Raw genomic sequence first — 213,890 nt, 5'->3', positions numbered from 1 at the left:
TATAGTCTTGGTAACCATGGCCCTCGGTATGCCTAAGCTTTTATACAACACGTCAGTCATAAGTGATGATGAATAGGTCATGGTGTTTATATACTCATCAAGGGTTAAAAAGGGGGGCTAATCCTTTAAACATCTTGATTTTTGACAATAACCATTTCCAGTAAAAAAACTAGCACCATGAAAGTGAGAAAAAATGAATTGTGTTTAGGCCTGAGAGGTAATTGGACATCTAGTGTGGGGCAAGGCTTTATTCCGTGACATTTTTTCTCAGCGGGAGTCCTCTGTGCAAGACTAAAGAGGTTAGGAAGGGGGATGCCAAATAAAAGTGTGTCTTCTAAAGGGACAAAGTTACAGCACAGGGAACAACATCTTTTCTTTTTCTATGTCAGCTTTAAAGACTATTGCTGAATCTGAATCAAGTTAGTATTATGATATCATATACAGTGGCCGTATCTGGACAATTATGTCATTATGATCACTAGAAATCAAAACATCAAATTAATTTTTAAGGAAGATAGCATAAACCAGCAAAATATTTACCAAAAAGAAGTTTGGATTGAAATTATGAAGGAATAGATTGACTGTTGTTAACTTTGTGGGAGTCAGACATTAATGGAACATGTTATAGTTAATGTGATAAGCTACCTGAGGTTCCTCTTCTGGGACACCCACTAAGAACGGTACGGTAACTCGGTGGGTAGCCCTGTTGGTCATTTTTTTCTGTCCCAGGAACAACTATAATTTACTACAATTGTATACATTGTGTGTTCAGATCTTTTATAAGTGTAAGTTCCAATCCGAAACATGCATCTAGTACCAGTTATCTAAACAACATGACTGAAGCCTGGTTTATTTGGTGTAAGTGGTTGTCATCTCATCGTAAGTAGGATACCATTCACCTATAAGTGTGATAACATTTGCGCAAGCCGCTCCTATTACTGTCAGCAATGGTTGCAGGGAGGATGAGTTGAGGCAGGATTCTAGTCGCAGCAGTTTTATTTATTAACCAAAAAACACTGAAATACAAACGCACTGGAAAATTAAGAAAACAGTGAACTTAAAGCAAACCATTACAACTAACAGGACCGGACAAATAACAACAGAAACCGATGACTATATATACACAGGATAACTAAGGAGGAAAAAAAGGCACAGGTGGGGACTAATAAATCAACTAATGAATCACTATGACAACAAATGCAAACATACTACGTACATTCACACTTTTTGGTCAGTTGGGATTGACAACTACATTTACCTTCAGCTGTGATTCTTGAAATGTCCCGTTTCAACAACTTACAGCTTAAAGTAACGTCTTGAATACTGTCTGTATGAACGTTCAACAGGATTCAAGCCCGTATTCTCTTCTACATCGACCATGACCAAAGTAATGTCAAAGATGGCGACATCCATTAAAAGGTCCTATTAGTTTTGATACGACAAGAGTCCAATCATGCTGCGAGGTCATTCATCAAAAATGTATGAACCGTCAGCAGCTTTTATATCCAGGTGGAGAGTGGAGAATTAGAGTCGGGCATGGAGCCATAGACGGCCTTTGCAATTCGGAGGCCCGTTTCAAAGGAACAGTTGGAAGCCCCCGTCCCCCAAGACGAAAAAATCGGACAAAAACATTGTATGCAATGCGACTGCAATTACTTTAATATCTCTGTTATATTTAACAATTTTATCTCATATTTCACTCAATAGTGTATTTATAATCATATATATGAATTATTCAATAACTGCCACAAGTGCTTCAGGGGAATCTTCCATTCAAAGCTGCAAATAAAGTCACATTTGTTATTTATACACATAACAAATATATAGCAAGCTAACGTTAGCTAGAAAGCCAAGAAAAAACTTAAGCAGAGACAATGTTAACTTCTTAGGATATTTTACACAAAACTTGGCAACCGAGAGCTAAATAAATGGCACCGGGAAATACCCTCACGCAGTGGTAGACCCAGACATTTTTCATAATGGTGACCGGGCAGGGGCCAGCAGTTACTCTGGGGTGGCACAGAAAACATCCCTATGCAAGCAAAGAAGGCTCTCGTCCAACCTTAAAATAATTTTCTTAAAGGAAAGTAGGTGCCCAAATCACATTGATATATAATGCACAATAGCTATAGCATAGAATGACATTTTAAGCAAAGTTCACCAAATAACTGAGAAGTGTCATGATTTTACTCACCCTCATGTTCAAAACTATTTGGTTAGGAATAGTTCTCAGGAACACTTAGGAAATTCCATTTAAAACCAAAATACATATTTCCCAATTCTGAAAAAACAAAACTCATTTAAAAGGACCAGAAAATCACGTGAATTATGTGCTGATTTGCATTTTATTTCAAGTGGAAACAATTAAACTTCAGCAAACTTACAAGCTGTATAATGTTGAATTAAAGATTTATCCATCCATAATCATTTACTCTACCCCTTCCTTCTTTGTCAGTATAAAACTCAGCCTTTTACAGTTTACAGTAAAAGTGCTTGGGATAGCCTTCATTTCTCGTGAATTTTTTAGAGAAATTATGTATTTATGTTTGGCAGTTTTTAACTGCAAAATTTTACTTGCAAGGGTACAGTGATTTACTCAGTAAATAGTTACAAGCAGCTGCAAGGGAAACTGATTCTATTTCTATTCTATATACTTTACTTTCCACACACACTCTGACTCACCATGCTTCTCTTAATATTCTCTTTGCTGGACTGCCAAGGAGTAGAAAAGTGTTTGTATTTGTACTCATCCAGCAGATCAAATTATTGTATAAATTAAATTCATGCTTCATTGCAAAAAACTTTCCTTTTGCAGCCCTTGCAAATTACAGGCAGGTGTGTTTGAGCAGGGTTGGAAACTGAAGTCTGCAGGAAGTTCTTAACAGTATAATCTTCTGGATCTTAGTAGTCATACACTACCAATGTACACAAGGAACACAATGTTATGGGGCCCCTAAAGGGATAAATGGAGGAACATGAGTTCTATATAATTAGAATATGAGGAATATAATTGCGTTCTCTCGCAAATGTATTGCGTTTCCCAGAGAAACTTTGGTCTACCTCAATGATCTCAGTAAGGTCCATCACAGTCCATGCACTCTCCAAGCAGAAAGAGCTGCTTTAAATTGAAATACAGTTGTAATCGAAAATATTCAAAATTGACAGACTTTCAACTGTTTGCAATGAACAAGTCAAACAAAAGTCATTGAAATAGCTCAAAACAAAAAATGTTTCAAGTGGTTTCCCCAAATTGAACTGAAAATGCAACGTTTAATGACTTCTGCAGTCTCAAAATTATTTACCCCCCTGAATAGAATCCCTCACAACAGAAAAAATCTGATGCAACTAATCAAGGGCTTCATTAGCTGCACCAGGTGTGCTTGAGCTAGAACACATGAAATATCTGAATTGGCTAGGTTTGTTAAATGTCACGTTTGACTACATGATAGAAATATGGCTAAGGCTTTGTCTACATTAATCCGGATACATTTGAAAACGCCGTTTTCATTTAAAAACGCTCTCTGTCCACACTAGCGTTTTCCGACGTTTCAGTGTAGATGAGGAACTTTTGGAAAACGCTAAATTCACCTTACATAAAACCTCACAAAAGCTCACTGAGATGAGACGGGAAAATAAATAATAAAGTTGTCGTGCAATTCTTCTGACAAGATAATTTATTTAGCTAAATATCTCACCATTCACTGATGCGTCCAGATCGCACTCAGTCACCGTATGTTTGGTCTAAAACGCAACTGCTCTCATGTATTGCCGCAGGACAGCAAATGTGAGTAAACTTTCTAACATCTTTTCAGAACTGTGATATGAACTGTGCAAAGTAACTAACTGTGTGAAAGTGAATAACAGGCACAATACCGCCGGTATAAACATGAATATCTATTGGTACAATATGAGTCACGTGACTAAACTTACGTCAACGTTTTCAAATGCCTCTGACTTCACAGTCCACACTACAACGCGAAGCCGGCGTTTTCAAATGTATCCACTTTGGAGTGCGTTTTCATTAATAAAAACGCAGTCTCAGTGTGGACGGAAGGCCAAAATGGAGAGAAAAAGATGCGTTTTCGAGCGAAAAGAATGGTCCAAAAAGTTAATGGGCTAAGATTCCTCAGAAACGCTGCCAGAAGCTGGTGTCTGGCTGTACATCTCATTTGCATCAGGTCATAACAGCAAAAGGCTGTTCTATTAAGTACTAAAGATGCTTGCCATGAAGGGGTTGAATAATTGTGAGACTGCAGAAGTCATTAAAAGTTGCATTTTCAGTTGAATTTGGGCAAACCACTTGAAACATTTGTTGTGTTGAGCTATTTCAATTACTTCTGTTTGATTTGTTCATTGCAAACCACTGAAAGTCTGTAAATGTTGCCAATAAACCTGATTTGCAATGGGGGTTGAATAATTTCAATTACAACTGTACCGTAATTTTACAATAACATTGACTTGTGCTGCAACTTTGAATTATCAATCACACTGTTCATACCGTCACTGTCAATTGGTTTAAAGACAATTCATATTCAGTGAAACGTATTGATTAATCTGTACTTGACACTATCGAATTAGGTCACCGAATAACAGAATTGAATTAAGATGAATAATGTTACAATATTATCTTCTGTAGAGCCACTTTATAGTTCTAATCATAACTGAAATGACTGATTCATGAGAATATTGCTTTGAGGCAATCTGTATTGTATAAAGTATTTATCCTATATAAATATCCCTGAAACTTGAATTTGACGGAATGCTCTTAATACATGATTACATTTGAACCTGATACATTTGTAACTAGACACTAATTGCAGTCCTGAAATTAAAGCTGTTTAACAAATAGAATGATTTTAAGAAACATGCTGTATGAAAAGTGATATATCTTCACTGTTTGGAAAGAGAAACTTTAGTGTTTGTTAACTTCAGATACCAGAATGCAGTAATCAAAAGAAAGAAAGAAAGAAAGAAAGAAAGAAAGAAGGATATAACTGGCAAAAATTTATTTCCCTGTAACTGAGTAGCATTCTTTAAAAAAGTAATAAAAGGTATTAGTAGGACAATGACATTGAATAACACTTCACACTTAGACTCTAATAGACTGTACATTTTTAAATCATAAAACCTTTGAATCAAAAATACAGTAGACCAAAGGAAAAGTGACAATTTTTTAAATTTCAAAGGGTAAACTACTGTACATAAAGTGAAGATATGCAATTTTATATGTAGTATTACTGTATGTTGGAGCTACACTTAATTAGTAACTAAATGAACTAAAGAACATACTGTACATTGTAATTTTACTCAATTAAAAACTAAAACAACAGAACATAGCAGTCATTAATGTTACTACATCTATTTAAAAAATAGCTTCAAGGGACAATAAATTATTGTGACAAATACATTCCATGCTTGGTTACAAAATTCGTTCTCATACCATTAACTACAGACAAAATGCATTTGTATTTGGCTGCAGACTAATACACATTTTAAAGGGGTCATGAAATGGAGAATCAAAATGTTATTGATATTTACACATATAAGTGGTTACTGTTCAAAATATGAGTTATTCTTTTCTACCCTTCTGAAACATTCGGATTTGAAATCGGGAGAATTGTGATGTCACAATTCTAGTTGACGCAATACTGCTGTTGGATAAAGATGTCAAGTAAGACGGTCAAACTCAGACGTTGTTCTGTGGATGTAAAGAAACTGCACCTCCAAAAACTTTGCCTTCCTAAATATCAGAGCCTTACAAATCCATGGCTGTAGTTTAGTTTTAAAGGAACACTCCACTTTTTTTTGGAAATAGGCTCATTTTCCAACTCCCCTAGAGTTAAACAGTTGAGTTTTACCGTTTTCGAATCCATTCAGCCGATCTCCAGGTCTGGCGGTAGCACTTTTAGCATAGCTTAGCATAGATCATTGAATCTGATTAGACCATTAGCATCTCTCTCAAAAAAATGACCAAAGAGTTTCAATATTTTTCCTATTTAAAACTTGACTCTTCTGTAGTTACATCGTGTACTAAGACTGACAGAACATGAAAAGTTGCGATTTTTCTCTAGGCCAATATGACTAGGAAATATACTCTCATTCCTGCGTAATAATCAAGGAACTGTGCTGCCGTACCAGCAGCGCAGTGATATTACAAACTTAGTGCCGGTCACGTTGGAAGTTACCGAGCTGGGGACTATTTTCAGGCGCTGCGTAATATCATTGCGCCTGCTGCACCCATGGTACAGCAGCACAGTTCCGTGATTATTACGCAGGAATGAGACTTCCAAGTCATATTGGCCTAGAAAATCGCAACTTTTCATTTTCTGTCGGTCTTAGTAATGTTATCAACTATTCAGCAGTACGCCACTATACATCTTACATCAGACCTGAATATGACAAAGTGTTGCCACTAAGAATGAAATTTGCCATTCAATTAAATGCTTAACAGTTGGCCAATGAGTGAGATACAATGTAAAGTCCCCTTGTAGTCAATAATTGTATCCCTTAAAAATAATCTTTGTTCACCAAAATTACATATTTAAAAGTTTTTCCATTAATTTTTTTTCTTCATGCCTTAAAGGTGGAGTTTTTCTACTAAAATGAATCAATTTTTTATTGCCTGTGTGTGAAGGGGTTGTAATCTCATAATAAAATGATCCACTTGGCGGGTTTTGCTATTACCTCTGAAAGCAAGTATTCCTATTTTTATGTGAAGTCTCCGGGTCGGATTTGCCGGGAAATCCAGTGACGTGACTGAGACCTGCATGCGCGCTCCCGAGCGTCTTGCGTCTCGCCTCGTCTACTGACTTTGCACTCAACAGCGACGACACTGCAACTTATGACATGGAGTTTGCTAATACTAAGAAACGACCAGCACAACACAGACTCCAACACAAACTCCACATAATAATAAAAATACCCCCCCAAAAAAGCACACTCAGACAACACATGAAATGCTGTAAAGGAGGGCGTGGATACGGTGCAATGAAGTTAGCCAATCACAGCAGTGTGCGCTTACTTCTGTTTCTGCAAGAGGTAACGCCCTTTGAAAATTAGTGTTTTTCATAGAGAGTGAAAATGAGGATTTTTAAAAAAAAAAAAAATATTAGACAATTTTTTGTGCAAAAAAGTTGACAAACGTTATAAATTAACTTAGAGAAACATAATATAAACATCTGAAACTGCATTTTACGACCCCTTTAATCCAGAAAATTGTTGTGGTGAATCAGTAGTGCTTAAATTTTTTATCTATTGCTGCACTAAGTTGCATCATAAAAACAAACAAAACAAAACAAAAAATAGTATTACAGTACCACAAATGCCACAGGCATAATCTAAATTTAGAATGTTTCTGTTTTGTAATCATTTCTATATGCAACCTTGTATATTTTTATACACCAGGAAAAAATATCCTCTGGTTTTACACCTTTGGCTTTTTTTCAACAAATGCATGCACATTTACATATAATTGGTACAAACTAGCAAACGGTTGCATCCAATTTAAAGTTTAAAGCTTAGCATCGCATCCCATTTAACGGCTCATTATACAGGGTTTGGAGTAGGTCAACAATGGACATTTAAAAAAAAAGTGTGTGCTTTTTACTTTTTTCGTCAAGCCAAAAATGGAAGGTGTTACAGTAAGTGCACATAAGAAATGTTTGACTGCTCAACATATCCACAGGAGTATCTTAACGATTGATAGGTGGAGGGTGGCCACCTTGTGTCCATTTGCTTCCCACAAACACTCAACACACTCTCATCCTTTTACAGCTTAAGCATAAAGAAGACCTCGTTGTCTGGGCTCAAGAGGTTTTGTTGGGGCGGTCCTGGTGGAAGCTGGCTCAAAAGATCCAAGCTTGAACAAGGACTGTGGGGTACACTACAAGCTCCTTCAGGATTGCCACGCTCCTCAATGGGGCTCCCAGATGTCCTGGTCAGGCTTTGAAGCCGCTGCCTCTCTTGGGCCTGCCTGGCACGGTTAGCAATGTATCTCACCCGACTCTGGCTCCGTGAGGAACTCCTCCGCAAAGAGGGCATCTCCTCTTCTTCCTGTACCACTTCAGAATCGGTCCTGCACTGAGCAAAGTCTTTGCTTGTGAGGGGTTCCACATCAGTGAGCTGCTTGAGCTGCTCTGTTAGGTCATTCTGGGGTTTTCTTAGAGTTTTCCCTTGTTGGCGGATTGGCCTCACAATGAAACTGCGACTAATGCTGCGATACTTGCTCTCAAAATTACAAACAATATCATCTGAAGTGAGATCTCCAAGACTCTTGGATTTTGAGTTGCTGTTTATGTCTTTTGTTGAGGGGGTGGTTGACATCTTGGAGACAGCAGCAGCAGCAAGCGTGGATGACTGCTTTAAGCCCTCCATGTACAACCTGCTCCACGTGTGGCGTCTCTGCATGGGCCGGATAGGGTCTTTCTCGGCCACCAGAGGCCTAGGCTGTAACTCGTCCTCTGGCTCGCACATCTGACCATCCCGCAGGTTGGGGTTGGACTTGCTCTTGGTGACGCGTGAGATGCTGCATGCCACAATGGTTGACCGAGGCTGGTTGGTCCTGTTGGGCAACGATACCTGGTTGTCCGAGTAGTCCCGGGCAGCACTAAGACAGGTAAGGCTTTTCCTGGAAAGGTTGGGCAAGGACAAATCAATCACAGTGTCATTGGATGAAATGCTGGAAGACGATGACACACTATCCCGATGGCTGCTGGGGTCGAGTTTGCTCCAGAGCCTGTCATTTAAAGTGGCGTCAGTAGAGACTTCAGGGACCACTGATGGGCCGTCTGCTTTTTTTACCGCCTTCATTTGTCCTTCACTTTTGGTTCTTCTGACAGGGGTCCTAAGTCCTGTTTGCAGGCTTCGTCCAATGTCTCTGTCAAACACCCCCTTCAACGCCTGAATCTTCTGAGAGCTCTGAATAACAGTTGTTGCCTTTACAGCATCTATCTCTAGAGTCTGTCCTCTTTTTATTTCGGCAATGTTGGGGTTAGTGTCTGCTTTTTGCACAACCTCACCATCTGTCTGGTCTGGTAGAGGGAGCGTATCGCATCCAATGTCAAGGTAATTTGTGGAAAGTGAAGAGTTGATGTGGCTGTTCCAAGAATCCTTGCCTCTGGTGCTGTATGGACCAATACACTCGGTTAGTGCAAATGATTTCAGAATGTCCTCATTATTTTTCATAGTGCTAAGTTTTTCCCCATTGGAAGATGTTGTTATTGCTGAGAATGCTGAAGACAATGTAGTGGAGGGACAACGTGGTGAGGTATCCAGAGGACTTTGTGTTGAGGTCAAAGGAGTGTTCTCCTGAAATTGCTCGGTAATGGATTCCAGACATGAGGCGTTCAGAGATGGAGTTGGACTCTGCACTTCAGAATTTTCTGGAAGCACATAACAAGCAGAAAAATATTAGATATAAATAGGGACACTTCAAATGCTGTTAGAGATAAATAAATAAAAAACACACACAATCAGACTGCATAAAATATCAAACAAGACCAACAACATACAGTTTTGACCATGAATGAAATAATGCACATTTTTGACTGCAAAACAAAAAAGGAAAAAAATAAAGTTGAAGTGTGTAATTTCTTTTACACTTGTCTTTGTCTGCCATTGGTCAGAAAAAAACATAGACCAGCCCTCAAATGAACACAATTGGTTGAGTCAATGTTGCTGTGTTAGAGTAATGTTTTGATAGACCCACAGAGAAATGGTATTTGCACTTTTGGGGGAAATCAACCTACAAATAGCTTAAAGTTTTCTCTGCATATTAAACTCTATTATGATATTATCATTTAAAAAATACACACTTCACCTTTAAGTGCAATTAAACAAAAACAAATATTTAGAGACAAACATTTGTATTTAAATAAAAACAAAATAAAATACAATAATTTAAAGAAACTTACAAAACAATACATGAGTAAATAAAAAATAATAATTATATTTGGACATATATTATGTATATATATGACTGTGGGGGTAATGCAAAATTGAATGCTCATGAAGACATCTTGTTATTATACAAAGCAAAGGCTGGGGATGCAGGAAAGTTACATCAGATTTCCACTGTTCTTGTATTACTTCCACTGTTCAACCAAAATATAAGTGACCAGTGCATTTGTAAATGGAAATGTTTCTGGGCTTTATATTAAAAGTCAATTTTCTTGTCATGCAAATCCCTCTCTCATAGATGATCAATGTTTAAATAATAACAATAAAAAATCGGTAACACTTTACAATAAGGTTTATTAGTTAACATTAGTTAATGTATTAACTAACATGAACTAACAATGAGCAATACATGTGTTACAGTATTTATTAATATTTGTTAATATTAGTTAATACAAATACAGCAGTTCATTGTTTGTTCGTGTTAGTTCACAGTGCATTAACTAGTTAACAAATACAACCTTTTATTTTAATAATGTTCTGTTAAATGTTGAAATTAAGATTTATAAATGCTGAAGAAGTATTGTTCATTCTTAGTTCATGTTGTTACCCAAGATAGTTAACTAATGTTAACTAATAAACCTTATTGTAAAGTGTTACCAAAAAATGTTTAAGCCCAAATGCAAATATATAAATATATAAACCCCAATCTATTTCATAAAATAATAGCAGACCTTTCCTCAACAAGTTGCTTGATTTGATAATCATGTCTATAACGTAAACAATGCGAGTTATGTGCTTAAGTTTGCTGAATGATTTATGGTAATGCTGATAATACTTTATTTGTCCCCCAGAGGGAAATTTGTTTTGGGCATTCCATTGAAGCTGCGTAACAAGATGACACATTAATCACAATCACATACAGTAGCCATGTCATTCACACTCAAATTCAACGTATGATGAATATAACACACATCATGATGAAAAAAAAGTCAAACTTGCTTAAGCAAAAAGCTGTAAAGTCTTTTTACCTGGTAATTGGCCAGCCCCTCAGTTTTGCACTAAGGATTGAAAGCATGCAAGAAGGAAGGAACAAACAGGCATTTTAACAGGAGAAATGCAGAATGAAACAGAAGGACTCAGTGTAGTAAAAAAGGAGATGGTACACCAGGAAAATTCGCTGACACAACATGAATGCTTTGTAAGACACCCATAGATAGATACACAATAAAGAATGAGGGCATGGGAAGGTTAATGTTTAGAGATCTAATTAGTTGTAAGGACTAAGAGGGTTAGCACCAACATCACGAGGAGCCGAGAACCTACGGTGTGTGTGATACCTTTAGGAATAAGAAAACACAGCTGCACCCTCTCATTCATAAATCATATGATAAACAACTCCCCCAACTCACACACAATATGCAAGAACATAACTATAGTCAATATTCCCCATATAGAAAGCCTGTGATTTATAGACCTGCCCCAGTTGCAACACCAAGCATCTGGTTTGTGTTTGCATGGGACAGGAAAACATCCTACTACTTATATAAGAGTCTTGTGACTCTCACAGTCTAGTGACAGCACTACCGTCAGTTACTTGGCAGCATTAGTAGAACAATAAATGTATACGAATCATGTACAGTTTTACCAGACTTTGATATCTTGGCAAATTTGAGACGTTGTTCTTCTATAGTAAATGCTCTCTATTTAATCTCATTGAATTATTTATAAGAAAAACAAATTTTCTTTTTTAAAGGGATAGTTCACCTAAAAATGAAAATTAGCCTATGATTTACTCACCCTCAAGTCATCTTATGTATATATGACATTCTTATTTCAGATTAATACAATCGGAGTTATTTTAAAAAAATGTCCTGGCTCTTCCAAGCTTTATAATGGCAGTGAATTGCTGTTTTAAAGTCCAAATAAGTGCATCTATCCATAATAAAAGTGGCTCCGCTGGTTTAATAAAGGCTTTCTGAAGCGAAGCGATGAGTTTGTGTAAGAAAAATATTCATATTTAACAGGTTACAAAGTAAAATTATAGCTTCCGCCCAAACACCAATACGCAGTCATCATGTGGTGCATCATGGTATAGCGTAAATATCAGCAGTACGTCGCATTACTTGCATAAGTTGCGCTTATAGACTTAAGTGGAATCCGTATGTTCGTTTGGCCGGAAGCTAGTTATTTTACTTTATAAAGTTTTAAATATGGATATTTTTTTTTTACACAAACTCATCGCTTCGCTTCAGAAGGCCTTTATTAACCCCTCTGAGCCATGTGGAGCACTTTTATGATGGATAGATGCACATTTATGGACTTAAAAACAGAAACAGCAATTCACTGCCATTATAAAGCTTTGAAGATCCAGGACATTTTTTTATTTAACTCTGATTGTATTCGTCAGTATATGACTTTCAGTATAAGAAAGTCATATACTGTACACCTCGGATGACTTGAGGGTGAGTAAATCATGGACCAATTTTCATTTGGGTGAACTAACCCTTTAAGGAATGCTATGTTGTTATCAGGTCAAGAATCTAATGAGGTTTTACGAAGGGAATTCCGGATCACTTATCACAGTAATTAATGGCAATGTTGGCAAAACCTTGCTCCACAATCATTTCACAAATCAATTACTTCAAAATCACAAAGAAACAATGATGGATGCCCTAATTGTGTCAGCTAGTGAGTTTTGACCCCACTGTCTTGCCTGAAAATCTGGTTTTAGGATATTCAAGGACACATAAACTAAAAGGAAATGGTGGGCAAATGCACAATAAAACAATATCCAATAGTAATTCTTAATATACTGTGATAGGTTCTCATTGATGACATTGCACAGTGGAGATGAGCCTTCAATGAGATCTACACCACCCGCAACCGCAAGGTCTTTGGAGGGTATTTGTTGGGTTCCATCACAACCTACTGAAATCTATATTACTGAGGCACTGGGACATTCTAAAACTGAAGATCCAACTAACTGAGTACACCTTACCAGCGAAAAACAAGGGGGATTTACTGCGGATCTCCTCCATTTTCTGGGCAAACAGAGCATTCATCTCACGCTGCAGTGTCCCCGCGGCCCGTTTCCGGTTCTCCATTACCCGTGGTGGAAAGATGGTGGGTAGATCAAGGCTGGTCAAACTGTCACAGCTGCTAGAGTCACTGTCAGACAATCTCTTTACGTCATTCACAGATCTAGTCTCGCAGTAGTTGCTGCCATAGTTGGGTGGGGCAGGGCATTGCCGACAAAGGCTAGTTTTGCCGTCTGGAATTGGAGGAGTTGGGGTGCATGGGGACTGAAAGAGTCGGCGTGGAACGCTACATGAGCGAGCATTTCTGACAGTTAGGTCTTCAGTGGGGTGAAGAGGTTGTGCAGCCAATGTTTGCCGGAGCTTTGCCCTTGATCTAGGTAACGGTACAGGCTTTGGTAGATCATGGGGGTCTGATTTGGGCTTTGAGTCAGTTTGGGCCAAGGCTTGTGGTTTGAGTATGGGCTCTGGCTGAACTTGTCTGGAAGCTGTTGGAGACCGAGATGCCCGTTCAGGTCTAATGGGAGCAGGAGTGCATTGGATGAATGTGCTTGTATCCTTCCTCTCCAATTCAGGACTCTCCTTGGAACCAATTACACACTTTATGCAATTGGAAGTCACCCCAACCCGCCCGTAGCTGTTGATAGCAACACGTGCAAACACACCCGGCTTCTCATCCAGTGGATCCTGGAGTCGCAACTTGTTGGCTCGCTTCAGAGGTTCGCTCTCTGCACCCCTGTTTCTGTAAGGTGTAGCACGGGGCTCAGGATAAAAGAAAGCACTCTTACCTTTACTGTCGTCAGGGTGAAGCTGCCCGTTGGTGCCATGACCCCATGATTTGCCAGACGCGCTATCTCCATTGTGGTGGACAAGTGGCCCCTCTTCCGATTCTCGCTCTTCACTGGCACCCTCCGAGCTGCAATCTTTTGTGTCAATGGAGATCTCAGGGAAGCCCCTCTTGACTTTGGGTTGGCCCTTGGTGGGGGCACTGGCTGTGCGGCGCAGGAGGTGAGCACCGAAGGTGGTCTTACGTTTGAGCAGAGCAGCAGCATGGCTGTCGAGAGACGCCTGCTTTGGGTTTCTGTGAAACAGTCCTTTTATACCAGTGACTGCTCGTACCTGCAATGGGACATCAGAAAAATGGGTAGGCAATATCAATCTAAGAGATGACTTATGGAATCATCTAAACACTTTAACTAATAACTAGGCTATCACTGAATTGTTTACAATTTAAAACATATGGGGAGCTACTCTTTCAATCCCCTTCACAAATAATTATAAATCTTCTTCAAACTTATTAACCAAACTAAATATGTGGACCAAACCACTTTTGATTTCTGCCCAGCTGGGGAAAATAGCTTAGACCAGTTTAAGGTTGTTTGCTGGTCCTTAAGTGCTGACCAGCTGGCAAGTTCCCAAGTGTCCTTCTAAAGCCATCAAAACAGACCAGTCTGACAAGTAGAAATGAGGGTTGTGTTCCCAAATGCATCAGAAGGCAATGACTTATTTAATCTACTTTGGTGGCCAACTAATCATATTGGGTTGGTTTAAGCTTTTTACAGCATAGAATAGAGACACAAAAATATAACAAAACACTTTTTTTCTTACCTGCTACATGATCAACATCATTTGATGAGTTTTTTTTAGTTTAAGAAACATGCTAATTTATCAAGATTTATCCACAAAATTGTCAGTTAAATTCTGTTATAATATAATACATCAACTTCCTGAATTAAATATGTTACCTTTAGAAAGCAGTGACATTTTAAATAACAAATGTTATCACAGATGTAGCAGAATTTAGAATCATCAAACAAATGTGGGTGATCAGCACAGACCTTTAAACATGAAGATGCAGACAATGTTGGGAAATTGTAGTGGTAATGTTAATAACTGAGAAATGTGAGTAAATGTCAAGTGAAAGGTGACAGGACATTCATGTCCAATCATCTCTGATGAAAAAAAATGACACTGGATTATCTGTTAAAACAATGTAGGTGATGCCTAGCTTGTTTGGAATAGAAAAGCAAGGTATTGAAATATTTTTTATATTATGTTAATAATTACAGAGAGATATTTAATAATTTTTTTCTCAAAATAAACAGCCATTTCTCTGCATAACACCCAGTGTCATTTCATGAACCGTGTTCAAGTAGATCCATGTGAGAGTTCAGCCATCTGATCTCTTCACTAATGATGCATTAAATAACTTCATGCATTTGCTAGTAAATGTAGTGCATTTATGCTAATCCACACAGTTACGACAGCTAGATTTTGAGAACATAAGATATTTTTTTGACTAAAAAAAGGATGTAAAATAGTACCTGCTAAATTCCAGCTCTCATAGTAGACCCTCATAGTCATGGATAGGAATATAGAGGATGTAACGCACTTCACAAACCAAGATCAACGCATTTCTCTCATGGACTCAACTGCTTGAGTGCTCTATTATTGCGAACAAGGCATCCAAAGCCCTATCATTGCCCTTAAATGCCCTGAGTTAAGTGAAATAGGAGTGAACGCTGTCGCCTGCTATATGGACATTGACACTGGATCTGCTTTAGGGGTCAATGAGAATGCAGCCAAGGAAGGAAGTCACAATTATGTCACAACTCATTTTGCATGAGTTGGCATGGTGAAAGCTAGCAAATGAATCAGGGCTTAACCGCTCACTGGGGGGAACGGGAGGGGTTTGCAGGGAGCATGCAGGGTGCTGATTGGGTCTCACTACACCTGAGTTTTGAACGAGGATCCTAATAATTTCCTGCCTCTATAGACAGCTAAGATGGGTGCACTGAAATCACAAACATAAGAGAAAGAGAAGTAAGAAAGAGAGAAAGAGAGAGAGAGGGGAAAAAACAGACAAACTACACAAAGAACATTTGTTGTTGACGCCGAATGTTAAGAGGACAAATTATGGACAAAAGCATGGCATAAGTAAGCAGTGAGCATGTTTACAACATCATGTGTCACTTTGTATGAATAAGGTACAAACTTTCTCATTACTTTTTATAGCATAAAAGGTGCAAATATAAATATATTTGATAAATCTAACATAAAATTAAGCTATAGCATGAAAAATAAGTAGTTGATACAGGTCTGTATCACTCCCATTTAAATGATTATTAACAATTATTATGGTAATTAACAATTAACATAGCTGTAGTGTTGACTACATTAATTAAGACAACTATTGAACCCAGTTACCAAGCTGACTTGAAGAAAACAATATTTTTATGGGAATTTATTGGAAACACACACGCATATCAGAATGTGTAACAGTATTGCAGATTCAGACTGCTGGTATCACTGCTGATATCAGTCAGTAGGAGCTAGCTGTCATGATTCCTGTCTTGTATTCCCCTGGTCTTGTATGGACTTTTATGTTATTTCCTGTTTTGCGCCATGTTTTGTAGTCCTTTGTAGTTTTTATTATTGATTAGTTCTTTGATTGTTCCTAGGTGTGTATTTTTGCCAATCACCCCTTGTGTATGTATACCATATATACCACTGGGGGTTCCTCATGTTAATTGTCTTGTGTTGTCCTTCTATGGATCTTACGCTTGTGCGTCCTTGTTTTCAGTTTTATTCAGTCTGGATTTATCAGTTTTGCCTGAATTTACTTTTATTATGTTTGTTTAAATAAATGTTTGCTGCATTTGGATTCTACCCCTGTTCCTCTGCCACCGTTACAAATGATCTGAGACAGGAGCAAGGGGGTAATCCATCCGCCGGAAACTGAAGCCTCCGCGGGCGCCGCCATTGTAGCAGAACTTCACCTGCTGTTAGCATTCCATTGACTCCCATTCATTTTTGCGTCACTTTGACAGCGAATAACTTTACATCTGAGGCGTCCAAAGACTCCATTTGTCCATTATTTATTTCTAAAGAAACTCGACAATGTATAAAAGGCTCCATTACCTTGTACCTTACGTTATGGCCCCGTAGAAGCCGTTTTTGTAAAAATAGGCTAACGATTGCGTCATAACTCACACGACTCTGTCGCACTGTAGAGAAATTACCGTATAGACCGGCGTAGAAGCTCGCAGGCAATCAGGGGAACGTGGAGGCATTAAGTCCGATAAAGTGAAGGGAGTAGCCCACAGAGAGTGATAAAGTTGATCCTGCTGCTAGCTCATGGACAGCTAATACTTACGCTCTCCGTCTCTGTGAGATTCGGAAGGGAATGATTCAGATTTCTCTCGGCACAGCTACTAGAAGACTGACAGCTGTCAGACACGTTGCTCACGTGTTCAAGCTCAGTTTGAGCCTGCGCAGTTCGCCTGGCGATCAGGAAGTGAGTGCTTCAAATGGGCTTCACTTTTCTCCGTTGAAGTCTATGGGGTCGCTGTGTCCATCTTATATACTGTCTATGGACAGGAGTCTGAAAAGCAGACTCACTCAAAACATGGTGCAAAACAGGAAATAACATAAAAGTCCACACAAGACCAGGGTAATACAAGACAGGAGTCTGTCTCTCTCTCTCTCTCTCTCTCTCTCTCTCTCTCTCTCTCTCTCTCTCTCTCTCTAAAACTAGCTCCTACTTACTGATATAATATATTTATTTGATTATTTTATTTTATAACGTTTGCCTATTTAATGTTTATGGTGTTTGTTTAATATTCATTGCTAGAAAGTAATATAATCACATAAATCAAGATTTTCATCTGATTTTCATCATCAATTTGGGTTACAAGTTGCAAACCACATATACAATTTATTTTAAAATAAAACAGCTCATATAATATTTATTTTTACTTTTACTGATCATTTGTTAAAAATAAACAAAATTAGTTTTAAAGAGTTTTAGGCCCTGTTTTGTATTATATATATGTTATATGAGTCTATAATATATAAAAAAATACTTTGATAAAATTAGTGTTTTAAATGAGTAGGTTAAAATGAATAGGTATAGTTGTCTACGATACCATTTAGGTATGTTAAGAACCTACTGTGACAACAAATAATTTAAACGGCATATTTACTGTAAATGTGCCTAATGACCAGAATAAATATTAGAAAGTTAGAGACTTTTTCCCCACAGTTTTCAACACATTGCAGATTAATCATGCCGGATATGGCCCTTGGCACACAACAGCACCAAAATATTTGTTCTGTTAACCACATGAGGTGCCCACCTTACTGGTGATGTCATTCACTGCAACATGAACAAAGATGGAAGCTTCCTCCATGCCTTCCAAATACACATGCCGGTAACCTGACAATCAAATATAGACAGATAATCAGGCATAAGCAGTACACTTTCATTAATGATGGACTCAATACGTGACAAAAAATATATGCCAAAGACTAATGAAAAGACTTTTCTTCTGATATGTAAAATTAAATTGGTACCTGGAATCATGCTGTTAAAGGCGATGGTCCTCTGGCCAATAAAATCTTGGCCAATCGGGTCATGATCCCAAACCAGGAAGCGTATAAGAGCAATCTCTGGCATGTGAAGAGTGAAGACGAGTGTCTCCTCCCACATAGGATTAAATCCTGAGAGAGAAAGATAGAGGATGGGGTATTAAAATTAAATAGGCTTATTTTATGCAGAAATAATGGAAAGGATGAGAGGATTGGAGGTGTCAAAATGTTCACATTCACCTACCTTTTTCACTCAAACAAAATTACCTGCTTGACATTCCCAAACCAGACAAAATAGGCCACTTAACTGAAATTGCTTTCCTCAGAGTGGCTGAATAACTTAAACTTGCAAGAGTACCGTTACACTCACATGTTATTGTCATGGACTTTTTAACACAGTTAATCAACAGATATAGGGTTCTTCTTAGACAAAAAGCTCTAACATACAAGTTGACAGATAATTTTCAATATCCTGTACCCTATAGAGTCTGAGGTCCCACATGGCTCTATTCTTGGGCCAATGTTGTTCTATTTTTTAACCTGGTGTCATTATGAAAAACAACCCAGACAAGAGTGAGCAGTTCCTCAACAATCCCTTCCAAAATGATGGCCCTTCATGACACTTTGTGTTCCATAACATAAAGAAAACCAGCCCATTTCCAAACCTCAATTGCACACAGACACCCCGAGAAGGTTATCTCTTTACGAGATTGCATCTACATATCCCTTAATAGTCTGCATTTGACAACACCCAAAATTCTGTCAAGTTCCAATTTCCAAATGATGCTATACACCACCACTAAATCAAACCTCCACTTTTCAAATAACACTTAATGACACTTCAAATCTCAGTCACTTTATTTTTTTTATCTTTAATTATCTCAGTACCGCTTTATATGCACCTGTGAATCACAGTGAATCAGAAAATAAATGCAAATGTAAATCGAATTCATGAATTATTGATTTGTTTGGTTGCCGAGTGATGTAGTTTGAGGTGAGATCTAGTACAAGTATCATGCATAAATATACTGCACCTCTTCCAAACAAACACACATACAAATGAACACTCCAAGTAATGGCCTCGCGGTTTAATGACACTTTACTGAACAATCCCCCAACAATTAAAAGTTAAATGTGCACACTGTGATGTGTGTGTGTGTATAATATAGAATCTGTCATGGGATATTGCTCTCTCACCGTTGTCATCAACCACTCTGGTTTGCTCTTTGCAGCAATCCACGGGTAGACCAATAATCTCCACTTCCACAAATGGGTCAATTATCTAAAGAAGAAGCATTTAAAAAAGATTTAAAACAACCCAAAATCAAACTATGCAACTATTATTGTTTGTTACAGTACCTGTTTAAACATCTCAAGATAATATTCCTCAAAACTTTTAGGGACACTTATTTGCTTCATACCTGTGTCATTTGCACATGCACATAAATACAGAGTTGAAGCAAACTGTAGGCTATTGCCTTGTCTTTATGGTGATTTGCTATGGACTAACGGTAAGTTCACACGGGGCGTCAGCGTCAGCGTCAACGCTTCCCATTGACTTTGAATGGGTGACGTCAAGCGTTGCCGAAAAGAATTGTGGATCCGTCGGCGGCGCTTCACTGGCGTTGCTCGCGGCAGAAGTTGAGAATTTTTCAACTTCTGCCGCGAGCAACGCCAGTAAATCGCCGCAGACGGAAGCGTCAGCCAATCAGGATCGCTCTATGCAAATACAGTAGCCAGGCGGCAGCCAATCACGTTCATCCTGTCATTCCTGTCTAATTTCATTGGCTGACGCTGCTATGACCATGGCGTCGTGCCAAACTTCAGCCACGCCTTCCGTCAAGCGTTGACGCTGACGCCCCGTGTGAACGTACCGTAATGATTGTATAATTTTTAGGGAATGATTCCATGCTGTGAGAAGGCCTGATTACATGCAGGCTAACGGACTGCATTTTCTTCCATAATAAATTAAACTAGTAATCAGAGCACATTATTCATGACTTTTTTTTTGGATATCATAGCTTATGTTTCGCAATCCTGATGGATAGAAGGCCCTGGCATTATTCCTCAGAATATTCCGTTTCACTCTTCACATTATGGAAGTTACATGCAATGTAACAAATCATAAATATCTCTATGGTGTGTATGAATTGCAGGGGTAAATCTAAGACGTAAATCAGTAACGGTCAAATCCGTAATGCTTATAATGAGTGAACTTTAAGCAATCTGATGAATGTTATGAGGCCAATTCACACTGCAACAGACACCACGTCAGTTTTATTTTCCGGATCAGTGTGTTACCTCTGTCGGTGTCTGTCGAAGCTTGTTATTGCAGATTGAACATGCTGAATCGGTCATTTGACGGGTCATGGGACGTCTGAGAAGTCACGTACTGCAATCTGTGGATTGTCCACGTTGGTCTGCGACTGTCGGTGCAGTATGAATTGGCCTTTATATTTAACTTCTTTTGTGTGCTTAAAATGTGTGCTTTAGATCTGCAGCTTATAGGTTGCATAATTCAGAATTATTCTGGATAAGCAACATGTTGTGTTGCTTGCTTGCAGTAGATGGGGTTGAGATTGTGGTTGAATTCACTATTGCGTTTGCGGGCCGATCTGAACACAGGCTCAGTGAAACACGAAACAGCATTAACCTGCAGTGAGTGACAGCTTCAGTAATAATAATAATGGGATTGGAAATGTTCTACTATTGTCATGCTGCATGCTTTCTGTAAACAACTTCAATAAGATTTGTGTTGTTCATGCTAAGAGGACCATTTGAAGTTGACTATTTAAGCACTGTCATGATTTACCTCTCCTCGGTCACCCAGCATGGAGTCTTTGGGTTTGGGTAATTGCTGGCCACTGATGACCTTAAGAACCAATTGTTTTTTCAACCGACCTGGTAAAGGATCCTCGGCCATTGGATTAAAAGATCCTGCAAGAACAGAGGATAACAGAATTCCATATTTAAAATTCCATATCTCAGAACATCAACAACTCGATTGCGAAATAGATTCCTAGTTTGGCTTGCTTTCTTAGCTTTGAATAGCTAACCTTGCACTGTAAAAAATTCTAACCTCCCCAACCTCCCCAATTTCTAGTGACTGGTCACATCAAACATTTTAAATTAGCCCAAATTAAATTCTGTTTATCGATCAAATTAAATTAACAGAATTTTACTTTGGCCAATTGAAAAATGTAGATGTGACCAGTCACCAGAAAATTTTGAGTTGGGGAGGTAAGACATTTTTTACAGTGTAACATTGACTTGATCTATGGAATGATCGACTGATCTATTGAATATTGTTCTGAGTTCATTGTTGTCCATTGTTGCCTGTATTGGACATATGTTTCTTGTTCATTTCTTTAATAAATGGCATTGTTTTGTTTCTATAACAATAAATGTAATGATAAATAAATAAATTATTTTGTGATTAATATAATAGTACAATCTGAATGGAATATTCCAGAATGGAATATACAGTCAAACCAAAATTAATTCAGACAGCTTCAACATTTCTCACATAATCACAGTTTATTCGTTATAGTTTAGAAAATGGTAATAAAATATGACAAGAACTTGATATTTCACTGGTTTTGGCCATCCTACTGTTAGACTGCCTCACAGATGAATTAGGTTGAAGAGCTGTCAGCTGTTAAATTTAAGTACACAATTATATAATACCGATTTAGGTCAACCAACTACCAAGCTATGCTTACTTTTATAATATGTCACAGTTTAGTTTATTTTTTTATCCTCACTTACATAAATTAACTATAGTGTCCTGCACCCACTAGTAAAAATGATCTCTGATGTCTGAATCATTTTTGGTTTGACTGTATAATATATAATAGGATAAATTACAATGCAGCTACACTATAGTGAAATATAACAAAATCAGGAAGATATACACATATAGACATGCACAATACAATTGACTAAAAACTATCAAACTAGGAATGCAGAAACTCACCTTCACACATGCAGGTAGGTTTCTGGATGTAACCACAGTTGCCGTTGCAATAAAACTTGGCTCTGTTGAGTTGTAGCACTCTGCCCTCTGACTGGTAGTTCAAAGCAACTGAAAAAATAAAAATACAAATAATTAAGTGACAATTACGATTATATTTACTAGCATATCTGTGGTGTAGGGCCATTCCAGCAAATAAAATAAAAATAAAAACGGTTAAAAATACCTTTTTTATTAAAAATAATTCTTGTAAATCTAGTTGTGTCTTCAAAGAATTGAACCATTTTCATATTAAATGTAAATGCTGCAATGTAATGAGCAGCAGGTTCCCAGTATGTTTCAGGCATACGGTTTATTCTCGGTCTCTCCAATAAACATAAATATTTGTTTGTGGGTGGACTGGCGTACCCAGATGGCAGCCAGCGTTCCAGAAGGGCTGTGGGTTGAAGTTGCTGGAGTCCACACGATAAGGGGAGGGGTAGATGCGGGAGAGCTGGCGCTGGTTGAATCGGACGAACTGCACTGGCTTCTGCTGCATTAACTGATGGGCCTTGGTCTCGCTCATCGACGACACCTGCCAACTGCAGCTGCTCACTGCAGAGCAAACCACATGCATGCTGACATATAAACACTGCACTACACCCATCTGAACAACTGGAGCAATGCGGAGGATGAGTGCCACTTACAAATAATGAAGTCATCAAATATCAGTAAAATACAAAATCACAAATTCAAAAATAAACAGACATATTTACCAAGGGTTTTTTCTTAATCCATTTGCCAAATGAGTTAAAAATGGCACAGCTGATCACATGAAAACAAATACACTGGAAGAAGTTGTTTTTTATAAAATAAAACAAAGATTGTTGGAGTACTTTTTACTATTTTACAAAGAGAAATAATACAACTAAAATACTTAACTTATACTTTTGCTATTTCTTTGTAATTATTTGTAAAATCTACTAGACATTTCAGAATGAAAATTGTTTCAAAGTAAACCCTACCATTTTTTTATTCAGTGTAATTTCTTTGTAGACTTGGGTAAACCCAGCCTGATCTGCCGGCGATTTGATTCCGATTGGTGATAGCCAGACTAATTTCTTTGTGTAATGAACTTTAAACTGAATTTTAATATAACCTTAAAGGATTAGTTCACTTCAGATTAAAAAAAAATCTGATATGTTCTGATATTTTTCTTCGGCCGAATTTTTTTTACGATTTTTTAGGAAAACATTTCAGTTGAAAGGTCACACGTGTTCCGGTTCAAAAATGGAGGCAAGGGCAAAACATTTTTATTTTCTCCTCCAACTTCAAAATCCTCCTACATTGTTGCTTTAACTTTTATTTATTTATTTTGTAAATGGCGTTTGACTTAGTCTTTGCACGTTCGCTTTGTAAACACAAGGTCGGTACTTCCACCTGCGTCACGCTTGACCTTTCAACGTGATTACGTAATGCATCGCAGAGCTAGTGCAAGACGAGCATTTGTGGTTAAAAAGTATTTACTTTTTTTTTGTTTTATGACCCATCGTTTTGTTAGATAAGACCCTTATTCCTCGGCTGGGATCATGTAGAGCTTTTGAAGCTGCATTGAAGCTGCAATCTGGACTTTCAAACCATTGAACCCCATTGAAGTCCACTATATGGGAAAAAAATCCTGGAATGTTTTCTTCAAATTTTTTTTTTTTTTCGACTGAAGAAAGAAAGACATGAACATCTTGGATGACATGGGGTTGAGTAGATTATCAGGACATTTTAATTCTTAAGTGAACTAATCCTATAATAAAAAAAAAATTTCTAATGGATTCCTCGATTGGTTAAGTGCTCAATGTAGTTTCACTCTAGAGCCAAAATAAAGGATTCATCAACCTTGTAATACTGAATCTCACAGGAAGTGTTCTGTGTGCAAATACTAAGAGATTTTCACATATATTTTCTGTTCATCTCACCTTGTGCCTCAAAGTCTGGTATACCGACAGATTTTGTGTATACCAGATCAGAAAGTGCCCTTGACAACTTCATGGTTTTTTTCTTCCTGTTGAAACAGATTACGGTTACAGTTGCATGAAGCATATCCACACAACATATTTAAATATTTAACCGACTATATACTGTTTAAATTCACACATCATGAAAAATTCTAATAGTACCTGCTGTGATGCACTGGTGCTTTAGACGCCCCACTCGAGCCCTCCTGGTCGGTGTCCGTATCCTCAAAACTGGAGGATTTTTTCAGTTTACTCGTCTTTTTCTACAGTGCACAGATGGAGTTGAGTTGATGCAGTGTTAATTAAGTCAACATGAACTCCATTGGAAAATAAACCTTGAATGTGTGATCAGGACTCACAAAGCATTTATTACACATCTAAATCAAGTATTCCAGAGAGCTGTATACACACTTTTTATCATTTCTATTAATCATTCATTCAGTATGAATAATTGATCTACGCAGCAGAGGATGTATTTTCCAGTGTGTGCAGTGTGTTGTTATGGATAGAAACATTGTTTTGTTGAATGTGGGTGCATTTGCTAAGTAATCTATGAGTACCTTGCGTTTGGAAAAGCTCCCCATGAAAGATTTAGACACACGCTTGTTGCCACCGACGTTGGCCTCATCTCCAGTGTCAGTACTGTCTTCTGCTTTCCCCTGAATTCAAAATATAGATGTATAGCAGTGAAGATATGGACAGGGGGGGGTGTATACACTAAATATACACTAGACATTATCATGAGAGTTAAACACTCATAGTGTGCAGTTACAGTAACAATAGATACACTTTCTGCCGCGGATGGACAACTGACTTATTCTTTGACACAATGATCACTAGGTGGCAGTAGCAACCTATTCAGACAGGACTCTTCTTGCTCTTTCCAAATGGTTAAATGTGCTGTAGACATACTCTAACACTAATAAAATAAGTTTATTTCAGTGTCCATCCTATGCAATACAAATAAGCTGAAAATAAGATATGATCATCCTCATTTACACATCAACCCATTATTCAGTATTTAGCAAATTGGCCCACCTTGATGAATGATTAACTTGGCTACTTAGCTATACTATAGGACATAGGTCATTTAGATTTAGAAGTATTAAAGGTACATTAAACAGACTGAGTGTCAGGGAGAGGGTGGACTTCAGGGTCCAAAATACATCATATTCACCAAAATACATCATATTGCCCCTTTGCCTATATCTCTGTGGGCCGTCAAGGACGGCGGTGTAGCTGTCCTGTAGTTGTCTTATTAAAATAGGCCTCAAGTAAGTCCTTAAATAACCACACTACATCTGTACTAAGGGCAGAACTAACCTAATTAGAGCACTTGCTGAACAGTTTAAATGAGTGAAAGGTAAGAGAATGGTAAAATACAGTATTATTTGTCAGAAATTATGATTATCGTGGTCATTTTTTAAAAGTTTTTAAAAATGACCAGCTGTACATATGTCATTTGGCATTTAGGTTATGGTCTCTTTTTTTGCTCTAAATAATAAGTGTATAAATTGATGATTTTTCAATTGAAAAAAAGAAAAATTAATAAACAAACTATAATGATCCAAGTGCATTAAAATAGAATAAAAAGTAGAACACAATACAACAAAATAGTTCGCACTGCAAAAAAAAAACAAACAAAAAAAACAATCCTGCTCAGTGCTTTTGTCTTGTTTTCCAGTACAAATATATAAAAACTCTTAAATAAAGATGATTTTACTTGAGAAGCAAAATTGTATTATTATGAAAAATTAAATAAAATAAAAAAATCTCTCAGTGGGTCAGAAAAAAAAACTTTTAAAAATTTTTTTTGCTTCTCGAGTAAAATGCATCTTTATTTAATAATGTTTAGATATTTGTACTTGATAACAAGACAAAAACACTGAGTAAGAACATGATTTTTTTGCAGCGTGTAAATTTATGTGTAAAAACAAACAAACATTTCCTCTCCTGGAAAAGGAGTACATGTGCGCAGTTTGGGTCAAGTACAGTGTATTAACCTTCTGCGGTGATTTGTCATGTTTTCCCGTGGGCGGCAGGGCTGCCATGGTAAAGCTGTCTGGATCTTCCCGGTCACGAATCTTCGACTCCTTCATGAGGTTATCTAATTTTTTCTTTGCAACATTTTCCGCCTGCTTCCTGTTCATAGATGTCTGTAAAGGAGTAGACACAGAGAGAACTGAATTTGAATGGATCTCATGTGACTCCTTAAAATTAGCATTGCAATAGGATCTGCAGCTTTCCACAGAGAACATCAAGGTCAAAACCATTCATCAAAATATCCAGGTCAGTTCAAGTTAAGTCCCTGACCCAATTTTACACACACACACACACACACACAGAAAAATTCATGACAAATATTCACTTACAAAAATGTCTCCTTTATTTTTACATTACGGCACTTAAAAGAGAGAGGAGCTTTCATCTAAAATGTATGAGACTTTGAGGTTTCTCTAAGAGCCTTTTGCAAGCAGTACGATTGAAATGTGCCGCTAAAATAACATGCTAGACATAGAAGGACTTGAAGAATTGAGGATTAGGGAAATTCTCATTAAACTTTCAAGAATATGTCTGGGGGATATTTTAACCCTAAATGAAACAATAATAATAAAACACATTATATTTTGCATTTAGAAAATGAAGACTAATGATATTCTTTTCATTAAATCCCTCCACCAACTGTTAGTAATAGTTCTGTAATGTGAAAAAACTCTCACTCCTATTACTGTAATATGAAAAAAATAAGTACATTTGTGAAGTCAATTATAAGAAACCGTAACTATAGTGTTTGTTTTTGTAGTATTAGTATTAAAAAAAAAAAACCCCACAGAGTTCTAGAATAAAGAAATGTTTCAACAGAGCTATGTTCATAATACTAAAATCATATATTTATTAATTATATAGTATATTCTGTATGTATGGATGATCTACAATATATGTCAAAATTTGCAGTGTATAATATAACAGCGGACTGCATGAAATTGTGTATCCCACAATGCAGTGCACTCGATTTGCCCTTCTATTTCCAGTGTGTTGAATAAACATTAGCTACTCTCTCATTGTTTGATCGGATTACTTAAAGTTAACACATTTTTTTCCACTACGTATAATTTAAAATACACCTAACATTACTTACATCTCCATTCATCAGCTTACAGTCGTCCTCCATCTCATCTGCACTGTCTTCATCAGACACGTCCCCCTCCTCTGCGTTCTCGTCTATATTTGCAGCCAGTTTTTTACCCTATTAAACATATAGAAAACATGTGAAATGTGTCCTAATTCATATTTAACACTAGTGCAGTATAAACACTTGCAGTCAGGGGAGGAGTTGAACAAAGGAGCAGATAAGTCAGACAATTTCTGCTTGCTTCCCGTAGTGACGCTTGCACTGTGTTTGCTTTCTTTATCGCAGATTTTCACTGGCGTGGCATAATTCCAGCTAACATGCACAGCTTTAAGTTAGACACTGATTAGCTGCACAAAGTCGAACACACCGATTATTTTTGCAATTCCTTTGTTGACACTAATGTTGCAGAACTATGTGGCCTTTAAGACATCATCAAGGCAAAGTAAACATACTTTATGTCTTTCTGGTGCTGATTAGGTGGTTTTAATGAGCAATCACTACCTTTCATAAACTATAATATTTTTTGGTAGCGCAGAGAGAACTGAATTTGAATGGATCTCATGTGACGGATCTGATGTGAAGGGATCTCTTAAGTGTTTGCTGCCAAAAAAGCTTTTTCTTCTTCTTCCATCTGACCATAGAACCCGTCCCGTTTGAAGTTCCAGTTTTCAAACGTTCTATGGTCAGATGAAACAAACAAAAAAAGAGAGCTTTTTGGCAGCAAATACTTAATATGGGTTATGTTAATACAGAGATAAAAAAGTATCCCATGTGTAAAATGAAATACTCTGCTGTATCTTTAATGCTGTGGGTCTAATTTTCTACCAGAGGTCCTGGACATCTTCAGATACATGGCATCAAAACCTGACAGCCTGCGCTAGAAATCTTATAACGGGCCATGTTTGGATCTTCCAACAGGACAGTGATCCAAAAACAAACATCAAAATCAAAACTGAGCTGAGCAAGCATGAGCAGCAAGCATCTGCAATGGCCATCCCAGTCCCTGACCTGAACCCTATAGAAAATGAGCGGGCTGAACTGAAGAGAAGAAGCGGCAACATGAATCTGGGAATCTGGAGAGATTCTGTATGGAGGAATGGTCTCTGATCTCTTGTCAGGTGTTCTCCAGACTCATCAGGCATTATAGGAGAAAACTCAGAGCTGTTATCTTGGGACAAGGAGGTTGCAAAAAGTATCTAATAAAAGGGGCCAAATAATTGTTCCCAACGTGTTTTGGAGAAAAACATTTATTTCATAATGTGATTTCAACCCCACTTTCAATTATTTTACTTCAATGAATGAAAGGTTAGAATTTTGCTAATTTTCGTAATAAAACATTAAAAGGATTAACAATGCAGATTTATTTTTTACAGCCATCTTTGACCATATTTACCAAGGGGGCAAATAATTCTGACCAGCACTGCAAAACATACTTTTTTAGGGGTCTCTGAGTAATTACTTATTCAAAAGAACTTAGAGAGTATGCTAATTTGGAAGCAGCCAGACACTTTACCGCCCCTTTGAGTACTGAGCTTTGTTACTGCATGAACGCATGATGCAAGTACATATAACGGGACTGCCTGCTTGCAATACTAAATGCATTTTTATCTGCATTTCTGTAGAAAATGTTTCTGGCCCAAGAGTGTTATAGAAGTAACTCCAACTTACAAGACAGTTAAAACCCAGAGGACATACCGGTTCTTACAGTGCTTTGTCAGTAAAAAGTATGATTGAAGCGCACAGAACAGCGATGTACTGACTACAGAGATGCAGCACTGACATTGACAGGGACATTAACAGAAAGAGGCCAGTGATAGATAGACAGAAATGGGTAAATCAATAGAGGGTCAAACGATGTCTGTAATTAGTTTTAGTGAGTGCTGTTGGTTGCTGCTTTTATTGGCTTTGACGTTGCATTGACACACTGTAAAATCCATTTAACTCTCTACCCAATTTGATGAGTTTTTGATTTTCATCATCAGGGATTAAATTCAAAGTATTGTAACTTTTGCACTACTTTGTTTTTACGTAAAATGAAACAAAATAACAATTAAACTTAAAGGGATAAATGGAAATTATGTCATCATTTATTCACCCTTATGTTGTTCCAAACCTACGTATATGAATTTCTTCCTTCTGCAGAACACAAAAAATATTTTAAAGAATGTTAATAACCAAAGAGTTTTGGTTCCCATTGACTTCCATTGATTTTTTTTGTCTAAAAAAATACAAAAATACAAAAGGAAGACAATAGGAACATTTTTCAAAACATCTTTTTTTGTGTTCCTCAGAAAAAAGAAAGTCATACAAGTTTGAAACGAAATGAGGGGGGTGACAGAATTTTCATTTTTGGGTTGAAAACATGTATTTATTATAGCCTTGTTCAAAATAACAAAATTCCAGTCAAATTCAACGATTGAGCTGCGATGAGAGTGCATTATAACACACAGTCTGTTTTCTGGGCTCCCAGTAGCCACGTGCTCCATGATTCACAGCCTGTGCCGAGCAATTTGTCAATACGACCGGCTGGCCCAGTTTACAGTTCAGGATTCACTTTCTAGTGGGAACGTCAGTCTGCCTTCCAATTATAGCGCCAACTCGCTTGCCGAGCTGCTCTATCTACAGCCCAATTTTCAAACCTCAGACTTTATTAAAAGCACAGGAGAGGGCTGGACTTCAGCAAATAGATTTGATATCTTTAAGACTCTACGGTTTTGCTGCTCTAAAAGTTATTCTGATAGAAAACGACCAACAACAGCAGACATTTCTCTTATTCTTTGGTAAAAGATTACACGTAATACAATTTTCAGAGAAAAATAAGTAACATGTTAAGCACCAAAACTATAAAATAAAATAGTAAAACAAATTTACCATGCACTTTTTTAATTTGCATAAAAATAAATGGAAAGCATATTTTTACATATTCTATTCTAGTAGCTTAATTCATGTTGTTAAGTATAATTTGTTTTACATCATGCTTGTTTTACATCATGAGTGCAAAAATGACCATAAATTGACCAATACAAATGAACATTTGTAAAAAACACCAGTTACCTTGATGAGTATTTTGCCTTTTAGGTCTTCAGGTGAAGGCAGGAGTCCAGATGGGTCTGTGGGGATGGAGGATACGTCCAGTTTATCACCAAACACTTCAGTCAGATACAGAGCCATCTTCTTCTGCTGAGGGACACTGCAGTGATTCTCAATGGACAGAATCACTGGATACCTGAGGAAATATAGTCCAAAACATGCATTTACAGATCTATGATAATAGTGATGCTAATAAAAAGACTTAAAATGTCATTCAGCTCTGAGACCGAAGGCTTAAAGGTGCAGTGAGAGTTTTCTGAGAAACGCTGTTGAAAGTGGATTGGCCCGAGCACCAAAACACACTTAGCCAATCAGCAGAAAGGGGCGTGTCCACTCATGAGGGAGGAGGAGAGAGAGAGTGAGCAAGAGGGAGATTTGAACAAAAAGACAGAAGAGCTTTAGGAGACGCGTTCAAATTAGAAAACCTTCCCAGCGCTTGAGAGACCTAAGTGGGAAGCCCTGAAAATGGACGCTGAGGTTGCGTTGATTCTGCTACTGTACATACACGAGTAACACTCGGTTTTGCTGTTTCACAGAACCAAGATATGCTGTTGCTGTAATGTTAGCTATAGTAACAGGACAGTATTGTTTGTCGTGTTTGTCTTGAACTCTTGTGTCAATCTACTGTTAATTTTTTCTTCTTCCTTGTCGTTCTTTGGTCATCTTCACTTTATTTAAGCATTATTTTGCCTCGCTTCAGCTATGATAATGAGACATCCACTCTTGCATTGTGTGTTCGTGCAGTTTAGGAGCGGAGCAATGAAGGGAGGGGTGTGTGTGTTTGGGTTGATTTAAAATATCAACAGTGTTTCTCAGAAATCGCGTAATGTACCTTTAAAACACCAGCTTACAATTATCTTTATGGCTTAATACAAAAAATAAAACAGCTCATTTAATATTTAGTTGTATCCTTATCTGAGGTGGAAAAACACACTTCTGATGGTTAAGCAATCATTATTTTCAGTGATTTCAAGTCTTATTTTTTACTTTCTTTGTAGAAAACACTATTTTTGGTACAAGAAACCTAGATTTGATACAAAATAGATACCTAGATACTGCTAACTGACAGATCTTTACTGCTGTAAATGTGTACTTTTAATGCCATTGCAATTTATAAACAAACATGCTAATATGGCAAGCCAAATAGACACATAACGGATGCATATCACATCTGACATATGAGTGACACATCGTCAAAAAATAGCTTTTTGTTTACTGCGACCGGCAAGAACCCTTAACAGTGTGCGGCTTCATTGCATTATGACCTTTAGCAACAACAACACCTGAAACTCATAGCGATGGAGGAAGTCATGTAGAAACAAGCTGTCAGTGTGAAATGTTCATGTGGACACACACGTTCACACATTCCCTAGACCCTCTGCTCAACAGTGCTGTTGTCAGGCTCAGAGAATGGGATATTACAAAAACAACGTGACTGTGGGCTAGCATTGATTGTCCTTCACTGCCAGCTGTCAGGCACATAAACCTTCAGGACTGAAACTTCAGAGTAATAGTTGACGTCTCTCATATATACCCTGGAAAAGCAAAATATATTTATGTGTGTGTGTGTGTGTGTGTGTGTGTGTGTGTGTGTAGACACATAATTTAAGCATACATCTATATACATCTATATATTAAGCATACGTTTATTATATATGGCAAGATAATAAATTGATTAAAGTGTTTTAGCGGCTCTCATTATTGTAATTTGTTCACAGATACAGAAATTGTAAAAAAAAAAAAATTGTATATGTATTTAATTGTACAACTAAAAGGATAAGAAAAAGCCATCAACGTGACCGGTTTGAGGAAATCAACTTGAAATCCATAACTTTTTGTCGGCGTGGTCTGAAGTTGATCTGATTCGATTTTCATGAAATTCTCTGGTAGTTTGAAAAAGTAGCTTTTTCATAAAATTCAAAATGACGGAATAATTTTCATGATGGAAAATTATATCATAGGTCTTGACCCAAAGAATCAGAGGAAACATTTTTGTTTCTATTTTAGCCCTTACATTTCAAAAGTTATTAGCACAAACATTAGTGAAAATTTGGACAGTTGGTGGCGCTTGAGGGTTTGAGTTAGAGACTCCCAATTTGCTATGGTAACTGATCAGACTGTCCTCTATCTGTGTGCCAAATTTCATAACTTTTCCACAAGCGGTTCTGTGGGCTGCCGTAGCTTAGATTTTCATGGCGGAAGACGCAGCGTCGCTGCTTGGCCCGTAACCATAATAATTTTGCATTTTCTCACAAAAAGACAGACTCAAAATAATTATACATACATTTGTTTTGCTCTTCTCAGCTTAAAAAAAGTCAAAGTCTGGCTTGTTGTTAGTTGTTTATATCTGTCGACCACTACCTAAATATTATTTAGTAAATAGTTATTAAATAGTTAATATCCAATATATCCGATGTCTCTTACTGGGTTTTGATGAATGCATATTTGTTGATGGTCTCAATAACATCTTTAAAAAGGATTTTGGAAGTCAGGGTGTAGCCATGATGTACGATTGGTTCTCCATCCTGCCCATCCCAGCAATCCACTAAAGGATGATAATAAAACAAAGTTTAAATGGATTAAATGGATTAATTTAAAATGACAATTAAATAAATGTACCAGTAAATGTAATTGATACTTTTTCCTTTGTATTTCTCAAGAAAACTAAAGCATATTTTACAAATCACACATAGAGCTTTGATTCTCATGAATAGTTATGATCACAAACTGTGGAAATTCATTCACTTTAGGAAGATGCGCTTAAAAGCACTATAGAAAATCAGGCCAGTCTTACCTTCCACACATCTGCAGCCGGCCTGAAGCACCCAGGCGTACATATCCACCCGAGACTGGGACATGAGCTGGTCGCCCATCAGGTAGGTGTTGTGGGAGGAAGCAATGAAGTAGTTACTGAGTGGCTGCGTCATGTCCTGGTTTACCTCGTAATGCTCAGGGTTGAAGATGTCCCCAGCAGGACTGCGCATGTAATTTGTAAAACCTGTGGTGTACAGTTAGAAGAGATTGTGAATTCCTGTCTACATTAGTTGATGCAGTACAAAGAAAATTAAAACTAAAGAATCTACCAATGTAAAAACATCATTTTGTTATAACCTGTTCATTTATGTCAAGCTTCAACTTGATTTTCATCACCAGCAATTCAATTCAAAGTAGTTAATACAAATAAATTAACTTATCAATGAACAATGGGACTGCAAATAAAGTTTTCAGTGACTCAAAAAGTTTTCAGTGTCGATTGATAAAAAATTGATAAAAAATTGGTAAAAAAAACTACTACAACAAATCAATTAATACCTGATTTTAATCAATTTACACAAGGTTTGGGTTAAAGGGATAGTTCACCCAAAAATGAAAATTCTGTCATCAATTACTCACCCTCATGTCATTCCAAACCCGTAAGACTTTCATTCATCTTCGGAACACAAATTCAAATATTTTTATGGAAATCTGAGCAATTTATTTCCCTCCATTGACAGTCCACGCAACTAATTTGTTGCTTCAAAAAGTAATTGATAAGCGAGTAATTGATGACAGAATTTTTTTATTTTCCAGTGAACTAACCCTTTAAAGGTCCAAGGAAACCATTATAGGAATCTAATTAGCTCTACTGGAAGGGTTAGATAAGTTGACATGTACTTGCAATGTTACTTATAGTCAGTAGAATGTCTGTTGGGGGAGCATTACAATAAAGTGTTAACAGATATTAAGCAGACAGTCTAATAATACTCTAATGAGGGTTAGTTGACAGGTACAACGTTACTTATAGTCAACAGAATGTTCAAAGGGAACCTTCAAAATAAAGTGTTACCCAATTTATTATTTGTATCTGTTTATCTCTCCTAAAGTATTTTAGCAACATCCAGTTTATACCTGACACATAACTGAAAACTAATTTAAAGGTGCAAACACATTAGCTACAATTCGCGGTGGAAAAGGTCCATTGTCCACTGTCAATAGTGTAGTGATGCATCAAGCACCGCTCACAGAAGTCACTTTCAAACCAAGCGGTTTTCTGTTGGTAAACATGCCGAGTTCACATGACCAACTGAAATCTGATGTGAAATGGGAAACTTTTTACATTTCCAGGTTTCTCAGAAGCAGAAGTCATCATAGTTGGATACACTTCTATAGTAGTAAACGGAAACTACAATAAACATATTTTTTGAGTTCTTAGACTTTCCAAAAGAGAACAAAAAAATTATGAATGTCCAATTTGCCATCACTCCCTCAGCCGTTGTATTAGAAATTCTCTAGAGCAGCGTAAACCAGTTTATCTGTAGTTTAATGCCCAAGTAATAAAACACAAGATATATGTGCCATAAATGTACATTCATATTTAAAAAAATATAATATAAACAACTAAAAGTAAAGGTGTCATTACAGGTTGTAAAAATGGTCCATTATGTGGATTCCCATTGAAAAGAATGTGTCTCGTAATAAAAAAATAAAAAAAGTAACATTTGAGCAACTAAATTTTAGAAAAAAAACATCCGTACCGTCAATCCCCAGGACACCCAGTGTCTGGTTTTCAGAACAAGGCTCAAACTTGGACACAATTTCGAGGCAGTGCTCTTTTGATACACTGGTCATCTGAAACACAAACAGTAAAGAAAGATTAACAAGTGAATGATTAAACACTTACAATTGTGAAAAGCATGCATTTAATACAGGTACAGCCAATTTTTATTCATATGACGAATGAAATGTGTGATAAATAACACCACAGGGAGCCATCCTCACACAACTAGCCCATGTCCGCTCTGGAGTCGATTGTGACGCCTGACAGCTGGCGTTTAAATGGACAGATTAGTCAATGAGATTCCCATCCACGCCAATCAGTGTTAGATATTTCCTCCAGCTAATGCAGTGGAGGATGGTGGGATACTGCCAGCTGTGGACACGGAACCGTGGTCGTTGTTGATGATCAGCTGCTAGTGGAACTTAAAGGGATTGGTCTACTTTATTCACAGCTCTATTTTGCTCAGTCCATTAACGACGCTGTTTAATAAGAGACACTTTTTTTTCTTCTCTCTGCTGGTAACTACTTGAGACAAATGAGAGTGGAGTGTTATCATGAAGAAAAGGTCACTCTGAGTGATACCATTTGCTTGAAATGCTAATTTCCTCATTCTGTATAGTTCATGGTGTATGTTTAATTTCAATTTGACTGCATGCTAGTACTTTATACTGCTGTACATGAATGCTTTTAAACTTTTAATGAGATTTTAATGACCGCCTTAAACATCAGCGTTCTGTCAACCACTTACTTGAAACACCACTCGAATCAAACATCACGTGGATTTTTGATTTGCTAGTTGTAGTAATATGAAAATGTACCACTAGAGTTGATTTTACAAATGAGGTTCCATAGGTTAATGCACATTTGAATATAATTAAATATCATTCATAGTTGTTAACATATCCATTCACTTGAGATGAATGTAATATTCTAATTAAATCACAAATCGGTTATGACATCAATTTTATGTTATGACGTGAACATTCAATCATTTCCTGAATGTTTCTATAAACAATTTATGAAATGGGAAAATGTTAATAGTTGAGTCATTACACTTCCATCATCTCTTTATCTGTCACCATTCTGAGGTGCGTTTCCCAAAAGCATCGTTAGCCAGCTATGTTCGCAAGTTCCGTCGTTATCAGCATAGTTCAACCAGTCGGTGTTTCCCGAAACCATCGTTCTAACAAACATTCGCAAACAGCAACGCAAAGTTGTATGGTTGGAACGACAGCTCTCGACCTGTGGTTAGAAGCAGAGTTTCTTGTTTGCATGAAATGTGGACTCAATAAATCCTTATCTTGAGCAAAATAAGCAAGCTGACAATCTGTAAAATCAGTATCTTTTATTTAGAATACATATAAATGTAATTTATGTCTATATTTTGTCAAGAAATTTAAAGCACCGTTTTTGAAGAGTGCGTGTGGGAACGTGCTCTAGTACGTAAGAACGAGCCTATGATTGAATCTGGAAATAAAGCAAAATAACTGAGAAAAATGAGAAATAGTCCTCAGATGTCAGATTTATAGCAAAACATCTAGCATTAATTCGATCTCAAACATATTCATTAAAAGTAGTTAGTATCCACCACCTGTTTGACATCATTAACCAACGTGGTTGAACTACCAATTTGCGACAATAAGGTTTGTTATGTTAATACGAGTTATGTTGTTGTACGGGAAACGCACCCCAGTTCAGTTTAGTATTTACCTAACATCATATTATTACCTTTACAACTTCAATTTAAAAGGAGAAATGGTGATCATTTTTTTAAAAGTTCAAATATACCAAGTAGACTCTCAATGTCACGCATAATGCACGGTTGGTAACACGGCGCTTTCTTCATTAACCTTAATCAGTGTTTTATATTATTAGAATTTTAATTTTATAATCAATTGATTTATCATTTGACAGCATGTAGATCCCCTTCATTTGCAGACGGTCCATACTTACTCAAATTTAAATATTTATGTTTAAACAAGGTCACTCATTTATGAAATTCACAGAATTTCATAACCACTGGAAATTTGCATTTTTTCATTTTCGGTGTGAATAACCTGTTAATGTACTGTTAATGTGTTAAGTAGTGTTTCAGGCCACTAATAAAAATTCAAATAAATCTTAAGCCGCCCCCCTTAGCAAAGCTTAATTGACTTCTGTGGTGTTCTTTAAGACCATAAAAGAGACGGATTTGAGGGTGTGTGAGGACAGTCTTTCCAAAATGTTGAGAAAAAGCCTATTAACGGTCACATTAGCATGGAAAGGTCGCATTGTATTTTCATTGAGCTTATCAAATTATGTGCCTGAGTTAAAAAGACATGAAAACAACATGCATGACAGATGCTTCACAGTACCGGCTGCATTTTTATCTTACTAGTGGATTTTACCTGCCAACCACGCCTCACCTTTTGTTCAGTCTCAAGGAAGCGTTTGAGGTCATCTGTATCCAGGTGGTCTTTATGGTTGCTGTAGGTGAGCATCAGCAGGTAGAGATCGCGCCGCGTTGACATCATCTTATAGAAAGAGCAGAACTCCTCAAATCCCAAAGTGCCTTGGTTGTCATCAGTGTCTGCCTCCTAAAACCAGAGATGGAGAAATTTGGATGTGAAAGAACATCAAGGTGAATCAAACCGTTTGAATCAAAAGAAGAAGTTTAAAAGATTTAAAAAACTTTTAAATGAAGTTTAAAAGAATGTTCACGCTGCTCTTTTCCATACAAAAAGCATATAGTGTCCAGGGGTTGTCAAGTTCAGAAAACAAGGAAAACTACCATGAAGGAACCATAAAAGTAGCCTATATGACTCATGCGTGGTATTCCAAATCTTTTGAAGTCATACGCTATGATGCTTTTTGTGGGCGAAACAGATTATAACTTACCTTGCATTACATCAATTGAAATATTAAGATTCCACTTCTCATGTTAAAGGGGTGGTTGAGTATGATTTCACTTTTCTAACTTTAGTTAGTGTGTAATGTTGCTGTTTGAGCATAAACAACATCTGTAAAGTTACGACGCTCAAAGTTCAAAGCAAAGGAAGATATTTGCTTTTAAAGAAAAGCACTACAACAAACGGCTGGTAGGGACTACACGACATTCCTCCGGGATTAGTGACATCGCCAACCCTAAAATTTACATAAACCCCGCCCCCAGGAACACGCAGTCCATGTTGAGAAGAGGAAAAGTTGTTGTATAAGAGTACATTTGTGAGTCAGCTCAACCTTTAGCATCCATCTTTTCACATACAATAGAAAGTCACTCTGTGTGCATCTCACAACAGTTCCTATACGTGCGATTTATAGATTATCATGACAGAATATTCTAATTGAAGATAGTTAACTCCACATCAGCAACATAAATTCATCAACTAACCATTCGGAGACGTCCTGTTGCATTCTACATGCTGTCACTTCTTCTTGAGTCTCTCCATCTTTGTCTGACTCCGTTTTAACATTAAAGGAAGAACAGTTTCTGTCATTTTAGTGTGTCAGCGTGAGGTAATCGCAGCTGCTAACACACAGGAGCTCTTGAAACCCCGCCCTCTGCAGCAGCTCATTTGCTTTTAAAGGGCCAGGCACACAACAGTGTGTTTTTGCAAACCCTCAAAAAGTGACAACTTTAACATGCTATATAAAAATATCTGTGGGGTATTTTCTGCTAAAACTTCACACACACACACTCTGGGGACATCAGATATTTATTTTACATCTTGTGAAAATGGAATTTTACCACTCCTTTAATGATGCCAAACAGCAAGGTTCTTGCGTGCCTCGTAACTGTGGGGAAGGGGAATATTTTCAGTAAATAACGACTAAAATTATTTTTGTTTCTCACATAAAGCTATTGCACCGCTTCAGAAGACTTGGAATGTAGTGTACAGGTTGTAATTTTTGTAGTTTGACCGTGAGCATATCGATTTACTTTCATTAAATGGAAAAGAGCGATGTGAACATTTAGCCAATCAACTTTTGTGTTCCACAAATAAAGAGTCACATTAGGTAAATAATGGGGAAAAAATATTTTTTGGGATTAACTACTCATTTAAACCCTGGTTGCTCCAGGGGATTGTACGGGTAATAACTGTTCTGTTTTTTATAATAAGTGTACAATTCTTTTTGGATTACTTTTTAGATACTGTTAATTTTGTTATACCAATTCATATGGCATATTCTCCTGAATTTTTTATGAAACATTTTAGAGTTAGCCTCCTCATATCCGAAACAGATTATGGTCAGGCTCTCATATTTTTGTAAAGAAATTTCATGCAAATAAACTGTTCATCACTTTCTACATCCAGAGATCCTCTTACAGAAAATATGCCTCTAATCCAAAGGTTTATGAACTGTAACCATTTTAGTTTGTGTGCCATTTCTTGAGTGAAAATTCAGTTGTGGGTATTTGCTTCTTAAAGCATGACTTCAGTCACTGATCATTGGCTATGATGGAGGATAAACCAGCAGCTCTTCAATCAACTGGAGAAATGGATCATTCAATAACAGCAACCCACTATCACAATTAAACCCCTGCCTTGCTGAGAAGTCAAACCCATAAAAAACAACAGCGACTCCACATCTCTCCTACAGCTCTCAGCCCATAAGAGCCCAGAACTGTTTTCTCAGCTCACTGAATCCCAGGCTCAGACGCCAGCGCTGATCCGGAGAGCTGCTGAGTCAAACACACACACAAAGGCTTGCGGTGAGCCGAGGCGTGGAGGATGTAATAAACCCTGAGCTAAGCGCCCGAGAATTGGTGCTTTACGGTGAGAAGCGTGAAAACAGGTCACAAACACTGAAGATGCCGAGAAGAGCCGCATTCACACTGCTCCCTCCGAGGAGATGGCATCACTTCCTCGGAGACCAGGACAGGAGGAGGTATCTAAATTATGGACCTTACAAATAAATGCATTACATAATTAACAATTTTATTTATTATTATTATTTTTTATCCAATAAATATACTTAATATACTTTTTTTTTTTTTTCAGGTTATTGTCATACGGTTGTTAATGTATTCGGAGTGATTGCTAGGTTATTTACTGTCAAAAAGCCCACCCATGTCTATGATAATCTGTTCTCTAGATGTAAAAACATTTTTTTATTGGCCAGTCCAATTGTTTGAAAAAAAAGATTATTAAGTTATAATTTACATCAATAGAACAAACGGTGCAGGTTAAATGTCGAAGTCAAATTGTGAAATATTATTACAATTTAAAATAACTTTCTTCTATTTTAATATATTTTAAAATGTAATTTGTTCCTGTAGTGGTAAAGCTGAATCTTCAGTGTCACTTGATTAATATGCTAATGTAGTGCTCAAGCAATTATTTTATTTTATTTAAATTATTATTAGTAGAAATTATCACATTTAAAAACGGTCATACTGCTTAATATATAAAAAACGTGATACACTGTCCTTTCAGGATTCTTTGATGAATAGAAAGTTAAAAAGCACAGCATTTATTTGAAATTGATTTTTTTAATAATATTGTACTTTTTTTTGTATTGCCACATTTGATCAATTTAATGTATCCTTGCTGAATATAAGTATTATATTCTTTAAAAAAAAAAATCTTAATAACTTTTTACTTTTGAACGTTATATAGTGCATTTAAAAAAACAACAACATTATTCTCTATTATAAATTCTTTCAAACATATTTGATTTCAGTTTTATAAACAATTACTAAACAAACACAAGATTCCAGCACACAGTGTGCCGAGAATCACACAGGTTGTTTATGAGGTTAAGCCAGAGAAATCAGGGCCAAAGACTTAAGGTGACATCACTCTCTGTTGTTGGATAGCAGGGCCAGATTGCCCCCCTGTGGTTTACTGTGTCTTACACTAAAGGCCATCTGTGTCCATTTACAGCAGATGGGGTGGATGCTGATGAAGTGTGAAGCTTAGTGACCAGCAAACAGCTGAGGTGAGGTCTCGATCACATACTCGCACACAATAATCCAGACGGCCTGGAAAAATGATTTGGAGCATAGTGGGAACCATACACACCATAAAGAAGGCCATGGTGTGGTCCAGAAAAAAAAAGGAATGTCGATATGTCAAACACTGTTTATTATGCATTTTGCAAAAAAATTCAGTGCTGACCAATTATCTGTATTTTTAGAATAATAGTTAGAATAATTCAAGATATATGGGACCAATGATAATACAGGACTGTTTAATGTGTATAGATTCAAAATATGGTAAGTGATTTTTCAAAATACCAAGCTCTAACTACTGCAATTTCTTCCTAGGAGGATTTTGAGTTTCCTAGGTTGAGGAAAATACCAACTTGTACACTTAATACCAACTAGTACTAAGTAATACAGTGCCAACACACCACACTGCTTTCAGGGTTATATTAATCTAATATTTATGGTGTCTTCTGACGGATCTAGTAAAGATTTTGGATCCAATATTCCTAACATTTTGGAACAATCCAAAATGGCGTAGCTGGCAACTCCTAACATTTTTGGCATCTTCTGATGGGATATGGTGAAAAGATTGAATCCAATATTTCTGACATTTCTGAGTCAGCTTTATTAAGAGTGATACTCTTAGATTTAAGTGCTCCTTTTGATACGGTGGACCACTAAATTATTATCTTATGACTTGAACAATGTGTGGGTATCGAAAGGTTGCACTCTAAATTGGTTTAAGTCCTATCTGAATGCTAGAACATTTTCTGTTTGTCTTGACGGGTTCTCTCTTTCTGTTTTGGATTATGGAGTCCCTCAGGGCTCCATTCTGGCCCCTGCTCTGTTCTCTTTGTATATGCTTCCTTTGGGGACTATTCTTTCTAAACAAGGGGTGTCATTTCACTTTTATGCTGATGAGATGACACCCACAATGATTTGCCCCTAAAGAAAAACTCTGCTAGATCATTAAAGGTCATCTCGACAAAGATTGCTGATGGTTCCAAGATCTAGACTTAAGACGAGGGGTGACCGTGCTTTTTCTATTGTTGGTCAAAAAATTTGGAATGGTCTTCCTCTATCACTAAGACTAGTATCCACAGAGTCTGATTTAAATCTAAGTTAAAAACCTTGAATTTTCAGATTGGTGTTTTTGATGTAAACTCCCTTTATAATTATTTTATGGTCTTTCTTGTTTAAAAAAAAAAGATATTTATCCTGTTGTACAGCACAATGGCCAGCTACTGTTGCTTTTATTGTGCTATATAAATAAAAGTTGATTTGATTTGATTCCTGGCATTTCAGAACATCCCAGCATGGCATAGCTGGAAGGATCTAACATTTTTGGCACCTTCAGACGGGATCTGGTGAAGAGATTGGATCCAATATTTATTGCGTTTTGGAAAAATCCAATGTGGCGTAGCTGGCAGCATCTAACATTTTTGCCATCTTCTGATGGGATCTGGAGAAGAGATTGGATCCAATATCCCTGGTGGTTTGGCATAGTTTTGCCAACATTTTTGGCATAGTTGGTAGCATAACCAGCAGGATCTAATAGTTTTGGTGAACGGTGCCTGTTAGGATCCTAACAATCTAAAAAATAGTCTGTGGTTGGTCACTTTACATGTCAGTCAGACTAAGAATGCGACTTCATGTCTAAGTGGGTGTTTTTGACCAGAATAAGCTACAATGTGACTAATCTTTATGTAAAAAGTATAACAAAAACCATAAAATACATTGACGGTTCAACCATGTAAAAGGTAAAGACACTTTGATGAAAGTAGTCAGTTAGTTTTCAAACAGCCGTGGTAACTTTGCAGATGTTGTACCTTTAAAAGTTGCAATATTTGGCAAGTGGTTATAGTCTTTATCAATCACTGCCAATTTTCCTGATTGTAATGGCCTGGTGGTCAGCTTACCTTAAACATCTGTTTGACTTTCTGTCTCGGCAGGTTGACATTGAGCTTGTGCAGGAGCTGTAGGACTTCACTGATGCTGAGGCAGCCGTCTCCATTCTTATCTGCCTCTGCGAAGGTCTGCTTTAGCCATGTAATGGGAAGAGTTAAGGGTCTGAGAACAGGATGGCAAGCACCTCCACCAACAAAATATTATGATCAGCACTGTTTCATAACAAGAATTTAAACCGCTGATGTTGCGAGTTTGCAAAACAATGTCTAAACCAGTAGTATGGCAATAGCTCAGATTTTTTCAAAACTAGGAATCTTTTCACGTAACGATCTACCTTTCTTTTCTTTTTTAAAGAGTAGCAAGATAAAAAGGCAATGGGCCCTATCTTGCACCCATCGCAATTGACTTTATACACCGACCCATTTATCAATCCTATTTTGCACCCGGCGCACAGCGGACTTTTCCCTCCACAGACGCACATCGGTAAATTAGTGAATGAACTTGCGCTTGGGGGCGGTTCAGCGAAAAGAGGAGGCGTGTTCCGGCGCAAATGTTCCCAGGTGCTATTTTGCAGTTCCAGAAAACAATTCCACCACTGATCAGGAAAAACCTAGTCTTAAGTCAGTGGCGAGTTGCGCGTGTTATTCACATGGTATTTTAAGGGCATGCTTGGCCATAATGTAGCGTGTGCACAATGTGCATACACTTTGATTCTCTCATCTAAACAGACGCAGCAGTTTTCATTTTTGCAAATCATACATTATTACAAGGAAAATATTAACACATGAGGGAAATCATTGTTGTGTCCATGAAAATGTGAAAAATAAATCTAGCTTACACATTTACCCAAATTATTATACGCCTGTTTAACCGAAGCGCTAATTTGGGTGGGTTTCTCCCATCCCCAATGTCACTTCTCTGTCTTTTACGGCCCTGACGAAAACGTCGGTCTCCTCGGCTGTGAACCGCTCCTGGCGTGCGCCTGGCAAATCCGCCGTTATAATAGCAATCCGCCATGGAACAAGAGCGTCTGCTCTTAAAGGGAATGTGAGATGACACTCTGATTGGTTTATTTCACGTTACGCCCAAACCACACCTATGAATAATGAAGCTACTTCAGACCAACCCATTTTAGATTTGCGTCTGGAGCAAGATCCGAGATCCGCCCCCACAAAGTTACTTGCGTTTCGCGTTTGATCATTGCGTTTCAGATCATTAAAATAGGGCCCTCTGTCACTATTCACTGATTAATTTGATTCCCAGGGTAGAAGATCCTGAACTACAGTACTTTATACGTCTCCTAGATAAGGAAGACAAGTTTGGGAAGATTCAAGTAGCTTGACTGCAACTATGTCTTCCTAATGATAGGTTGACGGTAGTGAACTCCTTTTATAAAAGCATAGCTTGAAACACTAAATTATGAGAAACTTGTGTTTTGGAGTTTCCTCAACAGGGAATCTAACTCTGCTCTGCTGACAGTTCCAACATGTTCATGTTTCTCAATCTACCAAAAATCTGATTGATAGTAAGGTAGATAGCATCATCTTTATTGAGTTTCTGTCATTGAAACTCGTTTAGAAAGGATATTGGTCACGAGTGCGTTGTCGTTTGGCCAGACTGTCTTCATCGCTGATGCCGGCCATGAGGTACTTAAGGCCAGTGATCCAGGTGCGAGCTTCTTCTCCTGTACCTGACACCAGGTCGAGGGACGCCATGTGCTCGCCATAGTAGATGCTAAAGCAGCAGTTGGGATCAAAACTACCGTCAGCATAGCGCTGGAAGATCTCAGACTGCTTCCCCTCACACACCTCCCGAATGGAGTCGATTGGGACTGGGGGGAGAAAAAGACGACAGGGACTGAATAGTTAAAGAAAGAGATGACATTTATGCTATAATCCTGAGGTGTTCGTTAACATTCTACTTTCCTTCAAGCTGCAAAAATATCAAAGAATCATCATTGTGCACCAACATCCTAATGCTACGAATGTGTGTAATGAAGTCCCTCAAGAACAGATCATGTAAATGAGAAGAGCAGATGGCTACCTCGAATTAAACACTCTCCAATGCCAATATACAACATCTAGAAACACTTAATTCATTAATTTGAGCTCATTTAAACCAGATCATGTCTGCCAAGAGTAGCCACATCTGAACAGCATGCTATAATAGCACATTTCTCCAACCGAAAACAAAGCAATTCTAGCAACTACTGGAGCGACATCTGATTCAACACATGCTTGTTTTCAAACACGCATGTTTGAAATGTAACATATTAAGATTTATTGATATGTCAACACAACATATCTGTTTATTACTTGATTCTGATTGGTCAGTCATGGCTTTCTGTATATTTTATTCAAATATTATTGTATAATGATACTAATGTGTGTTAGACTGTAAACTGTACTACACAGTACAAATTGTTAATGCAGTTAATAAATAAATAAATATAAACAACAAGAAAGTGCAGTAAAAAAAGATAAGCTACACGAAAGACCCGTTGGAATGAATGAACAAACTTAATTTTCTTTCGTGTGTTGACATATTTTATCTTGAAACAGCAAGTTGGAGCAACATGTCAAACAGCTTTTTGAAAAGTAGCCAAAAGCTTTCGTTATATTTGGCTACAAGACAAAACCATACCTGTCAACTTGTATAATCCACGGTTGACTACGTTTCAGTAGTAAAAAAAAATTAAAAAAAAATTAAAATGCTGCTGTTCATCATTGAACTTGCAGTGTACTTTAAATCTTAAAAGTATATTGGCAACACTTTATTTTACATTGTCATTGTGACATATGTTACATGTAATTACTATAGTTATATAAACTAACCCTAAACCAAACTAAACCAAACCAAACCCTAATCCTATGTAACAAGTACATGTAGTTGCTTAATATTGCTCAGTACATAAATATATAATTACAGTGTAACAATGACACCTTAAAATAGTGTAACCAGTATTCAAAATACTGGGAAATAATATACCCTAAATAGCTTAAAGATAGTAACTATGTTTTCAAAAGGATTGGTTTATTGTGGATTAAATACTTAAAATTAAAGTGAAACTTTACATATACAGATAAGAGGTTTTTATCTATACGATAGCAGATACAACACGAGTATAAAAAGCATGAAAAGTACCATCTGTGTGCGATTTCCACTAGGAGACCTCTAGGCTACTAAATAATGCAGATTGAGGTGGTAGCAAAAACTCAGATGATCTTATTGTTGAAGTATATTCAAAGGCTCAAAGACTCAAAGTTATCTAATGAATCTCACATGAATTTTTTTTTTTTTAATGAACCAACTGGTGCATACTGAAATCTTTCCGGTTAAGATGATGAATAATTGAGTCAACTTAAGAAGCTGATTAATTCCCCAGCCTGCGGTGGAATGTCGGGACTCTGAACTTTATCCCCCCTCGTGAGAAACAATGAGCGCTGTCATTTAGACATGAATCATCGGCTGTGCTACTGAAGTAACCATCCCTTGTGAGGCGTAATGTCAATAACTCAGGATAGTTGAGGAAATCCCCAGGAAATAGTAAGGCAAGAGAGGCAGGTCAAGACACAGGCACGCTAATCTATTCTAGTCATATGCATGGCAGTTAGAGCAATCAAATTACATCGGTAATAGATAGAAGTATTCATTGTTGAATGATCCTTCTAAGAAAAAAAAAAGAATAAAATCAATGTAGTGTCTGATTAGTGTCTCTTCTTTCTTAACTATCCCACTTCTCTTAAGAAAAGAGTAAACTATCATGTGTCTCTTCTAGAGTTTCAGAGGACATCTCAAACAATGTCTCAAACTATGCTAAGATTTACGTGATAGCAAATTCTGCAATCAACAGTGCTCAATAGTTCTGAGATCTCAATATGAACGAACTCAGTGTTCTCATCAAATTTAAAGCTGATACTTAAGTGAGATATGACTGAGATCTCCATTATCTTAGTGTTGCAACATTAGTTTGGTAGCCCTATTCTTCAGAGACACCATCTGAGACAAGATTGATACCTGCATAAAACATATCAACAAGTCTTCTGAGCTATTGAAGAGCCACATCTGAGATTTTCATTGTGGTCAGTAATAGAGAGGGCTAATACAATCAGTACATTGAGAGTTGAGGCATAACCTCAGCAATAAGAATGAGACTTACTTTTGGCTTTCTCGTTCTTCCTAGACGGTCGCCAGCGGATGCAGGACTTGTGTTCGTCCAAGTAGAAAAAGCGCACCAGGCCTTTGGATCCTCCACGCAGTTTCACCATCTGAGTGCCCGTCTGCATGGAGCTCATGCATTTCTCCACTAACAGAGACACAAGAGACAGGGATGATTTCAGGCATGTCTACTGTACAGGGCTGTCTACTGTTTTCATGAAGAAATACAGTGAAAAAATAGTAATAGAAAATCTATTCATAAACAGATGAACGAAACAATAATAATAACAAAACATTAGATGGCTGGATATTGCACTCCCTTTCCACCCAAAACTGTAAATAAAACATGATAATGTTCTAACATTTGTGGTGTATGAGAGCGAACATACACCAATGATATTTTTATCATTTTAAATGGCAGAGGTTAAGTTGTCTGCTACTCATGATATTATTGGTAAACCCCACCCAAGCATTTTTTCAGCATTTTTCCTGTGTATGTGTGTACGTTACCCAGAGGACTAACAATCCATCAAAATATCTGACATGCTCCTGAAACGGCCAGCAATCAATACTGTGACCTTTATGTACCTGATCAAAATCCAAATTAATTTTCAAACTTCCCTCTTCCTTCACAATACAGCAATTGTTCGGCAAGATTGAAAATGTCTCTGTTCATACAGTATACTGCACTTATGAAAGCAACTGCTAGTTGGAAACAATCATGCATTCGAAAAAACTGACACATTCTCTCACTCTTACATTTTCTCCAAATGGCTCATTCCGCAATTGACACACAGTTGTGAAATGTTTAAACCTGTCTGGACTAATGTTTTAACACTGTGAGTAAAGCTACCATGAAGCGATGTTAACCAAGCAATGTTACAACATAAACAACATTTCCAATTTACTGTTCTCCTTGTAAAAAAAACTGTCGCAGTACCATGGGACAGTGATGCTTTGACATTTACATTGCACCACTGCGCTACATATCCAGAAACATAGTATAACCATGGCACTTAAAGTGTCATAACACTGCAAGGAAAAAACTAACAAGAACAAAATCCCAGCAGACTTTACTCCACCAAATTGCCTTCAGGAACAGAGATGACTGCAAGCTTTTTGTTTTTCATTATTCATGCACTTATGAACAGAACGAGTGTGAAGTAACACTTAAGAAAACACATATCTGGCTTTGATAAAGAAGTTTCTTCAGAGAACAGACCGCTGTTACATAAACAGCAGATGAGCTGAGAGACTATTATATAATAATCAGTGAAGTGTTCACAATAGTGTGCCATTGCTCTACGTTTCCATCTCTTAGTATTAATGCGGTATTAATATTGGCAGAGCTCATTTGAGGTGGCTCTTTATTTGATAATTATGAAGGGAGCATCGACAGACAGGATGTAATATAAGAAGATTTGAGCAGATCGCTAAATCCAGGTTTGAGTGATTGGTGTATACGCTTATGTGTAATTCAGAATGACTGTACACTGATTGCATGGCTAGAGTACCTTGTCTAAGGCCAAGCGGTGATCCCAGTTACTCATTGAGTTCCGGTATCATTAGTATTTTAACAACTAAAAATCCACAATTTTTAGTTCCAATTAAAACTGTAGAAAACCATCTAAAGGTGCTTTAAAAGGATAGTTCACCTTCAAAAATATCTTTCAAAGGAGAAGGAAATGCATACGCCTTTGGAACAACATGAGGGTGATGTACATGATGAGAGAAAATTAATTTTCAAGTGGCTATGTCTTTATGGTTAACATGAAATTGCATTCCTGCGATGGACTGGCCATCAATCCAGGATCTAGCATCCTTGCATCCTTTACATAAAACAAGCGGTTTGGAACATGGATGGATGGATTTTACATTTGTAATGTGACAAGTCTCTGAGTGAAAAAAGACATTAATGATATTAATATGTTGGGAAATACTGGATTATAAAAAGTTGCCCATTCCATACCAGAATGGACCAGAATGTTTTCAGAATGTTTTCTACTGTTTTCATGAAGAAATACAGTGAAAAAATAGTAATAGAAAAATCAATTTATAAACCGATGAACGAAACAACAATAATAATAACAAAACATTAGATGGCTGGATATTGGACCAGAATGCAAGTCATCTGCTTTAATGTTAAACTGCACTGAATTATTACTATAGGCACATTTTTGAAAGGCAACATCACAAAATGGAAGCCTCAAATGATAAGGTTTAATATAAGGCTAAATATAATTTTGGCACTGTTTTTCAGCCTCTTTTTTTCAGGAGTTTAACAAATTAAAGACAAACATTTGCTTTCTTTGTAATAATGAGCACTGATGAATCATTTACAATAAGAACAGAAATGTGCATTAAATACAGTCAAAATAGAGTTTAAACCACCCAAAAAAAAAATTAAAAAAAAATGCTGATTTGAAGAAATGTAAAGTAACATTTAGAGCTTTTTATTTTCACCAAAGAGCTAAACTCAAGGACAACGGAAAATGATTCTTGATAGAAAGCGGTTATACACAAAATAGTTGAAGAACATTTATTTTAATAAAATGTGGAATGGATCCGGCAACCTTTGTGGCAGATTTGCCAGATAAACCTTTAAATAGAATGCAGCCTGGTTTAACAAAAGTTCTATGAGATAATGCCAGCTCTCAATGCACCATAAATTCAGCCAGCCGCTTTTTCCTTAAAATGCTCGCAAGAGCTGTGGTCTTTTAAATTGATCCGATCTCTATTGCTGAACACACAGCAGGAAGTTCAGAATCAATAGGGGTTAAGCCAAACTGCTTTTTGATTGTTGGAACAGTAGACACCAAAAAAAAGAAGAGTGCTCTAGTGAATGTATCCCATGTTGTGCAAAAGCAGTCTAACGCAAGCGTTTCCCATGTGGTGCCTCATCAAAAACACTCCTCTAGTGGGTCTGAAATGGTTGCTATGGAAACCAGGTTCACGGTTGAAACGTTTGAGGAACCTGAATGGAAATTTAAGAAAACAGACTAGCCATGTTGCTCATTGACCAGCTTGAATACTCACATACTCTAGTTGGCTCAAGAAAATTGTTGGCAACAAAATGTCACAAGACGATGCACCGATTGGTGCCATTGTAAGCCCATTTATCAGAGTTGAGCCTCTTATGCTGCCACATAGCAGGTCAAAGTGGCTCGTCTGCAGGATGTGTGCCAGAGAAAAGTAAGGTAAACCTCTCAAGCACCATCCATCAGGGAATTAAAGCTTAAAGGGATTGCCCATATGTCACTCCATGTGCAAACAGGTGCCTTTCCATCATGCCACACAAAAGACATCAGCCTTGTTGATGTCTCAATGCGTTGATGAAGCCAAAAGTCACACTAGTATGTTGTAAACAACCGGGAAATAATTTGGGAGAGCAAGTAAATAACTAATATTTTAAGACAGCAATGAAATCCAATTGCTATTTTTTGTAAGTATCTAATTTTTTACAAGCCTCACAATTGATTTATACTAGGTTTGGAATGTTCAGTATAGTGATGTTTTATTTATTTAAAAGTAACACAAATTATAAAATATTTTTGTAAAACAATGCTCAGTTTTTTATTTTATGTATTTATTTATATTTATTTTAGGGGGCTCCAATGCTGGTGGAAATGCTGGTTTACTGGATGCCCTAGGCAGGGTAACCTGTATACTGTCACATATTGTAAAGCAAATTTACTGAACATTTTCCATTTTATACAAAATATATATTTTACAAAATAAGTTAGACTAGAAAACTGCTCGAAAATCAAAGCTATATTTCTAAAGTTGATATCACAAAAATTAAGCCAGCTAAAAGGTTATAAAGTACCATGTCCATTGTAATGCAATGTCCAATTAAAAACCTTTGTTCTCTCTCGATTGTTTAAGCTTTCGAATGATGCTAAAATTTGTGATAAAAAAGTGTGCCACGTGTCCCACAACAAGTATACTGACAGTTAACAGGATAACATATGACCATGACCATTAAACATATTAAAACTATACATTTTGTGATAGATCTTTGGATTTTACAAGGGAATACAGGTTCAAATTCCAGCCTAACATATAGTATATATTCTTATTTCTTAATAAAGAAAAGTCAACTGAAATTTTAATTGAATGAAAAAGGCAGTTTTTAAGGTGGAATGTTCAACTAATCAAATTTAGACTTGAATGGAGGATTTCAGACAGCATTTTAGATGAATTTTTTTTTTTAAAGAAATTAAAATATTTGAATGAATGGAGATGATGCTTCTGTTTTGATGCTAGATCAGTTTACCAAGCTTTTCTGTGTATTGTACACCCACAGCTGCATTAGTAAGGGGCTGTCCTAATACCAACACTTGTGGTTTAGGCCACTTGAGAGTGTGTGTGTGTGCATGGAAAGGTTCAAAGTTCAAAGCTCTTAATGGATACAAAATCCTTTTAAATCAATATTTGAGGCTAAGTGTATCCCATTATTCAGGTTAATTTGCTCCAAAATTGTAAGATTCTGAGGAAAATTTCCAGTTAAATAACGTAATTAGATATTACATATAATTTGGTAGTAAAACATGTTGCACATTTTATTAGTGCACACTCTAAAAAATGCTGGGTTGTTTCAACCCAATTTTGGGTCAAATATGGACAAACCCAAACGTTGGGTTAAAAATGAAATTTAAAAATGTAACCCAACGGCTGGGTTTGTTCATATTTGACCCAAATTGGGTTGAAACAACCCAGCATTTTTTAGAGTGCAGATATGAGTATGTATTTGTATTTATAAGTATGAACACACTTCCACTAAACCACCATGCTGAACAATGTATTTTGTAACATAATTGCAACTGCTTTTTATCACTTAATTAATACATTTATTAAGCTTTTTATCACTTAATTATCACAAATCTGTTGTCTGGGACTACTGAACAGACATTTAGATGTTTATTTCAAAGTGCTTTGAAAATCAAAATGTGTAAATAAAGCTCTGTAAAAACGTTACTTACAGTTTTACAACACTATGTTGTAAGTGTGTAATGAAAAGTTCTAAACACACTTGCAGTCTTCACGCCCACTTGAACACTTGGGCCAAATACAGGAAATAGGTCATGAATAGACAAGTGGTCAAGATTCATTAAACTGAAACGATTCAATAAATCATTTGAAGAAATACAAAGCTGGCAGAAATAATCAATTTATTTAAGTGATCTCTTACCGAATAAGCCTAGCTTCCAATTGGATCCATACACAGTTTTATCCCCAGTCCAAAAGAATCCCGCCATGAGTCGTGACAGGGTCAGCTTGTGGAGAGCCATTGCTGCCACTTGGGTTGATACTCGGGCTAGAGGTGTTGCCCGCTTAGCGGCAGGCACTGGCTTCATTTCAAGCGCTAATGTCGGGGGCATCCCGGCAGAAGTGACCGAACTGGCAGGCATGACAGCGGCGCACATCGCTCTAGACTTACTAGCGTGTCCTTGATTTCTTTCTTGCGCTTTGCTTCTTCTGACTTCCTGCCTTTATATCCCTACAATCACTCTTTCAAACAAAGCTCTAGGCAAGCCTCCATCCAATAACGTTTCCCGACAAAATCTGACGGCAAGAACACAAACTAAACGTCCAAACCCACAGGATTTGATGGATAGTCTTGCAGACATCAGAACAGTTTTAGCATCGGCAGTCTAGGGTGGAGCTGTCTTTCTGATGGCATGCTGTGAGATGCCGTACTAGTAAAGATGCTAACTTATTGACTGTGCAACACCTGTCAAGCTGACACTTAAATCCCCTCAGAACTGTAATCCAGGCATGGGGGATTTAGGTAGCTTATTGCGCACAGAACCACGGAGACAGTGCAGAGACAGAGGAAGAGAGAGAGAGAGAGAGAGTTATTCCATTTATCAGCTCTTCCTATAATCATAAAAGCATCTACATGATTGTTTCTAACAGCTGAACATCAAAGTAATGATTTCATGTAATTGTGTTTTCCCATAAACAGGAAGATCATTCAGGTTTTTAGTGGTTCTTGCTAAAGCAAGTATCACAGTTACAATTGCTCATACTATATAAGTCAATCTTTAACCCTAATTATTAGAGTTTAGATTTATGATATTCAACTAAAGTTAACAGAAGATAAAACAGGCAATGAATAAATGGATATTCCAGGTAATATTTAGCATATATATTACCTGGAATATCCACTGAACTGTTAGACAACAAATAAGACTCAAGAAATGATTCCATAACCTTTTATACTGCATAAAGTTAACTGCTAAATGGGATAAAGCTTGTTTCAGGTTAATGAGCTGTAGCATGTTATTGTTTTATGAGCATATTTTGCATATGTGCATATTTTCACTTAATTTTTAAAGGAATCTATAATACCTACTCAATGTCCATTTAAAAGCAAAGTTTTTGTAATATAAATGTGATGCATACATCTGTAATAAAGTAATAAATAATGACGGTACCTACTGTATGTCCCATACTGATGCTAATGGAAAGCGCTCAAGCTGAGTACTGTTGCTATGGCTACCACCTCAGTCTAACACAACTTTACTTCACAAGTGTTTATTTGGAGCCAGGTAGCGTAGGTAGCTCAGGTAACGCATGTCTTAGTGAGACAAGGGTTTTTGTTTTTCCTGGCTCAGTGTTTGGAACAACAGTACCGGGATGAAAGTGTGCTACGTCACCTAATGTCTAATTAAGTAATATTTAAAGGATCTTTTTTTTTTTTTTTTAATAAAGCACTGGACATATTTAAGGCAATGACCTATAGCAGGCTTGTCTGATAGCTGTCCTTCTTTGCCTCACTGTAGGAAGGAAATTATACGGTTGCACAGGTTATCTTTCACTTTAAAAAAGCTTGAAAGCATCCAAAATTATTTAAATGTGTTATGTGTGTCAGGGTACACTGTGACTAACAAACACGGATGGAAAAAATGAAAATCCTACATAAAAAAATGGAGTTTTAGGAATAAACAAGATGGTTGAAAATAATTTGTTGTATAATGTCTAAATGGTTCTGCGTGTACAAAAGACTCTATCAGGTTGTGGGTTAAAGGAAAGTCAGAGGTCACGCTGTGATACAGTAGCAAATGCCTGGTGAAAGGCACAGTGTCAGTGCTCTGGCTGCTTGAATTCCCTGCTATGTATAAAAATTCCACCCCAGCTTGCACCTGAGAAACCTCTGCACCCACAAGCACACTGCAGGCTAGTGCGGTCAATATAAAGGGCAGGATGGGGTCAACAAAAGCACTCAATCTGTTTTCAAAGAGAAGAATGGGTTATACTTAAACACGCTTCTACCAAACCACCTTCACATGCTTTATTGGTTCAAGCAATTTCATTAAACTAATGAAATGTACAAAAAGTTGCATTTTATTATTAGCCCCGCCCCTATTCAGCGCTGCGCTCATTGTGTTCTGTCTTCCAATTTGTATTTCCACAGCATGAAGGTAAGGTCTTACAGATTTATTCTTGGCTAACGATGCTTTCGGGAAACGCACCCCTGAACGGCTCTTTTGGCATTATCCTGAACATTGTATAAGCATTTGTTCATTTTATGTGTCACTGAACAGAAGAAAGGCTCTTGGGAGCGCACGTAACTGTCACATCCTTTTGATTTCCCAGCAAAAACATTCCGAATCCTGCAGATAAAATTAGTCTGCAGGCTTTTATAGACAACCTAGGAAGTCGAGGAAGGTCTTATTTTGTCAAGTTTCGTTAGAAGCTGTTTACACATTGGCAATAAACAAATGATCATTACATGAACATTCATCATTACATATAGCCCCTTTAAAGTGCCTTTTTAGGTTTCACTTTATTTTGATGGTCCCTTTAACATATTCTGTTCACTCTAAGTAACGTTTCACCTACATGTCTACTAGCACTCTAATGAGAGTTAGTAGGTGAAACGTTACTTATAGTGAACAGAATATGTATTAGTATTAGTAGACTATTAGTTAGTATTAGTACTAACTGGTAGGGTTGACATGTTGTTGCAAAGTTACTTATAGTCAGTAGAATGTCTGTTGGGGGAGCATCACAATAAAGTGTTAGCAGATATTAAGCAGAAAATCTACTAATACTTTAATGAGAGTTAGTTAACATGTAGGTGCAAAGTTACTACCGGTAATAGCAAACAAAATGTTTAATGTTATATGTTTTAGATTGAAAATCATGGTTTCCAATGTAAACCTGTTCTGTTCAATTTGCCAAATACCACTATTGTACTAATTAAAGAAAAATATTCTAAGGAAAATACATTGATTAAGTATGACAATAAATAATTATTTTACCCAGCAAGAATGTTTTTGTCTTTATGGAAAAAAAGTTTTTGAATAATATTTAATCAAAATGTAAGGTTTAAACCAATCCGTAAATATAATTATAGAAAAAAACAAATACATTTGGCTGTAACAAATTATTTTGGGTATTTGTTTCACCCAAAAAGTACTTTTTTTCAATGTACCTCTTATGAAAAAGAAAAACCAAATTAATTCCAGGTACATATTTAGATTCCAGGTGCAAATCTGTTTTTGCAATTTTATTATACTGTATTATCCCTGTTTCGATTATTCTGTCTTGTTCAGCACTTTGGTCAACCATGGGTTGTTTTTAAATGTGCTCTACAATTAAATAATGAAATAATGAATGAAATTAAGATCTAGGTTTTTGCAGTTTCTTTGTTAGATTTGCCTAACTAAAGATTTTTTTTCTGTCTCTGAACAATATGAGAAGTTTCTTGCTGACATGTATATAGATATTTGATGTTGAACATCAACATGTAAGGTCCAGGGCTGCAAGCCATGAGGTTCCTTGTTTGATCTCACAAGAACGGTGACATGAGCCATCTCCACTGCGCCCTTGAGCAAGACATTCAACTCTAGGATGCTCTAGGAGATTTTCCCCCAGTCCAGACTCATTGGAAAAACGTCCCTGTGGCAACATTTCTACAAAATGATATTACGTTGTGCCGTGAACAAAGTTTCAAAGTGAAATTTCCAGTGAGTGAAAAAAAAAAAGCATGTTCAGTTTTATCCGAAACAGATGAACGTGAATCTGGCAACGTTTTATTACGTTGGTGTTGGTAGCCTACGTATCACCAGTTCTGAATTGAAATGTCCGGTGAATGGCACTGAAATATATAAATAATGTACACCTACACAAAACCCTAAACTGCTGAAGTTACCATGCCATTTTTGCTCGTTTCTAGAACTCTTTCATCTCTTTTGTCATAACTCCTGTTTCACGGGACTCTGTACCAGCTGAGGTACTGAGCAAGCTTTGAATGTCAGAAAAGCCAAACATATGGAGCCGGTATGTGATGCAAACTCCAAAGTGTATTCGTTTACAAATCATGCACTATGGTAAAAATAAATAAATAATTGAGATCTTATTATATTATAACATAATATAATATTTTGCAAGGAGCCGCGTGAAAAATAAGTCTTTATTAATCATTAATCTGTCCTTAGAATTTCGTATGAAAAGGATTAAAAGTGAATGAAATGAAAACAAAATGAAAAAAGGTGCACATATGCAACTGATGCTTTACCAATGTACATTGTTGTGCTGGCAGAAAATTATCAGAAATTTCTTTTATTTCCTGGCAAGCAATCATACAAAATTGTATTTCTACCACATATTCTGGCATGACTCTTTAATTGGCACGTTTCCAATTTAAACAGTTTTTTTGCTAGCTGTTTTACTGCCTCTAGTGTAGTGTTCATTTTGTCACCTATTTTTAATTTAGTCTTATGGTGCGTTCACACCGGACGCGAATAGCGCGTCAGGCGCGAGTGATTTCAATGTTAAGTCAATGCAAAGACGCGTTACGCGCGTAAAACGCGTGTAACGCGTCTTTGCATTGACTTAACATTGAAATCACTCGCGCTTGACGCGCTATTCGCGTCCGGTGTGAACGCACCATTAGTCTTGTGCCAAATGTCCTTGCTAGTTTTAGTCATATTTAATCATTCAAATATCTTTTTTTGTTAGTCAAGTTTTAGTAGACTAAAAGTCTTGCCATTTTAGTCTAGTTTTAGTCAGAGGACAACTCAAGGTATCTTAGTCAAGTTTTAGTCGACTAAAAGTCTCGTCATTTTAGTCTAGTTTTAGTCAAAAGAAAATTCAATATATCAAGCTTTAGTTAAAACATTTGAGTCTTTTTTTTAAATAAATTATTTTTAGGGCCCAAGCCTTGAAAAGGCGAAGGCCCTATTGTTTTTCTTAGGATTATTATTTATTCTTCTTCTTCTTCTTCTTCTTTATTATTAGGGCCCAAGCCTTGAAAAGGCGAAGGCCCTATTGTTTTCCTTCGGATTATTATTTATTATTAGGGCCCAAGCCTTGAAAAGGCGAAGGCCCTATTGTTTTTCTAAGGATTATTATTCTTCTTCTTCTTCTTTATTATTATTATTATTATTATTTTACTACCTTTTGGGCACTTTTGGGGGCCTTAACGTGCTCAAAAACTCTTGAAACTTTGCACAAATGTCAGAACCCGCGGCCATTAGGGCCGCACTGAAGCTGGGACTCGGGCGTGGCAGGGGGGCTCGGCAGCGCCCCCTGGAATGGGATTCAAAAACATGTCCATATATCAAACACGCTTGCATGTAATAATATGAAACTCGGTACACATATAGATCTCATCGGGCCGAACAACTTTCGTGCTCTAAGTTTTACGCCAGTCCAACAGGAAGTCAGCTATTATGGGCTGTATGGAAACGCATGTTCTGGCATTTGAAACACTTCTCCCAGAGAATTCATCCGATGACCACGAAACTCGGTGTGCATGAAGTCAAGACATGGAGGATGCTAAATTGCGAGGGGATTTTTGATATCTCGAACGGTTTGGCCGTGGCGAGGAAACAAATTTATGGCGAATATTGGAAACAGGAAGTGTGTTATAACATCCTCATACATTAATTGATCTTGATGAAACTTCAGCAGTGTGTTTGTTGTAAGAGGCCGATCACATGGATGTAACTATTGTGAGTCAAAGTTATAGCGCCACCAACTGGCAGCAGGAAGTGTGTCACTTTCAAAATGTCACTTTCGCCACCTTTAGTCAAAAATGGGGTATTAGTTTTACCTACAGTAACAAAAATCGGTATTTATATTTATCTCCCCGAGCCGGACAACTTTCTAATTTACAGTCATTAGCTCCGACCAACAGGAAGTCAGATATTTTGGTTTGAATGTGATTTGATGGGAATTTTGCCAGTCTCTCTCAGTGTCTGTGTGTGTGAGAGAGGAGGGGGGGCTTTATTTTAACCCTTTCTCTGCTGTGTGGGACTTCTCGGGCACTTTTGGGGCCCTTAACGTGCTCGAAAACTCTTGAAACTTTGCACACAGGTCAGAACCTGCGGCCAACAGGGCCGGGCTGAAGCTGGTACCCGGGCGTGGCAGGGGGGCTCAACAGCGCCCCCTTTAACGGGGTCCGAAAACTTGGTCCATATATCAAACTGAATATTGCATGAATTAGTATGAAACTCGGTACACATATAGATCTCATCGGGCCGAACAACTTTCGTGCTCTAAGTTTTACGCCAGCCCAACAGGAAGTCGGCTATTATGGGTTGTATGAAAACGCACGCCCCTGGAATTTGATATACTCCTCCAAGAAATTTAATTTGATCTTCACCAAACTCGGTCAGCATGAAGTCAAGACATTGAGGATGCTAAATTGCGGACGGCTTTTTGATATCTCGAACGGTTTGGCCGTGGCGAGGAAACAAATTTATGGCGAGAAAAGAGAAACACGATGTGTTATAACGTCTTCATACATTAATTGATCTTGATGAAACTTCAGCATTGTGCTCGCTGTAAGAGGCCCATCACATGGATGTAACTAATGTGAGTCAAAGTTATAGCGCCACCAACTGTGACTAAAGTGGTGGGGTTATTTTTACCTACAGTCACAAAACTCGGTCTGTATATTGTGCTTATCGATCCGGACAACTTTCTCATTTACAGTCATTAGCTCCGACCAACAGGAAGTCAGATATTTTGGTTTGAATGTGGTTTTGTCTCTCTCTGACAGTTCCCCCTGCCATTCTCTCTCTGTGTGTGTGTGTGTGTGTGGGGGGGGGGGGGGGGGAGGGAGGGAGGGCACACTCACAGACAGCCCCCCCTTTTCTGTGTGTGTTTGGAGGGGAGCAGAAAGACTCACACTGATACAAGCTCTAAAGCAGACTTCTTCTCGACAGTCAAAGCGGGGTTATGTTATTTCCTGTCGTGCACAGGAACCCGAAAGGCAACGGGGTGGCGGCTTATATATATATATATATATATATATATATATATATATATATATATATATATATATATATATATATATATATATATAAATATAGCTGCAAGCAGCGATGGAGGGCCCAAGCCGGTGGCAGCGCCAGCCCGGTGCCTTTAGTGTAACTAAAGGCACCGGGGTGGCGGTGCCACCGGCTTGGGCCCGTAATCGCTGCTTGCAGCTATATTTATTATTTATTATTCTTTATTAGGGCCCAAGCCTTGAAAAGGCGAAGGCCCTATTGTTTTTCTTAGGATTATTATTTATTATTCTTCTTCTTTATTATTATTATTATTTTACTACCTTTTGGGCACTTTTGGGGGCCTTAACGTGCTCAAAAACTCTTGAAACTTTGCACAAATGTCAGAACCCGCGGCCATTAGAGGCGCACTGAAGCTGGGACCCGGGCGTGGCAGGGGGGCTCGGCAGCGCCCCCTGGAATGGGATTCAAAAACATGTCCATATATCAAACACGCTTGCATGTAATAATATGAAACTCGGTACACATATAGATCTCATCGGGCCGAACAACTTTCGTGCTCTAAGTTTTACGCCAGTCCAACAGGAAGTCGGCTATTATGGGCTGTATGGAAACGCATGTTCTGGCATTTGAAACACTTCTCCCAGAGAATTCATCCGATGACCACGAAACTCGGTGTGCATGAAGTCAAGACATGGAGGATGCTAAATTGCGAGGGGATTTTTGATATCTCGAACGGTTTGGCCGTGGCGAGGAAACGAATTTATGATTAAAAAAGGATGCATAAAGTGTGTTATAACTTAGTTATAGTTTTACCTACAGTTACAAAACTCAGCGTGTATTTTGATCTTATCAAGCCGAACAACTTTCTAATTTACAGTCATTAGCTCCGACCAACAGAAAGTCAGATATTGTGGTTTGAATGTGAATTGTGTCTCTCTCTGTCTCTCTGCCATTCTGTGTGTCTGTCTGTGTGGGGTGGGGAGGGGAGGGGGGGATCTGTGTATGTGTGTGTGTGTGTGAGGAGGGGGGCTAGTTTAGTTTAACCCTTTCTCTGCTGTGTGCAAAATCTCGGGCACTTTTGGGGCCCTTAACGTGCTCGAAAACTGGGTGGGGAGGGGAGGGGGGGATCTGTGTATGTGTGTGTGTGTGTGTGAGGAGGGGGGCTACCGGTAGTTTAGTTTAACCCTTTCTCTGCTGTGTGCAAAATCTCGGGCACTTTTGGGGCCCTTAACGTGCTCGAAAACTGGGTGGGGAGGGGAGGGGGGGATCTGTGTATGTGTGTGTGTATGTGTGTGTGTGAGGAGGGGGGCTAGTTTAGTTTAACCCTTTCTCTGCTGTGTGCAAAATCTCGGGCACTTTTGGGGCCCTTAACGTGCTCGAAAACTCTTGAAATTTTGCACACAGGTCAGAACCCGCTGAAGCTGGTACCCGGGCGTGGCAGGGGGGCTCGACAGCGCCCCCTGGAATGGGATTCAAACACTTGTCCGTATATCAAACACGCTTGCATGTAATAATATGAAACTCGGTACACATTTAGATCTCATCGGGCCGAACAACTTTCGTGCTCTAAGTTTTACGCCAGCCCAACAGGAAGTCGGCTATTGTGGGTGGTATGAAAACGCATGTTCTGGCATTTGAAACACTCTTTCTAGAAAATTCATTCAATCGCAACCAAACTCGGTCAGCATGACGTCAAGACATTGAGGATACTAAATTGCTGACGGATTTTTGATATCTGGAACAGTTTGAAAAGTTCTTTTTTATTTTAGGTTTCAGAAGGGTGTTCACTCATACTTTGTGGTTGATATGTGCCCTCGATGCGCACTTTTGCAGAACCCACACTGATGCAAGCTCTAAAGCAGACTTCTTCTCGACAGTCAAAGCGGAGTTACGTTATTGCCCGTCGTGCACAGGAACCCTAAACGCACCGGGGTGGCGGTTTTATATATATATATATATATATATATATATATATATATATATATATATATATATATATATATATATAAATAAATATAGCTGCAAGCAGCGATGGAGGGCCCAAGCCGGTGGCACCGCCACCTTGGTGCCTCTAGTTATTATTATTTTACTACCTTTTGGGCACTTTTGGGGGCCTTAACGTGCTCAAAAACTCTTGAAATTTTGCACAAATGTCAGAACCTGCGGCCATTAGGGCCGCGCTGAAGCTGGGACCCGGGCGTGGCAGGGGGGCTCGGCAGCGCCCCCTGGAATGGGATTCAAAAACATGTCCATATATCAAACACGCTTGCATGTAATAATATGAAACTCGGTACACATATAGATCTCATCGGGCCGAACAACTTTCGTGCTCTAAGTTTTACGCCAGTCCAACAGGAAGTCGGCTATTATGGGCTGTATGGAAACGCATGTTCTGGCATTTGAAACACTTCTCCCAGAGAATTCATCCGATGACCACGAAACTCTGTGTGCATGAAGTCAAGACATGGAGGATGCTAAATTGCGGACGGATTTTTGATATCTCGAACGGTTTGGCCGTGGCGAGGAAACGAATTTATGATTAAAAAAGGATGCATAAAGTGTGTTATAACTTAGTTATAGTTTTACCTACAGTTACAAAACTCAGCGTGTATATTGATATTATCCAGCCGAACAACTTTCTAATTTACAGTCATTAGCTCCGACCAACAGAAAGTCAGATATTGTGGTTTGAATGTGAATTGTGTCTCTCTCTGTCTCTCTGCTATTCTGTGTGTGTGTGTCTGTCTGTGTGGGGTGGGGAGGGGAGGGGGGATCTGTGTATGTGTGTGAGGAGGGGGGCTAGTTTAGTTTAACCCTTTCTCTGCTGTGTGCAAAATCTCGGGCACTTTTGGGGCCCTTAACGTGCTCGAAAACTCTTAAAATTTTGCACACAGGTTAGAACCCGCAGCCGGGCTGAAGCTGGTACCCGGGCGTGGCAGGGGGGCTCGACAGCGCCTCCTGGAATGGGATTCAAACACTTGTCCGTATATCAAACACGCTTGCATGTAATAATATGAAACTCGGTACACATTTAGATCTCATCGGGCCGAACAACTTTCGTGCTCTAAGTTTTATGCCAGCCCAACAGGAAGTCGGCTATTGTGGGTGGTATGAAAACGCATGCCCCTGGAATTTGAAACACTCTTTCTAGAAAATTCATCCAATCGCAACCAAACTCGGTCAGCATGACGTCAAGACATTGAGGATACTAAATTGCTGACGGATTTTTGATATCTCGAACAGTTTGGCTGTGGCGAGGAAACGAAATTATGGCGAGAAAAGAGAAACACGATGTGTTATAACGTCTTCATACATTAATTGATCTTGATGAAACTTCAGTAGCGTATTTGTTGTAAGAGAGCGATCACATGGATGTAACTAATGTGAGTCAAAGTTATAGCGCCACCAACTGGCAGCAGGAAGTGTGTTACTTTTGACAAAAGTGGGGGGGTTATTTTTACCTACAGTCACAAAACTTGGTATGTATATTGTGCACATCGAGCCGGACAACTTTCTGATTTACAGTCATTAGCTCCGACCAACAGGAAGTCAGATATTTTGGTTTGAATGTGGTTTTGTCTCTCTCTGCCTCTCTCTGACAGAGTTCCCCCAGCCATTCTGTGTGTGTGTGTGTGTGTGTGTGTGTGTGTGTGTGTGTGTGTGTGTGTGTGTGTGTGTGTGTGTGTGTCTGTGTGGGGAGGGGAGGGAGGGCACACACACACACATAGACAGCCCCCCTGTGTGTGTCTGTGTGGGGAGGGGAGGGAGGGCACACACACAGACAGCCCCCCCTGTCTCTGTGTGTGTGGGGAGGGGGGCAGAAAGACTATTAAAACTAGGTATATTGTGCCATCTAGTGTTTTATACTATGTATACATGTGTTTTTTCTTTTAAACAAGTGTTTTAAAGTACAGTAATTTCAATGAATATATATACCACACTTCATAGGAATTTTCGGTGTTGTGTACTTACAATGGCTGCTGATTTCATGTGGCCGTTAAGTCCATGAGACTGTAGGGTGTCTTATTTTTCATTTTATGTTTCAGAAGGGTGCTCACGCATACTTTGTGGTTGATATGTGCCCTCGATGCGCACTTTTGCAGAACCCACACTGATGCAAGCTCTAAAGCAGACTTCTTCTCGACAGTCAAAGCGGAGTTACGTTATTGCCCGTCGTGCACAGGAACCCTAAAGGCACCGGGGTGGCGGTTTTTATATATATATATATATATATATATATATATATATATATATATATATATATATATATATAAATATAGCTGCAAGCAGCGATGGAGGGCCCAAGCCGGTGGCACCGCCACCTCGGTGCCTTTAGTGCAACTAAAGGCACCGGGGTGGCGGTGCCACCGGCTTGGGCCCGTAATCGCTGCTTGCAGCTATATTTATATATATATATATATATATATATATATATATATATATATATATATATATATATATATATAAATATATATATTTGAGATTATTTCTGATAACCATTTCAGTCAAATAGTGTTTCATACATCTCAAATATTGGTTAAATGTCATAATTACCTGACAAAATTGTTGAATGATTTTTGTTGAATGCAACTAGTTTGTTAAACGTGTCTGGTTTTCTGATTTAAGAGAAACATTCACATATGATTAACTTGTTATGAAGAGTATTTTATTTTGAACCAACACAATTCAAAAGCTGGGGCCCAACAGACTCCGATTGACAAGTTACAAAGTTTTTTAAAACTGTTTTTGGTTGCCTTGTGTCTCATTTTTCTGTTCAGAGCAGAAATAAAATAAGTATAGCCAGAAAAACTGAAAAGAATAGCCCTACTGTACTGTAAGGTTTCAGCAGTTCTAAGCTCATCACATACAGACCTACTGCAACAGACAAGACAAGAACTGGTTGTTGCAGCAGTTCTCTGATCACCAGTACAGAACCGAGAACTGTTTCTTTCGGAGTCGGATACATACGATACAGAGAACCGATGAGCTGGAGATACTGCGTATGCGTGATAGCACCGTCTCTGAACCAAACTTTCTTTCGGCCAACTGCATACTGTGCTGATACATGAGCACGGGTGAACCGAGGACTTAAATGAGGGGCCGAATTCGGCAAAATGTAAGTTTATTTAATAACAATAAAATCTAATTGACGAAGACCAGTTTGTTCAAAACGTAAATGTAAACTTATCCAAGATGATTATGATGATGATTAGGCTACTATTATTTAACTTAAGTTATGATTACAAATGCCTTTATTTGAATGCATTTTTATCCACCGGGATGATATAATTTATGTCATTATGCGAGGACGTAAAAGAACTGGTGAACCATTTTTTTGACCCTGCTGAGCAACAGCGCGAACTCATTCGGAATTTGAAGGCGTAACAGCTGAATATTCTACTCATGATGAAAAAGTAGAGACGATTGTAGACGAAAATGAAGAGAGGTTTTATCTTAGTTTTTATTTTATGCAAAACATTTTAGCCTCGTCTTTTTTCGTCAACAATAATGCATGTTTATTTAGTCTTAGTCAGCGTTTTTGGACATTGGTGCAGTCTCGTCATCGTCTCGTCTTAGTCATGGAAAAAAAGGTTGTTGACGAACATATTTAGTCTCGTCTCATCTGACGAAATTAACACTACTCTAGTGTTCATTTCTGTTGGAAGCCGCAGTGATAGGTATTGTATGCATTGGTACGTATTTTGTGTTTTGCAGAAATGTTGTCACAGGTACGTTTTTCCAATGAGACTATGCTGTCTTTCCCCTATAACAGAGGTGTCCAATTCTGGAGGGCCACTTTCCTGCAGAGTTTAGCTTCAACACACCCGCCTGGATGTTTCTAGTGATCCTAAAGACTTGATTAGCTGGCTCAGGTGTGTTTAATTAGGGCTAGAGCTAAACTATAGTGGATAGTGGAGATTGGCCTTCTAGAAACAGGACTGGATGGACACCTCTTTCCTATAATAAGATTCTCAGGTACTGGAGATCTACTTGAGTTCAGTTCCAACCCTACTCCAACACACCTCTCTGTAATTATCAAGTGCTCCTGAAGATCTAAATTAGCTGGTTTGGTTGTGTTTGTTCATAGTTGGAGGTAAACTTAGCAGGAATGTAGATCTCCAGGTACAGGATTGAGCACCCCTGTTTTATGGGGACATATTGTGGAAGCAAATTCTCCTGACAAAAATGAAATGCCCTGTTCTGAATCTGTGAGGCTGACCAAGCTGAGAGGCTAGAGGAGCTTTAGTGCCTCTGAAAATTTGAACTGGCATGTTGCTATCAAGATGAGCAGATGTGAAGGGGTCATAATGCCACTCTCATAGGTTCTACATGCTGGCAATATGAGCTCTGTGGAAGGTCTAGACTCAGGATGGTTTTGTGGGACTTCAGGCTCTTGAAGGATTTAGTATTTTGGAAGCTCACCTTCAACAGATGGGCCATATGGTTATCTGGTTAAACAATCAATGTTGTTTGCCAACACATGCAGCAGCTATACCATGCCAGCTATACCATGCCGCCTTCGCCCATTACTCTATTCTGAGTGCAAGATCTGACCACACATTGTCCAAAACAAACAAGTGTGAAAAGGAAAAGAAAACCCTCATCAGTAACCATCTGGCTTAGGTGAGCCTTGTGTTCCTCACCAGCAATATTAACCTACCTGTCTGCTTCAGTCTTATCCCTTCAAGTCATTCTGGGAAGAAATGTGTTTAAGTCAAGAAAAAAATGTTTGGGCAATTTCATATTTCACTTATGAGGACAGGAAACTTGTTTAGCCTTGTAAACTTGTTTTAGGATGCACATATGCAACTGATGCTTTACCAAGGTACTGTGACCATGTTTGGCTGGATTGCCCTCGAGTGCCTCGAGAGGGCGCTTCTCCCCTGTACTTCGTTCCCTTGGACTGTTCACGCACACACTCTGGACTAATTTCTCACATCTGTTGCCACTGATCACCCTCTCACCTGCATCTAGTTTTCACTCACAGCTCGACACACATTTATACCTCACGCTCACTATTACACTTTGTGAAGTCTTGTTTTGCCACGCTGCATGTTTTCCTCGTGTTTCCTCGTGTTTCCTTGTTTCTTGTCAGTGTTTTGTTATCTGTTAAAATAAATCTCTGCGAATGGATCCGACTGCCTCTACTCTTTCACGACAGAAGACTTCACCAAACCAGGATCCAGCAGACTTCCAGAGTCTTGCTTCCGAGGTTCGTTCCCGGGCATCTGTGTTGGTCACACACCAACAACAGCTCGTCAAGTTGACGATTCTCACGGAGGAACTAGTGAGGTCTGTTCATACCCTCACTCAACAGAGCGCGGCCGCTAATGAAGCGCAAGCCCCAGCTACACCTGCGCCTGTCACATCAAGCGTGAGTTCGGCTTCAAGCAAACCAAAATTACCCTTCCCTGTGAAGTTTGATGGCTCACCTGTGGCATGTGAGGGATTTCTTCGGCAGTGCATCTTGTATATGCATCGTCAGCCCCAGTTTTACACCTCGGATTACGACCGTGTTTCCTTCATCTGCTCACTGCTCACTGGAAGGGCTCTGGAGTGGGCAGGCGCGCTCTGGGAACCAGGTCGAATTTCGTTCCCCTCTTATGCCGTTTTTATCGCCCGATTCAGAGAGGCTTTTGAACTCCCCGCAGGAAAGGAGGATCCCGAGGAACTGCTCTGGTCCCTGCGCCGGGGAGGTTCGTATGCGGCGGATTTCTCTCTCTCATTCCGCACGCCACTAAGGACTCTTCTTGTTAAACTGTTTGATCCTCACTTGATAACCGTCAGAGGGGCTTTCAAGTATACCGTTCCTGCCAAACCCACTCATCGTGTTGGATCCCTCGAGTCCGGATTCCACACTGGTCCTGTTGAGTTGGCTAATCCAGAGACAGCGGAGGTTTCGCCAGTAAAACCGGAGTTTGAGCGCGTGCCAGCCGACTCGAGTGAGCCGATTGAACCGAGTGAGCCGATTGAACCGAGTGAGCCGATTGAACCGAGTGAGCCGATTGAACCGAGTGAGCCGATTGAACCGAGTGAGCCGATTGAACCGAGTGAACCGATTGAACCGAGTGAGCCGATTGAACCGAGTGAGCCGATTGAACCGAGTGAACCGATTGAACCGAGTGAGCCGATTGAACCGAGTGAGTCCAGTGCATCCTGTGAGTCCAGTGCATCCTGTGAGTCCAGTGCATCCTGTGAGTCCAGTGCATCCTGTGAGTCCAGTGCTTCCTGTGAGTCCAGTGCTTCCTGTGAGTCCAGTGCTTCCTGTGAGTCCAGTGCTTCCTGTGAGTCCAGAGCATCCTGTGAGTCCAGAGCATCCTGTGAGTCCAGAGCATCCTGTGAGTCCAGAGCATCCTGTGAGTCCAGAGCATCCTGTGAGTCCAGAGCATCCTGTGAGTCCAGAGCATCCTGTGAGTCCAGAGCATCCTGTGAGTCCAGAGCATCCTGTGAGTCCAGAGCATCCTGTGAGTCCAGAGCATCCTGTGAGTCCAGAGCATCCTGTGAGTCCAGAGCATCCTGTGAGTCCAGAGCATCCTGTGAGTCCAGAGCATCCTGTGAGTCCAGAGCATCCTGTGAGTCAAGTGCACCCTGTAATGAGTCAAGCCCAGTGAAGCGCCGTCGCAGAAGGAGAAGGAGGACTCGTTGGGCTCGCCAGGCTCCGGAGGGCGTTCCCAGACGCCTCGCCCTGCCGGCCCCGCCTCTGCGCCTCGCCCTGCCGGCCCCGCCTCTGCGCCTCGCCCTGCCGGCCCCGCCTCTGCGCCTCGCCCTGCCGGCCCCGCCTCTGCGCCTCGCCCTGCCGGCCCCGCCTCTGCGCCTCGCCCTGCCGGCCCCGCCTCTGCGCCTCGCCCTGCCGGCCCCGCCTCTGCGCCTCGCCCTGGCGGCCCCGCCTCTGCGCCTCGCCCTGCCGGCCCCGCCTCTGCGCCTCGCCCTGCCGGCCCCGCCTCTGCGCCTCGCCCTGCCGGCCCCGCCTCTGCGCCTCGCCCTGCCGGTCCCGCCTCTCAAGCTTCGGGAGCCTTTTGATTTCCCCAAGTATTTTTTGGGGGGGGGCAGGAGGTACCCTGTGAGGGCCATGGAGGCGGCGCCTACATGGACGCCGTCACGTCCTGCTCCGCCCTGGCCGCCGTCACATCCTGCTCCGCCCTGGCCGCCATCACATCCTGCTCCGCCCTGGCCGCCGTCACGTCCTGCTCCACCCTGGTCACCCACGCTCCATGGCCCAGGCCCGCCTTGCCTGTGTCCTGGTCCCGTTCCCCTGCACGGGCCTGGCCCTCCATCCCTCCCCCAGGATAGTCTTCGCTCTGCCCCCCGCCTGGATTTTATTTGGAGCGTCTGGTAGCCGCTCCTTAAAGGGGGGGTTATGTGACCATGTTTGGCTGGATTGCCCTCGAGTGCCTCGAGAGGGCGCTTCTCCCCTGTACTTCGTTCCCTTGGACTGTTCACGCACACACTCTGGACTAATTTCTCACATCTGTTGCCACTGATCACCCTCTCACCTGCATCTAGTTTTCACTCACAGCTCGACACACATTTATACCTCACGCTCACTATTACACTTTGTGAAGTCTTGTTTTGCCACGCTGCATGTTTTCCTCGTGTTTCCTCGTGTTTCCTTGTTTCTTGTCAGTGTTTTGTTATCTGTTAAAATAAATCTCTGCGAATGGATCCGACTGCCTCTACTCTTTCACGACAGGTACATTGTTGTGCTGCCAGAAAATTATCAGAAATTACTTTTATTTCCTGGCAAGCAACTGTACAAAAATGTATTTCTACCACATATACATATTCTGGCATGACTCTTTAATTGGCACGTTTCCAATTGAAACAGTATGCGCATATAAAAAAAATCCTGTTTCACACTGGTAATTGACATTGTGGTCATTCTTGGGTAAATGTATGGCCACTACCCATGCCAAACAAAATCACAAACTACTAGAGAAGCCAAATAAAGATGCACTCTGCTATAGAACCTCTGACGTAAATAGATTAACTATGGAGATTGCAATTGGTGTGACCTATTTACAAATAAACTATACTAATACTAATATAGTTGCCGTTTTATTGCTACTGTGTTAATATCAGCTGGAACAGCAGTAAATCAGAATATGTGGAAGTTTTTGGAACTTTGCAAAAATGTAGGTCGAATCACGTTTCCAATGAGCCTATATTGAGACTCTAGAGTAAACAAACAGCACAGGAAATGGATTTCTTCAGTACCGACCTTTTGGAAAAATCCCATGGCTAATGGCATACCCATTATCAACCATGTAGTGTATTTTAAACAGATTAAATATTCATAATATTGAATTTTAATGTTAAATACCAATTTCCATTGCTCAATCTCTTTCTCTACATTGGGTCAAATTATACAGGGTCAACATCTACAGTGCCTAAAGTATGTTGTAATGTATACAACACATTCATTCACACATAAAAATTACATTTTGACTTTTGACTCAATACTATAGTTTATACAGCGCTGTATTATACGTGCTTTGTTGAAAGATTAACTCTACTTTAATTTGCATGTATTGAGATTGTGGTCTGTCCTTTTCAAAAGCAAGCAGGTCTGTTTTAATTATCTCTAATTGTATGTCAGATGAAAGTGAAATCACATTGCTCTTCCCCTTACACACACACCCCTCGCAGGAAACGCTCCGGTTGGATCACAAGCGTCAAAAGCGGCACAGAGAGGGCAGTCTCCAGCGTGGAGAGAAAGGGAGTCTGAATGAACAGATGGCAACACAGGGGAAAGGATACAGTGCCCTGCTGGTAAACTTTCCCCGGGTGAAGGCTTGGCAAGGGAGGGAGCTCAAATGTTCTGGTTTAGCTAATCCTGTGCCTATGGATGGCACTGACTGAAATGAAAAACTTACCCTGTCATATGTAGTCTGTGTTTACTGCTAACCCTTGTTGCACTTACTCTACTACAACTACTACTGTACTATAAAGAAAGAAAGCTACTTTTTACATAAGACTTAGAGCCTTCCATGTCTGTTGTATGCTAGTGATAGCACTCATACATTTAGGTACAGTATGTGCACACAGAATTTAAATCAACCACTGAACTAATACGTAAATGTTGCTTTGGCACAGTGAAGAGTGACCATGATTTTGCCAAGTGCCTGTTTTCCTGCATCAACGTCACCAAATCTCCAAAGTCCAAAACCAACTTAGCTCTAAAAAACTAATTGGGCTGAAAAGAATGCTATACTATGCTAATAATGCTAATTACTCTGTGCTGAATAAAAATTACATGAAAAACACTGATTAGCTGAAATCAGAATATGCAGCTCCTTCTAAATGGCAGCTATTAAAGAAAGATGCTTTTTGCCACCATAACGAGGTAGTTACTGCATTAGTTAGCAGGGGTTTAGCTGAAGCTAACCAGAGAAAAATTGACCCTATTGATGGTGTGCTCTTTAATTGGAGGTCTAAATGCATAAACTGTCCCCTTGAGATTCAGGTTACGTGACTCAATGACTCAACATGTGCTATGACTCACTTCCACCCATTAAGCAGCTCTTGGATTTGATCCATAATCTATGAATGGTAACCCAGATAAATAAACATAAATATACTTTTTCTGTCAAATAATTCGCTCTTAGCTATTACATTTGACTAACTTGTATTTCACCGAGCAGAACATTTATGTCCTGTCTGGCAACATTTGTATTGTCTTTCTTTAGGGATCTCTTCAGGGAAGAAAAAAAGTTCAAAGAACTATCAAAGAACCCACACATGATGCCTCAACAATTTTAAACATCTCCATAGGTAATGATATATGTTAGTTATATGGCCTATGAACAAAATCAGGGAAATATGAAGTTATTCGATCTCAAAGCACAATACCAAAAGCATAGGCATCACATTTCAGCGCTCACTTTCACACAGACAATTGGACATTGCAAAGAACCCACACATGATGCCTCAACAATTTTAAACATCTCCATAGGTAATGATATATGTTAGTTATATGGCCTATGAACAAAATCAGGGAAATATGAAGTTATTCGATCTCAAAGCACAATACCAAAAGCATAGGCATCACATTTCAGCGCTCACTTTCACACAGACAATTGGACATTGCAAAAAACTCAGCTTCTTTGTGGCTTGTGATCTTATGGAACGTGTGCAGGCCTGACTTTGAATTGTCATAGTAAACCAAAATGTTGCTCTCTACACTTCTACCTGTGACTACAGCTTACAGTACGAACACAAAGTAAAAACCATGCAAACACACCAGCGTGTTTCAGTGTCTTCAGCATAAAAGAACACCTCCCACATACAGCTAGCTTTGTCTCTGCAAGAGCAATCTTTTCTGCCATATTTAAGGAGGAAAAAGCACAAATCACACAATATCTCACCATAGGAGCGAACCACAAAGGGTTTTTAGAATTCTAAATTCCATAATTCTCTTTAAAGCTATCATTTCAAAACCATAGTTTCAAAGACAGGCATCTAGTAGTACTCTCAATATTGCTATATTTCCAGAATTAATATATTAACCAATGTATGGAGCTGAAAAAAAGTTTTAACAGAGGGTTCAATGAGTTATCAAGCCTTTTAAATAAAATAATGGAATCCTGCATTTTAAAATAATGATTGCAATAGCAAGGTAAACAATAATGGCAGCACAATAACTTAAAATACTATACAACTGATTAAAATTAACTTTTGATTGAATAGAATTCAGAGGTTTTACCTCTGAAAAAAAGTTCTCTGTTCTCCACTGTCAATTTTATTGCTCAGGTACAAAACAGCCCTTTCTTCCTCTTCACTATCAGAGAGAGATGTCATGTTGGGCAGGAAAAGCTGAAGAGAGCTTGATCTCCTCAAAGCACAACAGAAGAGGTTGAGCAATGATTTTTGGTTAAGTGATGCTTCTCACCTTTAACATGTCTTCAGCTGGGTATTTTCAGTCTATAAAATGCCTGAAGTGGTTTTCAAATGCCAGTGCCTGACATCCTCTGCACAGATGAATTTCTCTCAGAGTCGTTCTAATGAAATACTTGCATGAAGTCTTCAAAAGCAATATCTCAGGACAGGCAATCACACAAACAAATGGAAGCAGAATACTTTGTGAGAGTTGTTGTCTAGCATGAATGTGTGGTAGCTGCTCTGAGTCTAATTTAAACCCTGGTGTCATCATGGTTTTGACTTTGCATTTGACATTAAAATGTTTTACGGATTTGCTCAGATCCCATTTGTACTATGAATTCAACTTCATTCTCGGTAAGGGATAAACAAAATTAGGGGTGGGGTCAATCTGCATAGCCAGACTAATCTATCTAGCCAGACTATCTAAATTAACTTTGTCTGTAGAAGTACCACATCTGTCATTCACCCAGGCAAGGCCTTGAATTTCTGTGATCTCATCTGGAAATGATCTGGAATCAGCTTGAGCGTCAAAATCTATTCAGGGTGTCCTAACCTTGTAAATGCCAAACCATTAATCCAATCTTTGTTTGTCTTGCCTAGCCAGACACTGAATACAAAGTCTGGTCCACACAGCTTATTCTAGCAGACCTTCCCACTTTAACAGGAACATTTCGGTTGGTACAAAAAGCAGGTATCTAAAGCAGAACTTAGAAGAGTGTTCAAGTACACCTTGTTTACTTGCTATTAAATTAAGTGCCCCCCCCCCCCAACAACAACAACAACAACAACAACAATTTGATATCAACACCATGTACCTGGCAAGCACTGTCAAATCCAGTGACAAGCACTTATTCAGGAGCAGCCAGAAAACTTTGAAAATACAACTTTGTTGCCACCTAGAGAAAGCTTTTGCCATTTTTGAGTGCAATATGCATCAGACAGTCTGTAGATGGCCAGTGGGCGAACCATAGTAATGCAATCTGAAGCTGAGACTAGTTTCCCTGGGAGATGTTCAGAGATGAAAATTAAGCTTCACAGTTTGCTATTGAACCTCCGAGTTAAATACAGTGCCTATAGCCAAATGGTTGTTAATGAAACAGTGCTGCCTTTCTTGGTCTACAAATCAAAACTATCTCCAAATACTGTAGCAAGTATTGCTCCTCGTATATTTTCACTGTGCCCTCAGTAAGCGTGGCAGCAACAATTCCACATTACTATCCACTTATAAAATGACTTTGCATCTAATGAGTGATAAGACTAGCTTAGTCTTTATACCCTGTGGTGTAGAAGGTCTTTAAATATGTTGTAGCTTTGGAGGATTCTGTATATTAGTGTGCTATATCAGTGCAGACAAAAGGTAAAGGTTTTGTTGAGGTGTCAATGTTTTCAGACACTTAAACGCTTGGTTTAAACTCAAGTTTGATTCCACCCTCCTGCCCCCCACAGGTCGTTGTCATAATATTTGGTTCTGAAACAAGTTACATTCTGTCATCAACTTTCTGTAAAACTCTGAGTACTAAAGGCTGCTTAACCTTAACACATACAAACTTGTGCTTCTATCTGCTGTAGATGTATTGCGAGAGATTCAGGATTTAAGCTGCTCTCTCCCATGACTTTTAGTAATAAAATAGCTTTGCTACTGAATTGCTAATTCATTTAAAAAAAAATTATTTTACACACTACTTTATCTCTGTCCGATTCAAAGTGGGCAGAATGCTAGATCTAACGAGCCGTAACTGACGAAAATAACTGCCAATTTTACCCTTCAGGTTTGCGCTGCAAACATCAATAACAGCTTTAAGTTTTCAATGCTAGCAATGCTTCACGAAGGTTCTTTGCCTTCATGTTGTGCATTAAAATGTGGATTATCCCTTACTTATAACAGGCAAAATGTATATTAATGGCAGTTCACTTCTGCATGCTAGGCTACATTACAGTACTTTTGCCCTAATCAGGGAAAGGGAACTGTAATGGTGCCAAAATTAAAGGTACTCCACACCATCTTTTCAAGCAGCCATGTAAATGGTTTGTTGGTGCTCACCCAAGTTCAGAAAGCAGCTTTCACCTCAACTAAATGAACCAAGCTCTGACCTCAGACTGATTTGTGTGTTCAACAAAAACTCTTTTGTGACAACCCTATAAGCCCATGTGATCAATTATCTTAAAAAATGTAACTTAAGAGCAAGGAAGAGAATACTGCATTTACTGCCACAGTGATATGTAAACTCTCTGTACTGTAAAATGACACATTTTATGTTTAATAGACCCTCAAAGGGATAACACAGGCATCACCAGAGTCTTCGAAAAGCTGTAAGTAATGGAAACAATGGGAGAAACCGTCCATAAGCAGCTTCTGTTTTTCCGACTGGAGTCACGCCATGACCACAGTGTGCAGATGCAGCTGACAGGAAGCTGGCAAGGGCCACAGGTACAGGCTAAGGAATCCGGAGAAAGCGTGACAGTTGGATGTGAAGCAGTGCGTATGCGATAACAAGATGAAGGGTGCTCAAAACTTCAGGATGTCATAGCACTTCTATTTTGGATTGGTTTTGTGCAGGGTGATGATGCTTGCAGTATTCTTTAAGCTAGTGTTCATAGTGTGCACCATTAGAGCATCACAGGTAGGTTACAGTGAAGCACTGCAGTCGCAACACTGCAGTAGAGCAAGACAATCTAACAGTATCAACACTCTTATTTTCAACAATGCATGCAAGAGTGATTTTATTCAGTTTGGCTTTTTTCTCTCTAGTTTTGTCGCATTGATCTCAAACTAGTTTGTTCTCAAGGTAATTTAATACAGACGAGGCATAAATACAATTGCGATTATATATAATATGTAACCTATTCACTCATTAATTCTGATTATTTTATAGTTCCCAATTCCAATTACACTTAACCTTTTGATTATTTTTGAGATTATGTTTATGATTACTACTATGATATTAACGATTGCGCTTACGGTAACACTTTTATCTGTTACTATTACAATTGCTGTTATGGTAAAAATTCCAATTGTGGTTATGATTATTTTTTTATTTAGATTATTCTGATGATTATATTTGCAATTGTGCTTATGATTATTATTTTGTTAATAACTACACTTATGTTTATGATTGCTTTTATGTTTAAAACAGTACTTGCAATTGCTATTATGTCATACTGTATTTGCATGTCCAATTAACAATCAAGACCTCACAGAACCTACTGAGATGTCATTAGGTGACCATTGTTGCACACAGATGCCTGTGATGCAATTGCAAATTCAGCTTGTCTAGAAAACTGCATGCTTTGTTAAACTTATCTCTGAAAAGCCCAGAATAAATCAATTCTTTTATTTCTCCAAAACAGATTATCTTTTGGCTTGCTGACACTTTTGTTTTTCATATTCCTATAGTGATGCAATTAAAATTATATTGCAGACTTCTTTGCACTCACCTCTTTTGGCAAAAACAGCACATCTCATTCCTCATCTCATGCTTTAACTAGTACACTCATCAAATGTCTGCACAATATAAAACCACTTTCTTTCAGTAAGAAATGTGCTTTATGTGTTAAAATCTATCTGTTTTTTATTCAAGTCAAAAATATGAGTTAGGCTAATACGACTCAATCAAGTTTCACTAATCAAAGTCTTTTTTAAGGGTCACAAGGCTGCACATGTTCACTTTTTACAATGCATGCACAGAAGATCCAGACACACTGCATTTTCTTTTTAGTCTGTGCATGTGGCAATGGAGTAGTGCATATAAAATCAGACACACAATGTTAGAGCATATTTACACAGGCTTTATGGTGTGGACCACAGGGACATCATAAGATAAAATTGGAAATTACATAGAAGACAGAAATCCTCCCTTGAGAAAGAGAGAGGTGTCCAGAAGAACTCCTACTTAAAAAAAATCCACCATTTTTTTAATTTCTTATTTGCCTCTTCACTTGAAATAACAGAGTGTGAAAGCTTACCTTTCTCCGGACTAAGACTCCTAATATTGCAAAAATCCTCCATAATTCAAACTGAGAAGCCTCCATGTGCTAACAATAGGTGGTGAGATGCGTGCTGCTGTTCAGGAGAACAATCCCATGAGCTGCTTTTCCAGATGAGAATGGAAGAATACTCATATTCTTGTGCCTCATCCTAAAGATGGGAAACCAAAGCACCTGCTCCTGTCTTTCTGCTTTGATTGTATTCTTTGCTTCTCCCTCCCTTGCTTTATCTCTCTCTGCCTCCTCCTCCTTCTCATCCAGTGCTCTTTCCCTCCACACGCTGCTGAGAGTACGAGAAGAGCTCGCTCAGAAAGCTGAGCCACGTGTGTGGTCGGTTCAGTGGTGCCTTATCACATTCTGGGTGAGTACTTTAAGGTAGAAGTCCAATGGATGACCAGTAAACTTAAATGGCGAGAGAGAGAAAGACAAAGAGAGACGGAGTAGCATGAGGTGATGGTGATTTGAAGAAGTGGAGTGTCTCTGTCTCCATCTCATGTTTTATTCAGTGGTGCTCTGCTCAGAGAGAGTGAATGGGTGCGTCTGCAAAGGAAAGAAAGCTTGGGAAACACAAGTGAAGGGAAACCAGTGACACAGAAGAATGTGAAGAGGGAGGGAAGAAGAGAATATTGAAGGATTATGAAGGGAATTTTAGAAATATTCTGAAAGTATTTGCTTATGTTGTTCCAAAGCTGTAGGCTGTTCTTTTTTTTTTGTCAAACACAGGAAAAGGGGAACTTCCTTATAGATTCCTTATTGCTCTGTTGTATACAATGACACTTCATAGCAACCATGACTGTCAAGCTCCAAAAAGATGGAAAAAAGTGCACCACAAACAGTCTATATTCACTATATTCCAAGAGCTCTGAAATCTTGTAATGCTTTGTGTGACGAACAGATGAAACTAAAATAAAATGTATTTTTTACTCACAAAAGAAAAAAGTTATACAGGTTTGAAACGACATCAAGGTGAGTAACTAATGACAGAATTATTTTGCAATATAACTGCATAAAAGCAAGGTAAAATACATAAAATGATAAAAGTGTGTAAAGAATGAGCTTTTCAGAGAAGTTTTCCCTGAATGGCATGACAATGAGACTCATTCAGTCGCTTAAGTACTTTAGGAGATGATAATGTTTTTTTGTCTGCTATACATGGGTTGGGTGCATCATATAAAAGCTTTCCAGACAATGGTGGCAAAAAAAAACCTCACTTCCAATTTTTGAAACATCAGTGCACTTATGATGCAATGATGCATGATACACAAGGTAAAAAGAAAAATATCACTTATACAATTGTGCACAATCCATCACATTTGTTGAAGTACACAACAAAAGCTGCCAGTTGTTTGTCTCTCCTGTACAGAAGATGGAGACAAACTGGATTTTAATGCAATTTTATATCATTGTTAATGTGGTTTGGAACATTACTCTTTTTTGGGGGGGGGGGGGGGGGGGGGGGGGGGGGGGCATTTATTGCATCAGATGTGATAAGCATTTTTATTTAATTGTCAGAAGCTTAAAAATAGATTGGAAATTATATATGTGTTCGGTATTTAAACAGAGCTGTTATTAAAACAATATTTTCTGCATCTTAAAAGTTATGATTATTTTCTTGAAGCCTGTATATGTAATCCACTACAGAATAAAGCTATACTTAATGCATTAATATATATTTTTTAGTTTTGTACATTATTAAGCCGCGTGTTCTAGCAAAGAGTTGTAATCTATTAGGATTCATATTACAACAGATGACACATGATCAACACCCTAAAAAAAATCACAATAAATATATTATGCATTATATATAATATGCATTACAACTGAATGTAATTATTTATGAAAATATTAAATGCATTAAAAATTACAAAGTTCAGTTTAAGGCATACACCTCTAGAATGCACAAATAACTTCAAATACAGTGCTAGAGTTTTTTCTTTTTTAAACAATAAGTCCAATTGTGGTCTTGCAAAACACAAAATAAAAACATGTAGTTATCTGCATGCCACAGAAATCTGGCACGACAGCAAAGAAATAGCACCAACACCTTTTATACCATCATGACATCCATATAGTGAAAAACAGTCCCTAACAAACAGCACTTGTCAAAGACATTCATTCATTTCGCCTCTATCTGAGATGTTATCATCAAAGCTTTATCCAAACAGAAGACAGATCCCATATGTTACATGTATGGCTCTTAACTAGAACAGAGCAGGACATAAAAAGGACTCAAAGACGACGGGTATTGTCAAGAACAAGACACTGACTCAGAAATCCCCAAGATGCAATTAAACACAAGAACCGAACGAGAGTACTTTTGACTGCTTCTGCTTTTAAACGGACCCAGAATGCTCGGATGCGTTTACTCTAAAGATGGAAAGCAAAGCCCAGGAGAAGTGCAGTAAGAGTGTGCGGCTGTGCTCAGGAGCTGTCCGTGGTGCTGACAGCTCCAGCAGTCTGCCTATGGGAATCACCCTTAGCTCAAAGAAAGTAGGTCAGAAGAGACCAACGGGAAGGAACAGGCACACTGAACTGAACTGGACCATCTGTGCATTGAAAACACCTCTTTGCATACCTCTTTGTTAACTCAACTGATGACAAACAGTTCTGACTAAATGCACTGGGTAAAATGAATATTATCGAATTCCTATTTTAATTACAAAATATCTCAAAATTTACTTAAAACTACATTCACTAGAAGGGCACTTGGTAAATGTGAAATTAGTGGTGTTTGCTAAGGCAAGAATCACTATTATTATTGCTCATTCAGGGTTAGCCATAACCATTGGCACTGTTCGCACTGTTTAATGTTAAACTGAAAAAGGGAACTGAGCCATATATAGAGAAAATAATATCATAGAGACTTAGAGATGGGCGCTTTTGACCTTTTCGGAACATGTAAAAATCTAGTTGGTAACACTTTATTTAAATAGTCCACTTACTATAAATAACTTTACAACTACATATCATCTACCAGTCATTAGTATTAATAGACTGTCAGCTTAATATGCTAACACTTTATTTTGATGCTCCCCCAACAGACATTCTACGGACTATGAGTAACTTTGCAAGTATTTGTCAACTTATTCTAGTAACACTAGTCTCACATAGCTAGACCTTCAGACAGATGGCATAGGGTCTGTACTCCATCGCAAATTTCACTGGCCAAGAGAAACTATGACCGACATGTAAAGCAACCAATCACAGTTCGTTTTGTTCTGCGTTATGTTTTGGGGCGTGAAGATGTAAAGTCGATGTCCCTATGATAACAGACTGGCGTGCATCTATTAAATAATTAATTCAAGAGCGTTATGCAAGTTTACTGCAACAACGGTGCTGTGAAATTCACATACAGTACGTTTGAAAACCCAGCGTTTAGTTGATCCAGATAAGCGCTCACTGTCACAGTTATAAACACAACGGCTTTCTTCTATGAGGGGGTTTGGCATCACAAAGGCTTTGTTTCCAGGTGGACCATTGTGACACACAATTCTCCCTGAAATCTTGTAGATGACGACTTTGAAACTCTTGAAGTTTCTCCCATTTTGTGTGCCTTGTGCATCAGACGTTCAGCCAACAGTCCGTAGGAATGGCATCTGAGGCTGAGACTAACCGTAACCCTAAAAGACTACTAATACTCTAATAAGAGTTAGTTGACATGTTGTTGCAATATTACTAGTAGAATGTCTAAATTGGACTATCGAAATAAAAGTGTAACAATCTAGTTTCCTAAAATATCACGTCAAAAAAACGGTTCAAATATTGAAGAGTTCCCATAATCCTCATCTCATTTCAGAGGCTATTTCTAAATCCTTTAAACCTGAATTGGGTATTACTTTCTCCATGCGGTTTTAATCAATGATAGACCTGGGTGTGTGCTAAAGTTGTCGCCGATGGATCCTATAGGTTCACTGCCTCAACAGAAAGATAAGGGACGAAGTAAAGTGAAAAGAAGAGATGAAAAGGGAACAAAAGCGTCTTTCACCAGGTCGATTTTATCTTAAGCTTAGATTCAGTAGATTCTCTTCTAGAAGAGCCAAAATGAGACACATTTGGTGACAACCTGCTCTGCATTTCCCCAAACACAGAAAGGCTGGGCATTGTTTTCCAAAGCTGCATTATGATATAATGAGCGGTTAAAGTGCCTCTGGCTGGCTATGTTGTAAAATTTATATGAGTTCCACGGAAGCTGATACAGCTGATATACTACAGACGAAGACAAAATATGCTCACTGTGCTGGATAAATAAGAATGATCCAATATAACCCAGTGCTTATCCCCAGGCACTGGGGTTAAATTAAACGGGTTCTTTACATTCATATTCATCTCAATTCTTTTATATGCTTGTAATGCATATAGAATGCACAACGAAGGAAACAAGATATGAATAATGGAAATATATGATCCTGTTTAGCTGTTATTGATTTACTTTTCACTTTGTTTGGATGTGGACTTGGAGACTTGGCAGTTGGAAAAAGCAGTGAAAAAATGTGGCATGTGGCATCTGAGTCACTGAAAATAACAAGAAAATCTAAATTTTAACTGAAAAATTTCTAAAAATGAAGAAGAAAAAAAAAACCTTTACAAACCAAAATGCAAGCAGCACCACCTAGTGTGAACACATTAATTCTTGTTCTTCATCTACTTTCAAAGGCAAAAGATGATCAGAGAGACACACACACACTGTAGAGCAAGGGTCATATGTGACAGCATTACATGTAAAAGAATGAGGTTTGGCTGGTCAGCGCTACTCTGGCCAAGCACATCCTTTGATGGACAAGAGTTCAGCGAGAAATGTCCCCTGGGGCTTGAATAATTACAGCCATAGAGCTTAGATCCGCTAGCAGACCTGTGAAGATCTGCACTGACAGAATAACGTAATAGTCCTGGTGAGCAAAGATAAGGAATACATGGAGGATCAAAAGGGGATGATGGAAAGATGGACAGAGAAAGTATGGATAGATGCACTGGATGCATCTCAAGTTTAAGCTAGTTAATAGTTACACCAATAATATTTGGATATTTCAACCAACAATTTTGAATTTGTCAACATTTACTCACCCTTGTGATATTGCAAACCTATATGGCTTTCTTCTGTAGAACACAGAAGAATAACTTTTGAAGAATGTTTGTAGCCAAACAGTTTGGTGACCATTACCTTCCACTGGATGGAGACCTTTCTCAGAATATTTTCTTTTATGTTCCAAATAAAAAATAAAATCATAGAGTTTTGGAACGACATGAGGGTGAGTAAATGATGACAGAATTTTCATTTTTGGGAGAATTATTCCTTTAACTAGTTTCCTTGATACAAATATTTGTATTGATTAGTGGTGATTGCTAAGGCAACCATCACTATTGTTATTGCACATTCTTATGTTTAGAGATTTGAACAAACCACCGGGCAACACTGTATCAATATAGAAATGCCATGGAAACCACCCACAATGTTCTACGCAGAACCTGATTTCACCAAGAACAACTTGTTCTTGGATCAACATCTTTGTTGATGCTGGAGACACATTCCAATAAACCAATCAGATTTGAGGGACACGTTTACAATTTATGTTAAGTTCAGTCTTATATTCAGGGTTTGTTGCTTCATCATTTCACTCCGATTTTAGAGATGAGTTATGGGTATGGTTATGTTTAGAAGTAGGGATATGGTTAGAACTAATCGGACAGGAATGTTGTTCCTGGATTAACAAAATATGTTGACCCAGGAAAGCGTCTAACTCGGCAAAATCAGGATGTGCATAACATACCATTGTGGCAGTGGATTGAAAAAATTTACCTTGTGCAACATTTTTGCAAAATCTTTGTTTCACGACAGTTTCAAAGTGAAATGTCCAGTTAGTGGCGTTAAAAGCGTATTTAGCTTTTTCCGGAACAGATGAACGTGAATATGGCAATGTTTTATTACGTTGGAGTTTGTAGCTTTCACCGCAGTTCTGAATTGAAATGTCCGGTGAGTGGCGGCAAAAGTTCAATGCTCCATTTTAAAATAACGTACACCTACACTAAAGCCTAAACCTACCCGATGGTGTTAACAAAAGCAAATGTGACATACAAACGTAATCGTAACCACGACATTTTAGCTTGTTTTTGAACTCTTGTCTTCGAGCTCTTTTATCATGACTCGTCTTTAATGGGATTTGTACCCGAGCTCTCCGCATCACATACTGTACCAGCTGAAGCGACCGAGCAAGCTTAGTACATCAGTAAAACCGAACATATGGAGCATAAGTAATGCAAACTCCAAAATATATTCGTTTACAAATCATACAGTATGGTAAAAAGTGTTTTCTTTTTTTTCATATTTATTAAGTCTGTATGACCATAAATGAAGAAGTATTTTAAGTCTATTCAGCTGCTATGTGAAAAAAAATTGCGAAAATCACGCCGGCGTGATTGCCGACCCCAGAGGGGTCTAAGGTGTTTTTGGGGTCCTTGAGATGTTTTGACATGACCTGATATTTGTATTTTTTTCAGTTGCTTATAAACATATTAATGGCAAAGGTGTAATTACACTCTATTTAGCACGAACATGGCTATCATAATATGTGAGCAACATGTATGTACATGTTTGCATTTTTGAGAGAATATTATTTATGCGTGGTTATTCAAAAAACTCAAACTTAAATTGTCTGATATAAGACCACAAACGACCAACTTCACATATTCCCACAATACTTTTGACTAATGGATGTTGTCGGCTAAAGTGTTTACTTTAAAATGATCTGAAAATCATCCGGGCTAATCGTTCACATTAAACAATAGATTGATTTAAATTTTGTAAGACACTTTTTGTTTGGAAAGGCAATATGCAGGTGGGCGTGAATGATCCAACAAGGTCATGAATAATGTCCTCATTCACACCTGAGAGAAGACAAAGACCTGCTAATGCTGCATACTAATGAGCTTTCATTCAGGTGTCACTGAGCCACAAGATAGAATGCAAAGACAACACACACACACACACACACACATATATATATATACATACACACACATACACATACATACATATATATACATATATATATATAACTACAGAATTGGTTCAGAGTTGGAAACATCTTGAAAAAAGTGTATTTTTCCACAAACTGTGTATGCTTGCAAATTGTGTAATATCCAAGGTAGGGCTGTTTTCGACTAAGGATTTTCATAGTCGAATCTGATTCGTTAGATTTTGCCATAGTCGACTGATAGTCGAACCTTTTTTTTTTTTCTTTTTTTTTTTAGATAGCAGCTAGATTTTTTCCATTTCAAACAAAAGAGCTAAAAAACACATATCACACATATATCATAACATTTCATAAACATGAGGAGCAATATGAGAGAGAAATTTGGCGATCGTTGTTTAGGTAGGCTACATTAAACCACGTAAAGCTTTTTAACGCACATGAGAACCGCGTGGAGTCAACTCACAGCCGCTCCGCAGCCCTGCTGAAAATGTGAAGCAGAAACGCTTAATATCAGATAACGTCCATAATAATTGGACTCCGGGTTCGATTTTTTTACCATTTTCAGTGGTTATGAGGAGCAATATGAGAGGGAAATTTGGTAATCGTTGTTTAGGTACATTAAACCACGTAAAGCTTTTTAACGCACATGAGAACCGTGTGGAGTCAACCCACAGCCGCTCCGCAGCCCTGCTGAAAATGTGAAGCAGATTTTTGAATACATTTTTATTTATTTACATTAGTAAGCTACAGGACATCGTCTTTCAAAACATGACCTGCGCGAAAGCGAAAAAATAAATAAAATTGTACCCAGCCCTTCTGAAAATGCGAATGCGTCTCTGTCCCCAGCACATTTCAAACCAAACTGACGCCCATGTATTCGACTATGAGGTTCATAGTCGAATCAGACCTCTCCGAATCGAATCGTCGAATCCTCGACTATTAGAAGTCAGCCCTAATCCAAGGTAAACATTTCTAGTAATTGTGCAGTTAATTCTCATTCGTATTTTCAGAAAGTTTTGGATGTAGCCTATCCTCTCCCCAAATTTGTCACTAATGAAACACAAAAATAATTTAAAGAGAAGGCTTATATTGATCTTTTAAGATTTTGTTTGCACCTTGTAAATTAGGTTTTGATGTGGCAGTAAAAACTTTATAATCTATCCAAAACGAAATGTTGTCTTTCATATTTCGTCTGTAACATATTGTCTTTTATAGGCTAATATATATTAGGGCATAAATGTTAATTTGAAGTTTAATATGTTGCTTATACAAAGACATTTTATTTCAACGTATTCAGTCGATTTTTACTCATCTCAGTAGGCAATATAGATAGTTTAATTCACACACAGACACGCGCGAGCTGTAGTAAACAAACACATGCTTATGCGCCGTGCATTCATTCAAACACAGAAACGCGATTCAAATTTAAACCGTCTTTTGCGGTTTACAGACACCATTTCATATCGCGATTAGAACAAAGCACTTACTGATGATCTGCAGCTGGATCCGTTGTTAGGCTACTCCAGCACGTTTGAGGTAAAATTTCCAGGATTATCACGATATTATTATTCCTCACAGCGAGTGTGTTGTCCAGCTGTTGTGGGCGTTGACTGGTTTGCATGTGTGGCTTCAGATCTGCGTTTGAATAGCGGCGCGCTCTCGATGGGCGTCACATTAGCAGAGTAATGAGATGCCAGGACGATAATGAGAACGGATGATCTCTCGCTCTTTATATATAGATTACATAAACAGAGAATATTTCTTTTAGTTTTGAATTAGATAATTTAAAACTACACACTTAAATGATTGTAGAGATATATCTCATGTCTGAGTGAATAGTATTCGCTGAGTTTTGTTTGAGTTTAGAGAAGTGCTTCAGAAAAAAAGTTCACGGAGACGGAGAGGCAGAAAGCACTCCCTGTTTACTTTCTTTATTTTACAAAAGCACAATGTTTTATTTCGATTGTAAGTGGACACATAAAAAAGTAGACATTTAACAGCTTATTTTTTCATATTTCTTAAGGCTGTATGACCAAAACTGACGGAGTATTTTAGGTCTATTTTGCTGCTATGTAAAAAAAAACGAGCAAAACGCGCCCGCGCGTTTGCCGACCTCAGAGGGTTAAGATCATAACATAATTGTGTAAGTCTTTATTAATCCATAATCTGCCCCTGTAATCCTACTTCTGTGTGAAAACGATTAAAAGTGCTTGCTGTTTTACTGCCTCTAGTGTTCATTACTGTTGGAAACTGCAGTGATATGTACGTATTGGTACGTATTTTGCGTTTTGCAAAAATGTTGCCACAGGTAAGTTTTTTCCAATGAGCCTGTGTTTTAAAGGACACGTTAGGTATTTTACACTTAAAGCCCTGTTTACAGATTGTATCTGATGAAATAGAACGGTTAAGATTAAAATTTGGACACATGCTCCTGTCCCGAGAATTTTAGGTTTATTTCGCTTTCCCCCCCACCCTATGTGCACTGGAACATTCCTTCCTAAAACACATTACACTTTCGTTTACAAAGACGTGAAACTCACCGAGTGGTCAGGGGTGTTCACTGGTATGCTCACACAAAAATCGCTGCAAAAGATGCTTTCCAACAGGTTTTATCGTAGTTTTCCAGCTCTCAACGGAAGAATGGGTGTGATGCGTTTGAAAAAAACAGGTCCACAGTTTTACAACGAATGGTAAAACACCTGTTGGAAGAGCATCTTTTGCAGCGATTTTTCAGTGAGCATACCAGTGAACACCCCTGACCACTCGTGAGTTTCACGTCTTTGTAAACGAAAGTGTAATGTGTTTTAGGAAGGAATGTTCCAGTGCACATAGACAACCATTGTGGGGGTGGGGGGGAAAGCAAAATAAACCTAAAATTATCGGGACAGGAGCATGTGTCCAAATTTTAATCTTAACCGTTCTATTTCATCAGATACAATCTGTAAACAGGGCTTTAAGTGTAAAATGCCGAACTTGTCCTTAAAGCATCACTGAATTTCTCCAGAAAATGTAATCTATTCTAGTTAAAATCACTGTTACCTTCACACCACAGATGTGCAACTAATTTCTGTTGAGTGTTGATGAGTATTCACATCATTTACATCCTAGAGAGATGCTGCATAATATGCATCTTCAATAGCGAACACCATACAGTATATCATTATATATAATGTATATATAATGCGTAAACCGTATGTATACCAATTATCTGCACCTTCTTGAACAGACGGACCTCATGGAGAGGATAATGTAATTTCCAACATGATGTTAATAAATAATACCAACAAGCTGTAATAGGTTGTGATGATAATACTGCTAGTATATTCTGCATACAGCATCCAGTTTGTGGTCTCACCACCATCATCGGTTTTTATCAAACCCCTGGGTCATACCTGTTTCACAGATATAAATGCTAATTGGAACTCAGGGGAAGACCTGGGCAATTACAAAACACACACAAACACATACACACACGGTTCACTGACACTGCCACTGCAACAATACTTTTCAGGGGAGAAAGGAGGAGAGAAGACGTATGAGCACCATTGATTTACGCCCACAGTTCCGTGACCTCTGCTTCACAAAGGTGAATGTTGAACTGAGAAATAAAATGAATTAGAGCAGGAGTCAAACTTGGAGCACATAAAGGGGTCATACATTTTATTGCCATTTCACACCCTCTCTCTTACTTTTAGAATTGAATAGGCCGTTTTTGCTACTGGACCTTTAAGGTATCTGTATGCAAATGACCTGTGTTAAAAATGGTTGGGTATCTCTCAATGTTTGTATAGTCATAGTTATATGTCAATGTTATAGCCTATAGACTTAAATCTTTTGTTTTGGAAAAGCAACAAAATTCCTATTATTCCAGATTATTTGTACTTTGTGGTGTTTAAAGGGATAGTTCACCAAAAAATGAAAATTCTGTCATCATTTACTCACCCTTATGTTGATCCAAACCTGTATGAGTTTCTTTATTCAGCTGAACACAAAAAAAGAAAGAAAGTTATACAGGTTTGGATCAACATGAGGGTGAGTAAATGATGACAAAATGTTCATTTTTGGGAGCTTGTAACATGTATGCTGAGTGTCGTTATGTTTTTATTTCAGTCAGTTGGTCTGTGTTCGTGTTCATGAGTTTATCCCCTGGCTTAGTTAATTATCCTGTTCACCTCATTAATCATCTCATTAGTTCCCTTTGTTTGTACCATGCATTTAAACTCTGAGTTCTCCTTTAGTCTCTGTCCGTTCTCATATATGATTTACGTGGTTGTGTTCTCCTGTGTTGGATTGATTATTAACATACTACTGTATTTCCTTGGACTATTCCTGTCGTGCGCCTCATTCAGCCCAGCTACCAGTGACAGAACTAACCCTTTAATGTCTGTTGGCAAAATGGCATTTGGTACATGAGCAGCAGCTCTTTTACACATGACCCAAAAATGGATGTTCAGTTTTTGTCACTGAAGGACAGAAAACTCTCTTCTGTAGCTCTCAAATGGGATTGGTTATGAGTCACCAAGTGAAATTTGGCATCATTGATGTCAAATCTGCCATGACTCGTCTTCAGGTATAAAGTCTGAATAGATAAAAAGCATCTGCTAAATGAATAAATGTAAATGAATATGTGAAAGTGTGAATAAGACTCAAGGGATATGGCACAACGGAGGACTTCCAAGAACATCAAATTATATATTATATATCAATCTGTTCCTCACACAAAACTACCATATAAAATCAGAAAATGTGTTGTATGGACTATTTGTTATGGAAATTTCATTGTGCTTTTATGTCATTTATATCTAAAGCCCATGGTCACTATATGCTTCCATTGTACGGAAAAGACAAAGGCTCAATGGAAAATCATACATGTGGACACAGTTCTGTAAAATTATATTATGTTGCTTTTTGCATGCTTTGTGACACTTTCAAAAGTGGAATATGCAGAGAGAGGAGCTATAAGGAGTTCTGTCTGAACGTGAATCTGGTAATGTTACATTGCATTGGTTGCTTTACATATTGCTACAGTTTGGAAATGACATGTCCGGTGAGTGGCGCTAAAAGGTTAATGCTCTATCGTTTTTGGGGAAAAAAAGCACCACCTACACTAAACCCTATACTCTAAACCTAACCAATTAATTTAGACAAACCACATTTTCTGAAACAACCATGTTATTTTAGCTTGCTTCTACAAGTCTTTGAGCTCTTTTACTTGTGTTTCTCAGGACTTTACTTGTGTTTCTCAGGACTGCGCTTAAATTCGGCAATTCGTGCTAATGAAATTCTGAACTACTGAGCAAGTTCACTACATCAGGAAAGTCATATTTATGCAATGCAAAAGTAAAAATGTTTTAGTTTTCAAATCGAGAAAAATAAGTCTTACAAAAATAAGTCTTTATTACCTGGGCTGCGCTTTCCGAAATCTTCTTAACGCTACGTCGTTCTTAAATTACACCTTAAGCTGTACCTTATCGTTAATACGGGTTTCCCGAAACGTTCTTAGTTAAGTAGACCTTCTGTAAGTCATACGTTTGGAAGGTTGGTCTCGACCACTCTTAGCTTTACCTTATCACTGTTGCAGGTCTATACGAATATAATTCTGAAGTTCTAATACACCCAGACAGTGTTCAATTAGGCTAATTCAAGTGTTTTCATGCAAGGAATATAATTGTAATTACACTGATTGTTGTTAGATAATTAATTATAATATTATAATTTAATTAATGATATTATCCAACGGTACATCAGCTGGCAAACCATTAAAGGCTTAATAGACTATTTAAAGCCCATCTTTCGAATTGAAGATCCCTGTGAATGAACGTGTAGATAAATAGTGTAGGAACTCAATTTGCGTGAATAAATTATTTTTTTCTTAATTTCTGCCCGTGGGTGTTGTAAAACATATGTATTCTTATGTATGTCTTTTTAAATTGACATTTTCATACAAGATTCTGTATAAATTAAGTTATACAATTAAATTGAAAGATGGACTTTAAAGGGAATGATTGTGGTGGGGAGGGCGTTTTCTCAAACTATGGCAGCGATACAGCGAATAGTTGTTATGAAAGACGCCACCGTCAGCGGAGCGCTTTCAAAGGCCAGTGAAAGCTGTCAGTTAAGTCCTATTCGGACACTAATTGTTTCTCATGGGCTCGTACAGTATTTTAAACATTTACAGTGGTAAGTCTGTGATAGTATTGCCGTCCGAATCCATAATGTCAGTTTTTTTTCTCACCGAAACAGCGTAAAAAAAAATGTTTTTTGACAAACAGGTCATGTGGTATTTTAATTGCCGTCTGAATGCACATCTTTGAGTCTACAAGAAGAGATTCAAAACTCACTGTTTAAATCCTTTTTTGATCACTGCCGAGCACCGTACGCAAGATGTACACTTTTATTACTGAGATGCTGGAAAGAGGGAAAGAGAGAAGAAAGCACGTAAAAAATGTAAATGGTTATTATTATATATGATACAATTTTAAAATATGTAGGCTAGGCTATTATAGGCTATTATAGTTTGGATTTTTTTGTATAATCCTAATAAATGCAATTTCAACTATTTCTGAATTGCTTCTTTTATAAAGAACACCGCTTTCTCACATAATGCAGTAAAGCAGCCCCTGCACGAGTGAATAATTGATTCTCGAGCCATCGATATCAACAAATTCAGCACCATCGCCACGGACAGCGCCAGGTAACGTCGCACGTAAGAAGGTATATCTTAAGCAGCTTCCTAAGGTATGGTTCGGGGAACGCGCCTAGAAATGGTATATCTTTAGTTAGGTAATACCTTAACACTAGAAGTGCCACAAGCGGTCATGTTGACCACTAGATTCCAAACTCTATCTCTTTAATGATAAATACCCAATTGAGAGATTAATGCATTTATTGTATTAGGATATCTTTTAAAAACAAAACACCAAACTGTACATTTAAACAAGTTTAATTATACATTTATAAATAATAATATCATTATTAGTAGCCTACTGTAATTATCGCATATTCACAACAGATAGGCTATATTTTCATATCCATTCAACATAACTCAGAACAAGATAATAACAACTAAAAGTATCTTATTTAATTATAAAACAATTTATTTTAATATAATACCAGAGAAAATAGTCTAATAACTCGTATATAATAGACAATATCTAAGATAACGTAGTCAGGTATTATTAGCCTATTTCTGATCAACAAATTTAATCTAATATACTTTTTGTTTGTAGAAATTAGCATATATGCAAACACACAGGACCGCTACTGACCTTTCTGTTGACAGTGAGAGAGACAAATGTCAACCGCGGGAAATGTAACAAATTCAGTGTGGTCAATATGACCGTCTATGGCCGAAATAGGTAAATATGTTCATTTGGTTTTTTGCCTCATGTGTAATTTTAAATTAAAATACAGACACTTTTAGGAAAAGTCAGGAACCCAGCAGGAAGTTATTGCAGATATAAAAATCAAAACGGACAAAACCGCCATGGCCGTTCTAGTGTTAAGAGTCTTCGTAGCGCGCTAAGAGACAAAGTTATCGGGAAACGCAGCCCTGATGATTTGCCCTGTAATCAAAATTTGTGTGAAAAGGGAAAAAAAATATTGGTGCTTTACTCCCACTAGTGTTGTAGGTATGCTTTTGGAGTTTTAAACGTATTTCTAATGAGCCTATACTGGGAAAAGAGTAGTGTGAACATTCTTCCAAACATCTACTTCTGTGTTATATAGAAAAAGAAGGGTATACAGGTTTGAAATGACATGGGAGTTGAAAATGATGACAACCTTTTTTGCCTATATTGGGATGAAAATTTCCTTTAAGAGTCAAATATAGAATTGAGACTTTCTCACCTGAGTTTCTCAGCTACACACATTAAAAAGCAGTGTGACCTAGAAGGCACTTCAATTCTCCATTTCAAGAGATTGTGATCTTAACCCTGAATTTGAACATGAGACAATGGCCCTGGTCTCATTTTTCACAGAAACAACGAGTGCACTCATTCTATTCCACATGGTGCACAAATGCACAAATGCAAGAAATGGAACATGATCTTCCTGCTTTAATTCAATCTTTGGCCTGTTTCTCTGTGGAAACAAGGAAAAAGGCAATAAAATAAGAGGGAGCGTTGGTGTGCCCCAAGAATCTACTTCTTTAACTAAGGTCAACATGAAATTTGAATCCTAATACACATTCCTGATCTTATACGGAATGCCTCATCAGTGCACATTTCTCCAAAGAAAAATGTTTGTCTTCATAAACCCCTTGCTTAACTTGTAACTCGCTCCGCTGCTGAAACTACTGACTACTGTTTTTAGGCTGACATCACAAGTCCTTCATATTTCTCAACCCGTTTTCAGCTCCATTCTGTATGTAACACCAAAGACTTTATACAGAGAGATACAGAGACGGTACACTCATATAACTATGAATGGGATAAAGTGCAATGTGCAATATGGCTAAATAAGTCCCGCCTTCTGAATAAAATCGCCAAATGGTCATTACGCCACTGCAGATGCCCCTTAGAAGCTCTGGTTGATATAGAAACAGTCATGCGCAATGGCGGGTCCAACCTGAAACATGCAGTTTTTCTGTCCTGATTTGAGTGTCTCGAAACAAAAGTTGTTGACAGGTGGCCACTGAGTGAAATGACTTTGGTAAAACCCACTTAATCCAGTCAATTCCTAATGCATAAAATCAAGCTCTGTCCATATAAATCCGGTTTTATTAATGTCAAATAGATTGAGATTTTGTTGACTTGAGTGTGAATAAACTATGATTATGGTCTTTACATTGTTAGCTTTATGAAAATCTATTGATTTTAATATTTTCAGCAGTCGTTTATCAGTAATGCTATTTACAGTGACGACAGGAGCAAATGCACAGGACTGACTAGGTGAAGAGTGCAGGTTTGAATTAGGTCCCCTTGGCCTTCCTGTGGTACAAGTCCTTTGGGCGTTTACTGTAATTGCTCTCTCTCGGAGAGAACAGGCTAATTTCGGATGGTGCCACACACAGTGAGTCTGTCAGCGTAATAGGGTTTGCACACATCCCCAGCGTAAGGATCAGCCAGCGGCTGGAGCGAGTCTCAGAGTGATGTGATGCTGTTATGTTCAGCTGATAAGGCAGAGCTCAGCGCTCAACGCTACGGCTCATCAGATTGATTGTGTTCTGCCGAGTCGCTGTTTCATGCTCATTAGTTCTCTAATTCATATAATCAATAATATGGATTACAAAGACATTTAAGTGTTTGCTTGCCTGGTTGAACTAATCCAATGAGGTATGGCAATAACTTGACAGTGGTTCTTTCACAGTCCCTTCAAGGCAAGTCAGTTACTTTCTGTAGCACAAATTCAAAGAGCCCGGGACAAAATTAAAAGGTTCCCCACCCCCAATCTCAAACCTGCTAAAAAAAAAAAAAAAATTGAATTATGTAATTAAGGGTCTGTAACACACATACACCATTTAATACTATTCTGGTAACACTTTGCAATACGGTTCATTAGTTAACATTAGTTAAAGCATTAACTAACATGAAGTAACAATGAACAATACATTTGTTACTGTATTAGTTAATCTTTGTTAATGTTAGTTAATAAAAATGTAGCTATTCATTGTTTGTTTATGTTAGTTCACAGTGCATTAAAATAATGTTAACAAATACAACCTTTGATAACGCATTATTAAATGATGAAATTAACATTAACTAAAATTAATAAATGCTGTAGAAGTATTGTTCATTAGTACATGTTAACTAAGGTAGTTATTAACTAATGTTAAAGATGAACTATGCAGGTTTTTTACCTTAACTGAACAGCTTCGGAGTCATTGGAATGGTAATATTACTTTTTTCGGGTTGAATGGTGATGTCTCACACCCCCCTATCGCCTGTGAGCGGAAAAAAACACACTTGCAACTTTGGGCTGGCGGGCCGCGTCAGGAAGTATCGCGTGATATCAGGTCTCGCGATGTAACGAATTGCTTTACGGCAAAATAAATCTGCAAAAATTCGGTCATTATTGCGCTGCCTCACGCTGTTTGAACCCGAATGAAGACGACGTTGTTAAAGAATGTCCCGTCTGCTTTGATGTCGCTGATCTACTAGCCTCTGGTATCTGAGAGTCGACAACAAGTGTTGTCAAATATCTATTCCGAAGCTTTAAGGGGAGGTAATTTATTTGATTTTCCAGGAACTCACATGATAAAACTGGTTGCAGTTGCTGTGAAAGTGTCTGCAAAATCAATATATATATATATAGGCTATATAAAAGAAGTATATAGCACCTTCAGAGACGTTACAATACTGCACAATTTTACATCCACTCATTTATTGACTAAAGCCACATTTATCATAGACTTTGCATTAAAAGCAATGTATCGTTAATTGTTTTCCTGGAATAACAAATCCATTGAAACTGAAGCATCCAGACTGTTCATGTCACGTTTAGTCTGTTTTGGCTTCGTTTTCAAATACTTTTAGTTTGCTTTTCTTTGTGTCCTGTGTTCCCGCTCATCATTTGTTTTCATTGTTGTTCATTACGTTATTAATTAATGCACACCTGTTATCATTTGAGTTTGTTATCTGGTGTATTTAAGACCTTCAGTTCTCTGTGTTGGTTGTGTTTTTCTACAGACTGTTTCGTGGATGTCTCTTTTATTCTAAGTAATTAAAGCTTCGCAGTTATTTGAACTGCCATCCTTCCAGTCTTCTTCAAGGACTCAAAGTGCGACAGTTCTTCTATTGAAAGGCCATGCAGTGACTATTGAAAGACATATACATTTCAAGGCCAGATTTTCAGTCCATGTTGAATTCTAAGAGCTTGCAGTCAATGTGTCTAGTGACATGGATGAGAAAATAAGGTAGCTTGATTTTCACATTTCCTTGAATATCTCACATACCAAATCACAATCCCAGTATGACTTCAATTTAACCTTCAATCACAGCTTTCTCTTCTCAATCACACTTCAGAGGAGGATTTACTGGCGTTTTAGTATCTTAGATAGAAGATTAGAGGTGTAAATATTTGCTCTGACAGAGATTTTATTCTGAACTCTTTTGGAATATCTCAATTTAAACTGCACGGTCAAGAATGTAATTTTTTGGGGAAAGACCGAAACGTGATGGGGTGAAGAAAGCTGTCCACGAGGTCAAATAAATCCCGTACACATCTATTTAAAAAAAAAAATGAGTATGTGAAAATATTAACAGTAAGGCTATTTCTGTTAAACACCCTTTGAACTGCAATACTAGTAATGATTTGTGTTGTAATTTTAGGAAGAATATACCAGATATTCAGAAATATGCTCAGGTCAGGCTCAGACACTTGAGCTTTATTAATTATGAGCATTGATCAGTAAGAGATTGACAGTTATCTTATAGGAGGTTGTTGAAGAAAAAAAAAGTTTAAAAAAATATTTTGAAATGGTGAAAATACAGAATTCAGAAATGTTATCTAACAAGCTGAAATGTTTCGTGAGACAAACCACCCAATACCAGAAACCATGACTGAATTCCTAAAATGCATCACTAGCACTACTTATCCACTTAATTTACTTAATAATTTAATAAAATAAAACAAAACTATGATTTGTAATATGCTTTCCATGTTTGAAAAAGTAAAACATAAATACATAGATGTACATGTCCAGCATAATGTAATGTGAATATTCAGAAGATCTGAAAAGAAAGTAGTCCTCAAATATTATTTTTTAGTATAATGCAGTTATAAACACATCACAGAGAAGGTTTAAGGAACCCAGCTGTGTTTTGTTCAGCCATTATGCAGAATCATACTGTGTGTATGGGCATTTATATGCAGTCAGAAAGTATAATAAAACAGCACTGGAAATGTGTCCAGCAATAATAAGTAGTCATTTTAGCCTTAACACTGCAAGCAAGTAATAAAATAATAATATCTTTATGAAGCAATTGTAATTTTTAATTATTTATTTCGCCCTGCCTCTAATTCCCTTATCTTTAACTGTGACATTTCTTTACACCATTTAATCTAAAGAAGTTTAGCCTGCATGTATTTGGTGATTGCATGTCTTAAATCACACTTTATAAAGTGTAATGCATTTAATCTTATGTATTACAGAAATATTTGTTCATCCAGGTAACTTTCTGCACATTTACATTTTATATTATACAGTAGTTTATACTCCATATGTTATTGTAAATATGTGCACAGAAGCCAAGCATTACATTAGAGTTAAAGTGAGTCTCATGGGTGTGCAGGCATAACAAAATGTTGGTTTGCCAAGATGTAAGTTTGCATTTGTTAAGTTGGCAGTCAGAAAATCTGAACTCAATATACTGTAAACATTGCAGAAAAGCCTTTGGACAATCACAAAATATGACAAATCTAAATTAGAATGCCAATGATATGACTTGAGGGACTGAATAATGCTTAAAAAATAAATGTACTGTCATGTTGGAGAATTAAATCGACTGATTTATACATTTCTTTTATATTTTTAGTTTGCTTTGAGGGTTAGGATTTAGGCTACACTCTATTATAATTTACATGAATATTACAACAATATTGTCTGTCCCCATTTAGATGTGTGTGTTGTGAGACTGAGTGAATAATCATTCATCGTTCATTATTGCTTGATTTTGTGCCAGTCATGGATCTTTATCACAATCCTGTTCTGCTGAATGCCCGTCACATCAGCACATCACGCTCCATGCTTCACTGATCACAAATTAGCAACTGGAATGATTTTTTCTCAGCTTAATATGCTTTATAAATTTAATGTTGGAACTGAACTGAAGCAAACTGACGAAGCTGAGTGTGTATATTTGTGTCTGTACGTATAAATATGAAAAATGAGCACTGAAATGCCTTATGGTGATTTTACTGCAGATTGTCAATGCTCCCAGTTCAAAAATGAGCCAATATTCCCAGAGCACTACTGAAAAAGAAATCAAATTCATAAATCACTGCTACTTTTGTCTTGCAGGAATTCTTCCTTATAAACCAGTGTTGGTACTTCGATCCAGTTCAGAATCATACGTATTGAACAGGCAGAGCCCACAACGTAAGGGATGCAATTAAGAAGCGAATATATCAGCCAGCGAGCCTCAATCCTATTACCTACAGTGTTCATTTATCTAGAGACACATCTACAACAGCCTTTGTTTGGTAGATGGTGAGATAACTACACGCTCGAAAGTTCAAATCAATACATTGTGTGGATGTTTCATGTTCTTTGCAATTATTACGTGAACATACAACAATTCGGTTGTATTATTTGACATTATGAGTGGTACTGATGATGCATTAAGAATACAGTAAATTATATGTTTGTTCTCTGTAATCTAAGGGACAAATGCATTGGGGGGGGGGGGGGGGGGGGGTTTGGTTGAATATGATTACAACCAATTGCATATATTTTATTTATGAAGTTTATTTATAGAATATGGTTCTGTGGGAATTATTGGATGAGCAACATTTTGAAGCTGTAAAATGCAGTTAAGCACACATTTTAATTTGCTTCGTTGTAAACAGCGTGAAGTCAGGCTTACGGAAGAATAGCTTGTCAACAATGGAAGTTAATTTAATCATTTTGTGTTGGGACTACACGATTCATTTTTGTTGATAAAACTAACAGGGCAGCGGATCTGCAGTTCAACTGTAGTTGCTTTGCATGGGACTGAATTAGAATATTTTGAAATTAAGTGTTATTTTATTGTTTTTTTAAGTAAAGATAAATACTTGCTAGTTTTTAATATTCAGTTATGTTAAAGATGTTTTTGAGTTTTACGGTAACCATGGTTAACTGCAGTGTGTAGAAGAGTGGTGCTTGTGCTTAGGCTGTGGCCGGTTAAATGACGACCATGATGTGTGTTTCTTCATTCATTGAGCAATAACTATGCTAAAGTCAGTTCTGAGATCAGACTCTTCTTACTTGCTCATCCTTTAAAGGATTAGTTCACTTTTAAAATGAAAATTCTGTCATCATATACTCACCCTTAAGTTGTTTCAAACCTGTATGAATTTCTTTCCTCTGCTGAATACAAAGGAAGATATTTAGAAGAATGTCAGTAACCAGACAGTTTCTGGTTCCCATTGACTTCCATAGTATATTTGTTTCCTACTAAAGAAGTCAATGGGAACCAGAACTAATGAACTAATCCTTTAATATATAATAATAATAAACACATTTGACTTTAGCATACGAACATGTGCTATTGCTAGTTGAAATAGGAACTAGTTTATTAAGTTGATTCAACATAAAATTATTTGTTTAAAGTCTGTGTGAGCCGGAAGTTGCAAACGACTTTTCTTCAGTGTTGTGACGTATTTCCAAGTGAAACGGAATATTGAACAGAGGGCAGGGTTTACTTTAGCGTTCCTCCTCTCCATCTCTGCTCATAGCAGACTAACGGCTTGAGCGGAGTGGTTAAGCGTTTTCAACCCAAGCCGTCAAACCTACGTCATCAGAAAAGGAACGCCAATCAAGATCGGAAGTAACTTTTCAGATTTTGATTAAAGATTACCACAGCAAACTATTTTTTTCTGTGTATTAACTTGCACAGATGAATTGTTCACCACAAGACTAGTAATATGGGCTAGCAAAGAAAATAGGGTCAATTTAGATTTCATGTCGACTCCAAACAAGCTTGTTCTTGCTCTACTGACCTAAACTGATTGCATGGAATAGTTTTCCTTGATTTAATTAAGTTAATAGAACAAATTAACACATTTTCTTTGAAAAAAAAAGTGGTTACTGCCATTTTATAGAAGCAATAGGCCACTTGAGGCAGTGAGTTACAGTGTTTTTACAGTTAAGGGGGTTCAGGCCCTTACCCTGGTAAATTCACGTTGGCACACATCCTCGAGTGGCTTATTGCTTTAATAGGGGCTTTCGCAATGAGTAGTTCTATGAACTTAGTTTTAGGAACTAGCCACCAGGGTGGTTCCCCGAGAATGAATGGTTCCCCTAGGAACGTTTTCTGGTTGCATTCGCACCGCCAGTAGGAACTCTGAAGTGACATAAGCCGCGCTGGTTGTTGTGACCTTTATTTTTAACGGCTCTGCGGACCTTTATTTTGACTGCGCTGAGAACGCCAGCCAGAGCCTGAGCACACAGTGCTCACATTCTCTGTGTTCATTTGTTTACGATCTGTCTAACACTTTATTAGATAGAACTGTTACACATTGAAAGTAGACAGTAATGAAAAGGTATTAGCGTATGCCGTGTGGTTGAAGTCCGGTGTCGCTAGCTGAACAGAAATACATAATCATGTTTGGCTTGGTGCCCTCAAAGTTGCGTTGGATTTTCTCCTTTTGAGTTTGAGAGGTCCATCTATCACTGTTTTCCGTGTTCATAGAGTTAGTCTGTGGAGTAAATATATAGGCTATAACAGTGTTCGAACTATACCGTGTCCTTTGGGGGACACATCCCACTACACAATCTTGATCATATTCTTCATTAAGAAATCATTATAATACAGTCAAAAATAATTTACAGGGAACATAAATAATTACTTTACCTTCCGAGTCTTTCGTTCATTTGTCACGTGACAGACGCAATGAACGGATCGTTCATGAACGACAGATACATAACAGCTACAAGTGTATGCACTACTTTCTTTATGCAGGCACTATACTCACTATACAGGATTTACCCTATTATATTTTAACGACACGAATTGATGGGTCAAACAGCAAACAGCCACTCACAAATAGTCTATAGGCTGTCTTTGAGTTCACATGAACAACGGTTAAATTACTCGTCAGGCTACAGAAGAATACCGTAATTCCTGCATTCATCTTTGAGTTAACATAAAAACATGAGTGGAATTTGCACCGCAACGCCACCACACCTTGATGCTCATGACAAGAATAGCATGTGTAGTTATCTATAATAGCACTTTCGAATAGCACTTCGAAATAACACATTGTCAATATTTTTTGAGACGCCGCAAAATTTCACAAAGCACGTGTTCAGGGGAGCCCATGTCTTATTACATAAGCCCTAGCTCCCCCGTAGTTCGCACCCATCTGTTTTGCGTGTGTTCTGACAATCATCGTACACTAACGTCACTGATAGTTCCTAGGTTTAGACCCTACTCTGAAGTAGGAGCAAAATTAGTTCCTCCAAAAGGAGTTCCTAGAACTAAAATCGTTTCTAGTTCCTGTGTTGCCCCAAAAAAGGGTACTTCTGCCAATAGTTCAGGAAATATGAAAAGATTCCTCCGGTGCAAAATCCCCAATTAAATACTGTTCCTTTGGACTCACTGTCAGTTTTCTGTAATTTGTATGTCACTGCAGTGTCCCAAGAAACAATAAGGTGCGGAGATACATTCCACACGCTATGCAAACTGCATGTTTTCTGATGTAAAATGAAACACACAGCACTTCAGATAATCCGCTGCCATCCTAATGGGCTGCGGGCAAACAAGGATCTTTCTCTCTAGAGGACTGCTGCTTTAAAATAGACTCTAGCGTGAGGAATTGCTCGAGATACAACCTGCTTGTCATTCTGAGGAAAGGGAATGTGTTAAAAAAGAGCTGATAATGAGGTGTGGATGTATTCCACACAGCAGACACCTTTGACACCAATAAAATTAGCCCCTTTAACACCATAATGCAGCTTGCTATTGGGATTTGGTGATTTCATTTTTGTTTTGTTTATTTATTTATTGTATTAATTATTTAAACAAATATTAATTTATTAATTTTCCTTCATGATAATCAGAAACCATTCTGCAAATGGAATCCTATATAGATCTCCAAGTCACAGAAACTGTACTGACTTCAATGTGCCATCTATCTCTGAGTTTGCTCATGGTTAAGATAAAAAGTGAGGTTTCTGTGCCTCAATTCGCTTATTTAAAAAATAAAGCCCCAGACATTGATATTATGCAACAAGACATCTAACTGCAGCTGAGTGCTTTTGAAGTCACATGATCACAACACACTTTTGGATATTCACTAGCTTGAGTAGTAATTTATTCAGTGCTATATATGTGAGTAGTGGGGTGTTGGATTGCTACTTGCGTCCAAATGTCGGGTACTGACTGCTGCTTATTCTGGCCAAGAAACGCCCACTAAACGGAAAAGCCTGTCTGATTGACATGTTGCAACAAATTTATACATATAAAAGGTCTAATTTTATGTAATTTACGCCCAGGCTATTATACCACAATGATAGATCGAAATGGAAAAAATATATAGTGTCTGAATAGAGGCAACACTGTCTCAACTAATGTTTGTCACAGTTGGTTGACACAGAGAGGAAAAATAAAGATGGATCTAATTTCAAAAGTGTTAACTAAAGATTAACAAAATACTCTAAATCAGAATAACAAACAGAACGACCAACATAACGTGATGAACTGGAAGCAAGCACAATACTTTGAAAACCAAACCAATAAAAAAAACTTAAACTTAATCAATCAATGAAAAACCATGACTCAAAACACAAGAAACTCTTATTATTTTCTGTATAGCTTCACATTTTACATTGTTATTTTTGGTCACTATATGGAAAAGAGCAGCTTGAACATTCTTCAAAACATCTCCTTTTGAAGAAACAAAGTCATACAGGTTTGGAATGACATGTGAGCGTCAACAGATGCTGACAGGGGTAAAACACTGACCCGACAAAACCCAACGAAGTGTCCGTGGCCGTTGGTTGCGGCGTCTGTCAGGGTGGTGTGAATTGGCCATTACAGTCTGATTCACAGAGCTGAATGAGGTTGTTTACTATGAAGATTATAATGGTATCACGGCCCATGCGATGTATAAACAGCATCCCTATTACTTTAGTAGCACTGCAATATGAATGCAACCATTTAAAGCTCATTAGTTTGAGCTCAATTGCAATTTAAACACTTTAGGCATACATGGCATCGCAATAAAGCTGACTTACTGTAAATGAGATTTCTGGGAAGGTTTGGGGCCGCACATTCACTTTTATTACCTGCATTCATCTAAAATGAGCATTAATGAGGAATCGAGTTTACAGGCAGCAGGCTAAAACCGAAAAAAACTACATTTTAACTTTGATCCAAAAGAGATGCCTACCTAGACAGCATTTTATACTTCAGAGAAAGATCTATTTGCTCATTTTTGTACAGTACCCTACCGAATCATGTTACATTTGAGGCCATTTTGTTCTTAGATTTTTCATTATCCACTGAAATAGGTTTTGGAACTGACACAGGAGAGAGTTAAAGTTTCGGTTAATTGACCAAGTGGGTATACAGTTGTTGAACCATGCAATAATCTCGAAATGGCCAATTTAAGAAGATATACGGATCTATTAATATTACACTGCAAGACAGCCCACTAGGTTTTGAAACAGATCTTGTGTCAACAGTCAAATCATTACAGAAGATGGTGATTTGAGAAAGAGAAAGGCACGAAGACAAAGAAGGTACTGTCTGTATCTGCTTCCTTTGCTTCTGTTTTTTCCTTTCTGTCTTTTCTCGCCTTGGGCCACCTCTATTCTCTGGAGAGAGGGGCCAATGCAGAAAATTACATGGTCAGGGCAATTCCAAGCCTTATTTAGGGGAATGATTGTTTATCCTGAAGACATATGGAGAAAGTTAAAAATGGAGGTGGGCAGGGAGATAGAGAGAGAAAGAGAAGCAAGAATGCCATTAAAACTGGACCTATGTGGAGGTTTGTGAACACCAGCATCCTTTGAGACAAATCACATATGAAGTGAATGAGAACAGAGATGCAGCTCATTAGCTGACATCTCAGAAATGGCCATCTCAATAGCTGCTTTAATACGAAGTGATGAGCTGTCAGATCGGACATACTCTACGGTCCAGTAACACTAATGGACTGTGAAACATCCCCACAGACCTCTGCCTGGTGAGAGAGAAACATACATCCGATATCTAATAACCCTGCGCAAATCGCCAGAGCATGAGAAGTTTCTTTCAAATAACTGTCAGTTCTCCTTTTTCACGTAGTGTTTATGAAGAGAGGTTTTCAAGGAGGGCAAAAAGCCTTTGGGTGTGATGGAAGCAAGTGCATAAACGTGTTGTAAATGGCTCACGGTCCTTCACTGATTTAGCACACAAAAATGGCCTGAAAATTACAAAACTTTGATCTGATTGGCAAGCTCTACCCAATGGCGGGATGATGCACAGGTTTTAAACCCACCCAACATTTCATGGTGGGGAGTCAGTCGGATAGAAAACAAAGCTGTGTTTATAAGGTACTGGGCTGTAATTTGTGCTTCCTTTCTAAGTAAGAGGTTCTCGGCTAGAGTTAAGGATGTAGCTATACAATGTTCATTGTAATCATTCTTTAGAGAAAATTTTGTTTACACAAATTATTGTCTGCCTGAGTATAGCAACACAGGCTCAATGGAAAAATGTGCCTTTGGCAACTTTTGTGCAAAATTATATGTCATTGCTGCTTCTTGCACATTTTGCGACAATTTCAAAGTGCAATGTCTATTTAGTGGTGCTAAAAGCGCAGTTTTAACTCAATCAGATGAATATGAATCTAGCATATTTTTATTGCGTTGGCTGTAGTAGTGATCGTTCAGAAATGAAATGCCCAGTGAGTGGCGCTAAAGATTATTGCTTTATCACGTTTAAAGCCTCCGAGCAAGCTTACTACATAAGAAAAGCCATTCTATTGTTATGTGATGCAAACATGAAAACTTATTAGTTTACAAATCATGCACTATGGTAAAACTAAAAGTGTTTTGAGTTCATAACATAATGCAAGGAACCGTGGGAAAATAAGTCAAGTCAAGTCACCTTCTATAACAATATAGATTGTTTCAAAGCAGCTTTACAGTGATAACAGGAAATTAACGTAACAGAGATTGTTTTGGCTTTACAGCAGCTCTAGAATAAAGTTATTGTCCAGCTAAAGTTAGTTTTGATTGATTCACTTCCATTGCAAAGATCATTAGTTATTAACTAAGGAGCCGCTTATACGACACCGCTCTAACAGAAAACCCTTAACGCGCTCCGGCCCTCACATCCGCACAACAACAATGCCTGGCGGCTCGAGAACGCAAACCTTGAAATAGGTTCCAAAGTGCAAGCCTTGAAAATTCTTGAAAAACTTTATCATCTCCACGTAAACTTCAAAAAAGCAAATCTGTTTTCACATGCGTATTACGTGTTTAGTCTGTATGCGCGTTTGAATATATATGTGTGTCTTCATTATTCGATAATCTGCTAATTTCACATGCAAAGTAATTAGCCAACCATAACAGCATTTATTCATATATAGAAGCCGGGAAGGTTCAAAGCATTCCAACCCACACGGCATGCTACAAAGCAAGGGTCAGTTATTGGCTAACTCTTCAGGCCTTCGGTATTGGTATTGACTCCTATCGGCTCTCAATTGTGTTTAAGTGCCGGGTAATCGGCACTCTGTTGTCGGTTTCCAAATTAGTAATCAACTCTAACAGGCCTACACAATTACCGCCCTCAGTGTGGCACATTCAAGGGGCCTTCTAAACGATATAAATATCCTCTGTCAGTGGCTCAGGGAGAGTTTGTCTTTTCTTGCTCCCTCTTAAAGCAAACACAATGAAAACGAAATCCAATGGGCCTCGACAGCTAGTCCATAGCTTCTTATTCTTTCTGATATTAAACACACAGTAACATGGTTTGGCTACAGCATCGTCTACTTCGAAATGTGCTATTAATTAGCCTAAACAGTAATGAAATAAGAAAAAAATCCTATAGACTGTCAATGAAAGACAGATTCGAGCATATCATAGAGGCATACCATAGAGGATTTTTTACTGTTTTAACTTAAGCCAGTAAGCAAACAGCAAGAAGTAACAGCAAGAAACACCTTATGCACCTACAGCACATCATAGTTCTGTCATGACAACTCTCGGAGTGATTTGCATGGTAATAGATATGACAATGTTATATGTTTGGTCTTGGCGGAATAGATCTGCTACGCTGCTGTTATAGAGCAAGAACAGGACTTGCTACTGCCAATACATGTACATGACACGCTGCTGTGAGCAAGTAAGACATGCTGCTGCTGTACAATATAGCATACATGAATAACTCGTAGAAGATCTATACAGGTGGAGCTGGGGAAGCTGGAGGGTTTCTGAAAGTGTGCTACACTTCAACAGCAAATGCTGACCAAGTATTTGAAGGTTGAGCATGCATGCTCATTGGCTACTGATACAGCAGGAACCAATCAGCTGTGCCCAATAGAGAATGATGTGATTGAGTTAAGGACCTATCAGCCTGCGCCATCTAGAGATTCATGACATAACTTTGCATTCATGAGTAAATGCCAGTCAGGTTTTTTTCATAATATGCAAAAACACTTCAACACGTTGTCCTAACCAGACACAATGCAACAACAGCACAACACAGTAAAAGGTCTATTTTCCATGGTTTCCATGCGAGTATCCTAGTAAACATAGTCGGATATGGTTTAAGTGAATGTAATATAAAAAGCAGAGAAAGGCAATGCTTTTGTACCAGTATATTGCATTCAGGCTTATTGGATCTGTGATTTGTCTTAAAGTGACAGCAGCCTAATATACCTGCTTCTGTGTTTTGAAGTTAATCAAACTACAAGAGACAAAGAGATCACTCACTGATCTCTTCACTGAATAACTTTTTGTAACTTTAATAAGAAATAATCTTAATAAAATGTATACAGTGAAGTTTACATGCAGTGTTACTGTATTTTACATTTGATTACTTTATTCAATTTCTGTACCTGAAAACTACTGTAAGACCTACTGAAATTTTTAAAAGCACTGATTATTTCATTTGTATATTTTTCCTATTATATTTATTTATTTGTGCTATCGCTTGTAGTTTAATGACTGTTTTCTTGGCTTTAATAATCTTTGAAATTTATATTGGTTAGTTTTATCTATGGTATCGAAACTGTAATCGAGAATTGTTAAATTTCACTGGTATCTAAAACTTTGGTGTCATAGCCTTACTTAAAATGCAAGGATACATGGGTCAAAAACAACAACAAAAATATTTGATTAATTTATCACCTTTTTTAGTAGGTCCAGTAAAAATGTAATTATTGAATCAAAAAGAAAATCTTGAATCAAATCGAGAATCAAATTGAGATCTTGAAAATCTGAATCTGTATCGATACCAAGCCCTGGTACTTATTAATTTTGTTGCGAGTATGACTGATTTTGTCGAATTGTGTAGTGTCTTGTGTCTGGTGCTTGTCACTGAAATCTTCTTGCATCACGTCTGGTTAGGACACAGATTAAGGGTCAGGAAGAAGCTGTAAAATGGTTCATAAAAACTAAATTAGCACTTTTTAGTGCAAGAGACCTTGACTAAATTGGACAATTAGTAATTCAGTAAAAAATGAAAGCAAATAATTCAGCAGCCCCTAAACATTTGCAAGCGTCAAGACTTGACATCCGGCTGCACATTACCACTGCATTATGCCAAAACCACTACACAGATGACCATTGGAAACGAGAGGACGTCTCATTAGTGCTGTGGTGTGTAGAACAGGGTTTCTAGAGAGAATATATTTCTGTCAGGGGTGTATAATTCATCTGCAGTACTGCAATGCGCTGCTATACTCAATGAGAGCAATTAGCAGAAACTATAGAGTCGGTTACTCGTCACCCACATGAATAAAGGCCTGACCGAAGACAGATGAGAGAAAGTGGAATGAATGGCTCGTTTTCTCTCTCTGTGTGTGTGTGTGTGTGTGTGTGTGTGTGTGTGTGTGTGTGTGTGTGTGTGTGTGTGTGTGTGTGTGTGTGTGTGTGTGTGTGTGTACTGCAACACTGCACTGAAGTTCCTCTCTCTTCTTTTTCCTTTTTTTCCTGTTCAAAACTTACTGCAATTAATTCAGCTCAAACTGCTTAACATGATTTTGCTCCATTACTATTTTTTTTGTAGATAATATCAGCCTTAGGCGTGCCATTTATTTTAGTTTGTATAAACTTCTCTCTTTTAAAGCTGCAGTGCATTTTATTCCACTGCTATTTTAAAATGATTGTACGATGTAAATAAATCGCAACTGAGTACTGTACATGATAAAGATTCAATTGAAGAACGTGGCCCAGCTTCTAGACAAACCAACCATTGTAAAAAAAATTATAATAATCACCATGGGAATCATAGCATTCTCTAAGACACACATTTTACTATTGATACATAGCTATTACATGGTTATTACACAGTTACTATTATGTATTTGTTTCTTTTTTGAGGAAAGAGGTGACAAATCGTGAATAATAGATAGATAGATAGATAGATAGATAGATAGATAGATAGATAGATAGATAGATAGATAGATAGATTTTTTTTGCATTGTTAATATGCATTAACAATGTAATCATGAATATTCATATTTTAACATTCATATGCTAATGGAACTCTTTTAATCACAAAAATTCATGTAGGAGTAGTAGGATTTGGATGAGATCCCAGTGACAATACTGGAAGAACTGACATGTTCAAATCCCTGAATTGGCTAACCTTTCTGTGCACCTTTACTATTAATTTTGTGCACAGCTAATATTGTGCCATCAGGGGCCTTCCGCAGTTTGGCCCCTAATTAATATTGGGTGAGGGTGACTGCTAGGCCACGGCTCTAACAAATTAAAATGCATTTAATTTGCAAATCAATATTTCCCATTACTGTGCAACTAAGAAATAAAGCAATATAAGATTATCTGTGGTTTAGTGCTTAGAGGAAAAGTATACTAACCAAAGCTGACAGCTCTAGAAAATGCATAGACTGACACTGTGTGTGTGTGTGTGTGTGTGTGTGTGTGTGTGTGTGTGTGTGTGTGTGTGTGTGTGTGTGTGTGTGTGTGTGTGTGTGTGGTGGACTTTAGTTGAACACATGTACAGTACGTACACTATCAACATCTGCACCACAGAGCCCTCAGTCTTTCAGCATGTAATGCTGGATGTGAATGATTTATGGAGCCCTGAAGTTCCACTGGAGCTGTAACTTATTCATCAGTGATCCCCAAAAAATACACACTTCTTTTTGTATCTTCAAAAGCAAATGAAAAGAGGTGGCAGATAGGGAGTTTTGGAGAGAACACTGCTTGTTGATACAGCATCCTACACACACACACACTTAAGACTGCAAATACTTTAAGATAAAGCACCAAACATGACAGAATATACACTATTAAGATGCAACACAAAAAAAAAAATATGATTCTTTTTCACAGACTCCTGCCCTAGTGATCCAGCAAGAGCGTACAAAAATTGTAATGCTGTCCAGGATTATGACATACATCATGCAAATGTACAACGACGCACTGTTGCAATTCATCAAAACAAATCAATTTATATCAAACTTATCAAGCAAACAATTTATACCAAACACCTTCAGAGTGTTACACAGGCCACTAATAACATTAGAGCATCTACAGTAGCGGTAGACACGCCAACTATAACCAACAGTATCCATCTGGCGACCTCCAGCGATAAAACTGCTGTATGTATGATTATGATTGCATCAGCATGCATAAGTATTAATGATGCTTGCCTGCACAAACACCGTTAAAAATCATACCAAATAGAAGACCTCAAATTCAGTAATTGTGGAATATCCATTTCAGATGAGCTATGCATCAGTAAGCAAAGAGACACTGACTTCAGGCGACGCAAACAAGCCACATTTCAGCTAAATTTCCATCATTACGAGAATGAGAATATATTACACTCCTTATTCAAGGACTTATTAGCGTTGCCACCGGGAGTCAAAACCTCAAATCCATTTCAGCGCAGGATTGGAGGCAGCTACGGCATCTTTAAAGGTGGCTTTCTCGCCTCTCTGCAAACCAGGCAACGGCTTAATATATTACACAGCATGAGCTTTCAATTTTACCGGCAGAAATATCAACCTCAAATATAGCACAGCTGCAGAGAGCATGTGTTTGAACAGCCAGAATTTGCAGAGAAACCTCCAACAAACATTAGCCTGTTTTTTTCTCATCTTCTAATCCATAGAGAGCGCCTAATACAATTCTCTTGCAGAGAATCTAGGGCTAGGATTCCAAGATATCTGTCAGCACCAGAAGGTTTCACAGATACTATATTATTTCCTTTCCTGATGACTATTTGCAGTCTGATGGACATCAAAACACAGAGGTGTTCCTGAAATTTGTGCACAGCTAAGGTCATCTCCTCCTGTTCACATTTTTTCAATAGGTCACCCCTTCAGACTCAGCAAGATTATGAAAATATCAGATAATATTAGTACAGGATAAGGCTCTATTGATTAGAAACTCTTTTTTTTATAGAGAGAACGAGATTGAGAATTCATGATAAGGTATTGTCTATATAAGACCTTCTTAAATATTCCATCTAATGACAGACCATTATTGACCAGGGGTGTATTTTCGGAATGCGTCGTTATTGAACTTGCAAGTTTTGTTGTTATACCAACATAGTTCAATGATTCTGTGTTTTCAGTACCTATAGATTTATCGAACATTTGCAAACTTTTTGGAACCTAATCAATGAGAAACCATAGAAACAAACAGGGAGAGAACGGAGGAGAACTGAACTAATTAAAAGACTAGAAGATTAACAAAGAAACTCAAACATGAACTGAACAGAGAAACAGATAAAAACAAACTCAAAACGTAACTGTGGTCATAACAAAAGTCCTATATATGGTTCAAAGGATAGAGGTTCGACCATGTTACTACGGTTTCGAGAGACAGTTGTGACTAGCTAGTTAGTTTCTCTGACGATGCATACGATCGTTCTACAGAATTAAGCACATTTCCTTTAAGGCAGATAATGTAGATCTGTCCTTCCTGTACAGATAATGTAATAATAATGAAATAAAATTTCAATTAAGTTTACTCAAAGAGAGTACACGTTCATGACTGTTTCTTGAAAAAGTGCACTTTGTAAGAATGTCAAATTAAAGGTTTCACTTTAAATCAAGTTACATTGAAATCATTATGTTTTAATAATCTTTAAGTTATGCTTTAAAGTACAGTTATTTTGTTTGTTGACTAAAATAATAAAGCACATGTCAAGTACTTGATTATAATTTTAACTGAACTGTGTTGTTTGATATTACATTTAAAGTTTTTTAAATGACTAAATTGCAACTTGATCATTACAAATAAATGTAAATACATGACATACAAGTTTCAAAATAATTACATTAAAGAATATATTAGTTTACCAAAAATGCTTGTCTGTACATTTGGCAGTACACTTTAACCATATTTCAAAGACGATAGATGTAATTATGACATAAAAGATGTACTTAAGCCCTACTAATAGTACTCTTAAGAACTGAGTGCCTTAATATAAATTATATTAAACTATAATACATTTTCATTTAATTGCAATTACCAGTTAAATGTTAGAAAACATTACATTCATTTCACACTTACAGTAAGTATATTATTTAAATTCTATCTGTAATAAGTAATCTATGCATGCAAAATTGAACAACTTTTCCACAAGGGTTCATTGAAATTGCATTAAAAATCATGTCCATACATTATTTAAAGGGGTAGTTCACTCAAAAAAGGGAAATCTGTTAACATTTACTCACCCTCATGTTATATATTCCATTAAGGATTCTTTTAGAACCTTTGGGGAACTTTCCAACCCAAATTTGTAACTTTGATCTACACAAAATGTCTAAGTCAGCGTTTCCGTTCCCCGCCACTGTTTCCCACTTTCAGACTCCTGTGCCATGTCCTCCCTTGTAACATCCTCGTTGATGCTATAACTCAAAGCTTTAACCTTCAAAGAGCTCACGTGACCTTTCTGTAGCAGTGCAGGCCTTGACCTTTCTGTACACTGAGTGTGGGTTAACAACAGCATAAAGAGAGGCAAACCAGCTCTGGCGGAAAGGCCAAAAGCCACAAAGATGCTCTCTAAAACCTTATTAGCCTTGGCTTCATAAATACTTTATGGATAATAAATATAGTGACTCGTCTGAGCTGGCTTTAATTGAATACAGTGTTGTTTGTACAGCCATATGACCTCAACTCATACAACTCAAATATCACATCAGTTCAGACAAGCACAGTGTGAAAACAGTTTGAGCAGGTTTGTGGTTTTATGTTATAACAAAAGCGGGGTGCACAGTCCTATTATTATTGATGCAATATATGCTGTTATTAACCTGCTTATTATATGGCTGCTTACTAAATTAATTAATTAATGAGTTCACACTTATATAATCAGATAGATTAAAGGTTATGCATATTTGGCATGCTGTCCGAGGGGAAGGCTCTGAGCTTGGAATTGGCGCGAACACAGAGTAACCCCCTTTCCAAATGAACGTGCTCCTCCCAAAACCTGTTAATAAAACATCATTCATTGAACACAATGTATTTGTAGCAGTTATGCTGTTATGTCCTGTTTTAGTTTAGTTTTCACTCTGTTTGATCATTTCCTGTTTTCCTGTGTTCCCTAGTTAGTTTTCCAGGCTGTTAGTTAGTCTCACCTGTTCCTTTTCTATTCATTATCTCCCTGTGCATTTAGGCAATGCTTACACGGAAACGATCTGAAGAGGAAAAAGGAAAAGTGTTGTTGCGTTATCACTTTTTATTCTGCGTTTAGACGAGCGTTATGAGGGGGAAATCTGCGTGCATATGGTGACGCAAAAGTGTGTGAAATTCGATGTAGTATGCACTCCAGGCGGCTAGGTGGCAATGTGAAGCACTGAAAATGAAAGAGACGCTGACACTGTTTTTCATGTTTAATACGGTAAAGCTGCTGCTTTAACCCTCGGTGCTCTTCGCGTGTCGCTCAATTTTTTTTTTTTTTTTATTCTTTTTTGTCAATGAAATAATGCTATATTTTAGTTTGATAATGTTTTGTTATTTTCCTGTACTGGTGCATGCCTGTGACGTAAACGCGTACGCGACGGCAGACATTTGCGTTTTTACCGTTTTTACCCTTTAGACCGGAACGCGATGGTGGAGCGTTTTTTAAGATTTCCACTCTGGAGGGTGGTTTCACTTTTTTGCGTTTTTAAGCCCCAAAAACATTGTCGCCGTGTAAACGAAAGGCACATCAGATAAAATATTTTTACGTTTTCACCCGCGAGCGTTCTCGTATAAACAGGGCCTAAAACCCTCTGTTTATTCAGTTTCTTGGTCTGGTATCATCTTTATGTGGTTGTGTAATACTTTTAACTCCTGAAATATCCTGTGTGTTCTTGTTGGATTTATTAAAGAATGTTTATTTTGAATACGAGGGTTAGGAAAAGACCTGGCAACCTACCCCAGAAAAATCATTGCCAAGAAAATTCATGGACAGTCTCTTGGCAAGAGCGTATGGCAAGAGATCGCCATAGAATCACCAAGAGTTTTATTATGCTTGACGACAGTGCAGATTGATATTAGAGACATACACTGATGAGCCAAACATTATAACCAGTCACAAGTCAAGCGAATATCGTTGATCATCTCCTAACAAGGCCACATACTGTATTAAGATGGTAAGCAAACAATCAGTTCTCGCAATCAGTATGTTGGATGTAGGATAAAAAGGCAGTAATAAAGATCTGAGCGATTGTGAGACAAATTGTTATGACAAGGCAGCTGGGACAGAGTGGCTTGTGGGTTGCTCCTGGTCAGCAGTGATGAGAATACCAATAGCCATTTCACCCTGTAGCCCAAGACTGGTTGCCCACTGAAGCTAAGCAGGGCTGAGCCTGGTTGGTACCTGGATGGGAGACCTCCTGAGAAAACCAGGTTGCTGCTGGAAGAGGTGTTAGTGAGGCCAGCAGGGGGCGCTCACCCTGTGGTCTGTGTGGGTCCTAACACCCCTGTATAGTGACGGGGACACTATACTGTCAAACACTATACGGATGAGACGTTAAACTGAGGTCCTGACTCTCTGTGGTAATTAAAAATCCCAGGATGTCCTTTGATAAAGAGTAGGGGTGTAACCCCGGCATCCTGGCCAAATGTGCCCCTTGGCCCTTTTCCATCATGGCCTCCTAATCATCCCCATATACTGATTGGCTTCATCACTCTGTCTCCTCTCCACCAATAAGCTGGTGTGTGGTGGGCATTCTAGCGCAATATGGCTGCCGTCGCATCATCCAGGTGGAGGCTGCACATTAGTGGTGGTTGAGGAAATTCCCCAATCCATGTGAAGCGCTTTGAGTGCTCAGAAAAGCGCTATATAAATGTAACGAATTATTATTAATAGTGTCCCGAGAGACAAACCGCCGACAGGGTGTTGGGCGCCCGAGGCTCATCGATACACAAGGAGGCTATCCCGTCTGGTCCGAGCCAACAGAAGGTCTACTATGGCACAAGTAATACAACATTTTAATGATGGTTATGGGAGGAATGTCACAACACATGGTGCATCACACTCTGCTGTGTATCCGCAGACCAATTTAGAGTGCCTATGTTGATCCCTATTCACTGTAGAAAGCACCAAGAAGCGTTGGAACTGGAAATTGGAGAAGTGTAAGAAGGTCGCCGGGTTTTCTGTTACATCACGTGAACGTCCGTGTAGGTGTGCACCGTTTTACCTGAGGAAGTGATGCACCAGAATGCACAGTGGGATGACGACAAGATGTGGAGGGAGTGTGATGCTCTAGGCAATGTTCTACTGGGACGTGAATTTGTTGTGTATCCTACCTAAACATTCCTGCAGAACAGGTACACCCCTTCATGACAGTGGTGTTGTCTGGTGGAAGTGGGCTCCTTCAGAAGGATAATGATCGCTGACACACTGCACACATTGTTCAGGAATGGTTTGAGGAACATGATGAAATGTTCAAGGTGTTGCTCTGGCCTTCAAATTCCACAGATTTCAATCCAATAGATCATCTGTGGGATGTGCTGGACCAACAAGTTCGATCCACCTCGCAAGGAATTGAAGGGTCTGCTGCTAACGTCTTGGTGCCAGAGACCACAGGACACCTTAGAGTCCATGCCTCTGTGGGTCGGCGCTGTTCAGGCACACGGAGGACCAACAGCATATTAGGCAGGTGGTCAAAATGCTTTGGCTCATTGGTACAAGAGCTATTTCAGAGAGCTGTGCAGTAATAGATTATATATATCAACATTGATTTTAAAGACATATCCATTTGACTAACCAGCCTCCTGTATTACCCACCTAATACACTTAGACTGCCAAATATAGTCAAAGCCAAACAATACGATGAATGGGAATTTATCAACATCAAACAGATTCAATTAAAGTTGGTTATATTTGAGTTTCTGAGAATTCATGACATGCAATAGAGCGTCTTCACTCGAGCTTTCCCCCGTTGAATTGAAATCTAAGAAGGCCACTATAGTAAGGTATACATTTCATATGAAGCTCCATTAAAATGCTCAATTACAATCTTAGAATATTTATTACATTTGAATCTTAAACAATATCTACATTACAAAATAATTTCATTATTAAATAGTAAATACGATTCTTTTTTGAAAATCATTGGAGTAGGTTTTACAAGAAAATACAGTTTCAGTTTTTTCTACCTTAAAATCTTTGTAAGTCTTAAAGTCTCTTTGTAATTGAGTGAAAACTGTTTATACCATTTTTTCAGTGTATATTAATTTTTTATTCTTTTGTATTATTAATAACAACTGTAATTGATTATTTGTCTTTTATTTATTTTATAAATTTATATGAATTTAGACAAAAATAAAGGCAATTAAATTGGAGCCAATACTATAGGACTAAGATAAATAAAGCTAAAGTCAAAACTGTTATTTACAGACTGATTACAGTTGCTGAATAGATGAAGGACAAAGCCTTGTCTAGAATAAATCATTTAAAATAGAAACAAGATATTGACTAGACTGCGTTCTGAAGCAGAGTCAGACTCGTGAGAATATCCGTAATTACACACATGCCCTCAAGACCCTGACACTTAAGTAGTTTACAAAGAGAAGAAAATACTTTCAAAGCAGATTAAATGAAAACAAGCCGGCGACAAAATATGGTGATAAAAGATGATAATATAATGATACCAATCTTTCATTTGAAAGTCATGTGTATAGTATCTGTAAAACCGCTTTCTTCCATCTTAAAAATATATCTAAATTACGTCATATGCTCTCAATGAATAATGCAGAACAATTAGTTCATGCGTTTATGACCTCAAGGCTAGATTATTGTAATGCTCTACTGGGTGGTTGCCCTGCACGCATAACAAACAAACTACAGCTAGTTCAAAACGCAGCAGCTCGAGTTCTTACTAGAACCAGGAAGTATGACCATATTAGCCCCGTTCTGTCAACACTGCATTGGCTGCCTATTAAACATCGTATAAATTTTAAAATATTGCTGATCACTTACAAAGCACTAAATGGTTTAGCTCCGCAGTACTTGAGCGAGCTCTTAACGCATTATAGTCCTTCACGTCTACTGCGATCTCAAAATTCCGGCCAGTTAATAATACCTAGAATATCAAAATCGACTGCTGGCGGTAGATCCTTTTCCTACTTAGCACCAAAACTTTGGAACAGTCTTCCTACCATTGTCCGGGAAGCAGACACACTCTGTCAGTTCAAATCTAGACTAAAAACACATCTCTTCGGCCTAGCATACACATAACACATTATAGACTTATATAATTAGGCTGCATAGTTTAGAACAGCCGGGACCGGGAACACTTCCCGTAAATCCTGATGTACTTGGTACATCATAAGAAGGATGGCGTCTACGCTAATATTAGTCTCTCTGTCTATCCCGAGGTTTACTGCTGTCCACCGGAACCAGGCCGTATCCAGATCTAATGAAGGACCAGCGCCAGGACACGACGACGACGCCGCTGACCTGAAGTGTCAACCAGTCTCTCCTCCTCTCCACTCCGACTTCAACCAACCGGAACTGGACAAATACTCTGATTCATTCTGAACTTCATACACTGTTCACTCATTGGCCAGAGGAGAACTGGCCCCCGACTGAGCCTGGGTTCTCCCAAGGTTTTTTTCTCCCTTCTGTCACCTGATGGAGTTTTGGTTCCTTGCCGCTGTTGCCTTACCTTCTGGCTTGCTTAGTTGGGGACATTTAATATTCAACAATATTATAGATCTGCCTTAAAGGTGGATGATGATGAAATTGTTTTTTTTGTATTATTTTCATGTTATCACTGTGAAGCTGCTTTGATACAATCTGTATTGTAAAAAGCGCTATATAAATAAAGATGACTTGACTTGACTTGACTAATGCCTTACTCTTATGGAGATTATAAACATCCTTTTGTACATTTTAAAAATTTCATATTCATATTTTAAATAAATGTACTTTTATGATATGGGTTGGCATTAAATACAACCTTTGAACATACATCTATTTATGAAGTAGAATATTTGATGCAGGTTACATTTTTAATATGGGTAAGTCTCACAAAAGAAAAGTTTTAAACTGAATGAAATGAAGAAGCATTTTTCACCTTGTGATACTATTTTTTGTGAATATGAAGCACGTTCTCTGCCATATTCTGATTACTCTGATTTATCTCTGCCATATTGTCTTAATGAATTATGGACAGGATGTTTTTCATTATATTTATAACTAGATTTGGCTACTCCCGCATTATACTGGTGTACTTTCGTATATAAATGTGCTTTATTTTGTTCATGTAAATAGAAATTCTAGGATTTTTTTTCTTTTTACTTTGGAGTGAAACATAATCTGTATGTTTCTTCATGAGATTCACCTGTATTACCAGATGACAGGACACGTGTGTGAGTGTGTGTGTGTGTGTGTGTGTGTGTGTGTGTGTGTGTGTGTGTGTGTGTGTGTGTGTGTGTGTGTGTGTGTGTGTGTGTCCACAAAGATGGCAATATCTGACATCTTTGTACTGTACCACTGGGGACATTTTTGTTCCCCATGAGGAAAACACAAGTTATGTATTTTGAAAATGTAAAAATGCTGAGGTTTAGGGGTAGAGTTAAGGTTATGTAATAGATTATACAGTTTGTACAGTATAAAAATAATTATGCCTATGGAAAGTCCCCATAAAACATGAAAACCTGTTTGTATGTCTCTAAAGTTATGTATAAAGGTTTGCATTTTACAAGCTCTCCATATGTTAATATTGTGCATATCATTGTCTATTAAAATATAAAAATGCACATGCACACCTTACATAAGATTACTTACAGAAACTAATGAGATCACATAGTTATTATAGAGAAAGGAAGAGAGAGATATGTTTTTGCAGCAATAAGGGGGAACGGTCCCTGATCAATTTTCAAAGTTTGCTTGAGGTTTCTAAAAAACTTTTCATGTCTCATTATTTAATTTGTCGTCATAACCTGCTACAATCAATTTTAGCCGGAGAATAAAACATCTTATCAATCCAGCACAGGAAATGCCCCGAGGTACAACAACATCTCCGTTTAATCAGCCAGCACCTGCGTTAAGAAACACAAGTCTTGTTGTGTCCTGTTTATGTTTTGACAGCTCTGAGAGAGATAAATAATTATTCCCATCTGGCTTTCCTTTACAAGCACAAACCCACACACATATATTAGATTATGCTACTGTCAGACACTGCTAAAGCACACCATTTTATCACTATTTTAGTTGGCTTCAGGAAAAATCCCAGTGTCTGCATTAGTTTCATGGCTGTGTGAGCTCAAGAAACCTCTGTTTCGAGAGCAAAGAGAGGCTGACAGCACACTTCATTTACTTCTCAATACTTACAGGAAGCAATAGCGTTTTAAAGAGCTCTAAATTGAAACGATGACAGATGATCCACTCTTGTGGAATCTTCCACATAACTTTATCGTTTTAATTGCTTAGCTTTTAGGCGGGGGGCGGATGTGATGATACTTTAAAACATTTTTTAATATCCACTGCACCAGCAACTGTATGCCATTTTTCTAATTAAATAAGTGGGGATTAATGTTTAAACAGAGAAAAAGTTGCAAACTGGAGGTGTGAGATTATATGATAATATGCATAAGATTTTTTGAATAATAATGTGATGCATGTGCTTTCATGCAAGACAGTAATTAAACAGTCGCATGCTAAACATTAGACATGCTCATTTAAAACTAAAGAGCAAATATTCCTTTGGCAAATTAATTTATAGGAATGATTTTTTAATAGAAACAGTGGATAGAAATAAAGTTAGATTCAATACTAATGACACATTATGTACATTTTATCAGGATATAAATGTCCACACAAGGTTTTTTAATGTGTGGTTGTGAAAAGGTCATAGAGAGTGTTGGGGTAACACATTACAAGTGACGCAAGTTACATAATCAGATGACTTTTTTCAAGTTACATGTAACGCAGTACTTTTCAATTCACAACAAAATATTAAAATATGACTGACACCTCTCCTGTACCCATTTTGAGAGAAATCATGAGTAAGCGCAGAGGCGTTGTGTGCGCTGTGTGAACATGATGGTTATTGAAGTAATTTAGATAATGTGAGCATGCATTCATCTTACTTGCACAAAAACAGATTGAGTATCCTCAAAATGAATAAAAGCAGTGAAACGCAAGCTCAAAATATTACGCAAACTTGCAAAAATAAATGTTAAATGTTAAAAATCTATTTATACATATATATTTTTTTTTTAAAGAAGCGTCTAATGCTCACCAAAGCTGCATTAATTTGATCAAAAATACAATGAAAACCGTAATATTATGAAATATTACAATTTAAAATAACCATATTCTATTTGAATATTTATAAATATAATGTATTCCTTTTAGAAATTGTGCTGCTTAATACTGATACACTTGTTTTATTCTTTTATAAATATAAAGTCCAAAAAGAACAGCATTTATTTTGAAACGGACATCTTTTGTAATGTATAAATACGGTGACTTTTGATCAAATTAATGCATCCCCTGCTGAATAAAAGTATGAATTTGGGGTCAAAAGAGCACACATCTCTATGATATTTTAGACTCTAGATATATTTCAATTCCTTTCGAATTAGGTGTATGGAATTTTTCCCCCCCCTGAAAGTAGCATAATGACAAAAACGAGTTACATTGCGTACCGCAATACTTTTCATCTGTGCGCTATGCGCCATGGCATAAGAGTTTTAAGGACGCAATTAATAGGCAATGATTCAGAAAGATCATGAAGTCCCAAAAAACGTGCTCAGATGAAGATTCATCCAGTGAGCAGTAGGCCATTAGGAGCTGTCCACAGAGCGGGTGCTGAAACAGCTCCTGAAACAATTGAACACAGTGTGCTTTTCTTGCAAGAAGCACATCCGCAATATACCCACAATGCAGCAATCTAAAGAGAAGCCTACAAATGGTCTCAAAATGAAATAGTGTTGTTCCACGCATAATCGGGGCTACTTTAAAATGCATATTTTAGTATTTACAGCTTGTCATAAACACATGATGGTTATAAAATGTACTATATCCTTTCTGTACTTGGCTTGTAGCAATTATGTTAACAGTAGACTGCATAAAACCGTGTGCTGCTGTGAATTATTAATAATGCAAATGTTTGGCAGTGCAAGAACAATAAAGCACTACAGCATCAAAAGCTTACTGTCAACACCCAAGCTATTTATATTAAGATAAATGTATGTAGGATTATTTGGCTTCTCTAGAAAAGTTTTCATCGGAAAACAACATTAGCATATTCTCCAGCTCATGGGCCTCTGCAGCTGCTGGAACAAAATTACACCACTTTACAGAAAGCGAAATATGTGCAATAAAGTATACAGTAGACATTCATATCATTTGTTCGCCATCGTGTCGTTTCAAATATGAATGACTTTGTTTCATCTGTGGAACACAAAAGGCAATGAGAGAAAGGAATGTTTGCTAACAAGAACTATAAAAGCGGTCATGTGCGATATTTCAAGTCTTCTTAAGCCGAAGAATAGATTTTAACAGCCCTAAACTGAATCGACATTGCATCTTGATGCTCCACGTTTAATGTAAATGGGAACAAGATTTGAGAGATACAGCAGAAAGAACGACTTTACTTTTGTGTTTTGCAGAAGAAAATCAAGCAAGGTTGAAATAAAACAGGGTATATACCGTGTGATGGTAGAAATGTGTCAACTGGTAGAGATACCGTTAATTTTGCAGTATCTATTGTGTCAGGCACAATGCAATGCAATGCTGTAAACTGTGCCAGATAGGCGTTTAAGTGTATAATGTAAGGACTTCTGTTGAATTTATGATCCCAGGTGTTTGAAGGTGGCTCATCCAAGCATACTTAGAATGAATTACAGCCTTAAATGTTTTGTTTTTAACCATGTATTATATAGCGAAGCAGCTGTTTTTGCACTGATGCCAGATTCATTTATGTTTAATCTTATATTTTGTCCATCAACTTCCATAAAAAACAATAATCAAATACGATAAAGTACAACTGTAACCTACAACTAAACCTTTTAACTGGTATCCAATTAAATGGATATATAATTATATTGTACACCCTTAGTTTGCACCAACATCCTTTTTTGGGGTGAATTATTTCCTTCACAATAGATGGGCTCATATGCACACACACAGTCATCAGGCTGAGCTCATTGATGTGACACATTTCTCTTGCTCTATTTGAGTCAGTTCTAGCAGAAAATGAGCACAAAGTGATAATAACTGACACAGGTAAACAGAAAAAGCTGAAACCGCTGAAACACAAAGATATAATAGTTCTAGAGAACAGACCCTGTTCCCCATAAAGACAAAATCTGGGGCTTGTTAGTGCGTATTACAACCATCCTCATTACATTGTACTTACATTTGAAAAAAACTTTATAAGCACATTTGTGCCTTTTTGTGAAGCAGAGAACTGTATAATCAAGATTCTCTGTTATCCCCATGCGTATGAAACATCTGACAGCATTTTGATCCGACAGCGGTTTTTGATACCGAGCTCAAAGATAAAGTGTTTTCCGCATTAAATCTTTGATTCTCTTAATACCAGAGCATCCATCATTCCAAACGTCAAGGCTGACTTCATTCGAATAACATTTCTGCCTTATCCGTTTCAGCTATTAGGAATAATGAGAAAACATCCCTGAACCAAAAAAAAGAAAAAAGGTACGGATCCTAAGAAATTGCGTGGCGGCGAGCTAGCACCTAAATCAATCAGTTAAAGTCATAAACTGAATTTAAAATGACATTGATTAATGTTTAAGTCAATTTTAATGGTTAGGAAAGGCAGAAATAAATCATTAAGGTAACAAATGCATGTTTAACAGTGCATTTCTTTCTTTATCCTTCATGAATGGATAATAATAATGACAATGCATGATCTGGTTTACCATTTGATGCATGCATCTTAATGTTTCCTTTTTTTTCAAAACAAGAACAATCAATCCCAATCTTTTCTCCCAAAAAAATATTGTCTAATTCACTCGCTAACAGAGCAGAGATTAAACGCGCTCCGATCACTAATCCAAATATCACTGACGTGCGATATGAAGATGTTCATTAGAAGAGATCATGCACTGAGAAAGCTCATTTATAACACAAAGACTCGAAAACTTCACCGCAGGTCATAAGTCTCATATAGTCATTTACAGACTTGTCTCACAATGATGTCAAGCATGCAGAGAAATGCCAGAAGCAACAGTTCCACCAAGGATTCAAAGGCAAACTCAGAAATGCATTAATTAAAAAGTACAGAGACATGAGGAGAATATGATCCAACATACACTGGAAAAGAGCAATTAGAAGACGAGATAAAACGAGACATTGTTCAAAGGTACGTACTGTGCTTCTGAGGCAGCGCTCCAATGTTCGCCATGCTCTTCTGTGAGTTCAGTGAACATGTGTGTGTGTGAATGAATGAGAGAGAGAGAGAGAGAGAGAGAGAGAGAGACAGAGAGAGACCTTCCCTTTTGTCCGTGCTGTAATGTTCACACCAATAGTGACGGTGTGGCAACAAGGGGAAGGGGGTTATGATGTTACAAGATAGGGCGAGCGAGAGAAAGAGAGAGAGAAAGAGCAGGAGAGATAAGCAGAGAAAGGAAGAGAGAGAGGGGGGGGGGGATAGTATGGGATAAAACAATAAAGAAAGAGCAGATATGCAGAAAAAAAATCAATGCCAGGGTGCTGAGATCAAGAGAAGAGGTTAACATCCGAGTGTGAGGGAGAGCGAGATATATGAAACTGCAGGAAAAAATTGTGTAATCTGAACTATAATATATATATGTAATATATATATATATAAATATATATATACATATAAAAAATAATCACAGAGGAAATGAAATGCAATAATTTTTTCTCAGCGGTGTACATTTACTTAAGACATAGGCTAACCCACAGTGTTTATGTGAATGCTCTCCAAACAGGCATTTTTTGGCACGTATCCGAAGCCCATCCGCTTTTGGCTCCGACACGGAATCACACACACAGAAAGCCGCCTGGGGAACAGTGAGTCTTTTGGGGCTTAATCCGCTTTTAATAACACTGTTTAATATCAAACATATCTCGCAGTTTAGCAACAGTAGACTTCGCTTAACAACGCTCACTTATTTGGCCGATTTGGTTGTTCAATTTTGGCTTTTTGGGAGGAATGAAAGAGCACCGCTGTGGCGCTGGATGAAATGCGGCAGCAGATATACGGCATAACTCCTTATTTTTCAACACCCGTCATTTAGGCCCTGTTTAAACTGGGTATTAAGATCCATATTTTGTTGATCATATAACAAGTGGACGAGGAAGACACTCCTATTGAAGCCTTTAATCCGCCTCTTTTGTCCACTTTTCTTTCTTCAAGGGGAGGGTCTATGTAGCCTGGCTCCGCCCTCCTACGTACTTCCGCTTAAATTTTATTTTCCTTCAGTACTACGTCTGGGATTGCAGTGTATTCTTGGGTTTTCTCCAGTCAATTGTTTACCGGTCCAATCAACGAACAGAGGGAGTGGTTGAGAACGAGGACGTTAAGGTCATGCGCTAGTTTGAGTCGTCATACGTCACGACCAAACGTTAGCGATTGGTTATGGCAGATCCAGAGTGGCTCTGGGCAGATCCAATAGTTTTAAACTTCAACAGAGTACCCGCCTTCAAGGAAGTTAGTGCTTGTCAATGGAGAGCGGCCAGACTCTCTGTACAAATGAAATGTTCAAAAGTCTGGTAGAACCAGGCTAGGGTCTATGGGCTTTTACAGATCTTTTGATCTATTGGACGAAATGAGCTCATGCAATTTATATATGAATGCGACGGAAAAACACATGGAGAGCAGCAGCTTTCGTTTCTGCTTTCATAGCTAAAAGACCACACCGAACGCTGTGAGTGTGTGTTAGAAATCAGGAATGGTGAGAGAACATTGTGTTTTCCAGCTTCAAACCAAACTTGGGTCTTTAGCCGACAAAGTTTAATTCCCATCTGGTTAGCGCACTTCCCATAATGTTTACGCATTAGGTTAATAGCAGAGAGTAGGCGTCGTTTGTGGCTGTTTGAGCGCATTCGAACACATGAGCATTTACACTACGAAAGCAGTGGTCGAACACGTTTCCGACTACCTCTGGAAGTGGTTGAAAGTGGACAAGCTCAAAACGTTTTAGACCCCGTTCGCACATCTATTTAGCGTCATCCACTTGTGATCCGAATGATGCAGGTGTAAACGGGGCCATCGAGGCCATGCCACAATCCTATTAATTCTGCAGTGGATAAAATCAAATCTCTCCCTACATTCATTTGTCATTGAATATCCTTAAAACACCAATATATGAATCAAAGTAGTCTCTCATATCAAGAACCATTTTTGGCTGATTAGTGTTTGTGAATAAAACAGGGCTATATGGATCTTTCAAATGTAAAAAAGTGCTTGAAGTTTCTTCACATCAATGTTATTGGTTTCTACGGTCAATAAAGCACCAGAGCATTGAAGGTTTTCTAATGAATTAGAATATAAAATGCTTTTTGTGGAACTTCTTTCTGGCGTTACATTGTAAAAAACGTTCTTGTTTTGCTATGTACTAAATTGCTTCACCCACAGGAGCAATCTGCTTCTCCTTCAAATCCACGATCCAACCACTGCAATAGTGTCCATCAAGTATTTTGAGCCATGCGGTCTCTATCTTGGCTCTGTTGATATTTTTTGTGGCACATCCTTATCAGGATAAAAAAGTGGAAATGCAACAGTGACAGCTAAATAAACATTCAGAGCATCTCATCCCAGTACTCCCGGAAGATTTCCTGCCAGTGCAAGTGGCTCAGGAAAGAGTAAAACTGCAGAAGTCTCATTTCCATAGCGACAGCAGAATAAAGAGACCTTGGGGCAATACCGCGCAAGCTAATGTAGTGGTGACCCTAGAAAGCGAGACACGGATTTGAAATATATTCAGTAGCTCTGTTCCAAAACCTAGTGAGCTGCCTTGCTGTTTAATGCCTAAGGCAGCATTCTAACTGAACCCTCATAATTGACTCACCGTGTCATCGGATCTGATAATAAGAGCCCAGTGCAAATTTCATGTTGCATGTATGAATTAAATTATGAAGACTAAGGGTTTGGAGATGCTTTCCTGTGTGTTGGAGATGCTTTTCTGTGTTCCGTGGGTTGAGCAAGCTGGGGGTTTTTTCCAATATTTTTTCAATAAGAACCTGGTTGGGACAAAAATACAATACGCCGAAAAATTATGCCCATGTTCACTACTAAAGACATTTTTCATTTAACATTTATTTTTATTGTTTTAATTAAAAATAAAATATATATATTTAGAAAATGTTGCAATAAAAAAGTTATTTTATTAAAGGGATACGTCACCTCTGTAAAGATGAATGTGTATTTAAAATGGGTCATTTATGTAGTAGAAATGTGAAATTATTTTTGAATTTGGAGCCTTCTAGACTGAGAAAAGCCAGAAAATGTATTAGTGGCTCATGTGGATGAAAGACAACAACTCCCAGAATGCACTTGCTTCACTGCCCTACGAGGCCACACCTACCGGTAAGAGTGCAGTTAAACAACAAGGCTAGGCTACTAGTGAGTCTCCGTGACGAGTCTGCCCGGGATTTCGAGACCGCCCAAAATGTCCGAGATGCGTTCTACAGTCGCCATTCAGTATGTTTACTGTGGCGAGCAGGACGAGACTGACGGCCGCGGGAGAACGACGCGAGGCCGGTGGCATGATTACTGAAGAGCGACACCTGTGAGACGCACTGGTCTCGTATCTCTCACGGAGGAGCGGGAAATTTCTTAGCAATGTTAAAACGCACATCAACCCATTACTTGTTTAGCGTTCATGTAAACACTACATTCAGATTCACCAATCGGAATGAATTCAGTTAGATTGAAACAAAAGGTGTGCATGTAAACAATGAATGGCGACTGCAGAAAGCAAAAGCTGAATCCCGGACATTTTGGACGATCTCGACGGCCGGACATGTCCGGGAAAAAGAGGATGTATGGTAACCCCTACTACTCAGCTTTCTCCACAGAATAAGAACCTGTTAGCTTAGCTTCCAAAAAAAGATGGCTGACACTATTTGCACATTCTGTGAGTGAGATCCCAGCCTCTATGGGCGGGTTGAAAACCTGCGGATATAGCGCCTTCGGTCCCACTTTATGTACTTACATTGAAATTAATAATTTTATACAATGGACTTATTGTGTACATACATGTTTTTACATTGTACTTATATTTTTTAAATACCTGCATGTAAATACAGCTGTAATTAATGTATGTTATTACATTTGTAATTACACTGTTGACCCTTCCCTTATACCTTAACTCACCCTTAAACTTAACCTTACCAGCACACCTGTCCCTAACCATACCCGTATCACACCGCAATAGCAGCAAAAGTGTTTTACAATATAACATGAACATAATAAGTACATTACTTATTTTTCGATGCAAGTACATAGTACTTAAAGCCACTTAATATAAAGTGGGACCAAATAAATTATCTTAACACTGAGCACTATTGTTATCCCATTCATTGGTTTATTTCCTGTTTACCTGTTTTTTTTCTTCTTTTTTTTCTTATAATCCATTACAGTCTACACAATAATCATCCTGGCAAGAAAATATACACAGCAAAAACATTACAGTACACTCTAAAAAATGCTGGGTTGTTTCAACCCAATTTTGGGTAAAATATAGACAAACCCAGTCATTGGGTTACATTTTTCAATTACATTTTTAACCCAACGTTTGGGTTTGTCCATATTTTACCCAAAATTGGGTTGAAACAACCCAGCATTTTTTAGAGTGTACTATTACTTTTTCTTTTTTTTTTATACAACTAATAAATATAACAGAGACGCAAGACAGCAGCAGTATTTCAAGTGAGAGAGTGAGTCCGCGGTATAATACAACAGACATAAAACATTTAGATACCCAGATAGGCAGTGTGTTATTCAGCGTTGCTATTGACGACAGTCCTTATCGGGGAGTAACACACCTCAGAATGTTGTGACTGACCAATCAGAATCAAGTATTTCAGAGAGCCATAAAATAAGGGGAAATAAAAAAGGGGGGAAAAGCATAAAAAAATAATAAAATATTGAGTTAAATAACACACTCTTTTTATCAGTATTTAAATTATTAATAATCTCTCACTTGATCCCCCTTTTGTCTTCACTGGGGTCAAACAGTGTTTTCTGGGTTTGAAATTACAACTAGGAATTTTGAAACGCAGCAATAGGGCCGTTCACACAGAACGTGTTTTCTGCGCTACTTTTCCATTATTCTTCCATGTAAACCTGCGCTAGACGTACATCTTTAACAGTTGCGCTCGCATCTTTTGCAGCATCTCGCGCATGACACAGCTTTCTAAAAACACGGCGCTCAAATTAAAATACGTTTCATTTTCAAAAAACCCGTCTCTAGACCTTGCACTATTTTTTTCATTCTACTGGCCTGCATCTGCCGTTTTTAACAGCAAAAATGCGTTCTGTGTGAACTGGCACTTAATGCACCCTTTACATCAAAAGCATGCCAGTGATGCCTTAAAATGCAGCCTAGCTAGACAACTCACAAGTTCTGGAACCAAGTCATTAGCCCCTTTCACACATACAGCCTTTACTGGTAAATTACAAGTAACAGATCATCATTGGTTCAGGGAATTTACCAGTATGGGAAGTTGTAACATTACCAGTAAATTACCGGTATATGCGCTGTGTGAACGCAGAATGAATATTACCAGTATTTTGCACGTACAAGGTCAGAACGCGCTGACGTAAGAAGTGATTTGGGCCAATCAGAAGCAGTTAAAAGAGCAAAGGCTCTGGGCCATTCATAAAATTATGACGCAGATGTTTTGTTTACTCAGCACTGTTTACAAATGTCTTCAAATTGGAGTGATGCCGAAACTAAAGCACATTTTTCCTCGTCCGGGCGGATGAAGAGATTTGTCAACAACAGTTAGTGATACTGTTCTTCAGGAACCAAGCATAAACTCATCACAGAGTTTACCGGCATTTTGGAACTGATGTGTGAATGGTCTGAAAAAGCCAGAACACTGTTGCTTGTGTGAACAGCACATTTTTTAATTTACGGGTATCGTTCTGGAAATTTGACGGTAATTTACCGGGATTGCTGAAATGGACTTATCTTCTATTATAGCACAGGGCTGTTGTGTTGAGTGCAATTATTTTCCAGTATATATGCACAGCTATGACGTAGTTCTAGGTCTGTCGACCACATTACAGTTCCATAGCACTTTGCCATATTATTTCAGTTGTTTCCTTAAAGCAGTGCTTAATTTGTAAATGAATAATTGCCGGATCAAAAACAGGGTTAAAATTAAAATGAGCGATTAAAAGGCACTGTGACCCACACTTAACATACAAATTCAGTTTTCCTGGAACATACAATGACGTGGTGATGGCACAATTATAAGAACATCATTCACAAGATTCTGCACGGCCCTAACTACAGCCTGGTGTATTATTATTTCATGTATAGCTACGCTGAGACCATATATCATTGTCCCTCACTGACAATGTTTTAGCATATCATTAACAGTGAACTAGCAGGGGAGTCTCGAGAGATACCAGGTTATCCCGGTAAATTTTTCTGTTGATATGAAAAATCGGGTAGATTTAGCAATATAGGGGGTGTATGATGTATATTACGATGTTATGATGAACAATATGCCTTTCTCCACTGACATTCTGATTTGTTCAAAGCGTTTCTGGTGATTGTTAGAAGACAGCTGTGTGACTCTGAGATGGCGAACGGGAACATGGTTTGTGTAACATTAGCAACACATGTGTCCGACGTTGTAAAGAGCGATACCATTGTGCAGCGTTTACCTCAGTAAGTTGGCAGAGCGGATATTAGCATATTCATAGATCCGCGTATACTAAATGAAGCAAAGGTGTAGAGCTATATTTAAGCTATTTTAAGGCATGAAGATATTTTTTTCACAGGAAAAAATGTTTAAACATATCATTTTGGTGATCAAAGATGAGTTTTATTTTAAGGGATAAAAGTACTGACTACAGGGGGACTTTAACCTTCGTATAACTAAGAAAAAACGTTTAAAAAATCGGAACGTTAGCAGAACATGTTTTTGTTAGACAACTGAATAATGATGTGTAGTAACTATAGTATAAGCAGAATAATTGACTCCAGTCTACTAAATTATTAAAAAATAATGCACACCTGATGTGTAACTCTGCTTTGGATCGCGGCTGCATTACCACCTCTGGTGTGCATTGTTTAATTCAACAGCCCGTCATCAATTATTCCTTCCTTAATATATTTCAGTACAATGAAATATACATAGGCCTATATTTACAATCTGCATTTTTGAATCATGAATAAATTGTTTCACTGAGCTTGTCGCTGTGGATTTTGGGATTGACTCATCTGTGAAAAGCACATGCAATGCTGTCAGGAGCATGTCTATGATTCCCATCAGCATGAAGACTGACATCTGGGTAGGCAGCGTACTGGGATGAGGAAAACAATCCATCCAGGAAAATATCCCATTGACACGGTGGACGGTTAGAAAACATGGAACATTAGCGGCAGCGGGAAGATTGTTTAATAGAGAAAGGAAATTCTAAAAGGAAAGGAAAGCTAAATTCTATTCTCTTCTGTTCTATTGGTTTTTGTAGTCCCCGGATAGCTATATTCTGGAAGAAAGCGACCACTGGGCTGAAGGGATGTGTCTATCCCTCAGGATGGATTTAGAATTGCAGAAATTGAGGGTTGCCGCCACTGAACTTCCCTGCGCCTTGAGTTTTTCCAATGACATCTCTAGGGATCAGCATGAAGACTGCTCTCAATACATGTCATTACTTTCTGGCCCCATTATGCTTCTGCAAGCACCCAGCAGTCACTATCTGTGCGTTTTATCTCTACACCCTTTCGAATTGAGTGGAAAGCAAGGTCCGATCCAGTAGAATACAGGTAATTGCATGTTTAAAACACACAGAACAGCACACGCATGCAGAAGCCAAGAATCCCCCTGAATTGTGAATGAAGGAGCCATGGGCTGTTTTCCCAAGTTCCTCATTGCCATCATTCATTCAGTATTCATGTATTCGCACAGATTCGCCTTGATCTCGATCGTGTCGGCAGACAGCATGAATCAAGTATTCATCTTTCATTTTAAATGAGCTGTTATGAATTTGGATGGATGAGATTTTGGGTCAAAGCTGCTGTGTTGTTGTTGATATAATAGGTGAGATGAGATATTGCAATAGAACTACAAAATAATAAAAAGAGAGCAATACAATGAGAAACGGGGATGCCAAATGATGAAGTGTTGCACTCATGCTATTAGATCATAGAATTAATATACGGGAGTGTGACTGCGGAACACCTAAAAAGGCAATTGTTCAAATGCATGAAATTGATTTGTGCATGTATCATAAAACTAGATTTTTACATTTTCTTAAGGACATGAAGTGGTGCTTATCTGTACAAAAGTTTTCATCACAATGCTAGGATATTGATAGGATATTTTCATGTTTTTTAATATGAAGCTGCTTTGAAACAATCTGAAACAATATATCTGTATATAGCACTATATACATATTTGTGACTTGACAAAGCAGAATACGGATAACGATCATTTTAATTTACACCGTCATTAAATTTGGTAAAAATCAGCCCCCGAATGCATTTTCAATTAACTGATTCCAATGAGTCTTGGGTGCATCTGATCATGATCCATTCATTAAAAACACATATGCCGGGTGTAAAAGGACCCTGGAAGGCAGAACAGTTATGCTGTTTACCTTTTGCATCATCCTTTGCAGTGGGAGTGTTGCTATAGATGTGTCTCTAAGGCATTTTGAGTGGTTACTTACTGGGCCAAGAAAACAAATCTAAACCCCATGTCTCTATGATATTCAGGTCTTGTAAAAAATGAGCAAAAGAGTGTTAAAATCATATGGTAAAAACCTTAACTTTTTTCGATGCTAAGTTCTAAAGGGAAATTTCATGTTATTTTACTGTTAAATGTACAGTTTTTGGAAGTGAAAAAGAACAAGTCATCTTATGTACAGTGAAACACCGCAAATGTACATTATTGTGCCATTAATGCCAGAATTCCCTATACGTGACACTTCGCATTCATGGTTTTTCAGTTAAATAATTGTTTCTTCTAAATATTATTTAGCTCAGCTTGAGGAAAAGCTACTAGTGATGAACTTTGATTTATCATTCATGTGACACTCTCTTTACCACCAGAATTGCTTAGATATAAACTCACAATTGCGAGGAAAAGAAGTCCGAACTGAGCTGACTTTTTTTTTCTTCTCAGAATTGCCAGTTTATATCTTGCAATTCAGAATTTATAACTCCCAATTGTGAGTTTATATCTCACAATTCGGAAAAAAAAAGTCAGAATTATGGTTCTTTAACTCGGAATTGAAGGAAAATTCTGAATTGTGAGATATAAACTCGCAATTCTGAGGAGAAAATTCAGAAACATAAGATAATGTTGCAACTACCTTTTTTTTTCTTCATTTTATTACGCAGCAGAAACAAGCTTCCTTTAATAGGCCTACAGGTTTTTACCATAAATTTAAGTTGTTTCTAAGTTGTTTTTAAGTTGTAAATGTTTCTACTATATGGTTTTTCTACCACTTTTCTGGCAACCACAGCTGTTTTTTTTTACTATTCATTTAAAACAAATTGTTTTGTTTTTTTACAGCTTTGGAGACATTTAGAATGATGACTATGCTTATCTCTTCCATATGATGAATATGTATATGGAATATAGCTCTAAAAATGATCAAAAGCAAAAAATGACAAAATGTTCAACGGCAGTGTGTGTGTGTGTGTGTGTGTGTGTGTGTGTGTGTGTGTGTGAGGAACAACCTGAAATTGAACTCATTATTCACTGAAAACCTTGTCTTGAAAATCTAGCTTGACAGATATAGCTACAATTCACTTTCACTGCATGGGAAAAAGCAGCCTGGACATTCTGCTATAAATTACTTCTTTTGTAATAGACAGAAGAAAGAAAGTCAGGTCTTGAAAGACATGGGGGGGGGGGGGGGGGGGTAAATGAAGACAGAATTCGAATGTTTGGTTAAGCTGTATATATAGGTTTTATTTTATCAACGCATTGCGATTTGAATCGTACTCAAGCACATAGCATGTAGCTGCCATGGACGTTCACGCCACTGTAGCTAATTGCATCCGCACACAATACATTCCCCTCTTATTCCATTCCCTCATACCTTACAAAACCACAAAAGGCAGCAGCCACCATTGTGTCGGCACAATGCGAGAATGCTTGGCTGGAAAAAAAGCCAGCCGTCAATTGATCTCAGTGGATCAATTGGTGCACCCCAATGTGTGAGATATTCAGCTGGGTTGGACCAGCCCTGTTTGCAGCTCAAGTATCATGTTTGCCCAAGCTCATTAAGTGTTCAAGGCAATTACAAGGGATAGGACTTCTGGCAAACCTCAGCAGATTAATAATCATTTGTGAAGCCCCTAGTGAGGAGGTGTGGAACATATTGCTGGTGAGAAAATGATTTTGCAGGCGGCCAGGCTTGGATGCTTTTAAATGCCACGCTAGCCTATGTGTGATGAGGTCCAGAGCTCATATTCAAAAGCTCTCCAACATACCACATAAGAATGTGTGTGTATGTGTATATGGGTCATGTGTGGCATGAATTACCTGATCCATGGCTAAATTGCATTTCCTGGTTGGTCTATCTTTCATCATGCGATCTAATCTGACTGCTGTTTTAGCAGGATAGCAGAGTGTTTCTCATCTTTCATATCTATTGCGAGCAAATATCAGTGATGATAAGGTTTATAACAATTCATAATGTCATCAACTTTAGAGAAACAGTATGTATCACTCTCACATTCTCACTGGAAAAAGAGGTCATTAATATTATATTATCTGCAAGTACAGGTTTTTTTCAACCTTTTTTCAGGTTTTCATTCAATTAAACTCATTGTTTTTTTGTAAATTATTTTTTCATGTATTTCCATGAAGAAAACAAAATTTAACTTGAAGCTGCTGGTGAGGGGAACAAACTACAATCCCATGAATCATTGCGAAGAGCAATACCTTTAAAAGTTATCGTTCAGAATAAAATTTCCTTAAAGTTTTTACTTCCGGATCCTGAACTTTACTGTCAAGCTTGAACTCTACCTACAAAATCAAAGCAAAATGTCATAATTTATTATTTCAGTGAAATGTCAGACTTCTCGGTTGTAACGTGTAGTTTGACACACACAACTCAGAATGAATTCAGTTTTATTTATTTTTACCAGGAAAATAGGAGAAAATTAACAATGGTAAACACTGAACTGAGAAAGCCAAGGGCTTAAATACACAGAGAGAGGGAATGAACAGGAACAGAAACAAGTGCGTGATAAATCAAAAACCATGGAAACTAAAAATGATCAGGAACACAGGCAAAACTACTCGGTTACTATCGTAACCTCAGTTCCGACAGTAGGGAACGAGTATTTACGCAATACGAAGTGACCGTTAGAAAGGGAACAGGAAAAGGGAAAACAAAACCAAACCACAATGAAACTAAGCAGAAATTTTTCAGTAACACTTTACAATCTTGTTTGTTAACATTATTTAATGCATTAACTATCATGAACAATATATATTCTTACAGCATTTATGAACCTTTGTTAATGTTAGTTAATAAAAATGTTCATGTTCATGTTAGTTAACTGTGTATTAGCTAACAGATACAACTTTTGACCTGAACATTTAAAAAAAAAATGTTGAGATTTACTTTAACTAAGATTAATAAAGGCCATAGTGGTATTGTTCATTGTTACTGTAGCTCATGTTAACTAATGAAACCTTGTAAAGTGATACCAATACCATTTTTCTTTATAAATAATCTTTTTACTTGGATGTGCATTACAATACTGTTGAAAATATCCATCGCAACTTTAATGGTTCCTTTTTTCTTTCTTTTTTGAGGAGAGGTGTGTTATTGTTTTTGTATGCAAGCAGACTTACATCTGGTGGATGATCAAACAGGGTAAAAAATTTATTATTTTGACCAAAGCCAGAAAGCAAGCAACTAGCAACAGCCCAAAATACCCTGGCAACTACATTAAACACCCTAGCAACCACCCTGAAGACTCTAGCTAGTTTGTACTATGACTTTACAGTACATTTTCTTGTAACGGTTTACATTTACTGACCACTGTTTCACTGCAAATTAACACAAGTCAGCTCAAAATATACAATTACAGGATACAACCGTAATGTCAGTGATATTATCATATATATATGAATGAGATATAGCATGCTGGTGATGGGGGTATTATAGGTCTTGAGATCTGGCCTACAAAAGCAAAGGTTGACAATTAAATCCTGAATCTATTGCATGCTTAGATTGCTCCAGCCGTACCTTTCCAGCTATTAGCATAATGCTATTAGGCATAGATCAAAAAGTTCTTCAAAATGACAGTCACTAATGGTGTCTAATACATGACTCTAAGCACAGTGATGCCCATTTACATTTATATTACATGTTATCACATCATCAAGGCTAATGAATGCCTAATGAGATGCTTTGCGGATGAATGCATTACTTATATTAACCCTTTGGTTACTGTATTAAGCCGTTGAATAGCAGAATTAAATGTGACATGGGCTATGTCCTAAAATCTAGTGAGATGCCTACATAGGCTGCATTTTAAAGAGATAGTTCACTTTAAAATGAAAATTCTGTCATCATATACTCACCCTCAAGTTGTTTCAAACCTGTATGAATTTCTTTCTTCTGCTGAACACAGAGGAAGATATTTTGAAGAATGTCAGTAACCAAACAGTTAACTGGTCCCATCCATAGTAGGAAAAAAAATACTATGGAAGTCAATGGGACCAGTTAACTGTTTGGTTACTGACATTATATGATTGTATGATTATATAATGTCAGATTAGATGATTATATGATGACAGACTTTTCATTTTAAAGTGAACTATTCCTTTAAGGCATCATAGGAAAAGTGATGCAAGGCTGTTCAAAAAAACAGAAGAAGCAAAACCATCATTCTGCATTCTAAGGCACCTTAGGTTAGAACAAATCCTCACAAGACGTCAGACGAAATGAGAGAAACATTTTGAAATCACTCAATACCAAAAAGCTATTTAAAAAAAAAAAACAGTTAAATTAATTACTCAACTATTTTATAAAATATATAAATGAATGTGCAATGTTATGCTTTTGCTTTCGTGTTGTGTTGTTAGCTTAGCAACATGCTATCAGTAAAACTGTAAGTTGAGTCTTCAGGGATGGTTCAATAGAGTACGACGGTACAACGTGGCTAAAGGAATTGTGAGATAAAATGCGCATTTGACTTTTTTTCTAAACCACTAAATGGCACAAAAACTCACAGCAGGATTTTTCTAAACATGATCGGATTATATGCTGCAGGGAATTTTGCATTTTTTGATGCTTTTTTAATGTTACAGATTTATGTAACAAGTTAGTTAACGATTACTTGTTAATGATTTTCAATTTTGTTTAAATTAATTAAAGCATCAGTTTTTCAATAACTGCAGTAAACTATTGTTTTTAGGGTAAAAAGCACCCCTACGCTCTTCTAATGGCACAATAACTGATGTGATAAATAGCTGGAGGACTTTTTTGTTTAGTGACAGGACGTGGATAGATTCAAATGGTCAATATAATTTATTAAGTGTCACTAATTAGATAAATAGAAGATAATTACTATATTTATAATGAAACCATAATATTTAAAAATTATATTAATAATAAAATATAATTCATTGTTACTGTAAAGCCATTTTCAGTTATTATGAGATTCTTTTCTGTATTTTTTTACAGTGTATTTGTTGAATAAATATAATTAAAAATTAAATTGTTTTATTATAAACAGAATATGGTACAAACTTTGCAGAAGATACTGTTTTGAACAAGTATTAAATTAGATATTAAGCAAAACTACTTTAAGCTAAATGATTTGTGAGTACTTGGGCCTTTTGCGTCGTGCTGGTGAGCCCTGGATGCAGGATAAAAGGCTATTTCAACGCTTCATAGCCTACATTTATATGATTTTTTTTTTAAATAAAACAAATAATTTTATGATTTCCTTTCCCACGAAATGTGCTGCTCCATCAATGCACAATAAAAAAAATATACTACAGTATTTTTTTTTCTGCAATTATACACTATGGAATTAGGGGATTTGTGGAGCTTTGTGAATTATAGGTCTTTAAATTCTATGGAAATCACCATGTATTGTGTGGGGTTATGCAGGAGAGATTCTGTGTGTGCCTGGTTGTGAGGTTCATTTTCAGGATGCTGCTTTAAAGGGATTCGCACAGCAATTGGATGTGCAGTATCTGAGAAACACTGTATTTGAAATCAACCCAAAACACACACACACACCCCTCCCTTCATTGCTCCGCCCCCAAAAAGCACAAACACGCAATGCAACATTGAATGTCTCTTTATCTTAGCAGAAGCGAAGCACAATGATGCTTCGTGAAAAATAAATCGAAGATGACAAACAAATGAACATACAAGAGTATACAAGCAATAGTTTGTTGTAAGTCGCCAGCAGTACACAAGCTCCAGACATGTGATTACACTCAAAACTGTCCTGTTACTATAGCTAACATTACAACAACAGCAAATCTTGGTTCTGTAAAAAAAAAAAAAAGAAGCAAAATCAATGTTACTCGCATATGGAGTAGAAACAAAGCAAACTTCGCGGCTGTTTTCAGGCCTTCCTGCTTCGGTCTCTCTAACGCTGGAAAGCTTTTCTAATATTAACACACAATATGCTCTTGCCTGATCATAACCCTTGTTTTTCCAGTGATTTTCCACTTATCTTTTCTCTTTTGTAATGTCCCTCAGCCATCTCTCTTTCTAAAGTCTTTGATCAAATCTCCCTCTTGCTCGCTCTCTCTCCTCCCCCATCATGAGTGGACACGCCCCCTACTGCTGATTGGCTACAAGTATTGTGTGCTCGGTCCGATACACTTTCAACAGCGTTTCTCAGAAATCGTTTACTGCACCTTTAAATATAGGCAATAAAAACTAGCAAAATAAAATAAGGTTACAACATTTCTGTACTTTCACAAATAGGGTTTTCTACACTTACCACTATCCATCTGTATCAGCCAGATTCCATCTGCCATGTTCATTGGCTGACTGTGTTGCTAGTAATTTAAAGGAGAACTTGGCAACTTTAACTTAATAAAACTGTCTAGAAATCATTTGGATGGTTAAACAACCTGTTCTGGTGACATTGGTGACTTTCCCCGCTTCCCCCAGCGTTCCCAGGCGGAAAACCAACCTTGCAACTTGGGGACTACCGTCCCGGCAAGATAGAAACTGGAAGTCTCGTGAAAAGCGAGAACGAGAGAGAAACACGAACTGCTTTATGGTTGATAACAGAATACAAAATGTACATGTCAATGTTCTATGATAATGTGTATGATGTATTACCCACCTCGGTAGACATAGCTCCATACGATAAAGTTGGCTTGTTCCGATCATAAAAAATGCACATGAGCAGCGGTTGAAAGGGGGAGGAGGGTGCCGCAAGTGAGTTTTTTACGACAGTGTTGTGAAATATACGCCCCACAGCTGTAGGGGGAGCTCGTGGGGAAAACATGCGACAACAAAAGTGAAAATCAGCGAAGAAATGACAAGAGTTGCCGAGTTCTGCTTTAAATGGCATTGCCAGTTGTCACCGTCGCTTATATTCCCTCAAATCAACTCTTAGTCACTAATGTGAAAGCCCTTGAAAAAAAAAAACAGAATAGGCAATAGACAGCAATGTAGCTCACTCTAAATTGGAAAAGGGCCATAATCATCCCTCACTTCTTCGTGTTTTGTGTCTTTATTTTTCCTCTACTTTTCTCAGCGTTTTCTGCACCTGCAAATGACAAGTGTTGTCATGAAAGATGTCACTCGCTTCTAAATGCATCAAAAGGCTTACCTGCTTCTACAGCAATCCAACCACACACACAAAAAGAGAGAGTGAGATTTCATCCCGCAGCAGGAGGTTTGGATTCAACTGCACATTATCCCCCATCCTCTGGGTTTCATGCTCTTCAAAACAATTGGGGATAAAAGAGCAAAAATTGAGCTAAATCACTTTCCCCAGGGAAGAGAGAGATAAGTCATATTCTCAGTGGTGTTATCCATCATCTGCAGCTCATCATGTCTCCTGTGCTGAATCACGGCTGAGATGACTCTGGGCACATGAAACTGAGAGCTTTTCTCAAACTACAAACACACATTAACATCTCATTTATAAAGCAACAGGATTTACAAGCAATGAATGGAAAGAAACTTTAATTTGGTGTGAATTAAACGGCATTGTAGGCTATTTTGAATGTGAATAACTTTTACGTGATGACAACAATCACAGCTTCAAGCGGCAAGCTCGCGCATCGTCCCCAGACCGCCTGAAGGGGGCGTTTATAAGGACAGTGATTAAAATCAATGGAAGTCGAGCAGCTGCTTTACTGTTGGTGCTAGTAAGCGTTCTTACTCAACTGGTGTATCAGTAGTATCAGGAGGGATCGCATGAGCTTTACTACTTTACTCCTGTTGGTAACAGACTTTTTGGGCCCTATCATACACCCGGGCTGGCACAATGCAGCTCCAGGCGCGGCGCAAGTGTTTATTGCTAGTTTCAGCCCGACGCAGTTATCATTTTCACGTCCTGCATCACGCTGTTTAGCAAATAGCAAATGCATTTGTGCCCATTTTTGCACTTTTTAGTTATTTGAAGAGAGTGTTAGTAATACTGTATACGCCTATAGACGGGTCACCAACACGCGTACACTTTGTCCCGTAGATGGTCTGCTTGCACGCTTTAACGCACGAGCAGATCCGTTTGCTCTCTAGAGAAGTGTTCAGTCTTTCCGCTTGCAAATTCCGCCATGTAAATAGCGAATCCACTATGGCGCAATCGCAACTGGCTTTTAAAGGGAATGGGAGATGAGACTCTGATTGTTTTTTTTGCACGTTACGCCCATATAAATCCCATTTTATTTAGGGTTTTTCCTGGCTCAAAACGAGGCGGAGGTGGTAAAATCCTGATCATGTTTTTTAACAATAAATATTTTCATAATACATTTTTATTTTTCGTAGACCATCATATAGCCTACTGTTTTTCCCACAGTATTTTTGTTGGTGGATCTTGGTACCTCTAGGGGGGTACGGGGGCATGCTCCCCCGGAAGAAAATGTTGTACATTTTAAAGATAAATTCATTAATCTGGTTCACTTTGAGTGCCCCGAATCCGCTGTTAAAAATAAATAATCCACCTGCCCAAACCTATGATATTCCAGCCCGATCTCATCCCAAGGCGTCATATACTGACGCTTTTGACATATCGTCTACATCCAACGCACATGGCACCCTTTAGCGTCAATATGAGACGCAGATAGATATGGGCCAGAAGGCGCCTCCTAGCGGTCTAACCCTAACCCTAACCCTACCCCAGACCTAAACCCAACCATAACCGAACAAAGCTCTGTGTGTGTCTTATTGACGCTAAAGGGTACCATGTGCGTTGGATGTAGACGAAATGTCAAAAGTGTCAGTATATGACGCCCTAGGATGAGAATGCGTTGGATATTCTCTGATTTAGATATCTGCATCTGATCATCACATTACAATTATTACAATTCTCAGTGTTAAGCATGATAATATAAAATATCACACTGAAGTAGGCTGCTTTGAAAATAACATAATTTTAAATAAAAGTTCTTCTTTTGTTTTTCTCCTGCTATGTTTTCCTTGATTGGTTTTCCCTGAAGAGAATTGCATTGTTGAAAACGAAAGTAAAAGAGTGATGCGCGTTCATTGCGTTTTACAGCAATGATGAGAGATCAGTGTCTTTATTAAACTCAACACATTATAATGATGTATCTGTCATCCACCCTTGATTAATTGTAACGTTATGTTTTTATTACTTGCCCTGCCGACCCGCGGAGTATGATCCACGCAGCACTATAGGCAAACTATACGAGTTGAGAATGGACACAGGCCGGGAACCCGCAACTTAACCGTCATGGTGGAGAAAGTGTATCTGACCATGTGACTGTCTGTCCAAAAAGTGCTGTCTGCACTTGCACTGTGCGCTTTAGACCATGCACAATTTTATCGATTTTAGATCGATAAAATTGGGCCCATCATGTTGCTGCATATTCACACTAAGTTGAATTTCTAATGTCTCGGTCACTTCTGTGGCCCACAATTGCCAGTTCTCATAGAAAATTAATGATTTTAGGTCACTGCTAGTGTGCTCCTTGATGCAATTTGCACACAGAAATGGAAAAAAGCTTTTTAAAAAGGCAAGCTTCAGTCTAATTGACTACTTATCTGGAGGTGTTCTGAGTTTTTTGTAATTTCAGATATTTTACTGAGAGGTTTCTAGCATTTCACAAGATTTAAAGTGAGTAGAATTTGAAGCGTTTACATTGGCTCAAGAATTTACTGTTAGTCAATGCCAATGAAAGTGATGAAATTAAGACATAAATATACACTTTGGTTTTACATTATTACATTATTATTAGTAGTGATAAAAAATAATGCTTCCATGATGTCCTTCACCTATTGCTTCGAAAATTATGGTATGCAAATTTATATGTATGGATGTATGTATGTATAGAAGTATGTATGAATCTATGTATGTATGGATGGATGGAATGGATGCATGTATGGATGGATGAAATAATTGATTGTTTGATTGATTGATTGATTGATTGATTGATTGATTGATTGATTGATTGATTGATTGATTGATTGATTGATTGATTGATTGATTGATTTAATCAACATTCTGCCACAAATGCTGTTGCCAGAGTCCCTTCTGAACCCAAAACATTGCTTTAATGAATTTATCTTGAATTGATAAGATAAACGACAATCATACATTGTGCAATTGACACTGAAATACTTAGACATTCAGACAGATGCTCCCAGGCACAGCAGAACAAGTTCTCAAATCAATAATGTTATGTCGAGATCTATGAAAAATCCTACAATGGGACAATTGAATGCGCAATTCATTTGTCAATGTTTTTTGTATAAATGGTTTTTATAGACTCAGAGGCTTCTGTTCCAATTCTTCCGAAAAGAAAAGCTGTCTGCAAAACAGTGTGTCACAGTGGTCAGAGACTGAGTAGAAAAATCAAAGTAGGAACATTAGAGAAGCCTCCCTGAAGTGCTTGCTTAACACATTATGACAGAAGTAAGCTATTAAGCCAATCCGTATCTTATAGCAGTACATTTCTGCCTTAATGTACCTTTTAGTGCAGCACATAAACACATAAAGCACGGCTATTTATGGGAGGAAAATGGCTGTGGGTTTACAATGATGGCCTTTCGCATCATCCTGATTAGCCCTGATGGCTTCCTTAAGAGAGCCATTGAAGCCTGTTGATTCTCTTGCTCAGCACAACTATAAGTGCATGAGTGGTGATAACTTACACAGCATGTGCGCTCGCTGATAAGCAACTGAACAATTATTCCATTCCTTAGGCTCTTCAGACTGGCACCAACACAACTAAACACATGTATAGACACAACCACATCAACACACACAGGGATCTTTACTATGGGAACTCATAAATCACATTTATCTTTCTACATTTTTGTATTACATGGAACCTTGCAGCTTTGTCAGATGTTGTGCCCGATTCTACCCCCCCATTCAAATCCAACTCTGATTACAAAGACATTTCATTGGCTGACAGAACATGGGTACTTTATTCTGTATCTGACTAGAAACCTTACAATATTGATTAAGAGAGTTCAAAAACTTTAAAAAATCCCCTAACACTGCCAAAGATTTAGCCACATGCAAACAAGCCCAATTATTAAATATTGTATACTGTCTTCTTTTAGTAAGAGGAATGCGGTTCAAAATCTTTTAGCAGAGTCCAGCAAATCTGCAGACGATACAAACAAACCCAATTTAATGACGAGAATGGGTTTAGAGAAAAAAGCCAGTGAAGGGGATCCAAACAACAGATAAATGAGAAGATCTTTGCCACAGATGTGAAAAACTACAAACTGTGAAATTGGTGGGTTTTGTTTTTTTTTGTTGTAAAATTAAATGTATGTGCCCTGCACGTTATCTTCAAATAACTTCTATAACCAAGTTGAACAGAGTCAGATGAGCTGCATATGTATGAGATACATAGTTTACGCAAGTACATACAAATATACGTATATATACAGCGCACCTGAAGTGTCTCAGCTGAAGGAAATAATCCATTATTACATTTTCTTATCGGGCCGATAATGATAACATAAAAAAAATTACATATATCGGTCGATACCAATATGGTGGTCGTCTGGCCGATATATATCGTGCATCCCTATAAACTAAATGAACAGCTATTTTAAATTGTAATAATATTTCACTATAGTACTATTTTGATCAAATAAATGCAGCCTTGGAACATAAGAGACTTCTTTCAAAAAAGATAAAACAGTCTTACCAACCTTAACTTTTGAACGGCGGTGTACAAAAGGAAAGGTCAAGGACAAGTTCTCTTTGTACATTAATATTAATAAGAGTTGTTCTGGAAAGAAGTGCTTTATTTTAATAATACTGCGGCTTGTTGACTAGATTGAGGGCACGTGAGTCGGGGAAAATCAGTGGCCTACTTTAGCTTTGTGATTATTCAGGCTGTGCGCTACAGAAATAACCATCAAAGCCCTTTTCAGATTTTTTTGATTATGGAGGCAAGCAAAATTGTTTCCTGAGTAATCAAGCCCATCAATTTGAAGATGGTCCTCTGTAAAAAAAAGAAAAGAAAAAAAATACAAGTAAACAGGCAAAATCACAGAGAGGGAAAGAAATAACAAGGTGTACCTGATTATACTGATCCACGAGGGACGTGTAAACCATTTCACATGCTTTTTTCTTAAAGAAGGATGACAAACGACAGATAGGATCAAATTATTTAACAAGGACGACCAGAAACACATCCAAACTTGGCCAAACAAACACCCCCTTAAAAAATACAAAAGCAGTTCATTATATTCAGCTGTGAATAGTAGAGTGGCTCGGATACTGATATTCTCTGAAGTATTTTGGTATATGTGTTAAGTTAAATAATTATTGCTTAATAGTGACTTTCAGAGTGGATTGGCAATGGAACACCTTGGGATATGCTATTCAACAAAGCGCCGCTGAAATAAAACCGATTTACACAGGAAGTCATGTATGTGAGTGAGGCTTAAAGGCACAGAGCGGCTATAAGTGCCAATCAATCAATATATGAGAGATTCAGTAACAAGTGATTCATTATGTTGCTGATCTCTATAGACAATGAGTTTTAGAGATTTTGATAGGAATTTAAATATTGTAACTAGCATAATTAAACATGACTAGTAATTCAATATACAGTGTATTGTCATGGGAAGATTCTGCAGCGAAACACTGCAGTTTTTCTGTAGTTTATTGAGCAAATGCCTCACGATATTAAAAAAGATAAAAAAGTGCAAAACCGCACGTATTATGCGACACTAAACATGACTTTGTTATATTGCACGTTAAATTCAGCAAGCCATGTAATATCGATACAAAAAAAGGGTCAAGAAAACACACCCAGTTCATTCACACCCAGCGCTCTGTTCATATGCTGCACAATTTGGAAAAAGCAGTAGGTCATATTCTATATGCATACACAAATTTCACATAATATGCACAACATATTACAGTACGTAGTGAATACTGCAGAAATAGTAAGAGTAGTATGATGGTGGGCCATTCTGAACATAACATTAAGACCACAAAAGGACTAATTCTGCCCTCTATTGGATAATAAGAGAAGGCATCTGAATGCATCAGCTCAAAATCAAAATCTTTAGATTAGAAAGATAACACCTCATGAAGAGGAACCAAAAACACTGTTTTTCCAACTTGTAAAATCTGCGAAAAGAGCCTTTACATTCGAAATTGTGTAAATGTTGTATGTAATGATGTGTGACGTACAGTGTGCATCAAAGTACTGTATATGTCCTAGCTGGAAATAAAATGTGTCCTAACAGAAAGTGTCACAGAGCCCAGTGAGTAATCAAAGTGTGAGTGTGTGACGGCCGTAGGGAGTCTGTATCAGCTGTCAGGAGATGATGATGATGATAAATGGGGCCTATGGTTTTGTGTGCTATTGTAGTTGGCCTGTCTGACAGTGGCCTGTCGGGACAAGTTGCCGGTGGAATAGGAAAGTGGAAAGTTTGACATAAGGTTTGGAAGTGAACTTAAGAGTCCGCCCATGCAGAAATCTTAAAAGGTGCTTTTGTACAAAGATAAGGAGCTTCGATAATAGGAAACTTTTGTAACTGACATTATACATAGAACATGTCCTGGCAAGTTACCGTTGGTAAGAGTGTAACAAATGATAACAGATGATCTTATGATGTTAAACACTTGGACTAGATGAATCCCCGATTAACTCTTTTCCTGCCATTGACAGAATTTTCCAACAATTCATGTTTTCTCTTGCGCTATTACACATCTTCTGAAAGAGTACAGAATCTGGGTCCAAAAACAAGCTGAGGGTACGTTTACACGACAACGACATGCTTAAAACGAGTTTTCCGCATACAGAGGACACCTTTGTCAAAACGTTCCCCATTCACACGGATCCATGAAAATGGCTAAAAACGCTGTATTCTGCTGCCAGGCCACTAGATGACGATGAAACACTGTAGATTGAACAAGTAATACGCATGTGCATGACGTCATCGTTTTCAGATATTTGTGTTTTTGTCGTTTACACGGAGACAGTTTTAAGAAACTTGCACTTTGAAAACCATTTCCAAAAGTTTGCGTTTTCAGGCACTCATAATTTTTTTTACGTTTTTAGTTGAAAACGGTGTCATGTAAACAGCCCCTAAGAAGAAGCAGAAACCAGCGATAGTCGTTGAGCCTAAGGCCCTGTTTACACGAGAAAACGTGAGAATATTTTATCAAATGTGCCTTTCGTTTAGAAACGCATTTAAAATGCTTAAAGGGGCTTAAAAACGCAAAAAAGTGAAACCACCCTCCAGAGTGGAAATCTTAAAAACCCTCCACATTCCCGTCTAAAGGGTAAAAACGCAAAAGTCTGCTAGACAGTGAAGGCACTGATCTGCTCACGGTGGCTATCGTCGCGTAAGCGTTTACGTCACAGGCATGCGCCAGTACAGGAAAATAACAAAACATTATTAAACTAAAATATAGTATTAATTTCATTGACGGAAAGAAACAAATCTGTCATTTTTGAGCGACACGCGAAGAGCACCGAGGGTTAAAGCAGCAGCTTTACCGTTTTTATTTTATAAAGCACACACTATAAATATGATAAAGAAGCAGAAACATAGTTGCAGTAAAGTAAGATATTTTAATAAGTTGAAGAAACAATAATGATTTGTGAGACACACACACACACTTACTCTCTCTCTCTCTCACACACATACACACACACTCGATTTGCGCATCGCAGTCATGTGTGTATTACACAGAGGTAACGTTATTACATTGCTTCCTGATATCACATGCGCAAACACAAATAACCTATATTTATACTATTATAAGCTATTGTAATTATTACATTACCCCACCGCTCCATGCCGGGTTATCCTTGCTCCTTCTCAATTATCTGTTAATATTCTATTCACAAAATACAACCAATAGTACGGCAATAATAAAATGTACTTGTGAAAAGTAATCCCGGGCCCTATTTGTGATGGTCCGCCGATTAGAACAGGAAAATGCTCACAATGCTCTGGCATCTTAACTCCTGCAACGCAACGAAACTAGGAGTACGACCGGTTTAAGATGGCGGCCGTATTTCTCAGTGCCCAGCGGCCAATAGGGCATCTAGTCTCTATGTAATATCTATGTGAAAAACAGTGTCAGCGTCTCTTTCACTTTCAGTGCTTCACATTGCCACCTAGCCGCCTGGAGTGCATACTACATCGAATTTCACACACTTTTGCGTCACCATATGCACGCAGATTTGCTCCCCATAACGCTCGTTTAAACGCAGAATAAAAAGTGATAATGGAACGCCACTTTTGCGTTTTCTCTTCAGATCGTTTCTGTGTAAACAGCCTAATTAAAATTAAGCAGTTTAATTAAATTGGCAACAATAGACAGGATGTTGAATTTAAATTTGAATTGGGATGACAAGCAGAATTTACTGAATTGCAATCTACAGGAATTCAAAATTAAACAAGTTTTGAAAGAAACCTTAAATAATTATAGCCTGTCATTATTAATGCAATTAATAATGCAAGCCTGCTTCAAGTTGTTTGCCTCTGGTCTGCAGGGTAAATTAATGTAATAAAGTGTTGTTCCACAATGATAAGAAAAGGTTAAATTCAATAAAAAACAACGATATAACACATGTCCTTTAGTTCAAACACATACACATCTAAAATCTTGTTTGCTTAAATTTTGGAATTAAATAGAGATTCCATTCTCAACTGAGTTCTGAATGTGGCACAACACTATTGAACCCAACTTTGAACTCCTTCAAGGAAATGAGTAGAGTAAGATCTGTGTGAGGGGAATTCTCTAATGCTCATCCGTTAAATAATCCGCCCAGTCGGAAACAAATGAGGATAAATTCATTTAAAAGAATAGTAAACCAGCATGCTATCAAAATCAAATCAAGGCAGCTTTAAACTGACCTTTAATTGAAACATGCCGCTATGTAAATGTTAAGGAATCCTGTTGATGTTGCAAATAGTTGTTATGTGTTAATCTCCTTCAACAAGTAATTACCAGTAATTGCCCTTATTGAGACAGCAAAGACATGCAAGCTTAAATAAATCCATGGGAAATGTTCACATAATTAGATTCCCAGCATTTACATGTACATGTCTGTGATTGTGGAAATTAGCATCACAAGAGATTTGTCATGGCAATTTAGCACTTAACAAAGAGTAAAACACTTTAACAGAATTAACTCAAATACTGACCTCGGAAATTTGAGGCTGGATTAAGTGAAACTAAAGGAATGTTCTTCAGACAGTAGTTTACACTCATCCCTTAATTTGTAAAAATAAACAAATATGACATTTAGAATAATGAACTTACAATGGAAGTCTTGGGCAAGACATTCTACTGGTTAAATAACAAAAAGTTATTTTGTAGATTAATATAATAATTTGAAGCATAAACGGTGTATATTATATGTATAATTAATCTTTTTAAGATCGAAATGTGAGATATAAAAATAATGTATTAATGTTTCGTGTTAGAGAAAGATCTTCACTTTTCAATGCCATTGGGGCTTTACACAAACCACAAAACACAAGTCCTTCATTCATGAGGAAGAAGCAAGCTGTATGTCTGCAGCACCAGCTGGTTAATTTGATGTAGACTTTGTGCTATGCGATTAGAAAGTGATTCGAGAGATAACCTCACATACATTAAAAAGAGTCAGACACGGCCAGTAAACTGATCACTGCACTGTAAAACAGCCATCATAAACATACATTTCAGAAGCTTTGTGAACAATAAGTGATTCATTAAGGGGGGGTCACACATAGTGAGTCAGGAGATGTTCTTTTGCCAGCAGCAAAAATGACAGTACAACATGTTTTCTGGAGTCTGGATGAAAGAAGTCTGGATAGAGCTCTGTGATTCATTTGTTCAGTCTTGAAATAATATTGACTTTAGCTACAAATATTATGGAACAAATCTCTCTCACAAATTAAACTTATATTTTAAATAGCAAAATCTCCAAACATTACACAATATGCTTGGAGTTTGAAAGTATTCCTTCATGCAAATATTGATCCTTACAAGAGCACAGCAAACAGCCACTCAGCAATATTAAAAGGATTTGTTCACCCCAAAAAATAAAAGGTCTGTCGTAACTTACTTAAATTATTAAATTTGATGTAAATGATGCAGACACGTCATCTTTGAATCTGAAAATGGGGGGTTAGATGCAAGCTTCAGGGATTTTTAAATATTTATTTATTTAGCTTTTGTGTGTTTCGTTATGACAGACATGGTCACTATTAAAAGTTGTTTCATGAAAAAGAGCTTTGAGAAAAATCTAAAATTTCTATTTCTAAATGTTCCTATAACAAAATGTCTTGGAATGGCCGGTTTTGACTTTTATGTTTTTGGGTGAACTTTTCCTCGAGTCTTTTTTTACAATACGGGATTATCACGCTTCCGGGTTTCATGGGCGGGATTTTTCAACTTTGTGCATGTCCACTTCCGGCACAGTTCAACAATGGCTGAAACGAAGGCTAGATGTCACTGCTCTGTTTCACTTTGTAAATCGAACAAACAACGTCAACCCTACTTAAGTTTTCATGGATTAACGACTGAACTGAGTCTTGTTCATAAAAACTCTGAGGATTGTTCATTCTAGCAAAAGGGATACTCGTATGCTGACGTTAGATACTGTAGCTGACACTGACAGAGGGTAACGTTCTTCCTATCAGAATACAAATGAAATGGGTGAATTGACTCAGCCTCATTTAAAGGTGAATAATCTTACTTTAGTTAGGTTTAACATCTCTCTCTTTTCATACAGATTACATAAACAGAAGAATATTTGATTTAGTTTTGAATTAGATCTTTTAAAAGTACACACTGAAATTATTATAAAGATATATAGCTCATGCCTGGGTGAAGAGTATTCGCTGAGTTTTGTTTAAGTTTAGAGACGTGCTCCCAAAAAAAAGTTCACGGAGACGGAGAGGCAGAAAGCACACGCTGTTTATTTTCTTTATTTTACAAAAGCACTTTTTTTTTTCGCTTGTAAGTAGACACATATAAAGTAGACATTTAACAGTTTATTTTTTCATATTTCTTAAGTCTGTATGACCATAAATGACGGAGTATTTTAAGTCTATTTTGCTGCTATGTGAAAAAAATCTAGCAAAACGCACCAGCGCCAGCGCGTTTGCCAACCCCAGAGGGTATAAACACCTTATGACCATACAAACATCTGTGCTGACGCCAAACTGACGTTAACATAAGCCTGAGTAATTCACCGGAAGTGGCAGTGCACAAAGATCACTGAATGCGGAAGTAATACATATCAGCGTGATAATGGCCTATTTGTTTTTTTTTACAATTATGCAGTCATAGTTTATAACTTTATAAAAGAACTCACCCACACTGATGTAGTTGCCAGCCAGAAAGAAGTTCCAGTGCAATAGTGTGCTGCTGCGGGAAGAATCCGTGTCATTGGTGAAACCTAAAGATCTCATGGACAAACTGGGAGAATCCGTACTGATGCTCTGACTGCCAGAGAACAGGGAGGTGTTCAGAGATACTGTATCCATATTGCTTAGTTTCTTTAATTCAAAGGGAATCCAAAACCATTAAACAACCCCAGGAACAGTCATGTATGATGTAGGTTCTACAAATTCCTGAAAAAAGCTTGTCTGTTGTTTCCCAATGGTGCTCTTCTCCTCCTGGTTTCCAGTGCAGATGTTCAGGCAGAGCCAGCTGTTGGGACGTCTGGGTTTGGGAGTGATTAGGGTTGGAGGTGTGGTACAAACATCTGAAGGATCTCCACAGCCAGTAATTGACCTTCAGACAGGACGAGGTCAGTTTACTGATGGCCTGGAACAAAACCACACCTGCAGCTGGGTGCACACCTGTTAACAAAGGGCAAATACAAGGCTTTACAAACTACACAAATGTTGTATAAACATGTACTTCTTATACAATGAAAAATGAAGGATTTACTTAAGGATTTATAAAATTATAATTTGATAAAAAAAATATTTCCAAAAGAAACAAGTAACACATAGAATTAAACATTACATTTTGAAGTAAAACACCTGAAATAGCATTTTCTTTGTAAAGCGTAGTCTAATAATTTCTATTTAATTTTTTTACTGTGTAGGCTACAGTGATGCGCGGGTCAATGTATAAACAACCCGCACCCGACCGACGTTTTCAATAACCCGCCCGCAACTCGGGCCGCAAAAAAAAAAGAAAGAAAATATTGTACCCGACCCGCGTTTTTTTAAAGTAGCTATAGTAAATGCTCATCGCGTCATTGGGCCGTAGACGGAGGAACTAGGGGTGCGCATTTTTCAGAATGCTGTATGATATAGCCTAGTGTTTTGTAATAAAGGCTTGATTTATTCATTTATTTCGTTTCATTTTCTTAACAATTAAGATGCTGCATGTGTTTATCCAGTCTAATCGAAGTGCGCGTCTCTCCCCCGACTTTCCCAACAAAAACCCCGCCCCCTCTCAGCAAATAGCTACATAAAACTGACATTACTGAGCTATATGCGTTTAAAAGTAGCCTATTAAAATGGCACAATGGCATTGCTCAGTTCAGTGTGTTGGGAAATCGGGCATTTTGTCCCGCGTCAGCTTTTATTCAAAAGTTAATAACGCGCTCAACATTCAAAAGGTAAATAAGGATTTCCCACTGTCATCTCTGACTGAGCTTGTGCGTCATCCTCGCGCAGTTATTCAGCCAATAAAGTGTAGACCTATGTATTTCATAGAACATTGTGTCTAGTACTATATAAATTACAAAGGTTTAATTGGCTTCTTTATTTCAAACTAACCGACCGACCGCGACCCGAATATCATTAAAAATATTTTTGGATGACTCGTAACCGCAGGTAACCGCGGGTGACCGCAGGCAGCCGCTCATTTTGGATCAACCCGCGCATCACTGGTAGGCTACTTCCAAAGACACTATCTAATAATATCATAAACAGGGAATGTGATTTTGAATAACATTAACAAATACAACACTATCACCATACAAATACCAATTTCAATTAAACAAATTCAATATGTGGTTTTGTACTTAATTAAACAAACATGACATGCATTAATGATTTAAACCAATACATTTTTCAATTAATTACTCTGTTTTGACCAATCGTCTTTGAGCTCATTAATAGGGGCTTTTGCACCAGGTAGTTCTAGGAACTAGCCACCAAGATGGTGAGAACTAATAGTTCCCATAGGAACGTTTTCCTGGTTGCATTCGCACTGCCAGTAGGAACTCTGAAGTGAGGTAAGCCGGGCTTGTTGTTGTGACTTTTATTTTGACACCATATAGCTTGACGTTTCGTAGAGGGCGAGAAGCCCATTTATTGTAAAATGCCATTACTTATTGTAGCTTTAAAGCAGAGCTATGCATTTTCGGGAATTTCTTCGCTGTATTCTCGCTTTTTGCTCACAGGTTTCTCTATAGAGCTCCCCCTACAGTTTCGGAATAGATATTTATGACAACACTGTCAAACTCGTTGGCGATTCTCAGATACCAGAGGCTAATAGATCAGCGACATCAAAGCAGACGGGACATTCTTTAAAACGTCTTCTTCATTCGGGTTCGAACCGCATGAGGGAGCAATGACAGAATTTTAGCAGATCTTTTTTTGCCGTAAAGCAATTCGTTACATCGCGAGACCTGATATCACGCGATACTTCCTGACGCGGAGGCCGGCGACCCACCGGCCCAAAGTTTCAAGTGTGGTTTTTCACAGGCACCAGGGTGAAGCGAGACGGCCACCATTCAACCCGAAAAAAGTCATATAACCATTCCAATGACTCCGAAGCTGTTCAGTTAAGGTAAATTAAGCTAAAAAAAAACTGCATAGTTCACCTTTAAGCTTAGAGCCTCAACAGCAATGTAATAGAATTCATTCTCAACCTTAAATATAAAGAATTTGTATGCCTGTGATGGACTGGCCATCCGTTCAGGATGTTCCCCACTTGCGGCCCGAGATGCTTCAATAGACTCCAGCATCTCTGTGACCCTGTGTAGAGGATAAAGCAGTTTGGAAAATGGGTGGATTTTCAAGTGAAAGTGACATGATGTGAAGGCAAAGTATGGTAACCCATACTTGAAATGTGTCCTCTGCATTTAGCCTATTCAAGTTAGTGCACACACATTAGGAGCAGTGAGTAGTGAACACACAATACACAGAACGCATCCCATGCACACACACACCCGGAGCAGTTGGCAGCAATTTTTGTTAGGTGCCTTGCTTGCTTGTCAACCTTGTAACCAGTCTGACTCTCTAACCACTAGGCCACGACTTCCCCAATGTTATTCTTAACAATGTGAGTTTTAAAATACCTTATAAAAATCAGTGTGCATGCTGGTACCATGGTACAATGGTTATATTAGATGGATATTAGACCTTTAGTACTGACTTATACAAAAGAACTGACTTAAAGACTTTAGATAGGCATGCACTCATATTACTATGAATGGGAGAAAGTACAATGTGCAATATGGCAGAATAAGTCCCGCCTTCTGCATAAAATAGCCAATCACCAATTGGTAAAGTCATTGTGCCACTGCAGCTGCCCTTAGAAGCTTCGCTGTTACAGAAACAGTCAGTGTTCAGGTCCAGCCTGAAAAATTCAGTTTTTTTTTTTTGTCATGATTTGAGCATTTAGAAACAAATTTTATGAGACAGTTGTTGACAGATTTTATTGACAGATTGCATTTGTAACGTGAGAAATGCCGGTACGCAAGAAAAAGTAAGGGTATACGCTGACATTTAGAAGTGCCAGATTTGTGGTGCGTACCAGCCTTCAAGCACTTGACCATGTCCTAAAGAACATGTTATTAACATTGTTGACCCCCACCACCCCGCCGAAACGATGTATTGAAATGTTTAAAAAACAAAGCATTATATTGGTACCTCATCCAAGTACTACAATGATACCAAACCACAGAAACACATACACATTAGGAATGAATGGAAACGTTCATATTACTGTAGGGATGAAAAACAAATGATGTAATCACTCAAGTCTTATCTTTCATTTTTGCGTGGCTTCCAGTGAAGTCTATACTTTACACTCTATAACAACAATTGAACACTCCCTTTGTAATCATTGCTGATCTCTTACAGGACCTCTTTCTGAACTCCACTCTCCACTCTGTCAGGAGTGGAAATTTAATAATAATAAAAATTTGTTACATTTATACAGTGCTTTTGTCTGCACTCAAAGCTCTCTACGTGGAGGTGGGGGGGGGGTTGACGTCCTCAGCCACCACCAATGTGCAGCATCAACCTGGAGCTGTGCTAGACACATGTCAACTGCCTGATAACCTGAACAATGGCTTGAATGTTCACTTGGAGTGCTTGTTGTGTTTGACGTGACATGTTGATACCCGAGGATGCAGGACTGGACGTGTCAGCAAAGTAACACCTGGCCTCAGGTAACAGATAAGATGATGAGAGGGGTTAAAAAAAACAATCCCCTCCCTCTAAAACACCCCAGTCTCAGCTAAAACAAATTCCTCAGTAGACAAAACAATGGATGTCCTTCACTTGATGCCTGCATATAATATACATTATAAAGATATTCTTAAACTTTTTTTTGAGGGACGTGACAAATTATTGTTCGCGATAATCAACAGCATTTGAAGCATTATAAGATTTACTGCATGCATTTATTACTGCAAACAACCAGCTATAAAACTCTATAATACTTATATTCATGACTACACCTTAAGAGTATAATGCATTATTACTGTGACACATCAACAATTAATTGTAATTGTTATATTATATTACAATGCACTATATTCTTTCACAAGAACATACAACATATTAAAATGTCCATTATAGGGCATTATGAATGCACTGTCATGCATTACACATATCTTTAAACTGCACTATATAAATAGACTTAAAGGATTAGTTCACTTTTAAAGTGAAAATTCTGTCATCATATACTCACCCTTAAGTTGTTTCAAACCTGTATGAATTTCTTTCCTCTGCTGAACACAAAGGAAGATATTTAGAAGAATGTCAGTAACCAGACAGTTTTTGCTTCCCATTGACTTCCATAGTAGGAAAAAAATATACTATGGAAGTCAATGGGAACCAAAAACTGTCTGGTTACTGACATTCTTCTAAATATCTTCCTTTGTGTTCAGCAGAGGAAAGAAATTCATACAGGTTTGAAACAACTTAAGGGTGAGTATATGATGACAGAATTTTCATTTTAAAAGTGAGCTAATCCTTTAAGTAATCTCTAATAACTTAAGCTGGACAATATATTTAGCCTATTCTTCGAGCTATTAAGCCAAAACAATCTCTGTTACTTTTAATTCCTATTATCACTGTAAAGCTGCTTTGAAACAATCTATATTGTTAAAGCGCTATATAAATGAAGGTGACTTGACTATTGTGATATAGTATGGGCGATTCTCATTCACCTGTGCCAAATTATATGTTGTAAATAATTATTGGGTACGTTGCTTCAAAACAAGTAAGTCAAGACACGTTGTACTTGTGGTATTCTTTGTGTAAATTTGATTAGGCTAATTTCTTTTCTAATTTTTTTTTCTTTTTTTTAAAAAATGGGACATTATGTACAGTATATGGCAATTAAGTGCATTCTCGCCCTCACATTATGTGTAATGTAACATAATATCAATAATTTCGATTAAAATAATATAATAATGTTTTTTTATTTTTGTTGTACTAACTGTATATTATTAATTGAAATAGCATTTGTTGTACTAAGTGTAATTTATGCTGAATCAAATGCTAAACGGTTATATTACAGTAAAGTAGAGCATTGCATTAATAAGAATCTAATGAGAATCACCTCCTGGACACATTACAGTAAAATGATCATTTTGGGGGAAATATGTGTAAATATCCCAAAATGAATATCACAATAAATGCTTCAAATGAAATACTTGTTGAAATGCAACCTGTTCGTGAGGTTCACTCGTCTATTCAATATTAATGTGACATCAAAGGTATCTGAAGATTAATGACTGAAATAGGCCAGAGATTGGAATGAATCAGAAGCACTGTTTACAGACTCTCGCGTTCACTCCAGGTTCAAAGCAGAGGCAGAGACAATTGATCCCTTAGTTTTATAGGAAGTAAGGAAGATGTATTGCCTCACAAAACATCTATTGGGACGCTGGCACCTCTTTAAATCTGCTACTGAAAGACACACAAAAGCCATTGTGTGTTCAACCTGAGCCCAACACTGACAGGAAACAAAGTGTGTATATGCAAATGTTTGTCCTTAATTTCCTTCCCTTCAACATAATATAAGTAAAACAAAAAGAGTGTCATTACTCATTATCAATCAAACGTGCAGATCATTTGCTTTCAGATAAGTGAAGCCATTTCTGTGAAGCAATAACAAAGACACATGGTTGATCTTAACATCCCCCGAGAACAAGCCTGCACTCAACACAATGCACTCAGTCCTCAACGTAACATGAGATCTGGCCAATCTGGATGAACCAAACACACACCATCACAGCACAAACAACATTCCAGTATCTGAAAGTCAAACGTCTGTATAACTCTACTGGTTTACAGTTGTTTTTCTTTCTTTTCCTGTTGTCCATATGGAAAAATAGATCAGAGATGGTGCACGGCAAATAGCAGATGTGTGTTGGCAAGCTAATGGCGTACCAGCTGGCAGGCCGGCGACCGTCGATCGCTCAGAGTTTCTCCCCGCTACACAGAGAGAATGACACAATAGACCTTTTATTTCAGTTTCAACCGACCAGTTCGCATTGCAACTCACAAGACGCCCCACATCGCAGTGTTTGGGTTGAGATTTCCAAAGGAAACAGGGAGCATAACTGTGTCACCCACACTGACAAACAAAATCTACTTTAAATGGAAGTAAAGTGACTCAGATGAATCATAATCATTGCATATAAACATCTGAAATGACATAGATAGAAGGGTGTTCCCTGCCTAAATACACTGGTTAGGTTTTAATTTATGGCTGCCTGATTCATGTTTAGCCTGAAGCACAGGCCAAGTGTAACAGACACAGATTAAATCAGGTTTCTCCAATGAGAATGCAGAAAAAACTGTTTATATAGAGGAATCGCAGAGACTTGTGATAATATTACTTTAAAAATAACACATTTTTCCAACAAATTCTCTACAGTGTGAAAAAAAATTGCATTTTTATTACAGTACAGTGAATTTTTTATATATTTTTTTTAAATTTGTAATAAATAAACGTTGAAAATTATGGTAACACTAATTTACAGTGTCCTTTTTACATATGTTACATGTACAGTAATAACAGTAAATTATGCATAATTACATGCAACTAACCCTCAACTAAATCCCAATCCTACCCTAAACCTGTAGTAAGTACATGTAGTTGCTTAATATTAATCAGTACATGTATATATATATATATTACACTGTAACAATGACACCTTAAAATAAAGTGTAACCAAAATTATAGTATTACAGTAATGAGAGTAATGAGAATAAACATTGATAATATTATAAAAATTAGCAAAAAAACACAAAACTTAAACATTTATTATGTGAATGAGGATTTGTCAGGAGAAATGTGCTAAAATGTCATGAAAATGATGATACAGTGCAAAAAAAAAAGACACAAACTATTTCTTTATAGAAAATATAATTTCACTTTACAGAAAAATGTAACCTGGACATGTTTTTTGTGAGATTAACTCGCACAATGTCACATCACAATCACAGAAAACACACCAAAAGACCCCTCAAAAGTGTATCGTGTCTTTCTTTCTTTTCATTCTTTTACCTGAGCACCCAAATGAGACGTGTTGAGTTTCAAAATACAAAACTCTCAGAGAAAAAAAAAAAAGCCCAAGTGAAACTAAGCAACAAACTTTCCAATCTTTCCTCCACAGTTCTACATCCATGCAGACATGCGCCACAAAACCTTTTCTGAGTAAACTCGCCCGAGTAAAGTCTCCAACTAAATGTTGAAAAGAATAAGTAAACTGTGAAAGTATTGCAAAGTCTCACGTTACCTTTGTGAAAGTGGGTCTTGTAGGAACAGAAGCAGGTAGTTCACACAGATGATGTGCTAGTGAGTAAAACACTTCTCCAGGCACTTGTTTAACAGCTCTGATCTTCTTCTGTACAAAGAATAAGCCTTTTTTTATTGCAGGCAAAAAAGCTTCAGGCGCACAGCCCCATACTGCAGGTAAAGGAAGTTGTCATTTGAAAGCTCTTTGTACACAGTGGGTGTTCCCTTATGGAGCAACAGTTTTCCCTGCGTCGAAATCGGACAAGTAAAGGCAGAGGAGCCTTTGCACAGGTGGGCGGGATATGGGGTGGAGTGCAGACAACTACAGTGTACGGGAAATACACATTTTGTCTGCAAGTTTTAAAGGAAGATTATTCTCATATCAACATCTTTTACTTTGTTGTTTAAATCATCTTGAATTGAGTTTGAATCATGGTAACACTCTGTTTTGATGGTCCCCTTTAGACATTCTGTTAACTATAAGTAACGTTGCACCTACATGTCAACTAACTGTCATTAGAGTATTAGTATTGTCAGCTTAATATCTGCGAACACTTTATTTTGATGCTCCCCAACAGACATAACCCTGACTATAAGTAACTTTGCAATTGCATGTCAATTTATTCAACTAACTTTCACCTTAACAGTCTACTAATACTCTAATGCTCTAATGACTGGTAGTTGACATATAGGTGCAACGTTACTATAGTCAACAGAATGTCTAAAGGGGGGGATATTGTAACAGAGTTTATATTTTTGCATTATATTTCAGTCCTTTACGTTTCGGTTTTTGAACTCTCTCTTTATATCGTATGGCATTAGAGCAATACATACAGCAGAACGGTGTTGCAACTTTTAAAATCCCATCATTTTGTGTGTAGCGACGTGTTTCAGATAGGCCAGGTAAATGGGTTAAAGGTAAATCAGTAACTTTCTAAACACATTTAATTATGTTATGCAACCATGGTAGTATGAATTGAATGACTAATCTTGCTCTATGGGACTCTTTAATAGAAGCAACCAAGTGTGCAGTGCTCAACAAAGCAATTACTTGATATTGTCTGTCTTGAAATGTTCACACTAACACATTCAGCAAGGTGCTGTCTGCTGTGCATTCATAAATCTGCAGAAAAAGAGATCAAAGTCCTTTGAAGTAACTTCCCATAACACCATTTCATATTTTATTGGTCCACTATGTAATGAAAATGTTACCAAATGAGCAAAGTGTGATATTTTACTAGACCTTGTAAGAACTCGAGTAGTGGTGCAAAGCAGCATGTCTACTTCTTATGCCACCTATAGGCTATTGTCATAGGCTGAGAAAATTCTGAAAGCCCCTAACAAAAATAAATCAGCTTTCAGTATTTTCTCACCCATATTTTCAAAATATATATAAAAAAATTGTGATTCTGTGTGTAAGTGTATAATATTTTTCCCACAAAGAACATTATGTTGCAGTGTTGTCAACCTTGTTCAGAAAGAAATTAATGTTTGTTTAAACTATATGATTCAACAATCCCTGTAAAAGAAGTACACTTTAGTACTTTTAAAAATAACACTCATTATGGAAATAATATACTTAAAAGAAGTGCGAACTAAATGTAATGTTTTTGATCACATAATGGCATGTTAATTGCAATTAAATGAAAATGCATCATGGTTTAAATTTACATTAAATGCAATACGCTGACCTTAAGTGCATTTTGAACACTTAAGCAGGACATAAATACATATATAATACATATTTATATTTAATTTCATAATTACTTTTATCGTCTTTGAAATATGGTTAAAGTGTACTGCCAAATGTACTGACAAGCATATGGTAAACTTAAATATACTTGTATCATGTATTTAAATATATTTGTAATTCACAGTAGTGATGAAGTTACAATTTAAAACATTTAAAATATATTAACTTTAAATAAAATAACACACTAAAATTAAAATTATAATCAAGTACTTATGTGTTTTAGTAGTCGGCACATCAAAATAAGTGTACTTTTAAAGCACGCTTATCGAAACAATGTACTTTAAAAATAAACACTTGACATTATTACAAGGTTAATTTTGTTAAAATCATAAGGTCTCTCTTATGCAAGTACACTTAAGTCTTTTATTTAAGGTGTTTTATTTATTTATTATTATATTATCTGAAAGTACAGGAATTTTTTATTTTAAATACTTTTAAGATTTTAAGTATAGGCCTACTACAAGTTCAAACAATTAAGTATCAGTTCCCTGCTTCATACATCCAGTTCCAAGGCCTGGCTAAAAACTAAAGTGAGTTATCTGATACAACACTTGTGCATTCCTAATAGAAGACTAGTATCTCTATGCACATGAAATGACCAATTCTCTCTTAATACCATGATTCATAACATCCTACCTCAGACGACTCTATTGCTGCTCCATCCACGACCAGGTCTCCTCATCTGTCCTCTGCACAACCTCTCCTCTGCCTGCAAGAAGTCACACGGGAGTCTCAATGAGAAAGAAAGACATCCCTTGCTCAAGTGTAAACAGTAGGGTGCTCCCTTGACTGCACTGTGAGTAAACAGCCTTCTGCAAGACTACAATCTGACCTTAATGGGTTTCGTGATCAGCTTTAGGAAAGAGCTGAATAAAGTTGTTACGCGTGTGTGTTAAGAATTTCAATGGTTTGGACTGATCTAAACGCATTAGAGTAACAAAGAAACAGGTTTTACAACCTTGTAAAAAGAGCTGACTTGTGAACAGCTAAACAGAGAGAGCAAATGAAAGTGCACGGATACAGAAGAATGATGCAAATAATATAGAGATCATAAATGGATTTTATTTCGTAAATGATCATTGATGATGAGCCTGTGTTAGGAATGTCAATAGCTAGTAGTACCATAATACTCTTACTCTCAGTGGCCCTCATTTATCAAAAGTGCGTACACCAAATTTCCAGCGTACACCTGGCGTACACCCAAAACCACGGTGACTTTGCGATTTATCAATATGGACGTTGGCGTACGGCACGCTCAAATCCTACGCCAGCTCAGGAGGTGGTGTACATGTACGCACGTTTTGAGTTAGTGCTGAAATGCGCAGAAAAACAATTCCTAACACCACAAAACGCACTGACAAACTAAAGATATGATATATTATGACCCTGTAAAAAAACAACAACAGAAATTATAAACTTCAGTGTTTATTTTTGTGAGTTAAGCCCGGCATGCGCGCACGGACTGGGTTCAGTAATGCGTTTCCATTACCCCTCAAATAGCGCAAATTGAAATTGCGAATTGAAAATACGCCCAATGGAAACACGTCAATTTCGCAAAAACTGGCGTTTATCGCAAAAAAGTTTTTACGCTCGCATGAGGTGGTTTTTCAGGCAATTCGAAAAAGGAATATTTCGCAAAACTGCAATGGAAACAGTTTTTGCGCATTTACAGTCACCTGAAGACGCGGTGTGTTTGGGGTCCGTGTCCGCAAATAATAATAATTATCATCATTATTACTAGGCTATATTTAGAAGACGCTTTTATCCAAAAAAGGAACAAAGCAATTCGTCAAATGACATTCATAATACGGGTTAGACAATAATAATACAGGACTAAGATTATCACAAATAAACACAAGATTTTGACGCATATCCAAAGGGTTTGTGGAGCGGAGTGTGGAACGCGCACTGGATGGCACGGAGGCGCGCGCGCGAACACTTTTTCCTATCAATAGTGAAACAATTTAAAATACTCCATCATTTCAGGTCATACTGAAAATAATAATACATTATTTGTAACTACAAGAAAACGTTGTGCTTTTGTAAAATAAAATAAAACAATCAGTTTCATGATCTCCGTGAACTGGAGCGCGAGAACTGAAACAAAATATAGCCTATCTAAAGCTTGAAATGTCCACTTTAAAACGAACAAATTCGAATCGAAAGCTAATACATTTTGTTCTGATTAAGTAATCCATATGAAAGGTGCATTTCTCTCTAAAAGCGCATTAACAGCGAAGATGGAGATCTTAGCCGACTTAGAAAACAATAGTTTAATATTGGCTCTTCTCATTCATCACTGCGGGAAAATATAAATTCCAGATTCTAATTTGACCTTAGAAAACCATTAAAATCGACATGTTTTCCATAGTAATTTGTGTATATTTTACATGTTTAATAAAGGGGCAAAAAGTCATTAAACAAAAATCTGAAAATTCGTCGATATTTACTTTTTTTGCGCAGCAGTTGGTGTTGCCAGTTCAAATTAAACTTTTGGTGTTCAACTTTGCGTTTTAAAAAGACAACCGTTAATTTTTCGTTTTTCAATTAGCCTACTTTAAAAAGGAAAAACGAATAGACACAAAAGTAGCCTATACATGGATCTTTTGGAATAAGAGACAGAGTTCTTTATTAAATTAATAAAATAAACAATAATTAGCATAGCCTAATACAAATAATAATAATGACAAAGACATTCTTCTTCTAAATAACAATAAGCGTCATTAATAATCAAAATCATAATAGGCTACTAATAAGAAAAATATTACAAATTGTCATGCAATTATTCACATCATCATCACTATTGTACACCCTATTACATGTGACGTCATACGAAATTCAACGCTAATAGTTTCAAAACACGTGCTGTAAAATAATGCATTGTTTGTGATAGGTAATTTGCTCAACCAACCAGCGATTTAAACTGGATTTCCACCGGAGAAGTTTCTCCTCTTTGCCGTCTTCCGTGTGTCCATGGCGTAAAATGAGGGCGTGGGGGAGACGGAGACATGAATATATAGGGGCGTGTTAATCTAATGACGATCGTTTTCAGCCGCGGCATTTATCAAGGGCAGGTATTGCGTACACCTGAATTTCAAAGGTACGCACAGCTTCATAAATCAGGCGGTGAGAGGAGTGTAAGCATAATCTAACGCCAACATATACGCCCGTTTCGACGCAAGATTGATAAATGAGGGCCAGTGTATGCATACTCATACTGTGCAGTATGTAGGCTACATTTGCTCAAAACATAGAATACACACATACTAAATGTGCCAAAATGTCTAGTTTACAACATAGCACAGGCTATGAAGCGGCAATGCAAACTGCTCAACTTGATGTTTCAATTCAAGTGTGAATAAGATGTGATTTTGAATGTCTATTTCGTGACTTAGCAATATTATGAAATACGAAATAGCAATATTTAGGTAATGCATGAGATTTGTTAATGCATGCTATTTGTATTATAGCTGGGCCATCACTGAATTAGTATGTAATAAGTCATGTTGTAAACATGTAGCTTAAGCATGTTTACGCCACGTATTAAAACTATTTGAAAGATAATAGCTAATTTATCTCTCAATTCTGACTTTTTTTCCCTCACAATTGCGAGTTTATAGGTTATCTCACAACTCTGACATTATAGGCTAACTCGCAATTGTGAGAAATCTGAATTGTGAGGTAAAAAGTTGCAATTAACGTTTGTGTTTTTTTATTCTGTGGCGGAAACATCGTAAACTATCGATAGCGTTATAAAAAAAAATGCAATATGGCCTAAACATTGTTTACTGCATAGCGTATTTAGTAGGCCTACTAAGCATTATTTTTCTATAGGCTTACTCGTCATTCGTGTGTGTCAACTGTGTTGAAATATGGGTCGGATTTTGTTTGTTTTTCTTCAGACTGATTTTTATTTTATTTATAGCCTAACTGTCTCAAGTGAGTTCAGATTTTCTGGAAAAGCCTATTCCTTGGAGGAGATTTTGCTGATATTTATAGTGATTTTTTTATGGAGGATAGTAGGAATAAATATTGTTACTATGATGATACATTAAAAACCCAGTCAAAAAATGTATAGCCTTTTGTGTGTGTGTGTGTGTGTGTGTGTGCAGGAATTACACAAACTCTATTTAAAATAAATAAATAAACATTATGAATACATAAAAAACAGACTCACGAATGTATTCAACTTCTACACAGTTCTACACAACTTACACATTGTTCGAACGCTAAGTAAATCATTTCCAGAAAAGATTAGTTCAATTTATTTATTCGTTTGTGGCGTCACTTATCTGGTGATGAAACCATCAAGACTTGAACCATAATCTCACTTTCTAAATTGACCTCAGCTCATAAGGCGATTTTGCTGTTGTAGTCTGTTACCAACCGACCAATGGAGTGCTCGCGGGAGCATCACATGACTAAACACGGAAGCGTTAGAAGCATGCACAGTAAGTGACCTAGAACAGTAAATAGAGCCATAAACGCGGTATATCCTTGTGTTTATTTTTGTAAAATGAGATAAATATAAACTGTTAGTATACACACGTCCTCTAAGGATCTCGTTAACGTCTTCTGAGCTGAGCAATGCCTCTAGTTCCTGCGAACCAGCCACAGCTGATCCGCTCGTGTCAGAAGGATGAGTTCTACCAGAACAACCTGACAAACAACGCCAATGAGCTCGTCCACACCTTTGCAGGTAAAGCAATCCCAGGCATACTCAATGCATGGTTTAGGGATTTTAAAAGGGCTTATTCTACACTTTAAAATTTTATTTAGCTTTTCCCACCTATTTATTTTCAATACGACTACTTATAAATCAACACGTATTGCACAGTTAGTTTTTAGGCATTTTAAAATAACATTATTTTGGGCGGTCATGCTAATATGATGTAGGTGATAATAGTTGAAAGGGCAGTTTCAACCGATTTTTACCATTATAAAATAATCCTGCGAATACACACACTAGAAGATTGATCCAGACTGCGAGACCACACACCTGTCGATTGTCGTAACATTAGGCTTGTTTGAGATGAGCAAAATCTGCGCAGAAGAACCGATCACCACGAAATGCATGCCGGTTAGAAATGTGTCCGAGTGTCATGTGTCATAAAAACTCTCGCGGCGGCAAGGCGGCCGTGTCGGATTCTGCAGTCGGGCGCAGTTGCTCTCCACCGACTGCATTGATCAAAAGCATGATGGGAAACGAGTTGCTGACGACTTTTTTACTTTTTTTTAACATGATTTCGACGCATGACGTGACGACACCCTGAAGCCGATTCTAAAGATTTAATTGGTCATGTCAATCACTGTAGGCTACTGATTGCCTACACCAAACACTGTACCCGTCAATGTAACCTTAACCAATTAAATTAGATATATGCAGGGCGGGATTTCCGCTGAACTGGTTTTAGGGGAAAAATCACACGCTGGCGACACAACTTAATGCTCATTGGTTTAAAGAACCGTGATGTATAATGTTTTCTTTTATAATGTTTGATTTAAAACTCTGATATCATGTTTTTATGTGTATAAATTAGGTGTGTAACGATACCCTCATGTCACTATTCGATACATATCACGATACAGAACTCGCAATACAATATTATTGCGATACTCCAAGAAAGAAAGAAAAACTGTTGATTAAAATGCTAAATTTGGCATTACGTTGTGGGTGTAAATTAATAGGCTTGGATTTGGTGCTGGAAACCCCAGGACAATAGTCACACAAGAATAAAGATATTCCTGATTCTGAAGCTGAAAATACAGAATTATTTCAGACAGATATGCTTGCACTCTTTCACTGACTAGATGTATTTAAAATAATATAGGCCAATTTTTAACAAAATACATTTGGCAATATCAGGACCCACAGATATTCCCTCATTGCATTATTATACATTATATTCAACATTATACACTGTAGTTTAATGTAGTACTGACACTAAAACTCTGAAAACTTGAACTTTTTTTTATTTTGGGTGAACTTGTCAAGTCACCTTCATTTATAGCGCTTTTTACAATACAGATTGTATCAAAGTAGCTTCACAGTGATAACATGACAATAATACAACAAAGTTTGTTTCTAGAAGAAAATTGCATCATCGTCCACAGAATGGTGACAGAATGTGGAAAAAAAAACCTTGGGAGAAACCAGGATCAGACTTCTGACCTGTAATGCTGCCTGAATCATAATCATACACTGTTCGCTCGTTGGCCAGAGGAGAACTGGCCCTCCGACTGAGCCTGGTTTCTTGCAAGGTTTTTTTCTGCATTCTGTCACCTGATGGAGTTTGGGTTCCTTGCCGCTGTTGCCTTGGCTTTTGGCTTGCTTAGTTGGGGACATTTAATATTCAACAATATTATAGATCTGCCGTACTTAAGGTGGACGATGATGCAGTTTTATTCTAGAAACAAACTTTGTTGTATTATTTTAATGTTATCACTGTGAAGCTGCTTTGATACAATCTGTATTGTAAAAAGCACTATAAAAATAAAGGTGACTTGACTTAAGTATTAATTGTGATTTTTTCAAATTGAAGGTCATAAAAAGTCTTATTTTTACTTATGAGAGTTCTTAAATTTTAGATGACACATTGACTTAGACATATCTAAATACTTTACCAAATTAAAACTATCTAATTAGCATTAGCCTATGTGATTTTTATTATTCTTTCTTTGTGGATTTGCATGTTTTTTTTGCAACCCCTATATAAATATTTACCAAAAAAACCCGGATAAAAATTAAACCTTATTCAAAGTATTAATAAATACTATAACAGTATATAAATAATTATAAAATAACACTGGTGCACACAGTTTACATATTACATACTGCAAGAGTGGTATCCAATTCTGAATTATTATTTTTTAAATCCTGTTTTCAATGATGCGTCCCTTAGCTTGTTCGTTCAAAGATGTTTTTTCCCCCTTGAGGTTCCAGACGTTGGCTACAGTGCAGAAAGGAAATTGAATTACTATCTGATCTGACCTACTATGTTCTAACAACTTTATCTGGTAAGTTTTTCGCTTGTATTGCAACACTGCTGATGTATTTGTTATATGAGTTGTATTTCAGAGCCATGTTTTTGTTGTCCATTTCATTCAGGATATCAGACCCTGGGCGAGGAGTATGTCAGCATCATCCAGGTGGACCCCAGCAAGAGAAGAATCCCCTCGCGGACGCGCCGAACGGCACTTATCTTCTTCCACACATTTGTGCCTTATCTTATGGACAAGGTCTTGATCTGTGTTGAGAATGAGTTGGAAGCAGAAGCACCTCAGACGAGCAGAACCTGGAACCCGTTATCACACGTGCGGTTCTGGATTCAGAGAGCTGTGGGGATCCTGACTGAGTCTCAGAGGAAGTCTTTGATTCCGCTTGTGTTTGCCCTGCAGCAGGGAATCACTCTTCTGTACAGGCTACATGTGGCTGTCTTTTACATCAGTGGAGCCTTTTACCACATCGGTAAAAGAGCTGCGGGTGTTAGTTATGTAAGTTTTTGTTCTTTTATTATTATAAAACCTGTACTGTGGGAATAAGTTCCAATATATTGTATATAAGGGTTAGTTCACCCAAAAATTTTAATTCTGTCATTAATTACTCAGCCTCATCCGTTCCAAACCTGTAAGACAGTGTCACTTTGACGCTTCAAAAAGATCATAAAGAGATTGTAAAACTAATTTTTACAATTTTTTTAAAGAGACACTATCGCTTTATATGATGAACAGATTTAATTTATTCATATAAACATTCATCAACGCATACATCAGTTATAATAAACGGAAGCTCAAGCATGTTTGCTTGACGTACGAGAACGAATGAGGTTCTTCTCGCATGTCAAGCTGGTTCGGTTGAGCATCTGTTTATGTTCGCTGATCAATGTTTAAATGTGATGCCTAAATTAAATCTGTTCATCATAAAGCGATCAAGTTTCTTCAGAAAATGTGGATTAAACCGCTCAATTCATATGGATTAGTTTTAGAATCTCTTTATGAACTTTTTGAAGCATCAAAGTGGTCAATGGAGGGACAGAAAGCTCTCAGATTTCATCAAAAAGATCTTCATTTGTGTTCTGAAGATGAACGAAAGTCTTACGGGTTTGGAATGACATGAGGGTGAGTAATTAATGACAAAATGTTCATTTTTGGGTGAACTATCCCTTTAACAAAGCACAGTAATAACGGCAGATGATTTGTGTTATATCCCTTACGAAAAATGACTGTAAGAGATCATAATACCATGGTACTTCAATACATGATATGGTACTAATTAATAACCAAAATCATACAGGTGAAACTCGAAAAATTAGAAAATGGTGCAAAAGTTCATTTATTTCAGTAATTCAACTTAAAAGGTGAAACTAATATATTATATAGACTCATTACATGCAAAGTGAGATATTTCAAGCCTTTATTTGTTATAATTTTGATGATATGGCTTACAGCTATGAAAACCCCAAATTCAAAATTAGAATATTGTGAAAATGTTTTCATATCTGTAAGCCAAAATTATAGCAAATAAAGGCTTGAAATATCTCACTTGGCATATAATGAGTCTAATATAATATATTAGTTTCACCTTTTAAGTTGAATTACTGAAATAAATGAACTTTTGCACTATATTCTAATGTTTCGAGTTTCACCTGTCATGGTATTTACATGGTACTCCAAGCTGATTCACGGAATACTGTGGAGTGTGGAATACACCAAAACATGCAAATACATAGCAAATTTTTAAGTTATTGCTTTAAAAAACACACTTCTCACCATATCAGTGTAGCTTTAGGTTTTCTTCACCATTCTATCAGTTCCTGATCATCAAAATCAAGTCTAACCAATTTTGTCTTGTTGAATATCCTGTTTTACTCTGAAATGCACTACCGTTCAAAAGTCTGTAAGATTTGTTTTTTTGTTTTTGAAAGCAGTGTCTTCCAAGGCTGCTTTTTATTTTATCAAAATACAGTACTATTGTAAAATATTACAATTTAAAATATCCTTTTATGTTTTAATATATTTTAAAATATAATTTATTCCTGTGATGCAAAGCTGATTTTTTTTTTTTGTTGCATCATTACTCTGATTTGGTGGTTCTCATTTCTGATTATTATCAATGTTGAAAACAGTTGTGCTGCTAATTTTTTTTTGTGTGTGTGGAAACTATGGTAACTTTTATTCAACATTCCTTAATTAAAATAGAAAGTTTAATAGAACAGCATTTATTAGCAATAGCTTTTTTTATATCAATTTTATATCAATTTAATGTATCCTTGCTGAATAAAAGTGTTCATTTGTTATAAAAAAAAAGAATCTTACTGACTTTTGAATGGTAGTGTACATCATATTCCTGAAGTGTAAAAGTTTATTCTGTGTAACTGTGAATGTGTTGTTTTAGCTAAGAGTGGGGAATGTGTCTGGCGATGACCCGAGGATCAGTAACGGTTACCGTCTGCTGGGCGCGCTGTCCCTTCTACAGCTGGGCGTCACTCTCACACTGCAGTTTAACAACCTCAAGCAAAGACAGAGAGCACGGCAGGAGTGGAAACAGCACAGAAACCTTCTCCCCAGGTAACGCTGCAGTGCCTGAAGGCTTGTTCCTCTCCTAACACCCCCTGTTCTTTTGTGAGACCGTGTCATTATATACAGTACCTTTCTAAAATGTTTAAATTAAAAAAAATATATATATGTGTCCCCTATGTTCACCAAGGCAGCATATAAGCATATATATATATATATGTGTGTGTGTGTGTGTATACAGTGTATATAATCACAATTAGCCAATCTAATGGCAGCAACTCAAGTTAGGGATGTAGACATGGTCAAGACGATCTGCTGAAGTTCAAACTGAGCATCAGAACAGGGAATAATTTTTTTGTGATTTAAGTGACTTGGAATGTGCCGTAGTTGTTGGTTCTAGGACTGGTCTGAGTATTTCAGACACTGCTGATCTGTTGGGATTTTCATGCAGGAACCTTTTTTGACCAAAGAGCCATTTTTTCATTTTTGGTTAATGCATTTTCCCAAAAGAGCCACAGAAAAAAATAATAATAATATTATTATTAAAGATGTGCTTTTTTTTCAATACAATTTCAACAGTAGTAATTATTAGGTCCATAGACAACTAAAAACTAACAAATATTCAGCAAACAATAGGCTAAATAAGTTGCAATATGGAATTACTGTAATTGTGCAGGGTTTTCACTGTGAGGTTGAGTTACCAACTCTTTGTGTGCGCGTGTGTGTGTGTGTTTGTGTGTGAGAGAGAGCGAGTGAGTGAATGCACACAGTAGGCTACTTACATCTACTGTGTTTACGTGAATACTCGGTTGCCATTTTTATATATTTCTGTGTTTATTTGGCCGTTTAGGCGCGCAACCGAAAACAAAGGCTACTATGCTTGTCTGTGTTGCGCTCGAAGCGTGCGCACATCATCCTGTCAGTAAAATTTATTTCTCCTTAGCGATTATTTATTTTAAAAATAAAGCACATCCTGCTCTTTTCTTTCTCATTCATTCATGTTTTGTTATTAATAACTTTAAACAGAACCGTCAACTGAAATCTGCGCGGATTATCAAAAATACGACACATTAAGGGTCATAAATTCGGCACAACAACGGCACTGAACACGCACTTTCGCCGGTACAACTTGCATATTATTATTATCATAAACTTTTCATTAACTTTGGTAGGCTGTACAACAAGGGAATTGTAATTGGCTGATTTTGCTGCAGAGAGCCGATCTCTGTTGATGTGTCTTAAAGGAGAACTCCGGTGAATTTTAACATTGAGCTCAATTTTTAGTAAATTTGGAGTGCTGTCAATACAGAGAACAACGACAAAAATCGGTGTTGCCTACACCGTGTTATCCTCTTTTTAAAATGTGCACCCTATTGACTTGAATGGGGCAAGTTTTAAACCTGCTTTTATTTCTCTTATCATCCTTGATGTGTCATTACAAGTGCCCAGCCATGTTGAGTGATTCCTTCAGAGTGAACACGAGTGAATCTGACTGCAGTAGATGTGAAAGATATGAATAAAAATTATGTTATATCAGCCAGCGCACATACCTGTATTTAGTTCCTGTTTTCGGTCGAAGTCCAAAGTAGTCGATTGTCGAGTTGACGCGCATAGGTTTAGTTACTTAGATCACGCGCGTGAACTCGACAATCGACTACTTTGGACTTCGACCGAAAACAGGAACTAAATACAGGTATGTGCGCTGGCATAGGTTTCTGCAGAGATTGGTTGGAAAAAGAAAAATATATCCAGTGAACGGCAGTTCGGAGAATGGCCAGACTGGTTTAAGCTGATAGAAGCGCAACAGTCACTCAAATGACCACTCATTACAACCGAGGTCTGCAGAAGAGCATCTCTGAACGCACCACACATTGAACCTTGAAGCAGTTGGGTTATAGCAGCAGAAGACCACATTGTGTGCCACTCACTCAGCTAAGAACAGGAAACTAAGGCTACAATTTGCATATGCTCTCCAAAACTGGACAATAGAAGATTGGAAAAATGTTGCCTGGTCTGATGAGTCTTGATTTCTGCTGCTACATTCAGATGGTAGGGTTGGAATTTGGCATAAACAACATGAAAGCATGAATCAATCCTGCCTTGTATCAATGGTTCAGGCTGGTGGTGGAGTAATGGTGTGGTATATGTTCTTGATACACTCTGGCCCCCTTAGTACCAATTAAGCATTGTTTATATGTCGCAGCTTCACACAACTGTCAATTATTAGTGTGAAATAATTGGGACATGTTGTTGCTGTCCATGTCCATTCCTTTATGACCACAGTGTGCCCATCTTCTGATGGCTACTTCCAGCAGGATAACTGTCTTCATGTCACAAAGCTCAAATAATTTCAAACTGGTTTCTTGAACGTGACAATTAGTTCACTATACTTACCGGTAAATGGCCTCCACAGTCACCAGATCTTTTAGTTCATAAAGTTCTTCTTTTTTTCTCTCACAATTCTGACTTTTTTTCTCGTTATTGCAAATATTTACTATCTCGCAATTAAGCTTTTTAACTCTTAAAGTTAAAGTTAAGTTAAGTTTTTATCTCAAAATTTGGAGAAAAAAATCTGAATTGCGAATTCAATAAACTCGCAATTTTAACTTTCTTTTCGCAATTATGAGTTTATATCCCTGAATTCTGACCTTTTTTTGCATTATAAAGTCTGAATTGCGAGATATAAATTGCAGTTCTGAGAAAAAAGTCAGCTCACAATTCTGTTTTTTTATTTATTAAAGCACACTACACCATGTGTGCTTTAATCAGAACCCCCATCTAGCGGTGAAAAGGTATATGACCATCCAGTGAATATTAGTTTCTGTTCCTCTCAATTCCGATTTCGCTTGAACTCCTACGGTAGCCAATGTAGTCCAAGATTAACATGGCTTCCAGTTCGACCTCGTCCATGAGTATTCCTTCAAGTAATGAGGTTACTTTAGAAAACTATTATAATTTGCAGTAATTTAATTTGTCAGTTAACATATAGGTTATGACATCTATGTAAAATGAATAATAATTTTATGTTTTCGTTATTTTTTTACCATTTCATTGCTAACATCAGCTATCAGGTTCCCAGACGAATGCAAGCTTAGTAAATCTTAGTAAAGTAACTTTTATCAGTGCTATCGTTATTCTGTATATTGTACGACATCACTAGCGTAAGGCAAAGTTTACATTGTAGGCTATATCATTTTCTCCGTTAGCAGAGATCAGTTGATGTGACGGAGGTGCGAGGGAGAGGTAGAGGGAGAGGGAAAGGAAAAAATAAAAACAGGGCGGTGCCAGTGAATTGCGGAGACGCGAAAGGCGAAGCTTGAATTAACGGGTATGTCCCTCTTTGGCTAATGTACTTTCAAGATGGAGGGGCAACATGGCGACCGACATTCGAATCCCTCACCCGTATGTATTTTCAATGGCATATTATACACTCACGAGAATACTTTATTACTTGAACGAAGTAAATATACATTAATGAGCACATATATTTTTGAAATAACTAAGTGTTTTTAGCTAAGAATAAACTAAAAAAGTTACACAGTGTAGCTTTAAACTTTTTCCTCAGAAGTGTGATATAAACTTGCAATTGAGAGTTATAAAATCAGAATCGCAAGACATAAGCTCTCAATTCTGATAAAGTCTGAATTGTTGAATATTTACTGGCAATTAAAAAATATAGATTATGTTTCAAAACTTTTAATGTATTACATAAATTTTTACATCACATTTAAATAACAATTCACTTTAGTGAGTCATTAAACCAAAAAGGTTTAAATATTTTTATTTTAACAATTTTTTTTCTTCATCTCAGACATCCTTGTTTGTCTTCTTTTTTTTTGCATTAGTTTTATGGTAATAAATGTGACATTATGGAGTCTTGAGGGGAGCTTTCATAATACTAGATTTATGTTGCGTTATTCGCGTTCTTCTTTACACATCTGTTTTTCCTTTCAGTCGTCAGGTCAGTGAGTCATCGTCTCGTTCTTCACGCTGTATCTTGTGTTTGGAGGAGCGCAGAAACACCACTTGTACTCCCTGTGGTCATCTCTTCTGCTGGGAGTGCATTACAGAGTGGTGCAATACCAAGGCAAGACTTTTATATTACATAATGCTGTGGTGTTAAAGTTGCACGTAAAATTCATCATTAATGATGTACGAGAAGTAATTTTCTTTGTTGCTTTTACTGTAGACCGAATGCCCACTTTGTCGAGAGAAATTCCAGCCTCACAGATTGGTTTATCTGAGAAGCTACAAGTAGACGTTTGGTTGATCAAGATCATGGGAATTGCCAAACACCTCTTGTGTTTTACTTTCCATCACTGTTTGTAAAACTTACTGTAATTAGTGTTTAAAGATCACATGACATGGAAATTACATTTTGTATGAAATGGACAATGAATACAAATTCCTTCCTAAAATTTGTCAATTTAATTTGATTATGCAGACTATTTAACATTTTTCAAATAAAATAAGATATTTTTACTAAAGTTGATGTGTGTATTGCTTCTGACAAATCTATCTGAATCAAATTTTACATAGCACAACAAATAGAACAATAGTGTAGCCAATCAGTGATTGACAACCATACAAACATGACATGCCATAGTCAAGACAATCTACTAAAAACAATTGCAGAATTTTTTTTATTTAAACTATTTTAAATAAATGTTTTAAAATGTGTAATAAAAACTAAAACAGGGCAATTTTATTTGTTCCTTAGATTTGATTTAGCTGTTCACATTGTTGTTTTAAAATGGCTAATATCAGATTCCAGTGTGAACAGATCTTCTGGACTGACCCGTATGCGCAAAAGAACAATAAAAAGATGACACGCAGCACACTGTCATATGGAAGTAAACACAGAGGACATTAAAGTAACCGATTACGTGTTTATTTATAGCGTGATCTGCCACGGAATCCAGCGAATTTATGCACAGGTAATATAAAGTTTTTAAACGCATGATATATCTACTGTATATAGAGCTGTCATGTCACTGTAATACATTTTTACATTTAGCAGACGCTTTTATCCAAAGCGACTTACAACTAATATCGCTATAAAGCCAAAACAATCTGTTACCTTAAATTATACGTTTATCTCTGTAAAGCAGCTTTGAAACAATCTACATTGTTAAAAGCGCTATATAAATGAAGATGACTTGACTTGACAACTGAGGACTAAAGCAAGCGAGTCATCGTGAAGAGGCAAAAACAACGCAAGAAGTGCTCAAAATACAAAGTTCAGGCATTGCTCAGAGTAGCATAAGTTTTTTAATTAAAAAAATTATAATACTTATAAGTTACACATCACTGTCCACTTGACTACCTTTCAAAACTTTCTGGATAACTTTGGGTATGTAAAATCTTTGAAGTGACTCCCATGAGCGCAGAGTTGTGACAAACGTGGATCTACAGGGACGTAAAAGTCCCATGAATTTCTGTATATGACTGTGACTTTCTATAAGACTGCCAGACTGACATCTGACCTGTATCAGATTTAGGACCACATAGGGAAGTGGCCCAAATCGGAATTGAAAAGATCAGATTCCATGTGGTTTGTGCTGTTCACACTGTCATGACAAAAACGGATCTGAATCACATATGAGCATAAAAGTCACATTTGGGCCACATTTACCTGCAGTCTGTACAAAGCCATAGAGACTTGCGAATAGGCTCTTTTGATTCGGGCCAGTTAACAACCACACAGATTAGCCAATGCAATGAACTACTAACCACTCAGAACAGCTTAGGAACTGCCCATCAATTCCCATAGCATCTTAGCATTGTGGTGCAGTGTTTTGCATGGGCAAACACCAGCGATGTTCTCTTCAAAAATGCAAAATATAGTTTTTAAAGGTCGTCTCTCAGCTTATAATGAGAACTAGACAGTTCATTTACCGGCTCCTCCCAGCAGGTTGGTTGTACAGTAATCTGTTTCTAATCTTCTTAGCTCACACAACGTGCGCTCTGCAGTTTGAAGGTTTTGCCCACAATTTATACAGATCATTAACTATAGATGACACAAAATGGAGACATTAGCAAATATAACATGCTGCCCCTAAGGGTGAGTGATTTTTTTGTAAATACTTTACAGCTGTAGCCTAATGATTATCATAATTGCCACTGCAGTATCCAAAAGTAGGAATATAAATGTTTTATCAGTTGACATTTAAATGATTAGATCTTGAATTGAATTGTTTGGAAGCTCAGCCATTTTTAATGCATTCACTCATGGTTTTGCCTGAATATTTTATTGACCTGATGGAATGAGACCTTGTTTTAAAATGATACCTGAACTAATCTGTATTGAAACGGCAAAATGTGAATAACAAGCGTCATGCCGTTGCCTGAGGAAAACGCAGATGAGCCTCCGTATGCTCCGAAAGACGGTACAGCAACTTTTTACAAGAACACCCCGCTGAGTAGACGTCCCTCTATACTAACGTTTGGTTCTGAGCCTTTCATTCAGCAAACACTCTTCAAGAGGGAAGCAGACTGCACTTTTGATCTTCCTCCCCACAAGAACATTTATTCGGTTTCAGAGAGTGCAAGTGGCTCAAAATACGCCAGGAGAGATACAACAAGTGATGCTACAGCCCTTATATGTTGTAACACAGCAGACAAGCATAAGTGTGAGCAATGGAAGACTCAAGAGAGGGATTTTACTGAGGATTCCTCATTATCCACAATTTCAAAGAAAGACAGCCAGCCGACCTGCTTTAATTCTGCAGACGTTGCTTATAAACCCCAAAAGGAAGCGTTCTCTTTTCAAAAGCAAGATGAAAGGCTTTCCTCCTCTACCTTTCATGAGCTTCTTGAGTCCTCGTGGATGTCTGCAAACTTGCATTGCTCGATGCTCCACTTCGACACAACTGAACAAGCAGTCTCTTTAGAGGAACATCAAACGCCCAACTTATCTGGATCCATCTCAGCAGTTTCCTCTCTCGCAATACCTGTTGTCACTGAAAGTGAAAAGCACAGTTGCTACATTCCTAGAGGTATCAAAAGACTACCAAGAAATGAGCAGTTTCAGTGCTGTAATACAAGATTCAGCTCTAGTCAAGTCCCTAGAGTATCTATACATAGCAAACAACCAAACAAATCTGGACAAAAAGAAGATTTTGTCAGCGACACAAGGCCTAGTGGCAACCAATTGGCTTTTGAAAGCCCTACAGAGATTAACCCTCATAAAAGGCTTGAAATCCAGGAGAATTTGAGTGAGATGTACCCACATAGAGAGGATACAAAGAACCATACGCAAAGAGTTTTTCTTAGAGGAGCATGCGAATCACCTCCAGGACAGGCAGAAAGGAATGAACTAGTGTCTATTCATGGGCAATACCTTACATCTCATCAACACTCACCTTTTGCGAAGTGTAAAGCCGTGGCTGCAACAGAAGCTCAGATTTCTGCTCAGGTATGTTGGCATACAAAATCACATAATGAAAATATCCTAAATGAAGTCTACTGGAATTTATATCATTATATGGAACCATTAGAGTTCTAATATGGATGACAAATTATCCATTTTCGACAGCAAAAATCTAATTAGAATCAACTATGTACGGTATATCTTATTTGATTCTTATGGCCCTGGTACACTGTCATAAATGAAGATTATAAAAATAATAATAATAATAAGAAGAATGACATTAATGCTATAATATATTAGGCCTATATATATTTTTTACATTTATGTTTAGAGTGAACATAGGTGTGACGCATCCTTAGAACCCAGTGGGCACTGGATGTCAATGTAATGCCAGTTAAGACGTTGGACATAAGTATGATTTTGGCTGAAAATTAAAAGTGATTAAAGTCAAAGCCCAGCGTTGGCTTGACGTAAACCCTTTTCTCGTTGGCTTGACGAGAAAAAGTTTCCCTGTCAGGCGATCAAAATTCAATGTCAGGAGTGGACAATAGGTGTGTTAGACTTAGTGACGCTGCACAGACAGATCGGTGTATGTCATCAAAGTACTGCTAGTCGAAAGCATACGGTACTTAGATGGGTCTGCGCAGCGCCACTTAAAGTCTAACACATCTATCGTCCTGACATTGAATTTTGATAACCTGACATCTGAACTGACATTCAACCAAATAGAAATGTCTTATGCCTGCTGGATAGATTCTTATTTGATTCCATTAGGATTGGTTTCCAAGAAAACCTATTCACATTCCTTTAAGATTTTTTGGACTAGGGTGTTTTGAAGGGATAATATAATTTGATGTAATTTTAGAAAACTGAACACATCTTTAACATATTTATTTTTGTCTGAAAAGCTTGATGTGACACCAGAGGCTTATGATGACTTTGATGAAAAGAAAATAGAAGAAAGGTAAAGAAAACAAACTCTGTATCTGTGTCAAATGCTTGTGAAAGCGTAATAACCCTTCTGATAGAGCTGATCAAAAAATAAATATCTTACTTGTTGTGACTTGTACCTGTATTTTTGAATGGATGTAATTAAATGTTTTTAAGAGCCCATGTACTGTGTTTAGATTGAGATTAAGAGACTCATCTGCAGGTTGGGCTGTGTAATATGTGTGGTTACTGCTGTTGTCATCACTGTTATTTTTTTTAGCCAATTGTCACTGTGTGTTATGCAGGGGTAAGGATCTGTATAGGTTCCGTCTACGGTTGCGCTGTCTGAGAATATGGTCCAAAAGACTCAGGTTACTCTCTCAAGCCTGCTGTCATGACAGAAGACGGGTTTTAAACAAAGCTCTGGATGTTCTGAGATGGGCCGCAAAGATGCGTTGTGCTCATACAGATGCAGTGGAGATGAGGAGAAGTAGTTTCATACTCTATCAGAGTTTTTACCAGGTGGGAAATTTGTACAACAGCCTAATACTCTATAATACACTATCCCCTTGTGATAATATATATTTTTTAATATGCAATGGCACAGTTTCCTGAGAATATCCCTCAGAAATGTACAACATAGTTGACTATGATAACTGATGAACTCAGTTTTTGGATGGTCAAAAGGCACACATGGGGCCCTGTCATACACTCGGTGCAATGCGGCGCCAGGTGCGACGCAAGTGTTTTTTGCTAGTTTCAGCCCGACGGCATTATCATTTTCACGTCCTGCGCCACGTTGTTTAAATAGCAAATGCATTTGCGCCCATTTGTGCGTTGGTCTGAAAACAAGGTGCGTTCAGGCGCATTGTTGGCGCGTTGCTAGACTGCGCCATTGACCAACTGAAACCTGGTCTAAAGTCAATGGCGCAGTATTTATTTATTGTTATTTAAAGGGCACATCAGTAATATGCGCCTATTAGACGGGTGCACAACGCGTGTACACTGCTTATTACACACACAGGGACTGCGCTTCACACAAACATGCCAAATATTAAAAATAAATGGATTACAATGTAAAAGATTATTATTGAGTACATAAAGATATGGAATCCGGCTTGTCCCGTAGATGGTCTGCTCGCGCGCTTTAACCTCACGCACGAGTAGATCCATTTGCACTCTGGAGAAGCGTTCAGTCTTTCCGTTTGCAAATTCCGCCATGTACATAGCAACCCACCATGGCATGAGCACAACTGGCTTTTAAAGGGAAATGGGATATGAGACTCTGATTGGTTTATTGCACGTTATGCCCAAAACACACCTATTACTCATAGAATAAGTAATTGGCCCTTGTCCGACCCACACCTGTATCCGAAACAGTTGGATATTTTTCACCCGTTTCTGCAAAATTTGTCCGCGGGTCACCCATGAACCCGTGCAGGATTTTGAGATGTACAATAAGAGATAAGAGAATCGGGACAACCCTTTTAGACCATGCGCTGGGCGCGCCGACCATTTTTCCTGTCGTTAAACTAGCAAAAGTAGTTTCGGACACGCCGTGAGTGCGCTTTACGCCATGCGCTTAGATCGTTTATAGGGCCCAAAGTGTTAGACAGTATTTTAAACAAACCATTTTAACTTCATATCTTAAAGTTAATAGCACATTCTTTTACAGTGGAAGAATCACTATGAGAGCAGACACCTGGATTACTCATTCCACAATGAGAGCAAAACAGATGCTTTGAGAAAACGACTCATTCAGCCCAGCAGAACTTTGTTTCTGATGACCACATGTTCCACCTGGAGGAACCTACGTTTGCTCAGAACAGCTGTGATTCATTATCAGTAAGAATCATCCCATAATCTGGGTCAGATCTACAGTTACCTCACTATGAATAAGAGTAAATAGGGATGCCTGAGTCACCATCTTGGACAGGAATCAGGGTTTCCCTTTGCTAGCTATCATGAGTTTCATCTTATTTGTGCATAACGTAGGTCCTGGTTGGTTTGTTACCTCTTTTTTTAGAAACACCACTCTCCTTTTCTTAAGCACATGTAAATATCTAGTTGTGTATGTAAGTGTGTCTGTATGTGCTTTACACCCTGCAGTTTATCTGTACTGTATAAGCACTGGCTGCTGTGGAGGCAGGTGTGTTTAAAACGGTTCTCTAGGAGACAGCAGGAGTGGTGGGCATGTGTGTGTTGGGACAGACGACTCCGGAGCAAAGTTTGGACCCTGTGGATATTAACCTGGCAGAGAAAACAGCTGGCCACAGATCAGTACAGGTACAGACATTGTCTCAATGCTATATCCATGTCTGTGTCATGCACATGCTAGTGCAGTATATTTTTTCAGTCTCCCGAATGTTAAATTGTGTTCTCAGAATTTGCTATATCTCATATAAATATCTCCTAATGTTTCCCCTAGATATCAATGAGATCTCTGTCTTTCTTCAGGATGCATTTGTTAGCATCAGCATGGAAGAAATGGAAGATCCGTTACCGTGAGAAGAAGCTGGAGAAGTTGATGCAGTCCACTCAGATAAGCAACCTTCTTCACTCTTTCCATCGTTGGCAGAAAAGAGCAGAATCCCGTCAAAGAGAGAGAGAAAAACAGTTAGTTTTGAGCCGGTAAGAGTCAACCTGCCTCTCACATCATCACGCTGTTATTCAGTGCATGACTGGTTTTCTGCCATGGAACACAAAAAACAAATGTGCCTTTAGGGGTAGCCTACGAAAGTTTGTCACTTGTTTGTCACAATTCTTTATAGTTCACACTTATAATTCGGTTTGTTTGGTTCATTTGGTCCGGACCAAAAAAAACAAAACATTTATTTTTAACAGGCATTTTTAACACCAAACCTTAAAGGGATAGTTCACTTTAAAATTAAAATTCTGTCATCATTTACTCACCCTCAAGTTGTTTCAAACCTGTATTAATTTATTTCTTCTGCTGAACACAAAGAAAGATATTTTGAAGAATGTCAGTAACCAAACAGTAGTCTGTACCCATTGACTTCCATAGTATTTTTTTTTCCTACTATGGAAGTCAATGGGTACAGACTACTGTTTGGTTACTGACATTTTTCAAAATATCTTTCTTTGTGTTCAGCAGAAGAAATAAATTAATACAGGTTTGAAACAACTTGAGGGTGAGTAAATGATGACAGAATTTTAATTTTAAAGTGAACTATCCCTTTAATGCATAGGGATACATTCACAACTTGATTGGTCTACTTTTATGGCGTATATTTCGAGACGGAACTTACCGAACATCCAAAACAATGCAGTGTGCTGGGGTAAAATACGTTCACTGTATGTGTGTAGCCTATATATGATGCTATTTTGACCAGCTAAGTACTTGTGAAGAACTTCTAATGTGTAAAGGAGTCAGAACTGCGGCAGGAATCCCTCCATCACACAAATGAACTGAAATAAAATAACGCCTGTACCGAACTGTAATGGCCAACTGTGACAAGAAAAAACAGGTATTTTTTTTAGCATTCTGTACTTTTTAGGGTTCCTTTGCATGTTTTGTTACTGTTGCGTTTATATTTCATTCGAACTACACCAGAGTTTGTTTGGAAGTGGGCCGAGACCCATTTTTTAATGGTCTCAAGCTGCCTTTCCACTGCACACGACATTAGCATATGATTGTCGCATTTCGCCCCCCTAGTGTCAGTCGCACGGAACTTTGAAATTGGTCGTGAAGCAACCGTTACCTTCGTAATGGTAAAATGAATGATTTTAATGAATGTAATGCAAGCATGAATATATCCATGCAAAACAAAGGACCCTCAATATATCTAAAATAAAAATAAAAACATTGAAGTTTTTATAGAGCTATTTTTTTCTGCCATAATTATTAATAACCGATATTTTACAGAAATAGCGTTTACAGAATAACATTAAAGAGTTTAAATATTGGTAATTCTAGCCTCGCGCTCATAGTTTTGATTAGAATACATCACATCCGGTCGACCGGTCGCATACGGTCTAGCCGCAGAAGTTCAGATATTTCAACAGATCCAAAGCTCAAAACGGATCCGAATTTTCCGCATACGCATATGATCGGAACTCCCCGCAGCTCCCGTACAAATCTTCATTGGAAATGAATGACTTCCGGTCCGACGGCTGTCGTTTGTCGTGTGCAGTGGAAAGGCGGCTTCAGTGCGCTTGTTTGGTGCACACCAGTATTCGGATGGCAGCGTTCAACTTATTCAAATGAACCGCACTAACAGAGCAATCGCACCAGGCTTCGTTTTAATCGAACCAAACATGACAAATGTGAACACACCCTTAAAGAGACAACCTTATAGCTTACCTCAAGTCAATTTTATTTGTATAGGGCTTTTCACAATACACACAGTTTCAAAGCAGCTTTACAGAAAGTCATACTTTTATGTCTATAATGCCTTAGTGCTTTGCCATCAAGGTTTAGGGCTGGAGGTTATAACGATATATAATGATACGAATGATCTTCTGGATCTAGATATACCTATATTGTATTTATAGTGTGAGCACACATATGTATCCTTAAAGTACTACTACAAACCTTTTACAGATAAATAAGGTAGAGTACAAAGATTTCGTTTTAAAGGTATTGCCACAGTGACAAACTGTTCAACCTCTAAAAGTTTTATTTTGTTTTGTTTTTAGTGTGAATGTCTTTATGATGACTTTGAATGATAGGAGAGTGTGTCAGTGTTGAGATACGAGAGATATGAAAGACGCGCCAAATGTCTGGATGAGCGGTTATTGAAGAGTGTTGCTTGTGACATTTTTGGGTAATAACTGACCTTGGAATGTTGCGACTGATCAATCAGAATAAAGTATTTCTGAGAGCCATGTAAAATAAAGTCCAAGAAACCATCTAAAATAACCTAGTAACGGCATAGAAAGGTTATAGCAACCACCTAGAACACCATAGTTGTGGAGGTGTTTTTTTGTATGGTCAAGTGGTTCAAAAATCTAGTTTTTAGGTGAAGATGTCAATGCAAATTGGAGTTTACCAGAATAATACAGTATAAATGTGCTACCACATCATTTGTTTCTTGCACAGACGCACCCTAAACTCCTGGCATTGCTACGTTCAGAAGACAAAATTAACACGTTTGTGCACCAGAGTCCCATGTGTGCTTTCCAGACGGATGTTAGCAGGTAGGTGGAGCAAAAAACAACAACAACCCTCCTCCAAACAAGACTGACAGCATTCAGTAAAAGCCCCTGATGCTTACAGTACTTTGCCTGTGGCCTTTTCATAACTTGAGGTGAGAGACTGGGGCTGCGTTTAACTCCACTTTTAGACATACACTCGCAAACTTCCCTAAGCACTTCCCCTGGGGGAATCCCCACCGCCATTTAGAAGTGCATTCAACCTAGTCAAGTGGGCAAGGGAAGTTTATTTGGACAGACCCGGCCTCGACCCCTCGATTTTGGCTGAGGGAGCAAATCTACTCAATATGTGTTACACTTCAGGCAGATCCATAGACCACAATGCAACAGGATTTTGACGTCTCAGCAGATTGCGCTCAGCAGATTTACCCCCCACCCCACACAACTCTAGTATATGATAGTTATTTTGACATTTAATGGCATTGTGTAGCTACCTTAAGCTGACTGTTTTTACATAGTTATAGTTTATTGTATTGTTATCATTTTCATTTGTGTATTTTTTATAGGCTATGTAATATAAATATATTCATATTTAATATTTGTTTGTATTGAATTTTTTATCAACCCAAGCATACATACAGGCCTATAGAATGGTGCGTAAACAAATTTATAATGAAAAAAAAACTATAAATAATAAATCAGCTCCATATCGGATTCCAAGTGATGAAGGGCTTATACACTTATACACATTGCAAGGGTTCCGCCAGTAGTACATCCGAGTAAATAAGACGGAGGGAAGTTAGCGAGGGAAGTGCATAAAAAATTGGACTTAAACTCAGTGATGGCTGTTGTTGAAATCTGTGCAGTAAACTTCCGGAAGTGGAGAGATGTCACAAGAAGGATGCAGGACACAAGGAGATGTCTGAAGAGAGTGTGCCATCTGAAGGATAAAAGTAGAATGCAGACTGGATTTACAATATGGCGTCAAAGCACTCGAGCAAGGAAAGAGTTAAGAAGAGTACGGGAGAATTTACAAAGAGCTCAACTCTCAAGGTAAGTCAGCTTGTTTTCCTGTGCTTCATTTGCATTGTGGCTGTGACGCTCAAATGAGATGTTGAAAAGCTTGCACTTTATACAAATAATCAGGAAAACATTTTTTTTTTAAAATGTTGTCAATTGTTCATAAAAGTGTTAGTGAAAGAGTTTATCTTTCAGAAAATGTTATTTACCAACATCAGGAGGTCAAACTTAATATTATCTGAGCTATTTAGTTTTATATTCATCTTAAATGACCATGTTTATATGACCCATATAATTTATAAGACCTTGAAAGAGGACAAACTGCTATTGCTGAGGGTGGTTTATATCCCTGGACGCTTGAATCTGGGGGCAGATGTCGAGGCAGGGGCTGAGGGCCAGGGGACTCCACCCGGATGTGGTGGAGTTGATTTGGCAGAGGTAGGACAGAGCGGAAGTGGACTTGTTTGTCTCAGTATACTATCCTCTGGTTCGCCCTACTAATGTGAAAGAGCCAGCCCGAGTTTAGTTCTCGGGCCTAGGGCCCTGTTTTAACGATCTAAGTGCATGGTCTAAAGCGCACGGCTCAAGCGCACTTAGGGCGTGTCCGAATCCACTTTTGCTAGTTTAACGACTGGAAAAATGGTCGGCGTGCACAATCTAAAAGGGTTGTTCCTATTTCTTAAAGGGGCGTAACGTGCAATAAACCAATCAGAGTCTCATCTCCTATTCCCTTTAAAAGCCAGTTGCCTATAGGTGCATATTACTAACGCGCCCTTTAAATAACTAAAAAAGTATTGCGCCATGGACTTTAGACCAGGTTTCAGTTGGTCAATGGCGCAGTATTTCAGTTGCCTCAAAAATAGCAACACGCCAACAATGCTCCTGAACACACCTCGTTTTCAGACCAGCACGCCCATGGGCGCACAAATAGTCGCAAATGCATTTGCTATTTAAACAACGCGGCGCAGGACGTGAAAATGATAACTGCGGCGGGCTGAAACTAGCAAAGAACACTCGCGTCGCGCCTGACGCTGCATTGCACCGTGTGTATGGTAGGACCCCTAGTGTTTATTCTGGAAGGCTCTCCGTGGGAGATTCCGACCAGGAGGGACTTTTTGTCTCAGGTGCAGGGATCTTTCACCCCCGACCCGAGATTTGAAACCGGTGGGTCTGGCCCCTGAGGGGGATCAGCTCCTAGAATCTGGTCTCTCAACTGAGGTTGTTGAGGCCATTTTTAATGCTAGAGCTCCCTCTACAAGAAAATTGTTTTGGTAATTGCCTGGTTGGTTCACTGCTTGAGTTCCTTCAGGAGCATCTTTCAGCAGGGTTGGCCCTTTGCTACACTTAAATTTTACATGGCTGTTATTTCGGCTTGCCACATTCACGTTGATGGAGGTTCCCCTGGTATCTCATTTATTGCACGGTAACAGACAGCTGATGCCTATCTGAGGACCGCAAGTTCCTCTCTGGGAACTTGCTAAAGTCTTAGAAGGCTCATTACCAAAAAAGCAAAACTTTACCCCAAACTTTTGAACACTAGTTTATTTATAGGGTGTTGCTATGTGGTTGCTAAACTGTTCATTGATGTAGTGGCACTGATTCTCTGTGTGCTTATGGCAGGTGTTTATCAGCGTGGAGAACACTGGTTCAGCGCAGAACATTGCTTCTGCATTACTGTTATCACAGAAAGGCTCTGACACTCAAGACATGCTTACAGCAGTGGAGCAGATCTCTACAGCTACACTGTCTTCAAAAGGATTTCCTCATCCACCAGTTTCATACAAGACAGAAAAACACAAGTTAGATAATTTTACAAGTATGATTGTGTGTTTAAGATGTAAGCTATCTGTGATATACACTATCTTTCAAAAGTTTAAGGTTAGTTAGATTTGAAAGAATTCCTCTTATGCTCACCAAGGCTGCATTTATTTGATAAAAATACAGTAAACCTTAATATTCTATTATTACAACTTAAAATAACTCTGTTTGAATATATTTTAAAAAACCTAAATATTACAACAGCCATTACTCCAGTCTTCAGTGTTACATGATAATGATTCTTCAGAGATCATCCTAATATGCTGATTTGGTGCTCAAGAAACAGTTCTTCTTATTACCAATGTTGAAAATCTTTTTGGATTTTAGGTTTTACGATGGAAGTGTTCAAATGGAAAACACGATTTTCAGCGCAAGAACTATCATCCATGCTACTACTCCACAACACTCTTCATAAGTGGACAGAGATATTAGTGAAACAACAGTTGGCACAGTATGCTAAACTCCTCTTTTTCTCTTTCTCTGTAACTATATTTCTCTCTCTACCTTTCCCTGCTCATTTCTTAAATTTCTCTTTGAGATCTCACAGATCAGCTCAAGATAGAGCTGTTCAGCGGGCTGTTCTTCTGGAGTGGTACAGACACACTCAGGCTGTTTTCTCTGATGCAGTTCTGCTCTTCACAGCCAAGCTGGCTCATCTTCATCCATTCTCATCTTCCTCGCCCTGCTCTGTATCCACTGCTGTACCTCAGGTACAAGACTCAGAGCTAGCTATAGCTGCCCATTGCGTGGATTTTGTTTGTTTTGTTTAAATTAGCATTTTTCCAGCTAGCAGACCCAGACCATTAGCCTGGCTCCGCCCTCCTACGTGCTTCCGCTCAATTTTCCTTCAGAACTACGTCTGGGTTTGTGGTGTATTCTTGGGTTTTCTCCAGTCAATTTTTAACCGGTCCAATCAGCGAACAGAGGGAGTGGCTGAGAACGATGACGATGAGGTCGTGCGCTAGTTTGAGTCGTCATACGTCACGACCAAACGTTAGCGATTGGTTATGGCAGATCCAGAGTGGCTCTGGGCAGATCCAATAGTTTTAAACTTCCCTAAGAGGACCCGCCTTCAAGGAAGTTAAAGGACAAGTTCGGTATTTTACACTTAAAGCCCTGTTTACAGACCGTATCTGATGAAATAGAACGGTTAAGATTAAAATTTGGACACATGCTCCTGTCCCGAGAATTTTAGGTTTATTTAGCTTTTGTGGACCTATTTTGCCAAACGCGTCACACCCAGATTCTTCCGTTGAGAGCTTGAATAATAGACACCAGTTGGTGGCGATAATGCACCTTTGCCAATTGCAAGCAAACCGCTGGCATTTCATTGAATACACAGAAGAAGCAGAAGAAGAAGCGGCGGAGGAATATCGTACCTCACACAGCACATTCAATACAAGTCAATGGAGGTGGACAAACACTACGATAAAACCTGTTGGAAAGCATCTTTTTCAGCGATTTTTTTTGGGATCATATCAGTGAACACCCCTGACCACTCGGTGAGTTTCACGTCTTTGTAAACGAAAGTTTAATGTGTTTTAGGAAGGAATCTGCCAGTGCACATAGACAACCATTGTGGGGGGGGGGGGGGGGGGGGGGAGCTAAATAAACCTAAAATTCTCGGGACAGGAGCATGTGTCCAAAGTTTAATCTTAACCGTTCTATTTCATCAGATACGATCTGTAAACAGGGCTTTAAGTGTAAAATACCGAACTTGTCCTTTAACGCTTGTCAATGGAGAGAGGTCAGACTCTATGTACAAATGAAATAGACTGAATGAATTTAAGATGAAATAGAGTCTGGTAGAACCAGGCTACTAGACCATAGCAGAACTCTTAAAACCTAGACCAAGACTTTTTAAATCCGACTGGAGGTCTCAAAAGCACCACAATACTGCTAATATTGTAGTATCATTGACAAAAACAGTGATTGATTTGTTGTCAAATATTGTGCTCTTTAGCTGAGTAATTCCTAAGGAACCTGCTGTAAGTAATCAGTTGGAAAATTATAGGTTTTGTATTCTCAGTAAGCATATTTATCATGAATGTTTAACCATTAAATCAGGGTTCTCTGGAAGAATGTAAAAACTGCACAGCAGAAGATGATAGTTTGGAGCAAAGTGTGTTGACACACAGAGAGCAACACTGCCCTCTACAGGCGACAGAATCACAGCACAGCCACATGTCATGGACTGCATCAGAGGAGCGTAGATCTCTGCTGTCATTTGTCAGGTTAGCTACACAATTTTATTTTAATTTTACAATAATTTTAATACAAAGTTTAAATTAAAGACAAAAGACCATTCTACTTTGGTTCTTTTTTTACCTGCAGTAAAATCTCTGAGAAATATGAAGACCCAGGAGATGAGAGAATGGCTCATAGTTGTTTCTGGGGCTCCTATGATCACTGCAGATCAAAGGTGGTATTGTTCAATCAATCAATCAATCTATCAATCAATCAATCAATCAATTGCAATTGATATTGTTTATACATAAATCTTTTGTTTATAATATTTCTGGGATATTTAACATGCACTTTTTGAATTAAATCTAGTAATATTTATTTATTTTGCGGTTTAGAATTACCATTAAAGATATCTAAACTGCTAAATTTACTTGAGAAACAAAATTGCAATACAATAGAGTATTGATTCTTTTCACCGAAATGTTAATAATTTTACAGGATCCCATAATATGAATCATGTTTTTGGATCATTCTGGTAAATTTACATTTAAAACTTCATAGTATAACGGTTCTGATCCAGATTCAGCTTTGCTTCTGCTGTTGTATTATTAATACGGGACCAAACTGAGTCAATTCAGCTGTCAGTTCTATTCATTTAAATCTGCTACTTTTTCATTCTTCCTTAGGTTGTGCTACTAAGAGCCCTCGGTAGGATGATGTATCCTGATCTGAGTCTGGCTTTTTCCCAGTGGAGGAGTCTAGTGCACACTAACAGAGAGATGAGACTACAGGGGGATCTCTGTAGAAAAAGCAGGAGATGTAAAGACCTGACTGTGGCGTTCAGGGTGTGGAGAGCTCATACACAAATGCACTGCAGGGCTGTCCGGCACTGGGTAAATTAATTCTTAATCAACAAAATAATTTATATTGGTCCACTCACTGGCAGAAATGCTGTTCCAAAGTAAATATGGCAACTTTGAAAAAAAAGGGCTTCACAATAGTAAAAATTGGTTTCACATTTTTATGGTTTCACACATTGTTCCCTTTCTAAGTGGAACTTCAACAAGGTGTCATGGAGCTATGGGGAATGCCCTCTGCCCCACTGGTGTCTGAACACATGTACACAACAACGCGTCAATTTAATTGGGTGATAGGAGTCTATGACGTCATGAGCAGAGCGCCCAGGAGTATAAGAGGGTGCCTGCAAAATACATCATCAGCTTTTTTGTCTTCAGGAGCTGTTTGTGTATGAGCACATGGACAATAATGGCAAGTGGGAGCAAGAGTTTTCTCCAGTGTGTTCCTCCGTGTATACGCTTTCTTACACCCGAGGACTCTCAAGGGAGCTGGATGTGCACTGTGACAAGGTCCAGCTCCATTCACGTTTGTCAATCTTTTCGAGGGGAATGGGACAATCGCCTGTGTCTTGTGGGTCAGGGCCTGCAGCTGCTGAGGCAGTGTGGCGTCTACACTCATGGGGTTCGCAGGTTGAACTGGCTGAGGAGTTTGGGAAAGCAGTAACTATTAATATTTGCCAGACCCCTCAAGCTTGTTCAAGCGATCTGCTGGATCCAGAGGCTCTGCGGATTCCTCTGATCCAGCAGAAAGCATATTACTGGCAACCTCCAGTTCTGAGGAACTGAATGTGGTTGGCGAAGAACATGTTGATGTTTCAGTTGAATCTGCTCCACCCACCAGCCCTGCAAACGTGGAATTATTGGATGTGATGGCCTGCACCACGCACAGGTTAAACTTGGCCTGGTCATGTGAGAAATGGGAAGTCGCTTGTGGTTGTTTGGCCAAGCGCTTTCTAGTGGGCCATGAGCGTCCCTTAGCATGGGTGTGCAAGCTTCCAATGGTTCCAAAAGGTTTGAACCAAGGTAATCAGTGCATTGGATAGCTGAATGCATGTCCCCGTCCTTGCAAACCTCTTTCATGTAAGAAGGTTATTTGTCTAGTATTAGGAGCAGCCCTGAAGGTTGTAGCCTGTGATGCGGGTTTGGGAAGTCAGTATTTTGCATGCTACCTTTGAGGAACTGCTCTAATGTTCCTTAGATAGAGCAAACGGGATGGGTGTACTATAATATACATTTCCCCTCCTTTTCATTACCTCCCTCAACTTGTGGTGACTGTGTTGGTGTTGCTCTCTTTGGAATGTGTTATCAAGACGCATTGGCGAGCTAAGTCAGGTTATGAGCCGTCCTCCGCCCTTTGTTCCCTGGTGGCACCCTTGGGTTGTAGTCTTGGTGATAAGATTTTGGGCCCACTATATTATGCTCTGCTTTCAGTTTAATGTTCTCCCTCTACAGCTAATAAAAGGGATTAGGCTTCCCCTTGAAGGAAGAGCAAGTTGAACGGAATTGTGGCATTCACATCTTCCTATGTTTTTTCTTCAGGCTAACGTTTTCTTCATGTCACATCTTCCTCCCTAACTATTACTGGGTTTTGAAGTAGGGGTTTTGCTTTCCTTTGGATAGGTGCTCTAATAAAACTAATTGATAGCTATTATGGGGTGTGTGCTACTCTCTCCAATGACATTGGGGTTTCTAAGGAGGGCCTGAGCTCCCCTGCGGCAGGGTGGTAGGAGTTATTAAGCACATTGCATTATGTCCTGCTTTATTTCCCTCCCTGTTTGGCAAAGTACAGAAGTAGGCTTCTATATCGGAGGAGCAGCAACTCTAAGCAGCCTTTCTTGCTCTTTGTGACAGTTGCTTTTAAGTACCATTAAGGTAGACCAGGGTGAATAGAACCATGCTTCAATTACCACCCTCCCCAACTATTGTTAGGTTCTGAAGCAGGGATATCGCTCCTCTTTGAATGGGTGTTCGACCATGGCGACAGTACTAATGAGTAGAGGTGTTTTCTTGTGGGCATCCCTCCCTGTTATCTGCCATGAAATACATGTTGTGTACCTTTATTCAAGGCAGGGTTCAGCTGTTCTTCTTAGAGTCTGGGTCAGGGCACACTGCATTATGCCCTGCTCTCATTCTCCCTCCTTTCCTAAGCAGGAGCAAGGACTAGGGTGCCCCTGAAAGGGCAACAATAGTGAAGGTTGTAGCCTGGAAGGTTCATTACGAAGATTTTAGCACTTGGCAGGCTCCTTTTCTTAATCTGCTCTTAAGATTCACCTTAGGGTAGAGCAGGGTGGACGGAACTACTATGGACAGTTCTCAAGATTCCCTCTGCTTCGTTGATCCCCCTCTCCAATTAATGTTGGACCCATGAGGTAGGGATATCACTCCCCTTTGGGAGGATGCTCTATTATAGTCAATGCTAATGATGGGAGGAAGTTTGCCTGAGGGTGTCCCTCCTTGTTATGTGTCACATACTATGGCCTGATGCCAAATAAACTTGAGGCGCTAACTGTAGCTGACCTCAGAGTACCTTTACTCAGGGCATGGTATGAGATGCTCTTCCCCAGTTGCATTGTTGTCGTTAAGTAGGGCCTAGCTCCTCTTCAAATTCCTTGGATCTAGAGTCTATGCAATGAGGATTACTGGGCACACTGCATTATGCCTTGCTTCATTTCCCTCCTTCCTGAGTATAGGGGACTCTCCCCTGTAGGGGCAGTTGTAGTAAATAGTCATTAAGACTAATTACTAAGGGTTTTGGGCACTTGCCATGTTCCCTTTCTTCAGATGCCCTCATGATACAGTTGTAATGATACATCTTCTGATGCTAAGCTAGGGCACATCATCATTGATGTTCCTGATCTCATTGGGTGTTTCGGGTCTTTCGAAACATTAGACACCCTCCTTCAGGCGACCCAGCTGAGGTTGATCAGGCCTCAGCTTGTGCCCTAGCAGCATTTACACTGCAAAAAATGCTTTTCTTACTTAGTATTTTTGTTTTGTTTCCAGTCCAAATATCTAAAAATTCTTAAACCAAGAAGCGTTTACTAGAGAAGTAAAATGACATAAGAAATTCTATTTTGTTTTAAGCTAAAAAGAAAGTAATTTAAGTAATTTTTGCTTAAAACGAGCAAAATTATCTGCCAATGGGGTAAGCAAAAAAATCTTAATTCGAATGGAAAACAAGAAAAAAAAATCTTAATTCGAATGGAAACCAAGATTTTTTTGCTTACCCCATTGGCAGATAATTTTGCTCGTTTTAAGCAAAAATTACTTAAATTACTTTCTTTTTAGCTTAAAACAAAATAGAATTTCTTATGTCATTTTACTTCTCTAGTAAACGCTTCTTGGTTTAAGAATTTTTAGATATTTGGACTGGAAACAAAACAAAAATACTAACTAAGAAAGTATTTTTTGCAGTGTAACCACGGATCCGCTCTTTTGATCCAGAGCCACGTCGAAGCCTTCTCTGCAGCCTCTGTGCTATTGCTAATAGACCTTCTCCTTCTCTCATCTGTGATGCAGAGTGCAGTGTAGGCCCCGTAGAGGGACTTCCCTGCAAAGCCTCTGCACCCCACCTCCACAGGTAAGCACCTTGCCTTCCAGCCTTGGTTGTGGCAGTCGCTGACGAGGCCATCATATTTCTCCCTCTTTCTCTCAAAGGCTTCCTCCACTCGGTCTTCCCATGGCACGGTGAGCTCCAACATGACCAGGTTCTTTGTTGTCTCAGAAACCAAGATAATGTCAGGTCTCAGGGTGGTCTCGACGACATGCTGGGGAAACTTAAGCTGTTTGCCCAAGTCCATGTCCACAAGCCCATTCAATCACCCTCTCCAGACCCTTCAGGATCCATCTGGCTCCAGGCACTGACTACGTTATCACTGTAAGGTCATCCATAAAGGCACGGATTGGTGGTTACCGTGTTCCAGTCTTGGATTTGGGCCCACTGCACTCCGGTTCAGCAGATTTCACCAACATGTTCATTGTCAGAGCAAACAGGATCACTGAAATGGTGAAGCCTGTGATTATTCCCACCTCCAGCCTGTGCCACTCTGATGTTGTTGACCCAGATGAGACTCTCAGCTTGAAATCACTGTAGTAATCCTGGATAAGGTCATTCACTATGGCAGGGACATGGTGCCTCTCCAGAGCCTCCTGTACCCGTTTGTGGGGCATAGAGCCATAGGCATTGGCCAGGTCTAACCACAGCACCACCAGAACACCCCTATTCTCATTTGCTTCCCTGAGGAGCTGTGTAACCACGCCTGTGTGCTCGAGGCAGCCTGGAACACATCTGGCATGCCGCCTTTCTGCACAGAGGTGTCTATGTATCCATTTTTGAGGAAGAACTCTGCCAACTGCTTTCCAACTATGCTGAAGAAAATCTTTCCTTCAACACTTAAAAGCAATATGATTCTGAACTGGCTTATGGTCTTGGAGTCGTCTTCTTTTGGGATCCACACTCCCTCTGCACACCGGCACTTTTTTTTTTCCTTTCCTCCAGATGACTCTTAGGATCCTCCACAGCCGATGTAGCAGCTTGGGGCAGTACTTGTACACCTTGTATGATGTTCCGCTTGGTCCTGGTGCAGACCTAGACCTTGCCTTCCTTACCACTTCCTGTACTTCTTTCTGAAGTGGCTCCCTCAGGTCGAATGCCTCTACAGGCTCTGGTGGTGTTATCAAGGCATCACACTGCCCCAACTCTTGTTCTCTGGAGGGGTCGCTAAAGGTATCTGAAAGGTGTTGGTCTATTTCCCCCTTAGAAGAGACTAGGCGTCCACCTTTCTTCTGCCCGAGGAGCTGCATGGTGAACTCAAATGGGTTTCTAATAAGGGCTGCTCTCCTCCTAGCCCTCTCCCTTCGCCGCCTCCTGTGTAGCTTGGCTCTGCATAGAGTAACAAGCTTCTTCCTTAAGATGCAGCGCCGCTCTGCCAGTGGCCCGTGCTCCTCTTCACCAGCTTCCTTGCACTGCTTCTTTAGGGTTTTCAGCTCTATTCTGATGTTATGGATTTTGACTGCCCTATGGTTTTTGGTGTATGGCTTCGTTACTCCTCTCACCTCCTCCACACACCAAACCTCTCAACCACCATGCTCACTATGATGGTCGTCATAGTTTGCAGCCTCTTCTCCGCATCACCTTTGGCCATTGCTTCCAGCACCTTATCCACATCCTCATCAAACATATGCTACTCGGCTGTTTTACATTCTTGAGGCCACCTGATCCTCCTCTTCTCGGGCTGCATGCCTGGGGGGGACAGTTTGTACCACATGGAGGCTCTGGCCTCTATGGGGTGCTTCCGGGCCCTGCTCCTCCTCTGACTCACCAGGCACAAAGCCTGTGCATTGTGGTGCTTGCCGTTGCTCCAGACATTTCATCCGTGACTGATGGATCTTCAAGCCTCTCACATTTTTACAAATTTCTCCACACAGACATACTGCGCGCATAGTCATTTTTCCTTTGCCGATAACCTTAGTTAACCTTAGATAACCTGAGTACTCTGTTTGGTAAGCCACTCCCTAGCGGCTTTAAGCATTGACATAACTAGCAATTATTAGAGCTTTTGTTTGCTCTTGGGGCAAAACTTGGCCCTGTTTTTTATTCACCTGCCCTGCAAGGAAGGGAGAGAGGTTTTAAAGGCCAGTACTGCCCTTGCAATAGAGCACAGAAGCTGACATACCTTCTCTTGCTTTAAGAGAAATTGAGCTGAGGGAGTGGCTCCATTAAGTAGTCTATGAGTCGCATTTGTTCCCTGGGGGTTGAAGCCCTTGACTCCATCTATTATATGCCCTATAGATTGCTACGGGTTGCCTGCATGTCTCCTTCAGACAAAAAACGTAGACGACATATTTTGCAGGCACCCTCTTATACTCATGGGCGCTCTCTCATGATTTCATAGATTGCCGTCTGCCAATAAAATAACATGTTTGGTACATGTTCAGACACCAGTGCCTTTCCCATAGCGTCAACTCCAGAACTCCATGTCTCGTTACCCTTCTTAGGGAACTATGGTTCTTTTTCATGCAGTAACCGGAAAAAGGTGTCAAGATCCAGAACTGATATTTATTTCTTGACTTGACTTGACTTGACTTGATATGTATATAATGTAAAGTGGTCCATACGTATATTTGACGTCTTCAGAAGCCATACAATAGTTTTGTGCAACTCATCTTAACGTGCCATATTTGATTGTGAAAATAAACATTTATATGATGCAGTGGAGGAAAAGATTTTAACAACAACCAGAAGTACTCAAGAAGTATGACATCAGAATAATAAAAATGTAACTTATGAGTCATATAGCCTACTTTTATGATACTTGGATGATGTTTTTATTATAGTTTGAAATTAACAGCCCCAGTTTCCACCCTCTTTAAATGTATCATACAAAACACCTTTTGCACGGAAGAGAAAATTCATTTGTGTCTGGTACAAAATGAACAAAATTTTAATTTTGGGTGAACTAATAAGTATTAAACTATGTTAATGAGCAATGAGAAAAGTAGTTTTGTTGATTTTTGTACACATTTCTTTCTTTTTTTTTACAGGAGAGGAGGGTGATTTTTCACACTGTCATTCAATGGAAAAGAATGGTTTGGCAGAGATGCAGGAAACGCATGTTTGAACAGCACGCAACGCTCACCCATGACACCAATCTACTCAGACACTGCTTCTGTACATGGACCAGAAAGGTAAAAATAAAGTAATGAATGTATGTTATGAATCTGCCCTAGTTACTCTAAATATCAATATACTCCATCAGCATTGGGAGGATTGTTATTTTATTTCCTTTTATATTTAAAGCAGTCGTTCTCAACCTTTTTTACCTCAAGCCCCGGTAAAGAAAAAAAAAAGAATTTACTTTTTTTTTTTATAACCATTCTTAATATAAAGCGCCATAAACAATTCTCCAATAATGGGCACATTTTTCCATTTTAGCTTCTCTTTAAAACCTTTTATTTTATAAAAAAATAAAAAAAATAAAATCATAATATGTGCATTCTAAAGCTATTCCATCTCTGACTAAACACTTAAAAACAAAAGAACATCAATCTTTTTGTCCTTTTCAATTGTCCTATTTCTTAATATACAAATTGCCATTTTACCTTTTCATAATAAGAAAGATTAACTTTTAACCATAGTTTTTTTACAAAAAAACAACTCTTCAAACAACTCTTTCAAGCATGTTTAGTAAAGTAAATAGCAGCAAAAATAAATGTACTATTAAAACCTCATATATCCAGATTTTCCAAGACCGTGGGAACCCCAGTTCTTTAAAGGAAACAAAGTTGTTGAAGGGGTAAATATTATGCATGTATAAAAAGAAATCTAATTAGATTTTTCATTGTTTTACCATGTAAAAATGTATCTTAATGTAATCTTGTGCTGCTTTCACATGCTGTTGAAAATTTGCTGCTTTCCCCTTCTGAAATTATGATTACGAGCTTTGTTGTCAGAAAGAACAGGAATCACGGAGAACACCAGGTTTATTCTTGCCTATTTATTGAGAATCTTATTTAAGCCAAAATGATATTTTGCGTCCCGTTAATTAGAACCATAAACATTGACCACGCTATCTAGATAGTCAGCTTGCTAACAATTCTGGAATTTTGGTCAAATACAGGCTATTTTCATGGTGTATAAAACATACAATATGCTTCAAATGTTTATTCATATATGTAAATATGCATTACTTTAATGACAAGACAAGGACGATGTAGCTGTTGTGGAAAAAACAAATAAAGAAAACCAGTCACAGCAACAATCGTCCCTCCGCCATGTTTAAAGTTTATGGCATGCCCAACTCGGGAACTTGCTTATCAAAATCGAATGAATGAATGAAACCTTTATTGCCCCGAGGGGAATTTGTTTTGCACTCAAGGGAGCCACATTAAACATAGATAACAGTAAATAAAAAAATAAAAACCACACCAAACATCCAACAACAATGTAGACATAGAAGATACAGAAAACAATTATCCCAGAGTTCCCCAGTGGTAAATACAAATTGAGAGGTTCATGTCCAATTTTTAACTAGGAATCTCGTATTTATGATAATTCTGATAGCATGTGATGGCAGCATTAATATATGTTCTTATTCAAGTCCCTTGAGGCAAATCTGTTCACTTGATGGCCACCATGGTATATGGGTATTTTGTTTCTTTAGCTTAAATCATTCTAACCTGTCTTTTATAGGTTTTAATGTCTAATATTAGAGAAGTAAAATGAGTTGTGAATGTTTAATGTTGATAAATCATTTTTAAATCTTTGACTGTGAACAAATGTAGCTTATGTCTGTGAGCTGTTTTTTGTATGTATGTTATAGGCCGTGGGGCCGCACTGTGAGCAGCAGAAGTGTGCTGTCGAACAGATGGAGAGCAAAGCAGAGAGACACAGACTGAACTTGAGCTTCTCCACGTGGGTGACATGTGTAAGCCAGCAGCAGACTGCCAGAGCCGTTTATATTCGCACACTACAGAACAGGTACACGTCATATCTGTGACAGCCTGAATGTATTTTTGGCTGTTTTATGGTGGTTATCAGATGTCACTATCATGTTTTAAAGCAGTTGTGTTTAATGTATGCACCACTACCATTGCACATATTGGTGATGCATCGTTGTATCAGTCAGACTGATTAATCAACCAATATTTTACTTTTACAAGATCAACAACTGAATAAAAAAAAGTATAAAATAATTTAATAGGGAAACTTCAGTAAATATTGTATAAAACAAGCAGGGTTATTGTTAACTTATAACTAAAGCAGTAAAAAAACATACTCATTGCCTGAAATAAATAAACAGTAACTGAAATAAAATAAACCTTAAACCCTTACTTAAAAATAAGTTTATTTAATAAAATTCGGGAGGAGCACGTTCATGTTTTAACCTAAATTATATATTTTGCTTTGTTTTATATCTACCTGCAACATGGAACGTGATGTGAAACTCAATCTGAAGTGCATGTTAATGATAGTGTGTGTTGGTGTGTGTCTGTTTCTGTATGTTTAAGAGTGTTTTGGGCATGGCTGAGGTGTGTGCAGGTCTGCAAGCAGAGGCAGGCATCAGCTCTGTTCTTTTCGTTTACAGACGCGTAGTGTTTCTTTATAAAGTGACATCCGTTTCCGTGGATCCGTGGGAACGGTGATCGTTTTGACAACAGTGTCAACAGTCTGTACACGAAAAACACAAAGGAAAAACGTTTCAGTTTTTAGTACATCGTTGATGTGTAAACGTACCCTAAATACACAAGACAAAGAGAACTGAACAAGAAACAGGTGGTGAACATAATCAGTAACTAAGGGAACAAATGAGAACATACTTAGAAACCATGACAGCCAAGAAAACGAGGGACAGGGAATGGAAAACCAGGAAAAACAGAACAAAATAATCTTCAAGCTAAGAATCTCTGAACACAATCAACCGAAACCATGACAGTATGTTTATTATTATCTAAAATATTTTTTTTGAGCTGAATGTCAGTAAGGAAGTAAATAAGCACATAAGAAATAAATAAATAACCAAAAAAATTAACAATTTTGATGGGGATTTTTGGGGGAAGTCCCCAAATAGCTGAATTGAACTATCGAGGTTGATTATGCCAATTATTAAATGCTGCTAAAAACCTTCTATGGTGAAGTCATTAAAGCTTCTGTTCTGTTCTACCTCCAGATATTTCTCTCAGTGGCTTCATGAGTCCAGGCATCAGTCAGAGCTGCTGTGCATAAGCAGAGAGCTGGAGGAGGTCAGGATGCTCAGAATACAGCAGAGAGCTTTCGGTCTCTGGCAGCTCGAAGAGCGACTGGTTGAGAAGAAGAGGGCTCAACAGTGGAGACAGCACATCTCACGAGCCAGAAAGCGGACGATGAAGAACACGTTCCTGTGTTGGAAAGCAGCTTTCAGACAGAGGGTCAGGAGCAGAGAACACTGTACACAGAGACAGCAGAGGAGGTGAGATTGGGACACCACAGGTGAATACAGTCAAAAATGTCATCTAATAGATATTACCATACTTCCGCCTGTTGATTACTTTTTTTAAGAATTGCTAAATGGTTCTGAAGTTTTCTGAAATGTTATGTTTAAATATGCAACTGAAGCATTATCTAGATAAATATGCACTAATTTGCATACATTTCTAGAACATGGTATAAAGCTAGGTAAAAAATTCCATTTTCCATTTTGTTGACAAGTTAAAGGTTTTACAGACAGGGTTTTGGAAATCTCTTTAAGAATCTGAAAATACTTTAGGAATGTTATGCATGTCAGGTGAATTGTTATATGAGCAAACTCCTCAGTAAAATACGTCAGAATATAGATAGGAATGAAACTGAACAGTTTAGTTTATGTAAGTGCTACATAAGTGGAGATTTCTGGCTCTGAAAGAAGGCTTATGGAAGCAAAATATCCCAAAATTTCAAAATAACCAGTGCATAAAACAGATTTTGTCTATATAGTGTCTTGCCTTAAATAGGTAGTTCACCCAAAAATGAATATTCTGTCATCGCATGCACGCACGCGCGCGCGCACGCACACACACACACACACACACACACACACACACACACACACACACACACACACACACACACACACACACACACCGTCAATGTGCTGGAAAAAGTCCAAAAATTTAACAAGACACATGAGAGGCAATTACTTTTTTTATATGATTGTTTTGTGATGCTTGTTTGTCCTTTTTGAAGCTTGACATACCCTAGTTACATCATTATTTTTGTAAAACTGGTTGCAAAACCTTTTTTTCTTCAAACCAGCTAGCTAACAATGCCTGTGATACCAACCTCTGCCTCAACAAACGCCCCCCAAAATAAAAATAAAAATACTGAAAAGCATTTATGTACTGTCATTTGCATTGCATTTGTATACACATGCCACGTTTTTGGCTTTATCAGGACTTGTTCTCCATGTAGGGTTCTGCTGGCGTGGTCCAGACACACAGTATTAGAGCAAAGACTGAGGTACAGAGAGGCCTGGTTCCAGTACAGCAGTGAGACGAGACTGCTGGCGGCTGTATTCATGCAGTGGAGAAGAGCTCTGATCCAGGGTCAGCAGAAGAAGTGTACAACGGAGAGCCAGCTCATCATCTATCAGAGAGCTTTTCATCGCTGGAGATCTGCTGCCACAGAATGTAGAGCGATTCAAACATTTAACAACAGATTACTTCACAAGGTTTGATCAAGTTTTGATTCTTTAATTCATTTTCTATATATCAGTCATTTGGCTAATTGATCTCATGGAACTTAAAAATGAGGTCTAGGAGACTGCATTGTATTGACCTATTTTTTTCATTACTTGAAATAAAGCTAATATTAACTAAAATAAAATGTAAAAGTAAAAAATATATATATATATATTTTTAGCTAGTTGCCAAGGATTTCTTATTTTCATTTAGTTTAAGTGCTAAAATAAATAAAACTAAACAATTAAACAAAAATAAAATCTAATTCAAAATAATAACAAAAAATATAATAGTTCAATAGCTCAATTCAGCTCTCGTCCAATGATATCAGTGCAGTCACATGAATGATATCACTGAATATTAAGTGTTTTAATTTATTCTCATTTTGTGTATTTACTTCTCTTTACAGTTGTTCAAGCATTGGACACATAGCAGGGATTTGTTGAAAGTAGCAGACATGTTTTGTGTGAAGAAGGACAGAAGTGAAGCCCGGTTAGCTCTAAGGACGTGGTCACTGTGGGCCAAAGGTAAACTGCTAGGCCTATTTCTACACCCTTGCAGATTCTATTAAAGGTGCTATGTGGAGTTTTTCTACTAAAATGAATAAATTTTTTATTGCCTGTGTATGAAGGGGTTGCATTCTCACAATAAAATTATCCACTTGGCGGGTTTTGCTATTACATTGGAAAGCAAGTATTCCTATTTCTATGTGAAGTCTCCGGGTCGGATTTGCCGCGAAATCCAGTGACGTGACTGAGACCTGCATGCACGCTCCCGAGCCTCTCGCCTCGTTTACTGACTTTGGACTCAACAGCGACGACACTGCAACTTATGACATGTAGTCTGCTAATACTAGGAAACGACCAGCACAACACAGACTCCAACACAAACTCCACATAATAATAAAAGCATGCGCACGAGCACTCGCTTGCAAACGTATTGGTTGCAATCTGAAACATCACCTCTAGATGCCGCTGAAAACTACACATAGCCCCTTTAAATAATATAGAAATTATGAAGTGATACAGGCGATTGAATAAGCTGTTTAGGTCAATCAACTCATGCAAATATAATGTTGAGCGAGGCAGTTGTTATAGCGAATACAACACCGACAGGCTGATCGGGAGCCCGGCGCGAAGGTATTACTTGGTAGGTATTAAATGGCTACCTACCAAATAAATCAATAATTTGACACAAAATATTGATTTAAAAAGGAGTTTATTAATTTAAAAAACGACCGTATTGCTTCCGTTAAAGAACACCGTGTCCATGGCAACGCTCTGTTTTTCATGGCAACGGTGTCTTATACTTAGCAGCGGTCTGTTATCAAGAAATAACAGCATTCTACATTATAATTTAACTAAGCCATGTAATAAAATGTGTTTATTTTTTTTGGACACTTAAGCCACACTGAAATATGTCTGAATGTCACAATATCAAACCACGTGACACCAAACAAAAGATTAACTTATCAAAAATTTTGTGACACTTTGTGGTTGTCAAATGGTAGCGGAGGGTGTTTATAGTTAATGTGATGAACTTCACTTATGGTTTCTATGATAGGACATTTGTGTAAAACTGACTTCATATAGCCACTAACAATCACAAAAACAACAGTAAAGTCATTGTAAAAATGACACAGAAATGAGTTAGTGCTGATTAAAAGTTCCTGTAGCTCTTGTTTGATATTTTGTATTTAATGCAATACACATTTTAAGTGTCCAAATGCTTTCCCCCTCCAGATCATAAAGCTCAGAGGCAGATGGGGGAGGCTGTGAGTCTCTGGCTAGAGGGAAGAGGAGTATCTAGAAGTTTCCATCAGTGGGTCAGAGTCTACCAACAATACCAGAAAGCTTCCCAGCACAGACAGACACAGCTTTCACACAGGTAAAAACTATATTGGTTTTAAGTAACAGATAAATAAAACAGACTTATACTAGCACACACAACAACAACAAGTTCACATGGGCTACACAAAATCCTAAAAACTCAAGAAGATTGCTTGCCACAGTACATTTAGATACAATTAGAGCTAGATTGTGAAACATTGTGTGAAGACAAACAAAGCGTTTTATGTTTGTATTTTTTGATAAATGAGCTGTGCCTGTTTTTGAATATTGGTAATGAATATCTGGCTAATAATTAGTGATATTTTCATATCAGAGCTGTGGAGAGAAGAGTTCATGGACTGACCCATCTGTACTGGACCTGTTGGAAAAGCCAAACTGAAGCGTCATTGCTGTATACACAACAAGTTAGTGATCAACATGAATGAACATTAATTATTATGATTGCTTGACAAAATCTGTCTGTTATTGAACTGCCAAGCAACCAGGACCAGACCTTCCTATAGGCGACACAGGTGGCCCCGACTTTTAATCACCAAACAACAAATAACTGACAAAAAAATAAAAATCCAAGTGACAATCAATACAGTATAAATAAACAACAAAAAAGTAGAGGTAATCTGTATAATTTATTCATATAAACATATAATGCAATAAAATGTAATGATGATTGCGAGATTCCTAAAAAGTCTGATCATATTACAATTTTTACATTTGACATAATTTTAACATGATAAAAAAATAAAATAAAAAAGTATGCATGGATAATCAAGTAAACGTAAGATGCTTCAGATCATTCGGTGTTCATCTTGAAATATTGCTAAAAATATAAAAGTTATTCTTATGTTTACTTCATAAACAATCAGTAAAAAAGTAACTTTTACCTCAGCCTGAAGAGGTGACGTTTTTTTAGAATTACTAAAAGGCTTTGCTGCAGTGAGGCTATGAGTAGAGAGTAGATGAGTTTCCCTATTTGTTGTGATGATATTTAACGTCCCTGACAACTTCTGTATTCACATTTAGCCATTTGTTAGCAACCACCTTTTTCAAGCGAAGTAAAAACGTTTTAAAAGCTTATGATGTGTTATATCATATAGTTAGGGAAAGTTAGGCATTTCTTTGGCCAATCTGCAAAAAAAATTCTTACCAATAGCTTTTTTTACCATGTGTTCCTATAGGTGTCTAGTAACACCTCCCAATTTATCCACGGCCAAATCCTCGGGGAAACGCCTGGAGAGGCAATCAAAGTTGGGGTGCCCAGAGGGCCTGGGTACCAAAAAAAAAATATATATATATATATATATATTTTTTTTTACCAATATTAGCTTTTGAGATGTCTAACTATGGGTTTTTAGGGGTGCTGAATCTATCCCAGCCATCCCAGTTTTGAGTAAAAATGACTCCAAATCCATAAAAAATCCATAAAAATATTTAAAACAATTTCAAAACAAAACTTCCTAAATCAGTTTAAAATTTACCAAACCTCATTCAACTCCCCTGCATCTCCCTCACTCCTGTTATCATCTGGCTGGTTGATGTTCTGGCAAGAGTTACCATGACAGTTCCCACAAACAGAAATACACTTGACTCCTTGCTGCACCTGAGAGTGTCACAGTCCTCAGCACAGTTGCAGCTGACAAACTTCAGAAGGTAGTCCGGTGCAATGGGATCTGTTGTAGGGACTGGTGCATAACCTTGTTCTCCTTGTTTCCATCCATACTCAAGGACATCCAGTTATGGACTTTGTCAAGTCAAGTCAACTTTATTTATATAACGCTTTTAACAATACAGATTGTATCAAAGCAGCTTCACAGTGATAATATGAAAATAATACAACAAAGTTTGCTTCTAGAAGAACATTGCGTCATCGTCCACCTTAAGTAAGGTAGATCAATAATTGTTGAATATTAAATGTCCCCAACTAAGCAAGCCAACAGCCAAGGCAACAGTGGCAAATAACCAAAACTCCATCAGTGACAGAATGGAGAAAAAAGCCTTGGGAGATCCCAGGCTCAGTCGGGGGCCAGTTCTCCTCTGGCCAATCAGTGAACAGTGTATGATTATGATTCAGGCAGCATTACAGGTCAGTTATGACCTGTAATGCTTTGATACAATCTGTATTGTAAAAAGCGTTATATAAATAAAGGTGACTTGACTTGACAAAGTCCATAACTGGATGTCCTTGAGTATGGATGGAAACAAGGAGAACAAGGTTATGCACCAGTCCCTACAACAGATCCCATTGCACCGGACTACCTTCTGAAGTTTGTCAGCTGCAACTGTGCTGAGGACTGTGACACTCTCAGGTGCAGCAAGGAGTCAAGTGTATTTCTGTTTGTGGGAACTGTCATGGTAACTCTTGCCAGAACATCAACCAGCCAGATGATAACAGGAGTGAGGGAGATGCAGGGGAGTTGAATGAGGTTTGGTAAATTTTAAACTGATTTAGGAAGTTTTGTTTTGTAATTGTTTTAAATATTTTTATGGATTTTTTAAGGATTTGGAGTCATTTTTACGGAAAACTAATGGCTGGGATAGATTCAGCACCCCTAAAAACACATAGTTAGACATCTCAAAAGCTAATATTGGTAAAAAAAAAATATATATATTTTTTTTTTTTGGTACCCAGGCCCTCTGGGCACCCCAACTTTGATTGCCTCTCCAGGCGTTTCCCCGAGGATTTGGCCGTGGATAAATTGGGAGGTGTTACTAGACACCTATAGGAACACATGGTAAAAAAAGCTATTGGTAAGAATTTTTTTTGCAGATTGACCAAAGAAATGCCTAACTTTCCCTAACTAATAGGATAAATGTGAAAATATCTTGAGCTTCTGTTAGTATTTTAGACATTAAACCGAAAACCCATAAAAAGGCTAAAATGCCAGAAACCGGAGATGCTAAAATGCTAACTCGTTTGCAGGGATTTGGCCTAAACATACGCCATCCCTGCAGCATTTTACATTTTACAATTTTACTGTTGAAAAAAGTGGGCATGTTACTTGTCAACAAACTATGTACAGTGTGCTTAGTTGTAGGGATTTCTTTTTCAGTGTAATTGTCACGTTTGCAGTGGCTATATACTGACGTTCTAATATTGTCAGTATTGGTGGGGCCCATTTTATTGCCTAGGGCCCACAAGCCCCTGCAAGCAACCAGCAAGAACACAAACCAGAGTCTCTTTGTTTTTACTATAATTTGAGACCATTATCCTTACTGTATCCTTCTCTTTCTGGTGCAGTATGAGCGCTCTGTGCTGCAAAAAGCCTGGCTTACCTGGAGAAAGAGACGCATCAGGAACCGAGTGTCTGCTGATCACTCAGCCAACTTTGACAACATGCTATTGGCCCAGGTAACACAGACACAGTCCACAACTCTTTGAAATCTCACCATATTTGCACAAGATAAACAGGGTCACTATACACTTAGTATCTCTAATAGCTATTAGGTCACTGTAATCTGGTCTGTGCTTAATCAACCCAGTGTGCCTATGAATAAACTCATAAACATTGACTTTCACCCTTATCGTTCACACGGTCTTATCAGTGTGTAGCGATGTGGAGCAAAGTGTGAGCTTTTAGATAGAGAAATGGGTCATCAATGCAGAGCATATCATCTAAGGCTCCCTTGAGAAAAAGAAGTGTGCTTAATTGTATTGAATATCCATGAGTAGTGTACTTTAAATCTTAAAAAATATATATTTAAGAACTGTACTTGCATATAAAAGACCACTGAAGTGTAAAGAGAGTGCCCTTTCATGACTGTTTCGTAACTTTTCAAAAGTGAACTTTGCAATAATGTCAAATTAAAGGCCCTTAAAGAACATTTTAAATCATTGTATTTTAATAATCTTTTTGTCATGCTTTAAAAAAGTACACTTATTTTGATGTGTTGACTAACATACACATGTAAGTACGTCATTTTAAATGTAACCATAGCGTGTTATTTAAAATTACATTTAAAGTTCATATATTTTAAAGGTTGTGTAGGTAAGAATTGTCTAAAGAACTTTTTTTCAAATTGGCTTAAACTGTCTTTATATACCAATACATAATTAAAATGTAAGTACTTTGAAAAAGAGAGTATAAAAATTGAGTGACTATAGTGTACTTAATCTTCAAAAAACACAGCTCATTAATTCCATTCGGGACGAAACAAGTGATTGGCTTGCGCGACTGTCACTCTCCGTCGCCATGACTACCGCCGCTATTACTGGCTCTGCCCACGTGCGCGCAGTCGCGCACCCGTTTTTAGGTGGGACTGAATGGAATTAATGAGCTGTGTTTATTGAAGATTAAATACACTAGAGTCACTCAGTTTTTTATACTCTCTATTTCAGAGTACTTGCATTTTAATTATGTATTGGTATATAAAGACAGTTTAAACAAATTTGAATAAAAGTTTTTTTTAGACAATTCTGACCTACCCTACTTTTAAATGTACTACCGGTAAATTGCAATTTTATCATTACGAATGTGTAATTACAAGTTTGATATACAAGTTTCAATAGAAATATAGAAATGACATTCAAGTATATTTAAGTTACAATAACTGCTTGTCAGTAGAGTTGGTAGTACACTTTAACCAAATTTAAAAGACAATATAAGTAATAAGATGTACTTAAATCCTACTTAAGTAGACTAAATCACTCTCATGTTTGACTAATTGCATTTAATATAAATTATAATTGCAAATAACGTGCAATTAAGTGTCCGAAAACATTACATTCAGATCATCCTTAAGTATATCCTTTTAAAGTATATTATTTCAATAAAGCATGGTCTTTTTTTTTTTAAAACATGCTGAATCTACATAGTAAAAGTAAGATATTTTAACTAAAGCAACATTTAGGCCATTGAAATATAATGTGATGCATGGATGCATGTAAATTGGGTAATGAAAAGCAAAGAAGACTTACATGATAATGTGATTAAGTTCAGTATTCTGTTAAGTATATCAGTGAAGGGAACACATGGCACACAAATGAAACCATTACCTAAAATTAACCCATACAAACAACTCAGATTGATAATAATGTTTTTTTTTCCTCCTCTGTTTTATTGGAAGGTGTTGCAAGTGTGGTGGCAGCGAGCCCATGGATCAGCCTTTGAGCCCTAACCAGTTCTGTTTGTTTACCAGCAGAGTATTAAAAGATGGAAACCAACCAGACTGCAGTAACTCCAGACATCACCACAACACCTCAAAATAATTCAGTAACAGTTCAGTAACAGTAACATTTAGATGTTAATTCAGTAACCGTAACATACATTTCTATCATTTAATTCTGTGATGTAAAATTATCCTAAATGTTGATTTACCACCCCCATCCACATTTGAATAAAAAAAGATGTTATTGTATCTATCAACCCTAGTGGAAAAACCCATAGCAAAATGTATTTAAGATATATTTATTTCATACTAAGTATACTACAAATCCATTAACATATTTACTGACATATCGCTTGAGACTTACTGATATAAATAGTATAATTCATCTTTATTTGGAGTACTTCTTTATTGCACAATGCACATGTCTTAATATTAAGCCTAAAATGTGTTTTAATATAACTATTAGTAAGGATAGTATGATCTCTGTATCAGTCTTTAAATACAAGATGTTTGAAGAAGTATACTAGCAATATACTTAAAGTCCCCTGTGGTGAAAATCAAGATTTTATTGTTGTTTATATGTCTATGTGATGTTTTTAATATGCTTTAAGACAAACCATGTGCAAAGCTTTTCCCATAATAAGAGTATTATATCTTTCTGAGTAAGAAAGTCTCAAAAATCGCTGGTGTTTCTGACGTCACAAACAACCTTGTAACCAATCACAAGTTGACAACATGTGATCATGAACAAGTGGATTTTAGTGAGTGAGTGAGTGAGTGGAGGCAGGGCTCATTTGCATATTCATAGAACTGTGTAAACTAAATGATGCAAGGCTGTAGTTACATTGAAGCTATTTTAAGGCATGAATCATTTGTTTTTTTTCAAGGAAAAAACTTTTAAATATGTCATTTTGGTGATCAAAGATGAGTTTTAAGGGATCCAATTATTGACTATAGGGGGACTTTAAGTATATACACTACTTCCGGATAACTGAAGTGCATTAAAGGGGCTGTATGTAAGTTCTTGACTGTACTAAAGCAAAAAAAAAAAAAAACATATGTTTGCAGATATTTAGGAAACATGCTGAGTTCACATACTCTTTTCTCTGAAAAAAGTGAATGTTTTGGTCTGTGTGATATCACACGTTGCCAATTTACACAATAGTATGTCACCACCACAGGTTGCCAGTTGGCGGAAAAACACAGTATATTGCAGCCATGGAAGCCAGCGAACAAAATGGGTCAGAGATCGCAGATTCCACCCGACCTAAAAAGCCTCCGCACCCATCTAAATTTTTCTATGAACGGGAGCATATTAAAACGTGATATCAACTCTTCATAAATCAATAAATCAACTCATCAACTTACAGGCAAGTCTCCTTGCCTTTCATTGTCAATTGGCTGGTTCCTTTTGCGTGTCCTCAATCTGGCAACCCGTGTGAGCGCCGAGTCTGAGCAGGAGGGGGCGGGGGAAATAACTCTCTCCAATATTTTGAATTTGGACTGCAGTACCCATTTCAACCACTAGCTGTCAATCTCACATACTGCACAAAATAACTTTAAGTATACCAAAAGTACAATTGCAGGTTATATATATTAAGTACATAAATATGTAAATGTATTTTTTGTATAATTAGCATAAAATAAATGTATTATAAATACATTTTAGTATATTTTTTTTTTTACTAGGGTTAGGGTTACCCTAGGGTCCTAACCCTAATGATCTAAAGCCAAACAGGGTTTTTCCCCCAGACCACCAAGTCCACAGCATCTAAAAGTAACACAACACCTCTCCTTAAAAAACTGCATGATTTGAGATATCATTCATCTCTGTAGCACAAACAGTGCATTAAAAAAATGGTTTGTTAGTGACTGCAAGAACCCCTATATCATATTAGTATCACTCTTTCAGCTACTATTAAAACTTTCTAAAACTCTGTAATTCGTTCAGTGTTGTAAAAGAGCAGTAGGTGGTGATTAATTCTAACTAATTGTGACACAGTTCACTAAACTCATTTTCCACTATTTTCAAGTACCTCCTGCCTGGTCAGTGCGCTTCACTCTGATATTAGTGCGCAGGTGTTGATAGATATTTCCAGAAGAAACAGAGTTCCCAGAACTTTCACGAGAAGAGCCAGCGGTTCAGCGGGTTCACTTATGTAACGGCCCTATAGTGAGTATATAGAATGAGTGTCAGGTTACTGACTCCTCCTCCTCTCCTCATGTGGAATGAGCACTCAGTGGAAGAACCTAGAGGCTTTCATTTTCTCAGTGGTTTTTAGAAAATGGCACTTGCCAAGGTACTAAACCATTTTTATATACTTCATGTATTTAAATCAATTATTGATGTCTGTTTGCATACCTTCTTTGTCCAATAAAACTTTTGAAACTTAGGAGTAATCAGTTTCCATGATTACTGGATAATCATTAAAAAAAATATAGAGAGAGATATTTCAAACCTTTTAAAAGGATAGTTTGCACAAAAATAAAAAAAATCTGTCATTTACTCACTGAGCCAGTATGAGTTTCTTTGTTCCATTGAACACAAAAGATGATATTTTGAGGAATTGTTTTGAACAAATATAACTAAAGAAAATATATATATTTGGGTAACACTTTATTTTTGTGTTTTTGTTATACATATTACATTATTAACCCTTTATTTTAGGGTGTCCTTGTTACAGTATTAAAAGTATTAACAGTAAATTGTGCATACTGTGCTTACAAGCAACTAACTCTAAATCAAATCCTAACCCGTTCGTTCCATCAGTATTACTCAGTTTTTGTAAGTTGTAATTGTTACATTGTAATTATATATTTAAGTACTTAGTAATATTATTTTAGTACATGTAAGGGTTAGGGTTACTATTGGGCAGGATTATGATTTGGTTAAGGGTTAGTTGCATATGCATAATTTACCGTTATTGCTATGCTAAGTACTGTATGTAACAAGGACACTGTAAAATAAAGTGTTACCAATATTTGCTTTAGAATTTTCCATGATTTTATTTACTTTATTATTTTCCATGATATTTACACAGGCCTGCAAACCACTTTAAAAATAACCTGATGTTTCCAGGTTTTCAATGAAAGTTTAAAACCTGTTGCAAAACATAACACTGTAATTAGTCATGACTCATTCTTGATTCATTTAAAAATATTAGGAAGTTTTGAGAAGGCATTTTTTATTGGAAATATTTATTGCAGAATACAAGTGTAACAGCTGAAACAACTCTTTATCGATGTCAAGAGTGTTCAAAACTTAAAAATGTCTGAATTTGGATACTAGCTTAAAAACACCACAAGGTTTAATTGATTTTTACTCATAGACAGAGAAACCGAGACATTCAAAATGCACCAATGAGAAATGCTGAAAATAAAATGCACATACAAAATGAACATGTCTAATAACTATGTTTAAGCAATGACACGCATGCCAACTCAAGCAAAACCGAGGTCAAGTTCATACTGTTGGCTTCCTTCCAACAACTGTCATGTTTCATCATGTGACTATGAGATAAGACAATGCACGTGGATTCAAATGTGTAACATAACATCTGCTGATGGCAGCACACCCAATCCTTCATCCTCTTCCAAATCTTCACCATTATCAATCGTCCAACAGTGGCATGGACTTTGAGATATAGGTGAACTCCAAAAATAAAACATGTGAATCACAGGCAAACAAATCATTCTCAGTGACAATGTCAAACTTGGACAAGTTTGCACAGGGGGAAGAGTGCAAGTTTGAGTGAGTTTTTTTTGGCAGCACAGAAATGTCATACTTCTCAAATGGTAAAAAAGAAGGCCAAATAGGGGAAAAAAAAATATTCAATAGTGATTCACGAATCACTACTGTCACAAACCAATTCACACATGATGGTAGAAGACTAAAACAGGGAATCTCACAAAACCGGTCTGGATGGAGGATAGATTTTTTTTTTCTATACAGAGACCTGCATATGACATGTAGACAAAAATATAGGCCTATATATTGTGGCCACGAATTAAGAACTCATCCTCTCATTTTAGGAAATCGTGGCCCCACGTGTGCATGCGATATAATCTGTTCCCTCGTTTGACTAAAATAATCATTTGTTCCCTCAATTTAATAAATTTGTGGCCATGTTGTACAAATTTGTTCCATTGAACGAATTGTCGTGGGAACAAATTGTACGTTCGTGGCCATGATATATATATATATATATATATTATTTTTTTTGTCCACGTCACATGTGCTCTGTACATTTAAAAGTTCACTCCCAATTCTCATTATCGTAATATGGCAAAAATTCTATACAATTTCAATTGTAAATTATTTATACATCATGGTTGTAATTGTTTTTGTACTACAGTAATGAACATCAAAAGAATAACATCCAAATGCAATACGGTATGCTTATGTGAAAATCTGCTTAAAGACAAAAAACTTCTAAATCTTTAGTGATAGTTCACCCAAAAATTAATGATCAGCATTTGTCACGTCGTTCCAAACGCATGACTTTCATTTATCAACTAATTTAGTTGATTTTTTTCATATATGTATACTTTTTTAATACTTTTATTATTTTTTATATATTTTAATATAATATTCAATATCTTTTTGTCCATTCATTGGAAGTTCACGCAACCAAAATGTTTAAACTTCAAAAAGTACTGTACTACATAAAGACAGTTTTAATCTGAGTCTTATGAAGAGGCATGATCGCTTTATATGATGAACAGATTTATTTTTAGACAAAAACATTGATCAACTTGTATACATAGCACATCAAATTTGGTCAATGGCCATACTAGATGCATGAGAACAAACCTCATTGTTTTGCTGAAGATCAAATGTGCTTGCTTGACATGTGCGAACAAACTTCACTGGTTCTCGTGCATCAAACACACACATTTGAGCTTCTGTTGACCATATTTGATGCGCTCAGTGTATGGATGTTGATAAAATGCTTATATGTGGATAAAAGCATAAATTAGATATGTTTAAAATATAAACTGATTGCATCTCATCCTTATGAATTACTTTGCATCTTAACGTACATTTCCAAGCTGGAAAATGATGGATGCTTGGACTTTTAATGGATGGACAAAAAAGATGAGGGAAATGAAGATGAGCTAAAATCTTATGGTTGGGTTTTTTTGGGGATTATTTTTTTCTCTTGAATTCAGAGAGAAAAAGAACCTGTTTGACAGGATCCACCTATACAATCTAAGTGAAATACAGTAGCCAAATACTGTATTTGTGTCCACACATTTGACCTGACTTACAAGAGTTCATATCATATATTGAACATATGCAGTATCCAAAAAAATTTATAAATAGTTAAAAATATAAGAAAATGGCACTCAAAACAGCCAACTCTAGTCCCTTTAAAGATTAAGGCAAATCATCTTGTGTAGTGCTACATTTGCAAAAAATCATTCCTATATATTGACTGTGATGACAAATGAAACTCTGAAAATACTGTGTCATCACAGTTAAGTACTCTGTGTGTGCGTTGTGAGGTCTCTGGATCAGATAGCAGCGCATGCAGACTTTGAGAGTTCTGTGGTGCTACAATTCACTTCCCTCATCCTGAGTTACTTGAGGGGAGTCCAGAAGCACAAACATGTCTTCGATCACTTGCCACAGGCAGCTGTCTAGCGGGAAGTCGTTGTCCACGAGGTTGACGAGGTAATAGTTGTCGTGGATGTACTTGATGATCATGCGTGAGGGCGATTCGTCCTCGTACAACTTCGCCCATTGTTCGATCCACAGTGCGAAAGCCTCGTCCTGCGGGAACAGAAAGAATTGAGCTCAGTTCTAGTCGATTTTATATTTTACTACAGCACATAATCACTCTTATCATTGAGACCGCAAAGGTGAGTGTGCCTGTAAGTGTGCCAAGGTTGTCTAAACTGGGACAGTGAGAATGTAAGGTCAATGAGGGTTTCGGAAGCGTCACACATGCATTAGCAAGCCGTTTAAACACCTCGCTCTGGACATCGGTTTAAAAACAAAGTGAAATTTGCATTGTTAGGTGGTTGCTAGGGTGTTCAAGATGATGACTAGGTCGATGAATCATCACCTTCCAAAACATAAAGCTGACTGGATCCACCACGGTGGGCTGGACGATCTCTCTGCCTGGGAATATCCCCCATGTCACAGCGTTGGGCTGCATGTCAGGGGCATTTGTGATATTCCTACCCTAAAAAGAGAAAACATTTCAAATTGCCAATATTAAAACCTGAAGATTATATAATGTAAGCTGGTTCTTGTACAGTAGGTACAGGTGTTTTACCTGAACGTTGACAATATGGTAGTTCACACGAGGTTCGTATTTCTTCAGCACTTGCAGAAGTGCAGTGACATTTTCACTTGATGTGAAAAACTCCAAATATGCCTGTTGATTTCAAGAGGTAAAAATAATCACGCTGAAAGAACTATTTCCAAAAGTCAGGAAATATTTACACGGAGAATACACGGTATAAAAATAAATAACACTTGCGTGCAAATTAATTAATGTAATGCGGAACTACTGTTAGAAACGCGGGTTCTGTAGCCCTGCCTTAAGCTAGGTTTGCACTGTCTATGGGTTTGTGAGCCTCCGCTGCGCACACGCCTCCCTAAATGGACGAGGCATTTATACTATGCGCTCGCCGGTGTACTATTCTTTGAAACGACAGGGAGCGACTCGGTGTAATTGTCCTCTAAACCATCAGGAATCAGCGGTGAGAAGAAGTAAGGTACACTCGTGAATGTTTATTTAAGTACAACACTTTAGTAGCATACACCAAAACCACACTACAAAAGAATCGTGCAAAGCAGTAAACCTTGTGACATTAGAAAAAAAAATGGATATGAGAACGTAACCTACAACTAAATGAACGTTATCTTACATAATTTCTAAACATTTTTATTAAGTTTTGTGAAGCTTTTTATAAAACATGGCCATTTATTTTTATTTAAAGGGCTTATGTCTGCTATTGTAGGCTCATTTAGTTAACGTAAGCAACTAATTTAGACACAAGAACTGGGTGCCGGTGCTGTGAGATGTACATGCTCGGACAGTTTCGGCTTGAAGTCGTGCATCTTCGGATGCGGAGCCGCGCGCGCTGTTACAAAAAAAGCCGTGCACTGCACACCACCACGCGAAATGGGGCCTTGCGCGCACGACCGCCCACACCGCAATGACGACATTTTTGCCGTGCACACCTTCGCGCTCGTGCGTCCGCACATAAGAGATGCTGTATTTTCAGATTTATAGCTGATTGTCTTATTTTGTTTACATCTTACTTTACACACTTAAGGCCAGGCTGTCGCAGCTAGCTCAGGGGAGAGACTGTATAAGTGGTACAGACTGAGACATGCACAATACAAATAATTCCCTTCTGCATTTTTGTTTTGCTTTTCCCTCCACTGTACCGAAATTGTACCAAACCGTGATGTCTAAACCGAGGTATGAACCGAACCCTGACTTCAGTGTACCGTTCCACCCCTAGTCTCCTGCTACCCTTGTTGGATTTGTATATTAAACCTTGTATTGGAACTTTCTTCATCGGTCTGCCGACGCACATGCCTTACACACAGACTACATTTATGGTATTTTTTTCTAGCTCAACAAATCTATTACATTTCCCCCTTTCATTTTATGGAAAAGAGCAGTTTGCTCATTCTTGAAAATATCTTAATTCACATTCCACACTGTTGAATAGTGTTTTGCTGACCTTTTGAAAGACGTATCCCCCTGGAGGGCCCCAGCCTACAATGGGGTCGGATGAGGCTTTACCGTTAATGTTGGGTTGAGAGTTAATGGTGAGAACACCCCTGCGGTTCACCTTCTCCAACTCATCCTTCAACAGGTTGGTCTCTGTAGCCAGAGGGTCGTCGTTCCACGGCAGACACATGATCTACAAAAAACATTAAGATATAAATATTACATGCAATATTGTAGTAGTATTTTTTTATAACTTGCAGCATATTTAGGACACATAAATAACTCAATTGATGACATGAGTGGGCACTATGATCAATTTTAAGTTTGAAATGAAAGTATTTGATGAACATACTATGTAATGGGAATTGATACGATTTTATCCATATCAATGCCACTGATGATTACGCTTATCGATCCGATTCTTTAACGATTCCTGATAGCACTGTGTGGGGAGAAAAGTAGTCATATGCTTCTTTTTTTTGGTTTTATTTGTTTTAAAGCTTACACTTGTAATAAATGGAACCTTATTGTAAAGTGTTACCGATTCAGACGTCTCGTGAGTTCAGTGTTGGAAAGATTATCAGTTGTTTTAACCATTCATTAAAATGAATCTGTTCAAAGGAGTCATTAGTTCGCGAATTGGACGTGTCATTATCGGACGTGAACGCGTTGTGTGATTATCCCGGCAGTTAGGACATCGCACAAGATTTGTCTCAACACAGGAAACATTTCATCACTGGATAGGGTTTTCGTTTATTTAAAGTGTGGTTTATGTCAGCTGAATGTGCGGAACGCTTTTCAGAGAAGATAAGGCCATGTATTTTAGCACAATTCACACCCAGTGGTAATCTCTGGATGATCTCTGGATCATCTCTTTAAAAAAATCTCTGAATGCTCCACATGAAACTTTGGTCTTCTGACCTTTGACCATCGTGTCGATTTATTTTGATTAATATGTGTGAGGGAAAGAGAGCAAGACAGCGCTTAGTTTGTAGAAGGTGAAGCCTTGTTTATTCTTTCGTCTGGCTCCGAAGAGAAAGTGCGCGTGCGACTGGGGCTCTCGCTCTGCTAGTTCTTTCAGTTAAACATGCGCCCTGTCACAAGCGCAGCAGTTCATCTACATTATTCACTGATCAAATAAGATTTTGGCGGGACAAAAATTCGCTTTGGCGGCCAGTCTGTATATATTATGGCTTGGACTTGGAGCAGGAGCAGCGATAAGAGGACTCGTTAACGTCAAAGGCATACCATATCGATGGTTCAGAAAAATTAGAACCGGTTCTCGAGTGGAACCGGATTTCAATTCCCATCCCTAGCGGAGAGCATTCACTTAATATTATCATCATCTCTTTTTTACAGAGGTGGCTTTTAGAGGCTTTTGCATCGGAGGTCTTCACATCTACCACATTATAGCAGAACTCTACTGGTACTTTTACCATCATACTGCCCAGCCGTACATGGTTGTATACTGATCCTGGCTGTACCACTCTACCTTGTGTCCATTGCAATTGGTTTTCCCCGTGATGTAGTTGGTGAAGACTTCATAAACACTCTCCTCGCTCGTTAGTTCCTCACCCCACATCTCCAGCAGGGCCTCTTTAGGAGACTTACTCTTCAGGTAGAACAGGTAGTAGTCTGTCAGCTCGCCAAAGGCTGGTGAGGAGGAGTTACCCCTGATGGCGACACGTTAATTAACATTTTTGGTCTCTACATCTTTGAACGATCCACATAAAGCCCAGAAATGAGGGAGGAAACATTTTATGTACCATCTTCCGTTGGGGAAATCATCCCAGTCCTGTGTTCTGTAGATGTAGCTTTTGGGTCGGGAAGCCCAGAATATTGGCCTGACGTCTTCTTCCTTTCGCTTTGGATGGGCGCTGATGGCCCAGGGCAGAGGTCGCCTAAAGTTCACATAAAATCAATGTAAATAGGTGAACCTCATAAAAACAGCATTTTGGGAACTAATCTCTCGAATTAATGATTCAAAGACAAATACATTTTTTATCAGTTATTTGAAGAGCCATGTTGCTTTCAAAAGGTGAATTACTCTATTTTGATTGCTTAAGTAGACATCAGTACCGGTAATTATATCCGAACTATAAACTTTTATCCCATTTCTTCTGTTATAATATGAATATTTGTAGCACAGAAATAACGATACTGTGTGGTTGAAAATGACTGTTTGTGAAGCGGTTTCATACATGACAACTGCTTTCTCTGGGTCAGCGGCAGCCGCAATGCAGATTTGATTGTTCCTGTGTGATTTTGTCAAAGGTTTAATACACACAGGCAAATTGTTGTCATTAAGGAATGAGATTGCATGGGTGTTTGAATCGAGATTGCGATCTTTTAAT

The 213,890-nt window shown here is 37.9% G+C and overlaps 4 protein-coding genes across 6 annotated transcripts in view; 2 read left to right on the top strand and 2 right to left on the bottom strand.

Moving 5' to 3' along the window:
- Positions 1 to 4,983: 4,983 nt before the first annotated feature.
- On the bottom strand, positions 4,984 to 178,080 carry plch2a (phospholipase C, eta 2a). Of its 2 annotated transcripts, XM_079637356.1 has the most exons (25): positions 177,963 to 178,080; positions 177,197 to 177,254; positions 157,512 to 157,584; positions 147,486 to 147,975; positions 47,002 to 47,148; positions 44,430 to 44,673; positions 42,854 to 42,983; positions 37,429 to 37,599; positions 35,001 to 35,094; positions 33,281 to 33,484; positions 32,911 to 33,031; positions 30,451 to 30,622; positions 27,403 to 27,510; positions 26,267 to 26,419; positions 24,824 to 24,922; positions 24,426 to 24,526; positions 24,225 to 24,310; positions 22,684 to 22,869; positions 22,279 to 22,386; positions 21,115 to 21,239; positions 19,500 to 19,584; positions 18,288 to 18,434; positions 18,071 to 18,150; positions 13,721 to 14,051; positions 4,991 to 9,380 (listed from the first exon to the last, which is right to left on the bottom strand). In XM_079637356.1, the coding sequence occupies exons 4-25, from the start codon at positions 147,655 to 147,657 to the stop codon at positions 7,768 to 7,770; spliced, it is 4,677 nt and encodes a 1,558-aa protein (XP_079493482.1). In that variant the 5' UTR covers positions 147,658 to 147,975; positions 157,512 to 157,584; positions 177,197 to 177,254; positions 177,963 to 178,080; the 3' UTR covers positions 4,991 to 7,767. The 2 variants fall into 2 exon arrangements, with proteins under 2 accessions (XP_079493483.1, XP_079493482.1); XM_079637357.1 differs by lacking the exons at positions 37,429 to 37,599; positions 42,854 to 42,983; positions 44,430 to 44,673; ... (3 more) ...; positions 177,197 to 177,254; positions 177,963 to 178,080 and adding an exon at positions 35,245 to 35,266 and having other exon boundaries at positions 4,984 to 9,380.
- On the top strand, positions 161,250 to 170,876 carry pex10 (peroxisomal biogenesis factor 10). Of its 2 annotated transcripts, XM_079637371.1 has the most exons (7): positions 161,250 to 161,326; positions 161,434 to 161,574; positions 163,812 to 163,892; positions 163,984 to 164,369; positions 166,270 to 166,442; positions 170,346 to 170,478; positions 170,581 to 170,876. In XM_079637371.1, the coding sequence occupies exons 2-7, from the start codon at positions 161,463 to 161,465 to the stop codon at positions 170,647 to 170,649; spliced, it is 954 nt and encodes a 317-aa protein (XP_079493497.1). In that variant the 5' UTR covers positions 161,250 to 161,326; positions 161,434 to 161,462; the 3' UTR covers positions 170,650 to 170,876. The 2 variants fall into 2 exon arrangements, with proteins under 2 accessions (XP_079493497.1, XP_079493496.1); XM_079637370.1 differs by having other exon boundaries at positions 161,274 to 161,574.
- LOC307011551 (uncharacterized protein) lies at positions 172,313 to 204,876 on the top strand. Its single transcript, XM_079637358.1, has 23 exons — positions 172,313 to 173,808; positions 174,672 to 174,727; positions 174,999 to 175,215; positions 176,369 to 176,538; positions 176,803 to 176,979; positions 177,151 to 177,324; positions 179,756 to 179,853; positions 180,675 to 180,861; positions 182,449 to 182,627; positions 182,974 to 183,097; positions 183,185 to 183,356; positions 184,714 to 184,880; positions 184,981 to 185,068; positions 185,520 to 185,726; positions 192,234 to 192,377; positions 194,012 to 194,169; positions 195,359 to 195,637; positions 196,615 to 196,873; positions 197,293 to 197,410; positions 198,626 to 198,770; positions 199,047 to 199,137; positions 201,969 to 202,079; positions 203,795 to 204,876. The coding sequence occupies exons 1-23, from the start codon at positions 172,729 to 172,731 to the stop codon at positions 203,843 to 203,845; spliced, it is 4,452 nt and encodes a 1,483-aa protein (XP_079493484.1). The 5' UTR covers positions 172,313 to 172,728; the 3' UTR covers positions 203,846 to 204,876.
- Positions 204,877 to 208,418: 3,542 nt separating this feature from the next.
- mthfr (methylenetetrahydrofolate reductase (NAD(P)H)) overlaps positions 208,419 to 213,890 on the bottom strand; it is a 10,678-nt gene continuing 5,206 nt past the window's right edge. Inside the window, exons 7-12 of the mRNA XM_079637041.1 lie at positions 213,303 to 213,437; positions 213,029 to 213,209; positions 211,547 to 211,729; positions 210,121 to 210,222; positions 209,908 to 210,027; positions 208,419 to 209,612 (exon numbers count right to left, since the gene is read on the bottom strand). Of these exons, the coding sequence (XP_079493167.1) occupies positions 209,394 to 209,612; positions 209,908 to 210,027; positions 210,121 to 210,222; positions 211,547 to 211,729; positions 213,029 to 213,209; positions 213,303 to 213,437 (940 nt within the window). The 3' untranslated portion in view covers positions 208,419 to 209,393. The remainder of the gene's footprint in view (positions 209,613 to 209,907; positions 210,028 to 210,120; positions 210,223 to 211,546; positions 211,730 to 213,028; positions 213,210 to 213,302; positions 213,438 to 213,890) is intronic.

Source organism: Phoxinus phoxinus (genome assembly GCF_949152265.1).
Source record: "Phoxinus phoxinus genome assembly, chromosome: 15".
NCBI classification, from domain to species: Eukaryota; Metazoa; Chordata; class Actinopteri; order Cypriniformes; family Leuciscidae; genus Phoxinus; species Phoxinus phoxinus.
The sequence above is the reverse complement of the archived record's forward strand: the minus strand, read 5'-3'. Positions and strand labels throughout refer to the sequence as shown.

What these genes read in the sequence shown, in the direction of transcription:
- plch2a (XM_079637356.1), bottom strand. Translation starts at nt 147,657, where the DNA reads ATGGATACAGTATCTCTGAACACCTCCCTGTTCTCTGGCAGTCAGAGC. An exon ending in ACCAGACTTTGAGGCACAAG is followed by an intron (nt 22,870 to 24,224) that starts GTGAGATGAACA and finishes TTTGCTCTGCAG; the next exon opens with TGAGCAGCTGCAGTTGGCAG. An exon ending in CAGAGTGGTTGATGACAACG is followed by an intron (nt 18,435 to 19,499) that starts GTGAGAGAGCAA and finishes TTTCTCTCTCAG; the next exon opens with GATTTAATCCTATGTGGGAG.
- pex10 (XM_079637371.1), top strand. Translation starts at nt 161,463, where the DNA reads ATGCCTCTAGTTCCTGCGAACCAGCCACAGCTGATCCGCTCGTGTCAG. An exon ending in GCTCGTCCACACCTTTGCAG is followed by an intron (nt 161,575 to 163,811) that starts GTAAAGCAATCC and finishes TTCCCCCTTGAG; the next exon opens with GTTCCAGACGTTGGCTACAG. An exon ending in CAGAGTGGTGCAATACCAAG is followed by an intron (nt 170,479 to 170,580) that starts GCAAGACTTTTA and finishes CTTTTACTGTAG; the next exon opens with ACCGAATGCCCACTTTGTCG.
- LOC307011551 (XM_079637358.1), top strand. Translation starts at nt 172,729, where the DNA reads ATGCCGTTGCCTGAGGAAAACGCAGATGAGCCTCCGTATGCTCCGAAA. An exon ending in TCTGTACATGGACCAGAAAG is followed by an intron (nt 192,378 to 194,011) that starts GTAAAAATAAAG and finishes TGTATGTTATAG; the next exon opens with GCCGTGGGGCCGCACTGTGA. An exon ending in GTGGTCACTGTGGGCCAAAG is followed by an intron (nt 197,411 to 198,625) that starts GTAAACTGCTAG and finishes TTCCCCCTCCAG; the next exon opens with ATCATAAAGCTCAGAGGCAG.